The sequence below is a fragment of the Mustela erminea genome, chromosome 7, assembly GCF_009829155.1.
Source record: "Mustela erminea isolate mMusErm1 chromosome 7, mMusErm1.Pri, whole genome shotgun sequence".
In the NCBI taxonomy this organism is placed as follows: domain Eukaryota; kingdom Metazoa; phylum Chordata; class Mammalia; order Carnivora; family Mustelidae; genus Mustela; species Mustela erminea.
The window spans coordinates 15,713,080-15,999,083 of record NC_045620.1 but is presented as its reverse complement, the minus strand read 5'-3'; the positions used below and the strand labels follow the sequence as shown (position 1 = coordinate 15,999,083).

At 48.8% G+C, this 286,004-nt stretch overlaps 3 protein-coding genes and 3 long non-coding RNA genes across 14 annotated transcripts; 3 read left to right on the top strand and 3 right to left on the bottom strand.

The window, feature by feature from the left end:
* The first annotated feature begins 48,277 nt into the window (after nt 1–48,277).
* Nucleotides 48,278–178,083, top strand: TOX2 (TOX high mobility group box family member 2). Of its 8 annotated transcripts, none has more exons than XM_032350599.1 (9): nt 48,344–48,442; nt 99,405–99,470; nt 131,429–131,674; nt 169,787–170,026; nt 172,261–172,488; nt 172,914–172,994; nt 173,645–174,040; nt 174,670–174,800; nt 177,077–178,083. In XM_032350599.1, the coding sequence occupies exons 1-9, from the start codon at nt 48,344–48,346 to the stop codon at nt 177,111–177,113; spliced, it is 1,524 nt and encodes a 507-aa protein (XP_032206490.1). In that variant the 3' UTR covers nt 177,114–178,083. The 8 variants fall into 8 exon arrangements, with proteins under 8 accessions (XP_032206483.1, XP_032206484.1, XP_032206490.1 ...); XM_032350591.1 differs by lacking the exons at nt 48,344–48,442; nt 177,077–178,083 and adding exons at nt 73,959–75,936; nt 76,093–76,209 and having other exon boundaries at nt 174,670–175,077; XM_032350592.1 differs by lacking the exon at nt 177,077–178,083 and having other exon boundaries at nt 48,278–48,442; nt 174,670–175,077.
* A 7,958-nt stretch (nt 178,084–186,041) lies between these two features.
* Nucleotides 186,042–251,078, bottom strand: JPH2 (junctophilin 2). The gene is made up of 6 exons (XM_032350600.1): nt 249,997–251,078; nt 227,858–228,653; nt 192,153–192,271; nt 189,349–190,073; nt 188,461–188,555; nt 186,042–187,100 (listed from the first exon to the last, which is right to left on the bottom strand). Exons 1-5 carry the CDS (start codon nt 250,373–250,375, stop codon nt 188,475–188,477), a joined length of 2,100 nt encoding a protein of 699 aa, XP_032206491.1. The 5' UTR covers nt 250,376–251,078; the 3' UTR covers nt 186,042–187,100; nt 188,461–188,474.
* On the bottom strand, nt 195,317–197,457 carry LOC116594935. Its single transcript, XR_004287466.1, has 3 exons — nt 197,079–197,457; nt 195,458–195,584; nt 195,317–195,381 (listed from the first exon to the last, which is right to left on the bottom strand). It is a non-coding gene; the product is annotated as an uncharacterized LOC116594935 (long non-coding RNA).
* A 5,263-nt stretch (nt 251,079–256,341) lies between the features above and the next one.
* OSER1 (oxidative stress responsive serine rich 1) lies at nt 256,342–268,785 on the bottom strand. Of its 2 annotated transcripts, none has more exons than XM_032350603.1 (4): nt 266,020–266,118; nt 264,683–264,799; nt 261,716–261,829; nt 256,342–258,448 (listed from the first exon to the last, which is right to left on the bottom strand). In XM_032350603.1, the coding sequence occupies exons 2-4, from the start codon at nt 264,757–264,759 to the stop codon at nt 257,764–257,766; spliced, it is 876 nt and encodes a 291-aa protein (XP_032206494.1). In that variant the 5' UTR covers nt 264,760–264,799; nt 266,020–266,118; the 3' UTR covers nt 256,342–257,763. The 2 variants fall into 2 exon arrangements, with proteins under 2 accessions (XP_032206494.1, XP_032206493.1); XM_032350602.1 differs by lacking the exon at nt 266,020–266,118 and adding an exon at nt 268,677–268,785 and having other exon boundaries at nt 257,212–258,448.
* On the top strand, nt 267,904–275,999 carry LOC116594934. Its single transcript, XR_004287465.1, has 3 exons — nt 267,904–268,034; nt 268,189–269,055; nt 275,537–275,999. It is a non-coding gene; the product is annotated as an uncharacterized LOC116594934 (long non-coding RNA).
* Nucleotides 276,000–276,406: 407 nt separating this feature from the next.
* On the top strand, nt 276,407–277,781 carry LOC116594936. Its single transcript, XR_004287467.1, has 2 exons — nt 276,407–277,066; nt 277,169–277,781. It is a non-coding gene; the product is annotated as an uncharacterized LOC116594936 (long non-coding RNA).
* The last annotated feature ends 8,223 nt before the right edge of the window (nt 277,782–286,004 follow it).

The window sequence follows — 286,004 nt, the reverse complement described above, 5'->3', positions numbered from 1 at the left end:
TTCATATTCTTGTATTGAATCATTACATTATTTCTAATAGTTTATCAGAGATCCTTTCAGATTTCTTAGGAAGAAAACTACATAATACATGAATGCTTTGTTATCTCCTTTCCAAGAGCTGTACCTTGTTTTGTTTTCTGATTTAGTTGTGATGTCCTGATCTTATTTCTGATTCATCAGAAATATTCTTTTTGCTTAACTTTTTAAAAAAAGATTTTATTTATTTATTTGAGAGGGTTTGAGAGCACAAGTAGCCAGAGCAGCAGTGGGGAGAGGAAGAAGCAGACTTCCTGACAAGCAGGGAGCCTGATGTGGGACTCGATCCCAGGACCCTGGGATTATGACCTGATCCAAAGGCAGACTCTTAACCAACTGAGCCACCGAGGCACCCTGCTTAATTTTTGAGTAAGGTATTTGTTACTGGAGACACATGTATGTCTTTATCTTAAAGATATCCAGAGATATCTATATAGATACACATTTAAATATGTTCTAATACAATGTTATTTAAAATTCTTTTCCATTAGAAATGGAGATTTCATTTTATCCAGTACCTTCCCCCGGCCCCCAGCATCTAAGGAAATGATTTTGTTATTTTTCTATTTTAACCAGTTAATATGATGAATCCTATTTACAGATTCCCTTATATTATACCATCCCTGTAGTCTTGGAGCAAACCTCTGCTTGTATATTATGGTAGTTTTTTAATGTGCTGCTGTAATTTGTTTGTTAATATTTTAGTTAATGTCTTACAATCAGTTTTCTTTTTTCTTGTTGTCTTCAACTTTCAGTGTCTCATACATACCTCTTTCTTAAAAATTCAGAATATTGCTTCTTTGCAGATGCTCCAGATTGCTACCTTTTTCCTTAATTGCATTTGAAAAGTTATCATATAGTAAAATTGACTTTTTTGGGGAGGGATATACAGTTTCCTGAATTTCAACATATATAGATGTATATATGTATATACATATTCAACATTTATGTGTATATTCAACATTTTATATTTATGTGTGTGTATGTGTATGTTTGTGTAATTGACACCATAATCAGGGTATAAAATTATTCCATTGCTATATATATCCCCCTTGTGTTGCTAACCCGAGAAAAAAGGGAAGGAGGGAGAGGGAGAGAGAGGGTGATGACAGGGAGGAACCTGTAAAACACACAATCAAGGAGCAAGGGGCTCCCAAAAATGTTTTCATGGGGCACGAGGTAGAATATTGGACTATGGTTAGTGGGAAAGTAACTTAAACCTTAAGATTACTTTGTGGCCATAGACTGTTAAAGTCTAAGGACATGTTAGTTAACACTTGTTTGGAATGTAACTTTTTTTTTAATTTATTTTCAGTGTAACAGTATTCATTGTTTTTGCACCACACCCAGGGCTCCATGCAATCTGTGCCCTCTCCAATACCCACCACCTGGTTCCCCCAGCCTCCCACCCCCACCCCTTCAAAATCCTCAGATTGTTTTTCAGAGTCCATAGTCTCTCCTGGTTCACCTCCCCTTCCAATTTCCCTCAACTCCCTTCTCCTAACTCCCCTTGTCCTCCATGATATTTGTTATGCTGCACGAATAAGTGAAACCATATGATAATTGACTCTCTCTGCTTGACTTATTTCACTCAGCATAATCTCTTCCAGTCCCGTCCATGTTGCTACAAAAGTTGGGTATTCATCCTTTCTGATGGAGGCATAATAGTCCTTAGTGTATATGGACCACAATAGAATGTAATTATTGAAGAAAATGAATTTTCTGAATCTAGTTTAAGCTTCTTTTTATTTTTTTAAAAGATTTTATTTATTTATTTGAGAGAAAGATTGAGAGACAGACAGATAAGCAGACGTTGCATGGAGCCTGACGGGGGACTCGATCTCATGAGCCTGAGATCATGACCTAAGATGCAATCAAGAGTCGGTTGCTTAACCCACTGAGACACCCAGCTGCCCCTAGCTTCAACTTCTTGATTTCTCCTTGAGTCAAGAATTGTTGGGGGCAGAAATTGTAAAAAAGAAAGAAAGAAAGAAAGAGAAGAAAATGTCTCAGTTTCAAGGTTTTTTTTTTTTTCCTTTGCTATTAATTTACATTTTTATGACATCAAGGTCAGAGTTTGTGAGCTATAATATAGCTACTTTTAGAATTTTTAGGTTTCCTTTGTGGCCTAACACATAACAAATTTTACCAACACCACATGACACCTGAAGAAGAAGAATATTCTCTGTTTCCTATGCACAGAGTTTACTATATCATGTACAGTCATATTTAATATATTTTAATTAATTATATCATTTAGATTGTGTATATCTTTAATAGTTTAACATTTAAAAAGTCAAGAGATGGGAGTTAAAGTTTCTTATTCTTGTATTTCTGTTATTCCAGTGTATTTATCTGTAGTTTTTACTTCATATATTTTGGGTGCTATGTTATCAGAAGTGTCATGACATTTGTTCTCATTGTGTTTCATATCTTTTATCAGTATGGGTACTGCTTTTTCTCATTCAATACGTTTGGGTTTCAGTTCAGCCTTTTCTGATACTCGGACCATGGATCCCGGTTTAGTTTGCATTTACCTGGATCATTCTTGAAAATCTTTTTACCTTTTAAAAAAAGAAAAAAAAAATCTTTTCGCTTTTCACTCATGTCCATTCCTTCTCCTTGTCTCCTTCCTCTGCCCCCCACTGTGCAGAATGGTTACTGATACAGCTTATCAGACCTTTTTGCTTTCTTGAAAATGATATACTCAAGCCCTTATTTCTTGATTTGTCAAGAAACAGAACAGTGTGTGATAGTATAAACCCACTTTTATCATGAAAGATCACAAATCTGAGCCTTCATATTTCCTCCCCCTCCTAAGTTTGTTATGACCTGAGATTGCTATCACAGTCAATTATAGATACTCTTATTATTTATTTTTATATAACATAGGTTTTCTTTAGGAATTACAGTTTTCATTTTGATTTAAAATTAATTTTTGTAGCTATTGAGGCTGAGTTTTATATTTAAAAAATCCAAGACTCAGTTCTTACCCTTCCTTTCAATAGCTTTCCTATTTTTGATTTCTTATTTTGAATTAACTTATGATCGTCTGAGTTTTATTTTCAAAACACTTTTGAAAGAAAAAAAAAACGCTGATGGATCCTGTATTTCCTGAGTAAATATGAATCAAATATTGGTTGGGTATAAATCTCTTAAGTTATACTTTTTGTTGTTGTTGTTTTGAAAACTTGGCAGGGTTTACTTTGGTTTTCTGATGTGCATTAATGTGGAGATGGAGGGTTAGCTGATATTCTTCCTCTTGTTGATAACTTGGTATTTCTGGCTGGGAACTCAGATAATTTCTCCTGAAATCCTTTACCTTGAACATCTTAATCAGACTAGATGCAGATTTGACCTCTTCTCTAAAAATACTTTTGCACGGCACCTAGGTGGTGCAGTGGGTTGAGCGTCCAACTCTTGGTTTTAGCTCAGGTGGTGGTCTCAGGTTCCTAGGATCAAGCCCCATGTTGGGCTCCATGCTCAGTGGGGAGTCTGCTTGAGATTTTTCTCCCTCTCCCTCTGCTCTTCCCCCCACGACTAAAAAATAAGTAAATCTTTAAGAAAAATATTTTTACAATGCCATATCCTCCCTCAATCTCCATATTCAGCTTTTCCCCCTTTGTTACGTGCTGGATTGTTTTTATGATGTCTTTGCTCTGCTCTCTCCTTTAAGGCTACTCCTCCGTGTGTTTACTTCCATTGTCTGCTGTCCACAGCAATCATCTTCTCAAAATTGTTCTGAAATATTTGACCTTTTCCTTTGTATTTTATGTGGTTTTTCTATAGGTTATCTTTAATACTCCCCACTTTTCTGCTGTATCACTTCTGTCCTCTGGGTTTCTTACCTGTTCGATGGTAGCATAGTTGGATGATTCTGGTGCATAATTCTTTACCTTGGTTCCCCCAAACTACTAATCTTATCTGTTATCATCTTATCTTTAGTTTCTTTGGGCTGTGGTACATTTGTGGTCTCATTTTTTTTTTTTTTTTCTGTTTCCTGCCTTTTGGACCATATCTTTTTCCAAAACGGAGTCTCTCTCTATTTTTAGCCTGATCTGTTTCTTCCTTTTCTTTCCTGTTCTCTTTTGAAAATTTCCATAGTTTTGATGTTTGATGTTATTTAAGCCTACTTACTTTTGAACCAGAGTAGTTTCACCAGGTTTATTATTTGCCCAAATTTAGAACACGTGTGTTCTCACTCACCTCCTTCCCTGTTTACCTAGGTCTTTTCTGTACCCTTCAGATCTTGACTTTAATGGCTGCTCTTCCGGGGCCTGGAAGGGAGGAGGGGAGGGGCAGGGGCCCTGGCAATGGTTAGAAGTGCAAGTTCTATGACTTTCTGTGTACAGCACATGGCCCGACGCCCTGCAGGGGAGTCTCTCTGCTTGGCTGGGGGCACATCCAATTGTAGGCAGTGGGAGGCAGGGACACTTTCAGTTTCAGGTGGTCCCAGCTTCAGAGACGGTCCCCTTCTAAGGCCAAGTGTTTGCCATCAGAGCAATCTGTTTCAGGCCTTCAGTCCAGCCCAGCTCTTCTGCCTTCTCAGGAGACCAAGTTCTAGGGATTCTGGCTCTTCTACCTATTCACAGGGAGGGAGAGAGGCCAGAAGGTCATTCTTTACAATCCACATCTTTCCCTGAGTCCCCTTGGCCCGCAGGAGATGCCGTGGCCTCTCTCTGTTCTGTGAAGTTTTGTGTGTTATCAGCGTGTTTTGTCCTGGTGTTTATCCCCTTTGAAAGAGTTCTGCTTCCTTCTCGGCTAGAGGCACATACCACAGGCTTGTCCAAGTTTGGCCAACTTAACTGTTTTCTGGAGTAAGGGAGAGTCTTCTAGACCAATAGTTCTCATCTAGGGGCAATATGGTTGACCCAGGGAACATTTGGCGAAGTCTAGAGACAACTTTGGTTGGCACAGTGTGGGAGGGAGGTGCACCTGACATCTCCTGGGCGTAGGCAAGGGATATTATTAAACATCTCACACTGCACAAGGTAGCCCCCCCAGTAAAGAACCCTCCAGTCCAGGCATCAGTTGTGCGAGGTTGAAAAACCTTGTTCCAGATCGGCATTCCATGGCCCATCTCTTAGACGTGCATCTCCCTGTCACCACCCCAGCAAATGGGGTGACATCAGAGATTGTTCTGAATTTCACTCATCCCAGCATTGCAGGGAAGATCAACATATCAGTTCTCAGGGTCTCCTTTCAATTCGATCTTTTTTTTTTTTCCCCAGGAAGAGATGTACTTTTCAAAATTTGACTCAGGTGGTTGGGGCCCATTCCAAGCTTCAGAACTGCTGGCTTATTCTTGGTCATTTAAAATTTATTTTTGCTCATTCTCCTCAGGGTTTGGTCATGGCTAAGGATTGGTGGTTTAAAATACCTGGAGCGGGGCGCCTGGGTGGCTCAGTGGGTTAAAGCTTCTGCCTTAAGCGCAGGTCATGATCCCAGGGTCCTGGGATCAAGCTCCACATGGGGCTCCCAACTCAGCAGGGAGTCTCCTTCTCCCTCTTTAAAAAAAAATTTTTTTTTTAGATTTTATTTATTTGTCAGAGAGAGAGAACGAGAGAGAGCGCTCGCAGGCAGGCAGAGGGAGAAACAGGTTCCCTGCTAAGCAAGGACTGCCCCCCACCCCCGATGTGGGACTCGATCCCAGGACACTGGGATCAAGACCCGAACCGAAGGCAGCTGCTTAACTGACTGAGCCACCCAGGCATCCCTGCTTCTCCCTCTTGCTACCTCCTTTCTCCCATCTCCTTCCTCTCTCTATACCCCCCCCCCGCCACCCCCTTGCTCGAGCTCACCGTCGTGCTCTCTCTCTCAAATGAATAAATAAAATCCTAAAATAAAATGCCTGGAGCACTGGGCTCTCACACTGTAAGTCCTCAAGACAGTGTTGAGTGAAAAAAAAAAAAGTTTGATGAAGCTATTCAAGTGGGTTCTCTGCCCCCCTTCCTCTCAAGAAGAGGAAGAGAAAATGCCTGCCGTTGTAAAAGGCTGGGCCCCTCTCCTGACCTGCCCCCTTGGAACCTTTGTGATTTGTTCAAAACTGGTGGAACCATCATACCCAAGGCCAAGTCTTTGTTAGGGATTCCTTTCTCCATAAAACCATTTTGAACACCGCCCCCCCCAGATTAATATTTTTCGTTCTGTTCTATTCACAGAGAAGGACCTTTAGTCAGCCTGCATTTATTAATGCATCTTTCTATGATGTTTCAGATAATTTTAAAGAAAACCTCACAAATAATTTGCCATTTTAAAAAAGATTTTATTTATTTATTTGTCAGAGAGAGAGCACAAGCAGGCAGAGTGGCAGGCAGAGGCAGAGAGAGAAGCAGGTTCTCTGCTGGTCAAGGAGCCCAATGCGGGACTCGATCCCAGGACCTTGGAATCATGACCTGAGCTGAAGGCAGCGACTTAACCGTCTGAGCCACCCAGGCGTCCCATAATTCAGCCATTTGATCCTATATTCCAGCAGTAGCTGTAATGACCATTCTGTGTATAGCTTCAAACCACCCTTTCCTGTGTGTGATGTCATTCAATCCTCCAGCAGCCTGTTGAAGTAGATATTTTTATGCCCATTATACAGTGGCTCTCACTCTCCTGTGGCTCAGGAGTTGTTGTGGATTGGATACACTCGACTCCAGGTTTTGTGTCTTTTCCACCACGCACACTGCTTCTCAAGAAATGAAGCAATGACCTCCTTGTGTGCTGGCGAGCGTGTTGGTCAAAGAGATGAGATTCTGCCAAGACGTTGCTCAGCACCTCTACTCTACCTAAGGGCATATTTAACTGAACTTAATTGGAACAACTTCCCAGGGTTTTAAAGTTTTTATCATTACTTTTTCTATCTCATTGTTAAGCAACTGCAAAAATTCAGCATCATTAAAAGCAGCTGCTATTGTAAGGGCAGTTATACGTGAATGTGTTTTCCCCCTATACCTAATGGAATTAAAAGAAATCTAACAGAGCCATTGGCTCACCCCGGATTGGAATTTTCCAGCTGGACCCCTTCCTCCATCTACTGTGGGGTGGGTCACTACATTCAGATTACCCAGAGGAAAGAACACTGTGATCCCCGTTTTAGCTATGTGACCAGGAGCAAGTTCGGTAACAGCTCCAGGCTTCATCTCTCTCCTGCTGGGAGTCAAAAGTGTAGGGCTGTTTGCTCGTTCTGCCTTTAAGTCTTCAGAATTCGTGAAAGCCAAACCTGGGAATTGGCCCCCAACCACAGTTTCAGCCTGGGCTTTGCTCTATTTCTGGGTGGCCCCAGAGAAGTTTCCTTGGGGGCTCATCTTACCCATCGGTAAAATTACCTTGTTACATAAGCCCTGTGTTTTTCAAACTGTGTTCTGAGGAGCCCTAGGAACAGTGGTTGGGGAAACAGACCATGCTAGTGCTTTGCATGCTTGAGCTCTGGCTAATAAGGTTCCCTGTGTAACAGGTGTTCTGTTATTTACAGATTTAAAAATTGATGCTGCATATTCCTTCCAGGACAATCTCTTCTCTGAAAGTTTCCCCCAAGTAAACATTCTTAGAAACCAAACCTTGTTCCTTTAAGCATCATTTTGATTTGATGCTGAATGGGAATGAATCTCAAGTGGATTAAGATGTCTTGCCTTATTGAACGTGAGAGACTGAATATTAATGTTTTCTTGATGTTAAGGATCATTGTTATGAGTATCAGCGTGACACAGTGACGCCCCAAGGACCTGGTTCCGGTGGGAACAACCATCACCCGTTCACTGACTGTGCCCATGTGAGTGTGTTTCCTTAGCTTGTATGTCTGTTTGCTGGGATTTCCTCTCTCCCCGGTGGCCACTGAGCTGTCTGATGTCCTCACACATGGCAGTGAGGGGTCATTCTAGACCCCAAGAAGAAAGTCTGACCACAGTGAAGCTCATTTTTAGAGGTATCCCCATCCTCCTAGCATTCTCCTCTCCACAAATCGGTGGTCTCAGGACTCCTTGCTTGGTTGTTCCAGAAACGCTTCGACGCCCTGTCTCTGCTTCCGGCTAACAGCACCTTTTCCTGCAAAAGCTCATCTCCGTTCCTGAGCCCAGGACAGAAATTGGGACTCATCCTGAATTCTTCCATCATCCTCAGTCTCAAGGTCCCATTAGTTACCCTGCCCTGGACCTGCCCCCAGAACATCCCAGTAACTTTTCACACCTCTCCTGATTTCTCTGGAAGGAAGAAGAAGGCAGGATGGCAAGATGAAGGGAAGGAAACAAGTCCCGAGCCCCGTCTCTTTGCTGATAAAGTGTGTTCTGAGGATGAAATGACGCCGTGGGCCCGGCAGCTGTTAAGTGGTTGGTGTGCCCTAGCCAGCCTGCCCATCGTCCCTTCCTTTCCTCACCCCGTGGACAGCCTGGCTACTGAGCTGTACTTTTCCATCCAGGCAAATGCTCTCCCCCACACGCGTGTGTGTTGTTTGGAGTGTGGGCCGTGAGATGAGGCTGTGAGTTGCAAACACATCACCTCCTCCAGTTTCCGTTGCTGGCCTACAAATGTCACGTTCATCCAAATAGCAATTTCAGGGCATACTTCTCTGATTTGTTGGTGCTTCTGAAAAAATTAAATGGAGAGAACATTGAGGTGCCAAGAACATGATGAACTCACTGGAGAAGCAGAGTCCGCTATTCCCCCCAAACCCCACAGCTCTCAAATTAGACACAGGCAACCCTGTGAGGAGGGCTCTGTCCACTCTTGCCCCCAAAGCCAAGGTTGTCCCATTTGCCCTGAGGATCCAAAATTGAGAGGACAGACCCTCCAGGCTGACCCAGAGTTCATAGCATCCTCATCAACCTCCATTTCCATGTTGAACCAGGTCCCACAGGAGAGGCCGAGCGCCTGCCAATCATGTCCCATTTAATTGTTTTCTCTTCTAAAAATGAGCTGTATGGAGATATCATCTACACGTGAGAAAATGCATCCATTCTAGGTGTCCGGTTCAGGGAGCGTGTGTTGACAGAAGCCCACATTCATGTAACTACCAAACACAGTCATTAGAACATTTCCGTCACCCTGGTCATTTTTCTTGGTCATTTTTCTTTTAAATTCAGAAACGTTACAACCACCCAGGAAAGAACAGAGATTAATATTACAAAGTAACACATACTTGCCACCAGGATTTAGTGAATGTTACTGTTTTGCCATATTTGCTTTGGTGTAGTCTCATTTCTTATTCTCTCTCCCTCTCCCTATCCACCATCCCTTTTAAAGAAATGAGAAAAAAAAATCTTTTGAAGAAACAAAACATGATGGATACACTTGGAGTTTTTCTCATCTGAATCCCCGAAGGTAATCACGGTCATTGCCCATGTTTTAAAGGTGTCTATGTTTTGAAACTCTTTTTGTATTGTGTACCACAGACAAGATACAGTGGTGCTCAGGAGGCTTCTGATATTTACATAAAATAATGCCATAATGTATGTGTCCTTTTTGCATCTTACTTTCACTCAACATGTGCTTTTGAGATCTTTTCACCTTTTTATAGGTAGATGTGGTTCATTTGTCTTAATATAGTATTGTGCTTTATGACTGTTTTAAAAGTTCCTTGTCTAATCCCTTATTGGTAGGCATTTAGATTGTTTCCTTTCTTTCTTCTTAAAAATATCAGTACAGTGGGGCACCTGGGTCTCTCAGTTGGTTAAGCATCTGCCTTCAGTTCGGGTCATGCTCCCAGGATCCTGGGTTTGAGTCCTGCATCAGGCTCCTTGCTCAGAGGGGGAGCCTGCTTCTCCTTTTTTCTCTGCATGCCACTCCCCATGCTTGTGCACCAGCTCGCTCTCTCTCTCTGGCAAATATATAAATAAAATTTTTAAAAAATAAAATTAGTATAGCAGGGAATACTCTTGTGCCCCTATTACTCTAGGGTTACTCTAGGCTATTTACCCGAAAGTAGAATTGTTGGGTCGTAGGATCATAGGGCACACACATCTCCAGCTTTACTAGATATTGCTGAATTGCTCTCCAAGGTAAGAGTATCAACACCCAGTCTGTACAAGACTTCCTATGCCCCCCCACCTCCTCTATACTGTTAGATAACTACCTCCCACCAGTCTAGTATTTATGAAAGGTCTGTCAGTTGTTTTAATTTGCGTCTCTGGTCACCAGTGAAGCTGAGCATGTTTTTCACATATTTATTGGCCTTTAAAGTTTTTTCTGTGAATGTCTGTTGATATTTTTGTTTTCTGATTGCTTCTGCTTCTACAAAATAACAAGCAAGGTCAGCAGCTGTGAGTGAAGGGTAGTGGGAGTTGGAGGTTTGAGGGGAGGGGCTATGGAGAGGGTGGTTTATTTTACTTTGGGCTGCTCAAAAGCAGACCCTGAGACAAGGATGTGGTGCATGTAGTTTATATGGAAGGTGATCCCAGGACACAGGGGTGGGAGAGGGGGAAGTGAGGCAGGGAAGGGGAGAAAGCCAGGAAGGGGTTCATGGTCAAGTCCACTACCATGGTGGGCAACTGTAAGTAAACCCCACTGGGGAATTCTGGGAGCCACCCTTGAGGGGAGGGAGCTGGAATCTCTACATATCAACTCAGGTTGTTTTTTATAAGAAGTCCACTCCTGTTTGGGGTTCCACGGGTCCCCAGCACTTACACAGCTGCAGTGGCGGAAGGAGATCTCTGGCCAGCAGAGAAAGCCCTTAGGCAAAGACATGCAGATGGTCGCACTTGGGAGTTGGGTGAGCACTGAAATGGTCACTTGCCCTGGGCTTATGGGTGCAAGAGTGAATGAACCAGCAACAGGCAGGGGGCTGGCTGGGCAGTACCATAACGGGCGCTTCAGGACTAATGGTGGTAGTTTAAAGAGAGCCATGGGACACCTGGCTGGCTCAGACCGTAGAGCATGATCTCCATAGATCTTGATCTCCAGGTTGTGAGTTCGAGTCCCACATTGGGAGCAGAGATCACTTAAAAAGAAAATAATAAATAAATAAATAAATAAATAAATAAATAAATAAGAGAGCTTGACAAATGCCAAAAGGATCTTAGCCATCACCAACCCTCTAGCTTACAGATGAGGAACTAAAGCCCCCTGCCCCCGCCAAAGAAAAGGGACTCTCTCAAAATTGCAAAGGACTCAGAGCAGGAATGTTAAAATAGCTTTTGTTTTACAAAAGTAAAGCATGATTATTGGTGAAAATTCAGAAAATATAAACAGAAAGAGAAGTCAAAATCACAACTGTAACTGTCTACAACTTGGTTTGTATCTTTCTAGGTACATCCGTATCCATATAGGATTTTTGTATACGGTTTTTCTTCAACAAAACTTTTTTTTAAGACTTTATTTATTTATTATTTTTTAAAATTTATTTTATTTTAGAGAGAAAGTGGGGGGAGAGAAACATGAGCCAGGGGAAGGGCAGAGGGAGAGGAAGAGAGAGAATCTCAAGCAGACTCCTAGATGAGCTTGGAGCTCAATGCAGGGCTTGATCTCACAACCCTGAGATCATGACCTGAGCTGAAATCAAGAGTTGGACACTTAACTGACTGAGCCACCAAGGAACCCCCCACCAAAAATTCCAGTCACATTACATATGTAAAACATACATGTTTTAAATCTGTCTATAGCAGGATTTTTTTCATATTATGGTATATCATGTATGTCTTTCCATACAATATTCCATTGAATATTCTACATAACTATTAAGTACTTCACAATATTCCACTGTTAAACATTTAAATTATTTGCATTTTTTTCATTATTATGAACATTACAATTAATTTCCTGGAAACTAACTGTGAGCATGACCATGATTATTTCTTAAGAATAAATTCCTAGAAATGGAATTGCTGGCTGAAAGTATAAGCCCTTTCTAAGGCTATTACTACATGTGGCTAATCTGATAAACTCTGTTAACTTTGGGAACTGCACAACTATTTGCTCAGTTGCTCAGGCCAAAATTCTTGAGTTTTGCACGTTGTCATTTTTTACCTTGTATAAGGTTTCCGTAGGGTCCCTGGAAATGGGTTTGTTGAACAAAAAGGCATGCTTGTGTTAAGCATCTGACTTATAATTTCAGCTCAGGTCATGATCTCAGGGTCTTGGGAAAGAGCCCATGTAAGGCTCCCCGTTCAGCAGGGAGTCTGCTTAAATATTCTATCCCTCTGCTCCACCACCCTCAAATAAATAAATAAATAAATCTTAAAGGATGCTTGTTTGCCACTTTGATATACACTGCCAAATTATCTTTTAAAAGTATTTACACCGATAGAATGTTCCGAAACCACGCTGTTTTTCTCCCTTTTCTATTAAATATTTGGGGAGAATTAAGTAGTTGTTCCTTTTTTGGTACAGATTGTGTATATTTTTTAAAAGTTTATTTTTAGATCGATCTTTTGCTTTTATTGCTGGAATGAATGCAATTTTTAAAATCTGCTGTATTTTCTAATTGCTCATTGCTGGAGATCTAAGAAAACTATTGATTTTAGTATATTTATTTTAAACCATCTACTTTACTGAATCTATTATTATTTCTAATAAGTTTTTAATTGATTTTCTTGTTTTTTTCCCTCAGAAAATTATATAATGTGTGAATATTGATCATTTTACTTTTTCCCCTCAAACATCTGTACCTCTTGTTTTATTCTCTTCACTTCAAGAATAGAGGGCAAAATGGGTGGTAATAAGTTGTCTCTTTGTCTTTCCTCATGATTTAAGGGGAATGCCTCTGAGTGTTTTCCCACTGAACATGATGCCAATAGTCACTTGATGTGCATGTGTAGTTTTTAAAGAAGATTTTATTTGTTTATTTGAGAGAGAGGGAGAGTGACCGCAAGAGAATGAACACCAGCCAGAGGAGAGGCAGAAGAAGAGGGAGAAGCAGAATCCCTGCTGAGCAGGGAGCCCGATGCAGGACGCAGTCCCAGGATCCTGAAATCGTGACCTGAGCCAAAGGCAGACAGTTAATGGACTGAGCCACTTGGGCACCCCATGTAATTATTTTTTTTTAATAATGCTATGGAAATATCCTCCTTCCTCTCTCCTCCCTCCCTTCCTTCCTTCCTTCGAGAGGGAGTGCACAGAGTGGGAGGGAGAGAGAGAATCTTAGGCAGGCTCCATGATTTATGGGGAGCCTCATGTGGGGCTCGATCTTAGGACCTTGAGATCATGACCTGAGCTCATGAACCAATCAAAAGTCGGATGACTGGGGCACCTGGGTGGCTCAGTGGGTTAAGCCTCTGCCTTCAGCTCAGGTCGAGATCCCAGGGTCCTGGGATTGAGCCCCACATCGGGCTCTGTGCTTGGTGGGGAGCCCGCTTCCTCCTCTCTCTCTGCCTGCCTCTCTGCCTACTTGTGATCTCTCTCTCTATCAAATAAATAAATTAAACCTTTGAAAAAGAAAAAAAAAAAAAAGAAGAGGGGCACCTGGGTGGCTCAATGGGTTAAAGCCTCTGCTTTCAGCTCAGGTCATGATCCCAGGGTCCTGGGATCGAGCCCCACATCGGGCTCTCTGCTCAGCAGGGAGCCTGCTTCCTCCTCTCTCTCTGCCTGCCTCCCTGCCTACTTGTGATCTCTGTCAAATAAATAAATAAAATCTTTAAAAAAAAGAAAAAAAAAGAAAAGAAAAAGAAGAGAGTTGGATGCTTAAACAACGGAGTCGCACAGGCACCCCTTTTCTATTCTTACTTTATGAAACATTGCAGTCAGGGGATAGATGTTATTTTTTAAAATCAGCTTTTTTTGGTCATCTATTGAAGTTGTTTTTTCTCTTTTTACTTTAATAGTCTATAAAATTTTGAACAGTTGTTGCTTAATCTCACATTTCTTCTTTTAACATATTACTTAGTTTATTTGCTAATATTTTAGTTACTATTTTGCAAGTATATTCATAATTGGGTTTGTAGTGTTCCATTTTGTGCTTTGTCTCTTCTTTTTATATTGTCCTGCATAATTTGTAAAAATAATTGAAAATTTTCTCTCATTATGCATTGGAATAATTTAAATAGCAGTAGACTTCTATGATATTTGAATGTTTAAGAGAAGTCTGCTTTGTCTGATGTTCACATTGTGGCTGTGCTTTCTTCTTGTTTGCATTTCCTAGAACCGCTCTGCTTTTCTTCTTACTCATAATCTTTCTGAATCATTTTGTTTTACTTAAGGGTTTTGTAGGCATTCCCGAGCTGTATTTTGTGTTTTAATTTAAGCAAGTTTTTAAAACTATCTGTTTAACCCTTTTATTTATTATCATAACAATTTCTGTTGTTTAAAATTGTTCGATTGTTTTGTTTTTTTTGTTGTGATTCACTATAGTACTCTTGCTTTATATCCTTTGCTGTGTCACTGTTTTCTTTTTTTAATTTTTAATTTCTTTTCAACGTAACAGTATTCATTGTTTTTGCACCCCACCCAGTGCTCCATGCAATCTGTGCCCTCCCTAATACCCACCACCTGGTTCCCCCAACCTCCCACCCCCCACCCCTTCAAAACCCTCACATTGTTTTTCAGAGTCCATAGTCTCTCCTGGTTCACCTCCCCTTCCAATTTCCCTCAACTCCCTTCTCCTCTCCATCTCCCCTTGTCCTATATGTTATATGTTATGCTCCACAAATAAGTGAAACCATATGGTAATTGACTCTCTCTGCTTGACTTATTTCACTCAGCATAATCTCTTCCAGTCCCGTCCATGTTGCTACAAAAGTTGGGTATTCATCCTTTCTGATGGAGGCATAATACTCCATAGTGTATATGGACCACATCTTCCTTATCCATTCGTCCGTTGAAGGGCATCTTGGTTCTTTCCACAGTTTTGTGACTGTGGCCATTGCTGCTATGAACATTGGGGTACAGAAGGCCCTTCTTTTCACGACATCTGTATCTTTAGGGTAAATACCCAGGCGTGCAATTGCAGGGTCATAGGGAAGCTCTATTTTTAATTTATTGAGGAATCTCCACCCTGTTCTCCAAAGTGGCTGCACCAACTTGCATTCCCACCAACAGTGTAAGAGGGTTCCCCTTTCTCTACATCCTCTCCAACACATGTTGTTTCCTGTCTTGCTAATTTTGGCCATTCTAACTGGTGTAAGGTGGTATCTCAATGTAGTTTTAATTTGAATCTCCCTGATAGCTAGTGATGATGAACATTTTTCATGTGTCTGATAGCCATTTATATGTCTTCATTGGAGAAGTGTCTGTCCATATCTTCTGCCCATTTTCTTATATGATTGTCTGTTTTGTGTGTGTTGAGTTTGAGGAATTCTTTATAGATCCTGGATATCAACCTTTTGTCTATACTGTCATTTGCAAATATCTTCTCCCATTCCATGGGTTGCCTCTTTGTTTTGTTGACTATTTCCTTTGCTGTGCAGAAGCTTTTGATCTTGATGAAGTCCCAAAAGTTCATTTTTGCTATTGTTTCCTTTGCCTTTGGAGATGTATCTTGAAAGAAGTTGCTGTGGCTGATATCGAAGAGGTTACTGTCTATGTTCTCCTCTAGGATTCTGATGGATTCGTGTCTCACGTTGAGGTCTTTTATCCATTTTGAGTTTATTTTTGTGTATGGTGTAAGAGAATGGTTGAGTTTCATCTTCTACATATAGCTGTCCAGTTTTCCCAGCGCCATTTATTGAAGAGACTGTCTTTTATCCACTGTATATTTTTTCCTGTTTTGTTGAAGATTATTTGCCCATAGAGTTGAGGGTCCATATCTGGGCTCTCTACTCTGTTCCACTGGTCTATGTGTCTGTTTTTATGCCAGTACCATGCTGTCTTGGTGATCACAGCTTTGTAGTAAAGCTTGAAATCAGGTAACGTGATGCCCCCAGTTTTGTTTTTGTTTTTCAACATTTCCTTAGTGATTCGGTGGTCTCTTCTGATTCCATACAAATTTTAGGATTATTTGCTCCAGCTCTTTAAAAAATACTGGTGGAATTTTGATTGGAATGGCATTAAAAGTATAGATTGCTCTAGGCAGTAGAGACATTTTAACAAAGTTTATTCTTCCGATCCAAGAGCATGGAATGGTCTTCCATCTTTTTGTGTCTTCTTCAATTTCTTTCATGAGTGTTCTGTAGTTCCTCGAGTACAGATCCTTTACCTCTTTGGTTAGGTTTATTCCCAGGTATCTTATGGTTCTTGGTGCTATAGTAAATGGAATCGAATCTCTAATTTCCCTTTCTGTATTTTCTTTGTTAGTGTCTAAGAAAGCCACTGATTTCTGTACAGTGACTTTGTATCCTGCCACGTTACTGAATTGCTGTATGAGTTCTAGTAGTTTGGGAGTGGAGTCTTTTGGGTTTTCCATATAAAGAATCACGTCATCTGCGAAGAGAGAGAGTTTGACTTCTTCATTGCCAATTTGGATACCTTTTATTTCTCTACCAAGGAAGTAGAAACAATCATCAGAAGTTATTATCAACAGTTATATGCCAATAAGCTAAGCAACCTAGATGAAATGGATGCATTCCTGGAAAATTATAAACTCCCAAAATTGAACCAGGAAGAAATTGACAACCTGAGTAGACCGATATCTAGTAACGAGATTGAAGCAGTGATCAAAAACCTCCCAAAAAACAAGAGCCCAGGACCTGACGGATTCCCTGGGGAATTCTACCAAACTTTCAAAGAAGAAATAACACCTATACTCCTGAAGCTGTTTCAAAAAATTGAAGCAGAAGGAAAACTTCCAGACTCTTTTTATGAAGCTAGCATTACCCTGATCCCCAAACCAGGCAAAGACTCTACCAAAAAGGAGAATTTCAGACCAATATCACTGATGAATATGGATGCTAAGATTCTCAAAAGATCCTAGCAAACAGGATCCAACAGCACATTAAAAAGATTATCCACCATGACTAGGTGGGATTCATCCCTAGGCTACAAGGATGGTTCAACATTCGCAAATCAATCAATGTGATAGAACAAATTAATAAGAGAAGAGAGAAGAAACACATGGTCCTCTCAATTGATGCAGAAAAAGCATTTGACAAAATCCAGCATCCATTCCTGATTAAAACACTTCAAAGTATAGGGATAGAGGGAACATTCCTGAACTTCATAAAATCTATCTATGAAAGACCCGCAGCAAATATCGTCCCCAATGGGAAAAAGCTTGCAGCCTTCCTGTTGAGATTGGGAACACGACAAGGATGCCCACTCTCACCACTCTTGTTCAACGTAGTATTAGAAGTCCTAGCAACAGCAATCAGACAACAGTCACTGTTTTTGAAGTGATTTAATAACTGTAGATTCTGTTTTTTTAGATCTGCTAATAGTTGAATGATTTATCCTAGATTCTTTAAACCATAAATTTTAGAAGCAAGACCTTGTCTTATGTCTCTCTCTTTGAAAGGGGAGGAAAATTTTACATTTTTACTTCTTTTTATCCCCTCCTCTTTCAATCTCAACTCCAAATCTGCTGTACCAGACCATTGATAATGATATTATGTGCCTTTCTCCATCAAGGAATTGGATATTTCCGTTCTGTTTTATAACCATGTTTCTTGCAGTTATTAAGTCTTAATTCCATGCTTAGAATTAGAGTGGATTTGCTTTTCTCCCATGACACAGTTTCCATGTTCAAAAGTATTTATGTATTCATCTAGTTTTTGGGAAAAAGTGTTTGTGATTTCCTCCTCAGATTCTTCAGTGTTTCATAATGTCTTGTTTATTTCCTTACCTTGGCTGGACTTAATGTTTGGGGCCATGTTCTTTTTATTCCTTCAAACCTTGTTTTGTCTCTGGCAGTGAATTTTGTGGCAGAAAAGTCAGGGTCCTTCTTCTTCTACGTGGATATTTACATAAAGTTTTATTTATACATAAAATGAAATAATTTTATCAGAATTTTCCTTGTTATTGTTTGACCAATTTATTCTGGCCTCTCCTTTAGGAATGCCAACAGTCCTACACTGAATATCTGTTGTCTTTCCTATATGGGTTTTCCCATTCTTTTGTCCTTTGTCCCTACATCCTGCATTATTTTTCTCAAGTCTATTCCCCACCTTCCTGGTTTGAATTTCTTCATTGGTATGTCTGCTTTTCATTGCTTTGTATGCCATTTTTTAAAAAAAGTGTTGCAATAGCATTGTTTATTTCCTTAATGATTTTTCTTAGCATTGCCCATTCTTTTGTTAACCTGATCTGTTGTTATAAGGATCTCATTTTTCAGCATTTTTTCTATGGAGTTCTTGATGATTTTTTTCCATTCTACTGAGAGTGGAAAGTAGATTTGCCCCAAGTTTTTATATGTTTTATGGGTTTAGTTTTCAGAAACATATTCTTCATATCTTCATGCTGCTGTGTTTATTTCATTCTCTCTTGTTGGAAAGTTTTGGCTTATGTCCCCTTTTGTCATCTTTGAATAGGATTATTTTTAGGATTTTTATTTGTCTCAGACTAGCATGGTCAGATTTTCCTTGGTGATTCCCCAAACCTCACACTTCACCCCGAGGTATTTGAGTAGTTTTGGCATCATCTTACTAGAGCCATTTAAGTGTCTGTATATTTTGGATGCATTTGGAGAAAGATTTGGAAGGATATAAAACTAACAGGAAATATTGGTTACTTAAAGGTAGGTTTAGAGTGAGAGAATATTAACTTCTTTAAAAAATCTCTTTTTAAAAAATGGACAAACATGAATATCAGATAAAATTTATAAGTGACTAAATTACCATGTAAAAAGATGCTGGACTTTGCTGATATCCAATGAAATGAAAATTAAAGCAACACTGAAACATCATCTCTTGCATATCAGATGGGGAAAAAACCATTAAAATGTTATAATATTTAATATGGTAAAGATATGGGGAAAGATGCACTATTTCAAAAAACTTTTTTTGAAGAAGGAAACTTGATGACTCTATCAAATAACTTAAAATATTACTTCAGGCATTTAAAACACAGATTGTAATGGGACTATGGACAGAGTGGGTTAGTTTAGTCTTTGTGTATTTTGACTAAAGAAATATTGCATATCCTCTTAAGAACACTACAAACAAATTCAAGATCAGACTTTATTTTGCGTTAAGATTGCTGTTAGTTTTTCTGAACTGTTATGTTTTGCCTAAGATGGTGATTTCTCCACTGCGTTATCAAATACCAAATACATCAGCATTATAAAATAGATACATACAGAGCCTGAGAACTTCAAGTTCCTGTCAAGGTGACCTTGTAGCTCAGGTTGATGGCTCTTGCCCTCAAACTCTACCCCAGAGAAATGATAGAAATGGGAGAAAACATGGATTTGAGGAATTAATAAAGAACTGATGGAAATCCTTGCGGGGTCTGCAGGCTGCCTTGAGCTGGAGCGTGTGTGATCATGGTATGCTACGTGATGGTGCATTGATGCATGTGGTGTGTGTCTGCAGGTGTGCTGTTGGATGGTATGTGTTTGCCTGTGGTGTGTGCACTTGCCTGTGGTATGTGTGTGCTGTGTGATGGTTTATGTGTGATGGTGTATGTTTGTATGTATTGTGTGTGCACATGTGCTGTGTGTTTGCATGTGATATGTGTGCATGTGTGATATGTGTTTGGTATGTGTGGTGTGTGTGTGTGCGTGCGTGTATGATCTATAGTGTGTGGGGAGGTATGTGTGCATGCTCACGTTTCTTGAGGGATAGGGAATAGGGCAAGCAAAGGCAATGGTGGGAAGATAGATTAGAGCAGTGGTTTTCAATCCTAGCTGCACATTAAAAATCATCTGAGAAAGCTCTTAAAAACAGAGTCAATTATCATATGGTTTCACTTATTCGTGGAGCATAACAAACAGCATGGAGGACACGGGGAGACGGAGAGGAGAAGGGAGTTGGGGGAAATTGGAAGGGGAGGTGAACCATGAGAGACTACGGACTCTGAAAAACAATCTGAGGGTTTTGAAGGGGCGGGGGTGGGAGGTTGGGGTACCAGGTGGTGGGTATTATAGAGGGCATGGATTGCATGGAGCACTGGGTGTGGTGCAAAAATAATGAATACTGTTATGCTGAAAATAAATAAAAAATAAATTTAAAAATGATGGATACAACAACAACAAAAATATTGACACCAGATACAATGATAGGTACGATAGGTAGGAGAAGATTTGTGTTGAAGTGCATTGGGGATGAGAAGTTATGATGTCCACAACTTACTTTCAGTGGTCCAACAAAACAAACACCCTCACCCCGACCAGAAAGAGAGGAAGCAAATGTAGCAACATTTGGTAAATCAATGTAAAGACCACACCAGTGTTCCCTGTACTATTTCTTTCAGCTATTTTATAGGTGTGAATGTTTTTCTCCAAAATACAGTGTTCAGAAAAAATTTGTGCTCATCTCTGGACCTCATCCCAGGTATTCTGATTTTATAGTTTGTGGTGAGGTGGCTTTTTTTTTTTTTTTTAAGTTCCATATACAATTCTAATGCTAAACCAGGATTAAAACCTGTTGGGGTGGAGGAAAGCTTTTAAAATTTCTGCTTTTGCTGCTCCTCCTAAAATCCCTTGATAGTGTCTCTGACTGTCATTTTATAGATGTTGAAAGGAACCAACAGCCCAGACCTCCAGTGTGTCTGTGGAGTAACAGGACAGCTGGGTGCCCTGCTGACCATTGTGGAACCTTGAACTCAGAGGCCAAAGTAACTAGACACTGGAGAAGTATATCTCTCATGAAAGAAAGATAAGAAACTGAATGCATCCCACCTGAAGCAGAATTACTGAGGCCAGTGGATCTAGAATTTAAAATAAATGTTGTAAATACCCTTGAGGAAATAAGGAAAGATGTTAAGAATATGAAGAAAAAATTTAAAGTTGCTTCAAAGAACCAAGTAGAAATATTAAGCATGAAATATATAGTAGTTAAGATAAATAGATACAAGATCGCATTGATAGCAGGATGGAAACAGCTGAAGAGCAAGTTAATGAAATGGAAGATCAGGTTGAAGAACTTGCCCAAGAAGCAGCAGTAGATGATAAAGAGGGAAAATATATACTAAGAAAAGTGCTTTGAAATATGAAGGAGAGAAATAGAACTGCCAACATTCAAAAAATAAGAACTCTAGGAGAAGAGGAAAAATGGAGAGGATAAAATATTTGGAGAAATAAAAAAAATTCAACTTTCTAAAATTAAAGAGAAGAGGTCCTAGCTTGAAAAGGCTTATAGAATACCATGCAGAAGAGATAGGGAAAAACCTATACCTGCTTCAGAGTGAAACATGAGAGCATCAAAGACACATTCTAAATGTTTCTGGAAGTGAAGCAGAGTGTCAACAAACAAGAATCAGACCGACATCAAGAGGACACTACAAGTAGTATGTAAAACAAGGAAGAGTAGATATAAACATTGTTAAGTTTAGGAAATAAGGGAAATTAGACTTGAGTATAGGTCTTAAGGACTATGTAAGGGTTACTACCAACCACAACAAAACAAAGAGCAGAATATATAACTTTTGAACCAGCAATAGGAAAGTCTCCCTAAACAATGGAAACCAGGAAAGAAAGAAAGGAAAAAAGAATCCTTATCAGTTGTGAAATATGTTCTAATATAACAATAACTGCAATAAATGCAAATGAATAAAACTTACTTATTAAAAGACACCTAAGATTAGACTTTTCAAAGAAAGAGTCAATATTATTTTTTAAATAAGAAATACAGTTAATATGAAAAGACAAAGAAAGTGGGAAAAGACTGAATTCCAGGCAAATACCAGAAGAGCTCTAGGGTAGCAATTTCAACACGAGACAAAATAACATTTAATGTGAAAGTATAATAATGCAAGGGGTTGTAGACTGGTAAAAGGAAAAGTAGAAGAGAAAATAAAGCTAACAGGAAAATACACGCACTTAAAAGTATACAAATATATCAAGCAACAATCCATAGAATCCCAGGGAGATGTGTGATAATCATTACCTGTCATTGGACATCTTATCATATTCCTTTCAGAAATGAACAGATTAGTTGGTGGTCTAAAAATAATCAGAAATACATTTTTAAAGTTTTTTAAAAAATATTTTATTTATTTGTCAGAGAGAGCAAGAGAGGGAACATAAGCAGGGGAAGTGGGAGGCAAAGCAGGCAGAGGGAGAAGCAGACTCCCTGCTGAGCAGGGACCCTGATGCAGATGCCTAACCTACTGAGCCACCCAGGCATCCTAATCAAAAATATTTTTGAAAAATCTTTTTGCTACTGCTGTTTTGAAATTTTACAATGGTATATTTTAGCATGAGTCCATTTTTTGTCCATCTTGCTGGGTACTTGTTGGCCTTTTCAGATGTCCTTCTCTGTGGGGGAATTTGTGGTTATTTTGTTGCTAACATACTGTGATACTGTGAGTTATAATAAGAAGTATATATTTGGTCTTCAACCAATTCCTAGAACTGAGCTCCTAAAATCCTTGACATTATCAGTGATTGGAATGTCTTATTATGTTAATGAGTTGACCTTTTAGAAAGCCCTTAGGTAATCTAAGGATAGGGGCTGTTTGTGAGGGGACCAACCATGTGATCAGAGGTTTGGAACTTTTAGCACCCTATTCCCCAATCCTCAGGGAAGGAGACAAGGACTGGAGGTTGAATCTATTGCTAGTGGTCAATGATTTAACCATCTCGATGATCTCCTCCACACAAACCCAGAAGGAAGGGGTTTGGAGAGCTTCTGCGTTGATGAACATGTGGAGATATGGGGAAAGTGATGCTCCTGGAGGTGCCCTGGCCACTCTGTGCCCCTTTCCTAGATCTTTTGCTGAGCAACTCTTCCATCTGGTTGTCCCTGAGTTGTATCCTTTTATAATAAACCAATGATGTGGTTAAGTAAATTGCTTCTCTGACTCCTATGAGCCACTCTTAACATATTAATCCAACCCAAGGAGGGGTCATCAGGACTTTACAGCCAGTGGGTCAGAAGTTTACAGGTTACAAACTTGGGCCTGTGACTAGTGTCTGAAGTGCAGTGGGGAGCAGTCTTGTAGGACTGAATCTTTAACCTGGGGAATCTGATGCTGCTGTCTCCAGGTAGGTAGTGTTGGGCCTGAGTTGAACCATAGGAAAGCCAAGTAGTGTCCAGGAGTTGCTTGTTGTTATTGGAACTGGGACCTGGACTTATTTACATACTCTTGCTCTGGAACTCCTCTGATTTGCATGTGGCACCTTCTGGATAGTTTCTTATCTTTTCTTGCCTATTTTCTCTATCTTTATCATTTGATTTACTTTCTGGGAAATGTCCTCATCTGTATCTTCCAACCCTGCCCTTGAATTTTTGAAATTTCTTCTATCTTACTCTTAACTTCAAGAGCACTTTTTTGTTGTCAGAATGTTGCTTTCCTATTTATTTGTTTATTTATAAGATTTTACTTATTTGAGAGAGAGAGCGCGTGCGCACAAGTAGGGGGAGGGGCAGAAGGAGAGGAAGAAGCAGACTCCCCGCTGAGTAGGGAACCTACATGGGGCTCAACATGGGGCTCGATCCCAGGACCCTGGGATTATGACCTGATCCAAAGGCAGATGCTTAACTGACTGAGCCACCCAGAATGTTGCTTTTCTTAAAAGAGAACCAATCCTGTGGCTGCAATACTTCATTTCTTTTAGATATGAATGCTTTATAAAGAAAAAAAAGATTTTCCTCTTCCTGAAACATGCCTGTATCTGGTTTTTGTTGCTGCTGTAACAAATTAGCACAACTAAAATGTATTGTCTTACCATTCTGTAGAATAGAAATTCAGTATGGATTTCACTGGGCTAAAGTCACCATGTCTGTGAGATTATGTTTCCTTCTGGAGGCTCAAGGGCACAATCTGTTTTCTTGCCTTTTCCAGCTTTAGAGGCCACCTACTTTCCTTGACTCATGCCCCACCCCACCCCAGCTCATTACCCTCTCCCCATCTTGAAAACTAGTAACGCACATCTCTCACTCTTTGCTGGTTGTCACGTCTCTCTCTGACCCTGGCCAGGGAAAGTTCCCCATTTTTAAGGATGCATGTGATTAGACTGGGCCCATCCAGGCCATCCAGGATAATCTCATCCCAAAGTCCATGGATGAGAAGCCTTAACTGCATTTGCAGCCTTCAACCTGCAAAAGTGCCAGGCAGCGTAGCACCTTCCTGGGTTCTAGGATTAGGATGTGCACATTTTGCAGAGGCCATTATCCTGCCTGTCTAACCACCCCCTTTTTTTGTTTTATTCTCTGGTTTTCACAGTAGAGGATTTCCTCAGATGTCTGATAGCCCCCAGTTATCTGAACATGGTCTTCATCATTCACCCTATGACCATGGCCTTAGAATGCCATCTGTGTTGGGAAATGGGTCTTTGATTTTCTCATGGTCCATCCATGTCTTTCTCTTCAGGCCTCCAAATTGGAGATAGCACCGTAACTTTGCATTTAGTTTTATAGCCATAGGAATATCCAACACCATGTATGCTTAAATAGAGGGCAACCCAGAACATAAAGCACCTCTAGGAGCTCCTGGGTGGTACAGTAGGTTAAAAGTCGGGCTCTTGATTTCGGCTTAGGTGGTGATGATCTCAGGGTTCTGAGATCAAGTGCCCTGTTGGGCTCTGCGCTTGGCATGGAGTCTGCTTAAGACTCTCTTTCCTGGGCACCTGGGTGGCTCAGTGGGTTAAGCCGCTGCCTTCGGCTCAGGTCATGATCTCAGGGTCCTGGGATCGAGTCCCACATGGGGCTCTCTGCTTGGCAGGGAGCCTGCTTCCTCCTCTCTCTCTCTCTCTGCCTGCCTCTCCAACTACTTGTGATTTCTCTCTGTCAAATAAATAAATTAAAAAAAAATCTTAAAAAAAAAAAAGACTCTCTTTCCGTCTCCCACTGTTCCTCTGTACCTCTCTCTCAAATAAAAATTAATCTTAAAAAATATAAACCGCCTCCATTCATTTTCCAATTTAGAATAGCCTCCAAATTCTTTTAACAGCGTTCATATAAAAAACCATTAGGGCATAACTGAAATATTTACTTCTAAATTTTATTGGGATAATTTCATTACCTATACACATTGACAGTGATATATTATAAAACAACTTAGTGTACTGCTTTTATGCACTTTTATCCACTCCAGCATCTTAGACATTGATGTCTTCACCATCAGTAAAGCCATGTTTTGAAGCATCCTGCAGTTTTCCACAGTCCATCGTCTTTATTTCCATCTGAGGCATTTGAGATGCATTAATGTTTGAATCTATATTTTTGCTATCACCGAAATTTGTATCCCAAGCCACAATAACCCATGTCAGGAGAGGGCTTGGGTTGTTTAATTTGTCCTAGTGGTGTATGTGCCTGACTTCCACAGACAACCATTCCCTGTATTGATTTTAAAGTGAGCTTTAAAAGGCTTGTTTACAAAGACATCTGACACTTGCAATTGTGAGGTGCTACCTCCAGCAATAATTACTAAATCTGTGTCAAATTTCTTTGCCTTCCTTATTTACTGATTCTGTCAGGTGCCATCCCTAATCATCCCAAAGCAACATTGATTGAGGTCATCTCAGGTTGATGTTTCTTCCCCAAACAGGATTTTTGTTCAAAATAAAGAAATTAAGAATGTATTCCCATAAAGTGAGAGATTTTGTAAGAACTCAAATTTAGGGCAATTCTTTTCTGAAAGTTAATGTTTAGAAATATCTGCTATTTGGGGTGAATTCCATACGAAATCAGTTTTCTTGCTTATTCTCAGCTCCCTTTCATCACGATCTTCTCATTTCTGGTCCCACACTTTTGATCCAACAAGCAGCGACCTTTAAGGATAGGGGTTTTAAATATCATTTACACACTCTGTTTTCTATCTCAACTCCTGACATCCCCTTCCTGTTCAGGTATATATTCTTCCGGCAACCCAACACCTCCAACTGATGTGATTGATATCTCATAGGCATTTACAGCTTAAGATGTCCAGAATAGAACACAGAAGTAGGGATGGGCTTCCTCGCCCCCTTCCAGGACTGTTCCTCCTCCTGTCTTCCCATTTCATTGAAGGACTCCCATCATGCATTCTGTTGCTCAGGTTCAAATACCTAAAAGGTATTCTTGATTCTTCTCTTTCCCTCATCCACTCCCCACAACTGATCCTTCCCAGTTCTATTAACCCCCTTCTAGCTTCCCCACTAGCCTGACCACTTCTGACCCCCTTCACCGCCCCCGTCCTGGTCACAGATACTCATCTCTCTCTTTCTCTCTGGGACTATTGTGAGAAACATCAACGCTGGCTTCCCTGTTTCCGCTCTTGACCCCAGACAGCTTACATGCCACGTAACAGCCAGAGGGATCCTTTTAAAAACATAAATCCTTTGCTCAAATCCCTCCTGTGGATTCTATTCACTTGTAGAATAAAATACAAAGCCTTCAAGTGGCTGGAAACAGTGCCTCTCCATCTTTAACAGGCATACAAATCATCAGGGGATTTGTTAAAACACAAATTCTAATGCCATAAGTCTGGAGCAGGGCCCGAGATTGAGATTTTGCATTAAGCTTCCAGGTGCTGCCCGCGCTGCTTGTCTACTGATGGCCCTTGGAATGACGGTGGTCTTCAAAACCGTTCACAGCCCGGCCCCTGTCTTTCTGATTTCAACCTACCACTCTCTCTCTTCTTCAGTTTGTACCAGCCATCTTAGGCTTCTTCCTTCTGCACGAAAATGCCTTTTCCTGTGCCATTTCCTCTTTCTGGAATTCTCTTCCTCCAGATATGCACAGGACTCTCATTTCGTTCAGGTCTCTGCTTAGATCGCGTCTTCCTAACTACAACCTGTCATGTTCGCATTCGTTCACACTGAACTTTTCTGTGACCTTTTATTTTAGACCTATCTCTTGTGAAAGAGCCTATAAAAAGAGTTTTATATTTTTTTATGTAGTCTAACTATATCTGGTCTCTTGTTTTGGTCATTTAGCCCAAATGTATTTAATGTAATTATGGGTATACTTGAATTTATATCTACCATTTTATTGTGTGATTTATCTTTTTCTCTGTCCTATATGCTTTTTTTCTGTTGGCTGTGTGTGTGTGTGTGTGTGTGTGTGTGTGTGTGTGTTCTCCCCCTCTGTTATCTTAGTAATTATACATTCTTTCACTATTGTTTTAAAAGCTACTGTAGAGATTATAGTACATGACCTTGACTTATCAAAGTCCAATGTTAGTGGGTACTTTTATCTTCTTCCCAGTCAATGCAAGGACCTTAGAACATCTTTGCTCTGTTTACCTCCTCCTGGCTTATATGCTGTTATTGTCACATACTTTTTAAAGATTTATTTATTTATTTGTTTGAGAAAGAGAGAGAGAGAATGAGAGCATGCATGAGAGAGTGGGGAGGGGCAGGAGAGGGAGACACGGAACCTCAAACTGACTCAACACTGAGCCCAGAGCCTGACACATCCCATAACCCCAAGATCGTGAACGGGGAGGAAGCCAAGAGTTGGATGCTTAACCCACTGAGCCGACCAGGTGCCCCTTATTGTCACATATTTTATGTCAATATATATCCTGAGCCCCACAAGCCATTATTACCATTATTATGATGGCGATTTTATATAGTCAATAATTTGTTACAATCTATCCATATATTTATCCTTTCCATTGTTCATCTTTCTTACATCACTGAGCTTTTATCTGGAATCATTTTTCCTTCTGCCAGACTCTTGATAATCTCATTTTGAGTGAGTCTACTAATGACAAATTGTCTACATTTTGTGTTTGTTAAGACTTTTGAGACAGGATCCTAGATTGGAACTTTTTTTCCCTTACAGCATATTGAAGATGCCATTCGATTTCCTTCAGCTCATATTGCTAGTTTTAAGAAGGCAGTTGTGGGGTGCCTGGGTGGCTCAGTGGGTTAAAGCCTCTTCCTTCTGCTCAGGTCATGATATCAAGGTCCTGGGATGGAGCCCCGCATCAGACTCTCTGCTCAGCGGGGAGCCTGCTTCCTCCTCTCTCTCTGCCTGCCTCTCTGCCTACTTGTGATCTCTCTGTCAAATAAATAAATAAAATCTTTAAAAAATATATCTAAGAAGGCAGTTGTAAGTCTGTCTTTAAGTCTGTCTGCTCCTTTGAAGGTAATCTGTCTTTCCCCCTTGCTGTTTACAAAAGATTTTCTTTGTCATTGGTTTTCAGTAGTTTTACTCTATTGTGCCTAGGTATGGATTCTTATTTATCCTGCTTTGTCCAAAGAATACTTCTTGAAACTATACATTCAGATCTTTCATTGGTTTTGGAAAATTCTGAGCCCTTATCTCCTCAAACATTAGTTAAGCCCCGTTCTTTCTGTCTTTGCCTTCTGATGTTCCACTTACACATATGCTGGATCCTCCATTCTCTATGCTCATGATTCTCTTTTCTGTGTCTTTCCACCATTTTTCTCTCCTAGAGTGAATATACTTCACTCTGTGTATTTTCTTTTGTTCTGTCTTCCAGTTTACTAATTCTGTGTTCAAGTGAATCTATTATGTTCTTTAACCCCATCCATAAGGTTCCTCCTTTTGATTACCATCTTTTTTAGGTTCTAGTACTAATATTTAGTTCTTTTTTTTTTTAATATTCAGTTCTGTAAAATTCTTCACATTTCCTTTTACTTTACATTTGTGTCTAATTACTTTAAAACCTGGAGCTGTTGTGGGGCCATTCCTTTGTCTATTTTTTCTGCTGGTTTTATGTATGTTGTATCATTGCCCAGGTCTTTTAGAGGTCTGGGTTAGCACCAAAATCCAACATTACACCACTGTTCAAAAACCTTCATTGGTTTTCCTTTGCATTCTAAACAAGAGCCTGGGTTTTGGTCAGCATCCATATCTCTCTTGAATACGGTTCCAGCTCACCTGTTCAGTCTCCTGTGAAATTCTCTCCCAGCCTCTCCCAGCCTTCTTTGGTACAGCTGCCCAAACTGTACAGTGAACCGAGACTTCTCCTTTATGCATCTAACATGCCATTCCGCACAGTGTAGCACAGAGCATGGATTTGGGATAGAGGGAGACCTGCCACTGACTAGCCACGTGACCTTGAGAAAGTCACTTCAGTTTTTCAAGGCGTAGTTTTGTCATCAGACCCGTGGGTAAATCTCACTCTGGTTGTGAGGCTGAAATGGAATAGGAGGAAGAGCTACAGAGCACAGATTTTGCTTAGTCCTGCATTCCTTCTGTGGGGGGAGAGGCTTCCTATCCTGCTTCCACTCTTTGGTTATGTCGGCTGTCAATCATTGCAGCTTACCTCCGTGGACAAATCAGAAGCCTTCCTGGGAGTTTTTAAATTTGAGTTGAGGGGAGAGAAGTAGCATCTTCCAGATGGGAGAGCTGGGAAATGTGAGGCAGGGAGTGGGTGGTGTCGGGCGGCCCAGACAGCGCATGAAGGAATAACGTTTAGAGAGAGCTCTGGCAGCATTTAACTTTGGGGTTCTGGTTATTTCTGAGGCCAGCTGAAGCTCTTTCCATATTAAGCAGGCTCATCCATTGGTTCTTCTTCTTCTATTTTTTTTTTTTTAAGATTTTATTTATTTACATGAGAGAGAGAAAGAGCAAGGGGTGGAGGGGGCAGATGGAGAAGGAGAAGCAGGCTCCCCACTGAGCAGGGAGCCCGACGTGAGACTCGATCCCAGGACCCTGCGATCATGATCCGAGCCAAAGGCAGATGCTTAACCAACTGAACCACCCAGGTGCCCCACCCATCAGTTATTCTTTTTGCCCAAGCTGGATTACTGTAAGTTTCTGACTCTTGCATGAAGTCACTTGACGAACTCAGGGGTCAAGAGTCAGGGGACCCTCAGAAGAGGTCATTTTCCTGCTCCAGTCTCAATCCCCTCCTCAGGGGCCTCACCACACCAGTTTTGTCATCTTGTCCTCTCTGATTCTTATCTTCTCACCAGATCCAAGGCTGTCTGTGAGCAGAAGAATAGTCTTTTGCTTTGGTGTTTCTAGTGAGCTAGCTTGGGGCTCAGTCAGTGTCTGAGGAGGACTCGGCTAACCCACAGGCTTAGGCAACAACAACAGGGCTTCAGAGCCTTGCCAAGGCTCCAATAGGGTTTCCCAGACCTCTCCCAGCTTCCAAGGAAGGTTGAATTTGGATTTCTGTGAATCTCCCTGGCTAAACTACCCTCACTTTCTCACTTTACTCAGACCCGCCAAACCCAAGTTTCTAGAAGTGGGGCTGAGAATCTGCATGCTTGTTAAGCATCTGGGATATTTTAATGCAAGCAGAACTAGAGACTCTCCGAGCTGGGTGTTTTTCTGATGACTTGAGTGAATAGTTTTATTTCTTCAGATTCCTGGACAGGCAGTTTGGGGAGAGTTATGACCAAAGCAGGCCACTGAGCATAGTTTCTTATATTAATGGTTATAGAGGCCTCATAATTACAGGACGACACAAGTGTCTCATAATTAGCGTCTGCTGTTCTGTTCCTGGGGGTCAATTGTTCTGCAACAATGGCCATGCTCAGCCCTGGACAGCCCGCAGCTCAGCTCACTCCCCCCCACATTCCATTCCCGTGAGAGAAGAGTCCCTGGGTTCACAGGACTTTAACCCTCTCCTGCCAGGACCCCAAGGACCCGCACCAGGGTGAGAGAAGTTCATAATCTGTTGCGGGCATTCAGGGAAGTAGGAGAATGGCTCTTTGCATCAGCTAGCTAGCACACGGCATCTGAGTCTGCATTCCTCAGACCCAACAAATTCACTTTGGGGATTGAGGCCCAGGGATGCTCCTGGGGATTCCGACTATGGCGGGATTCGAGACACACTGACCAATCCCCTCTCTCTTCCGTACCAAAGAGCTGGCTAAGAGGGCAGGGGAACTCGCTCCTGACATTATCTGTCACTCAAAGTAGAAGAGTAGCCTTGCCCCTTCTCAGCCAGGGTAGGAGCAGCAGCCTGGTGCGGGGCCCATGCGGCCTGTATCAATTCCTGGGTGCCAGCCATGAGCTTTGTGATTTCAGGAAAACACTTTAATCTTGGAGCTGCCGATTCCTCATCTGTTACATGAGCCTAAGAACACTCACCTCTATTATTTGCATATTTACATTGTTTCCTCTTTTTTTCTTCTGTTACACTATTCTTGGCATTACCGGTTTAGCATTCAAAGTTGTGGCCAATGGGTGATACTTGGGGTCCATGAAGATCACCTGGGGAGCTTTTACAAAATAAAGACCTATTGAGTTGAAATCCATGAGGACACAACCAACTCAGGAATGGGTGCTTGGAGAAAGCTCGGCAGGTCCTCCTGATGGACACCACCTGCCGAAACTCATGTGCGAAAAGCCTACAAGGACCGTGGCACGTAGGGTGTGTGTGATTTTCCAGAGGCATGGGTTTAAATTGTGCACACTGTTAGGTTGGCTCAAGTTAGCAGGGAGTGGGCCTAGTCAAGGCCCAGCATCGGCCTATCTCTTCATAAGACTCACAGTGGTTTAAACACTTTAGTTGATTCCTTTATTTAATCTTAAAATTCTATTGCCAGTCTGGGCCACTCCCCTGAGCTCCTGACCCCTGTATCCGGCCCCCTGGCTGCTCTTTTCACTTGGAAGCAAACAGACATGTGCAATGGAGTTTGTCCCCTGAGAATTCCCAACCTCCCCCAAACCTGCTTCGCCCTCTGTCTCAGCGGCAGCTCACTTCATAGCGATTCTTAGAGTCTCTCAGGCTGAACATTCTAGTCCTCACCACTGTCACACTAAGGTATCTTTACCATCCTCGTGGCTCCCACTCCATCTGAAGCCACTGCCACCTTTCTCCTGAACAGGTGTCATGGCATCCGGACACTCTCCTTGTTTCTGCCCTTGACCTCCTCCAGTCACATGTCGCCTTCCAGGAGTCCTTCTACAAATACGCCATCCCACGTGCAACCCCCGTCTCTCAGTCCATTCTCCTGCTTGATTTTTCTTTTCTGCACTTACTACTAGCTCTTATAATTCCGTTTATTTTGTGATTTTCTGAACTCTGTTATAAGTTCCACAAAGGCATGGATTTTTGTCTGTTTTATCAGTCCTGGGTCCCCAGTATTTAAAACCGTCTATTGCCAAGCAATAGACGCTCAGTATATTTGTTGAAAGAAGGAGTAAATGAATTGCCTGCAACATCTAGGCGTTATCGTCTGCATTTGATTGACCAGGAAATGGAGGTTCAGAAGATAAGTCATTTTTCCCAAGGCCACACTATGTGTTGAGAGAAAAGCCAAGTTTTGAAATTGGGACTGACATACTGCAGAGATCATTTCTCCACATGTGGGGGAGGGGCAATTTTTGCAGTCTACCACAATTTCCTGTTAAATGTAGCTCCTGCTTTTGCATTTCAAATCGAGATTGCTATAGTCCTAGACCAACATGAAAGCTTAACTTGAAGACAAAGGCTTTCTTGCCCCTGTGTCCTGGAGCTTCTGCGCTGGGCCAAGCTAACCCTGGAGGCATCCAGACAGCTGTCGTCTGTACTGACATGCTAAGAAGTTGGACCCTCATGGCTCTTGTGCCCACTGTTCCCACTGGTGAGGAATCGTAAGAAGGAAAATACCCAGACTGTGAGGAGACCCATTTGCATAACAATATTTACCACTGAATTACTCAGAATCCGTTTGAGTTTCAACTCTGAGCTTTAGGTTCCAGTGCTAAGAGGTTCTGGGAGAAGAGAAGGAACCAGAAAAGATAGCACAAGGGAGTGACGCGGGAGACAGGAGGAGGAGTAGCGAAGTGTGGTGTCCTGAAACTCAAGTAAAAAGTACCTCAAGGAGGATTCTAGAAACAAGGTCAGGAAATGGTCCTGTGTGGAGAGAATAGTGAGTTTGCACTGAAAGATAGAGAATAGGAGTTATATATATAATAAATATAATAATAAATGACAGTCCGTCCTATCCTGGGTAAGATCTAGTATAGCAAGGATGTTCATTCTTCTTAGATTGGCCTTTAATTCAGTGTAATCCCAATAAACACACATATACACCCCCAAATTGATGGGATTTAATAAGATTATTATAAATCTGGAACAATAGGTATGAAAGAACAGAATGAAATTTTCTGGAAAGGAAGCATAATCAGTGGGACTTACCTTACCCTTTTCCCAAACCATGTTGTAGAGTAAGGTCATGAAAATCACAAAAGAGACAAGGATGCTGAGAACAGGACACGGAGAAGAGGGTTCGATCCGAGGACCCTCCCTTGGCTATTTGGCATACAATGAAACTGGTGTTTCACATTTGGGAAGGAAATGATGAGTTATTCAGTAAATCATATCTAAATTGGCTGGTCATTTGGATTAAAAAAGTTAAACCAGAAACTGTCCTTGGGTCTTTACTCCCAAATAAGCTTCCAAGCTAGATCAAAGATGAAAAGAGAAAAAATTTCATCTGTAAATCTACCCAGTATTGAAAAAAACAAGAGAATATTTTAGCAAACTTTAGAAAAACTAAAGGAAAAGGCAGGCGATTTAGTTGCCTGAAGATAGATTTCTATGGAGCAAAAGAAGTTGTAAAATTAAAAGAAAAATATCAATGTGGAAAAAAAAAACTTTAAAAATGTGGATGAGGGAGCCTGGGTGGCTCAGTGGTTTAAGCCGCTGCCTTCGGCTCAGGTCATGATCTCAGCGTCCTGGGATCGGGTCCCGCATCGGGCTCTCTGCTCCGCGGAGAGCCTGCTTCCCTCTCTCTCTCTCTGCCTGCCTCTCCATCTACTTGTGATTTCTCTCTGTCATATAAAAAAAAAAAAAAATGTGGATGAGGGGAGGGGTTAATATCATGACAATTTGGAGTAAGGATAAAGTTGGGGGTTAAATAAATACTTAGGGGAGGAAGAGCCTTAGACTCTGTCCACCCCCATTTCCTGCAGGTGTCCACCTCTCTGAACCCCTCCTAGACAGTAGCTTCCACATGGGCAGGCTGGGCCATGGGGATATTCCCACGTACCGGGAGCTGAATGCCATCCCCCAACCCCTTGCCCCCAACTAACCCTCCACCCCAAATGACCTACCCTGGACACTCTGGCTCTCTTCCCTCCCCCGAGTGGTAATAGTGGGGACCAGGAGGAGTCTTGTGAGTCCTCTTTCCCTCAGAGGGTGGCCCTATGGAACTTGAGGCCATGTTGGGCATCTGAGCTGAAGGGGGTGAGGCTGGGCCTGGTGGGTGGGGGACGAGGTGGGGTGCAGAGTCCCAGGGTGGGGCATGGTGAGGAGATTTGGAAATCGTGAGCAGCATCTAGGAGGGGAGTTGAGGAAAGGAAGATTTGGGGGTAGGAGTTAAGGCAGGCAAGATTCAGGAGCAGAGCAGAGGTGGGTGGCAGAGGGGGAAGTCATAGGTCCCAGAGCTGTCACTTTGCAATTCCAATCCTCCAATTCGCAATGAGTTTCCTTTGCTCTGGGGAAGTTACCCTCATGTCCTGTTTTTAGGTAATAAGGTGACGTGTGGAAGTAATGCCCATCTTGAGACATTACTTCTTTGGCTCATTCATTGAACAAACGATGTACTGATTATTTACTCTGAGCCATAGTGAACCAGACTCTGGGATAGTCTCCATTCCTCTGCATTTATAAATTTTAAGACAATGTAAGAATGTTTGGATTTAACATGGAAAATCACAAACAACAGTGTTCTCCACTACCTCTAATTTGCTGCCTTTCATGGGGGTCAGAGGAACGCAGGGTGTGGATTTCCATCTTAAATTTATTGCACCTGCCGTGTCCTGGTGTACTGGGAGTACACTGCTGATGATCCTTAATCCTTGCTTGCTAATTTAATACGAGGCCCCCAGACCAGGATCACACAGTATCCAACATGAAACAACCTTTGGACTACACAGTCTGTTCCAAAGCAGCTGAGATCAGTTGCCTTTTTGGCATTTGATTTTTGGTGCTGGGCCAAAAAAGGGGGAGTGGGATTGGGAGACTCTCACTATAAATGCAGCTGTTTAATCCACTGTCACTTTGCAAGGGTCCCATTGAATTTTTGATGGAGAAGATGTTTTTCTGGGTCCAACTTCAGGACAAAGGGAAATGTAACCAATGCAGGGCAGAGTTGATAGTGTTTAAAAACATGTTCAAAGACCTTATACTTTGTAACTGAGTTGCTGAGCAATAATGGAAGAATTCCTGACACAGCAGGGTGAGCCTGGCTAAACAGGGCCCAGTGACAACAGGGAGGAGGGGCCTTTATTCCCCAGTAGAATGCAGGCTGGATTTCAATTCTACTCACCTCCTTTGTGCAGTACACAACTTATACATCCGTGCATGATCACCTTGACTTTGAGCTCCTAAGCCTGTGTTATGGGAGCCTCCCTCAGGCTTTGCCTCTTTAGCTATATCCAGACTCTCTCTGCCATCCCCTATATTCTCTACCGATAACTAGCTTCATGGGGCGCTCTGCATGTCATGGGCTACTTCCCACCATTCTGCCCTTGCTTATTGCCCTTTCTTCTGACTAAAGCTAGGTCAGCTCTTCGTCATTCCTGAGACTTTGTTTGGGAGGGTCTTTATCCCAAAAGTCCATCTGCACTCCTTCCATCTTCCCCTCTTGCAGCCTCCACCGCCAACACCTGCAGCCCCTGAGTAACCCCCTTTGGCACTTACCGCCTTCCACTATGGCGTCTGCCCACACATCTGTCTAAACACCCCTGGTCTGCCATCTTGATAGCCTGCCCCAGCCCTGAACCTGGCGGCAGAGGAGAGCAGGACACAGAATCAGATGGGGAAATGGCTCCAGCCTCAAGAAGTAGTTGATAGGATGGAATGAGTCCCTTCTGCTAGACTCCTTCAGTGTGACTTGCTCTCGACTTCGTGCTCTGTGTGCTGGACCCTGTGCTGGCCCTGGTGCACAGTGAATAACAAGACACTGTCTGTGGCTCTGCCAGAGCCCCAGTCTTAGCTTCCATATACAACACTGGAAGAGAAGGAGAAGTGTGAAGTGTGAAGTGTGATTCTGGTTGGAGCCATGACAAAGGGCCTGTAGAGCCTCCAATGGGCCTAACCTGACAGGGGTAGGGTGAGGAGCCCATGGCTCTGGGAGCAGAAGGAGGGCAGCAGCCTGGGCCTGAGGCTCTTCTCTACCCTCCTGGAACTTTTAAGAGCCTAAGCCTTGCTCTCAGGTGACCAGCGCTGCCAACTTGGGCCAGACCCTGTACCCCCACACTCCCACCTCCCAGCTTCACCTTTGAGGAGGGAGGACGCTCCAAGGCTGAATGACCCTTGGGCCCTGGATCTGATCGGACTTCCGGTGTGGGGGGGGGGGCGGCGGTGGTGGTGGTGCTCCCTTTAGCTCCAGCCCCTTGCTGTCAAGTGCAGGGGCCACAGCAGAGCCAGCGGCCATCAGGATCATTCTCTGGGCCAGCGCCAGGCCACTTGCTAAAATTTGAAAAGCCCATCTGCTCACCCACTGCTGCTAGAGTTGCCATTTTAATAACCAAGTTTAGGAGATTCAATTAAGATTGGGAGCCGCATCCCTCTTCCAGGTAGGCCTTACACTTGGTGTTTTTCTTTGCGAGAGCATGAGTGGGGCCCTGTGCAGGGGTTTTTGTACAGCAAGCAGCGCAAAGATAGAGAAAAGAGAAAAACAACTTTGGTTCAAAGATGCCAATAATAGGGGATTTCTTTTCTCCGTCTCCCCATGGAAGGTTGTCAACAGTGCAGGCATAATCAGGCCGGAGATTGCCCTGCTCAGAGAGGGGGACGTGTGCTCCTTTGTTATGATGGGCTGAATAGGATGTCCCTGCACCCAGACCTGGCCTCCCGGCTAACAAAGGGCCCCTTTGTCACCCCAGGCAAAGAGTGCTGCAGAGGTTGCCACAGCAACTCAGGGACAGAGACTTAACGTGCAAGTGACATTTCAGATGAGAAACGGGCATTCAAAAATTCAAATTTCTTTATGTATAGTGGTTTTCTTCTCAGGGTATTTTAAAATAACCATATAGCAAATGAAAAAAAACAAAACAAAACAACCAACAGTAAGTATAAAACCAAGCAAACAGACATCACAGCAAGTCAGCATGCTGGTTCTTCCTCTCTTGATGGGTCAAAAGCCATCATTGCGGCTCCTGAGTAAGCTGTTAAGTTCTTCTTATCCAGAAGGTAATTGGACACCATTACAGAAAGTTTGAAAAAAAAAAAAATCATCTAGAATTCCACCTCCTGGGCCCAGGACATTTTTTCCTTGTCTCTGTGTCTGCCTCCCCTAAGTGACTGTGGGCGATCCACTTCACGTCAGGCCAAGAGCTGGGGTGGGGGATGCAAAGATAAATCAGGTTCTTGTCTGCAAGGTTGACAGTCTGGTGGGGTTCCCGTGTACATGTGATCTCCGTACACATCTACTCTCCTCGGCCCTTAGGTGGGGTCTAGACAGTCCCCATCAGAGGGAGTAACCGATGCTGTATGGGGAAGGGGGGCGAGCAGAGCTTGATGGAGGAGGAGGAACTTGAGAAGTGATTTGCTGCCAACTGGCACTTTGTTGCTATTTGCTGGATGAAATGAGGGAGGAGGGGGGAAGCGAGGCAGAGGGGGAAGGGTTTGCTCTGCATTCTTTAAAGGGGAAAGCATAATAAACAGCAGCACACAGTGATGTCTTCTCAGACTGGCCACCCCAACACCCAACACTTCATTATGACGGTTTAACAAAAATGTTGAAAGAATATTACAAGTGAATACCTGTATATCCACCGCTTGGATTCGGCCGTTAATATTTTCTCTCCTGGCTTTATCACATATTTATCTATCCAGCCATTTCCCTATCCGTCCATCAATCCATCTCAGTTTTTTGGATACAGTTCAAACGCAATTATCCTTTAACCCTAAAACACATCAGTATATCATTAATTGGAGTCCAAAATTTGTTTATACTTTTTCTTTTGATTTGAAATGTACATGCAATGAAATGTACAAATCTTAAATGTACATTAACTGAGGTTTGACAGTTGCATCTGCCGATGTAACCCAAACCTTTATCAAGATATTTAGAACATTGTGATCCCTCCAGAAAGTTCCCTCAGGCTCCTTCCCAGTCAGTCCCTGCCAACACAAGCTCTTTCTCACACCCACCATTTTGTCATTTGCTTTTCATTTACTATTACAGTGCAGTTAATTTCCATGTTGCTTCCTATTCGTCGTGGTAATTCATTCTTCTGTCCACTCACTCCATCCTTTAGACACCCAGGGTCTGCTCTGTCCCACATGCTAAGGAATGAGCCTATACAAGCTGGTGTACAGGGCCCCAGAGCCAGGTTGTTTGGGTTTGAGTCTCAGGTCAGAGTTGTCTAGGGCTCACCTCACATAACCTCTCCAAATTTCACTTTCCTGCCAGCCTAGTAATGGGGAGAGCAACCTCCCGCAGTGGCTGGGAGGGTTAGGGGACCAAATTCATATCAAATATTTAGTATGTAGTAAATGCTCAATAAATAGTGTTCTTGAGTGAGTCCACAGCTGAGTGGTTGCTGTCAGCACATCAGGACTTGGAAACCCTTCTTTTTCATGGCCTTTAACCAAACTGCTGTCTCGATCCAATTTAGGACATTGCGAGTCTTACTCCTCTGGTCTAGGAAATTAAGACTTCTGCAGAATGATTTCCTTGAGGTCCCAGGGAGGAGATTTGGAGGGGAGTAATCAGAAAGTTGTACATCTTTTATTTTAGGGTGCTTGTTCTGATGTTTCCCATAAGGCTGAGCCTGTTGACAAAACTATCAGTGCTTGGGGACCAGCTGTCACTATAAGGAATTTTGTCACCTATCTTCCTCAAGGTGAGAAGTAGCAACCAACTCTATCTTTATTCTCCTTTGCCCAGACCTGTACGTGGCTGAGGCCACTGTAAGTGACAGAGAATATTGGGTAGGTCAGCTGAAGATGGGCCCAGGGGTGGAGCTAAGAAACACCCATCTTTTTCATTTGTGTAGCTCCTACTCATCCTGCAATGCCCTGCTCTACATCACGTCCTTCAGGAAGTCCTCCTTTGTGTTCCTATTCCGCTTTGTACTCAACCTCTATTGTGTTTATCGGGTTAAGTGACTATTGGCATGTCCGTCTCTCCGGTTCAGCTGTAAGCTCCTTGAGAACACAAATTATGTTTCAGTCATAGTTGAATCTCTGGTCTCTGGCATGCACTCAAAAATATTTTTCATATATTAACTTAATGAGCATTTATGAAATGCTAAGTGCCAGGTACTTTATAAATACTATCCTTCTTTTTTTTTTTAAGATTTTATTTATTTATTTGACAGACAGAGATCACAAGTAGGCAGAGAGGCAGGCAGAGAGAGAGGGAGAAGCAGGCTCCCTGCTGAGCAGAGAGACTGACGTGGGGCTCGATCCCAGGACCCTGAGATCATGACCTGAGCCGAAGGCAGAGGCTTTAACCCACTGAGTCATCCAAGTGGCTATCATGGTTTTTAAAAATGTTAATATTAAAAAAAAAAAACAGTACCTGTAGGAAATTTGGAGAGTAGAGCAGAATATGGAAAATAGAAAATATAGATTACAGAAAAAAATATAGTGACATAGACAAACCTTGAGTGTAATTGATTTTTTTTAAAAAGGAAGACAACATTGATAATAGATACAATAGAATATTTTTTGTTGAAGTACAGCTGACTCACTAATGTTACATTAGTTGTAGGTGTACAATATGGTGATTCAACAAGTCTGTGGGTTAGGCTGTGTTCACCACAAGTGTATCCAACATCTGCCCCCTAAAATGCTATACGATACCATTGACTGTTCCCTACACGAGACCTGTATCACTGTAACTTAATCATTCTGTAACTGGAAGTGATACAGAATTTTTAAAATTGTAAAGTAATACTAATACTTTAGTATTACTAATTACTAATACTTACACCCATACATTTGCAAAGTTAGAGGAAATGAACAACTTCCTAAAAAAGTATAGCTTACCAAAATTTACTGAAGAAAAATATGAGGCATAATGATCCAATTATAATTTAAGAAGCTGAATCAGTTATCCAAATTCTTCCTCCCCAAGTCATTAGGCAAGATAATTATAACCTTGACACACAAAGCTTGGGAACAACAGCATAAAAAAATGTAAGACCAATTTCAATTATTGACATCGTTATAAAAAAACATAAATGAAATAATTGCAAATGGAATTTAGTGGGATTAAAAACCAGATTCCAGCCAAAAATAAGTTCTAACAGTTTTTGCCAGGAATTCAAGGATGGTTCAATACTAGCTTCAAAGATAAAATCCAGATGATTAACCATAAGTGACTCTTTTCTCACAAAACAAACTGAGGGTTGCTGGGGGGAGGGGGGTCGGGAGAGGGGGGTGGGGTTATGGACATTGGAGAGGGTATGTGCCATGGTGAGTGCTGTGAAGTGTGTAAACCTGGTGATTCACAGACCTGTACCCCTGGGTACAGGTCTGTGAATAATAATAATAATGTAATAATAATAATATAATAATGTAAAAATACATAATATGTTTATAAAAAAATAAAAAAATTTAATAAAAATATCCAGATGATTATTTCAATAGATGCTCAAAAAACATCATGGTCCATAACTAATGCCAGAAGAAAATCTTTTAACAGACAAAAAATAAAAAGAAGCTATTAATTGATGAGGAGTGTTACCAAAAGTTTACAAGAAGTATCTTATTTAATAGCTTAATGGTAAATGTAAGGAATGTGTTTATTGAAGTAAATAATAAGACCAGAATGCCTGATATTCACACTTTCATTTAACTTTGATCTGGGAGGTGCTGGATAATGCAGTAAGAAAAAAACAAAAAAGTGGTAAGATGATTGAAAAGGAAGAGTAGAACCTCTTTCTCTCTCTGCAGATTACATGATCATTTACCCAGAAAATCTACAGGAGAGAAACTATTGACACAAACAAGACAATTTGGTAAGTTTCCTTTTTATTAAAGTTTTTTTTTTAATTTATTGCCAGAGGGAAAGAGAGTGAGCCAGAGAGCACAAGCAGGGGGTATGGCAGAGGGAGAGGGAGAAGCAGACTTCCTGCTGAACAGGGAGCCTCGTATGGAGCCCGATCTCAGGACCCTGGGATCATGACCTGAGCCAAAGGTTAACACTTAACTGACTGAACCACCCAGGTTCCCATATTTGGTAAGTTTCCTAGGCACAAGATAAGCCTTCAAAGTTTCAATAGTATTCCTATAGATTGATAGGTTATATACACCGAGAGGATATATACACACACATATATGTATCTATATAAATTTATACAAATGTATATAAAATATACATATATTGAATATGTTAAACATTAAACCTAAATTATAAATTAAATATATTAAAATATAAATTTATAACTACATATAAAATTTCAATGGATTGAAAGACTCTATTAAAAGCATTTAGTTCTCCCCAATTTAATAATTAAATGTAATTCCAATAAAAACACTAACAAAGTTTTTCTTTTTTGCTTAAGCTGAAATTTATATGTAAGATCAGAGAAGTGTAGTTTATAAGTGTGGGCTTTGGAGCCAAACTGGCTAGTTGCAAATCTCGGCTACACCATGTACTGACTGTACGTAAGTTGCTTGGCCTCTCTGTGCCCAATTTTCCTTATTTATAAACCAGGGATAATAGTAGTTCATACCTCATGGGGTTGTTGCCGAGATTCACAGAGGTACTAGATGTCCAGTTCTTAGCACAGGGCCTGCCGCACGTGTAGCACACGATGATTCTTATCTGACAGAAGTGCTTCTTTTTATTTCCCCTCAGGTAGCTGGACACCATGATGTCTTAGTTCTGTTTTGATTGGGGTTCTGTCACATTTAACTTTTTTGATTTCTCTCCTTATGTAACCAGCACACACTACTGCACAGGTGTGCACATGGCTGACAAAGGTAAGCCCTTGAGACTTCTCGGGGAGCATGTTCTGGGTAACTCACCCGATATAAACTCCTTGAATTGTAAGGCAGTGTGCACCACATAATTTAAACCCAAGTGTAGCGTGGGGTAGCAGGAGCATGGATTTCAGCTATGAATCCCAGCTCCGAGACATCCTAGCTGTTAGAACAGCGTTGCATCGCGATAGACAGTAAGTGCGCTTGGAGGCAAGCGTGGCAGAATGTGTAAACTTGAGGACTTTCTGTATTGTACACCTGAAACCAATGTAAGGCTGTATGCCAACTATCCTCAAGGAAAAAAAGAGGAGAAGTCTTGGCTCTGGGTGGGTGCCTGAGGCTTCAGGATGTGCCCCTAGGGCTCAGTTTCTTCATTTATAAAAAGTGCTTTGATAATAATGCCCACTTGGAAGGCTGGTGAGAGAATCCCCAAAACTCAGGGGCTGGTTTGTAGCAGGTACTCCACGGGCTTCCCATGGACTCTTCCCACCCCCCTCCTTCTATCCAGCCCCCACTTCCTCACCCCAGGAAACCCCAAGGAGTGTGAAGTCTCCCAGATGAACCTTGGTACTGCCTTTCTGGAAAGCTGGAGAGGGACTCAAGAGTGGGGCATCAGGGAGAAGTCTCTTCCTTTTGTGAGGGGACTTTGGAATCCTTGACTGGGAAAACATCATTTAATGACTCACAATTTAATAGAGCTTCAGAGTTTTAGAAGTGCTTTGCTGTTTCATCATTGCTTGTCACAACAGACACACACCGTAGGCTTTACCCGCCCATGTTGCAGAAGTGGAAACTGAGGCTCAAAGAGGTGCCGTGATTTGCCCGAGGTCAAACAAGATGTTGAGCAGAACTCAGGACTTAAATTCTGAACCTTTGGCCTTTCATGCTTTTTTCTGTTCAGGGGCCTTAGAGTGAATCATCTTGTGCCAAACCACACATGCATTGGTCCATTTGGTCTTTGGTCCAGCAGACATTTGGAGTGGAAGCTGTGGACTGACTTGGTTGGTTGTCAGAAATAAAGGACAGGGACACCTGGGTGGCTCAGTGGATTAAGCCGCTGCCTTCAGCTCGGGTCATGATCTCAGGGTCCTGGGATCGAGCCCTGCATCAGACTCTCTGCTCAGCAGGGAGCCTGCTTCCTTCTCTCTCTCTGCCTGCCTCTCTGCCTGCTTGTGATCTCTCTCTGTCAAATAAATAAATAAAATCATAAAAAAAAAAGAAAGGACAGGCTGGAGTGCTGTTGTGCGCATATGATGGACAGGGCCCTAGGAATGCCCAACTACTGCCCATAGTCACCCATCTCAACCCTGTCCCAAAGGAGATGCCTGTGTGCACGCACACACACACAGAGCGAGCATGCCTAGGACATCAGAGTTCTGCCCTCTTATAGGACAGATTGGAGTCCTGTTGCAGACATGCTGGTGCTCCATCCATATCCCCACAAATCTTACCATTCCAGCACATGACACCCCAAATGCTGACTGCTCGTACCTGCATCTCTTTGTCTTATGGCTTTCTCTGGTTTCCAGAAACCCATTCTGCCTGCCAGAAGGACCTAGGGAGGTCCTTCAAAGCCCTGTCTCTGCAGGAGGAGGGCATGACATATCCATGCCCTCTTAGTTCCTGTGCTGGTTGCTGGAGGCATCAAGATCAGTGGGATATTGTCCCTGACTTGGAGATACCCATGGGGCAAATGTATTCCCAAGGTTTGGTGAAATCGTTCTGTGTGCAGACCGTTACTGGAGCATCAAACTGAAACACTGAGTTGGAGTCTTGGAGAAATCTTCAACAAAGAGCTGTTACTTGATTTGGGTTTTAAAGGAGGAGTTGGAATTTGTTAGGGTTTTCATGGTGGACAGAAAAGAGAATAGTCAATTATGCCCAGATCCTTAAACTTCCTGGCAGGAAGTGACAAATAACATTTCCACTTCTGTTCCCTTGGCTAATGCAAGTCACACCGTCATACCTAACTTCAAGGGGAGGGGAAGTATAATTCTACCAAATACCCATACGAAGACTGAGACAGAATATTAATGGTGAGACCTAAGGACTTCCACAGCTGGGTATTTAGCTCCTTGGCCAAAGCTATTTCTAGAGAGTTGGCCATTTTGATTTAAAGCCACAACATTCCTCAGGTAATGGGACCATAGTTGGAGAAGGACTGATTTCTCTCTGGGATTCTGGAGTTAAGTGGACATGTCTTGTATTAATACATGTCTGTATTTGATGCTTTGACATCTGGGGCCTTGTGGACCCTGGACAGGCTGCCCCTTCTAGAGTTAGTCAATTCCAAGAGATAGTAAATAGCTGTCCTGTCCATGTGTTTTAAAATGTAAACCAACTGGTCTGGGGCCCATACTAGCAACCACCTCCTTTACTGAGCTCTCACACACCAGGCCACTATCCACCTGCCCTTATCACCCAGGGCCGGGTACCAGACAATTAACATCAGTCCCTAAGCCTGGAGCCCACTGAAATTATTCGAACTAGCCAATCCTAAGTCTGCTTACCCTACCTCACCTATTCTTTTCCACGGGAAACCACAGTAAATGCTTTTGCCCACACTTTTCCCCTCTCCCTCTGCCTCTGAACAATGCATATGCTTCCTCGTGTGCCCCACCCCATCCCACCTCCATAGTGTGGTGTGCCTCCTCTTGGGAACTGTGAGTAACAAACTGTCTTTTCAATGGCAATTGTCTCCTGATAGGTTTGCCTTGCCATATATGAATAGTAAAACATATTAAAGCATATCTATATTGCTGGTATCTCAGCTCTTCATAATACTAGATGCTGAGAACTGGGAGATGTACAGGAAGATATTCTGGGTCCCCAAACTGGGTTGCTGAAGGCAGAGCATGGCCAAGCTGTCTTGAGCCAGCTGGTCACTTGCTGAGACCTGAGACTCCCCTCTCACATATTCTGTATGGAGTCCAGAGGAAGAGAGGGAGGATTAAGCCCCACTCTTATCCTGAGGACAGCAAAGGAGGCTGGATTTTTCTTTGGGGCAAAGTGAGTCATCAACTTCCTATCTGATCAATTGCCAACATGAAAGGGCAAGTCCAAGCTTTGGAGCTGCATGACTTCCTTGCAGGGCTCCCTGTTGGCCTTCCCAGAGACCTCCTTGGTGCTGACCCTCTCCTTAGGGAAGGGAGTAGACATAGGGAACAGACAACATCATGGTGTTGCTGCTGCCTGCAGACACTTACAGAAGCCAAATGGCTGCCTGGAGCTGACCCATTGCACATGGGCCTCCATACTGTGCTGGCTGTTGTTATATAGCTCTGGTCAGAGTTAGTGGGACCAGGACTGTGGAAGTATGGGCAGTGGGAAGTGCTCCAAGTGGGGTTTCTAGGCTTAGGTACTGCTAATTGGTCCTGCTATTAACACTGTGATGCTGAGCATTCCTCTCTGGGCCTTATTCTTCTCACCTGCAAAATGGACACAGCAGTCTTATTTCCTGACCCACAGGATTCCCGTAAAGATTGACCTCCCCAACCCACAGCAGACATATCTACAAAAAGGGACAAAACAACATAATGAAATTAAACAAACAACAACTATAGCAGGCACTATAATTAATGGTGAAATGCTGATAGCTTTCCTTCTGAGATCAGGAAAGAGACAAGGATGCCTGCTATTATTACTTCTTTCCAACACTATACTGGTAATACTAGCCAGTGCAACAAGGCAAGAAAAAGAAATAAAATGTATAAGGATTGAAAAAGAAAAAGTAGAACTCTCATTTTTATGGATGAGATAGAATATGGCATATTTTTTTAGAATCTACAGATAAATTGTTAGAATGAGTGAGTTTGGCAATGTTGCTGAATACAAGGGCATTATACAAAAGTCTTTATACATTCCACATCTATATTACCAAGTAACAAATCATCCCCAAACCTCATAACTTAAAATCACAATAATGTTTTATTATCTTTCATGGTTTCTGTACATTTTGGATTCCGGGAGGGATCAGCTAGGGGTTTTCCAGGGTTTTTCATATGGTTGTAGTCAAACAGTAGATGGAACTGGAACAGTAGGGGGGTGACCCAACTGGGGACTGGTGAGTCATCTTACTCTTTGAGTCTCAGGTTCTTTGCATATGGATTCTATGTGCGGGTTATTTCAGACTTCTTTAAAGTACAGCAGCCTAGGACTTCTTACATAGTGGCTTACGGTTCCAAAGACAAATGTCCAAGAGAAGGAGCCAGGAGAAGTTGTATCAACTTTTATGACCTAGACATAGAAGCCATGTGTCATTTCTGCCATATTACATTTGTTAAAAACCATTCACTAAACCCATTCCTTTTATAGTGGAATCTTATTAGACTCCACTCCATGGAAGAGTAGGGAATTTGTTGACTTATTTTAAAACAACTACACTGTATTTACCAAAAACAGAAAAATAAAAAGCCATATAAAGAAACTATTGATAATAATATCAAAGATATAAAACACTCAGGACTGAATCTAATATAAGACATGTAAAGGTTCTACATAGAAACTTAAAAAAAAAAAAAAAAGTGAGGTGTGTGGGTGGCTCAGTCGGTTAAATATCCAGCTCTTGATTTCAGCTCAGGTCATGATCTCAGGGTTGTGAGATCAAGCTCTAAATCAGGCTCCATGCTCAGTGGGGAGTCTGCTTGAGATTTTCTCTCTCTCCCTCTCCCTCTACCCCTCCCCTCTGCCCTCTCTAAATAAATAAATAAATCTTAAAAAAGAAAGAAAACTAAAACATTGCTAAGAGAACTTAAAAATGAAAAAAACCTAAACAAATGAAGGGGCATACCATGTTTATGGATAGCAAGACTTAATACTGAAAATGTTGATTTTACCCAAATTGATCAAAAGAGTTAATGTGATAGCAACATAGCAATCAAAATCCCAGCAGGATTGTGTGTGTATGTGTGTGTGTGTAAACAGACAAGCTGATTTTAAAATGTCAGTAGAAGTGCAAATATCAAGAATAGCCAAGATAGTCCTGAAGGTAAAAGTGTGTACATCTATTCTATGGGGCACTTACTATAAAGCTACAGAAAATCAGACAGTATGATAATGGCATAAGGAGAGAAAAATAGGCTAACAGGACAGACTGGAGAATTCAGAAACAATCCATAGACATATGGATGACTTGATTAATAACAAAGTTAACACTGCAGAGAAGTGGGGGGAAAGGTATTCTTTTCAATAAATAGTGCTGGATGTCCAGATGGAAAAAAAAAAAGTAGAGGGGCCAATGGGAAATTGCTTCTGATGAGATACGGCAACGTATTTCTAGAAACAATGACTGCTGAAATTTATTTGGAAGTTCTTTCCTTTCTGAACAGTAATTTCCCTCTGCTGTTCCCAGACCTTTAGCAAAAGCCTGTTTCCCACCCACACCAAATCTTGTATTAGTGGGTCTTTATGGTCATAAGCAATGGTCCTAGCTCGCAGTCAGGACCAACAAAGCTCAAGTAGCAGTTGGGAGCTAAGTTCCAAGCTGGCTCCTGAGTGGGCAACAGGCTCACTCCCTTTTCTCCAAATAGCGTCACATGTCCAGCTGCCATCCAACAATCCCATTCTGACCCACTTCTGCCTCCTGGCCTCCTGGCACTTCCCACCTAGGCATCCTAGTGTGCCAGACCAGGAACCAGAGGCAGTGGTGCAGTAGTCAGTAGGAATGAGGGAGTGGGGACTGCTAGTGTAGACAATTCTACAATCCTTAGATGAGAAGGGGAGGAGGAACAGGCCAGCTCCCACAGGTGATGTGAAGAGCTAGGGGGCTTTTTTCTGTGGGAGAAGGAGCCTGCTTCAGTCACCTTTCTGTTCTGTTCTCTACTCCAGGAGAAGTTGGGGTAGGAGTCGGGATGGGGTGGGGTAGATTCTGGACCCTCAGAGCTTCAGTTTCCAGGCCCTTTCTATCGCCCTCCCTCTCCCTTTCATTAAAGGGGGCAGGTCCTCTGCCTTCTCCCAGTTGGTTCAGACCTAGGTCCTCGGGAGCGGTGGGCCCCCGCTCCCTTGGAGCTTCATTACTGAAGTGACTGTCCTTGCTTCAGTTTCCTCAAACGTAAAGTGAGAGTTTAAGCTCGGCAACTCCCAGAGCCCCTCTCCCAGTGACTACGATCAGGATCAGTGGGACAAGGAGGGAGGGTTCCCCTAAGATCAGCCGCAGGCGCTGGGCCGTGGTCCCCCAGGCAAGGCAGCACCCATCTTGGAAAGTGTACCTGTCACCGCCTTCCAAACCCGCCCCCGCTTCCTAAATATGCCGGGTGGGCAGTGTCCCACTTCTGGGGAGGGCTGTCAAACGGGCTTCTCCTCCCCGCACCCTTGGTGGGGAAGGCCGGACGGAAAAGGGCCGTCTGGACGGGCGCACACCCTTCCCGGACCCCCGGGGATGCAGAGCCCGGCGAGGGACCTGGCGGCGGCCCACCCCGAAGGATGGGACCCCTCCCCAGGGCCCGGGCCCCCGGCCCTCCGCGGCGCCCGAGGCCGGAACAATAGCGCGCGCGGGCGGGGCGGGGGCGGGGGCGGGGCGCTCCGCCGGGCCCCGCCCCCGGCCCGCCCCCCGCGCTCGCACACCCGCTCGCACACTGGCTCCCACCCGCCGCCCGCCCAGGCACTGCCCGCGGGAGCCGCCGCCGCCGCCGCCGCGCCCGCCATGGACGTCCGCCTGTACCCCTCGGCGCCCGCGGTGGGCGCGCGGCCCGGGGCCGAGCCGACCGGCCTGGCACACCTGGACTATTACCACTGCGGCAAGGTAGGCGGGGGCCGGGGGTGGGCGCCGAGGGGGGCGCGGCCTGCCCGCGCCTTCGGACCCCGCGCCGCGGCGGGAGCGTCCCGGGCTGGAGTGCGGGGCAGGAATCACCTGGCGGCTCGGGACGGGGCACTCTCGGAGACCCACGGGGGGAGGTGCCGGCGGTGCCAATGTGCGGGGACCCTCACGCGCCAGCCCCGCCGACGGGCACATGCCACTCACATAGATAACCTCGCCGTTACACTCATGCCCTGAGTTGTTCCGTTCACAGGCAGAAGTCACCTCGACAGTCACTCTCACGATGACACAGTGACACGCTCGCCCACGTCCCCCTGACAGCCTCACATTCATTCACAGGCTGACACACAGTGACCCACTGTCACTCACATAGGCAGCCAAGCACCTACTTAGGCTGTCTTACCGTCCCACACAAGTCACCCTAACAGTCATTTATACACAATGACATGGAGTCACTCGCCCACGTACACTGTCATATCGCCGCATACAAGTCACCCATTCACACGGTACGAGGCCACACACCCCGTTACATGTCCCCATCGCCTGTCACACCCAGTCACAGCTGGGGACAGTCACACAAAGAAGTTGCTCCGACAGTCAAACGCTCTTACAGTCACTCACACGGGCGCACACTGTCACGGCACAGCCACCCATGCACGGTGGACCTGAGACACACTCATCGCCTGGTCATCACACAGCCACATACGGTCACGCCCAGCCCCCGCGCCGCCCCAGCCCTCACCCCGGTCACCAACTCGCGCGTCCGGGCTTTAACTTCCCGGAGCCGAGGCGCACTAACTGGCCGTTCACTAATTGGCCGTCACTGCCCGGCGGGGCCTGGGATTCCGAGCTGGCAATGGACAGTCGAAGCCTGACCCCTCCCGGGAACGGTGAGCGGGAGTCCGTCCAGGTCCCTCCAGGGACAACAGCTCCCTCCCCCGCCCGCCCGCCTTTTCCGAGATCACAGCCCGCAGCCCGGTCCCCGCTGCTCTGCCAGGCGCGTCCTCCCGATGGAAGCTCGCGTGCCCGGCATCCCGACTGGGGGCGTGCGATCCCCGCTCCCCATGCCCAGGCCGGCCCGGGACGTTTAGGGGCAGCTGCACCATCCGCGTCTCCTCCCTCGCTGGAGGGGGGGAACTTTCAAACTTAGTTAGAGAGCCAGACGGTGGGTGCGTCCGGCGGTCGGCGCGTCGGTCCGGGGCAGGCGGGAGCCCAGCGCGGCTTTTCGTCACTCGGAGCCCGGATTGAACGGCGCGCGTGGGTTTCCCCGCCGCCCTGGCGCAGACGCGCGGGCTCGGTGGCGCTGCGTGGTGAGTGAGCGTCGGGTGCTTGGATGGGCGGCCCTCGGGGTCTCAACCTCACCCCACCCACCGGCTTTACTGTAGTCCCTTGCTGTGTGGATGCTGCGGGAAGGGGGCGTCCCCGCGCCGAACACGGGGTCTACGGGCTGGGCCTCCCTGAGTGCGTCCCCAGGCCCTGGGGAGCGGCTTCTAGGGTCACAGGGCAAAGCCTTCCGCAGTTTCCCCCCGGGTAGGGAGTGGGATCCTGGGCCAGTGGACCCTGGCGGCGTCGGGGGCGAGGTGGGCGGCGAGTGAGGTCTCGCAGCGGGTGGATGTGATTATCTTTGTTCGGTGACCGGCAAAGTTAGAAGCTGAAGAAGGGGATGGTGTCCTGAAGAGAAGGCCGGTTCTCGGGCTATTTCCAGTCTGATGGAGGGAAAATTGATTAAAGTAGCAGGTGGAGTCTTGAGAGAGGAGAAGACCTTTGGGTGCCCAGGGCAGCTGGACTGTCTTCTGCCCTTGGCTTTATTTTTTTGAATATTAAGTTGGCAAGGTTCCAGCCTCTGGTTTGGGGATGTGCGTGGGGATCCGGGATTTCTGGCTCAGTGAGGAGGGGGGTGACCTTTAGCCCAGAGTGCTCCTTTTGCGGGTGATGTTTCTGTAAACCCCACTAGAGTGGGGTGGTCCCACCTGAGGGATTTCTGGGGGTGGGGTGGGGGGATGGTCACCCAGCTGAGGCCCCTGCCTTTATTCTGATGCTCTGTAAAGCTCTGACTCAGCACCAAGGACTAGTGTGAAACCTGGCCAGGGAGGGAACCACTCAGTGAATGAGAAGCTGGTGTTTCTGGTTTCTGTCTGTGATCTAGGACCCCTGGCCCAGAGCCAAGAGTGTGTCCAGGTGGGCCACCAAGGTAGGTGAGAGAAAGGTCTGACCTTGCCCTTGGGTGTGATACCTCCTTCTTAATCATCAGGCTTGTGGTAGGATGAGGCAGGGGAAGTCACTTGGCTCAGCTAGGAGTGGGTCACATGCCTCTTGGTAGCAGATCCCAAGTGGGCAGTCATCTTTAGTGCTGGTGGTTGGGAGGTAGGGTGCATTGTGACCAGGGGTCTGATGGTGAGGGACCGGGGAGGGAAGTGCCCAGGCTCCATTCTTACAAATGATCTCACTGTCAGAACTGGAGCAGAAACTGAGGTCTAAGAGACAGCCATGACCACCCTTGGGACCAGGACACAGCCTGTACACTGGGGGATTGGTCCTTGCAGTGCACACAAGAGGCTTGCCCCCACAGGGACCTAGGCCCGAGAAACACAAGGGCAAACATTTGCCCAAGTGATCCCGGACAACGATGGGACAGCTGACCTGGAAGGGCCCTTGGCAACTGTTCCCTTGGTGACTGTCCCCTTATTGATACTCTACACAGAGATTCCAGCCACTTTAAACCAAAGTCATGAGCAGTGGCTGTTCTTTTGGTATTTTTTGTTTGAGAAAATACATAACTGCAAAAGCTGCCATGGTTTCATTTTTGCTTTGAAATAGATGTTATTTTATTAATCACAATAACTATTAACATGCATTTGAGAAGTAGCTCACCAGATGCGTGGCAGGCATATGGCTCTTTTCATGAAGCAACAGTGCCTCAGTGAGGATAGGAGCTTGTGGCCCTGGGACTCCCAGGATCTATGGCCCCATGCTGGGACCCACGGATCCTCTCCTTCTTCCTCGCTTCCCAGAAGGGGAAACTGAGTCACAGGGTAATGCACTTACAGCTTACATCGCATGTGAAGAGCAGAGTTGAGGCCTGAACCCAAGTTTCTTGACTCCTAGCTTGACACTTAGGTGCCCTCCCCTCAAGCCTCTGTCTCTGTTTAAGGACTAGGGAGAGAATGTGACACTCTTTCTTGGGTATCTGTGAAGTCCCTTCATTCTGACTTTGGCAAGGCACTGTACCAGGCTCTGGGCATTGCCTGGGGTCCCCCACTCCACTATGGCAGGCTAGTGGAAACTGGCCATTGGAACCGGGCAAACGTGGGTTCAAATCACCAGTTGTGGCTTTGTGATCTAGGACAAATGATAGCAACTCATTTTTTACTGAGATATGATTGACACAAAATAAAGTGCAAATTTCAGGTGCATAGTTCCATGAGTTTTGACAAATACGAACACCTGCGTAACCACCATCCCAATCCAGATTTTGCTCATTTACCATACCCCAGAAAGTTCCCTTATACTCCTTTCCAGCCCACAGTCTCCTTTCCCGCCTCTACAGGAAACGACTTATCTGATTTCTATTATCAATGCTTTATGATGTTCAGTTTCAGTGTACCAAGTATACTTAAGTTCTAGAATTTCGTATGCAGCATATACATCCTTGCATCTGGTTTCATTTTGCTCAAAGTATCAAGATTAATCTGTATTGTGTATATCCATAGTTCTGTTTTATTGCTAAGTAGTATTACCTGGTATAAATGTAGCTCAATTGGTTTATGTGCTCACTTGCCAATGGATTTTGGGATTTGTTTGCAGGTCGGGGCCATTATAAACAAAACCTCTGTGAACATTTTTATACAAGTCTTTTCGTGAGAATTTGCATGTCTAATGAGCTCCCAGGTGATGCTGCCGGCAGTCCAGTGACCACACTGTGTGGCAGTGGTTTGGTTGTTTGTGTACAGGTTTCTGTGGGCTCCCGGCATCTGGCAGAGTGCCTGACCCCCAACTACTCAGGAAATGTGTGCGTGGGTAAGTGATGCAACTCCCCACCCACACAGCTCTGGGCACAGCATCTTGTATCTTGATGGGGATCAACACAAGCTCGGCTAGTGAATGATCGGTGTCTCCTTGGGACGAAAATCCAAGGGGTGGGAGGTGCTGTCCCCACCTCACCTCTACTTGACATTTATGAGGCCTGCTTAGCATTTCTGGTAGCTGAGGTCCCCACCGCTTCTTTCTGCAGGGACACAGGTGGCTGTGGGTGGACCCGTGGGCGGACCTGGGCCAGGTGAGCTCTGAGCTGAGATGGCTGGTTCCGGGGACTCTGGAGGATGGGAGGCAGCTCTTCTTTACCTTCTGTCTAAATGTGTTTCCCATAGCCCCTCCCCTCGTCTGTCCTGAGGGTCCTTATGGCCAAACTTCTGTACCTTATGAATGTCAGGAGCCACAGCCCGGGCCTGGCACTGCTGCCCCCAGTCCACTGGGTGACGTTGAGCGTGACAGCGACCTTCTCTGGGCCTCTGTTTCCCTCTTGGCAAAGGGAAAGCAAATCAGTGAACATCAGTCTAGTGAGATGGCGAGCTGTGGTAAGGAGATGTAATGAACGAAGCCTGGGCATGTCCTTTATAATTGTAAAATGCAGTACCCCCAGGAAGGATGAGGGTGCTACTTTCAGAGGAGATGTGCCCTTAGATGCTTCAGAGGGCAGGAACCACGGTGCCTACATTTACTTTTGTATTCCCAGAGCTGGCCTGGCACATAGTACTCAATAAATATTTGCTGAATTAATGAATGCATTAATGAATTCAGGGCTTGCCAGTTTTCCTCTGTAGCTTGAGGAACTTAGCATCTCTTTGGCTCTTTTAAGATATCAGTGAGCACATCAAATCCAGGGCAGAGCAAGGGACAAGAGTCTCTTGGCTGACCTGTCATTCCTAGAGGAGCTTGCACAAGTAGGACCAGAGGACGGAGCCCAGCACAGAGAGCAGCCAGAAAGCCTGGAAGAGCAGCTGAGTCCTTGCCTACAGGACAAGGAATCCCCCTGTAGGACTGCCAGCCCTGTGTGATTCCATAGGGCCAACTGCTTTGCTTCTCTCATTTCCTAGAACTAGTTGCAAGATGTGAAGGCAGTGTAAGTTCTGGAACCTGGCAGAACCAGGTTTGCATGCTGCTTTCACCATCATCAGCACAGGCAAGTTATTTAACTTCCCCGTGCTTCCGTCTCCTCATCTGCAAAATGGGTACAGCAACACCTCCTCTGTGGGGTTGCCTTGAGGTTGGAAGTCATGCATATACCGCATGTGGCCCCAGCAGGAAACGCTTTCATTTCTACTCATGAAGAGCTGCACAATTGAAAGTTATGAGGTGGAGGAAACTGTTTCAGCCCTGGATGCTGGAGGACTGACTGTCCCAGCTGCCGCAGGAGAAGGGTCCTCCCAACAGCAGGTGTTTCTCTGCCTTGGGTTCTGGATCTGATTTCTCCTGCATTCCGTTGGAAGCAGTCTCCGCTTGGACCGTTCAGCCTAATGAATTAACAGAGAGCTGCTCATTTCCTTGGCGTCTGTTTCCTTCTTGAATCTGTGTGGGAGGGGAGTTGGGTTTATCAGGCAGAGGAGGCTGTTTCAAATTGCATCTGCACCGTTCGCTGGAGTGGGCTGCTGATCTGGTGCACATCATTTAACTGCTCCTCACCTCAGTCTTCTCATCTGTGCGAGGGGACAGCAATGTCTTCCTCACACTGTTGCTATGAAGCTCTGATGAAAGAAACATCTATGGAAGTTTCCTTTGATCTAGAACAGTGTTTCCCCGCCCCAGCACTGTTCACACTTCAGACCTGATAATTCCTTGTTTTTTTTGAGGCGGGGGGGGGGGTTCTGTCCTGTACATCATCTGATGTGTCATTGCATCCTTGACCTCTACTGATTAGGTGCCAGGAGAACCTCCTGCCTAGTCCTGACAGCCAAAAACGTCTCCAGACTTTGCCAGGTATCCCCTGGGGGAGCAAAAGCACCCCTGTTTGAGAACCACTGGCGGGGAAAATGTGGTGCGGCTACCCTAGAGAGTCACGGGGATGAGCAGGGCGAAGCTTTAGAATTGTGCTACCTGTTCAATATTTTGGTCCTGCGTCTCCCTGTCAGTAAATTTTGTATCCACGTGGTTGGCAGTCATCCTATTTACATGGACCAAAAACCTGCACAGTGATTTTTCAGTGTGGTTTGGGAGCAGCCATAAAAACATATGGTAAGTAATTATTAACTTAATGAGTCGTGGTAAATTGTAATTTTATCTCTTAGCGAAAACATGCTGTATAACATGGAATAATAAATTTTGATCAATTATCCTGATGCTTCAACTTGCTACAGTAGAACAGCAAACTTCTGGCGCCGGCTAGAATGAGCAACAAGCCTGGGGTTTTCCAATATGTAATTACCCGTTTACTGCTGGGCTTCTCAGATGTTCAGCAGCTTCTGATTGAGTTCCTACTCTGTGCCAGGGGACCCAGCCTTGTCCTGAAGGCTCAGCCACTCAACGGGAAACTTCTGTTTACTAGACGCAAGGCTGTGTGGGTTTATAACTTGGCTCAAAATGCAGAGTCATAATTAAATATCTAATTGTCTGGGGCAGTGCCAGGGGTGTAGAAGGGCCTCACATGGCAGAGTCTTTTTTTTTTTTTTAAGATTTTATTTATTTATTTGACAGACAGAGATCATAAGCAGGCAGAGAGGCAGGCAGAGAGAGAGGAGGAAGCAGGCTCCCTGCTGAGCAGAGAGCCCCATGCGGGGCTTGATCCCAGGACCCTGGGATCAGGACTTGAGCCGAAGGCAGAGGCTTTAACCCACTGAGCCACTCAGGCGCCCCACATGGCAGAGTCTTAAAGGAAACACCGGGCAGGCTATGTGGGGGCACGTAGAATTCCTGGGAGGGTGTCCTAGGTAGAGGGAAGAGCTACTACAGGGGTACCTGGAGGATGGTTTGGGGGTACGGCCAGCCTAAGGCAGGGAGGCCTGCCTCCAGGGGAGCTGGGACACCAGCAGAGATTGTCATAAAGAGTGGCCCATCCCAGCTGGCCTGGTTGTAAGTAGAGGAGTGCCTCGGAGCCAGAGGTGTGGAGCCAGAGTATGGAATGTCTCATGTTGCTGAATCATCAGACTTTTGTCCGCCGCTGTCTCTTGGTCTTCTGCTGCTGGAAAAGTTTAAAGTCTTGTATTTGATTTCACCCAGTAGTCAGGGATGCTCTGCTTCTCAACCTTCAGAATCACCTGGAGGGCAATTGAAACACAGATCACCGGGTTCCCCTCTCAGAAGTTCTGACTCAGTAGGTCTAGGGAAAGGCTGAAAAGGCACAGTGATAACAAGTGATGCTGATGTTGTTGGCCTGGGAAGTACACTTAGAAGAACATGGCTCTAGACTGTGATGTGGGAAGGTTTCCCCCCCATGGCTTTGAACAACAGGGATGTGTTGCTGGCCTAGGCCATGTAGCCTTGGCTCAGACATGGTCAGATATCCCAGTGACCCCTGAGTTCTTCAGGCCCCATGTAGGTTATGGGGGGAGTGTCTTTCACCTTGGAGACAGTCTTACATTGGCTTCCTTGGAAACAGACTCTAAGATGGGGAATTGCCCGTGGAGGGTTTATTTGGGAGGAAGTTCCCAGGAAGTGTACCTGGAAGGGAGTAAGAGATGCAGCACTGGGTGGGTAGAGAAGCTGGCCTGGAACATGGTCACTTCAGAGTTGTCCCAAACCGGGGTGAGGGAACTGCTTGTGCGTCTTGGTTCTCTCAACATCCAGTCATTGGCATCAGTGCATCTCCTTGTCCCAGGTAGCTCCCTGTTGCAGAGAGGTTCTCAGTGTAGGGGAACAGCTGTGACATTCCTGGCAGCTGGGGATGAATACACAGGAAGGGGAGCACCAAAGTGCCTCTCTCAGGGAGATGCATCTTAGGGAGAAAACTTTCCCCTCTTGGGTCCCTTGGGAAGTCAAGGGCCAGCATGTTGATGATTTTTAAAAACTCTGAGTCACTTGCTGGGATTCATCTTTATCTCATGATGGGAATGAGAGCTGGAGGATAATTGCTTCTTAGGTCTGAATGAAGAAAAATGATAACTGATGGAATTTTCTGTGCCCAAGGAAGTTCTCTTGAGATGTCATGCACTTTCTTGTGTGGCGGGGAGGACTCCACACTGATTTCTGAGAAGCTTCTGGGCCGTGCCTAAGTAAGTTAGCTCTGGGTAGGGGACCATGGCTTTCTTCTTGGGCTGGAGTCCTGCCACAGCTTCAACAAGAGGCCCTTCACCTGGTTCCTGCCTCAGGGTTGGCCACTGTCCATGACTGACCTATCCGCATTGTCTTCAATGGCTCCCAGGAAGCTTGGAGGTAGACAAGTAGGTTCCGTGTAGCTATATAATAAGATACCATGCATGTCTTTTGCTTGTTACCTCCAGTTTCATTTCAGTCTCTTGTCATTTTCCCACTTTATCTTGAGTCCTGCCATATTTTTTTGAAATTTGTTTTTATCCTTTGTAAGGTACACAGAAATATAGTAGGATATAAAGGAAAACATGGAGGGCCCATTCATTCTCATTTCCTCTCCCCACTGCCCTCAAGCCCCTCACCCAAACGCTAACCCCTGAGAGGAGTTGGGTGAAATACTTCTAGTCATAACCATTCTTTAGTTCATATCTTTAGTTGTCACCTTTTCATTTCCCAGAATTTTGTATTGTTTCTTGATTGATCTTGTATCAGAGTATCCCATTTCTTTTTTCTTAAGTATATGTGAGTATCTTGAGTTTTTTTAAGATTATAATACAGAAGATAAAAAGTTATCTTCTGTTTCCTGTGTTAGCTCTTTTCTTGGTAGTTAGTTCTGTTCACATTAGGCCTCTTTTTATGCTGATATTTTCTACAAATGCCTGGTGACTCACGACTGACATTTACTTGTAAACAGACGTCTAGACTGATCAGTCTGTAGTTGTGAGTTGTGAGTTTCCTCAGTGCCTGCGAGATCCATGATTCTGTGGATAAGCAATGTGAATGTTGATTTTGGGTGCCCTGGGTATGGTTTGTGGGAGGACACTTGAAGCTGGGGACTTCTCTTAGTGCAGGGGACAGACAAGCTCACTTAAGGTTGGGGCATCTGTTTCTCAGGTAGACCAGCAATCACCCAAGGGCACTGGTTCACTTTGTTTTTCCTGCCTCATGGCTAACGACAGGGGGGAATCCCTAAGGCACATCTCTCATTTAATTGGAGTTCTTCTCCCTGGCTTTAGCCTGGAGGCAGATCCAACAGTCAGCTTCTCCAAGGTCTGTAGGCTAGCACAAAAGTCCAGTCATGTCCCTGGCCCAGGGCTTCCTGCTGCCTGCCTTTGGGGATGTTCTGGGGTTCAGTTAGGATAAGAGCTTTTCCAGAGGTCTTGTATTGGGGTGCTGGTGCCTTGGAGGTGATAGGCTTCTTTGTCAGTCTGACTGCTTACTTCCAAGCACTCTTAGTATTTCTGATCCCCAGCCCTTTCTTGTGTTCTAATGTTTTTGTTTTTGTTTTTGTTTTTTTGGAGTTATTCTATTTTAATCCATCTATCTGAATTATTAATATATATGTATGTGTATGTTCTGTTGTGTATCTTTTTTCTTTCCATTCTAGCGTTGTTTAGAAGAAAGGAGAGGCAAAAAGTGTATGTCTATCTGCCATCTTGAACAAAAAGTCCCCTCTCGCTGATTTTTATTGTTAAATTTTGTGCCATTTTATGGAGAAAAGTAGGGTGGAAAAAGCACCATTTTATTTGCTGTGCATTTACCCATCGTAGGCTCATTCTCATATCATCTCATTAGGTCTTTATAAGAACTCTACCAGGCACACATGTCCCTATTTTGTAGGTGAGAAAACTGAGGTCCAAGGAGGTCATGTTACAAAAGGCAGCAGAGAAACTGGTTGGCTGGACCGGAGTTGAGAGTGCTTTCTCTGCCCCTCTCTCCTGCAGGCTCTGTGGTGTCAGGCCGAGCTCCCAGCCTCTGCAGGGATGGAAGAGGGAACCAACTTGCCCCTTGGTTTTACTCTTAATGTATTGGCTCTTCTGTGGCCCAGGGGATTCCCAGCTGGGCCTTCTGCCTTGGTTTTCAACTTTAAACATCACTTGGTAATAGAATGCCTTCATATTACAGCTAATTAAAACGTGCTTATCTTGAAGTTGGGCCTAATTTGCAGGGATGATTTAGAAACTTGTTGGAAATGAATCCAACTCAGTAGTATAACCCAGGGTCAATCTCATGCATAAATTTTATTGTTCCATTTTGCTGTTTTGACTTAAATGGAGCTTGATAATGTGGAATATGGACCCTGGGCCTTTTGTTGCTCATTTACTTCGCGAATATTTACTGAGTGCCTCGTGGTTGCTACCTACACTATTTAAGGAGGTCCTCTCACCGCGACCCCCACGCCTGTTTCTATTGTGTACATTCACCTGAGCTGTAAGTGAATTGTTTTGCAAAACCAGATAGTGGATTCAAGTGTGATTTTGAGTTCAATGCAGGTTCCTGGCTTCGTATCCTGCCACTTACAAGCTGTGTGACTTTGGATCTACCATTTAACTTCTCTGATCTCCATTGTTCTCACATAATGCATCCCAGGTTTATGGTGAGGCTTGGGAGATCACGTACGTCATGCCTTCCCTCACTCCTACCGCCAGCTGCTGTTCCAGTCACCTGGGCCCTCTGTAGGATAGCGAACACAGGCTCCTTCCCAGGTTTTGTGTGTGTGTGTGTTTTATAAATGGTACAAATAGTAGAGTCTCAGGAGCTTTCCAGCTCAGAATAGGTGTCATGGTGGGTTTGGTTGGGGTGGTTTCTTTTCTCTCCAGATCGGTTCCCTTATTTCTCACTGTTCGCCCACAGGGACTCTGTGAGGTTTGGTTAAACATTCAGACTCACAGGACACACATGGACCACACTTGGTCCCTGTGTCCTTGACAGAGGTGGGCAGGACCCAGCACCTGCCAGCGGGGCACAGGATCTGCTCCTCCGCAGGAGTAGTTGCAGCCACAGCCCCTGCTTCGGTCCATGGAGGCGGCTGCCAGCTCTTCTCTTGGCTGCCCAGCACCCCCGCAGACTGTAGTGTAGGTGCAGGGGAATGAGACCCACGATGTGGGTTTGGAAGTCATCCTGGCTCAGAAGCCTTATTCCCCCAAAGGACCCATAACTCCTGTAACAGCTCTACCTTCCAGGGTTTCTTGCCGGGGGCCTATCAGTTGTAAGAGTCACTACACTCAGGAAAATCTAAAGTTCGGTTTCTTTATCAGATATTTATAATTTATTTATAGTTACTTCTAGTCCAGATGCAGCTTACCAGTCAGGGGTCATTTTTACCATAAGCAGAGTTGCCTAGTAACATAGTTAACATCTTACCTTCATCAGGTTTCCGGGGGAGTTCTGCTAGACAATTAACAAAGGTGAAATTCTCTTGCAGAGAGGAAAAGGAGTTGCTTAACCCTTTACCCCTATAGACAACATCCTGCTTTCCCCAGAGAAGTGGTGCTTTTCAGGATCTTTTTGGAGGGATGAAGGAAGTCCTCCATACGGTTGGAATATATTCCATGCTTGTTTATGTTTTCTGATTGTTCTGCGTAAGACAGAGACATAAACTCTGGCCAAGAGATATGCTGTGGAGTCACATCGGCTTGGGATCAAATGCCGGCTTTGCAACTTACAAAGAATGCATTCATTCATTCAGCCAAGCAAAGAACGTTCGCTGCCTGCTATATGCAGGGCTGTGTGGTAGATGCCAGGCAGGAACAGGTGTTTAAGACCTGGTCCTTGCTCATGAGGAACCACAGTATTATTAGAGAGATAGGAGAAAGTAAGGAACTCCAAATGGGTATGGGATTACCAGGCCAGGCAAGGAGGCCTTCCTAGAGGAGGATACACTCGGTCTGTGCTTGAAGATGAATTGGCCAGGTGAGGAAGGTAGAGAAAAGCATTCCAGGTAGAAGGGACAGCATGTACAAAGGCATAGGAGGGGACCACAGTGTCAAGAGATGAAGCTGGAAAGGGGAGCAAGGGCATTTGGAAAGCTACTTAATACCTCCGGCCCCCTGTTTCCTCATCTACACAACGGGGTTACCAGTGCTTACCTGCTTATGAAATTAAATGAGATAATAATGTATGTTTAAGCACCTGGGAGAGTTAATTATAATTCCTTTCCCAATCTGTCTGTGGATGCCTAAGAGCCAAACTTTGCCCTTAAATGAGAGACACGAGACCAGGAGTGAAAACAAACACACACACTGGAGGGCTTGGCCACCCACCTGTGCGAGGCAGGCGTCTCCTCCAGGGGCTCTTCTGTTCGTCGCCTTCCCTCTGTTTTCGGTTGAAGCACTCAGTGTTTGCACTCTGTCTCAGATTATGTCTTAGAGTATCAGTGAAGCACATAATTGTGTTTTCCTAATGGCTCGACATTAACAATAAGCCACGACCCTGTTGAGGCGTTCTCTGGGACAATTTTCCATCTGCCAACAGCCTTGTGCCTATCCGATGCTCTGTCAACACATCCTGTCATTTGCTGCTTTGTCTTGCCTTCCTGAAAGGCGGCCACCTCCCACATGCCAGCTGGGGATGCTTAGCTTTTGGGGACATTTACTATCCAGTGGCCACAAGTCACACGTCAGGATGAGCCAAGGAGCTGGCCGGGCCACGATCAAGATCTTTCTGATGTGTAAATTGCATCCTGCCATTTCCCAGGGGCAAAAACCACTCAACGGCTCTCTGTTATGGCTTGGAGAACTCTCGCCAACCTAAATCAGACCTCTGCTTAAAACCTTCCAGTGGCTTTCCCTGGTGTGTAGATAACATCAAATGCCTTTTTTGGTCCCTAAATCCTACTGTGATCTAGCCCCTGCCTGCTTTTCCAGTCTTACTCCCAGCGGCTCTGTCTGAGGCTCCCGGCTCCCTGCTGGGGATATGGCAAAGCCAGCCTCTCCCTCCTTGACCTCATTCTAGCCACTCTGGCCCTCTTCCTGTTTTCTAGCCCCCTCCCCTCCCCAGTCTCCCCTACCATGATCTTTTTAGGCTGAGGGGCTTTGCGTGAGCTATTCCCTTTGTCTGGAATGTTCTTCCCTTCCTTCTCCACCCAGCTGGCTCCTGCTCAGTTTTCTGTGCCTTCTCAAAGACTGCGACCTCCTAATCATGGCGCTTATCCCATCATTCTCCGTCACAGCCTCTAGTGTATTTTCCCCACTTTGCTCGATGCATCTATGTGACGATTTGAGTGTCTGTTCCACCTTTCAGACCACTGGGACTTGTTTTCTTTACCACCGATCCCCAGCACCTTAGTGTGGTGTCTCTGTAGTAGGTGCTCACTAAAAAGATGTTGGAAGAATGGATGAATCAGTGTGGAGGTTATATTTTCCAGAGATGGCCACTCTAACGTATCCTAGGCTGTGTTTCTGAGAGTAAATCACGTTGTCTCTGGGCCTTCCTTGTCTTATTTGTACATTGTTGTCAGGACGATTAACCATATAAATGTGAAAGGCCATGTCTGGTGCCTGCAAGTGTCTTGTTCTTACATTTTTATTTACTTATTTATTTAAGTAATCTTTACAGCCCACATGGGGCTTGAACTCACGACCCCATGATCAGGAGTTGCATGCTCTACGGACTGAGCCAGCCAGGTGCCCAGGCCTGCAGGTGTTCACAAATCTGAATTCCCGCTGTAACCAAATGTCACCGTCCCCTGCAGCTGAGCCCAAGGGAGAGAGCTGAAGTGGATTTTAATCAGTGTTTGGCTTCTGGGGCAATGGCTGGCAGACCTCAGCCCCCTGTTTTGTCCACCTCCCGTCTCCCTGCTGGTGGTGACCTTGCTGTTTTCAGGAGGGAGGTGTCACTCTCAGTTGCCCGTGTTGGGGTATCTGGGGCACAGTCGGTCTGGCCTTCAGAGATAACAAAATCTCCAGCTCGTGGGAACACTTCTGTTGAGCAAGCAGGATTTTTCTGGTGACTTCTCTCCCGGAGTTATGACCCCTTTCTTTGTATTAAACTGTAAATTATGAAGATTATGTTACTTGCCAAAAAGTTTAGAGCATGGGGGAGCGCCCCTGCATACTCTCCCAGTATGCAGACTCAAGAACAGTGTTGATTTGGGTATTTTTCTTTCTAAAGATTCCGTGCTGCAAACTGTTTACCCGACCTGGGTCCCCCAGAAACCCCTTACCCGTCTTGTCTTTTCTCGTCTCACAGTGTGTAATAGGCCCGTTCCTTATGTTTACTGTTCATGCCGCACCCCTGTCACTGGATTACCGGCTTCAGGAAGGCAGGGGTCGATGGGAGAACCGTGTGCTGCTCTGCGTCTGGTTTGAGCGTTGCCCCCTACCTGGCACACTCTGACACACGAGGCTTTTAACTCTCTCCTCCAGTGCCACCCCCTTGGCGAGGCCTTCACTGCTGTCCCCTCCGAGGCTGTCATTGCCTCTCCGGCACCTGGATCATCTCAGGCTCCCTGAGAGCTTTGGGGCTCTCTGTCCCTGGGAGGTCTTGAAGGCTGTGTCCAGGAGCTTGGCTTTTGTCCCAAGGGCCGTGGGAGCATTTTTAGAAGAATCTTGGCGACTGTCTTGGGGGAAAACATTGGATGGGGGGCAAGCGTGGGTGCAGGACGACAGACGGAGGTGATGATATGGTTTAGGAGAGAATCCATGATGGCTTGCTGTCCTGTCCAACACGATAGCCACCAGCCACGTGTGGCTATTTCAATTTAGTATCAAGCCCAATAAAATCAAACTTACTTCCTCAGTCACACTAGCCATATTTCCAGCCCTCTATAGCCACTGGGCTGTGCAGATAAAGAACATTCCCACCATTGTGGAAAGACCCAGGCTGCTGGCTATGGGCCAAGGCAGAACCCCTGGGTCCAAAGGGGTGAGCATTTCTATGGCTCTTGATTCAGGTTGTCTTGCCATTTTCCAGAAGGGTCACCCATGTTCTCCTGCAGCACGAGAAAGTGTCCGTTTTGTCACACCCTCCTGATGTGGCTTATTGTTTTTTGAAGAACCTTCAGTTGTATCTGTGCCTCTTGTCAAACCTGCCTTCACTTAATGTCTAACATGTGGACCGTGAGGTCTTTGTGATCAGGGAATTATATGTATATTAATGCAGATTTCAATAAAAAGAGTTATGTTTGCCATTGTGGTATGGTCTGACGCTGTTTAAATGCCTTTGGTAATATCTTCAATCAGATGGCAAATAGAAAACAGGAAAGTTAGTAATAAAAAATGAATTAGGACGATTAGCAAAAGGTGAACCGCTTCCCTCCTCAGGCAACAGGCAGCGTTGACCGAGCTTTGCAGGGTGCTTCTGTCCAAACACACGTCTGGATTATCACAGTCTCCGGGGCCGGCCCCGGGGTCCGTTCAGCACATAGGACTTGGTTATTGCCTTTAGTTTTGCAAAGGTCATGGACATCCCCGTAGAGGGACTCTCAGGGGCTCACACCAGGATGAGGGACTCCTGCCCTGGGCTGGCTGGAGAGGAGCCTCTGAAGAGGCGTTTCTGATTCAGGGCAGCCAGCAATTTCTTCTTCCAAGGCAGAGACATCTGCCTCCTTGCTCTCCCTTCGTATGTCCCTCGGGGCCCTGGGGAATTCTAACCACCCCTCTTTCTAGCATCTTCTCCAGGCGTGCCCTTGGGGAACCCCTGTCTGGTGTTGGGGGTGGAGTCTCCTCAAGAAGGGGTAGAGGCAAAGGCTTTAATTGGCTAATGTGGATGCCGGACTAGTTCCAAAGAGAAGCAGAATTCTGGTGACGAAGTAAGGTGTGTGGGGTTGGAGCTCAAGCCAGAAGGATGTGGAACTTGCCCTCACCAGAGTATGGGCCACGGGGATGACACACTGGTGGTCGGGGTGCTGGCTCGCCTCTGCAGTGAATAATCAGGGTTGGATAATGCTCACATTAGCTGTAAGATTGCTGCTACAGATGGACACATTTTGTTACTGCCATGTTGGCTGGACGGTCCCCACAGTTGGTCGGTGACTACCGACCTTAAGCCAGAGCTTCTCAAATTTTAACGTGCGTGCAAATCACACAGGGCCTTGTTAAAATGCAGGTTCTGATTCCCGAGACCTGGAATGGGGCCAGAAAGTTTGCAGGTCTAACGAGGTCTGGGAGATGCTGAGCCGCTGGTCAGTGGACCACAATTTGAGAAACGAAGTCTTTGTGTCAGGCTGAGCCTCCTAGAAGCCGAGCCCGAGACAAGGATGCTTGTGAAAGAGTGCTCTCCCGAGAAGGGGCATGGGGGCGCTGGGACAGGGCTGGGGGAGGAGGTGAGCAAGGAGGGGGTCTCGGCTGGAGACCTGCTTCAGCCCGATCCCACGAGGAGCCCTGGAGGGGCAGCAGTACTCCAGAGCTGGTCCCATCTTGAGGCCAGGGCTGGGGGTGGCCTTTTGCACACCCTTGTCAGTCAGTCACAGGCCATGGGCTTCCTCAGGGAGCTTTCCTCAGAGAGCGTTGAGGCAGAGGTGCCATGCTTCCTGGGCTTTTCTCCCATCAGCCAAGGGGATTTCTGCCGAGGAGGGGGCATGAGCACTCACAGCCTCGGGGATGGATGCACAGCCTGGAGAGGGGGATCTGGGTGGGACCCCTCAGCATGCACACACGGTAGCCTTGTCTGAGAATAGCCTTGAGAATGTGGAAGGGGAGGGAGGACTGTTGACTCTTGTTTGAACTCTGCTGGGTGACCTTGGGTAAGCCACTTCCGCTCTCTGGGCACTCTTGATGCTGCAGCCTCCCATGGTTTTGGTCATGATCGGTCCTCGGTCCTTATCCCTACGTCGTGATGGAGCGTGCAGGTAGGGATGGGTGGGTAGGTGGGGGTCTGCATAGGTAAGACAACTCTTACTTCGAGCCCAAGGAGGGGGAGGAGAGAGGGAGCAGAGAGAAGAGAAGGGGTGTGGGGGGGGAGGAAGAGACGGGATGAGAGAGAGGGAGAGAGAGAGAAGGAGAGAGAGAGTGGGGGGCGGGAGAAGGATAGAGAAGGGGGAGGGGGAGGGAGAGAGACAGGATCCCTGGGACCGGCAGTGTTCAGGGAGGGCTTCCTGGCAGAAGAACGCATTTAGCTAGGATTTCCAAGAAGGTTCAGGATGGGGACATATAGAGGAACGGAGAACAGAAGAACCATTAATTTCGTGTCTATCATGGGATAGTGTTTTACTTATGTTATTTATTTAATCTTCACAACCACACTTGGAGTAGAAGCTGATCCTGCTGTGCAGATAAACTGAGGTGCCAGAAGTCCGGTGACGGGGCCGTGGTCACACTGGGACCGGAAGCCAGACCTGTTTGCAAGGGCCCCCATTCTCGACCTCCATGACCTCCTCCAGCAGGGGTGTGTGTGGCCAAGGCCAAGGGACGGGTGGTGTGGGGATCTGGGGCATAGCTGTCCGGATGGGTACAGGCTGGTGTGGAAGGCGAGGCAAAGCCTGCAGTTTGGGAAGGACGCTGACTGCCAGGCTATGAAGTTTGGGTCCTCCCCGGAGGGCTTTGTGGGCGGGTGTGATCCCTGCAAGGGGAGTAATCCAGTGTTGCACCCCTCTGCTCTGGGACTCTTCCCGCCCCCACCCTGGGGCCTCTTCCCCATATGTCTGTCTTCCCTGATCAGCTTCTTCAGGGGATGTGTGTGTGTGTGTGTGTGTGTGCACGTGTGCATGTGCGCTAGGGTGGGGGGTTGGAGTCCATCCTGGACCCTTTCTGTAGACCATGTTCTTGGCATTTGGGGTCCTTGGGGCAGAGGGGCTTCTACTTTTGGTGTAAGTGCTTTGTAGCACAGAGGCTCTGGAATCACACTGCTGTCCAGCAACCTCAGTGTAGGCGAGAGCTGGTGGTCTTGCCATCGCGCTGACCCCACCTCGCTGCCTCCCTCTCTCCTGCATGCGGGGACCGTGGAGGTGAACAGAGGAAGACCACAGACAGGTATCCCAGAGGAAGCTGGCAGGGGGCCTGGGTGTGTCAAGACTTAGAGGCCGAAGATTCTGGTCTGAATCCTCTTCAGCCTTCTCTACTGTCTTCTCCATGGCCCGAGTTTTCTCCCCCAGTCAAAGCTGGCAACATCCAGCTCTTTCTCCTTCTTTAAGTGAACCGCTCTCTCTTTCTCTCTCATGACGTTATGTAAGCCACAGTCACAACCTGGTACCTGGCACAAGATGCTGATAGCAAACCTGGAAACCGTCACTGTCAAGTGGGGGTGGCGGGGCTAAGGGGGAAATGGGAGAGGTACGCGTGAGGCTGGGGTGGCGAGGAGGAGGAGCTGCTATTTATTGAATACCTACTATGTGCCAGGTGTCCGCATACTGTTTTCCTCAACCCGCACAAGAGTCCTGCAAGTTGCATATCATTCTTACCACATCACAGACACCTGATACCTGGTCAGGTGACTCCAGAAGCTCAGAGAGGTTGAGAAACTTGTCTAAGGTCACACAGCCTACAGGTAGCAGAGTGAATCAGGAACCGGAATCTGTCTATCTCTGAAGTCGTGATCTTTATTCTGCAACATTTGTCTTCCCACGTGCAGAGAGTCTTTGGCTTCCTTTGGGGGGGACAAGGGGATGGTTTCACATGTGTTCCCTGTTGAGACTCAAACCATCCTAGAAGACTTGCCATAGGATGTGTTGTTCCCACTGCAGACAGAGGTGAGTGCCTGCCTTGTCCAGGCTGAAGCCAAAGTCCGAGGACAGTAGGGTTCAAACCCAGTGGCCTGAGCCTTCCCCTCCAGCTGCTTTGCCCCTCCCGAGAGGCTTGCATTCTCCTGAACTTGAGGTTGTATAGACCAGACCCTTGTTCTTTTGCTGTGAGCGTCTCATGGCCCATGGTCTTCTGTTAGCTCCTGCTTGTTGCTGTGCTAACAAGTCACCCGGAATTAGTTGTTTAAAGCAACTGCCGTGTTATTTAGCTGACATGCTGTGGCTCGGCTGGAGGGCTCTCTGGGCTGGGCTGGCTGGTCTCTGCAGGGCCCCCTCCTGCCTTTGTGGTCACGTGGCTGGTTCCCGGACAGCTGGATGGCCTCGCTCACCAGTGTGGCACTTGGCAGGCTGCTGGCTGGGAGCTGGCTGATTGCTGGCCCGGCTTTCCCCCAAACCTCTTCTTCCAGCAACTGGCAGGCTCCTTCACTTAGTGTTTCGGGGCTCCTGGCACCTCAAGAGTGAGGTGCTCTAGTGCACCCATGCTTCTCAAGCTTTTCCTCGTGGCCCATTTGTCGCTGTCTCAGTGGCCAGGTAAAGTCATGTGGCTAAGCCCAGCTTCAAGGAGGGAAGAAAAAGATCCCATCTCTTGAGAAGAGGAACGGTGACATCACCGTGCAGCGGGCACACGTGTAGAAACAGGAGGACCCCATGGTCATCTTTGTAATCGGCCATGGCTGACAAGAAACATCTATGGAGCACCTGCTCTGTGCTAGGCCCTGTGGTGGGATTTCCAGGGTGAACAAGAGACATGTAATGACATAATGAAACACAGAATGTGGACATAACAGAGCTGGTTAGCAGAGTGGCATAGGTGCTGCGAGGCCAGGAAACAGAGGGTCGGAGGGAACTTCCGGAGCTGTAGGAAGACAGGTCACTATGCAGGGCAAGGGAGGCAGTCTAGGTGGAGCAACATGTGCAAAGGCCCTGTGGAAGGAGAGGCTTGGCACATTCGAGCACCCATTGAAATGCCAGTTCCCTTTAAGTGTCAGCGTGCTTGGTCTGAGAAAGGAACTTTTGGTTCATAGGTGTCCCCTGAGCAGTGCCCATGTGACCCAGTCTTAGGAGGGAGGTGGGGAAAGACCTTTCCACGAGCAGGTTATACACAGGATGGCTGGGCTTGGTGGGCTTTGGGACGAGGGAGAGACTGACACTCATGTGGGCATCCAGGAGATCCTTGGGGAAGAGGAGGGAGTTGAGCTTTAGAAAGTATGAGGCGGCACTGAGGGAGAGGTCAGATATGTAGGATTGAGGGGTGGGCCTGGGGTGCTGGGTTAAGTAAGGGTTTGGATTTAGTACTGTTGGCCAGTAATCTTTGAACTATGAACCGGGGATGTTGTCAGATCCGGCGTGGGGACCTGAGCGTCCAGACCCCTGGGGAACCACCTGCTTACTCCCATGAGCTGCCTCTGCTTCAGGCAGGCTCCCAAAGGCATCTCAGGGGTTGCCACTTTAGAAAAGGCCTGAGGTCTCTGGGAGCCAGAGTAATGATCGTAAATGAGCCAGCACAGAATTGGAAAAATAGGACAAGCCAGGCAAATCCGAGTTTGAATCCCTGCTCCTTGTGGCTTCGCCATGAAACTCCGGGCAGGTGCCATTAGCCTCAGGCCTTGGTATTCTCATCTGAAAACAGGATCTGCCCCCATCCACCCTGGGTCAGGTGGCGAGGGGCCTGTGGGACTGAGGTAATCTGAGAGCCTCTCTCCTGGGCCTGCGGGCTCCTGCCTGGGCGCAGCCCAGGACAGTGCAGGGGCTCAGAGGACAGCAAGCGCTCCTCTTTACCAGGCCGCAGAACAAACCGAAACCATGGTAACCAGGATGCATCACATGGGCCAGCAGCCCATCCTGCAGCCGGCTGGGAGACGCAGATGCCCCACCAGCGGTGGGACAAGCCGTGGAGTCTCTCCTACCCCTCCCTCCCTGCCCGAGGTATCCTTGGCAGTTCTAGCAAGATCAGTCCCGACTTTGGGTTTCTAGTCCACCTCACATTTCGTTATTTAATTTTATTTTTCAGTCTTGTCCCAGAAAGCATGTCCCGAGTGAGCTAAGTTGGAGCAAACCTCCCTGCCTTCCCCCGTCATCTCTCGATCGATGGCCTGGGGGGAGTTGCCAGGATGCGGCTGGAGGCAGGCACCGAAACAGCAACCTCCCCTGGGAGGGAGAGCACGGGGCTGGTGGGCTCTGCATCTCCACAGACACCCAGCAAGAGGTGGCATCAATAGCCCACTTTGCAGAGAAGCTCGTGCTTACCCAGGGGTCACAGCTAGTAAGTGGCAGAGCTGGGATTTGAACCTGGATCTTCACGCTTCACAGTTCATTTCCATACTGTCTCTGGCTGAACTGGAGGCTCAGACATCAGTGTGGCTAGGAGGAGTGTGTTTGTCAGCTCCCCGTGTGGGCCCAGCCGGGTCGCAACACCTGCCCCATCACACGGGTCCAGGATGGTTGTGGTGGAGGGGCAGCGGTGGTGGCCTTGGAGACCCCAAAACTTTCTGCCCAGCAAACTCCTTGTGTACCTCTGGCCGGAGTAGTCTTGTATCCTCACTTTTAGAAGCATGGCTTCGCCTTGGCTGGACACTGAGATGGGGGCTTCCTGGAGCCCCTGGCTTCTCCCTCTACAGCAGCAGCCATCCAGACCTGATAGTCAAAGTCCAGGCTTGGAGGAACATTTTCTCCCTCAGAACCTCGTCTCCTGATCTGTAAAACGAGGGATTTAGGGACTCAGTCACCAACACTGTAGTGAGCAGAAACTCACTCCCCGTCCGCTTACTAGCTGTGCATATCCAACAAGTTATTTACCTTCTCTGTGCCTTAGTTTCCTTCTCTGTAAAATGGGGGTAATAATTGCATCTGCCTAACAGGGCTGTCTTGAGAAGCCGTGTGCGTAAATGCAGGAAACAGTCCCGGGGACAGAGCATGTGCTCCTCTTAGTGTCACCTCCTGTTGGGAAGGGAGTGTGGATATGGAAGGACCTGTTCCCCATTGTTGTTCTTGGCAGGAAGCAATGTGCAGGACCTGCTTTTGGTTGAGGAGGGGAAGCAGCAGCTGGGGTCAGCCAGCACCGCTGGGCCCGCTGGGGGGCCTTGGGACACTGCCTAACCTCTCGGAGTCTCACTTTTAGTGCTTGTTTGTTTATTTTTGGTTATTCAGTGGCAAGAACACATAGGAAGATATAGAGGTATATGTAATACCTACAAAATTAAAGCCAAGGAAAACATAAATAGAATGAATTCTAGGTGAAAAATGAAAATGAAAAAAGCAGATATGTTGGCCTGGGGCTCTGCAGTTATTGAAATTGGCCTGCAAAGCTGGCTCTGGGCTTCCTGGCAGATGAGTGAAAAGGGAAATAGGTTTACTGGATGATTTCTTTGACCAGGGGGAAGAGGCTTGGCAGCTCCTCACGAGAAGACAGCCTTGACTGGCATTTGGAACTGAAGGCAATTCCTCTCACCAGCCTCATGGAAGGTCTCAGACCTCAGTTTCCCCAAGTATAAGACTAGGGGCCATGCCCCTGCTCCCTTGCTGCTCTGGCCGCTTGTGGGGATTACATGGGTACAGAGTACCTGGTGTGTGCCTGGCCAGTAGTGGGCGCTCAGAGGGCACAGCCCTCACCCATCTGCTCCTGCCCATACCTGGACCAAAGCTGTGGTCTGCACAAAATCAGGCCAAACAAGCCTGGCATCACCTGAGGGGACAGTTGTGCCGTTGGAACCCAGTCAGGAGTCATGTGTGTGGCGGCAGCTGCTTCATAATGGACAGACACCAAGGCCAGTAGGGCATTGTGACAAAACGAGGCTGAAGCGTGGTGTCGCACCTAGCCCCACAAAAGCACGCAGTGCTGTGGGAGGCTGTATGAGGGCCATTTGGTGAGACTCTGAGCAGTAAGACATGACTGGGAGTTCTGGCGGGGCTGTGGGAGGCACTGACGGAAGAGGAAGGCAGGCAGGACCCTGGCCATGCCTGGGTGCACAGTGCGACCCCACGGTGACCGGCATTCTGGGCGACCAGGCGCGTGGGACTACGCAGCCCCAACTTCCAGGTGGATGGAGGATCCAGAAAGACCCCCGAGAGGCACAAAGCGGCTTTAATCACTTCCCTTGGGCGGGATTTACTTAACAGCAGCTCAGAGCTTCTCAGCACTTACAGGTGCTGACGGGGGCATCACAATATTGTGAAATTAAGCAGGGAGCCGACTTCATTACAGCTTACCTGGCAAGGAAGCGGCCGCCTTAGTTAGCAGCGATGGTTGGATGTGACAGAGCTAAAATTGAACTTGGCAATTACACTCCGGAGAGGTTCTCTGCGCTGTAAAAGGAAGTACATGGAAATCAACCCTGGTAATCACAGGGTTTACAATTAGTCAGTTACTACTAAGGTTGCTCTGTCAGCATATGTCCTTCAGGGTGATGCGGGGGAAGGGGTGGAAAGGGTTTCAACTGACTCTTTGAGTTACCGTGGGTTCGCCTGCATTGGCTTTTTCTTGTTCGTTTGTTTGTTTACATTTGTTCCAGAACAGAAGTTTGAGAGACCCTGAGTTCATGTTCTGGTGCAGGGTGGCCATTTGATAATGGACCATTTTAAAGTCCCTTTTAAAAAATCTTTATTTGGGCGCCTGGGTGACTCAGTGGGTTAAGCCGCTGCCTTCGGCTCAGGTCATGATCTCAGGGTCCTGGGATCGAGTCCCGCATCGGGTTCTCCGCTCCGCGGGGAGCCTGCTTCCTCCTCTCTCTCTCTCTGCCTGCCTCTCTGCCTACTTGTGATCTCTCTGTGTCAAATGAATAAATAAAATCTTTAAAAAAAAAAATAAAAATAAAAAAATAAAAAATAAAAAATCTTTATTTGCCTGAACTCGCACCTCTGTCTCATTTTCGGGTTTCCTCCCGGCTTGTGAGGGTGTTTTCCCAAAGAGCTTTACGTACCTCTTGGGATATTGTACATGAAGAGCTTGGCTTTTTGTTGACTCCTTGTCCCAGAGGAAGGAGTGAGGTTTCCTCTGGAAACCTTTTAGAAACTTAAAGGTTTCTAAAGCACCTTCATGGCATTATTTTTATTAAGCCATGACTAGACTATTTCAACAACCTCAGAATCTTGTCCCCGTTTTGCAGATGAAGGCCATGGGTGTGCGCATTCGGCTGCTGGCACAGAGAGAGTCCGATGGGAAGAAAGAGCTTGTACAGCTTTCCCCGACGTCGGCCTGGGGTGTGTGTGCACTGACCCTCTTGAAGGGGGAGATGGAAACTCAAGTCAGCTTACAGCTTTGAGCCTTAGTCGATTCAGCCCTAAACTGAGACCTTGTGCTTGGCAGGATTAAGTGAGATAATCCAGGCACCGCAGAAGCTCAGCACAGGTCGCTGTGGTTACTAATAGTGATGTTTATTGTACACTCCTTTCGTGGCAGGCGTGGGACCAGACCCTTTCCATGAGGGACGGCCGCTTTGCACAAAGACCCTGCAAGGCAGTCTTAAGTAAATGTGGGCTCAGAGAGGGTATAACTGTCCAGATCTTCTGAGTGAGTAAGGGGTAGTGCCAGGATTCAGACTCAGGCAGTCTGGTCCCCAGAGCCTGGTCCTCGTCCCTGCCCCCACCCTGGGAACAGTTGAACGTCCAGAAAACAAGGAAGCCTGGAAGAGCTGCCCCTGTGGCCGAGAAAGAAGCATTCAAACAGAAATATCTTTCCCAAAAGGCTTCGGCTCTTCACATGAAGCTGAGTCATCTCTCTTTGTTTGGAACCATAACCATCGAGCTGCCTCAGAATGCCCCAAATTAAAAAAAAAAAAAAAAAAAAAAAAAAAAAAACTAAACTAAACTTAAAAATGCTGAGTTCCCTCAAGGTGCAGTGGCCCCTCCCTGGCTTGACCCCAGAAGGAGCCGACTGAGTAGAGGGTCTGTAGAGCTGGACCCCCCTCCACCCTGCACTGGGTACCTTGGCCCAAATGTTTATTGGGGCGGGCACTCTCAGGGTGAGTGAGTCCAGGTCGGGAAGCTGTTCTGTGACCACGTACCGGGGGACGGCATCGTCACAAACCCAGAATTCCTCTTTCTGGCTCTCGAGTGGCAGAATTAAGCCCAGAATCTTCTGGACCCAGGCTCAGCTCTCAGATCCCCCTTCCCACCCATGGGAGTTCAGTGTTTGGTGGAGAGGGCAGGGACTTTCTGCACCTGCCCCGTGTCACCCCACCTCTGCCTCTCAACATGTTTCCTCCCTTCTGTATACCCCACTACCCCTCCTTCTATCCCCAGTTCGGATGACACCTTTTCTGGGAAGCCCCCCTCAGCCGGTGACCCTGCAGCCCTTAACCAGGAGCAGTGTCTCCCTTATGTACTAGTTTCTCACGTACATGTGTAAGCTGAGCTGTCTTCGAGGGCAAGGACAGTGTCCTGATCACAGATGGCCCTTCTGTCTGGAACCCTGCCCTGCTTAGAGTAGGGACTAGGCAGAGGGAACAGAGAATCCTGTTGAGTCAATGAATTAATAAATGATAATCAAAGGCTTTTCACCTCCACGCTTTCTTCGTAGCAATCAGTTACATCTTTTGCCTATCGGAGTCTCTGGTTTCCAGTTAGAAAGTTCAACATCCAACAAGCAAGGTGGGCTTCTTTCCATATCAAGAGAATGCAGATCATTTGTCATGGCTGCATAGTATTCCACTGCATGGCGAGTTGTGATCTATTTAACTAATACCTATCAATGGCTTTTATTCTGTTTTCCAAAGCACCAACAGCATGACATTTAAAGATTTTTATTTATTTGAGAGAGAGAGAGAGGCAGATAGGAGGGCGAGGGACAAGCAGACTCTGCGCTAAGCATGGAGCCTGACACGGGGCTTGATCACATGACCCGAAGATCATGGTCTGGGCTGAAACCAAGAGTCAGATGCTCACCTGACTGAGCAACCCAGGCCACCCCTCAATGGATTTTATTCTTGTTTCCATTTTCTTATGAACAATGTTGCAATGAAGAAATAAATGTCTGTGTCCTAATGAATTGGGGCCTAGAACGTCCTTTCCCATCTTAAGCCTATAGAAGCACGCATGGATAGGCTTTTCTAGCACCCTCCCAGCTTTGTGTGTGTGTTTCCAGATCTTCAGTATGTCTGAAATTTCCATCTTTCTATCATCGTACAGAATCTATATCCCTTCTTCCTCACAAAAGCTCCGTGTGCGGGGATTTGGGCCTTGGCTCTACGGATCGTGTGTATTTCTATCTGTTGAGCATCTGCCGTGGTGTCGGGCCCTCTGCTAGGAACCAAGACCCAGAGATGAGCAAGGCTCCAGAGGGTCCTGGTCATCAGGGAGCTCACAGCCTGGGGAGGAAGATGAATGATGAACAGAAACGAAAACCATCGAAACAAATAGGCAGAAATCGCTGGCAGGAGTGGTGTGCTATGAGGAGAGTAATTCAGTGCAGGTGACTCAAAGGATCCCTCTCTGGGGAGGAAGGAGATCTCCAAGCAGGATGTGAAGTTTGTGAAGTCAGTTGTGTGAGGGTCTGGGCGAGCGCAATCCAGGCAGAGGGAACAGCATGGGAGGGGTGCAGAGGCACGGGCACAAGACTCTTCCTCTCTGGAGCCCATTCTGATCCCTCCACCCCTCCTCATGCAGAGGGCTGGGTGTCGGTCCCCTTTGTCAACATTTGTTACCCAGGTCCTTCTCCTCCTCACTTAGTTTGCTATTGTATAAGTATTCGACAATGAGATGATTCGCAGAACTCCTGTCACTGATTCCTGGACGTGCTCAGCTCTGTGAGCCTTCCTCAGCAGCCTCGGATGTTTCTGAAACATTTAATTTCCAAAGTGAACCAAACTGAAATTGGTTTAACAGCGCCTGGCACAGTATATGGCACTTAATAGGTACCGTCGTCCCTGTTTTATAGATGAAGAAACCAAGGCTCAGAGAAGGTAACCGTTCCAGCAGGCACAGGCAGGATTTGAACCCAGTTCTGTCTTATTCCAGCGTCCACATTCTTCAGGGAGCCCTAAGTTAAACTGCACCTGTGTGAAAGCTACCAGGACTACAGGGGGTCGATAGTGCCTCCGGCCAGCCCTGTCCCAACCTGACCCAACCTTGGCGTGGGTGACCTTGGCCCTTGGTCTGCTGGTGTCAGAGGAGTGGAAGGAACCAGGGAGACTTTTATGTTTTTGTTTTAAATTCCAAAAGTCATACATGCTTGTGGAAGAGAAAAAAAGAAGAAAAGAAAAGAAGACAAAGAAAAGTAGCAAATGAAAATACCCTCTTCTCCTACTCTGCAAGGTGTCCACCCTTCACAGTTTTGCATCTTTGACAGTGCCCGTCCAAACACACACACACACACACACACACACAACTGTTTTTATAAAAATGGGATCACATCCTTGACTTTTTCTCCCAACCATTCCCAAGTCAGCACCTGCAGACCTTCCTCATTCCATCATATTCCACAGAATGGCTACATTTTAATCTATTTACCCCTAGACATTGAGCCTGGCCCTCCTGGCCCTCGGTCTTGTCTGTAACGAGCAACATCTGTGGGCATGCACCGTGCACACCAGAACGGGGGTGTCTGTAGGACGGATGCTGCTCAGGAGTCTGATTGCCAGATGAAATGGCATGCAACGTTCCCATGTTGACAGGTGCTGCCAGGCTGCCTTCCAGAAGCCTTTCCAGCTCAATACCTGCTCCCAAGGCAGTGTGCGTGAGAGGCGAAGGCTGCCTCCCCTTCCGCTCTGCGAGACCTGGTGTGGAGACCGCTGCCAGGAGCTCCGCGCACTCAGGCCCAGATTGGGATAGGAGATGGATTTTGATAAAAGAGGTTAAATAACAGGTTTTTCCATTTCACCTTATAGGAATGGGATGGGGGGCGGGGGTGCTGGGCCTCCAGCCAATAGAGGACCAAGACTTGTCAGGAGGGCTTATAAAGCTTGCTATTTCTGGCATTTTTTCTCTTTCTCTGCTGATTATGCAGCAGAATCGCACAGAGGCTGTCGCGGGCGCGTTCTCTCGCTGCCAGGGCTTCTGTGGAATGAGACTCGGGCTCCTTCTACTTGCAAGACGCTGGTGCATTGCAGGTGTGTTTCAGCAGAAGGTAAGCAGCGGGTGCCGCCACCTCCTGCGGTGGAGGTGGTCAGGCTGTCGCTGCGGAGTGCAGACAGACGGTGCCTGGCCGGGGCGGGGGTGGGGGGGTGCGGTGGCAGGCCGGGACCTGGACTGGTGCTTGTCACCTTGTGGAATGAAGATGTCCTGGAGGGCCCAGGAGGCCTGTGGTTGGCAGCTCCTTCTTGAAAAGGAATTTTGAAAGTGGCTGGGATTGGCCCCTGGAGGGGCAGGTCTTGGCACCCTGAGCATCATAGGTGCCCAGCTTATTCCGGAAGCATTTGTCCCTCATCCATCCATCCATCCATCCATCCAGCACCCCCTGCAGTGGGCCTGGCCACGTGTGGTTGGGAGGGTCTGCCCAGTTCAGACCAGAAACAAGGATAGGGTAGTTCAGGGTATGGCAAGAGCCCAGAAGATACCCAGGATGAGGAGCGGGAAGGGCTTTTCAAGGCAGCGAGGAGGGGGGAGGAGTGGCTGGGGCTGCGAGGAACAAAGTTGGAGCTGCCTCCTTCCTTTGGATTTTGGAGTTTGTGGAACCAATGAAACTTCCTCCCCAAATTTGCAAGGATCACCTTTTCCTTTTGACCATTAAGAATCTTGGAAAAACACCCAGCTGGGATCTCCAGTTGCCCTCCTGTTGTAAAAGCCAGGCCAGCCAAAGAGGAAGGAGCACGTTGTCACAGACTGAAGGGCAAACACATACACACATAGCAGGTGACAGAGATTCTGACAGAAACCGAACATTGATGGCATGTTCTAGCTGCCGCTGGGGAGATGGTCTTTGTGGAGGGAGTTGGCTGAGTTGGGGGTGGGGCTGGTTGCAAGTGACTGGGGGGCTGCACCCTGCTGAGCTGGAGGCCTGACCTCTTCTGGTGCTCTGATTCATCACGGTCATTGTTGAAAAACTGGCTTTGTGCACCTGTGTCCCAGAAACGGAAACCACCCTCAAATGCCTGCTTTGCCTTGCTGGAAATGTCCCGGGTGACCTAAGAGAGACCCAAGAAACAGGAGTTTCTGTGGCCCCTGTGTGATCTCCACCTTCTGCATACTGGATCAAAGGCAAGAAGCCACAAGCCCTTGGTCTCCTGGGGAAGGCTTTGGAGCCAATCAGCCGCTAAGGAAATGGCCATCGAGAGCCTCCTGTGTTCCAGAGGCTGGGTTAGGTCCTCAGCTCTGCTACAAATACAGTCTGCCACATAAAGCAAAGTTTCTTGAGCCTTGCGAGTCTCAGTCTCCTTATCCGTAAAATGGGGACACGGATACTTCCTTCCCTGCATTGCGGTGATTGTGTATGTACGTGCCCACACACGCCGCCTAGTAATTTGCCTTATATGCGGTAGGACCTCCATAAATGTTGAGTGAGTGAATCAAAAAATGCTCCAGACCCTTAGCTCTACTTTGGAGAACTTCATGGCTAACACCGTGTGTGTGTGTCTGTATGTGTGCACGTGCACAGACGTGCCCGTGTGGGCATAGGACTGGGGAACTTTCCCCCTTGTGCTGATAGCTAGACTGTGTTCTGGTTCCCTTCTCAGGGAGCTTGGATTCAGAGCCGCATTCTGCCACCTAGCCCTGTCTGGTACCCATTTCTCTGTGTCTCTGATTATATCCATGGACTCCTGACTGGGAGAGGAGTTAATTACAGGGACTTTATGGCTGTCTTGAAGCAGAACTGACTCTTATTTTTAACGCTTCTTGAAGAGCTTTCTGAATACTAGCATTGTATTGGTGGGGTCTCAGGACAGCAGCCAGCCAGTAAGCCAGGGCTAGCTGAGAGCCCAGGATCAGAGAAATGCTTTGGAAGGGAGGTAGGGGTGGTCCAAGAAGGGAGGATGTGGCTGGAGTATCACCGTCCCTGAATCCCCCTGGGCCTGGAGAACAGGAGCTGAACCCAGACTTAGAGTCCTGGTTCTGCCTTCTGTTTGCTGTGTGGTTTCTGGCAGGTCAGTTTACCTCTCTGAGCCAGTTTCCTTACTTATAAAATGGCAAATTATTAGAATTAAATGGGACTGGATATCTAAGGCACTGTGTGGTGCTCAGTGATTAAAAATACTTTCCCCTCTTAGGGAAGGGTCCTGGGAGCCCTTGACTGGGGCGCAGGGTATCTGCTGCCTCATAGAGTCTGACACGCAGCAGACACCTAATGAATATTTATGGAGAGGATGAAGGGCCCAGGGAATGGGAAGCCAGAGTTCTGTGTTTATATTCTTGCGTGTAATTGCTTTGTGGTCGTGGGTAAGTTTCTTTGCCTTCTTTAAGTCTCTGATTCCCTTAGAAAAATAGTTGAGGCTGGTCCTACTAACCCCTACTCTTCATTCCACGTTGGAAATCAGGGCTGTATGTGGGACCTTCGGCGGACGGGGAGCTTCAGCTTTGGAATTAACTTCCCTTCTGTGATTAGTGGCACCCGTGATGACTGTCTCCCTCCTGCTGCCTCCTGCGTTCGCAAACCAGTAATTAATGAAACGGGGAGCCGAGGCAGGGGTGCGAGGTTTCCTGAGGCGGCGACTGGAGCACAGTTGACGCCCCCTCTGTGACCCCTGCTGTGACCGCCTCAGGGGGTCCGAGGGCTGTCCGGGAGTCACCATCTTTGTCCAGCCAGGGGGCCTGGCAAGTACTCACATGTGTGGATCACAAAGGAAGCCCTGAAATACCGTAGATGGGAAGAGATTTCTCCAGCTTCTCCCAGACCCTGGGGGGACATTTTCCAGGGAGGGTGTGGGGGCCTCCTGCTTTTGGGTCTCTGTTGAAATGGCCATTGATACAGGAATCAGGTGGGCCTAGATTTGCAGGCTTCCCTCTCTTGATTTCTGGCTGAGACTTTAGGCCACATACTCCTTCTCTCTGGGTCTTACTTGCTGGGCAGAACAATTGAGGCCATGGGGGCAGCAGCCTCTTATGAATGGGGGAATGGCATAGAAAAGCCGCTTTGGTTTGCACATCCTTGCCCTAGAGGGCAAATCTGAAGGAGACGGTGACTCTAAATGGTCCCTGTCTTGATTCATTGGCTCCCACCCCCCAGACACACCCTCCCTTGTCATGCCCATCTTGGTAAACACTGGGACTGCCCACTCCTCGGCTTACATCATGCCCGGCCCTTCTCTCGGCCTCACTCTCGGCCCTGACGGCTGCACCTGCAGGGTACAGCACCCCCTCCCCACGTCACTACTACCTGCCTGATTGCTTGGGTGATCCAGGAGCCTCCCGCTCAGGCCTCCCTGTCTCCACCTCCCGTGGAGAGTTGGCTCTCCGCACACAGCTAGCAGGATCTCTGTGAACCACTCTCCTGCTGAAAGCCTTTTGTTGGATGGTTGCTTGTAACCTGTTGGATCTGTTCTGATACCCTTAATGTGACCACTTGGGGGGCTGGGGCACCTGTCTGATCTCCTTTTTTGCAATCAGCAAGCTAGCTTCTGCCTCCTCCCTCCCAGGCAGAATCACCACTTTCTGAACACCCCCCCACCACCACCACTAACCACCTGTGGTGCTTCTGGATTTTATACATGCAGACCTTTTTGTCCAGAATGTTTCCTTTACCCCTTGAACTCCTGCTCATTCTCGCAGATGGAGCTGTGGCCTCACTGCTTTCCAGAGACTTGCTCTGATTGCTGACTCCTCCCTCCCCCAGCGGTCTGGGCCAGGGACCCTTCCCTGCAACCGCCCCACCGCAGTCCTCCGCATCAGTGCTGTGATGCTCTGAGTGGACGGACGCCGGGTGTGACGCCGGGTGTGATGCACCTTTACGCTCATGCTCTCTGGAAGGACAGATACCACAGAGCAGCTGCTTGGGAAACATCAGTTTAGGTGCCAAAGCCAATAACTCCTTACTCATTAAGGGCTTTCTGACCTTAGAATCCTCAGCCTGTGGTTGGATCCGGCTGGTCACCCTGGATAAGCCATCTAACCTCTCTGATGTTGGAGGATCTTGAGGACAGACAAGGGAACACACACAACAGATTTCCTCTTCTTTCCCACCTGCTGGACAGTAAATATCCCCAAAGACACTTGGAACATTTAAATGGCTGAGCAGAGCAAACCCAAAGAGGGGCCAGGCCCAGCGGCCCCCAGTGCCGTGCACAGAGGAGCCCGCACAGAACCTCAAACACAAGCAAAAATAGCACCCATTGAGGCAACCTGCATTGCAGAAGCCACAGGAAGAAGCCGCAGGCCGAGCGGATGTCAGCCGCTCTGAGGCCCCACGGAGGCTCAGATGTGTCGAGCTGTTGCAGCCCTCATGCCTGCCCTTACTGGCTCCTCTGACCACAGCCATCAGATAAGGCTGTGGAAAAAAGGCTGGCTTCCTCTCTCTGGGGAGGAGTAATCTCAGTGCCATCTGTGGGGCACACTCCATCCTCTGCCGCTTCTCTGGTTTCTCTCCACACCTCCCCCCACCAACAACCCCCTTGCTCTCTCTGCCCGCCCTACTGGTCTTCACCCGCATAGCCGGACCTTCGGGCCTTTGCACGGGCTGTTTCTCCGCCCATCCCCCATACTGGCCTGGCTTAGTCTCTTCCCTCTTTCCAGTTTGCCCAACCGCCCCTTTCTCAGTGAGGCCGGCCTTGACTACCCTGTTTCATTTCGCATACACTCCACCCTGGTGTTCCTGATTCATCTCACCTGCTCACCTTTTTCTCCTTTCCGTAATTTTTACAACCTTCTACATACTCTGTAAGTGGCTTACTTACCAGACTGAATGTTTGTTTTCTGTCTTCAAAGCAAGAGGCAGGCTCCAAGGATCTTTGGTCCCAGAAAAGTGCCTGGTGCCCCTGAGGAGCCAATAAATAGTCTTTCAGGAAATTAATGTATGAATGAGGGGATAAGAACTAGTCCAGCAATCAGAAGAGGGTCAGGCTGGATGTGTTTGGGTTCTTGTTTTATGTGCACATTCACTCACACTCCCACTCAACGCGTGTGCTCACACAGACGCCCTCAGCCATTTTTGGAGCCTCTCCATGTTCAAGACAGGGTTGGCCCGGAGTAGGTGCGCATCAAATGCTCATAGGAAGGAGGTGGTAGACTGACAGCAGGGCCAGTGGGAAGGAGGCCTTGTGCTTTAGGGAATGGACCTTGCTTGGCACATCTAGGAGTGGTTCAGCTGGCAGGAGAGAGAGGTCCCGTGGGAGATGATAAGGCATGGGGCTGGAGAAGGTGGCAGAAATCAGGTCAAGCGGGACCACAGAACCCAGGGAAAGAGGCGGGAGCCTTTGAAGGATTTTAACCAGGGGAATGATTTATGGATGATTTAGGACTGGGTTCTCCTGGTTTGTGATTGGGTAGGAAAACCAGTCTTTGTTCTAAGTCAGCTATATGCCAGACACCCTTGGCTGTGCTTTTTATGAGGTTTCTCATGAGCCCATGGTGGAGATGAGAAAATTGAGACTCAAGGGAAGGAGCCTCACAGAGTCCATCCTCGCCCTGTGACAGCCTGCGTCATCTTTTATAATGCAAATCAGAGCATGTTACTCCTTTTCAAGTACTTGCCAAGGGCTTCCCATTTGGGATAAAATCTAAATCCCTACTATGGCCCCAGGATTTCACCTGCTTCGGCCTGTGCTGACCATTCTAATCTCAACCTTGTTCCTCCTCTGTGCTCTCGCCACATTATTCCTCTCCCGTGTGACATTGACAGCTTTCTGCTTGCTCACCCCATGGACTTTGCACTTGATAATCCCTCTGCCCACAGGGCTTCTTGTGTGGCAGCCTCCTCCTCCTCCTCCTGTAAGGCTCTCCCAGTTTAACCCTAGAGAAAGATCTTTTCAAGTCTTTCCATTATCTATCTCTGTAGTTCACCTGTTTGCTTCATGGCATTTATCGTGATTGTAAGACATGTTTGTGTGTTTGTTGCCTGCCTCCTCCCGTGGGCTCTGAGGTCTGTGGGGGCGGGGACTGTGTCTGCGGAGGGCGCAGGGAGCTCTGGACCTGTGTGGCCTGGATAGCTGCATGCCCCTGGACCTGTGTGAGGAGACGAACACGCCCTCCACCCCTGCCCCAAGGAGGTGCTCCTTGATTGCCGCTGCACCTGAGATCTTGACCCCACTCCCAGTGCTGCCCACATTCCCCATAATGCTATATGCTCTGCCTGGCATTTCGATTGCCTGGAGAATCCATGAATACATGTGGAAAGATGTCAGCTCTGGGCTCAACTCTCAGCTCAGCCAACTAAGAGCTGTGAGACCTTGAGCAGTTTCCTTTACCTTTCTGAGCCTCGCTTTGCTCATCTGTAAAATGGGCACACCGAGGGACGGTCTGTCAACAAGGGCCCAACACCTATGTGCTCTAAACTCCCTTATCTGAAATCCAAAAAGCTCCGCCACCAAACGTTGATTTGTAAATATGCCGCAAACTCATTTGGTCCCAGAACCTGGTCTGAACTGACACAAATATCCCCGTAATTTTTACTTAACCCACTTATGTGTATATTTATAGAATTCACTGCAGGATTATGAATGTGTTTTACTGCACCTGTTGCTCCAGACCCCTACTGAAGGTACCGTGTGATTTGGATTCTTCAGAATCCAAACGAACTCCGAATTCTGAAATCCTGTGAGTTCTGGCTGAGGAGCTTGAACCTGTATATGAGAGCTGGCAGACCTTGGGGCATGGGAGGGCTTGGGGGGCCTCTGAAAGCTGTCACTGTGCCAGAAACCTCTTGTTTCCTCTTGGTTTCTTGGCAGCCAGTGTCTTTTTAGTTGCTTGGGGTTAAGTGGGGTTTTGTTTGCTCGGGGGCAGAGGTTATAGCTTGGGCAGGGTGAACTCAGGTGCTCAAACATTTCTGGTTTGAATTGAAAAGGGGAAATTTTTTCTTATGAATCATCAGAAAAAGAAATCAGGAGGAAGTGTGTGACCAAGGAGAGGAAATTAGGGTTTGCGAACTGCGTGAGTCACCCCCTTTCTGACTCCTGGGTGATCCCTTGCTCTTGGCAGTTTTCATTCATCTCCGAGACTCTCGGTTCCATAGTTTGGGAAACACGCTGGGGACTGCCGTGGTTTTCTTCTGGCTCCAGCCCCGCTTTCCTTTCTAGCCGTCAACATAAATGTCTCTTTTTGAATCTCTGCCACACCAGTTTACTTAGTATCGCTCCATCAAATGTTTCTTCTGTGTCCCGGCTCTGCGCAGAGTCCCGCTTCCTGGTCCCCACCCTGCTGATCGTCATAGCAGCTTCTGCCTGGCTTCCTGGACAAGCCTCAGTCTTACCTTTTCCAGTCCATTCTCTGTCCTGAGGCCAGAGGCCGGCTTTCTAAAATGCAGCTCCCACAGAGGGTTTCAGCTTCCGAGTGTAGCCCTGGAAGCCCCATCAGGAGGAGGTCCTGTTTGCCTGGCATTTCAGCACTCCCTGCCTCCCTGCTCGGTGCATGGGCCTCCTCTCCAGCTCCCCAACCTTGCTGGGGGCTGTTCCCATGCTTGCTCCCTTCCATCCGGTGCCTTCTCTCATCACCTGGCTAAGTATGCTCTTCCTGCCGGGAGAAGCCGTCTCTCTGTGCAGTCTTTTTTTTTTTTTTTTTTTTTAAATATTTTATTTATTTATTTGACAGACAGAGATCACAAGTAGGCAGAGAGGTAGGCAGAGGAAGAGAAGGGTAAGCAGGCTCCCCGCTGAGCAGAGAGCCCGATGCGGGGCTCGATGTGGGGCTTGATCCCAGGACCCTAGGATCAAGACCTGAGCCAAAGGCAGAGGCTTAACACACTGAGCCACCCAGGTACCCCTCTGTGCAGTCTTTTTACACAGCCGTCTACACTCCCATGAACTCTGGCTCCCAGTATGCCTATCATCTGCAATACAGTTCCTACCCTTGCCCCCCTCAGTACACCACAAGCTCAGGAGGACAAAGACTGTGTCCCACCCACTGCTGGTACCATCTCCAGCTCAGAACAGAAGACCGTTTTAAGCAAGACTAGGTGTACTGGAGACAAAGGGGCACCCCCTCAAAGTGGTGAGGGGGTGACTCCTGAGGCAGGAGACAGGGGTCTTGGATTTTCCACTACCCTGATCCCGGCTGGCTGTCTGCCTTGGGAGTGGCTGCCATATTGCTTTCCATTAGGCTGGAAACTGTTTTCTTTGTCAGGACTGGCGTGAAATATCCCTTTCATTATAGTAGGTGTGTTTCACGTACATTTCTCCCCTGTCATCGAATCAAATGTACATTTTCCCTGTATATTTGTTTCTTGGTAGATTGCCTCTTGCCTGGCTTTCCTGTTTGTGTCCTGTGTCCTTTTGTCTATTGGCATCTTGCTGTCTCTTTAATTTGACTGAAATGTTTCTACATCGTATATATTAACTGTCTCATAGTCGGTGCTGATATTTTCTTAGTCTGATGTCCTTTTCATTTTGGTTTTATTATGCTTCCTTCTACAGAAGATATTAATGCATATATATTTGAATCTGTCAATCTCCCTTCCTCTGTGATTGCTTCAAGGGCTGAGGAAGTTATCCTGCTGCCATAGATCTGATAAACATTCTGTTCTGTTTTCTGCTATTTCCCTATAACATGACTTTTTATATTTAACTCTTTAATCTGTTTAGAGTGCGTTTTGGTCTGTGGCTTGCACTGGGAATCTAGGTAAGTGTTCCTAAAGAGGAACAGGATAACCCCGTCATCCCCATTCTGTTTTTGTCTTTTTAAAAAAAAATAATTGGTCTTTGTCTCTTTGTTTCCAAAAAGAGAGACAAAATAGAATAGTTGTTATGAGGGTGAAACTTGGCCCAGTGAAGATTCTGGCTTTGCCACTTTCTGGCTGTGTGACCTGTGGGCAGTTGCTGAAATTGTACTATGCATTTTCTCCTCCGTAAAGTGGGTCAATATCTCCCTCAGAAGCTCGAGTGAATACTGTATGGAAAGCATGTCCCGCGTACCCGGCATATCGTTATGTGCACTCCTTCACCGTACGTGTTCATACAGAGCCGGGTCTAATTCTGCACTTTCTTTTCCATTGCACTGATTTTAAGTTCTTCTCTGATGTCACTGTCACACTCCTCTGGCTGTTGGCCACACGGAAAATTTTAGTCTCTGGCCAAACGAGGCACCCGCCATTACTCTTCTTTTAGGAACACTGCTGTAAAACTACCCCCCCAACCACCTTTTTTTTTAGTGCATGTTGATTCTTCCCACCCACTCTGCACTGCAGCCCCCCTCCATGGTTTATAGACATTCCACCCCAGTTGTGCACACATACCCCGGTTTTTCTTACCCTATGCTCACTCTGCTCCCTCTACCTAACCGATGTGCATCAACTGCTCTCACCTGGCTTATCTCCCCTTAGTGCCTTGTCACCCCCGGTGTAATCAAGTGCTGGGGCCCATATTCCCTCTGAACCCCAGGCTTCCCTGGAGATCATTCGTGTCCAGTTCTCAGAGCCTGGCACGTGGCTGGGTACAGCACAAGTACCCAGAAGAGAAGGTGGAAAAGGTGGGCTGGTCCCCATGACCTTCAGCTTTGATGGCAAGTGGGCTAACTCTGGCTTCTTTTGGACACCCAGGCTCAGGGGACCTAGCAGTGTGGCTGTGGTGACCCTCAGCATGCTGTTGCTGACCCCTGTGGGTCACCTCACAGCCCGGGCCTCAGTTTCCGCCGTGGGATAATGAGAAGGTCTCCGAGGCTCCCGACTTCTCTTACCCTGGGTGGCTCTGAAGTGAAGATGCGGTACAAGAACTCACTGGCCTGTGCTGAGCCTCACAGTGTAGGCTGTTCTCTCTCTCGGTTTTCTGGGGAAGAGGTCTGTTAGGACCAAGGTTCTTCCATTGGCCTCCCGGCCCCTGTGTGCAGGGTCCTCAGGGGGAGCCCAGACTTGGGGAGTAGAGGTTCGAGGATCAAGAACAGAGGGCTGGAGGGCGGGAATCCACCTCATGCAGTGAGGCGGCACACCCAACCTGCCGGTTCCATTCCCATTTCCGGGGGGGCGGGGTTCGAGGATCCCCCCCCCCAACCGGCGAGGCCCTTGCCTTGGCCCCACGACCGCATCGGGCATGAGCGAGCCCAGGTCTGTGGACTTCCAGAGCCGCGGCGAGCCAGTGTTCCCCCAGCTCCCAAGTCCAAAGGCTGGTTTTAAGACAGCACTTAACAATACAGCAGCAGTGTTTACATCTATTATTTCCTGTGTTATCTGGCACTGACAGAAGGAAGTGAACTTGGTACTTTGTCTGTGTTAGGTTTTGGGGTTAGATGCCTAAATGCCAAGTTCATGTGACCTAGAAAACCTTTCTAGGTCAAATTGCTATTTCAAAAGATTTTTTTTTTCTTTTCTCTCCCCCCCCCTTTTTTTTTAACCGACCCACGGCTGAACGCTGTCGTTGACATATTTCCCTTCCAACAATGCAAGCCCTTTGTGGCATGATTGAGGGCTTGTTTTGTAGCGCTGGGAGAAAATATCTCCCAAATCATCTGCTGCTCATTGTCTCTGGCACTTGCTCACCCCACCCCCCACCCCATGCCACAATCCCACCGGATGCTCCCTCATGTGGCCCTGGGTTAATTGTCTTTGGCAAGAATCAGTTTGGGGACATTTATCCAACCACGGAGGATAGATCATTGTCAAGCATGAATCCTCGCCGTCCCAGCAACCTGAGGCTCTCCACCACTGACCGCAGTCTCTGGGGAGGCGGCGGGAATTGGACAGCTCCGCAGCTCTGCAGGGTAGAGGGTCAGACCGCAGACATGGGGGAGTCGTTAGAACCTCGACCCTGCCGATGGGCTTCTGGGTTTGAGTCCTGACTCTACCCCCTACCAGTTGGGTGGCCTTGGGCAAGACTCTTTACCTCAGTTTCCTCATCTGTAAAATGGGAGCCTGAGTAGTAGTAACTTACCTCAGGGTTATTGAGAAGATTCTGTGAGCGAAAATTTACAGATCAGCTAAAGGAGAGCCTGGCTTATGCAAGCACCGTGTAAATGTTGCACCAATTAGTTGAAATGAAAAAAACGATCATAGAGGTAGTAGATGCTCTTGTGTCACCAGATCCCTCCTCATCTGAGACGCTCATCTTGCCAGCTAGTCAGAGTGTTGGCTGCTGTTGTCTGGCTGCTGAGCCTCCTGGGTCTTGCCTTTGGTGGAAGGAGGGGGCCTTTCCCAAAGTTAGCCCCTTCCCCCAGGGCAGCCTGGGTCCCGTGGCCGGGAATGCAGTGGCTCCTTGCCTTAGTCCGGGACATGGCTCCAGAGCTGTCCTGTGGACAGGCTGCCGTCTCTGGTGTGACGGCATCACGGCTCACCTTGTCCCTCTGCCCCTCCTACCTTCCGCCTTTCCTGGAGTGCCCACCCCCATCCCCCACCCAGTGAACTTCCCACCTTCACTCTCAGAGCCTGTTCCCAGGACCCTGCCCTAAAACCACAGGGAGCCACCACATGCTGAAGTGGTGCAAGCCACCACTTGCTTGCATTTCCAGAACCTCTTTGAGGAGCAGCCTTGGGGGTTCTGCACCATCCTCGTCCCCTCCTCTCTGGGTGCGCACCATTTGTGCACCATGGATGTGCTCGGCAAACTCCCCCTGCTCTGTAGGGTCGTGGCAGAACATTTGCAGTGATTTCAGGACCCTCCTCTGGTGAGAAGAGGAAGGTCTAATTCTGGAACAAACAGCAAAACTTCAAACTGACCAAACGGGGGTGCCCGGGTGACTCAGTCAGTTAAGCATCCAATTCTTGGTTTTGACTCAGAATGTGATCTCATGGCTCATGGGATCGAGCCCTGCACCAGGCTCGGCACTCAGCGCGGAGCCTGCTTGAGTTTCTCTCTCCCTCTCTCCCTGACCCTCCCCCTGCTCACACTCCCCCTCTCTCTAAAAACAAATAAATAATCTTAAAAAACGAAAACAAAACCCAACCCTGGCAAAGCGGCTGAAGGACTCAAGAGAGCCTCATCCATTCAACCCCTTCGTGTACAAAAAGGGAGGTGAAGCCCGGAGAGAGGAAGGCCTTGTTGAAGGCCACAGAGAGAACGGGTCCTTCTGCTTTTCCCCCCAGAGGAGAGAGCGCTTTGGGGAAACAGCGGGACACGGTGATCTGAGGAGTCAGACAATAAATGCTTTCGGGGTGCCCCCCAAGCAGAGGGGCAGCTCTCATCAGGGGCTTCCTGGAGGAGGCAGCATGGAAAGAAAGGGAAGAGAAGGGAAGTACAGGAGGGGAGTCCGAGTGAGGGACAGGAGGCCACCACGAGAGTTGGGTTGGCAGAGGGCAGGTTCTCAAGTTCTTTCCAAGACTTTGCCCTAGTGGCAAGGATGGGGCCTGAAGAGAAGGTCCTGGGCAGAACCAGACAGGAGCCTTGTCTTTCCTGCCCCACACTGGCCCCTCCCTGCCGAACCAGGTCTCTGCTCAGGACTAGATGAGTGAACAGATGAGGGAAGGGAAGATTGTGCTGGAGAAGGACTGCTTCACTGCCGTGGAGGTGGGGGGGGGGGCGGTGGGAGCAGGAACAAGCCGCCGGCTTTGAAGACACCAGCTCCTGGTGGGGGAGGGCTTATGGCTTGGAGCTGGGAATGTGGGTCCCTGTCCTCCCTCCTCCCACCCCACAGAGGCCCATTGGCGCCAGCTGAGATGAGACTACACTAGGGATGCAGGTGAGACCAGCGGGGAACACACATGCTGGCATCCCCTGCCGCAGAAGCGCGGCGGGCGGCCGCCAAAGCCTGCGCCAGATCTGATGGGGTCCTCGCCCTGCTCCTGGGCAGTCTCACTGGACCACACCCTGACCCACTTCCCGGCCCGCTCCCTCCAGCCCAGGCTGCGTCTGCAGCCCCCTTGGAAACATTCCCCCCGCCAAATGAAAATGTTTGTTGAAAACAACATGTGCATAATTAAAGCTTAATGAGCGCTTGTCTGTTTGGAATGTGCAATTAGATTTATAATCGGGGATGGGAGCGAGCTCCAAATGGCTTTAAATGGAGCTGAGAGAGAGGATAATTTTTGCCATAAATCTGCGGTAGTGTTGGAGGGTATGTAAACTGCTACCGGCCTGCCAGGCCGCCCTGCTCTGCCCACTGGGCTACCCTGCCCATCGGCTTCTCTTGGCAGCTGCAGCTGGATAATGGCCTGTGTGGGACTCATCAGAGGTGTTTGAGGTGGTTCTGCTCGGGGTTGGAGCGGGAGCTCACCCGAGCTGTGTGATCAGAGCTCACTATGGGTGATGAGGGTTGGGGCCAGGTGCAGCTACCCTGTTGTGTGCGGGGCCCTTGGTGGACAAGGAGTCTGCATGCTCCCTGTGTCCCCTCTGGGCTGGGAAGTGGCTCCACATTTTGTTCTCTGCTGCATCCCAGTACCTAGAACTCAAGTAACATCTGTCCAGTGAGTGGTGTGTCTCTGCACCAACCTCTCGCCTTGAACAAATCACTCCCCCTCTGTGCGCCTTGGTTTCCCTGTATCTATCACAGAGAATTCTTCTTTTCCCCCAGGGACCGCATCTCAACCAGTGCTCTCCTGTAGAAATAGAATGCAGACCACATATGTAACTTTAAATTCTCTAGCAGCCACGTTAAAAAAAGTAAAAAGAAGAAACAGGTGACATTAATTTTTAATAATAGACTTCAGTTAAATTCATGTATCCAAAATGTTGCCACTTAAGCATGTAATCATAAATTTCAGATTATTTTTTTAAAGGTTTATTTATTTATTTAAATGATAGAGAGATCACATAATAGGCAGAGAGGCAGGTGGTGGGTGGCGGGGGCAAGCAGGCTCCCTGCTGAGCAGAGATTCCCTATGCGGGGCTTGATCCTAGGACCCTGGGATCATGACCTGAGTCGAAGGCAGCGGCTTAACCCACCGAGCCACCCAGGCGCCCCTAAATTTCACATTCTTTTGTTGTTGTTCTGAGTCTTTGAGCCCTGGTGAGTATTTTATACTCACACACACCTTAATTCGGACTAGCTGCATTGTAGATGCTCGGGGGCCACATGTGGTTGAGGGTCGTGACCCTCCTAGAGAGTGCGGGTCTGGAAGGAGGACGGTTGGAGCCAGTTGAGAAGGTTCTGCTTCCCCATCTGTAAAATGGGGACAATGACTCCTATCGCCCAGAGGAGGCAGGTGCCTGGTAGCTCTCTGCCACGGGAGCTGTAGCGATCGCTGTCTTTTCATACTCCCTCCCAATGTATTTTATGACTTAAACAGGCAGCACCATCTAAACCAACTCTTGCTGGTAGCGGGGAGGAGGGTCCTACAGTAACCACAGTGCTGGGCTTGCTCAAGAGGTCTGCTCCCGCCCCCCTCCCCTGGCAGGCATTGCTCCCCCTTACTGGCTGATGAGACCCCAGGCACAGAGCTGTCAGGTCACCTGCTCTGGTTTACAAAGCTTGAAAATGGTGGGGTGGGAAGCTAGTATAGGCCTTTGGGGAACCAGCAGCCTGGACTATAGACTCAGCTCTGCCACATCCTGGCTGTGTGGCCTTGGAAAGATCCTTTAATCACTCTGGGCCAGTCCTAGGGCTGGGTTTCTCAGGGGGCAGAATAAGGATATGCATTATGCTGGAAAACAGGTGCACCAATAAAGAGAAAAGCTTTTTTTGGAGGGAAATTGATATTTGGTATTTAGGAACAAAGCATCATCGTGGGAAAAATCTCTCATTTGGACTCATGAAGATTGCAATTTACAGATTTTATTTTAAATTACATGTGGCAGGCATGGGCATCAGGGGTCTTCCCCATGTGTGAGACCTCAGCGGGTTGTATAAAGACCCACTCAGTTTCCTCACTGATGGGACAGGGGTAGTTATAGTGACCTAGCAGCCTCTTGGGGTTGTTCTGTACTTTATATAAGTAATAGCTAACAATTACTGAGTGCTTGCTATGTGTGTACCAGGCGATGTTCTCGGTACTTTCTGTGTGTTAACGTAGTCAATCTAAGTGATAGACCCATTTTCCAGATGAGGAAACTGAGAAAGAGTAACTTTGTTAAAACGTCACACAACTTGAAAAGCAAGGCTGAGATTTGGACCTACGGAGCCTGGCATCAGGGCCGGGGTTTGTAACCATTATCCTTCTCTAAGTGCCCTTGTGCCTGAGGCTCTGTCCCGGGGCCCCTTTCACCTGCGCAGCGCCTCTCTGCCCCTCCCCCGCCTCTCCTGGGTCCTGATGTACATCTCTCTGTGACACCGCCACATAAAACCGCACTCTTGGCAGGGCCCAGGGCGCAGCTGCCACATTCGCTGCCTCTAGCTTTTGAGCCGTGTTTTGATCCACATAGAAGGAGTGTTCTCACGGCCGACGTGGGGGTAGGCAGGCACAGTGTATGCTGCTTTGATTGTTTCCTCTTTAGATCTCTGTGAGGTGCATCTCTCAGTGTCTGCCACTGGCTGCGCTGGGGGCTGTGCATCCTTGGTCTTTGATCTGTGTCTCTGTGCAAGGAGTGGAGCGGGGCAAGCAGATTCTACAGAACAACTGTTTCTTTGGTGCCAGGAGTTAAGGCCAAGTTCAGAACTGGCTGGGTGGATTTGGGCAAGCTCTCCAGCAACCCTGAGCCTTGCCTTGCTCATCTCTACAATGGGGCTGGCCCTGCAGCCTTGGCATTTCTGGGAGGGTTCCAGTGAGATGACCAGGCACAGCCTGGGGATGAGGTCTGGGACACGGTAGCTGCTCATTGGCCTGAGCTCACAGCAGCCTTGAATGCCATGTTCCCCACTCTTTGCCTGGCCAGTTCCTGTGTGCCCTCCATGCCGGAGCTGCCATGTTGCCTTTTCAGGATGCCTCTCTTGAGAAGCCTTCCTTCCTTGTGTCCACATCCCTGGAGTAACCTTATCCTGCCATTGCCACATTTGTCAAAGAAGAAACCATTATTTAATGTCTGAAATGCTGAATTCGTTGCTATACTTTGCAAAGCTAGTCTCTCCAAATCAAGCATCAGCTGAGGTTTGTAGGATTTGGTGGGGGGGGAGCACAGTGTCCCGGAGTAGACGATTTTCAGAAGCAGGAGGCTCTGGGACTGGCTAAGTCCTAGAGGTGGGCACGTGGCTACTGGAGTCAGACTATTATTGATCAATTTGATTTTCAGAGGCTTGAGTGAATGTGGAGCTGTCACTGACCAGTTGGGATGGGCTTCGAACAAGTTTCATAGTTACTCATTCCCATCTCGGGACTATGGCCAGAGAACTGCCTGTCTTTCTCCAATGTGGGGAATGGAAACATTCTATTCTATGAAGCTTCTGCATAGAACTGGGGTCTTCTTGAGGGCAGGGACTGTCAGAGTCATCACGTCTTATGCCAGTACAAAGTCGGGCACATAATACACACTCGAGATATTGTTCCGTAAACAACAGTTGCCCCCTCTGTAACCTCAGAACCCCTTTGCTTTTATGTTTCTGTGCCTTATGACAAGTTTTATTTATTATAAATTCCCAGTGGTTGTGACTGTGTTACTTGGCACATTGTAGGTGTTTACTACATGATATACAAGGGCATGAATTGATTTAATTTTGCTTCTGCATATTTTAATTAGATCCTAGACCCGGCTGGAGAGTATGAGTGAATGAGGGGAAGACATGAGAGGGGTGGGGTCAAGGTGAATGGGTTGACTTTGAACAGGATTGAGAGATTTCACCTTTTGCGACAAAAGGGAAGGGCAGGACTGGTGTACTGTCAACAGGGTGGGGAGGGGAGAGATTTGAAGGGAGAACGGACAGCCTCAGTGACCTAGGAAACATAGTCCGGATGGAGACGGTTGCCAAGCCGGATGCGGGGAGAAGAGTTTAACACATAATAACAATAACAGGTTAAATTCAAGGTCACTCACAACCATTATGGGTGGAACCAATACTCTAATTCATGAATCTGTGCGTAGCCCAGGACATCACATTACATATAGAAGTTGAATTGAACCCAGAGCCAACTTAGGATGGAAGTTTAAGGTTGGGCCCAAGAACACAGATCTAACAGAAGAAAGCAAGACTGCTAAGGGTGCAACACAACCAGAAAAAAAAAAAAAAGACCAGGGAGAGTTGGATTTTAGTGGGTAGAGGAGGGGAAGAGGAGGGTACTCCAGGCTGATGAGGGGACAATATGTGTAAAGGCTGGGGCACTGGAGGGTCCTGTAACCTTGAGGGATGCCCTGGGAGTTGAGGCTCAGGGCCAGTTGTCATGGAGGGTCAAGACCAATGATGTGGTGTCACTGCAGGGTTTTGTTCCAAGCACTAGTGATAGCCAGGGTGGAGGATGGATTGGGGGGAGTGGGAGCTAAGCACAGAGCCTCTGTGGGTGTTTGGATTAGGGGATATAGGAGAGATGGGGTCCAAAGTCGTCCTGGAGGTACTACTTCTATCCTGTGCAGAAGGTGACATCTTCTCTCAGGATGGTGGACCCCTGGAAGAAGAGCAGATCCAGGCACATGTCAGAAGTTCAGTGTGGGGTGTGTGGAATTTGAGATGCTCATGGACCAGACGTCCAGGGAGAAACTATACATTGGAATTTGGATGTAATTTGGTTGAAGATGAACATTTGAGAGTCAGTGATACATTGTAATCCTAAGAGGCCATGACATTGTCCAGGGGAAGTATGAGTAGAGTGAGAAGGAATTACCAGATAGAAGTTAACCATCCACTTATCCATCCCACTCACCCATGCAACCCACTCCATCAACCCAGGCATCCCACTTGGGGTTTTCATTCTCACTCTTCATTCTTCTTTCTCACTCAACCATTCCATCCATCCATCCATCCATCCATCCATCCATCCATCGCACCCACCCCCCACCCATCCCACCTTCTAAATCTGCTGTCCAGTCACTGCGTCATCTGTTGATCTACCTCCTGGTCCATCGATCACCTTCAATTCTCCAAACCACGTATCATCCATCCATCCATCCATCCTTCCCATACACCTGCCCACCCATATCCACTCATTTTACCCATTACATCTATGTCCTTCTCTATTGACTATGTCAACCACCAGCCACATGTGACTTTTGAGCACTTGAAATATGGCTAATTCTAAACTGAGATACGCTGTCGTGTAAAATGCACATCAGATTTCAAAGACAGTATTAAAAAAAAAAGACTTCAAACCATCCCATTCACAGTTTTTCTGTTGATTATATGTTGTAATCATAATATGCTAAAAATATTGGGTTAAATAAAATATGTAATTAAAATTAATTTCACTTATTTATATTTGGTTTTATAACTGTGGCCACAGGAATTTAAAATGACATATGCAGCTTGCATTTGTAACTTGGATTATATTTCCATTAGACTGTGCTGATGTATACATCTGTCACCAATCCATCCATCCATCCATCCATCCATCCATTCATCCATTCACCCCTCTCTCTCATCTTTCACTCCCTCCCTCCTCCCATCCATTCACCCATCCAGTTACCTCATTTGTCCATCCCCCAGATACCTAATTTACACTTACTATGAATCAGTGTCTTTCAGGATCATAAGAATGAGGAAACCGAGGCATAGAGCAGCTAATGCACTTGCTCACGGTGGCGCCGATGGAGCTGGCATTGTCTGATTCTAAGATCAGGGCTCTCCCTTTTCACCTTGGCTATTGCTAAGTTTCCTTAAAGTTAAAATGGGATCTAGGTTGGGAGGGCTGTTGGAGTAGGGGCCCAGGAGCCCCTCTTGCGAAGGGGACCACATGGTTTGGGGGGAGAGACAGACCCTTCAGAAGCCTCTGTGAGCAGGGTTCCTGGTGGCCGTCATGAAAGGGTTATCCCCACACATTCGATATTTGCAAAAATGTGGGTTCTTTCAGATTCCCAAACTCATTTCCATGACAAAACTCTTGGGAAGAGAAGATGAAGGTCTGGCTTTTGCAGAACAATCTTCCAGCTGTAATGAGGACTGAAGATGGCGATGGGGAAAGGAATTATAATTAGAATATGAAATGGGGAAAATTAATCTATTCCAGTCAGTGGTAAGAGGATGTTCTCCTGCATTTCACGGAAATTCTTGGGCCATTTTTCCCCCTGCATTTTACCCCCACCCCCAATTTTAAAAGATACAGAAGGTTGCGTGGCGTGAAAAAATACATTTTTGGCCGAGGGACTGATACATTGTGAGATATGCGTGAAATTTAAGCTCCTGCGTGTATCGGTACATGCTCACGCCGTCCACGTTTGTGGGTACACTCAGGCGAGTTCTGTTTACGTCGCTGCAGATGAGCGTCTTCCCTTCCTTGCCCGGTGTGCACGCTGTGGGCGTCGTGTACCCGTCACATAAAGGGTCTACGACACGTGCACATTCAGGCTCGTGCTACAGACACCTCTGTGTTGGCTTGTGTTGCCTGTGGGTGTGGTACGTGTGTGAGGAAGTGTCATCACAGTCCTCCACCGGTTTGTGATGTGTGTGTGGCCACCAGGCTTGGGCACACTGCGTTTGACATAGACATTTGTGTCCGCACACACACACCCCGCCCCCAGCATTCGCTGTGCGGTGGGTACAAATGTGGGCATTTGTGATCTTGGTTGTGCATGCGGAGGAGGAGGGGGCCCTGATTTGTGATTTCTCCCCTTGGCTTGCAAGTTCTTTCCCCCAGAAAAACAACCTCCCCAAAATGGCTTAGGAGGTAGGCTCCAGGCCTTAGGACCCTGGGGGCCAAGCCAGGGGAAGCCTGGGACCCTTGGGGTCACCCTCTCTCCTTCCTTCCCTTGCAAGGACTCTGATATGGTGGAACCCTGAGCCGAGGAGGTCAGAGAACAGACTCCCTCCACCTCCCGCCGCCGCCACCACCACCATCTCGGGTTCATGGCTGCCCAGCAGCCAGGTCCCAAACCCAGTGTGCTCCCAGGGCACCGTGCAAGACAACTGGGGTAACCCATCAGAGGCTGACCCAGGCCTGGTCTTGGGAACCTCTGCCAGCTGCTCAGGTCCTCCTTGAAGGTGAGAAGAAAGTTTTACTCCGGCACGTGGCAGCTTTTCTTGGTTGAATAAATGATTGAATGAATGAACCCACTAGAGGCAGGCTCTGGGGACATCATGTGGTCCCTTTGACAGACCCCCTTGCGTCTCCCAGGCTATACACCTCAAAATCCAGGGTTTTCTTTTCCCATATCCTCAGAGCCATCCCCCACGGCTCACCGCGGATAATGCCTCCTCCCTACGTGCCAGCCCCAGGCTAATGGTTGCTTCTATATTGGGGTGCTGCAAAGCCTTGATCCCCACTCTTAAGGGGCTTCTGGCCTAGTGGGAGAGACCAGACCAAAGAAGCAGGCAGTCCACTCTGAAACCCAGCCTGTCTCTAAGTGTGTGATTTTTGGAATCCTCTCAACCTGATTCCTTGGTTTTAAACAGGGAAAATAATACCTGCTTTGCTGGGTTGTTTTCAGGATGAAATGAGATATTTTATGGTATTTACTCAGTGCTGGGTATATTCATTCATTCCCCATATATTTGTTGGGTGCCTGCTGTGTGCATCAGGGAGAGGAAACCGGGTCCTTCCTTTTACGGTGGTTCCATCCTAGCCAGCATTTAATAAATGGGCTGTTACATGGGCTGTGTTTTTAGCCTGTGCCATACCGTTTCATTACTATTGCCTTATAAAATGTTTTAGACACCTGGCTAAACTAAGTCCCCCTCCCTTTCTAGTCATTGTTTCTTAAAGAACATATAAATTATGTGTGGCTTTTTAAAAGGTTTTACTTTTCTCCAAGTAATAAATGGCCATGGGGACACATCAAATAGCACCCAGGAGTTTTTGTTGAAAGCTCCCCACCCTGTCCCATTCCTTGTCTCGTTTCTGATGCCAGCCTATTACAGATGCTGGAGGGGAAGGCAGTTTGGAGATGACCAGAACACAGTTCTAGCCTCCATGCTGCTCCCATTCTGAGGCAGAAGATAGATGTGGAGACAATCTATGTTGTAAGAAGGACAGCCAGAGGAGGTGAGAGCCTGGCAGGCCTCCTGGAGGAGGTGGTTTCTGAGCAGAGCCTTAAAGCATAGCTCCAGGCAGTGTGCTGGATGACCCTTGCATTGGGGGCCAGTGCCTAGACTCTGGGCACGGTGCGACCTTTTCTTTTGTTAATACGACAGTCACTGAAGGACTCTGCCCATCCCTGTGCTGGCAAGGCATTTGGGTATACCCATTAATCCTGCTGCCTTGATGGGAAGACTGGCCTAGTAAAAGATAATGTGAATAGTATCATGCTTCATTCATTCATTCATTCATTCAGCCAACAAGCAATTATTGATTATCTGCTTTGTGCCAGCCACTATTCTAGGTGTTTGGGAGGCAGAGAGCCCAAGACTCCTGACCGTCAGGAGCCTGCGTTTTGATAGGAGAAATCCACCACAAGCACTGGTAAAATAAGTAAATGATGTGGAATGCTAGAAGGTAAAAGGGTCTATGGACCAAAGAACAAGGTAGAGCAGGGCATGGGAACCCGGAAGGGTTGGGGGGTGGCCCGCAGAGGTAGCAGGGCTGGGCGCTGAGCCTCTGTGCGTGAAGAGGGCCCAGGTGCCCTGGCATCTTGTGCATAATCATGGCAGGGTGGGTTTTCACGGCCTCCGCGAGGGTGCTTGGCGATGCCTATCAGAATCTCACTCGCACACATGCCTGAACCCAGCGACTCTACAGACTAACCCTACAGATAAACTCACACCCTGGCAAAATGATGAATGTACAAAAATATTCACGAGAACCGTGCTGGAATAGGGAAAGCCTAGAAACAGCTCGATTGCCCGTGAGCTCGGCTAGTTGAATATATCTGTTACATCCATTCCGTGGAATACCAGGTACCGGGAGACAGAATCACGTTCTGATATAAAACACTTCCCAAGACGTGTTGCTAGGAGAAAAATGAGGTGCAAACCAGGGTGTAGAGTATGTTGTCATTTATGTGAAAGAAACGACCATCAAATCTATACATGTGGACCAGCTCCGAAAGGATGCAAAGGAAGCCGTAGACTCAGGGGTCGCCTCTGGAGAGGAGCAAGGGGTGGCGGGAGGTGGGTGGGAAGGAGAATTTTCACGCTGTTGCTTTTCATGCGTTGGAAATTTTGAACCCTGTGAATATCACCTAATTAAAAAATTACATTTTCAATTAAAATAAAATGTCCAGCTGCCATCAGGGCCCCACCCAGATCCCTTTACTAGCCTCTGCAGCCTGCTTCCATCTGTCAGGAGCTCTGGCTGCAAATGGCTCACAGCTGGCACGGTTCTCTGGGGAACTGTCCCTGGCCAAACGGGGGCCGCCCTGCTCAGAAGGTTATGCCTCCCCTTGTCCCCTAAGGGCAGCCTGCAGCCAGTGACTGAGGGAACTTCATGCCCTATGGCTCCTCATGGGACCAGGCTGCTGCAGGTCTCCAGCTGAGATCATCTTTGCTGAACGACTTCCACTGCCCTGTCCTGCTTTCCTCCCTCCCTTACAGAATTTCCCGAAGAGCACTTCCCAAAAATTCACATGCATTTGAATCCTGGTCCCATGCTCTGCATTTAGGGAACCTGATCCAAGACACCTGTCTCAAGGGAAGGTAACTTATTGGAAATGAGCTAAGTGCTCTCCATGTTTTGGTACAATACCCCGTGGAGAGGGGACCACTATCATTATCCTCATTCAACAGATGAGGAGCCTCAGAAATTCAGACACCAGCTCAAGAATGCACATCGTGGAAAAAAAGCCAGCGAGCCCAGAGCCCACACTTCCCCCATGACGCCTGCTTCCTACTGCAGGAAGATCTCCCTGCATCCAGACTTGGCAGCTTATCAGAACACAGGATTGTAGTTTCTGTGCATGGTTTCTACCACAGCCCTCACTGCCTGTGGCCAGAGGTGGCCTAAGGGGAAAATTTGGGGGTGGGAGGAGGCCCAAGCTTCTTAGGATGGTAAGACCTGGAGGGCATGTCTAGGGCAGGACTCTGAAGATCTCAGCCTCCCTCCGTCATGTGGAATTCTAGCTGCAGTTGATAGTCTGATGTCCTTTTGGCCAAGAGAGAGATTTGCATACTTCCAGGGATGGGGAGCCTCGGTATCTGACAAGGGCCATCTGTCGCATCTCTGGCAAGGCATTAAGGGCAGAAAGGTTTTCCTCTCTTCATTCTGTGATGAATGGTGCCAATCCAAGCCCACGGGGGCCACAGAACAGGGGCTGCTCTTTTCACCCTAGAGAGAATTCTGCTGAAATGGGGTTTGGGCATCATGGCCTTGAGCTTTGCTTCCCCAGGCCCCACAGACCTTTCCCCTCCGTGCATTCAGCCTCCTGACCTCCTTGGACGTCTCCTGGGGCTTTCTGGAAAACATCGTATTCAGACCGACTTCTCTCTCTTTCTCTGTTCTAGTTTGATGGTGACAGTGCCTACGTGGGGATGAGTGACGGGAACCCAGAACTGCTATCGACCAGTCAGGTGGGTGCGCCATCCTCCCTGTGTGGGGGTCCAGCCTGGAGCTGGCCAGAGCTGAGGAGCTGCAAGGTGGGCCCGGGGTGGGGCAGAGCAGTGCGGCAGGGCCACCACTGTCCTGTCTCACAAGGATCAAGAACACCAAGTATCCCTTTAAGAGTGACAAATCCGGGGCACCTGGGTGGCTTAGTGGGTTGAGCCTCTGCCCTCGGCTCGGGTCATGATCTCAGGGTCCTGGGTCGAGCCCCGCATTGGGCTCTCTGCTCAGCAGGGAGCCTGCTTCCTCCTCTCTCTCTGCCTGCCTCTTTGCCTACCTGTGATCTCTGTCAAGTAAATAAATAAAATCTTAAAAAAAAAGAGTGACGAATCCAACAGGGACCACGATGTTTTCGGTAAATCACCTACCTAGCTATGGTTGGCTTAAAATGGGCACCGTTGAAAACTTGGCAAAACTGCACATGTATTGCCCACATTTCCCATGGACAGAGGAGAAATTTTCAGCAGCAGCGAGTAGAGATGTCACATGCTCCCTGGTACTCTCTGCCCCTTGCCACCACATAGCACCCACGGGATCGACGCTGGCAGGAAGGCGCACATGGCCATGCGAAGGCACACGGAGTTCTCCGACCCACCTAGCGTTGTGTGGTCCCACTGGGGAGTATTGTGGATGTGGCATACAGGGGGGAGAGCAGAGGCTTCCTGTGTGGTCCTCCCTGGGAAGGAGACGGAGTCATCCCTCTGCAGGGCTATCCTGGTCCCTAGCCCTCTGCGAGTTCCAGATGCCAGCTAGAATCTGAGTTTCCACTGAGCCTGGTCTCCAAAAGTTGTTATCTTTCAGTTGGTAGCGTCCTTACTGCAGGCTGGGGTGCCGGGGAGGGTCCTCACTGCACGCTGTGGAATTTGGAGAGGACGGTTCCTTAAGGCAGTGGTGCCGACAGGGTGGCAGCACCTCAGGGTGCAGAGGAACTTGGGGAGCTGGACGAGCCCGTCCCTGGAGCTGACCTCCATCCTCTGTCTGTGCAGTCATGATGGTTGTGGCAGTCCAAATCGGATGGCTGGGCCCACATTTTCCAGCTGGGGAATCAGAATGCTATGACTTCACACGCATTGATGTGCCCTCCTGTGAGACAACCCCAGTGGCGGACCTAGATGAGTAAGGCATGGGCCTGTGGCTTTTAGGGTGCACTGCCAGTGAGGGAGGATCCCGTACTCAGTGCGGGACAGTGAACTCTGCCGTGGGGCACTGCACCTCCCTCCCCCGCTGCTGCAGGGGTGCTTGTGCTGGGGCCGCCATCCCGTCCATGCCCCTTGGCTGGCCTGTGACTGTGTGAGCATCACAATGCTGGGGCAAGCCTGCCTTTATATGGCACTGACTCGGGCCAGCCTGAAAGACACTCTGGTGGGCAAGACTCCAGCTCCTGGAAATGCTCATTTTGGAAGAAGCCCCTGAAGTCATTTAATTGTCCATAATCAGCTTGGACATGTGGGGGTCTCGAAAGACCAGAGCATCCCCGCTCCCGAGCATCTCATCTGAGCCCTTTCGCTGTGTTTAAAGTGCATTTTGTTAGCGGGCTGAGCCTGGCTCTCAGAACTCTGGCAGGTGGAATCGGCATGGCTAAAACCCTGATGGACAGTGTGGCCACCATCCTCCCGTGGGAAGGGAGGGTGGGGCTCGGGGTGCTCCCCGTGGGCCCACAGTCTTTTACAGAAGAGATGCAGGGCAAAGCATTCCCACAGGCTGCTCGCAGCAGCGCCCTTGCCCGCCGCCCAGCGCGTCATCACTGCCGCAAAGCCTTTTCCTCAGTGGCTACTTCAGCTGACCTTCACCAGTCCTGAGAAGTAGTAGGTTGTCATTAATCCCATTTTATAGACGAGGAAGCTGAGGCTGGAGGATGTTGAGTGGCTCATTCAGGGAGGGGACAGCTGGGGCTCAGAGCTCCACATATTACTTTGCTCCATTCCTGCCTCAAGCCTGCCACCAACTTCCTTCAGCCAAGTGTCCCTTTGTCAGAGAGCTGATCATGACCCTGAAATCCAAATTAGGTCCCCTCCCCTTGATTCTCTCTCATACACTGTGTCTTTTTAATCCGTGGCATCTGTTACTGCTTATCTGTGTGACGACTTGGCTGGCATCTGATTTCCACACTAGCCTGTGACTTCCATGAGAGCAGGATCTGGACCCTCATTCACTGTTGTAGCTTCCAGTGTGTTACAAAGCCTGACATGTAAAAGGCACTCGGGAACGACTTATGTGATGGGTCATGTGGCCCCTTCTCTTTTCTGGACTTCAGTTTCCCTGGCAGTGAAATGAGGCAGTTGGATTCCTCCACGGGAATCCAAGTCTCTTGTGCTGTCACTTGGAGTCTCCCTAACTTAGCGCTTCATAGAGAAAACATCAGGGTTCCCTGTGATTGACCAGCCACCTGGCGGCAGGAGCCAGCCTTGATGCGAGCAGATTTAGCAATTGCAATCTAGACTTCCTACAGGGTGCCAGTTGGCTTTCGTTGCATATGAAGCATGTCAAGGGGCTCCTGGGTTGATCAGTCAGTTGGGCGTTGGATTGCTGATTTGGGCTTGCGTCATGATCTCAGAATCCTGAGATCGAGCCCTGCATTGGGCTCTGTACCCAGCACAGAGTCTGCTTGAGATTCTGTCTCTCCCTCTCCCTCTGCCCCTGCTCTGCTCATGCTTGCTCTCTCTCTCTCTCTCAAATAAATAAATGAACAAAATAAATAAAATCTTAAAAAAAAAAAACCCTAAGCAAGTCAAAACTTAACATCTTAAAACAACAAATATTTACATAGTTCAAAATTCCATGGGTTGGTGGTTTGGTTGGCTTCAGCTGGGTGGCTCTTCTGGCCACAGCTAGGACCCCTGTAAGCGGCCACTGTAAGCTGCCGGGTCAGCTGTGGGCTGGTTGGCATGGGGACTCACTTCTCTTCCAGACAGTCTCTTGTCCCCCAGCAGGCTAGCCTGAGGTGGTTCATGTGGTAGGAGTGGGTTCCCAGAGCAGCAAGGACAGAGCTTGCAAGACCTGTTGAGGTCTAAGCTTAGAACTGGCACATGAGTACTCCCAGCACATTCTGTCACTCAAAGCAAGTCAGAGAGCCAGTGCAGACTCAAGCATGGGGAAGTAGATCCCACCTGTTGGTATGAGGAACTGCCAAGTATTGTGGTCTTTTAACAAACCCATGGGAACACGGGATGTTGTTCATGCTGATTTTACTGAAGAATAACAGACTCATCCAGGACATACAGCCCCTAGTGGCTTGGGGGGCTCCAGGATCCCTACTTCTTAGTATTTTCTTCCAGTCTTTTCCCTGAAGTGCTTGTCTAAACCCCTCCTGGCCCCCCTCAATGTGTATCATGTGGATACACACATGAACGCCCTGTCATGTTGTGCTCCCCCACCAACTGCAGGGATCGTATGGTCCAAGTTCCTGGGGGGCTGACATAAACATCCAGGCAAAATGACGGTCTCCTCACCAACAGAGGATTCAGAGTACAAACACGCTATATGTCTTTTTTTTAAGTAGGCTCCTTGTCCAGCCTGGAGCCCAACGTAGGGCTTGAACCTACTATCCTGAAATCAAGACCTGAGCTGAAATCAAGAGTCAGATGCTTAACTGAGCCCCCCAGACAGCCTCAGAGTACAAAGAGTCTAAGTGGCATAAAATGCATTGAGCAAATGTTTATTGGGTACCTATTATGTGCAAGGCTCTTGATGTAAGCAGGAAGCCATTTCTGGAAGATGTGCTTCTAGAACATACCATTTCATTGTATTAAGAACCTGCTCTTTAATGTAACCTTCTCTTGAAACACCATCTTTTTTATCTAGAAATGGCAGTAGAGACACAGTTTCCTATGGGATCTATAACAGCCAACTGCACCCCCTGTTAACTTTCAAACCAGCTCTATGGACTTGCAGTTTCTTTTGCAAATGCATACTTTATTGTTTGGTTTTTACAAGTTTCCACAAAATTCCTGCCTGGTTGCCTTAGCTTTCACACAGTATCCCCTTTCCCCCCTCCCTGGACCCTGTGTTTCCTTTTGTACCAGACTCCTGTGGGTGGTCTGAGACCGAGATGCAATTCTCAGGCATGGCTTCTGGCCCATCAGCAGCTTCTGGGAGATGGGGGGCCTTGTAGAGATAAGCTCCCTCTGCCCCCGGTTGAGAACAGATCCTCGCTAGGAGTCACAAGGACGATATTTCCCAGTTATGTGACCCTGGGAAGAGTCTCCTTCTTGCGGGGATGAGGCTGAAGAGGAAAGGAACAAGGCCGTGGGCTCAGCAGACTTGGATTCAAATCAGCTCTTGCATATCCCAGCCAGATGCCCTCTATAACCCTGAGCAAGGGGTGGCAATGTTCCGTCAGTTGGGAGAAGTAAGGTTTGCCGCCCAGAGTATTTTAAGTACCTGAGAGGAGTGGTGTGGATTCCCATCACCAGGCCGGGACACCCGTTCTCCAGCTGCTGTGAGTGCTGGCTGCTAACTATTCACAGCTGCCCCTTCTCTGGAGGATTAGCCTCTGCCAAATGAGAACCCTGAATGGGGAGCAGTGTGGGGGATGGTCTAGAAGGCCAGGTGGGCGTCTGGTCTCAAGCCAGGAGCAATTCTGCAGATCCCCGCGGAGCTCCGGCTGACATGGCATCCCTGCTCAGCTCCTTCCCCTGCCCTGTCCTGTTGCCCTCCCTTCCCTTTGGGGTCACTTCTCAAGGGGAATGTCAGTGTCATAGGAACCCCAATCTCAGGCTCTACTTCAAGAGAATGTAACCTAAGATACTGTATGAACTTCCAGCATTTTATAAAACTAGCTGGGACTTATTTCCATGTTTTTCTTGTCCTAAATAATGCTTTGGTTACACAGATGACTCTCTTGTCACCTCTTGTGCTCATTTATAACTTTGTGCCTTTGCATGCACTGTTTCTTCTGATAGGAATCCCTAACCATTTTCACCCAACAAATGCCATTTGTCCCTTCAGGGGCACTGCGGATGTCAGCTCCTTAGTCTACCCTTCCTGGTTGTAGGTAGAATGTCCTGCTCTCATAGCTGTAAATATGGCTCCCGCTAAAGATTTCTGACTTTATCCTAAGAATTATTGAAAGGGTGTGTGTGTGTGTGTGTGTGTGTGTGTGTGTGTGAGAGAGAGAGAGAGAGAGAGAGAGAGATAGGGAGGGAAAGAGGGAGGGAGAAAGCTGGCACATGACTATTTCCAACACATTCTATTAGTCACAGCAAGTCACTGGGCTTTGTTAGTGAGAAAGAGATTGAGATTGAATAACATGATCAAATAGTATAACTTTAAAAGCTCTTAATGGCAAGAGCAGATACAGGTGGGCCACATGGGAGGGTAAGTGAAGGATGGTATATCCTCTACTGTGGTAGAGGCAGAGGAGAAGGAAAGAAGTGGTTGGATCTAAGATATGTTTTGAAAATAAAGTTAGTAGGTCTTGCCAATGGATAGATCTAGGGTGAAAGAGAAATGAAGGAGTCAAGGATGACTCTGAGGCTTCCAGCATAGCCCTTTCTCCAGCATGGTGGTATCCGTTTTCTAAGCTGGGAAAGGCCTGGGGAAGTGCAGATTTGATGAGGTTAGACTTGGACAGGTTACATTTGAGATGCTCATACACGTGGAGATGATCAAGTAGGGAGATGGCTAGAACTCCTTGGGGAAGTCAACTTGGAAGTTCTTCGCCCATGCTATTAAAACCCTGTGAGGAGGAAATTTGCAAAGACAGAGAGAGAGAAGAGTGAGGAGAAGACCAAGGAGCTTAAATGTTGAGCTCCAATATCTGAAAGCAAAGTGTAGGAGGAGAAGACCTTGAAATAGGTTGAGAAGCAGTGACCAGAGAAGGAAGAGGAGAACGTGGAGTCTTAGACGGAGGGAAGGGATTTGGGGGAAAACGATCCTGGGTCCACAGCTTCTTCCCTTTCAAAAGATAACTTTTACACAAATCAGAGATTTGTATGTACTCATGGCACAAAGGCAGCAGAAAAAACTTTAAGGTATACTTTACAGCTTTACAGTGGAAAAGATATTTCCATGACTCCAAGTCTTAGAAGAAAAGGCTTAAAAATTTGACCACAAAAAAAAGAAAAAAAAAGAAAAACAACTTTTGTATGGCTAAAACAGCATAAGTAAAGTCAAAAGACAAATGAAAAATTGTGCCAAACTATTTTCAACTCACAATATAGTCAAAGGATTAATCTCCCAAATATATAAAGAGTTCCCAGAGTACACCTGCCTGGCAAATCCTCACCAGAGGATTTAAATGTAAATCCTCACTGGAGATGTAAATGTGAGACAGGAATCCATCAAAATCCTAGAGGAACACAGGTGGCAACCTCTTTGACCTCAGCTGCAGTAGCTTCTTCCTAGACACATCACCAAAGGCAAGAGAAGCAAGAACAAAAATGAACTATTGGGATTTCATCAAGATAAAAAGCTTTTGCACAGCAGAGGAAACAGCCAACAAAACCAAAAGACAACCGGCAGAATGGGGGAAGATATTTGCAAATGACATGTCAGACAAAGAAGAGCTCATATCCCTGATCTATAAAGAACTTACCAACTCAACACCCAAAGAACAAATAATCCAATCAGGAAATGGGCAGATGACATGACCTGACCTTTCTGCAAAGAAGACATCCAAATGACCAACAGGTACACAAAAAAGTGTTCAACATCACTTGGCATCAGGGAAATACAGATCAAAACCACAGTGAGATACCACCTTACAGCAGTCAGAATGACTAAAATTAACAAGTCTGGAAATGACAGATGTTGGCGAAGATGTGGAGAAAGAGAAACCCTCCTACATAGTTGGTGGAAATGCAAGCTGGTGCAGCCACTCTGGAAAACAGTATGGAGGTTCCTCAAAAAGTAGACAATAGAGCTACCCTATGACCCAGCAATTGCAGTACTGGGTATTTACCCCAAAGATACAAATGTAGTGATTTGAAGGGACACGCGCACCCCAATATTTATAGCAGCACTGTCCACAATAGCCAAACTATGAAAAGAGCCCAGATGTCCATCAACCAATGAACAGATAAAGAAGATATGGTGTATATACATACAACAGAATATTATGCAGCCATCAAAAAAATGAATTCTTGCCATTTGCAACCATGTGGATGGAACTAGAGGGTGAAATAAGTAAACCAGAGAAAGACAGTTATATGATCTCCCTGATACGTGGAATTTGAGAAACAAGGCAGAAGTTCATGGAGGAAGAGAGGAAAAAATGAAACGGGATGAACTCAGAGAGGGAGACAGACCATAAGGAACTCTCAGTCTCGGGAAACAAACTGAGGGTTTCTAGAGTGTAGGGGAGTGGCAGGGATGAGGTGGTTGGGTGATAGACATTGGGGAGGGTATGTGCTATGATGAGTGCTGTGAGTTGTGTAAGACTGATGAATTACAGACTTGTACCCCTGACACGGATAACTCATTATATGTTAATACATTTTTTTTTTAAGTTCCCAGAAATCAATTCAAAACCCTGGTAGAAAAACATGTGGGAGATATGAATCAATAAGGTTTCAGTACAGGAAATGCAAATGGATTTTAAGGTTTTGAAAAGATGCAAAAATCAGTTCCTAAAAGAAACAAAACTACCATTTCTCACCTCTTAGACTGACAAAAATGCAAAGGTTTGACAATTGACTCTGTTAGAGCCCCTGTGGGGAAAGAGGCACTTTCATACAGTGCTTGAAGGGAGAGTGAATTGCTGTAACTCTATGGAGAGCAAGCTGGCAACATCTATCAAAATTACAAATGCATTGACCTTTACCCCAGCAATTTCCCTTTTGGAAGCATACCCAACAGATACATTTGCTTGCCTGAGAAATGGTGTCTTCAAGATTACTGGTCTTGGTATTGGCATAATGACGAAGAATTGGCAACAGCCCAAATATGTAACAATGTGGGAACTAGTTAAATACATTATGTACATTTATCAAGTGGACTATTTGGGGCTCTAAAGAAAAATGAAGAAACTGGAAAGATAGGGAAGTTCTTTAGATACGCTGTTTATTGAAAAAGGCAGGGTGATTCACAAATAAGTCTAGTAGGTTACCATTTGTGAAAAAAGGTAGTGAGACTTTCTTTCTAGGTGCTTGTGTTTGATGAAAGCAACTCTGGAGCGATATATGGGACATACTAATAGTGGCTTTGTACGTTGTGTGTGTGCATATGTGTGCGTGTGTGTGTGTGTGTGCATGTTTATGTGTATGTGTGTATTGTATATGTGTGTTATGGAAACTGCGCACATGGACAGGCATGGAAAAGAGAATTTACTTCATAGATCCCCAGGGATGCCTGGTCCATTTTTCTTACCATTGGATCAGGCACACTCCTAGGCTGCGTGGAGGGTACAAGCAGGAACCCCGAAGGCCAGAGCTGGTCAGAGTCACAGGTACAGTTCCCAGGCACTGTCCTCATGCCTTGAGGGTACAGCGTCCTTCCAGCCAGGGACCGTGTAGGATGCCTGGAGTGGGGAAAAGCCCAGAGCTCTGAGTTCCAGGTTCCATCTGCTCCATTTCCTTCACCTGGGTTGGTATCTATCCCAGCCTAGTCCTCAGGTGAATTATGAGGGCAGATGGTCTGTTGGATTTTCCCAGCCCAGATACTAGTACCGATGATGCTGATAATAGGGACATGTGCAGTGCACTTCCTTGGGCTCAGACACTAGAGCTAAATGTTTCCCATGAACTGTGTCCAGTAAGTACTGCTGCTATCCCGTGTTACAGGCGAGAAGACTGCAGAGCAGACAGAGAGAGACGGGTGGTTGAGTCGTTACGAAACGATGCACTGGGAATAAATGTACAAACAGTAAATGCATCGGGAGGCAGGAGGCCCTCCTGTCCTTGCTGCAGTAGAAGATTCTGGGCTTAGTAACTCTGGCCTCTGAGTCTGTGTACATCATAAAGGGTAGGGACGACACGGCTTTTATTGCTTTAATTAAAACCTGGGTGAAGAGCTCGCGATTCATATTAAAATGAAATTGTGTTTCGCTGGCTGTGGTGCCGAGAAGGGAATGGCAGTGATTACTGCTAAGATTACAAACAATCAAAGAGAAAAGGCCTTTTGCAAGCATTTCCTATTAAAGCCACAAACATCACACTTTAAAAATAATTATGGTTGTGTTATCCGAACATGATTCATGAATTCTGAATAAATATGAGGGGGTCTTGAAGGAAACAGTTTCAAGACCATAGATTTTGTTCAAATCTGATGAAATTTAATATCATTTCGCAGCTGGAGAATAAAATGCAAGGAGGGAAAAAAAAACCCCATCCTATGTGTATGGAGAGAATTGAGTATATGTCAGACGGAAGTAATGAGCTTTCCCTCATCAGTCCTACACACGTGCTTAGAAAAATGGACGAGCCTCTCTTGTTTTCATTGAGAGAAAACTGCTGAGAAAGAGTTGGTTCTTACACCTCACAGAGCTTCATTTTGCATTCCAGGGGCTAAAAATATATTCACTTTAAAGCTCTATGTTCTTGGCTGTGAGATGTCTAAATGTTCAAGGATGCAGGCATGGAGGTGTCAGGGGAGGGATTTGGGGGTGGGGCACCTTGGTCTGCGTTTGCTCCACCTCCCCCGTAATAAAGGTCTTTTCCATAAGTGCAGCACATGTTTACAGCATATAGTTTTGTTTCCTTCCAACTATTATGAGAGAAATTGAATCCCTGGAAACATTTCGTCTCTCTAAATGGGATGGGAACAATGAAGATGATGCAGGAAGTTTATGGGTTGGGGGAGGGAACGGTGGTGGGTTGGAAATGTAATGGCAAGGATTTTCTTTAAAACAGCACCCTCTCCCACTCTCAGTCACCTTGAACTCAGCGTCTTCAACGTCTTCAACTGGGCCTGGGTCTTTGCTGGGGAGTGTAGGAGAGCCGTCTGCTTTAGCAACATTTGTTCATTGCCACGTGAAGGCTAGCATCATGGAGTAGAAATGAAGCCAGGTGTGGGACCTTTCAAAAGTGGTGCTGGGTCTTTAGCTTTGGGAGAATTGGGAGCCTGGGTCTTTTCAGCCTCTTCACCATGTACCCTTGGGTAGGTCATTTGCCTTCTTCTCTGTGTTTATTTATTTATTTTTTTCTTTCTTTTTGCATCTATGAATGGGGGCTGAATCCAGGTTCGGAGAGACCTTCTAGGTTTGTAATCTGTGGCCAAGGGGTTGGTTTCCTCCCCCCACTCCACCCTGGCCTGAGTCTCTAGGAAGGACAGTGGTCTGTCCAACATGCCAGAGACTCACCTTCCCGACATAGCTCAGTTGCCCCAGTGCTGAGGGGGCCTTACGGATGGAGGTCAGTGGCTCTGGGTGAGGTTCCAGCCCACCCCTGGTGACAATAAAGAGATGACAGTTGCTTAACCGACTGTGCCACCCAGGGGCCCCTCCAGTCATGGTCTTTGCGTATCCCGACTGGGTGACCTTGGACAAGTCAGCCTGCTTTCCCGAACCTCGATTTTGTATTTAGAAGTTCCTCAAAGTGATGCAGGGAGAAACAAATAAGATGCATTTATATCCTAAGTTTTTATTACAGTTCCTGATATATGGCAAATGGCAAAGTTACACGAGGTGTTATTAAAGTATCCATTTTACAGATGAAAAAACCTATTTGTAAGAAAATAAAACAACTTGCCCAAGGTCATCCATCCAGGATGTGGTGGGCACAAGAGTCAATGAGGCATCAGAAATACCAGCAAGGGGGGGGGGTGGGGAGTCAGTCAGCTATTTTTTTTTTTTAAGATTTTATTTATTGGAGAGAGAGAGAGAGAGAGAGAATGAGCAGGAGGTAGGGGGAGAGAGAATCTGAAGCAGACTCCTTGCTGCGCACGGAGCCTGACACGGGGCTCAGTCTCACGACCATGAGATCATGACCTGAGCTGAAACCAAGAATCTGATGTTTAACCGACTGAGCCACCCAGGAGCCCCACTGATCAACTATTTTATATGATGCAAATCAAATTGTGTGAAGGTTTGAAATTGAAAAGACGATACTGGAAATATCTTGTTTTTAAAATGTGCGAAGAAACGTTCCCCTTCAAATAACAAAGATAGTAGAAAATGCCTCTTGCCCACTGTGCGCTCTCTGAAGATAACGCGACACCTTCCTGGCCGCCTCCACTAGACAGACCTCTAGCCCAGTGCTCCCAGGAGCAGCAGGGGCTATCAGGCCTCTTTCAGTCACACTAACATAAAAAGGCCTTCTTAGGACCTAGACAGCCCATTTCTCTGTCTCTCAGATACTCCAAGCTCATGGCTCTGGTGGAGAACAGAAGTCCAGGCGTGAGGTGGTCGCCTCTGCTGGACATGGCATCCTTTTTCCTGCCAGTTCCTGGGAAAGTGTGGAGCACAAGGGACCCAGATGGGAGGGAGCCGCAGGTCTGTGGTCCATGGGACCCCTACATACTTCTGCCTTGTTCTCTCTGTATGACCTTGACCCCATTGCTCACCCTCTCCTGGCTGTATTTTCTACCACTATCAAATGGGATGATACTACCTTCCTGGCAGTTGAGTAGGTCAAGAAGTGGGTGTAGCTTCGTTAAGTATTTTAGTGTAGTTAGACATAGGGGAAGGCTAGGTCCAGATGTCTTAGGTTGTGTGTTCCCCTGTTAGGGGTGTAGACTAGTTGAGAGGACTAGTTAAGTGGATATAAGGTAATCAGCTTGGCCAGGGCTGGTTATGATAGGAGCTTGGTAAAGTTTTTGTTGTTGTTGTTTTTAGAATTTGTAATTTGGAGAAGAAAAGCAAAACAGGGAGGGAACTAGGAGAAGGTTTGGTAGCTCCGTTCTGTGAATGCTTGTTACGGCGGGCTGGGGTGGAATGAATAAGATGAGGTTTGTGCTTCAGGTAAACAGAAACAGAAATCTCACCGTAGGCCAGCACCGCGGGCCCCCGAGATGCACCTGTTTGCCCGATGGCACAGTCTGAACCACCGCCCAGGGCCACTGAGCCATTGGGAGGATGGCTTACAGGAGCCTGGGGGAGCTGGGGTGCATGGCCTCAAGGGGAGCTGGGCCAGGCTGGGCAAGGACCGGCAGGTGGGCCATGTGAACGACTGTTGGCTCTGGAGAGGGGGGAGGAGGGCCTTGTGGCAGTCTGCTTTGTGAGGTGGGCTGGTCTGTTGACCCCTTGAGGAAACCGCAGAGTTCTCTGTAACAGCACAGGCCTTGGAAGCTGATCCGGGCTTCTTCTGGTTGTTAACCGGGCTGGGACGGTCCTCAGGGAGGACAGCTAGAGGTGGTGTCTGCGTGATGCCTTCATGTGGGCAGTTCTGAGCTAGCTGCAGGCCTTCATAAACGCTCGCCCGAGACCGCAACACGAGCCGGCTGGCAGAAGGCCTGAGGGGGCATTTTGAATTTATTAAATATCGCCCCCCCATGCCACCAAATGTAGAAAACAGAAAGACAGAAATACCCAGTTCGCCAGAATGTCTTCATACGTTGTTGTGTAAATTGGCACAGCCACTTTGGAAAAGCTTTTCTCAGCATCTAAAGCTCCGTGACCCTGCCACCCAATTCCTGGGTGTTCATTCAACAGAAACGCATTCATCTGTTCACCAAAAGACATGCATAAGAACGTTCACAGTGGCCCCTGTCATAAAAGCACAAAACCGGAAGCACAAAACCCAAATGCCCACGCACAGCAGACGGTCGAATGATGGCCGGAGAGTCTGGCGCCGTGGGATAGTGCGCAGCAACGAGAAGGGTTGATGAACTGATGAATCTCACAGACCCTCGGGTGGGGGGAAGAAGTCAACCCCAGACAGAACATTCTGGACGATTCCACTTACTTCAAGCACATGAACAGGTGAAATGAATCTATGGTGGTAAAAAATCTGACTCGTGTTTGCCCTGGTTGGGGCGTGGGTCATGAGGAGCCGGGAGGGGCTTTGGAGGTGCTGATACGGTTTTCTTCTTTATTTAATGCTATTTCCATAAGTCTGTCTGCTTTGTGAGGATTCCTCCTTGAGCTGTATACTTAGGACTTTCTGCTGGTTACCCTATGCTGCAATAAGTTAAAAAAAAAAAAAAAAGAATTCAAGGTATTTGCACAGATGTCTCCATATTTAGAGACGTGGCCAGATGGGGAAGGGGACCCATAGCCAGATGTCCTGTGTCGTGCGTTCCCCGTAGGGGTGTGGGCAGACTAGCCCTTCATAGTCTGGGCAATTTATCTAACTTGCTGGGAGGGGAAGGACTATTTTCGCCTCATAACGGATGATGAACTGTGAAATTGCTCCAGCCATGGCTCGCCCCAGGGAAACAGGTGGTACCGGCTTCCCCGGATCTGCTCGGCTCCACGGGCCCCGACCCTCGCTCCTATTTCTCTATGGACCGAGCCTTAGGAAATGATTGAAAATATGATCCCCTGAAAAAAGAAAGTGTGTGTGCATGTGTGTGTTTCTGTGACACTGTGTTGTGGTGCCAGGAAGTCTTGTTTGTGGAATATTTGAAGATGCGCGTGTGTGCACACGCTTGTCCACAGACACGGTCACACACAAGTACATACGTGCGCATCGCATTCATGTAGACGCGCTCGCTGACACGCACCTGTTCACACATTAAACATCACTTTGTGACTCTGAGCAAGCCACATAACCTCCCAGTGCCTCGGTTTCCTCAGTGAAATGGAGGTAATGCTAATATCCAGTTATTGCGGCTGTTGTGAATGACACACACGCACACACACACACATACACACATACACACACACACATACATTAGATTTTTATTTGTATTTATTTGTTTGATGGCTGCCTCCCTCCTGGACTGTTGGTGTCCTGGGAGCAGGGACCAGGCCAGAGGAGGAGCTGAGGGCGTGAGGAAAGGCATGAATGAAGGGACAGCTCTCACAGATCTGCGGCCACATGTGCTGATGGTTAGACACGTTGACACACACATTGGTGCATGTCTGCAGACACATCTGTTCACACGTGTAGAGGTGCATGGGGATGTGCGCGCACACACACACCCAGACAGACTTGTCCAGGCCCAGGGCTCAGTGGGTGGCTTTAGCTGTAGTTTTAAGACTCTGAGCTGGAAGTCAGAACACAGGGCTCTGTTGGGGGCTCCAGGTAACTGTCACTTTTTATGTGACCTTGGATAGGTCTTTCCACCGCTCAGAATCTCAGGGCTCCTAGCCGGGATGTGACAGAATTGGAATTTGAGCCACAGTCTGCCTGGGTCCAAGTCTGTGCTTTTAATGCCTAAGACTTTGCTGTCCACAGGGTGACCCACAGCCCAGTGGCCTCATCTGGAGCTTGTTGGAAATGCAGCATCTCAGGTCCCACCCCTACCTCGTAAATCAGAACCCACATTTTAACCAGTTCTGCAGGTGCTTTGTGGGCACATTATAGGCTGAGGAGCATGGCCTGAGGTGCACTGGCTTCCCCAAGCGTTAAGAAGAATCAGGGAGCCCAGATGCATGCCCGCCCTCAACACCACCAGAGAGGAGAAATCAGCGGGAGAAGGGGCAGCCGGGAGCTGCTGGTGGACACAGTCAACATGGGGGCTCAGCGTTCCTCTGAGGGTGCCCGGTCCCTACTACTTATAAAGATGCAGAATCGCATGGTCACCAAGAGTACCAATTCATGAACTCAACTTCTAAATGTAAAAACAACCCATGTTAGTCACCTTAGAGTCTCTGAGGGCCAGACACCCAGGTTTGGCTTCGCGGGGTGCTTCCGCTCTAGACCTCTCACGAGGCTGCCGTCTGTGTAGTGATCCTAGCTGCAGCCTCATCCGAAGGCCCCACCGAAGGGAGATTTGCTCCCAAGCTCATGAGTGGTTGCGGGGAGTCAGATCTCTTGAGCATGACTTCCGAGTTGGAACCTGGCTCTCTCCCTTCCTAGCTGCATGACTTCCATCGAATTTCACATCACAGGGCTTCTGTTTCTTCCTCTGTGAAATGGGTGGAATAATGGCACCTGCCTCGTGGAGTTATTGTAGCTCATAGAGTTGCTGCAAAGACTAATAAATTCATATGTGAAAAGTCCAAAGAACAGGGATACATTTAGCACGTTGTAAACACTATACAAATCCTTGCTGCTATTATTGTTTGAACAAAAGTACAGAGAAGCAGGACTACACAACCTTGCCTTCCAGAGGTCACTCAGTAAGCCTTAGGGGAATGGATGAGCTCTGGGTTGCAGTTTCCTATTGGGGCTTTGGGGCATATTAACAGGAGCATGGGGTCCAGGCTATAGGAGGAGGCTTTGCTCCATTCTTCCCAGAGTAAACTTAGAATGCCAGGCCTATTCCTTGGTTCTACCACCTGGAAGGCACAAGGGTGTTGTGGTAATCCTGAGCATGAGCAGATGTCACCTGAGGGCACAGTGGCCCAAGCAGAGTGTCTAGCATATCCAGGGGCCTGGTGATATCAGGGGTCTGGCTCACTGTGCCAAGTGTCAGGTGATGTTGCAGGATCTGGTCCAGGAGGTGTCATGAACCAGACAGGTGCTGGGACCCTACTCTGAAGGCAGTAGGCCTCGGAAGGGTCTGAGCTGGGCAGTGTCCCTGGAGCAGCATGAACTGGGGGACTTGCCTGCTTAGCTGTATTGTCACAGGACCTCAGAGAACTCACAAAGGCCAGTCTCTGAGGACTTGGGCGCATTCATACCCAGGCAGCTGGCTTGGCACATTTTTAGATGATGGCACTTCTACAGTTTTTAAAAGGTGGAGATAGAAAAAAAGACTGACTGCAAATAGATTTCTTTTTTTCCCCAGAAGCTATTTTAACATGGAAACAACTGGAGAGCCTACTCATCATTTTAAAATGCTTTTAAATTAGTACTGCCTCATGTCCGCCTGTGTACCTGCAAACTAGTGGCACATACCTGGATTAAATTTGGGTTTAAAAATCCCTTGGTCCAACTCCCTCTTTTCACGTGGTGTTGCTTGGGGCTAAAATGGGGGCAGTGACTTTCCCAAGGTCACACAGTCTATCCGGGGCAGAGCTGGGACTCTGGCACCTTCGTAGGCAGATGATTCCAAGGTGAGAACAGAGAACCAGGAGACCCTCAGGGGTGAGGTGAGAATTATTTCATTCTGGGAAGCGTTTCTAAGGGGAAGCCCACTTCAGGCGTTTGCTGATTTCTTCGAGTTTGCAGGGAAGGTGGTGAACAGCCCAGCCCTGCATATGTAACAGCGGATCGTCAGTGAATTCATTCATGCGTTCATTCATTCAGAAAAATATTTACTGAGTAGCTACCTTGTATCAGGCAACGTTCTAGGTGCTAGAAATACTGCCTTGAGCGCAACAGTCCAGTCCCTGGATTCTCATTCATTCATGCATTGTTTCATTCAGCCAATGTTTATTGAGGGCCTTCTGTGGGCAAGGCACTCTTTCTGGTCTTGGGCTAATCAGTGACCAAACAGCAGAATTTACATTCCAGTGAAGGGAATAGGCAATTTTTTTTTTTTTTTTTTTTTTTTTTTTTTTAAGTCACAGATACTGTGTGTTAGATGGAAGAAGTTTGGGAAGAAAACCCACGTCTAGGACAGGGCTCAGCAAACCATGGCCCATAGGCCACAGCTGGTCCTCCACTGATTGTTTGTAAATAAAGTTTTATTGGGACACAGCTGTATTTGTTTGTTTAAATGTTGTCTGCCGCTACTTCCATGCTACAGCAACAGAACTGAATAGGGACAGAGACTGTATGACCCACCAGCCAAAAAGATTTATTATCTTTGCAGAAAAAGTTTGCTGACCTCTCCTCTAGGATACCCAAGGGAAGGTGTTGGATATGCAATTGGATCTGTAAGGCAGTTGGATATATGATTACAAGAAACATATTATCAAAATAAACACAACTCTGCCACTTATTGGGAAAGTGGGCTTCCTTGTCTGTAAAATGGGATGGAACCCAGTGCTCAGGCCAGCCCCTCTCCCTGGGGTGCTGTGGCCCCAAGTTATCCTCAGCTTGTCTACTTGTTGAGATTGTTTCCTCTTAAAGGAGAAGGGAACTCTACCACTCCTGGCTCAGTTTTTCCAGAAACATCACCCAGCCCCCAGGTCCCACCCTGATACCCTGATACCCTGACTGGTTATCAGTCCAGAAAGCTACGGGAACCTTAGAGTGACAGAGAATTTCCCAAACTGAAACACACAGGGATAACCATCATGTTTGTTCCCAGGTACAGTAATATAATTGACGGTCCTGGTCCCTTTGTGATGCCTCTGGCTGCTCTGATCTAGGGTTTTCATGGTCAAGGAGGTCTTCCCTCCTCCCCGACTGTTGCCTGTAAATAAAGGCTTCAAAGGATGTTGTGTTCCTCCCCTACCTCCAGAATCCACATTTAACTAACTATATGGCTTCTTCATTTGCATTTTGTTTATATACGGTATGAGCTTTTATTTGTTTGTTTATTTATATATTTTTAAGAAGCATTTTGAGTGGGGGGTGGGGTGGGGAATGATGGCCCAGCAAGAAGGCATAATTGTACTGATTTCCAGAAGTGCGGTGATACTCCAGCTCTGATGTACTGCGAGACATGAATCAGAAAGATTCTATTACACATCTCTGGGATGGGGGACACAGGGGTATTATCCAAGATGATTAATTTGACTTGGTCATTATGGACACAGACAAGCCTGACAAAATTGCATTGCATTCCCCACTGACTTCATAAAATCGCTGTACATAGAATCAGTTACAAGGCTGGGTGCCCTGCTCCGGTGGATGGGATCTCAGGTTTGGATAAGGTAACAACTTCCTTGTTCTGAAACCAGAGCGGGGAGACGCTGAATTGAAGGACAGTCTTTTTCGCTGAGATGTTCTCACAGGGTGTGGGTTTCACTTGAGGAAATGGTAGGGCGGTAAGGCGGCTATGTCCTTTACTGTCCAGACCAGGATGAGTTAAACCCTTTTAGAGTTAAAGGGTATTAAAAATCACCCTAGGACAGAGGCATAAACCAGGACTGTCCTGGGCTGCTGAGGGTTAATGTGTGCTGGGAGGGTGCGAGTAGTGGTAGAGAACGTGTTTGCTCCGGATAGAGCATCTTGTCTTTGTTCCCGTAAATGCAACCCGAGTTACTCTGGATAAGTCATTTTCATCATCTGCACAGTGGAAAAGATACTCAGTTTCATCATCTGCACAGTGGAAAAGATACTTAATACTTGTTCTGCTTTACCACCTGACATCTTTTTCCCCCCTCCCTGGGCATGGAGGAGGGGTCCTGTTGATTTTTCTGTTTGCGTATTTTCACATCTGTTTCCTTGCGTAATTCTCTCAGCTGTCAGGTGGGGTTTTGCAGATAAGTAGACAGTTTGGATAAAGTGCCAGAGGTCCCTTAGCGTAAGTGGCGGGACTGGAATTCCCCGAGGTCAGACTAACCCCAAGGCCAATATTCTGTCTGCCGATCAAAAGCAAAACAAAATAAAACAAAAAAAACAAAACAAGAAAGAAAGAAAAAAAAAAAAAAAACCCCTAGTACTCCCTGATTATGTATTCCAAGAAACGGGAAGCCTTTTTTGCGAAAAACATTGGAAATCCATAAAAGCACCTGGAACCCTGAAGTCCTGTGTCAACACAAGGTCCTGTTGCTGTCCCTCAGGTTATTTATTCAGCAGCCTGGATTTCTGCAAGAAGGCAGAGGTCCATCCCTTGCTCTTTCCTCCCGGCCTGTGGCCTTGGGCGGCCGTGGGGATGAGCGCAATCTGTCACCTGTGCTTGCACCCCCATTTCCTCTGCTGCTGCTGGAGACGCTAGGTCGGGCAGGGTGAGGTGGGGTTCAAGGAGTAGGGTCAGAGCCTCTTGCTGACGGATGTCCTACTATCCGTGTCCCCTGATGTAGCAAATTTCCCCCATACTGGTTCTTTCCCATGAGGCCCCCTGAGCTGGGATCCGGGCCGCAGCTCACCTGTTAGGGCCTCTCTGCCGCTGGTCCACTGCAGATGGGATGATTCGTGCTGCCGTGGCCTCCGTACCCTCTTAGGCCACTGTCTTGGCTGGGATCCTTCCAGATGCCTTCAGCTGGCTGCCTTCCGCAGCTTTCACGTGCTCCCAGGACCGCTTGCGCACCCTTGCCTTTCCAAACCACGTACGTTTGTCTCCCTCTTCCTCTCTCTCTCTCTTCTGTTCTCTCAATCGCTCCTGGCCCTGCCAGCTCAGGCAGCTCTAGCTAGCCTCCCATCTCGCCCAGACTTACCCGCGCCAGCGTCCTCCTGAGCCTTTCAACCCTGGACACACGAGCTGGGTCCTCCCGACAGCTCTTTCTCACCGGGCTTCACCGGGGAGGCAGAGGCCACCTCCTGTCTAGTGCTGCACCCTGAGTCCCAACCAGCTGTGCCACTGGGGCCTTTCTCACTGGGCTGGAAGCGGGGGTGGGGGGGGGGCTCCTCTACTCCTCTAGGTTCCCCTTTCTCTTGTGCAGCGTTGTGGTGGGTGATGGAAGGGGAGTCCAAATGTCCGTCTGAGAACCTTCTGGAAGCATGAACTGGATAAAGTAGGAAACCATCAAGTCATGAAATTTCTTCCCTAAGAAGATATCGTTCATTTGTACATACTTAACGATATAGTTCTGAGACAGATGAAGCAAAAAATGAACAGATATATGAGAAGAAATGGATCAAATCGCCATCATGGTAGACATTTTTTACCACTCTCATAGAACAAGAATCAATCAGAAAAAGAAAACTAATGTTATTTTAGGATATTTAAACAACAGAACTAAGCTGTAAATAATAAACATGGATGAAAATTAGCTTTATGTTGTATTACAAAGGAATTTGCATTGATTTTCAAAGAATCAATATATTTTTCATTCCCTTTTGGGTATTCTGTCTTTTTTTTTTTTCCCCTCAGTGGTTTTTGCATTTGTTAGCCTTTTAAAAACACCCAGCTGTTCCTTAAATTTATCTAAAATTCATTATCTGTTTTATTACTCTTTCTTCTACTGACTTTTGGGTTATTTTCTTCCTGTGTCTGGCTTCTTGAGTTGAGTATTGAGTTTAGTATTTTGTTTGTTTGTTTTTCTTCCCTCTAATAAATTCACTTAGGTCAATAGTTACAAATTTTCCATTGTTTACTTCTTGTAAGTTTTGTCAGGTTGTGTCCTCATTGTCTGTGATTTCAGTTGTGATTGCCTCTTTGACCCAAAAGTTATTTAGAAGACAACTTTTAAAGTGTCCCAGGCTTTAGAAGCCTCTACTTACCTCCATTTCTTTCCTGCTCCTTCTTCCTCTGCCTTCTTTGTTTTCTTGTTAAAAACTAGGTTTGTGGATTTAGATAGTTCAGTGTGGGCTGTACCATTTCTTCCTTTTGAAAAATTTGAGATTATCTATGTAGTTAGTACATGGTCATGTTTTTTAAGTGTCCCATGGACATTTGAGAAAAATGCATGTTCTTTAAATAGCGGAAGAGGGTGCCTGGGTGGCTCAGTGGGTTAAGCCGCTGCCTTTGGCTCAAGGTCATGATCTCAGGGTTCTGGGATCGAGTCCCTCATCAAGCTTTCCACTCAGCAGGGAGTCTGCTTCCCTCTCTTTCTCTCTGCCTACTTGTGATCTCTGTCAAATAAATAAATAAAAATCTTTTAAAAAATTTTAAAAATCAATAAATAGCAGAAGAAATCAAGAGGGTGAATTGTGTTTTTCAACTCTTCTGCGTTATGTATGGATTTGTCAGTTTCTGAAGATAGCTGTTCATGTGTCCTTGTGTTTATGGTTTTGTTGAATCTTCTTCGTGCTTCTAAACAGTCTTTTACATTTTATATTGCTGTGGTTAATCAGTCTACATAAAAGTTTACATCTGTCGTTTGTTCTTTGTGGATTGTTATCGTTTATCAACTGAAGTATTCCTCTTAGATCCTTCGATGATTTTGCCCTAAATTATACCTCATTTGTTATTAATTTTGCCACTTCTGCTTTTTATTTGCCTTATGTATCAGCTTATTTTTAACCTTCTGTGTCATTTTATTTTGGGCATTCCTATTATAAATGTCATAGGTTGGATTTATGTAGTTTAATCAAAATATTAATCTTTTATCTTTTAATAAAGGGATTAAAATCATTCATATTTATTGTGATTAGTAACATCTAATTACTACTGTCATCTTATGAAGGTTCTTTATTATCGAGTTTATAGTTCATTCCTATTTTCTTTTCTTCTTTTCAGATTTTTGTTAGGTTGATCCAATTCTATTTTCTTTTCCTTTGTTTTGGTTCCTCCAACAGTGTGGAATTTCTGCTTTCCCTTACAATTATAAACAAAAAGAGCTAATAAATGAATTCAGGAAAGTTTCAAAGTGTAAGATCAACACACAAAAACCAATTGTGTTTCTATATACAATGCAATGAACAATCCCAAAAGGAAACCAAAAAAGCAATTCCATATATAATAGTGCCCAAAAGAAGAAAATATGTAGGAATAAATCTAGCCAAACAAGTGAAAGACTTGAACACTGAAAACTAAAAAACATTGCTGAAAGAAATGAAAAAAGACCTAAATAAATGGGAAAGACATCCTTTGTTCCTGGATTGGAAGTCATAATTTTGGTAAGATTCCAATATCATGCAAGCAAGCTATAAACTGAGTACAATCTCCCTATCAAATCTCTACCAGCCTTTTTGGACAGATATGTAATAGCCTTCAAATATGTATGAAATTGCACGGAGCCCTGAATAGCCACAAAAATCTCACCAAAGAAGAACAAAGTTACACAACACACAATTCTGAATTTCTACAAAGCCGCAATCGTCAGAATGGTATGGTACCATCCCAAGGACAGATACACAAACCAATGGGATAGAATGAAAAGAATCTAGGAATAAACCCCTGCATCTCTAGCCAAACTGATTTTTGACAAGGGTGCCAAGATCATTCAGTGGGGACAGAATAGTCTCTTTACCAAATAGTACTGAGACAACTGAATAGCCATGGGCAACAACATAATGAAGTTGGACTCCACCTCCTGCCATACACAAAACATAAGTCAAAACGGACCCATGGCCCAAGTCTCAGAGCTGAAACCATAACAATCTTAGAGGAAAATAGGGGTAGCCCTTCATGACACTGGAGTTGGCTGTGGATCCTTAGGTATGACATCAAAAGCATGAGCAACAGAAAAAAAAATAGATAAATTGGACTTCATGACAATTATATACTTCTGTATATTGAAGGACATTGTGAGAAAGGTGAGAAGACAACCTATAGATTGGGAGAAAAATACTTGCAAGTCACATATCTTCTAAGGGTCTGTATCTAGAATATGTAAAGAACTCTTTAATACAGCAACAAAAAGACAATCCAATTTAAAGATGGGCAAAAGACTTGAATAGACATTTTTTGAAACAAAATAAGCAATTGGCCAAGAATCACATGAAAAAGATGCTCACCTTCACTAGTCATCACTAGTCATCACTAGTTCATACAAATCAGAACTGCAGTAAGATGCCATTTCATAACCCCTGGGATGGCTATAAAGAAAAGTAGTGGAACATGGATATTGGTGGTGAGGATGTGAAGGATTTGAAACCCTCATACGTTGCTAGTAGGAATGTAAAATGCACCACCGCTGTCAAAAGAGAGTTTGATGGTTTCTCAAAGTTAGATATAGAATTACCACAAACCCAGCAATTTCACTCCTCCTTATCCACACAAAAAACCTGAAAACAGGGACTTTAAATAATATATGAATGCAAAGCAGCACTAGTCACAATAGCCAAAAGCTGGAAACAGCCCAAATGTCTGCCAGTAGATGAATGGATACACAAATTGTGGTATTTACATACAATGGAATATTATTGAGCCATAAGAGGGAATAAAGTGCCGATATACCCTACAATATGGATGAGCCTTGAAAACATCATGCTGGGTGCCTGGGTGGCTCAGTGGTTTAAAACCTCTGCCTTTGGCTCGGGTCATGATCCCAGGGTCCTGGGATTGTGCCCCACGTCGGGCTCTCTGCTTGGCGGGGAGCCTGCTTCCTCCTCTCTCTCTCTCTGTGTGATCTCTGTCGAATAAATAAATTTTAAAAATCTTAAAAGAAAAAAAAAGAAAACATCATGCTAACTGAACATAAAAGGTTCACTTATTGTGGACACAAAAGGTCACATATGTGGTTCCATTTACATGGAACTATCCAGAATAGGTAAATCCACAGAGACAGAATGTAGATTGGTGATTACCAAGGGCTGAGGGTCCAGGGCGAATAGAAACTGCTTCATGTGTATGAAGTTTCCTTTTGGGGTGATGAAAACATTCTGGAACTAGACAGAAGAGGTGGTTGCAGAACACTGTGAATGTATTAAGAGCCATTGACATGTTCATTTTTATTTTTATTTGTTTACAGTTAATCTTTTTTTTTAAGATTTTATTTACTTATTTGAGAGAGAGAGCACAAGCAGGGGGAGCGGCAGAGGTAGAGGGAGAAGCAGACTCTCTGCTGAGCAGGGAGCCCGACATGGAATTCCATCCCAGGACCCTGAGATCGTGACCTGAGTCAAAGGTAGACACTTAGCCATCTGAGCCACCCAGATGCCCCAAAATGTGAATTTTTAAATAGTTAGCTTTATGTTACATGAATTTCACCTCGGTAAATTTAAAAAAGTGTAACAAACATATTTAAACAAATTTCCCTTACAGTGTAGAAAACTAATCAGCATCTGTAATTTCCTTCTTTACAGAAGACAGAGCTTCTACCTGAAATCCTCTGGATTTTTAGTCTGTGATCATTATTAATTTTATAATTCCATGTTTTATCTCTTCTGTTTTAGGAGTCCTTATGAATAGTCACATTAAGTCCTGCAGTCACCTTACTAGGGGACAGTTATTTTGAATTGATACAAGCTGTAGTGGTTTCTGAGCTTACCACTCTTTCTAGAATGCCTTTCTTGGATTTCTTTGTTTGTTTCTTTTTTTTTAAGATTTTATTATTTGACAGAGAGAGAAAGCACACATAAGCAGAGGGAGTGGCAGGCAGAGGGAGAAGGAGAAGCAGGCTCTCCACTGAGGAGGGAGCCTGATGCAGGGCTCGATCTCAGGATCTTAAGATCATATCCTAAGGCCAAGGCAGATGCTTAACAGACTGAACCACCCAGGCACCCCCTTCTGAAACCATTTTCTAGGTTTGAGCTTTGAGTATATGTTTCAGAAAGGACTATTTAAAAGAATACATACATATGTATATGTATATATAGATATGTATATGTATGTATATATGTGTTACTTCCTTTGGATGAATTTTTTTTAAGATTTTATTTATTTATTTGAGAGACAGAGATCACAAGTAGGCAGACAGGCAGGCAAAGAGAGAGGAGGAAGCAGGCTCCCTGTTGAGCAGAGAGTCTCATGTGGGGCTCGATCCCAGGACCCTGAGATCATGACCCGAGCTGAAGGCAGAGGCTTAACCCTCTGAGCCACCCAGGCGCCCTCCTTTGGATGAATTTTGATTCATTTGTTATTTTATTTTGTCATAGTAAGTGAAAGAGTATGTTCTGATAATTTCATAGAACATAAGGTTATCCCTGCAGCTGTCTTCTGGCCCACTGGATACTCTCAGATTCCTTCCGCTCTGTCCCCCCAAGGCCAGGAGACCTCCCCTTGGCCCGTGTTTACTCCTCTGACTCAAGGAGTCCCTTTTTTTGAATTATTATTTTTTAATGTATTATGCTAGTTGCCATCTAGGACGTCATTAGTTTTTGATGTAGTGCTCCATGTTTCATCGTTTGCGTGTAACACCCAGGGCTCCCGTGCAGTCTGCGCCCTCCTTAATACCCATCACCGGCTCACCCATCCCCGCGCCCCCCTCCCCTCTAAAACCCTCAGTTTGTTTCTCAGAGTCCACGGTCTCTCATGGTTCGATGTTTAGTGAAGACCCCTTCTTCCAAGGAATTCCGGGAGAAGGCTTAGGCTTCCCGGACCAGAAAGGGCAAGCCACATGGTGGGCTCAGCCTAGCATCCTTCCCTTCCTGGTGAATGAAGAGCATGGCAGTCTGTCCTTCTGCCTGCCCCTTCAACCCCAGGCATATTGCTTTGCTCTGAATTTCCATTCCTTAGTTATTTGGAAAGAGAAGCCCAAATGGAGGAGCTGAGGAGTGGGTGATTCTAGGCGCCGACTAACCCCGCTCTGTGTGGTAGGGAGCCCCACCTCCTTGCGTGTCGTTAAACTGCCCGTGCTGGCCCCGCCAGTTGCCTCAGTGCTTCCTCCTTCCACTTCTTGCCTGAAAGGACAGTCAGTTACGGTTTTCCGTGCACCACTTCTAGGGAGGGAGGAACTCTGGTTCAAGTCACCCGTCCTACCCTCGGGTCCCGGCCAAGACCAGCCTTCTCCCCGAAGGGGGAATCTTCACGGTCTGCCAGACTGTTCATTTTCTTCCTTCCTACTCTTGCTTCTGGCATTTGGTGAGAAGTTCGTCTATTTCTTCGTTCATTCATCCATTTACTTCCTGAGCACTCATTACTGTTAAAGAACCTGGGGATACAGCAGTGAAAAAAACATGAATACTTCCTCCTTCATGGAGCTGACATTCTAGTAGGGTGAGAGAGGAAATAAAACAATGAAATCTGAAGAACGTTAGAAGGTGATAAACACACAAAAGTGATTAAAACAAACAGAAAATGGAACTTGACTGGTGGCCGATTTTATTTTTTTATTATTTATTTATTTATTTTTAAAGATTTTACTTATTTATTTGACACACAGAGAGAGATCACAAGCAGGCAGAGAGGTAGGCGGAGAGAGGAGGAAGCAGGCTCCCCGCTGAGGGGAGAGTGCAATGCTGGGCTCCATCCCAGGACCTTGAGATCATGACGTGAGCCGAAGGCAGAGGCTTTAACCCACTGAGCCATCCAGGCGCCCCTGGTGGCTGATTTTAAATTGAGCAGTGAGGGTGGAACTCTTTGGGAAGGGGATATTCAAGTAAACATGAGCAGCAAAGGATGAGCTGTGTATTTGAGAGAAGAATGTTCCAGAAAGTGGAAGCAGCCAGTGCAAAGGCCCTGAGGCAGAATCATGACCAAAGTGGCATGAACTGGGAGAATGGCGGGAGATGTCAGGGACGTAAGGGAGATGGAGTTGGAGGTGGGGGCACTCCATACAGCATGTGTAGGAGACCATTATAAGGGCTCTGTTCTTACTCTGAGTGACAAGGGGTCCACCGGAGGGTGGTGAGCAGAGGAGTGATGTGATCTGACATTTTCACAGGATGATTCTGGCCCCTGAGGGAGAAAAGACCATAGCAAGAGTGGAGGCAGGGAAACCCATCTCTCAGGGGGAGTGAGAAAGGAATCTTGAAGACCTCTCTGACCCAGTGTAGGGAAAATGCTGGATTCAGAGTCACAAGATCTGGGTTTGGTCCCATCCAAGACTTCTGGCTATGCGACACCCTCACTTCCTCAGCCTCATCTTCTTCACCTGCAAAATGGAGAGAATAGTCCTATGAGTTCTTTGCAGAACTGACGTGGGTTTGCCGGAGAACGCGTGTGGGAAAGCCGGCTCCAGCGGCCGGCCCACAGTGGGTGCTCCGTGAGAAGCAGCCACAGAGTGGGCGGTATTCCGGTGTCCTCCATTTAGGATTTGATCGCGTTCGAGGGAGGCATGTAGTGTTTGCATGTTTAGTTATTTTTAAGTGTGCTAATCACCTCTTTAAATGGATTGTCATAATTGTGTTATTCCAATATTTTGATGCAACAGATGCTTATTTTTGCAAAAGGCTTCTGGTTGGTTGGGCTGGTTCCAGTGTTTTGAGGTTTTCGTTTTCAACGAAAGGAATGGACTTGTGTAGTCATTTAGCACTTGTGCCAGCACCTGCTCTGGGGGCAGGGGGTGGGTGGGGCGGACGGCCCAGGAGGCGGTGGTGGAGGGGCACAAGCCACAGGTGACTGAAGGACTTACGTCTGTCGGGAGGAACAGGTACAGACACACCTAGGGGGGCTCTAAACCTAAAGTCTGGCAGAGTCCCCATCTTGTATGTACATTTACCATATTCTAACTGAGCACCTACTATGTGCCGGGCACTGTGCTAGGTGTTGATGACGAGACAGTCTTACCCCTGTCCTCCTGGAGCCTGGTATTGGGGGTGGGGGACACAAATAAAAGGTAATTAAAGAATCAAAAATAATTGCAGATGTATGGGAGCCTGGGGGGCGCCCAAACACGGGGCTGCTGTGGGGGAATATGGGGAGGGGAATCTTGCCGCAGGATGGGCAGGGCAGCTGGGGGAGGGAGGCTTCCTAGGACCCTGCTTTCTGGGATGATATGATGCCCGTGGCTGAGTCCCACCTAAATCCAGTCAGCCCCCAGCCCATCGTGGTAGTCAGGCTCAAGACATCATCCCACGGCACGCAGGCTTGGGGTGTGAGGAGTTCAGAATGCTCACGGTGAGGGTAACGAGTGAGTGAGCTGCTGTCTACTTGCTGTGTGTTCTTGGGGAAATTCCCTAATGTCTCTGAAACTCTGAGGAAGAGCAGCAGTGGCAACAATGACAGCCATCACCGAGGGGGCTGACTCCGCACCAGGCAGTGTCCTGAGCAGCCCCCCTGTGTTGACTCACTTACTCTTTACAGCCACCCTGTAGCACCTGCTGTACTGCCTTCTTCTCACAGATGAGGAAACAGAGGCAGAGAGGCAGAGAGGTGTGCCCAAAGTCACACACCTCGTGTGTGGCGGAACCAGGATTCAAACCCAGACGCTCCGGTTCTCGACCACACACTGCACTCCTGTGCCTCAGGGACCAATTTCGCCCATGTCCAGGGCCGTCCCAGAGTGAGACGTATGCTCACGGCGTCCGCCCGGGGGCCTGGCTCATTCATCCATTCAGCTAGTTATTTCTGAGCTCTTCCTCTGTGCCAGGTTCTGGGAAGCAGGACCAACAAGGGCTGTCCTGGCAGGACTCACAGTGAACATTAAACAAATAATTATGCAAGCAGTTCATTAACCACACGTTCGATGAGTGCTTCCGAGGGGAATGCAGAGCCTCCTGGGGCTGTGTAATGGGTTCTAACCCACTCTAGAGAGTATGGGCAAAGTCATCCAAACCAGCCTGTTGCGGGGGGACCCGTGGTAATGAGCCAGATGAAGGGAGGATGCGTGGTGAGCTAAGCATTCCCTCAGAGGGAACAGCCAGTGCGAGGACCTGGAGGCAGGCAAGGTCACTGGGTCTGAAGGGGTCGGGGGGCAGCCATTGAGGATGACAGGGCTGTGTCTGAGACTGTGGACTTTATCCTCAGGACAGCGGGGAGCGACGAAAGCCTGGTAAGTACGGAGTGGCGTGGGGAGGTGGTCCTCTTTCTAGAGACCACTCGGGCTACATGAAGGGGACGGATTTGGGGGGAGAAGAGCCCGAGAGCAGGGCAGAGGCTGTGGCGGTTGTCCAGGTAGCAGATGGTGTGGCTTGGACCAGGGCGGCGGTGGTGGGCATGGAGAGAGGTAGGTAGATTTAAAAGATAGTTCAGAGGCGTTCCACTGGATTTGAGGGGTGACCGAGGGTAAACCCCAAGTTGGTGTCTTTATTAGCTGCACGGAGGACCGGATGAGGGACCCAGGTGGGGAAGGGCAGTGTGGCTGCAGCTTTGCACACGCCGCCCTTGAGATGCTTGTGAGACCCCAGGTGGGAATATTGGGGCAGGGGAGGTGTTTCGATGCGCACCTCGGGAGCTCAGATGGTACCAAGACTGAAGGCGGAAATGTGGCTCCTAGATGGCAGTTAAAACTGAGCCTGAGGTCAGCTAGGGGGAGGGTGTAGAGCAGGAAAGGAGGAGAGTCAGGACTGAGGCTGAGAACCTCCAGCAGGGAAGGTTGGGTAGCGAAGAGGAATTGGCATTGGAGAAGGAGAAGGGAGAGCAAGAAGGTGGGCGGTATGAGGTCGTGGATGCTGAAGGAGGGGCGTCCTCAAGAGGAAGGGAAGGAATCAGTTGGACCAACATCCCTGAGTGAAGTGTGGTTTGAAACAATCTGATTGGATCTGGAGCCGTGGAGGCCACTGGAAGTGGGGGGTGGGCTTGGGGGCAGAGGAGGCAAGTCCCAGGGGGCTGTGTAGTGAGTGAGAGATGAAGAAGAGGGGCTGAGAGGTGAGGAAGACAGGGGAGGAGGTGGTGGCAGCTGGGGAGAGTGAGGGGGTGTGCAAGCCCGGGGAGAGGTGAGCATGTTTCAGTGCCGAAGAGACTGGTCCAGTGGAGGGGGATGCCAGAGAGCCAGGAGCAAGAAGTGTTCGTGGGATGTCCGAGGTCCTTGGACAGAGGGGGAAGGGGAGGGGGAAGGTCATTGGGTACGTGGACAGGGAGATTGGCTTTAGGAAGGAGGGATGGCTCTTTTGGCATCAAAAGAAGAGCAAGTTGGTACCAAATGTGCAAGTTTGTGGTTCTGGCATCAGGATGCTGCTAGGGTTATTTTCTGTTTTCCCTGGGAAGTCGAGGGTGATTGGTCATCTGCACCGGGCGAATGGGTAGAGAGGGTGCTGGAGAATGAGGAAAGAAGACAGGCTGGGGAGAACCGCCATGGAAATGAACAAGTTGAGGGAGAGTGGATCCCGGAGGCATGAAGACATCACACAGCTGCTAACCATGCTTTCTGGTGAAATGTGGCCGGAATTTTGCCCAACTTTCTTGGTGAGGGTGAGAAGGGGTGGGTGGTTGGGTTCCTATCATTGTGGGGGTTTTACTAGCCAGGTGCCAGGCATGGAGGAGCAGAGGGAGGCATGGCGTGCTTTCTTTCCTCCACCCAGTTCTGATTACTTGGGGGGTACTCTGTCCCCTTCTCCATCCTGCCTCCCTGTAGCTATCTTCGCCAAACCCTCATAGCCTTAACCCTATAATTATACTCATAGCCTTAACCCTATAATTATACCAGTTGACTTGTGGGCACTTTATCTTGGAGGAGATGAGCCTAAGGACAAAATTACACTAACACCCACATATGTGCACCAAAATGCATCAAAACTTGAAAAATCATTTTCATCCTCCCTAGGATGACCATGTTAGGATGTTTGAAGGGTTTTCTCTCTCTCTCTCTCTCTCTCTCTCGTTCTCACTCTTTCTTTCTCTCTACCTCCACCCTCCCCCGTTCTCCAGTAGAGACATACTAGTTCTTAAACATGGAGTGTTCAGAATGTATTTATTTTAAGGGAGGGTACTGGGTGCAGAGTGGAGAGTCTCAGTGTGGAGGACTTGTGCCTGGAGACTCCTTGAAGACATTGCGGTGTTATGGGAGAAAGAGGTGGATTGGACCCAGTTTCCTCCTACTATCGAACGTGCGTGAAGCCTCTAGATCTTGATTTTCTGATCTGTCAACTGGAGATAAACACAGGATTCTTTTAAGAATTAGAGATTAATTACATGTCAAGTATATCTCAATAAAGCCAGGAAAAAACGTTCAACTAGGGAACCCAGGAGCCATCCATGTCAAGGTAGACATGTGTCCCTAATACACTAGCCATATCTATAATGGCCTCCTGTGTTTCCCTAATTACAAATGTGTCTCTGATATGACCCAGGATGTGTCTCTAATTCCCCAAGTGTGTTCACCCTGGTGTGGATTATCTCTCTAATTCTCCAAGAGAGTCTACCAAGAACCAAGATTCCCAGGAGCTGTGTTACAGACAAGAATATGTATCTTCCTTTGCAGATAGTGTAAATTAGAGGAGGAGGGAGGGAACTGGAGTGAGATTTCTTTCTAACTATGTGACTTTGGGCAAGTAAATCCCCCTCTCTGGGTCTTAGTTTTTCTATCTATAAAATGGGCATAAAACAACAGAACCTCCTTCATAGGGATGTTGTAAGAATTAATTCATTAAATGTTTGTAAAGTGCTTACACCTGGCACATACTATGTGCTCACTAAATGCTAGATATTTATATTCCTTGATTGGGAAAGAAAAAAAAGGCTCAAGGAAATTGTTTTCCTTGATCGGGAGGGACTGAGTCTTCCTTGGGTCCCCTCTCCTAGTCATTCTTTTAATCTCAGGCACCAGCTGTGGGTCTTCCATTGAATTAGATTCAAATTCCAACAGATATTGATTCAAGAAATGCAAGGCTGTTTTAACCTTAGAAAAACCAAGTGAAGTGATATACCATGTTAACTGAATTAAAGGAGCAAAATCGCTCGAGCTTTCCCCTAGATGCGGGGAAAAGGAGTCCAATAAAAGCCAAACAACAACAACAAAGCACACACAATTGAAAGAAAAATGAACACCTTCTTGACAAACTAGCCATGTCTCATGCTGTTCCAGAACATCTTTAAGAACCTACGGTAGATATTGTACTTAGTGGTAAAACATTGAGATCTTTAAGGTAAGGTAGAAAGCAAGGCTGCCTGCTCTTGCCATTTCTATTGAGCATTGTGCTGGAGCTTCCTGGTCAGTGCCGTGAGTGGGGAAAGCAAACAAACAAGGATTGGAGAGGAAGGTATCCAGTATGGCTCCTAGGTTGTGCTTCTAGGGGTGCCTTCGTACCATTTACCAAGATGAGAAAGAGCAGGACAGGACCCGCGTGGGCTGGGTGTTCAGGGGACACAAGGGGAAGGTGACCAACTGCTCTGGAAGACCACCAGTCAGGGAATCAGGATACTTCAGTCCATTCCCCACTCTTGGACTAACCGTGGCTGGGCTACTTTCCTTTTGGACCTGGATCCTCCTGTCTCTAAAATGGGTGGGTGTGGAAGACCGACTCATGGTGGGCTGCGGGGTCCAGACAGACAGACTCATGGTGGGCTGTGGGGTCCAGACCTGATGGAAAATGAAGAAGGTGGGAACAGGAGCGGGTCCCACTCTCCAGGGGGGCAGGTTTTTTATATAGACCCTCTAGAGGGAGGGCACACCCATCTGGAGATGGGACAGGAATCTAACCAAGTCATGGGGCCATCTTGACTGTCTCCCTTCCAGAGGAATCATCCCTTCTTTCCTTTGTCAAGAAGTTGTTACCATTTTGTTGCTATTATTGGTGCTATTAAGCATGTTCTTCAGTTGTAAGACACCGAGCCCCAACAACATACCCTTTTGATGTTTTAGACCTACAGCAGCCAGAGCGAGAGCAACGAAGACTATGAGATCCCCCCAATAACACCTCCCAACCTCCCTGAGCCATCTCTCCTGCACCTGGGGGACCACGAAGCTGGCTACCACTCGCTGTGCCACAGCCTCACGCCCAACGGACTGCTCCCCGCCTACTCCTACCAGGCCATGGACCTCCCAGCCATCATGGTGTCCAACATGCTGGCCCAGGACAGCCACCTGCTGTCTGGCCAGCTGCCCACGGTGAGTCTGTCACACCCCTCCCCATGGTTCTGCTGGATACAGCAGGGAAGGGGGTTGAGAGGGGAGCAGAATGCCAGTGTTTTGATGAGGACCCTCTGCCTGTGTGCAGGGCGTGGGCTTGGATGTTTGCATGGGATCTGCCGAATATGAGGGGAGGGCATGGAGGGCAATTTACATCCTCACACAGGTAACTCCTGGAGCTCTGTCTATAGTGTCTTGTTAGTACTTGTTTTACTGTTATTTGTAATAGTATAATCTCATCTTTATTTTTATTTTATGATGACTTTATTGAGATGTAATTCTCAAACCGTGCAGTTCACCCATTTAAAGAGGACAACTCCCTAGATTTTACACAGGATTGTATGACTATCAGCTCAGTCCATTTTGGAACATTTTATAACCCCCCCACAACTCACAGCCCTAGGTAACCACTAATCTACTTCCTGTCTCTAGGTATTTTCCTATTCTGGACATTTCATATAAATAGAATCATAATGTTTTAAAAAATATTATACCTTCTTTCTTGTTTAGGCTGCCAGGGAGAAGGGTGATTGCTGAGTTAAAGTTTCAGGATAAGTAGAAAATGAGCCGGCAGGCTAGGACAGGAGAAGAACTTCCAAGCTGGAGGAATAGCATGTACAAAAGCAAGAGGCAGGAGGGCTTGTATCATTCTTGGGGACAGCATGGGGTTCATTCTCTTTGTAGGGCAGGGGAGAATGGACCTGGAGCCAGAGAGGGAGAGAGGGAGGTGAAAGGGGTAGCAGCACCTGGATCATAAGGGTCCTGAATCTTATGCTAAGGAGATACATGATTTCTTAGCATAATGGCTGGTTTGAACAATCAAGAGTATAGAAAATTAGTGGAACATTTTTTTGTGTAATAAAAAAAATCCCTTAAGGGAATTCTAGTACTTCTCCTGAATAACTATGGTCATTTTTGTTTGTCTATAATATTATATATTACTCACAACTCTTAAGTTCATTCCTAAGTGACAGGAATACAACTTATTCTAGCTTAAGCAAAAAAGATGGAAGTATCCAGTGGATGAGGGGTTTCAGGTATGGCTGGATCCAGAAACCCTAGTAGCATCATGAGGGCCTTATCCCATGCCCATTTCCACACAGCGGGCATAATGGCTGCTGGCAACCCACATCTTGCCTGACATCTCTGGCAAGTGACAGTTTGGATCTTCTAGGGAGGACCATGATGGAGCACAGCTGGACCAACCAGCATTGTGTCCAGGAGGAAGCGATCTTCAATTTTGTCAGCTTGGGTCACAGACTCATCTATGGCGGGGGAGGAGGGACTGCACAGCTGATTCCCTGTCGGCATCACATGGTGTTGGCTGGCTCGTGTTTATCTCTGCAGACCATGCTCAGGGGCCACAGCCACGGGTGTGGCCCCATTTTAGCCGATGCCCGGAGCCTTCAGACAGACTAGTGTGTACTGTAACCATTTAGACAGTGTTTTACTTACTGTTTACTCGTTACCACCAAATCTCCCTGCTTAAAAAAAAAAAAAAAAAAAAAGCTGAGGTCCCCTATGAATTTTTGTGAGCTACATCACATTTTTTCCTTCTTTGAATCCAGGTAAGAAATAAAAAGTAGGAGGGACAGAGGGGAGAGGGAGGTAGCCAACTCAAGCTCCACATTTTATAACATTCCGGGTTGGACTAAAGTGCTCAGTGGAAACCGATACTCCATTTCTTGACGAATACTTTTCTCTGGGGCCCATCCACAATGCAGGTCCTTGGCTTCCTCTTCTCTAAGAGACCTGAAGATTCCAGAGCCATACCGTTTTAATTCCACTTCGTTAGAAAGATGTGACTTAGCTGCCTGCCCAGCTCATTGTTCACAAAAGGGCACTACTCCAGAGTGTCCCTGTTGGGGGCTTATGGTAGCACAAGCCAGGAAAGGGCCAGCAGACCCCTCGGGCGTGTGCCCCAGGGAAGGCTTGGAATACAAGGGCCTGTATGGCTGTGGTCCTGGGTTCTGGTCCTGCTGGCCTTTGGTGCCGATGGGCAGGAGAGACAGTGTGTGGGCTCTGGAGTCCCACGGACCTGCCTTGGGTCCTGGTCCTCCTCTGGAGCTTCATGCCCTTGTGTTGGGATCCTAACTGTACCCACCTCAAGACTACAGTGAAGTATTGGAGATAATATGTGCCAAGTCTTAGAAAAACGCCTGGCAGAGAGTAAACAATCAGGGAATCTTTATTATCGGGATGATGGGTAATAAAAGTGAATTCCCACTGTAACCAAACGGGGATGTCTTTCCCATGAGTCTCATTTACCTAAAGGAACAGATTGCAGATAACTTTGTAGGGCCACCTGCTTATAATAGCTCTGATAATGACAAGGAATGTGGTCTGTATGTCAGAAATGACCTTCTGATCACTCCTCCTTGGGTATGTTTTGGTTGGGCTTGGTCCAAATAAGCACTTTGCAGTCATTTTCGAGATTTCTTTAAAACTAGCTCAGGGTAGAGATGCTTCACAAATTCAGATAGCACTCATTCTTCCATTGATCAGGTGTCAAGGGCTCACTGAGTTTTATATTCCCTCGTTCTGTAACGAAAGAGAAGCCAAACTGTTTTATCCCCGGGAGGGCGATGGACCAAACCGGAAACTCGATAAGCACACGTCCGTCATGTCCCTCTGTCAGGCCTCTCTGGTGAAGAGACACAAGTCGCCCTTAGAGACAAGTTTTTCAAGTTTGTCCGAGCGGTAGGAGGCAGGCGTGCGTCTGTGCCTGTGTGGATGTGCACCCCGAGGGCAATGGTAGAATTGTGTGGCCACCTGCTAGGTGTCAAGTGCAGTGCGGATGGAGGACTTTACAAACTGTTTACACGCTGCTCCCAAGAACCGAGCGAGGCGGCTATCATTCCGTCGGAAAAAGGAGGCTCAGAGCAGGCAGGTGATTGTATTGGCTTCCGACAGCTCTCGAGCAAATTGTTGCCAGTGCGGTATCTTGAAATGCCAGAAACCGGTTCTCTCTGAGCTCTGAGGTTGAAATCTGAATTGCTGGGCCCACATTAGGGTGTCAGGAGGGGTGACTTTCCTCCAGAAGCTCTGGGGAGGGTCCCTCCCTTGCTGCTTCTGGCTTCTAGAGGTGGCTGACATCCTAGCCCATGGCCACATCACTCCGACCTCACTTGGCCCTCTCTCTGTCTGTGCAGTCTCTTCTGCCTTTCTCATAAGGACACGTGTGATAACATTTAGGGTTAATCCAGGATATTTCGCCCATCTCAAGAACCTTCATTTAATTACACCTGCAAAGACTTTCCTCCCAAATACAGGTTCCAGGAATTAGGACCTGATATTGTTGGGGGCCTGTTTTCAACCTACCGTGGTGATCCCCTGGACAGCACCTTTATGAAGAGCCTCCTAGGCCCCAGGCATGGTTCTGAGCCCTGGCTCTACGAAGCCCTCGAGGAATGCTGGTGCAGGCAAGAGGCAGGTGAAGGCTGCACTTCTGGAAAAGCAGCAAGTGCTCTCAAAGAATCCGGGCACGCTGCTGTGTGTGCCCAGAAGAGGCACTTTTAGGAAATGATGACCTGACACATAGTGGGTTCTAGAAACACGGCATGAGTAAATGAGTGAATGAATGTCACACAGTTCAAGCAGAACTTGAACCCAGCTCTCTCTGCTACTGTGCACCTCTCCAATTTACCAGGAGCTTGAGAGATGGAACAGCTGGGCCGCAGGGTCGCAGGTGGCCCCGAAGGTGCCCTGATGGCCAGCAGGTCACAGATGCTGTTTGCACAGATTGAGATGTGTCAGGGATGTCGTCCCCGGAGAGGTGGGTGAGGCCAGGGTGTCTGACAACCATCTCATTTGTGCCAAGCCCTTTTGGCTCTGGGCCCAGAGGCTACCGATTTCCTTCTGGTCCTCTGTCCCTGTCCCCTGGCAGTCGGCTTTTTTGCTTTTAAGGTATGGCTGCTGGCAGGAATCCTGTGCAGTATTGGAATTGGGCCCCTCTTACAAAATTAAATATGCTTAAAGCTTCTCCCTCGACTTCAGCGTCTTAACTGATTAAACATTCATTTCCAAGACAAAAAGAGTCAATTTAGTATGAAAGATACATTTTGCCGGTTTAATTTAAAGCACTGCACCTCCATCTGACCCCTATTTTCATAACTCAATAATTTTATCCTGTGTTGATTGTCTCATTTTGAGAGAGATATTGTATGTATAAATCAGTTTCTAAAATACCCAAAGAAACTAGAAGAGTGGAATTTATTAAGCAGCCTCTGTTAAGTCTGAAATAATTTATTTTGGAGTCGTCCTTGGGAAATGTTCGAGCTTATGGTCCCGGCATACCCAGGAGAAGAATTACCCTGGGAAGGGACAGTGCTGGATGTTGCCAAACAAGTCCCGGGAAATCTGTGCCTCCTGTCAGGTCAGAGAGAGCCCCCGGAGAGGCCCGAGAAGTAGAGGCGGGCCCGACGGTGGAGAGGAGTCCTGGCAGAGCTGTCCCCACGCCAGTCATCCGTTCTGGTGGTTTGGGAAGCCTGGGGTTTTCCCGAGCCCGGTGGGTCACTGGAGCTGGGTGGTGCCGTCTTGGGCCTCGGTTAGCACGGGTGTGGCAGGCAGCTGGCACTCAAGCACTCTCTCCCAGAGCTGACTATTGTTGGCTTTCTCTGGGACCTCCGACCAGTCGCTTCTCTCCCAGCCTCAGTTTGCCCATCTGTGGAATGGGGATTGGGATTCCAGTTCTGGAGAACTCACAGGTGGGAGAAGGGGAATAATCGCTCTGCCGACCGTGACACATGGGTGAGCACAAGGGTTTGAGTTTGGATAGACCCTCGGCTCCCACCTCCACCCGTGCCCCCGGCCCAGGGGGCTCAAGTCTTACCAACGTGGGTCAAATCCCGAGTGCTAGTTCTGGGTTCCTGTCCCATAGCTCTTGCTGGGAGTGGGTTAGGAGCCATGGCCCAGGGACCCTATGCCAAGGGAAATGTCTTTCCAGGCTGGTGCCCTGGGGCAGGCTTTCGGGGAGGGAGCTGGGCAGTCCTCGTTGCCACTTCAACCCCTTGCTTTAGAGGTGGTTCCCGTGAGAGAGGCTGCAACGCTGGGTCAGGGCCTGGAGTGTGGGGCAGGGCTCAGGGCTAGGAGCAGGGCCTGTGTCCTGACTCTGGGGGGTCCTTGTTCAACTCCTCTCACACCTATCCCCCGGTCTTCCTCTTCTCTGCTCTTCTCCTCCAAACTCCTCCTCCTCCTCCCTTCCCGGGCGTATCCCTCCTCCCCCTGGGAGATTTGGTCCACCTCTGTGTGATTCTCTCAAGCAGAGATGCAGGGTTTGCCCTCCTGAGTCTGCGGAAAAGGCACCAAAGACAACCCCCCAAACTTGTCTGGATGACTGAGCTACAGGGGCAATGGAGGACCCCCCGCCCCAACCCAACCTATTTGTTTTATTGTGCTTAATGCATTTAAGGTTTTTTGTTTGTTTGTTTTGGTTTATGATTGTTATCAGCTAGTGTTTGCTGTGTAATAAGCCACCTCAACACTTAGTGGCCTACAGCAAACGATGAACACTTACTATTTCTTAGGATTCTATGGGTCCGTAGGTCTTTTGATCTGGACTGGCTTGGCTGGGTCCTGGGGTCAACTTATAGTTTGTCCAGCACTGCCTGGTTGAGGACGAGCCTGTTCACATCCTGGCAGCTGACCTGATGTCAGCTGGAACCAGTGGTTTCTCATCCCATGGTGGCCTTGGCCTGTTTACGTGGCACGGGTTTCCCGATAGCATCAAGGAAGGATAAGCCCCAGAATGCAACCACTTTTCCAACCTGGCCTCACATCGCTTTTGCTGATGTCCCCTTGGCCAAAGCCCGGCACATGGCCATGCTTAGATTCAAGGAGCGAAGGAATAGGCCCCACCTGTTGAAGGCAGAAATGTCAGTGCCACGTTGCAGAAGAGTGTGAATGCAGGGCGGACAGGAATTCATGGCCATTTTCGTAATCTATTGTGAAAGCATTTTGTTTTGCTTATGTGCTTTTGTTTTCTTGGCGTTTGGTATCACCCGTGAGTTAGAAGCATGGGCTCTGGAGTTAAGCCGACCCAAGTTCAAAACCCAGCTGCACCATGGTCACCCTCCGCCCTGTGACTCACACTGAGGGGTTAATCCTCCATGAGCCTCAGTTTCCTCATCTGTAAAACGGAGGAAGTGTTCCTTGCCTCGTAGGAACGTGTGAAGATTCAATGATCAGAGGTAGGAAAAATGCTCAGCCCAGTGCCTGCCTCACAGTAGGCCCTCCTAATAAATACAGGGGGCTATGTTATTCATTTTGCTGATGGGCTTTGGGTGGCTTCATCCTCATATCTCCATTTGTCCAGCCAGACTGCTGGGAGTCAGCTTTGTTGGGGCAGAACGTGGTCAGGCTGGCTCACCAGCCAGGGCCTGGGCCCAGAGGTGTGTGTCGAGCAAAGCAGGTTAGAGACTGAGGTGCAGGGCGCCGGGAGAGGGCCCAGCTGCAGAGTGGGCTGGAGGGAAGTGTATTACCTCCTCCAGGACCTCAGTCGGGGCCCAGAGCTTGAAAGCAGCTGAGAAGTGATGGTCCCACTGCCTGCCGAGAAGGCGAGAGCCTCAAACCCCACTTCTCCGGGCTGCTTGACCAGCAGCAGGATCTCGGTAAGAGCAAGGGGTTCCCGGAGATCCTGTGGCTTGGGCTTCTCCCAAGGGCCCTGTTTTTATCTCGTTCCTCTCTGGGGGCGGGAACGGGGGTGCGGCTCTCACAACAGGCCCCTGAGGATCCTTAAGTGGGGAAACCAGATGCCCAAAGCCTTCTTTATATGCAGCCGAGTCCAGATGAAATTCCCGTCCCTTGTTATTTCAGAGGCAGTAAGCGAAAGAAATATGTCTTTTTACATTTTATAAAACTCAGAAAAATGGCTTTAAACAGCTTTTGCTCTCCTGCTATAATTATTTATTTTCAAACACTCCTGCAGGGGACCGCTCCGTTTTCTTATCCTGCACTCCCTTTTCTCATAAATGAACCATCACTTCAATAAATCATTATGAAAACAGAGACTAACACCAGCTCTGAAAGGTTGAAAGATTTATGTAACACATTTATGTTTCCCATTTTCTCATTCTGGTACTCGGCTGCAAAAGCTAAGCTAATAAAAGCCACTATTAATATTTCTTGTTGCCTAGCAACCCCAGAGCGGGAGTAATAGCTTCAGCTAGAAAAATAGATGACCGATAAGGAAAAATTCAATTCTTTTATTATCTCAGGGGGAAATGGCCTTTTACTGGAACATTATGATGTACGAGTGTGAAGTTGAACACAAAAGATTTTTGTGTGTGTTTGTTTTTCTATTTTTAATGAACATTATTTTACCTCCAGTAACTCTGTTAGGGCACTTTTGTTTTCCTCTACCCTCTCCTGCACACCCCCCATCCCCCGCCCACCCCATCCCTCATGCTTAATTTAGCAGCTATAGTAGTTAAGAAGCTGTCAGCGGTTTTTAGTTTAAAAATGGTTTTTGCAAAGGTTTATAACTCGGTCATAAAAATTCACTCCCTGTTAAAACTCAGGCCAGTGATAAGCCAACACACAGGCTAGTTCTCTGTGAGCAGGCTCCCGTTTGTTGAGAGATAAGACTCGTGGTTTTCACGAAGAGAAAGGTCGGAAAAGAACAGAATGTGTTCTTTTCCGTGTCCCAGTTTTCTTTGGAACCCAGGGACGCTGTCTCTTCTGAGAACTGTTTGCTCTAAAGTTTGAGGCGCGTTCAAAGGGGAAAAGGAGGGGGCGTAGGCATGTTTTGAGTACCTGCTGTGTACAGACTTGGTCCCATGACCTCTCCCAGCAACCCGTTGGTATCCCCATGGTTCAGATGCAGAGACTGAGACTTACAGAGGCCAAGCAACCAGCCCAAGGTAGCGTGATGCCACGATGTCTCACACCTCGGTGCTCTGTAGTGCAGGGTTTCTCAACCCAGCACTACGACATCTGGGTGGGGAAGTTCTCTGTAGGGGTGGGGAAAAGGCTGGCCTGGGCATTAAGGATGTCTGGCAGTGACCATGGCTTCCACTGCTATTCTTGGCCTCTGGTGGCATGCCACCGTCCATCAAAATCTCTCTCTCTCTCTCTCTCTCTCTCTCACACACACACACACACACACACACACACACACACACACACACACAATGTCTCCAGTCAGTGCCAAATGTTCCCCGGGGGACAAAATCAGCCGTGGGTGAGGACCCCTGCCTGCTGTTTCTTCTGTTTGGAAGGTTCTTCCCCTTTGTCAACCTGCTGAACTCCTTTTCCTGTGTGAGGACCCAGTTCAGAAGTCACCTTCTCTTTGAGGCTGTCGGGATCCTCTGGGCTGGGAATGGAGTGAGACAAGCGAGGCACTTGTCTTCAATCTAAATATTTGAGGGAGCACCAAAAACCTCAGTAATCAAGATAAACGGTGTCTTACTGAGATATATTTTTTTTAAATCAAAATTACCACACACACAAAAAAAACCCCATGATGAACAGTATATGAAAAGTGCAAATGAACGTGGGAGCAGCCTGAGTTCACGGAGGCAGGTGGCCGTCCATTCAGAGGTCCGTCTGCGCTGCCAGCCTGGGACAGCCTCGGAGAAGCCTGAGTCTGTGCTCACACCTTTCTCTGGCACCAGCCTCTGGCAAAGGGCCTCCTTAGCGGATCACCCTCCGGGTCTGTTTATTGACCGAATGAATGGGAGGAGAGAGATTACACGTCCAAGGTCATGTTCTGAGTAGAAGGATGGAGTTGGAACTTGAACCGGAGCCTCTGACTCCGAGCTCCGTGCTCTCCGCACCCTCCAGACTGTGCACAGGTGAATGGAGGTTGCCCCGAAGAGGGAAACCTGAGCCACAGGGGATTCGAAGATGCCCCGGAAGGGCTCACAGCCTGGGGGAGGGGCCGGGTCACAGCAGCCATGATCTTCGCGTGGCGTCCGCCTGCCTCGTCCCGTGGCTCTCATTTCAGCCTCGCTGCCCCCTCGGCAGGCGGGAGCTGGCGGCTTTCTGATGCAGACCATGTCCAAGAACGGAACCACGAAGGCCAGCCCCTGGGCACGCTGTGCGTGCTCACTGTGGTCGGAGAGGCCTTATCTTCGCCTGCGGAGAGCAAAGACCACGTCTGGTTTGACCCCATCTCCTCTTGGCCAACTTTTCTCCTACGCAGTGGCTGAATTATCTCTGACTGTAGTCCGCCAGCATTTAGTTAGCTCTGATGATGTGTTTGGCACCCGCCTAAGCCCTTTCTGTTTGTTATCTCGTTTCATCTTTCACCCGAGAAGGAGGTACGCTTAGTGTTGCCGCGTGACAGAGGAAGAAACCAAGGCACAGAGAGGCGAATCACTTGGCTACACAGCTGTCAGTGGTGGCGCCGAGCTTCGAACGTGGGCTGACTCCCACGTATTCCAATATCTAACCTGTACAGCCTTTAAAGGAGTGGGTGAATGAATAAAGGAGTGAGCGAGGGAGTGGACCAGCCGGGATTGAGACCCGCGCTCGGAATTCGGCTCCGAGTCAAGCCATTCCTGTCCTCAAGGAAGCATAGCACGAAGTAGGAAGGGTCGGGGTTAGGAACAAGGAACAGGTGAATACTGGGGAGTTCAGAGGAGAGTAGTAGCAGGAAAGGCTCCCTGGAGGAGGTGGCATTGGGGTTGGGCCCTAGGGGCCAGAGAACAGCAGCAGAAGCCGGAAAAGAGGAAACTTCACACCTGTCCAGACTTCCTTGTTCACACCCAGTCGCCACCCCTTCCACTGGGATTGTCCGTGATGTTTTATGATCGCTCAGGTGCCCTCTGGTGGCCATCCTCGCCACCCCCCGCCAGGCTCCTAATTGGAGCCGTGACCCTCTGGCCTCAGCTGTGCAAGGGTCAGGCATTTAACTTCCATTCTGGGCGAGATGCCAAGCCTGGCAGACCCCCTCTCTCCCTCGGAGACCTGCTCGCGAGTCAGGAGGGAGAATTCAGGGAAAATCACAGCAGCATCCGTCAGCGGCAGCTTCGACATTAGCCGGCATAATGGCCCTCTCCTCCGAGTGCATATTCAGCACCATGTTTGGGAAAATGAGCTTTTAATGTACCGTCGGCGTTGCTGGGAACCAATCTCTGGCTCCGCGGAATGTCTGCAGCACATAAACTTGAGATCTATTGGAGTCATTTTCCCCCTGCTCTGGCTGGATCATAAAAAGTCAGTCTCCTGCGTGCGCTCTCTCTCATCTTGTGGCTTTGTCCATTTAGAGCTCGGAATCTTTAGAAAAGGCAGCAAGACAAATAAAACTCATCTAAATATTAAGGCTCTGGAGGAGAGCGTCAGTGCACTGTGGAAGCTGCGCAGCCTAGAGCATCTGGACGAGAAGCGTCCGCGGGAGAGTTCAGCGCACGAGTGGGGCTGGGCTGGACTGTGGCTGCCACTGGGATGGGGCCTCCTAGTGCCTGGGCAATAGGGCTTCACGGGACCCTGCTGGCCCCAGGGTCCCTGTTCTGCCCTGCTGGGTGCTCTGGGGTGTTACTCGCCCTCTCTGAGCCTCAAGTAGTTGGGGGCTGATGCTGTCTACCCCGCAGGGTCGTTGTTAGAGTCAGACGTGCTCATAAAATGCTGGTGCGCAGCTTTGCATGTGGTTTGGAGCAGGGTCTGAGACAGGTTTGTCAAGCGACTGGCAGACCGACTGAGTAACAAATGTTGCCCATATGAACACTCCCCAGACTGTGCAGTGCTGCCTCTGTCGTCATTGGCCGGTAAGCCGGGTAGGTTCTCTAACCGCCTTATCTAACCTTCCTGTCCATCTTGGAGGGAGACGGAATTATCCTCATTTTTACAGATGTGTCCCTGAGACTCGGAGGGCAAGTGGCTTGTCTGAAGACACACAGCCAGGAAGTGGCAGAGGCAGGATGAGACCATCGTTCCCTTGACCCCAAGTATTTTGTGCCCTCAGTGTTGTACAGAAGCGTCTCTTGCAGGGTGCCTGGGTGGCTCAGTGGGTTAAGTGTCTGCCTTCGGCTTAGCTCATGAACTCGGGGTCCTGAGATCGAGTCCCATATGGGGCTCCCTGCTTCTCCCTCTCCCTCTGCCCTTTCCCCCTTGCTTGTACTCTCTCTCTCTCCCTCTCAAAGAAAGAAAGAAAGAAGAAAGGAAGGAAGGGAGGAAGGAAGAGAGAGAGAGAGGAAGAAAGAAGCACCTCCTGCCCCAGGCCCCTCCCCGGACCTCTGGACTGGGGGCTGGGCTCTCACCCCTGGCAGTCCGGCCAGTGAGGGAAGGTCAGAGCTCCCCCCTGAGACAGAGTAGGAGGAGGGACAAAAATGGCCCCAGTGGCCCTTTCTCCAAACTCTTGGTAACAAGGCCAAAGGAGAGGAACTTGCAGGTGAGTCGTTACAGCCTGTCGTTGGGCTGGGTCTGTCCCATGGAGCCGGGGGCCTGTGATGTTGGAGCCTTGAGGCATCTCTTTTGGATAAGCCAGGGGCCGAGGGCACTTCTTTAAGGGGGCAGCTGTGTGCGACCCTTTGGCATTCAGTACATCCAGGAGTCCATCTGCCTGGGCTCAGGCAGCCTCTGTGTCTGTAATGAGTTCCCAGTAGGACCAACATCCTCTGGGCACTTGTCAGCGGTGTGGATTCTCAGGCCCCAACCTAGCCCCTCAGCCTGTGTTTAACCAACCCCCCCCTCCCAGGGGATCGTGATGCCACCGAGCAGCCCTGGACCGCATCAGCCTCAGTGGGTGACCAAGTTCTCCATCGTTTTAGGGTACGCAGGACCGTCGCTTCTCTCTCAGTTTGCCTTGAGGATTGTGGCATGCCTGTGATGGTTGCAAACCCATTCCGCCAGAGGAAGGAGAGCCCACACCTCTGCGGTGCTTCCAGACTCTGTCCAGCCCTTTACACCCCCCACTGGCTCAGGCCTTGAAGCAGACCCTTGGCATGAGGGCCATGCCCAGCCTGGATCTGAAGGCCTCTAGGCCAGATCTTAGATTGTAGAATGCCCCATCCCTGTGAGGTTCTTGGGCCCCCACAGAAGTAGAAACAAAACACAGTAGGGGTGAAGAAAGGGGAACCCAGGGCAGGGAGATCACAGGAACCTCCATGCGAGCAGGAGGTCAGGCTCTGCCAGTTGCTTATGGGGGACCCTGTGTGCTGGGTACGGGGCGGTCAGTGAAACCTGTTCTTGGAGACCAGGAGACACTGGAGTGTGAGCAGCCACACAAACAGACTCAAGCTAGACACCACCAGCACTGGCAATAGCTGGACAAAATGAATGGGGGTCTGGGTCAAAGGATGCAGCAAAACATGCCCTCCTGCTACTATCCAGGACCAAAGGGTCAGCCTGAGACAACCACTCCCCCATCCCACAGGATTCCTCCCTTGGGAACCCCAGACCTTGGCCCCTACACCCTTGCACATAAGACCCCTCCTCCCCACTCCCTTTTACCTATTTTGTGAACTTGACATATCCATACTTGCGGTGTCCCTGCTGAGGAGGCGCAGAATTCCAGCAACAAACTGGCAGCACCCTCCTCTGCCTATCTCCACCGTTGTGACCTCGGTCAGACTGGAATGGAGCTGTGCCTTCCCATAGCTCTCCGTGTGGTAGGGGACAGGCTCACGGTGCCCCCAACACATGGTGGAAGCCTGCCACCCTAGAAGGCGTTCACAGTGCAAGTGACCAGTGACCAGCCAATGACATTGGGGACAAAGCTGTCTTCTGGGCATAGGGGATTTGCCTCTGCTGTGGCCGTTTAGTCTAGACACTCACACCATGTCTCTGTGTCCACTGCCCACTGCTCTGCTGAAAGAAGGTTAGCGCTTTGCCAGAATTAATACCACTGGCTTTGGACCTCAAGAGGAGTGGATTTAAATCTGAGTGCCTCCAGCCGCTTGCCATGTTGAGCGAGCTCCCCACCGCCTCTGAACTTTAGTTTTCTTACGTGTAAAATGGATATGTTAATAATTCTTACCGTGTGGAGCTGTTTTGATAATTAAATGCTATAATGCTTATAAAATGCTCAGCTTGATAGCCATAACAATGCTATTAGTCTCCACGCGCTTCGTGTATGCGCTGCCTCTGCTTTTCTTCCCCGCCCACCCACACGGAGAACTCTGCAGCCTTTCTAGATCTTCCAAGGAATCCACGTGCCCAGGTATTGGTGGACAAAGTGGGCTCCCTGGGGGTCAGATGGGGATGCCCACCATGGACAGTGGCCCCACGGATACTGCGATGACCTCTTTCTCCTGTCCCTGCCCGCACGGCAGACTCAGGGTTGGGCCCCGCTCTGTTCTGTCTGCCTCTGTGCTCCCCTCAGCCTCTGCGTCTCCCTCCCAGGCCTACAGACCCAGAGGCCCCGCTGAAGTCAGCTGAACGGAGGCTCCTCCTTCCACAGCGCCTGACTTCCTTCGAGGTTAGGTTAGGGCCCTCTGATTTGAACTGAGCATCCCTGGGGTCACCCTGCACCCCAAGCGGGGCACAGCACATTTCTCAACCCCAGAGGAGTACAGTTTTCTCCCACAAAGGGATTCTGGTGGCATTAGTGGGAATCCACCAAGACGCAGCCCTAGACAGGATCAGGCAGGTAAGAGATTGGTTGAGAGGGAGAAAGAGAAGGTGCGGGGGGCGGGGTGCAGGGCTGACGCCTGTGGAAGGAGGGGAGGAAGGAGGGGGGCTGGGTATGAAGAATCGTGGACGGGGCACAGTTCCCAGAACGGTCTGGCCAGGCCAGTGGGGAGTCCTCAGACCAGTGTCGCCCCCTGGAGGAGATGTGTGCTGCCTCAGTATTCCCATGTGCTCAGTTGCCAGGGGTCGCCTCAGCGAGAGCCTGTTCATGGAGCCGGTGGTGGGGGGTGGGGGGCAGTGACTGGAGCTCAGAGGGCTGACCAGGGCATTCTGTGGCCCCTTGTGCCACACAGGTCTGATTCTCCATGGTTCCCTGGGCCCCTGGTTCTGAAGGAAACTCAGTGGAGCAAATGACAGCTCCCCTCTCCGTCAGCTGTCCCCTCGAGGGATCTGGCGGCTTCTGCGTCTCACCTGCTCTGGAAAGGTCTGAGTCCTTGGCACTCGTTCAAGCTCGCTGCATCTGTGCGTTCACAGTGGCAATGGGGAAGGGAGCGGCAGGAAGCACCCCGGGGGGTCACCTGAGTTACATGTGTGTTACACAGTCTGTCCCCCCGAGTCACAGCCGCCGCCCCCCATCAGGACGGATCCTCCTGCAGCGACGGTGAGTCCTCTTCTCCCCTGCTGCCCCCCAAGGACCCTGGCAGCAGCCATACCTGCTGTGTCCTCTGGCAAGCATGCACCCTTTGGGGGGACCCGGTCCTCCAACCCAGCCTGGCCCAGCATCACAGAGTCCGGAGGCACCAGATCCCGCTGCGGGAGTGGGGGGGTCTTTGGGAGTGATAATGGCTGGGGCCACTTCTGCTGCCACTCCTCGGTTCCCGGATTCGTGTACTCTTCACAGAACCACATGGAGGTCTCCAGTGCAATGCCCATACCGCACCACGGAGGACCGTACCCCATCCTTTCAGTGTTTCCCTGCTGGGGCTTTGCCCCTTTAGAAAGCCCTGCCAGCATCCCATGAGGGTGCTGGCTTCTGGCCGGTGACGTGTGCTATGGCCAGGAGACCCTTCTGACGAGGGTCTGTTCCCACACCCGTCTCTACGAGTGGGCCGTCAGTGGTGTACCATGTCATGCGGGATTCTGTGCCCGTGGACCGGGCTTTCTGTCTGCCCCCAGGGAGCAGAGCAGGCTGAAGTCCTGCAGACAGGAGAGGCCAACCATGCCCAGAATGTCTCTCCTTGGGAGGATGCACTGCGGGCTCGTCTGCGGTAGAAAGGGCCCAAAGTGATAGACTAACCATCCAGGGTCTGGTCGTTCCCCTCAAGGAATAAGGTCACGTGTGGGGCTCAGTGTTGGTCTCTGTTGTTGACGGGGTGGACATTCAGAGGCAGCAGCAGCTAAATCGGCCTTGGCGAGGGGGAGTTCTTGTCATCTGGGCCAAAAAGAGCCTCCATGTTTGCCACCTGGGCCACTCCATCCAGGAGCCCAGGGCCGTTTGGGGGTGGTTGGTGGTAATGGCTGGCTGAAGGCAATGGGCCGAACCATTCTGTCCACTTGATCGTTCAGTGCCTCTCCTATGATGGATGCCTTCTGGCTGGCAAAACGTGGTTCAGAAATCACACTTCATGCTCCCTCTTCTATCTCCATCCATACACCCCTCCCCCAGACCCGCTGGTCTCCAAGCTCACATTTCTCTTCCTTCTAGACCCTGACCGGCCGCCAGGCCCTTGGCTGCCGCTGTGAATCTGGATATAATCCATCCTCATTATTGGCGGATTTCTCTATTTGCCACTTCATCTACGAGCTAAAATTTATTTCTGACCCCGAAATCAATACTCACGGAGTGTTCACGGTCATCTGCAGACACGCACAAAACGGCAGGAAATGCACGTTACTCCACCTGCACCTTCCCAGCTGGGGTCAAACAAGGCAGGCCTGGGCCTTCTTGCTTCCGTTTTCTTCCCGTCAACAAGGATTTATCTTGCAGTTTGTGCAGTGCCACATTTTTCTTGCACTTTGTGGCTCATTTCACCGTTTAAAGTGGTCCCCAGGCAAGGGGCTGACAGGCTGCCTGGTGCTTCTAAACTCAAGAGATGCCTCACAGAGAAAATAGGTGTGCTCAGGCACGAGTTAATCGTGCCTTGAACTCAATGCCAGTAAGTCAACTATCTATCAAACAAGGTGTTTGTAAACAGAAACACACATAAAACAAAGTCGTATATTGATTGGTAGATGGAAATGTGGTGACCGGAGGCTCCCAGGAACCTAGCCTGTATTTCCCCTAGGAGCAGAGGTTCCACGCTCGCTAATCAGAACCCAGAACTGTGAAGGATGAGACCTGAGTGTAGTCTCACCTGCTCCTTCTTCCGCACAAAGTGGGTGATCAGAGACAGGGCTCACAGCCCCACCTGCTGGGAACATCATTCTGATCTGTTCCTTTTTTTCTTTTCTTTTCTTTTTTTTTTTTTTAAGAGAGAGAGCGCGAGAGCCCATGCAGTGTCGGAGGGGCAGAGGGGGAGAGAATCCCAAGCAGGCTCCACGCCCAGCGCGGAGCCTGATGGCAGTCTTGATCTCACAACTCTGAGATCATGACCTGAGGCAAAATCAAGAGTTAGATGCTTAACCTACTGAGCCACTCAGGTGCCACCCACTTTTTGGCTCATACCCACATGGGGAACTGACCCATCTGTAAAAATTGTACTTAGGCCTTTCCTTCTTGTTTTGGCCGGTGGTTCAAGACCTCTTCCATTTATCAGATGTCTACTGAGTATATACCGAGATGATCATATAGTTTTTCTTCCTTAGTATGTTGGGGTGTGATGAATTTTGTTAATAGATTTCTCAGTATTAATATATTCTACTTGGTTATGATATGCATGAATATACACATATTTAAACATATGTATATAGTTATTTATTTATTTATTTATAATTTTTTATTTTTTATAAACATATATTTTTATCCCCAGGGGTACAGGTCTGTGAATCACCAGGTTTACACACTTCACAGCACTCACCAAAGCACATACCCTCCCCAATGTCCATAATCCCACCCCCTTCTCCCAACCCCCTTCCCCCCAGCAACCCTCAGTTTGTTTTGTGAGATTAAGAGTCACTTATGGTTTGTCTCCCTCCCAATCCCATCTTGTTTCATTGATTCTTCTCCTACCCACTTAAGCCCCCATGATCACATGATCTCCCTGATATGAGGAAGTAGTTATTTATTTTTTTAATGTGAGGCTGGATCTAAGGCACTATTATTTTACTTAAGGTTTTTCTTTTACATTTTTGGAGCCCACGGAGGGGCTCCAACTCACGACTGTGAGATCAAGACCTGAGCCGAGATCAAGACACAGACAGACACAGACATTTAACTGACTGAGCCACCCAGGCACCCCATCTTTTATAGTGACTGGATCTGTAGTTTTCTTTATAGGGGATAGTTTTCTCTTATTTCTGAGTTAAAATACAGATCATACTACAATCTGTACAACCATCATAGAGGTCATACCATCTTCATAAAATGAGTAGTTCATTACGTGGAGATCTGTAGAGTTATTACCACTGAATTACATGTAGTGTCATCTTATAATTTTTATGGCCTTTGTACCTGTAATTACATCCCATTCATATTCCTAAATTTGTATATTGTAGTTTTTCTCTTTTCTCATGCTCATCTGTATGGGAGGCTCATTCATGTTACTGGTTTCTCTACTTTGTTTCATTCATTTTATTCAGAGAACCAACCATTATGTTTTAATTCTATTACTTTTCTTTTTTCTTGATGTATTCATTTCCCATTTCCTCTCTGTCTATAGAGGTTTCAATTTTTTTACTTTAGATTCTTGACTTCATTTACTTTTCTTAATTATTGCTTACTGATTAAAAGGTTGGTGGCTTTACATTTTTTCTGAGTATGGCTTTGGCTGTATCCTATCCTAAATTTGAATTGAGATATTCTTACATCTTCTTCTTCCAAAAAACAAATTTATTGATTTTTATAAAAATGGCACATGGTTTATTGTAAAAAAAAAAAAATACATACAAACACAAAGAAGAAAGAAAAGATCATTAAACTGCCCCATCCACAAATAACTATTATTAACCCAACCATTTGTTGATTAGGTATCTTTTCGTCATATCTTTGCACATGACACACATACAATTTACATAAATAAGATATAATATGGGTCCTTCTCCTGGACTTTGTGGTGTGTTCTATTGGAGCTGCTCTGTGTGGCCTGACGATTTACTGCAGCAGTAGCTAGGGGACGCATTTCCATGCCCAAAGTTGCAAACCACACTCTTGTGTTTAGTGGCATCTTGTGTTTAGTAACATTCCGTCGTGTGGCTGTTCCACTGTGAACGCAAACGATGCTCTTAGTGGCCTTGAGGCTGTTTCTGACTTTTCTCAAATGTAAAACTGTCTTGAGATGGGTCCCTTTCAACATCGTGGAAATGGTTTTTGGAGCGTGTGGTCTCAGAGAGGGAGGAAAAGAGAGCTGTACCCCAAGCAAACTTCTTGGTCCTCTGAGCCGCCATCTTATCTGTAAACAACGGGAGTCATCGTGGTGCCCACCTCATAGGAGGGATATGAGAATAAGTGAGGGGCCTTTTGTGAAAGCTCCAAAACTATTTACAGGTTGTAGGGGCCCTAAAACTCACCCCACGACGAGGGGACACAGAGTCCTGTGACCTGGCCATGGAGGGGCAGGAACTCTGATTTTTAAGAGTTGAGCTGGCCTGGGCTGCAAAACAACCCAGATGTCCCTGCTCCCCCTCCGCTGGTTACTCTGTGGCAGCATAGGCAGCGGGAACAGCCCCAGAACTCTGAGCCCCGTCTGTGCCTTGGATGTGCTGTGTTACCTGAGGGCCAGTCCTTGCCCTCTCTGGGCCTCCCCTCCTTGGACCCGCCCAGTCTGACCTGCAGCTCTTCTGAGAAAGGGTGTCAGACGCTTGGCCGGCCACCTCCAGCCCCTCCCAGGCATTTCAATCTTGGCTTAACCAGGGACTTCAACAGGCAATGCTTTTCTCGAGAGTTCATAAAAACATGTAAACACGGATGAGGATACAAAATATTGAGCAGCAAGGCAGTAAAACACGCCAGTGTTTGTTGTGTTAATTGAATATTCATGAGCTGACTGTTTAAATTACAGTTCACAACTGTTGCAGGGCCTGATGAATAATTTAAACGAGGGTGGCCAAAGAGATTTCAACACCGCATTAGCAAACTGCTCAGGATCAGCTACAGAGAATTTATAATTAGCTTGGAATATCCTATAATAAATTCTTTGAAAAGATGGTTTTAATTAGCACATGTGCTAATTCAGAATGTAGAACGTTCAGCGTAAAGGAGGAGGGGTGAGTAACCCTTCTGTCTCCTTGTGCCTCCCTCTCCTGTGGGTCCCAGCCACCTGCAATCTTTGAGCCACGCCGAGCCTGCCTCCTGAGTCACCCCGACCGCACTGCCCCGGCGTCCTGCCCGCTGCCCCATCCCAGCTCAGACCTCCCCGGTCATGGCTTGGGCTGCCTCCGAAGCCTGTGAGCAGGTCTCCCTGCTTCCGTCTCTCCCCTGCTGGTTCATTCATGGGCTGGTTCCCTTCCACTGGGGCAGCTGGTATACCTTTCTGAAATGCAAATCTGATGCCACTTCTGCCCCCTTGCCCCTCCATTGAGGAAGCTCAGAAGGCAAAGTGGCTGGTCAAGGTCATCCAGGTCGTTCAGGGTAAGGTCTTCTCACCCAGAGCATGCCAGGACCACCTGACTCCAGCCAGGCTCTAGACTTAGAGGAACGGTATGGAACAGCATAAGCGAAGGCCAAGAGGCAGGACTGCCAGTAGGGAGCAGAGGAGGCTTGAAGGAACGGGGGCCCAGGTGGGCATGACTCCAGCGTTGGAGAGGGACGAGCAGGAGGCAGCTCCCATGCAGGGGCTGGGTATCAACTGGGCTGGCCTGGAGCTTGGGAAGGCTGCCACTCTGGGGCCCAGAGCACCTAGACCTACCCGGCTCATTTCCTCCACGTTTCCTGAGGGCCTGCTGTGTGCCACACCTGGGGCTAGACATTGGGGAAACAGCCCCGAGCAAAGCGGCCACAGTCTCTGGTTTATGGCTGGAGCACACAGCCAGAATCAGGCACAGGCAGGGAAGGTGTAATCACAACCATGGCAAGGCCAGTGGGAAAAAAAAAAAATGACAAGGTGCCATGAGAGTACAGGGTCTTTAGGGGACCCTGGTGTAGTTAGGAGAGCCAGTGAAGGGCTGGAGGCGTGACATTTGAGCTGAGTCCTGAAAAGGGAGTAGGGTCCAGGGAGGCAAACAAGGCTGCTGGCACAGGGAGCTGGACTAGCAGGGCGTTACAGCTGCCCCGTCCCCAGAGGGAGGTGCTGAGGCTCGGGGTCTAGCAGGGCCACTGGCAGTAGCCTGGCTTGGGGGTTGGACTGGTAATGGGAAAGGGGCGTCTGTCCCTGGGGAGCTATTGCTGGAAGGCAAGAATCCCCTTTTCTGATCCCAAACCCTGGCTCCAATGCTTAAGGCTATAAGACCTTGAGCAAGACACGTGGCATTTCTCAGCCTTGTTCTACTCGGCTCACTCTGGCACTCTTCATTCATTCCCTCAACTTTGATGGAGCCCCTCCTGCGTACCAGCCGTCTCTCAAGCCATGAGCCGATGACAGTCCTGATCCGCTCTAGCTCGGCCCTAGTGTTGCTGGCTGGACGTCAGGCCCCCTTCAGAACTGGCCCTGAAGATCAAGTTCAGGAAGGCAGAGGCTTTATAGCCCGGACAGGTCGTCTTGGTAATCAGCTCCCTGTGTCCAAGGGCACCGGCTCCATCTCTCAGTGCTCTCCTGTCTATTACATCTGCCCTGGGTGCCTCCTGACCCTACCTCGGGGCTCCTTCCCCGAGCACAGGAAATCAGCTGGGCCATCTGGGCTCCACAGAGATCACATGAGCGTGTTCTTACCCCCTATGATCTGCCCTCCAGGTTCCCCCAGTTTCATCCCTGCCTGGGCCCCAGCCCTAGCAGCCCCCAGACCCTCAGGGTGACTGTCATGCTGACTCTGTACTTCAAGCCTCCAGTCCTGTTCTAATCACAGCAGTTACCTGGTGGATTTCATTGCTTTTGTCCCGCAGACACTCCCCAGGCTCCCGTTCCTCACAAAGATACAGAAGAGCTCAGCTGTAGTCAAAACCAGGCAGCAAGGCTGCGCTGACTCCCCTGGTTGATGGCAGAAGGGCTCCCTCTTGGGCATGCTGTGACCATGGCCCGGCTGGGCCCGTGACGCACCCCTCTGCCCTCAGGAGTGGGAAGAGCTCAGATTGTGGGGTCAGGCAGACCCTGGGTTAGGGTCAAGGAGCAACTGATGTTACTGCTCTGGGACTCCATGTGCTCATCTGTAAAGTGGGTGCAGCCACATCTCTACCTCACAGGGCTTGTTAAAAGTCTCACTTGAGAATGAGGTCGGCAAGAGGCATCCTGGTGTTGTGGCCCCTAGTTCTACAGTCCACATCCCGGGGTGGGGGGGCAGTATTTCTGGGACAGGAGCACCCACCTTCCATGACTGTGCTCTCCCCTTAGCATCTACACAGAAGGTCATCCTTGGACACCTGCCCACCGTCTGGCTTCTCTCCTGATGGTCCCAGTGGGCCTCCCCGGAGGGTCACCAACCCTGGTTGTCTGTCTTTCCTCCTTCCCATTCACTCTGGCCTCTACCTCCCCGCAACCACAGAACTGTTCCACGTGTGGTTGCCAGTGACCTCCGCATGGCCGAATCCCTGGGGCACCGACTTCCTCTCTCAGACCCGACATTTAGGGGCCACTCCCTCCCTCCTGAAACACCCTCCCTCTCGGCCGTGCTGTTTCTGGCTTCCTCTGCTGCTCAGACCACCCCTTCTAACAGCCCCCTCCCCCTGATTCTCTGCCCTGGTGGCTGGGTACCTCTGGGGACAGTTTCCGTTGCTCAGTCCCCACCCTAAAGAGCAGACCATGTAGTTGACCATCCCTACCTGGAGACCCCACTTGGAGGCTCTGGCCCAGCTCAGCCGCTGGCAGCTGACCACCCCCACGTCCGGCTGCACACATCTCTTGTCCCCTGTGACCAGTCTGTGAATATCATTCATGATCTGCATCCTGGACCACCTGCCATGACCAGTCCCAAATCCTGCCTCTCTCCTCTCCCTCGGTCTCTCTCACAGCCAGCTGGTACTTCCCATTACCCGAACCTGCGGTCGTGATTATGTCACTTCTCACCGGTTAGCTGTTCCCTGCCCCCTGCCACATAGCAGCCAAGCTGGCCTTTCTAAAATCGAAGGCACTGGCCTGCCTCAAATCATTCCTGGTGACCCTCAGGGTGCAGACTGAGCATCTCCACCTGGCCCCTTCCCGGATCTCTAAGCTCATCCGTCTCGCCCTCCGGCAGCCTCCCCACTAACCTGCTCACCGAGGCCATTCCAGAGCCCCAGTCTGCCCCTAACAAGCTCACCGTGGTCCATGACTTTCCTTCCGGAGCTCGTCACCATTGTGCCTGGCCGGTGGTTCGGGTGTGGAATTGACGGACGCCTGGCTCCCCCACAAGACGGTCCGCTCCGTGGGGCCTGGGACCGCGCCTGTGTCACTCACCACGAGATGTGTGCTCGTCAGTGCCTGGCACTTAGCAGATATTTAGTAAATACAGATGTTTCTGCTATGATATGAGAGACGCAGTTCTGCAAAACCTGCAAAATCCTAAAAATGACGGGGCTTATGGGAAAAATAGGGCTGCAGGAAACCTCTCAAGGTCTATGCAACTTGGGATCCACAGCATTAACAGAAAACCGTAAAGATCCTAACGCTCGTGCCTGCACAATTAAAAAATAAATGTTAAATTCTTACTAAATAAACTCTCATTAGGAACTAGAAAGGCAACTTCACGTAAGGTGGGGAAGAAGGCCTTTTTGCTGCTGGGTTATGGGGAAAGGGACAACATGCGTACAGACCGAAGAGAAGCACGCAGAAAAATCTTCCACGCCAGACACTGTGACTGGGCAGGATGGGGGGGCGAGTGGGGGCGGATGGGCCCAAGGAGAACGCTGACCCCTCCACCACCTGCTGGGCTCCCTGAGTTGGTGTCCTCGGTGGCCAGAGGCGGTTCCTGGGTGGCACATAGTATTAAAATGCTGGAAGAATCTCGTGGGGCTGAACCGGACCCCCCACCGAGGTACAGCCTTCCCCTGTCCATGGGGCTGGGGTAGTTTGCATCCCAGGAATCCAGGCCACGGGGGACACGCTGCATTTGTTGAGTGACTGCGTGCGCCCACGGGGCAATCGTGGTGGGTGCGTTAACAACGCGTCGCACACGGTGACATGGCTGGCTCATTCATCTGTCCCGCTGGACTCGGTGGCCATTCCTGAGTGACAGGGGCTGTGCCTGCCCTCTTTGTGTCTCAGGGCCTTTGTGGCTTGTGGGCCCTCACCGTGAGGGCCCGGGGCTGTGACAGATCGCTAGCTAGGCCTCCGCTTCTGGCCTTGAGGATCTGAGCATGGGCCAAGGTGGCCCACAGGAGTGACCCCAGAACTCTTGCTAGACAGACACCCTAGCAGCCCAGCAAGAGGCTTTTCATTGCTCTGGAAAAAGGAATGGGCTCTATGTTAGTGAGGGTTCTCCCGAGAAACGGAACAGCGTATGTAGACATACATATAAGAGGAAATTTGTTACAGGAATTGACTCCTGTCAAGGAGGCTGAGAAGTCCCCTGATGTGCCGTCTATGGGCGGAAGAGCCAGGAGAGCTGGTGGGACGATTTAGCCTGAGTCCGAAGGCTTGAAAGCCCGGAGTTCCAGTGTCTGGGGGCGGGAGAAGATGGATGTTCCAGCTTCAAAGAGAGAGAATTTGTCCTTCCTCTGCCTTTTTGTGCTTTTCTGTTCTGTGTGAGGGTCCTCAGTGGATTGGCTGATGACCACTTGCACTGGGGAGGGGAATCTTCCTTACTCACTGGCCAACTCAAATGCTAACTTCTTCTGGAAGCCTCTTCTAGACACACCCAATGATGTTTTACCCGTTGTCTGGGCACCCCTTAGCCCAGCCAAGTGGACACAGAATTAATAGTCACTGGTGCTGAGCCTGGGCTAGAAGGGGGGTACCGGGCAGATCACGAGGAGCAGGTATCCCCCGACCTGGAGGCCACGTGGACGCAGGGCTTGAAGGAGGAAGAACCCTGAGCAGATCATTCAACAAGCATAGGCTGAGCCCCTCCTGTGTGTCCGGCACTGTTCTGGCGCTGGCAGTCCCTGGGTGAACACAGCGAAGATGGGAGCCTGTGTGGAACCCACACCCTGGCAGGGGGAGCAAGATGATAGTAAAATAATAAAGAAGTCACAGAGTGTGTTCACAGGGCATCAGTGCACTGGAAGGAAGAATGCCGCAGCATGAAGGGGGTTGGGAAGGTGGGGGGCGAGGGGCAGAGGGGCAGTCTGGGGAGGATGGTCAAGGAAAGTAGGAAAGGGGAGACCTGGACGGGATGGGCAGGAGGTGAGGGAGTATGTTTGGTAGGGATCCCCCTTGCTGGGGAAGAACGCCCCCTACAGAAGCAATAGCTAACTGCCAGGGTTTCCCACCCTTGGGGCTCCAGATATTTTGGTCTGGATCATTCTTCGTGGTGGGAGGCTGTCCTGCACATAGTAGGTCGTTTGACCGCGGCCCTGGCCTGGCTCCCAGCAGACGCCAGTAGCGTCTCCCAGTTGTAACCGAAAATGTCTCCAAATTTGGCTGAATGTCCCCTGGGGCGCAAAATCACCCTGAGCTCGAGAAGGACCCTGAGCTTCGAGCACGCATGGGTGTCTTCAAGGGGCAGCCGGAGGTGAGTGTGCCTGAGTGGAGTTAAGGAGCTGGGGGAGGCCAGAGAGGGGCTGGGTACCGCTGGCGCTGCTCGTGGGGTCCATCAAGGAGCCTGTGGCTTAGTAAGGACTCGGGCTTTTCTTGGAATGCGGCGGGGAACTTGCGCAGGCTCTGAGCGGAGGCGTGAGGGCCCCAGCCCCCAGCCCAACCCGAACAGAAGTCTCACACACCCGGCCGGGCGGTCCCAGACCCCGTGTCGCAGAGACCCTGTTTGGCAAACCTTCCTTCCAAGACAAAACCAGCCTGAAGGGGACAAATTGCTTTCCATTCACACCCTTCCCTGCTGGTGGCTTCATATTCATAACAGGAGGATCCGTATAACCAGGAACGGGGCTGTTGCTTTAAAAGGATAAATTAGTCTGACTCTTAACTCAATAATTAAAACTGTGATGGCGCTCGGCCTGCGGGGATAATGTACTATTATTATAGTCGTTTGTTTCAATTAAATGCTTACTGGTTTTACAGTACCAGCTGGGCACCTGTGCGCGCCAGCTACCACTGTGAACAAGACGTCTCAGATTTCAGGAGAAATTTGTCAGCGTGCGAGGGATCTCCCACCAAGCATGAAAGTTTATTAGAAATACTTACTGACAAGGCTTCCGGGTGAGAGGCAGGCTCTGGGGAAGCCTTCCTATTGGCTTTCGTTTCCTTTCTTGCTGGAATGGTTTTGGGGTTTTTTTTTTTTGCCTAAAAGGAAATCATTTGCAAATATTTGATTCTTAAAGCCCAAGGAAACCTCAGATTGCTGATTCGGTGGGGGGTGGGGGGGCTGTGGGTGTGGCTGTGACGTCATTGATTCCGGGAGTGAGGTCAACAGAGTATTGCCCCGCCCCCGAGAGATGGCCCCGGTCCAGTCCCTGGAGCCTGAGAATTTGATACCGTATATAGCAAAAGGGCTTTTGCCGATGTGATCAAGTTAAAAATCTTGACACGGGGCGATTGTCCTGGATTCTTTGGGTGGACCCCATGTTGTGATCATGAATCCTTATAAGGGAGGGGGGGCAAGAGGGTCCACTCCCCGCCCCACCCCCGCACTGGGCTAGGTGGTGTGACAGTGAAGCCGAGGGAAAAACGGCCACATGGCAGAGGACCACACGCCAAGGAGTAAGGACAGCATCCATCATAGAAAGAAAGAAAGAAAGAAAGAAAGAAAGAAAGAAAGAAAGAAAGGAAGGAAGGAAGGAAGAAAGAAAGAAAGAAAGAAAGAAAGAAAAAGAAAGCAAAGAGACTGATTCTCCTCTGGAGCCTCCGGAGGGAACCACCCCTGCCAGCACTCGGGCTGCAGCCTGATGGGCCTGATTCCGGACTTTAAGCCTCTGGAACTTTAATAAGGGAATGAATGTGTGCTCTTTAAAAAAAAAAAAAAATTATTTTTATGTAATCTCTACACCCACTGTGGGGCTCGAACCCACAGCTCTGAGGTCAAGAGTTGCACACTCCACCCACCCAGCCAGCTGGGCACCCTGAGTTTGCATTCTTTTGAGCCACCAAGTTGAAGCTAATTGGTCCCAGCGGCAATAGGAAACCGTTACTTGGGCTCGCTGTGCTTCTCAGAGTCCTGAGACGTGTTCGCGTCCCCAGACGAGTTTCCCCTGGGCAGGCCCTTCTGCCACGGGTCACAGGACTCCCTGCAGGCTGGCGGCACACGGCCCTGGGTTCTGACTCTCCTCTGCTGAAAGCCGGTGCCCATCCTCTTAGCACCCGAGGTCCCTGCACCTCGGGCGCCCGGGGCTGGCCTCCGATGCTGCTTTCTCCTCGGGTCCTGCTCCTCCCGACAGTCTGGCTGTGCCAGGCTGCGAGCAGCTTGCAAAGCTCTTCATGCCACGTGTGCTAGTCAGGGGTTCTCTGGAGAAAGAGGATGTCCCAGCACTCCGGCTGGGGAAGTTCCCTCTCCCAGAACAAAAAGTTCTTCTCAGGTTTCCAGTGGATTGGGTGAAGCCCAGCCACCTTGCAGGGGCTGGGGCTGGTGGGGCGGGGGGTGGCGGGGAGGGCAGCCCGTGTCACTCAGTCTGCTGAGTGAGATGTTCATCTCATCCAGAAACATTCCCAGAGACACATCTTGAATAACGCTGGACCAAATGCCTGGGCACCCTGAGGCCCAAAGGGACAGATGAATTAGCCATCACATCCATGCCTCTGTGCCCTCGCATAGGCTGATCCTGCTCCTGGGACTGCCCTCCGCGCCTCCTTCTCTTCTGCGGACTTCCCCTCCCAGAGTCAGCTTAGAATCTTCCCCTGGTGGATGCTCGCTGGCTCTCCTGGCGTTGGAGAGGCCCCTTCTCTGACCCCACCCAGCTCCCTCTGCTGCACTGGTTAAACCTGTGTGGAGGCATGTCTACCTCCCCCATCAGACGGGACTCCGGAAGTTCTTTGTCTCCTGCATCTACCCCAAGCGCTCAGAAACAGTGGCCCTCAGGGCACGTTTGTTGAATGAATGAGTGACAGGAACGGGGTTGGGACCCTGGTGGACTAGCAAAATAAAATGACCACAGAGGTGGTTCTGAGGAGGCAGTTCAAGGCGGAGGCCTAGTCGAGCCCCTAAGAAGGAGGCTCCAGACAACCATGGACGGTCAGTGTCAGGACACGGCCTGATTCCGGGGTCTCTGTGGCCAGTCCAGGCCTTTCTGATTTTTTTTTTTTTAAAGATTTTATTTTTATTTATTTGACAGACAGAGATCAGAAGCAGGCATAGAGGCAGGCAGAGAGAGAGAGGAGGAAGCAGGCTCCCTGCTGAGCAGAGAGCCTAATGCAGGACTCAATCCAACGACCCTGAGATCATGACCTGAGCCAAAGGCAGAAGCTTTAACCCACTGAGCCACCCAGGCGCCCTGCCTTTCTGATTTTAAAGAGAGGCTGCAGGGCAGTCAGACCAAGGCCCCAGGTGGTGGCCAAGGCAGGGTTTAGCTGAGGAGCAGCCCCCAGTACTTGTTTCCTGGGGCAGGGGCTGGACAGGAGGGTGGGCTGAAGGGGTAGCCCCTGAGGGCACAGGCGTGGCAACCAGACAGCCCAGATTTGAATCCCGTCTCTACCACCTACACTAAATGACCTGGCATATGTTACTTCTCTTTCTGAGCCTCAGCTTTCCCATCTATAAGATGCTAATGATAAACACCCTCCTCCCTTGACTGGATGAGAATTAAATATGCTGGGAAGGTCCGTGCCTGGCAGATGTTAACTGCCAGCTGAACGATAGTGTCTCTTCCACTGTTTCTGTTTACTTAACATTTATCTAAAACAGAGATTGGCAATCTATGGCTATAGACCAATTCTGGCCCTCTGCTCGTTTGTGTAAATAAAGTTCTGTTGACACACAGTGATGCCCGTTCATGTACATGTCCAGGGCTGCTTTTGTGCTACGGTGGCAGAACTGAATAGTTGCAGCTGAGGCCATCTGGCCTGCAAAGTCCGGCATATTTCATATCTGGTCCTTTACAGAAGAAGTTTGCCAACTCCGGATCTAACACATATTAACAAACATTTGTGAAGTGCTACCCCTGTGCCAGGCCTTGAGCTGTTATTTTTAATTTTCTTTGGAGACTGGCTTCTCTCATTCCAGAAACTTCCATTTTTCTGACCACTTCTCAGCCCTGTTGCTCTGATTCAAGCTTCAAGCTGATACTTTGAACATGTTTATAGGGAATGAAGGGAAGGAACACCTACCATGTGCCAGGCTCTATACAAAGTTATCTTTTCACTGGGTCCTCACACCTGCCCTGCAAGGGCACATTTATTATCCTGCAGCCATAGTAGAGCCCTTAAGATCTGTGTGGGTGCTGTGAAAAGATCTCAGTCTCAGAAGACACCCCAAATTCTGACTTTCCCCACTTCCTACCTGTGTGACCTTGGGAGAGTCACTTAACCTCTCTGAATTTCAGCGTCTTTATTTTATGTTATTTTTTTTAAAGATTTTATTTATTTATTTGGCAGAGAGAGAGAGAGCACAAGTAGGCAGAGAGGCAGGCAGATAGAGAGGGGGAGGCAGGCTTCCCACCAAGCAGAGAGCCTGATGCGGGGCTCTATCCCAAGACCCTGAGATCATGACCCAAGCCGAAGGCAAAGGATTTAACCCACTGAGCCACCCAGGCGCCCCTCAGCATCTTTATTTTAAAAACAGGGGTGATAAAAGTGTTTTTGTGTCCATGCCTCCCCTGGCGTAGTACCTGGTACACAGTGAGTACTCACTCAGTAAAATAATGAGTATTGTTATCATTATCATGATAACAATCATTGTCTGTAGAACATTATCATTGATAATGATAATGTAGACATTATCATTGTCTGTAGAACAGGGAGATTAGGATCTGTTGGAAAGAGCCACTCCAGGGCCATGGGAGGGGTTGTCAAATGCTGGTCAGTGGCTTGTTAGTTGTGGGGTCTGGCTAGAAATTAGGAAGTTTCTGGCCCCTCTAGAGCAGAGGCAGAGGCTTCAGTGAGAGAACAGAATTGAGCTGAGCCGCTGTTGCTTCCAGAAAAAAAGTCCCAATTCCCCAGGCAGAGTGTGAGGCTGTGTTTAATGACACCCCGTCCCTGCCTGGGAGGAAACGGGCAGGGTGTGAGTTCTGTGAATGGGCAGAGGGCGGGAAGGAAGAGGTGTGATTTCTTATCCTCTCCCCACCCTGGGTAGGGGCACCCCAGCACCCGGCGCTCTTCTCTCCACAGAGGGGAATTGGCGAAATGGGGAATTTGTGAAAAACACCTCTGTGCTCCTGCCCCTCCGAGAATCTATTAAGCCAGGCGAATCTCATTACGTTCACAAGGACACCTCCTTGCTGTTTCCTCTGTTCATCCTTCCTGGAGAGGCTGCAGATGTGGCTCCTGATGTGTCCATATGTTTCCACGAGAGAAGCAGGAGGCTTGGTGCCTTTGGTCGCAGATATCTCCAAAGTGCCAGCTACGAGCTGGGCCGCCTGCCCGGGGCTGGGGACACACGTTCTGTGTCTGTGTCCAGAAGCAGATGCTTAATGCCCACCTGAGCCCTGGAAAGACTGGGGAAAGGTGTGTGGCCAGAGGAGGGGGACTGGAGAGGGAGGTCAGGGAAGGCTTCTCTGAGGAGGTGACGTTTCAGGTCAGCCTCCAAGGATGATGCCATAGAGGGAAGGCCCTGTGAGCCACAGGGGGAGTGCCTCCCTTTAGAGGGAAACCCACATGTCCCTGAGGACGTCGTGGAAGGATCTGGAGAGGTTGGGAAGACAGGTGGGGCGATTCTTTGTTTCACAAGCCTAGGGCAAGGCTAGCAGGCCCTGCAGGAGCTTCTAAAAGATTCTGAGCAGGGAGGAAACTTTTATACTCAAGAAGCATCACTCCGGCGACCAGCATAGAGCCTGAGAGAGGGGGCTGGTGTCTTAATTTGGGATTCCCTAAAACCAGACTAGCAAAGGTTTGGGTGCTGGTATTTTGTGGGGGGCTGACCCCAGAAGGCCCTGCAGAAGAGGAAGGGAATGGATACTGGAAGGGAGGAAAGCCAGGAGAGAGCGGGCTGGGGAGTCGTGGCCCTGTGGCCGCTGGAACGCAGCCCCACGGCGGACACTCCGGGGAGAGCCTGGAACACAGCTCGGAGAGGGAGCCCAGGCCCTTCCACACGCTCCTGTCATGGTCAGGGGCCACACTTCTGGGCACTCGACTTCTCTTCTGCCCTCGGCAGAGGATGCTCTCAGGAGCCAAGAGACAAATAAAGCAACAAAATAGTTACAGCTGGAAATAACTGTTATGAAGGAAACAGGCAATATGATGACTCAGAGTAACGATTGTGTTTAGATGTTAGACAAAGTGGTCAGGGAAGGCTTCCCTGAGGAGGTGACATTCACGTTAAGATCTGAAAGATGAGGAACCACATGCAGAGACCAAGAGGAGGAACGCTCAGGCACAGAAAGCAGAGGCTGGGGAAGGCCTCCTGCACTTGGCGATCTGAGAGAAGGAGGCAGAGGCGAGCGAGAGAGGCAGTCGGTGGCGGGGGGGGGGGGGGGGGGCGGGCGGGGGCGGAGGGGGTACAGTTTGCAACAAGGACTGGAGCGTCGGGTCAGGGCTCCATAATGCACAGCCTCAAAGAGTGTGGAAAGGGGAGTGGATTGTGTTCCAAGAGGATCGGGATGCCGAGGAAGGATTTTAAGGAGGGGAGTAGCGTGGTCTCGTTCATGTATTTTAGAGGCCCTCCTGGGAGTGTTCGGGAAACAGGCTGGCAGGAGGTGGAGAGAACAGACATGAAATGAGAAATGGGAAAATAAGAGCGGGCCGCTTGGGAGGGAGAGGTGGGGGAGGGACTTAGGTTCCCTGCAGAGGCAGAGGCTGCAGAGGTGTGTCTGGGGCAGCGGGGAGGGGGTGTGAGGAACACGGAGAGATCGAGGTTGGTTGGTGAAAGGCTGACACGGCCACTGAGTGTGTTCGTGAAACAGACCAGAGGAGTACGGAGTTCGATTTCCAGCATGTTGACATGCTCGTGGGGCGTCCAGTGTAGAGGCAGCTGGCCAGGGAGTGGGGCTTCGGGGCCCAGGCTGGCGCTCAGGGGAGAGAGCAGCCCTAATTTCGGGTGTGTTACGTAGCTCGGTGGTGGGCGGCTGGCCGCCTTCCCGGACTTCCCAGACCCGGGCGCGTTCAGCCTCAGCACGGAGCTCGGAAGAGCCCCTGATTGTTGGGATTGATTACGATTTGCTTCGGATCTGTTTTTGAAAAATTAAAGTATTACAGGTACAAATTAAGTGGGCTTTCTATCTTTCTTTTCCTGAGGGTTTTTTTTTAATGCTTTTACTACATTTTTATACATCCTTCAACACTCTATAGTCATGTTTCATGTTTTAAACATGTACCTAAACGTGTTATAGTGCGTGCACCTAAAACTCTTTCCCTCATTCCCGTTGCTGAGTCTACCCACACTGCAGGTGGAGCTGTAGGTCATTCCCTTTAACCGCACAGAGTTCCATTATGTGAATAGATCCCAGATTTCACCATTTCATTAAGGGGTGAACATTTTTTTTCTGGAATTTGGAAAACACCGTAATGAACATCTTTCTTATCATGTGTCTCTTTTGAAAGGTAGCATCGTGACTCTGGTGTGAATATAAAATGAAGACGTATCCAATTATTTAACTCATTCATTAATGAGAAAACCAATAATATATTACAATTGGCTCAAAGGAGAATCTGAGGGACACGCAGAGATATCAGCTACCAAGAGTGCTGACATCAATTTTCTAATAAACCCAAAACTGGTTGATATCTATAGAGCCAGAAAGTATGTTTAGAATCTTCTTTTCTACAAGATGGGATCAATTGTACCTCTACCCCACACAACATTTCTTTGCATTTTTATGGATGAGAATTCACTGGGTTCCACCCACTAGGATGGCTACTATTAAAAAAAAAAAATTAGTAAGCGTTGGCCAGGATATGGAGACACTGGAACCCTCATGCAGTATGGGTGGGAATGTAAAATGGTGCAGCCCCTATAGAAAACAATATGGCAGCTCCTCAAGAATTAAAAATGGAATTACTGTATCATCGAGCAATTCTATTTCTGAGTGCATACTCCAGAGAATGAAGAGGTACTTAAACACCCATGTTTGTAGCAACATTATTCCCAACAGCCGAAATTTGGAAGCAACCCAAGTGTCCATCAACAGATGAATGGACAAGCAGAATGCACTGTACGCAGACAATGGAATTTTATTCAGCCTTTGAAGGAAGGAGAGTCTGATGTAGGCTCCAGCATGGGTGAACATTGAGGACAGGATGCTTAGTGAACTAAGCCAGTCACAGAAGAACTAATGCTGTATAATTCCACTTACCAGAGGTACCCTGACTACCAGAGATAGTCAGACTCAGAGCCTAGTGGTCAGATTTCACAGTAGTCAAGTGGTGGTTGCCCTGCACCACAGAGAGGGAAGAAGAGGAGGTTACTGTTTCATAGGTTGAGCTTCAGTTTTGCGAGATAGAAGGAGCTCTGGAAATGGATGGTGGTGATGGTTGCCCAACAGTGTGAGGTCAGCGGTACACTTAACAACGGTTAGCATGGGGGCGCCTGCGTGTGTGCTCAGTTGGTTAAGCAACCGACTCTTGATTTTGGCTCAGGTCATGATCTCATGGGCTGTGGGATCAGCCCTGCTTCTCTTCCTGCTCCCCACTCAGTGGGGGCTCAGAACTCTTTCCCTCTGCTCTTCTCCCCACCTGTGAGCGCGCGCACACACTCTCTCTCTCAAATCTTGAAAAAAGTGGTTAAGATAGTAAATTTTATATGTATTTTACCACAATGAAAAAAATTATTTTAAAGATTTTATTTATTTATTTGATAGACAAAGATCACAAGTAGGCAGAGAGGCAGGCAGAGAGAGAGGAGGAAGCAGGCTCCCCGCTGAGCAGAGAGCCTGATGCGGGGCCCGATCCCAGGACCCTGGGATCATGACCTGAGCCGAAGGCAGAGGCTTTAAACCCACTGAGCCACCCAGGCGCCCCGAAAAAAATTTTTTTAAAGCAGACTCCACACGCAGTGTGGAGTCCAACATGGGCCCTGAACTCATGACCTTGAGATCGAGACCTGAGCTAAAATCAGGAGTCGGTCACTTAACTGACTGAGCCACCCTTGTGCCCCCACAATGAAAGAAGTTTAGTGCTAAAAAATAAGATGCACTAATTTCAATTTTCTACAGCTTACAAAGTTGTGCAATAGCTTGGTCAAAGACAAAGGCACACCTTCCCATAGAAACAGATAACCCCAGAAGTTCATGAGCCAATGCTCAGCATTCTATCGAAAAGACAATCGCTTTATCATTCTAATGTCTTTAAAATTTATCCTGCAGCATATATGTCTTCTTATGCATCTCGGAAAGTCCTTTGTAATAAATATCTTGGAGTAGAGTTGTTAGGTGACAGGATGGCCCATCTTCAGCGTACATGCGTATTATTTGATTGCTTCCGAAAGCGTTTACCTTACTTGTTGGCTTACACTCCAACAGCAGCGTAAATAGAAACCCAAATGGCCAGTAAACTTATGCAAAGATGTTGAGCCTCTCTAGTAATCAGGACAGTGCAAATTAGAACAACTTTGAGAGCATTTCACACTTTGCAGATTTGCAAAAATTCAAGTCTGCCATTATCCCATGTTGGCAATATATTAAATTACGGAGTCAGGAAGATCTAGTTGAAGAATTCTAAGCACGGCTGCTGGGAAGGAGGAAAAAAAAAAAAAACAAACACCCACAGGTCCTAAACGTAGAACCCCAAGGCCATTCTGCCCTTGAGGAAATAATGTCAGACTCTTATTTAAGATTCAGGGAAGGAAGAGAGTGTACACAGTGAAACGGAAAGAGGGATGTTTAGAGAAGAGATTTTAAAACCTTCTACTCTTTATTTTCTTGAGAGTTAAAAATTTTTTCCAGCTTTATTGAGATATCACTAACATTTAACCTATGTGATTTGAAGGTCTACAGGATGATTTGGTACATGCATACATTTTGTGCAATTATTACTACAACGAGGATCGTTAATACCTCCATCCCCTCACATAATTACCTTTGTGTGTGCCTGTGTGTGTGTTCCATGATAATCTTTAAGATCTACATTCTTAATAGCTTTCAAGTGTATAATAGGTATTATTAATTAGAGTCCCCACGGTGTGCATTAGATCCCCACATCTTATTCGCCCTGAGCTAGAAGTTTGTGCCCTTTGACCGCCTTCACACATTTGCCCAGCCCCTGGCCCCGGAAACCACCATGCTCTCTCTCTTTCTTTGAGTTCGGCTTTTTTAGACCCCCGCATGAGTGAGAACCCACAGTCTCCGTCTCTCTCTGTCTGACTTATGTCATTTGGTATAACGCCTTCGAGGTTCATCCATACTGTTGCAAAAGGCAGAATTTCCTTCTTTTTTATGGTCAAATAACAGGGTATGTAGCCCCACATTTTCTCTATCCGTTCACCTGTTCAAAGACACGAGGTTACTTCCATGTCTCGGCTGTGAAAAATAATGCAGTGAACACGGGGACACAGATATCTCTTCAGGGTAGTGATTTCATTTCTTTTTGGTCAATACCCAGAAGTGGTCTGGCTGGATCACATGGTAGTTCTTTTTTCAGTTTTTTGAGGAAACTCCAGACTGTTTTCCACAGGAGCTGTTCCAATTTACTTTCCCACCAACAGCACACATGGGTCCCCCTTTTCCACAGCCTTGTCAGCACTTTGATCTCTCTCTTTTTTTTTCCCCCCAATGTGGACGAACTCACAACCCTGTATCTTTTCTCTTTTTGATAATAGCCATCCCAGCAGATGAGAGATGGTATCTCATTGTGGCTTTGATCTGCATCTGCCTGAGGTTGAGTGATGCCCCACACCTTTTTACAAACCTGTTGGCCACTTGGACATCTTCAAAATACTATTCAAGTTCTTTGTCCACTTTTTAATCGAATTCCTTGTAAAATCTTTTACTCTTTGCAACAGAGCACTTAAAGTCTGTTTCTTTATGATTACTATAACAACACAATATGTATTTCACAAAAAGTAAGAGCTCAGAACCAAAAGCTACCTATATGCTATTTATAAGATGCACACTTAAAGTGGTGTACAGCAATAAAATGGAAAAATAAAGAGAGACAGATCCCAGGTAAAGTCAGATCTAAGATAAAAACATTAATTGAGGTGAAGATTTTTTTTTTATTGTTAAGAAGGAAATGAAAATACAGCATTCTGGAACTTTTATAACAAGGAGTAACGTCACATCAATATATATGAGGAAACCTGATTAAATTCTGTAAAGAGACTGAGGGGAACACAGGAGCAACAGGAGCTGCTTTAACTCATTTTTCTTGGCATACCACAGCTGAAGGAGTCGAAACAGTTTATGCAATAGACACATCTAGAAATGTGTATATTACACCATAAACATGATTTCCGATGCACAGGAACATTTTACCAAAAACAATCGTACCCTAAGCCGTCATGAAAACCCCAGTACCAAAAAGATGAAATTCTAGGAATCATGTTTTCGGACCATCATAACAAAAGGATACGTTAAATAAGGACTCTTCTCCAAATAACTTTAAGTAAAAAAATAAAATAAAATCTTCAGTTGTAGAATATTTAAAAAAATATTTATATGACACAGTTAAAATGCTCCTCATGGGGCAAAAATCATAGTTACGGAGCAGGGGTTCTCAACTTCAGCACAATTGACATCTTTGGATACATATACTTTGTTGGATATGTGGGGTGTGTGTGAGTGTGTGTGTGTAGGGGGCATTCTACACACTGTAGGACATTTGGGAACACCTCTGACCTCTCTCCATGAGATGCTCCTAGCACCACCTCCACACACACACATCAGCTGTGAAAGCCAGAAATGTCTTTAGGCATAGCCAGGTTTCTCGGCAAATGGTCCCTGTTTGAGCCTCTGCCCTAGATGCTAATATTATTCAAAAAGAAAATGTGAAAGTATAAATAAATTATTTAATCTGAAAGCAACATAAAAAGCCACTGATGGTACCTTCATAGAAAAGCAAAATTTAATTCTCAGAAAACTTGTCAAGCTGATTTTTTAAAATATAAGAACTGATTCATTGGGGGAGTTAAAACATGTAAACCTTTGAGAAGGAAATTTTTAAAAAGCAACATGCATTCACAATAATGCAACTGGGAATTTAACTACAAAAAGCATAGAAGCAGGTTAAAAATATAGCAATATTATCCTAGGTATATGCTATTAGTGCTGAAATCTAGATGAAGCGGGCAGTTTAAAAAGCATATATTTATGTAGCTAACCTATGTACGTAACTCAAGAACATATGGGAGCCAAAATAGCCATGGAAAATATTATGAAAAGCAGCCTTTCAAGAACCACACAACAGAAATGCCAGCATTTGCCAAAGATAATTACCCACCCCCCTCAAAAAAAAAGTTTAAGTGTAGAGAAACCTGGAAAAGAAAGTTCCTCAGAACTGAGGACACACCAGACAAATTCAAACAAATACATACCCAGGCAAGGATGGCGATGTTCGGATCAGACTCCGCTGAGCTGAAGGCAAAAGGGAGGCCCTCTAGATAATATTAAAATTCAATCCCTAATGAAGATGTAATAGGCAGTCTTCCTTGTGCAATAAAAACCAACATCACATTCCCCAAACAAAACACTTTAAGTGTTGAAGGAAGATTGTGATGGAAGCAGAAAAGTTGGAGGCAACTTAGAGGGGGCCAAAAAAGTCAGGAAGGAATCAAAACCATAGCACGTGGCCTCTAAGAAACCAGATTAATCTGCACCAGGCTCGCCCTGTTCCTGAGGGCTTAAGGTACAAAGTATAAAGATGTTTCTTTCGGTCCTAAGGAAACCTTACCAAAGTCTCAGGAGTGCAAGTAGTACAGAGGATGTCCTTTGATCACCTGTGTCACTAGAAATTAGTAGCAAAGGGAAAAGAAACCAAAAAAAAAAAAAAAAAAAAAAAATGAACCTCTTAGAAATTTCAAAACTTTCTTTTTCCAAAACGTTTTTTTAAACAACTCTTGGATGAAAGAAAATAAAAAATTGAAATAGATACACAGAAAAAGAACACTAACGAAAATCTTAATGTGAAGTCTATGAGAAATGTCAAAGTCATGCCCAGAGGCAACTTCATGGCATGCAACATATTTCTAAATGTTGAGAATGGAAATAATGAATTAGAAACGTGACCAAAATCGGGAGGGGGGGGCGGGAGACGGGGGAGGGGCGGGCAGGGCGGAAAGAACAGTTACATATCTTTTAGAATCAAAGGACGTAATTAATAAAGATACAGATGATTAGATATTAAAGAATCAGAAAACAGAGAAACGATAAACAAATATGAAATCTGATTCTTTTGAGGAGGAGAAAACCTCCCACATAATAAAAATGGGAAAATCCATGAGCTTGCCTAATGAAGAAAACATGAGAGGAAAACACAGCTACTTGGCATCAGAAATAACAAAGGGAAAATAAACACAGATGCAAAAGCAATAAAAATAATTATAAGAAGATGCAGACTGGTATGCCGCACTCCACAATGTGCGCGTGTGTGTATTTAAGATATTTAAGTGACAAGGACACACTGTCCCACATATGCGTTTAGTGTGAGCAGTGCCTGTATGTGAAAGTCAGGATCTTTCTTTCTTTTTTTTTTTTTTTAAGATTTTGTTTATTTATTTGACAGACAGAGATCACAAGTAGGCTGAGAGGCAGGCAGAGAGAGAGAGAAGAGGAAGCAGGCTCCCTGCTGAGCAGAGAGCCCGATGTGGGGCTCGATCACAGGACCCTGGGATCATGACTGAGCCCAAGGCAGAGGCTTTAACCCACTGAGCCACCCAGGTGCCCCAGGATCTTTCTTGCAGTCCAAAAATTACCAGTTAGAAATGTAATAGGGAAGATTTAATAAGAAAATTACTGGCTGAGAGGAAGAGAAATATATAGCTTTATTAAGGGATTTATTTATTCTATGGATTTAACAAACCCTTACCCAATATATGGCTTACTAGGTGCCAGGCACATTTCATCCTAACCAACACTTGAAGGTAAGCTTAATTATTATCCGCATTTTTCCGACAAAGAAGTGGGGGCACAGAGAGGTTAAGTAACTTAGCCAGAGTCACCCAGCTTATAGGACGCCAAACCAGGGGAGCGCAGCCCACAGTGCCACAGCCCACAGCCTGCCCCTCCTCGGAGTCCCACTGTATGATGGGGGCAGGCAGGTCCCCTCTAGCTCACCATGCCCTGTTCTCCTCTCTCAGATCCAGGAGATGGTCCACTCGGAGGTCGCTGCCTACGACTCCGGCCGGCCGGGGCCCCTGCTGGGCCGCCCGGCGATGCTGGCCAGCCACATGAGCGCCCTCAGCCAGTCCCAGCTCATCTCTCAGATGGGCATCCGGAGCGGCATCGCCCACAGCTCCCCGTCCCCCCCAGGGAGCAAGTCAGCCACGCCCTCCCCCTCCAGTTCAACTCAGGAGGAGGAATCAGAAGCGCATTTCAAGGTAGGTCAGGAGGCTACGCGGGGCCCTGAGATGCCCTCGGGCATCACCGGCCTGGAGATCAGACCGCAAGAGCACAACTGTAGCATTTGCTGGAGGGCACAGAGGAGGGAAATCAGCAGGTAGCACAGGGTCTGCCAGCTGGAGCCCCTGGTCAGTAGAGATGGCCGAGCTTGGACTTGGGGCTATCTGGCTGCAGCCGCTAGATTTGCCGAGTGTCCTTGCCAACCTGTGCCCCTCCGCTCCCAGGGCCTTATGTATAAAGCAGAGACAATGCTCACCAGTGGCCGAGGGGGCGGATGAGAGAATCCTGTGACAACGTGGTGAGGGCTTATTCCTCAATGGCCAGTGGGTCATCTCAGTGACATTGATGGCATCAGCAATATCCTCAGGGTCACATCTTATGGCCACTTTGGCCTTGCAGAAGAAGGTTTTCTGACAAAGGTGTGTGGCCCAGCAGAGGACAGCTCTGGGCAGCACCGGAACTGACACGCTCCCCCTGGGGACAAGCTCCCCCTACCCCCAGCACCCCTGGAATCATGGGTGGTCCTGCCTTTAAAGAACACGTCGGGGGTGAGAGGTCACTAGCTGTGCAGGCTTGTCCTTCCTGTGCACTGACAGCTCCCCCTGGCTGTGGGAAGGCATCTGGTTTCACTGGGGCGCAAGACAGAGGCCAGAGAGCCCAGGGACGGCTGCGCTCACTGCGACTCTCCCCATGAGCCCGTGGCAGAACCCAAACGTGATCCCCCGAACCCCACCTCCATTTCTTCTTCCTGAGGGCTCTCATTCCCCGTGGGGGCCCTACAGACGCCTGGGGCAGTGACAGTGGCGCCTGTGCCACCTGACTGGGACCCTGACCGCCGGGGCTGGGTGGGCACCTCTGGATCTGGTCCAGCTGCATCCACATTGTAACTTGCAGGAGTGGCTTTATTTTATCTTATATTTAGCACACCCCATTGGGGCCGAATACTGTTCTAAGCACATAACCAGTATTAACCCACGGGGTCCTCATGACGGCCCTGTGTGGCCAAGGCCATTGTCCTCTCCAATTGGCAGATGGGAAAACCCAGGCCCCAGAGAACTTACGTCAGTCTGGCTGCAGAGAGGCAGGAACAGATGCTGCAGGGCTACCGGCTTCCCCTTGCCATCCCCCCACGATTTCCTTATCGGTTCCTGGTGTCAGCTTGGTGTCAGCTTGGTGTAGAGAGTGACATTCTTCACTGTAGGATCCAGGGCTTTGACTAAAGTTCCTGGTCCCCGTGTGACCTGAGGGTCCTACTGGTGACCCACTGAGGTCTGTGGCCAGCATCCCTACGCGGCTCCCATCCCGCAAGCCTCGAGTCGCACACTCACAGGATTGTGGTCTTGCTTCTGTGGCAGGTCTGGAGCGAGGCCACGCCCACCTTGTCACATAACCTGTCTCCCGTCCCACAACTTCACAGGGCCCCGGCCCTAAGTCCCCTGCCCCGAGACGCACACCTGAAATTTCGTGGATGGCTAAGGATCATCTTTGGGGCTTTTTTTGTGATCACAAGGGAGGACAGTTCAGAAAAATTGATATCCTCAAAACTTGGACTGAGGCCAGGGCCACGCACACTTTCAGTGGCATACCGCATCCGCAGGCTCACGCGGGAGCCCGCAGATTCTCTAGGAGAGCGTAGTTGTTGGGATTCCTTACTCCTGATCCATTAGGGGATTTTACACTCTATAAACGTAGATGTTACCTTGGGAAAGAAGAGGCAGAGAGGTAAACAATTTTTGTCTGATTATAAGGTGAATTAATGTCTCCCTATAGAAACGCAAATGACTTCTGCCTGGGAGAAAAGAGTAAAAGCCCCAAAGGTGATCGTTTCATTGCTCTGTAGGGCACTTTTTCTCTTCGAATCAACTTTGCCACCTTGCTGATTTTCATTCATGAGTTAAACAGTAACCCCGGGGTTCCTAGCTCCTGCCCAGGACATGTGTGTGCGTGAGTGTGTGCATGTGCGTGTTTGCATGTATGTGTGTGCGCGCGTGCGCGCGCTTTGCTTCTCACACAGAGAGCGGTGAGCATGACAGTGTGGTCCGTGCAGCCTGAGCTGGAGCCCGGGGGTTGGGCGCCTGCGGCCGCTCTGAGCTGGACAGGCAGGCGGTAGGGCCGCTGGGGAAGGTCCCCTCTGCCTCAGGCTGAGTGGGTGGGGACCTGTAGGGGGAAGCCCATGGCGTCTCTGCTTTTCTGACTCCTTTCCTCTGTGCAGATGTCAGGAGAGAAGAGACCTTCCACCGACCCAGGAAAAAAGACCAAGAACCCAAAGAAGAAGAAGAAGAAGGACCCCAACGAGCCACAGAAGCCCGTGTCGGCCTATGCGCTCTTCTTCAGAGACACTCAAGCTGCCATCAAGGGACAGAACCCCAGTGCCACCTTCGGGGATGTGTCTAAAATCGTGGCCTCCATGTGGGACAGCTTGGGAGAGGAGCAGAAGCAGGTGAGTTTGTCCCTTCCAGGGCCCTCCCCCGGGGCTTTGAGGCCCTGGAGCCAGTGACAGACTTGGAATGCCTGAAATCAGGACAAGCCTCCTGTAGGGGTCTCTCCTGACTCAGTTTGCCCATCTGTAAGCTGGGAGGCTAGAGCCCTTCCAGTCCTGCTGTTTGCCAGCTGCATTCACTAGTGGCCTAACCATTCTGATTTCTGCTTCCTCTTCCGTTAAGTGAGAATAAGCATCTCTGTCCGTCTTGTCCCTCCAACGTGCCAGCCTGGAGTCCAGGCCAGGGCTTCCGCCCCACTGACCATGTGCCCGGCCCCTCTCAAAGGCATCCAGGGAGAACAGGGAACAGAACGAGCTCAGAGGCAAATGCCTCCGGCTGATCACCTGACCTCTCCCTGATGTTGCCCATGTTTTGGATCTTTCAGGCTTACAAGAGAAAGACCGAAGCGGCAAAGAAGGAGTATCTAAAGGCTCTGGCAGCCTACAGGGCGAGCCTTGTCTCCAAGGTAACACCCTGGCCCGCTGGCCCAGCCCTGATCAAGGGGGGGCACCGAGGCCCTTGGGAAGGGTCAATGCCATAGTTCCTGGGAAGGACAAAGAAGCCCCGTGGGGTCACGTCTCCCTGCACCTGCCGTGCGCCACGCTCGTGCCGGGCGCTTTATGTGCGTGTCGTTTCATTTAATTCTTCCAAAAAGAACCCAGCATTCAGTGGGTTTAGGCAGCTTGCCTGAAATGACGAGTGTCGGGGCGTTCGTCTGGAAGCTGTCACGCAGCGCAAGGCATATCCGTCAGGCCACAAACGGCCAAACAGCGAGGGCAATTCAAGCCAAGGGAACAGCACAGGCAAGGCATAGAGGCTGGAGAGGAGCGTAGAGGGAGGCCTGGCTGGATTAGGCCAGCATCACGGGCCAGGCTGAGGAAGCTGGGCTTCCTATGGGCAGGGGAGCCCCAGGAATTAACGCAGGGGGCAGTTGATGGTCAGAGCCAAGTGCACCGAGGACCCGGGATTACCTCTGGTTTGCTGGTAGCTCCCCCACCAAGGGGCCAGAGAGCCAGCCAGGGATCATGTCGGCAGGTTGCAGACCCAGGGGGTCTCATGGCCCAAGTTCTGGCTTATTCGTCTTCTCCAGAGTGACTGGTGTCTGTCTCCTTGCAGAGCTCCCCAGAGCAGGGTGAGACCAAAGGCACACAGGCGAACCCGCCGGCCAAAATGCTGCCGCCCAAGCAGCCCATGTACGCCGTGCCAGGCCTGGCCTCCTTCCTGACGCCGTCGGACCTGCAGGCCTTCCGCAGCGGCGCGTCCCCCGCCAGCCTGGCCCGGACGCTGGGGTCCAAGTCCCTGCTGCCAGGCCTCAGCGCGTCCCCGCCGCCGCCACCCTCCTTCCCACTCAGCCCCCCACTGCACCAGCAGCTGCCACTGCCGCCCCACGCCCAGGGCACCCTCCTCAGTCCGCCTGTTAGCATGTCTCCGGCCCCCCAGGCTCCGGTCTTGCCCACTCCCATGGCACTGCAGGTGCAGCTGGCGATGAGCCCCTCACCTCCAGGGCCACAGGTAAGCAGGGCCCCATGGGAACGTGCCCTTCAGATCCCTGTGTGAGGAGGGCAGGCAGTGCGGGGATTTCAGATACTGGCCCCGCCCCTTGCCGGCAGCGGCCCCTTGGCCTCCGGACCTTACCTCTCTGAGCCTCAGTCCCCAGAGTCTTCAGAGTCTTGGGATATCCCAAGCCCGTCCTTCTCTTGCCCTCTGTCCGGTTCTGCTCTCTGGCCCAATGGGCTGAGGCCGTGCAGGTTCTGCCAGGTCAGCCCCGGCCCCTGGCTCTCCCTCAAGCCTCGGAGGCCTGAGCCGCTGACCGACCATTCCACTGATGCTGTTACAAGATTCGTGTCGTTCAGTACAACAACTCCCATTTTACAGACTGGGAAACCGAGGCCGGAAGAGGAAAGGCCCTGAAAGCAGAGCCCTTCACTTCCAGATGCAGCTGGGAGACGGGCTGAATTTTCCAAAAGGTGCTCAGCTCCAGACGGGGACGCAGCATTGCCGGCAGAGGGGCAGAGGCGAGGCTTTTAGAAGCCAGAGGAAGCGTCCCTGTGAGCTCCCGTGGGCAGGGCCAGTACCCCCCGGCCTGCGCTGTGCTCCCCATCACCTCTGCCCTGCTCACCCGCCTCCTTGCCCCTTGGCAGGACTTCCCTCACATCTCCGAGTTCCCCAGCGGCTCGGGACCCCGCTCACCGGGCCCGTCCGACCCCCCGAGCAGCAGCGGCGACTGGCAGAGCAGCTACCCCAGCGCCGAGTGTGGCGTCAGCACGTGCAGGTGGGTCCCCCCGAGCGCCCCACCGCCGACGAGCCGAAGAGGGGGCACAGGCCGCCCAGGGATGGGGAGAGGCGAGGCCGTGTGGGTCACCGCGGCCCCGCAACCGTGCCTCCTAGGGCCTGGCTGCCCGGCGTCTTCACGAGAAGACGCAGAACAAAGCGAGACCCCAGAAGGACTTGGCGGGTCCGATGCCAAGGCTCCGCTTGGGAAAGGGGCCCATCTTCAGTCCGGCTGCACCCCCCGCTGTCCCGGTTTGTTCACGAGGGCTGCCTTGTGACATTCAGGTCGGGTTCCCTAGAAGCAGAGCCTGGGCAGCAGGATTTGGATGCCCTTGATGACGCTGAGGGAAGTTCTGCAGGACCAAGGAAGGGAGGGAGCTGGGACCGGGCCAGGGAAGGAGCCAGCGAGGGTGGGCTCTCAGCCAGAGACTCGCTTCTGCCCGATCCCACTGGGAGCACAGAGGGCACCACAGACAGGGTCCCGCCGTGAGGTTAGGGCTTTTTGTTCCCCATGTCAATCAGCCATTGGCAGTGGGCTAGCCGGGAGTGCGGCCTTTGGACGCGGCAGGTCTCTGGAGCAGAGGCCACTGGGAGGGCAGTACGGCGATCTGAGGGCAGCACCCCTGGTGTCCACCGCATCCTCGGCCAAGGGCCAACCAGCCAACAGCAGGAGTCACACGCCTTACTGGGACCCCCACTGCTCCAGTCCAGTGCCCCTCTGACACGCCAACCCCCAGGCCGCTTGGCTTCTCTGTGGTCCTTACGTGGACCTCATCCTCCGACCTCCCCTACCATCCTTAGCCTTTCAAGGCCGTGCTAGCTGCCCTTCCTCGCGAAGGTCTTCCTGCTCCAAGAGTCAGTGACCTGTCATCTCAGCCAGCTCAAGAGGGAGATGGGCGGAGAGGGCACCCAGTTCCTTTACCAACCAACCCCAAACTCCCATTCTCCTGGCAAGAACCAATTCTGTGGCTACCCCTGGGGTCTGGGGTCCAAGCAGTGGCTCCACATCCTGGAAGGCGGGACAGGTGGCCGTCCCTGCTTCCAGTCTCCAGCTGCCCCTCGACCCAGCTCTTCTGCTCCTCATCCAGCCAGGGTGGCCAGGGAGCCAGCAGACACGGCAAGTGCCCCACGGCTGACTGCCGGTGTCCAGTGAGAGTCTACCTGCGCAGCACACTGGGCTCAGCCGGAATCCCCTTCCCCACCCCCCACCCCAGCAGGTGCAGATCCTCCCTTCCCCCACCCGGCAGCAGGGGCAGACCCTCCCATCCCCCACACCCCAACAAGGGGCAGACCCTCCCACGCCTGCCCTCCTGCTGCAGGCTCCTTTCCCCAAGTCAGAGTTGCGGTGGGGGGGGGGCTCACTAGTGGACTTTAGTGGAACTAGTGGACTAGTGGAACATGTCCGAGCTTCCCCCCGACACGGAGGGCAGACCGCAGCAGCACCTACTTTACTTGGTTTTTTGAACGCAGGAAGAACTGGCGTGTTATTTGCAGGTGTCCACGTGGGCTCCGAGTAGGCCCGTGTGTGCTGGGGACAGATCCCCACCGGAGTCTAGTCAGCATCTGTGGCCACTCACAGATGGTTTTCTTGTCCTATGAGAGCGTTTTAAGACCTACTCCCTTAGCAACTTTCAAATACAGAAACTTACAAAAATAGTGTTATTAACTGTAGTCCCCACGCTGTCCACGGCAGCCTCAAGGCTCACTCATGTTAGACCCTGAAGTTTATGCCTTTTGACCCTTCCCCCATTTGACCCCCCACCCCCACTCCCCAACCACCACTTCGCTCTCTTTGTCATCTTGGTTTGGGGTTCGTGTAGACTCTGATGCTCGATTCTGGTCTTCCTCGGACTTATTTCTCTTGGCACGATGCCAGCAAGGTCCCCCTGGCTCTCCATGAGTGAGCGCCGTATTTTAAAACACAGAAGGTGCCTGCCCTCCTCTGATTCCGTGTGAAGTTTGCAAATGGCTAAGAACAGGCCCCCAGAGACGGGGGAGGGGGATGTCTGATGGACAGAGGCGCTGCAGCCTCCTCCCCCCAGGGCGGAGGACTCCTTGGTCCCCAGCTGGGATGGATGCTAGGAGAGGAGCTTGGTTGCTTGGTTCGGCTGGTGGCCTGTCCTTCGGGGAGGGACCCGCGTGCGCCACCCGTCCTCAGAGGGGCAGTGCACGTCCGGGGGGAGGTGAAGGCCAGCCAGCAAGCAGGTGGTCCAGTGTGTCCCCCGCGTCCCCCGCCCCAGACTCCCGAGGCTCTGACAGCCCCTCCTCTCTCCCCAGCCTGCTCCCCAGGGATAAATCGCTCTACCTCACCTAATCCCGCCTCCCCTCTCCTCCCTGAGGCTTGCTGGAGGGGCACTGCTCAGAGCCTGAAGGGCCCACAGCAGAAGGGAAGCCTGGGCAGAAAGCAGGATGACTGGGAAGAGAGCAGTGACGCAGTGACGACGCCCCAGGGCCGAGTCTCTTCCTCGACCTCCCACCAGACCCTGCAGAGGCGGTCCTCCGCCCGCCGCCGCCCGCAGCACCTGTGGGCACCTTTTGCCCCCCGACCCACCTGCTCCGGGGCTGCTGTGGACCCCGCCCCCTGCCCTGCACACCGTACTCTGTGTCCGGACCTCCGGCCCGGCCCAGGCTCCCCGGCGGCGGCTGCCCTCCGACCGAAACCCACCCCCAGATGCATGGACCCGGGCCATCTGGCCGAGGATGTGCAAACGCGCTTTTAGGGCGTGAACAAAGATTACCAAACCTCTGAACTGTTGGTTCCATGTAAGTAGTTGACTAAGTGTTTTAGACCCGGGCTGAAGACATCGATGAGATGAGTTTGTGGGGAAGGAGAGTAGTTTCCTTTAAGGGGAAGAGCATTTTATATGACCCCTTAGCACATTTTTTTTCTTTTTTTTTTTTTGCATTTTTCTCTTGAGGGAGACGTGCGCAAAAGCAGCCGCCAAACTGTTCCCCCCGCAAACCCCTGCGGCCAGAGCCAGACCCCTGCCTCGTGAGGCCAGAGCCTGACCGCTTAGAGCCACACTTGGAGACGTTGCGCTTTTTTTTTTTTTTTAACCCTGTGTCCGTCTATTTAAAATTGCCAACACGACTTTCGTCTATTTATGAAGCAAAGTTGAGAACAGAAATGCAGTTTATCATAATGTGCGTGTGATTTTCGGGTTTGCTTTGGGTTTTGGTTCTTGAAGTTGTTTGCAGCGGTTTCCTGGCCCTGGCCAGCGTCCGTCCTGGTGCCCAGTGCTTCTCTCGGTTTCTTTATAATAAAACTTCTGAAAAGTTGAAAACTCGTCTCGGCTCAGGTCGTGATTCCAGGGTCCTGGGATCGAGCCCCGCATCAGGCTCTCTGCTCAGCGGGGAGCCTGCTTCCTCCTCTCTCTCTGCCTGCCTCTCTGCCTGCTTGTGATCTCTGTCTGTCAAATGAATAAATAAATAAAATCTTTAAAAAATAAATAAATAAAATAAAGGGGCATCCCAGACAAGGGACTCCAGCCCAGATTTCTCGACAGATGTTAGGTGGTGGTACTTACAAAAAAAAAAAAAAGTAATAATTATGTGACGATTTTAACGTATCTGGAAGAATAAGCATTTCTTGGTATGGAGGAGCTTTTGGGAGCTGCTCCTGCCGGCCCCGTGACATGGCTATTTTCGGGTGGGGGCCCGTGACCTGGATGGAGGAGCCTCCCCCTTCCCCTGTCCGCTCTCAGGGCCTCTCCCTCTGTGATCCCGAAACCTCCCTTCTTCCAGAAAACAGCCCCAGGCCTGGCACACAATCTCTCTGGGAGCAGTTTCCTCACTGGAGGGCATTTTGTAATCCACTTTGGAGAAAGAAAAAAGAAAACCAGACCGACAACAAAAACAACACGCTGCCCGTAGCATCACTGCAACGTGAGGCATGAATATTTCATACGGTTACAATTTCCTTTCCTGCGCGGAGCTTGTCAGTAACACGGTGATGACTTAGTTTAATATTCAACTCCCGCTTCTACATGGGAGAAAACAGCATCCTTGGGATCCATGCAGACAACCCCAAATAATGAGGGCCAGACGATCAGGTTCTTGCCTCTGAGGCCCCCAAGGCCGAGGCTGGCCTCTCTGTGGCAAGAGGTGCTTGGGGACAAGGGGAGCTCCGCCCAAGCAGAGTCTAAACACCTGGCCTTCAGATGTCGGGGGTCGTGGTACCCCCAAGCTGCCAAGGTTGGTCTATGCTCTGGACCCACCACACTTTGAAGCCCCATGGTATGGCCTAGAATCTAGAACCATGCCCCTGACACTGGAAGGATCGGCAGCCCCTGCAGCCCAACCCACTGTCCATGGAGCTGGCCGTTCACGGAGCTGGCCCACCCAGGGCCCACGCACCTGCTACAGAACCCGCCACCCTGCGCCTCCCACAGACATGCTGGAATTATAGCAGAGGCACAGGCTGGGCAATGGCCAAGCTTCTGGACCCCAGGAGGATGAGGTGGTTGGGCCCAGATTGTCCAACACTAATCGTTCCCTGGAAGGCCCGTAGGAAGTTCCATGTTAGACTTGAAGATGGGCAACATGGCCCTGAGAGGCCTTCCAGTGACTCTTAAGAGTCCACCGTGCCGAAATTCCATGGTTCATTCCGCAAGAATACAAACAGGTGAGCCCTTCCTTTCTGCCACAGCTGAGCCCCAGGGATACTGGGGGAATCCGACCCAGATCCCACCCCTAGGAGCTTAAGGGCTAGCTGGGGAGGCAGAGAAGGAAAATGGTAATACTGAGTTATAAAATCTTAACTTTATATTATAAATCATAAATATATAAAGTTAACTATACTCTGTGACAAGTCTGAAAGGCAGAAGGGGACAGGAGAATGCAGAAGAAAGGGGCCCCCAGCCTAACCAGGGGCCCCAAAGTTTTCTGGGGTGAGGCCATGTCGGGGCTGTGCCCCGTGCAGTGAGTGGGCCTGAGCTGGAGGGTGGACGTGAGGTTCTGGGGCACCCTGCTTTCCTGATTCGGGACCCCCAGACGCTGTGGCTCTGTGATCGTGATTCTCATCCAGAATTTTGGAGAATTCCTTCTGGAAGAAGCTGCGGCTGAGTGCACACAGCTGAGTCAGGAACAGGGACAGATGTCCTCAGGAGCAAGGGGACCCGCACTCACTGCGCATGTTCTCAAACCCTTGACCTCTGCATGCACGTGCTGGGTCTGGGCCAGCCCCGCTCCCCGTGTGTTGCAGGTGGTTGGGGGTGGCAGGTGTCTGCGTGTACTGTGCGGTGTGCGTGTGGAGGTGGTATGAGAGTGGGTCCTGTGCCCATGTGTGTCACGTGGGGGGATGGGTGAGGCGTGCAGTCGTGTTTGTATTTGCATGTAGTGTGCACACGTGTATTTGTGTGCTGTGCACGTGTGTCTGCCGTGTGCACATCTGTGCCTAGTGTGGGTGGTGTGGAGCATGTGAGATAAATCCTCGGTGCGTGCTGTGTGTGTCTGCAGCTGGTGTGCGTGTGGGAGAGGACGCATGTGTGCACCGTGCCCAAGACCGTGGAGATGCTGCACACACCCACACCACACCAGCACACGGGTGCACCTGCACACACCTCACACACATTCCCGGGGCACAGTGCGTGGCCCCGGGACGTGCACACCATACGCATCACACACCACATGCACGTGAGGCCTGTGCCTACATGTGTGCAGTGTGCACACGGGGACCACGCAATGACGTACCACATGCACATAGACGCGCGTACCCTTACCTCACACACATGCACACTATGTGCACACCCATGAGTCCAACGTGCACATGCGCACAGCCTCCCTGCACCCCCACCCCCGACACAGAAGTGCATCCTGCACGCACACGACCATAGCACACGTGCCCACACGAAACCACACAACTACGCAGACTTCTGCACGTCATGTGCATATCCATGCATCAAGTAACGTGGGAATGAAAATGTCCTTGAAACTTTGAAAGAATTTGCGTGCAAAAAATCTGACATGCCGTTAGGTTCTGGGGCTTTTAAAAAATTGCCCAACGCATCTGTTATCATAAGCAGCTCCTAAATTGCCCCAAATGAATAACCCCAAACCCACGGATGCAGAGGAAGGGACAGGCACTCCAAGAAGCAGTAGGGCTTGGTGGTGGGGAGGGAGATGGGGCGCAGGGCACAGTTTGCCTGGAGAATGTGGGGTGCCCCCCCCCCCCGCTGGCTGGGCCACCTTCCTCTTCCCCTTACTCCCCGCAGCCCCACAGTAACGTGGGCCCGGGTCCCCTACTTCCCTAGTTTGACCAGGTAAGCTAATGTTTACTGCTGGGTCATGTTGTGTCCTGTAATTGTATTTTTCCCCCAAATAATTGTTTTTGTCTCTTGTTCTTCGGGTGTGTACTGTCTCTGTCACACGGGCCTCCGGGACCTCACCACCCTGTGACTCGGGGCTCGCTGGGCAGGTGCTCAGATGCTGGGGCTGGGCCGGCTTCTCTTCCTGGAGGCAGCTTCAACCTGAAGCTCCCTTGGGCTGCGATTCAGCAGCTCCCTTCTCTCGTCTCCACCTGGGGGAACACCTTTCCTGGTTCCATCCGGTTCTCTCTCTCTCTCTCTCTCGTCCTGCTTCTCTGGGGCGGTGGAGCACATCTGTACCTTGCTCTCTCTCTCGGAAGGGGCCCATGGGACAGAAGGGTGCCGTTCATGAATGTTTTCACTCCCCCGTGCCTCCTGGGCCCCAGCATTGCTCTTGCACACTCCCCCTTCCTTGGGAGCTTTTCCATTTTTTGTGTCTCTGTGACGGGAGGCAGGGACGTACAGGTGGGTGGGGCTTGCTGGGACTGGGACGCCTGAGCTGGACCCTCCCGCCCCACAGCCTGCTAGGTTGCTCCAGCGTGGGTCTTACTCCTAGAGCACGTTTGCGAAAGCAGAAGGCAGGAACTCGGCTCCCTGGTGCTCTTGTCCATGAAGAAATGGGGGCTCCCATCCCGGATGGGAGGGGAATGTGGGGAACAAAGCAGGCCAGGGAATTGTTCCTTGGAAGGGTCTGGCTCAGGGCAAGGGGGTGGTGGTTGTGCCGGGTCTGGTCCCTGGGTCCTCCTCTCTCTCAGGCCGGCTCCTCGGCCACACTCATGTCCACAGCTCAGCAACAGACATTTATTCTCTCACACTCTGGGGTCTGGAAGGCCAGGGTCAAAGTGTCGTCAGCAGGGGTGGGGTCGTCTGAGGCTCCTCCCTCTGGCTTGCCCACGTCTGCCTTTCTTCGAGTCCTCACATGGTCTCGCCTCCGTGCAGAGCCCCTCGTGTCCCCTCTGTGACCAAATTTCCTCTTGTTGTAAGGACTCCAGTCCAGTTGGATGAGGGCCCACCCCAATGGCCTCATTTTACCTGAATCACCTCTATAAAAGAACTCTTTGTAAAGACAGGGACTTTCTGAAGTACCAGGGGCTTGGGCTCTGACATATGAATTATCAGGGAGACCCGGCTCAGCCCTAACAGTCGGGGTGGCTGGTATTGATTAGAAACTCTGCAGTGAGGGTCAAGTCCAACCACGGGCTCCTGGGCCAGGCCAAGGGAAACCGTCTGAGACCCAGTTCTGGAAGGATTCTGCCTGGGTGTGTGAGGAAGCCAGATCACTCCGCTGGGAGGACGTCGTGAAGTCCGAAGGAACCACCAGGGCTGGCTCCCGTGCCCCACCGGCAGTCCCAGGAGACCCACGCATCTGGCACAGGGCCATACACACCAGATCGGCTCAGACTCGGTTCGTGGACATACCAAGGGAGAGCGTGGAAGAACAGGCTTGCCCCCTCCCCCACCCCGAAATGAGCCTGGGCCACAACCATTTAACATCTCCAAGCTCCCTGCCTTGTTTTTTTCTTTACATCTTCTGATTCCAGTCCCTGAAATGTTGTTAGCGGAAATGGAGCTGCAAATCCAGATGACCCCAGAGTTGGGCAGGCAGCATAAAACAAAGGAATGAAACAGATAACAGATGACTGGGGCGTGATTCAGTGGAAAGTGACCGCCCTGCCAAAAAGCATTTGAATTCAGCGTGTTTTTTAAAACACCGCGCTGGCCAAAGCAAAACCAGCCTGCCAGCCAGATGCGGCCTCTGGGCGTCGAATTTGCGCCTTCTGCGGAAGGCATGGTTAAGAGATGGGCTTTGAAGACAGAGCCGGTTTTGAATCTAAGCCTTGTATCTGCAAAACACAGTGGTGTTTCAAATCATAGAGCTGGTGTGACAAACAGGCGCATTAGTGCACGCGAAGTGTTCAGTGTGGGGTCTGGCACGTAGGAACTGCTGAAGATACAGGACCTGTCATTATCGTGGTGAATCAGAGGAGAGCGACCGTGATGCATTTTTTATAAAAGCAGCCTGCCTTCTCACCGGCAAAGGGGTGAGACCGTTCGCGTGTGGAGCCATGGCGCCCCCCGGTGGTCATACTCGATCCCTGCAGTGCATAACTGGCTAAAGGAAATGGCTAGGAGCCCAGTTGAGCCTTCTGGTCAGACAACGGGTTTGAATCCAGTTCTGCCATACGCAAGTAGGGGACAGGTCACTCACCTCCACTCTTACCCTCCATCTCTGCACCTCCGACAATTTCGATCCCATGGGGGTGGCTCTGACAACTTCATGAGACAATATAATATCACCAGGCAGGCAAGTGATATTAATGGCCATTAGTAAGCGCTGGCTGTGATCCTAGCAGGATCCTAGCACAACGCCAGCTCCATGGCAGCGCGATCCTAGCACTCAGAACACCGCTGGCTCCACGCGGCCAACATCCTTCCATCTTGTGAGGAGGAGAAACAGATGGACGTCCTGTTACTTTTTTCTTTTATTGGGTGGAACTGAGGAAGGGTTACTTTGCCTTGGCGTCCCTGATCAAGAAAATAGACCCCCTGTGGATACCTGAAATCTCGCCAGAGCTAAGTCTTCCTTTGACTAAGCATTGCTCTATCCAGACTTGTCTTTACAGTGAACATTCCCCTGGAACTTTCAAACACCCCAACGAGGATGAGTATATCAGCTACTTTCCTCCCAGACAGGAGGGGCCCCCTGAGGGTACCACGGATGGGGGACACTTTGTACTGTCATTTTCTCCAGCAGGACCCCCACTCCACACACACCCTTCACCCCACTTTTCTTCCAGGAGAGGTGACTTCCTTCCTTCTAAGGGACCAGAAGGGGATGAGGAGCCCACTGAGGGAATCTTCCTGGGTAGGGAGCCCTGCCCTCCAGCTGCTGAGAAGTTCCCAGAGGCTGGAGGACTCGAGGCTAGGTTGGGGTACGGAGTGCAGGGCCCCCTCCCATTTCTCTCTGGAGCAACAAGTCACTGCAGCCCTGCTCCTCCTCCTGCTCAAATGTCTCCTTAAAGGATCCTGGGCTCTTTTCCCAGCAAACTGAAGTTCCTTCTGCCAGATACCCCAACAGAGAGACCTCTGCTTGCTCCCTGAGTACCTTTCCCACTGCCTTGGAAGCTTCCTGCCAAGACCCCAAGGTAGTGGTCAGTGGTCATAGGCCCTGGAAATGCCCATGGGATGGTTTCAAGTTCCTCTATGGCACAAGACACCTTAAATGAAGCCTGGACATGGCAGAGCAGGGGCCAAACTTCCTAGAGTGGCCACTGGCCAAGACCGGGACAGTCCTGTGGCACCTGAGCCACCAGGGGGCGCCCGATTCTGACCAACCCTCCCTGGCTCCTATAGGGCTTGGAGATGACATTTCTTTTTTTCTTTAATTTCCCCTTCCTTCCCATCCTCCAAATAATCCTTCTTTTCAAACTGTCCAAGGTGATTCTACCTTTTACCACCCGTAATCCCCCTCATCTGGTTCTCGTGGCACTGCCTGTGAAGAAAGCCACGGGCAAGGATTCTGTTCTCCTTGGCAGAACAGGAAACTGAGGCACAGGGGAGAATGACTGGTACACAGCCAGCCCGTGGTGGCACCAGGGAGAGAAGGGGAGTCCTGGTCCCCCACTCACTCTGGGAGCTGCCAGGGGAGGGGCGAGGTGGAGGAGCGAGGGACCCTGTCCCATGGGGCAGCGGCTGTGGGAGGATCATCACGGCAAGTGCTTCCTCACAAATGAGTTGGGACAAACTGCTTTCCTGCCGCTGACGTGCTGTGTGACCTCCGGCAATCTCTCCTCTCTGGGCCTCTGTAGAGAAGGAAGGTGGCCTCTAGGTCCCCCCTGAGACGCTCTGTGACCATCTAGCTGGGACCTGGGTCGTCTCCATGCCTTTGGGGCTTCTGGGGTCCTCAACCAAAGAGCAAGAGGTACTGGGGTGTTCGGCAGCCATGATCCAAGTCTCCACGTCTCCACTGTTCCTCAGCTGGGCTTTACCCCAGGAGCAGCAATGTTTCATGGAATCCCCACCATGGTCTCAGGAGGGAAGAGGTACTGTTACACCCCCCTGTTTAGAGATGGGGAAACTGAGGGTCCGAGGAGAGATAAGTGGCTGAGCAGGACAGGAGGCCAGGAAGACCCAGCCTCAAAGGGTGGGCTCTTTCTTCTACCATATGCTGCTCAGGGAAGGTTCTGGAAGTCTGCTTCAGAAATTCACAGTTTGCCTTAGAAAGTCTTTGATCTGCCCCAGGTGACCTAAAGCCCCTCAGCTGCCCTGCAGGAGGTATTACGGGAACTGTAAGAAAAAGACAGGGCCCCAGCCTCTCCTGCGCCCTTCAGCCAGCCCCTCAGGCCAGGCCCACAGGCAGACACCGCAGCCCCTACCCGGGAGCAGATGCAGGTTTATTGCTGTACAGACCGTAGTGTCCGACAGCCTCACCCCAAGCACCAGCTCTAACCCTAGGCCCGGCAGCTCTGGTACCCAGAGGCTTATCTCCGGCACTGGGCCAGCCCCAAACCTGGACAATGTCCTCAGAGCCGAGGCCTGGGGCCCACCAGCCCTGAGCAGTGCCCCCAGGCCAGCCGGGTCATTCCCACGGAGTTCAGAGAAGCCCGAACATGGGTACGGAGCCGTGGGCTGCCTGAGGATGGGGACACCACAGCCCAGGATTCCAGCCCCGCCCTGAGGGGGAAAGGCGAGGCCAACCTCATCAGAAACAGACTCGAGGTTGGGGAGCTGCCCTGGGGAGGCTGGACACCAAAGCCCCAAGGTCCCCAGAAAAAAGCAGGAGAGAGCATCCCCGCGGCTCTGCTTGGATGCCATTGTCCCCACCTTCCCTGGGTGTGGAGGGGCCCGGACGCCCCTTCCCTCCGTCCTCCCTGGTGCAGGGGTCCGCGAGCCCTCAGCCTCTACCCAGCCGCAGGCACAAGGGACCAGAGACCCAGTGTGGTACAAAACATCTGTAATGAGCTACATGCAAATACCATCTTCTGCCAAGCAAGCCAAGGGGCTCAGTAGTCAACGGACGACCCCCATCGGGGACCCCAGACTCGATCTTCTCTCCCTGGGAAACGATTGTTGCCAAACAGCCTGTCTTGGGCACCGGCCTGAGAGTGTGCCCCAGGGAAATCTGCCCGGGCTTCCGAGGGCTTCCGTGCTCATTCTCCCTGGAGGCTGCAGTGGGCCCTGGTGAGGGAAACCGACAAACCAATCCACGACCATCCCGCTAGCGTTCTCCTGGCGGCCCCGGAGCTCCTGTGGGTGGCCCGTTAGCGCTCTGGGCACACTGTAAGCCCCAAGCGATGCAGCCTCGGGCTCAGGCCCTCTCAAAGACTGGGGCCATCCCAACAGCCCCTGAGCCCCGTTTCCGGCCCAGGCTCCAGTGCCTCGTGTCCCCCTCCCTTCTCTTGGTCCAGAGGGACACCGACTGGACTGGTGGGAGGAGACAGGAGCACTGGGTCCCGGCACCCAAACTGAGCATGTCCATTTCCTCCGTTGTCGTCCAGAACATCTGTAAGCAGGGGACAGAGTGTGTGCTGCGTGGAGCCCACTCAAGGCAAGGGCCTCTGCGCCGTCGGGGGCTGGGTCCCCGGCTCGCCCGCCCCAGGGATCTGTCATTCCCTCGGCAGCCAGGCGGTTAAAAGAAAGGGGGCAGGGGTGGAAGGAAAGGGGCTGGGAGTTAGTATCACTATCCTGGTTTAGTGACCTCTCCCAAAACACACAAAAGCTCAGGAAAGGGGGACCCCAGCGGCAAGGTGAGAACACGGGGGACGATGAGGGGCAGGCGCGCTCAAGAGACCAGGGCTCTTCCTTCGAGGCCGGGCACAGGGCTCCCGAGGATCCCCAGCACATTCCGTTCCTCTGGGCACTTCTGTCACCCAGCGCCAGGGCCAGGGGAGGCCTCCTTAAACAGATGTGGTGTGGAGGCGAGCTGGACCTCAGTGCCACCGGCCTGGTAGCGCAGAAAGGTGGGTCCCTCCCATCCTCGGCAGAAACTCCTGGCTCTGCAGAGAGACAGCGAGAGGCTCAGGAGAGAGAGGGAGGGAGGGAGGGAGAAAGGAAGAGGCTGGGCCAGGTCCGACGTGGGGTTCAAGCCTCAGGCGGGATGTTCTCTGGGGCCAGGACCCACCTCTCCCAGCCCCCAGGGCAGCCCGACTCAACAGAATCAGAGTCAAGTCCCTGAGGCTCCCTGAGGCCTCTCCCAGCCTTGCTGTCCCCGAGCCTGGTACACTCTCCTGGCCCTCCCCCTCCTGCTGTCATCTGGTTGGCCCTTCCACCCGTCGGGCCATGAGGCGTCAGTCCTTGCGGCCAGCAGAGCCCAGATCCCGGTGAAACACGGGCCCCAGCAGAGCCCAGCGCTCAGCCCCAGGGCACCACCTACCAGGCTACTACTGTCCCTGGCTAGTCTGGGTGACCGGACAGGGAGTCCTTCGCCTCTCCTGGGACTGAGTGGGAACCTCCAGTCCACACTAAAGTAGGACTGAGAAAGGGGGTGGGGTGGGGTCTTAGGGTGAGGGCAGGGCAAGAGGCAGAAACTCTGTTAGCATCACCAGGCGCAGGATTTGTGGTGTGAAGGCTGGTCCTGGCAGGGAAAAGATTTTCTCTCTCGTGGATACTTCACCCTGAGACCCATGAGAGCCACTTTCCTTCAGCCCAGGCCAGCCCAGCCCAGCTCCTTTTCGCCCGGCCTTACCAAGCCCTCCCAGTTCCAGCACGGGGCAACCACCGACCGACAGCAGGGTTTCTGGAAGGGAGGGCTGGGAGAGGACTGGAGGGCGAGGGGCAGACGCATCACGGACTGAAGTGGGCAAGAGAGAAAGGGAAGGCAGAGAGGAGGGGGCCTGCCCATGTCCGGCAAGCTCCGGTGAGACCGTGGCAGTCTGGGGAGAGGCTGTTCGGCCTCAGGTCTGGATGTCTGACTTCTGCATAACGAGCTGTAAGTTACGGGTTTACTCTCCTCTTCACCCCATTTCTAGGGCAGAAGAGGGTCCCTGCTGTGTCCCTAGATCCCAGCAGAGCAGTGGCTCAGTAAATGGTGGTCAGAAGAATGAATAAATGACGAATGAGTGAGTGAGGGAAGCCCCAGGGCTCACCTGACAGGCGGCAGGTGCTCTGCACATGCTGCGCAAACGAGGTCCGTGTGTGTGTGTGTGTGTGTGTGTGTGTGTGTTCAGGAAGGCATGATCTACCAAATCCACAAATCCGACGTCCCTCCCTCTGCTGGGGGCAGGGCCTCAATTAGCTGCAGGACCGACGCGCAGAGGGCAACATCCTTCCCCCAGCACCCTGGTGCCCACAGCTCTCCACAGGCTCCTGGGCGGCGGGCAGGGGGGAGGGTGGGGGGTTCAGGGGGAGGGGACGCACCTGGTAGACAAGGGTCAGGTCAGGAGGTGAACGAAGAGGATGGCCAGACCGATGTTCAGCAGGATCACCATGCAGATAAGGACAGTGTTGGGGACCTGCGAGCAGTGGAGAGAAGCTGAGTTCCCGCGGCCTCGGAAACATCCCCCACCCAAGACCCAACAAGGCTAGACAGAGGAGCAGAAACTTCTGAAAGAACCCTCCTGAGAACACCCCTCGTTCTGCTCACTGCTGTGTCCAGCACCTGGACAGCAGACCATCAGAGCTGGAAGGATTCTGGGAAATGAGTAACCAAACCGTATAGGGTCCAGAGAAGGACAAGGATGTGTCCCAAAGCACAGTGGGCAGTGCTGGGCCTGGAAGCCAGAACATCCTTCCTTTGTGCTAATTCCCCCCCTGGATGGCATCCATCAGTCCACACAACTTTGCCTCACCCGTGGCCCCTGTGTTTCTGGCTCCCAGCCCCCTCCAATAAACCCTACTGGGTCCTTCCTCCACTGCCAGGAAGCCCTCCCTGCTACACCTTGCTGAAGATGCTGCTGGTGCTCCGCTCAGATCGCCCTAGTTCCCCTGGTGCGCTCACTCCTCCCTAGCTGCTTCGGGCTCCCGGGCACCCTCTTCTCCAAAGCACCGCCCCCTGCTGACCTGAGCGCAGGCACAAAGGCCCGCCCCCTGTCCCAAGGTGGGGGGGGACTCGGCAGGGATTCAGGCTACCAGGTCCTGATGAGGCTATACTTGACGAAGCCCACATCCCTGCTGCGGTTTTCCCCTGCCCCATCCTGTGTCATGACCCTCCCCACCCCCAAATCCCCCCCGCACTGGAATCCCACGTGGAGCCCAAGCACCCCTGGGGACCGAAGCTGGGACACGCCCTTCTGCCCCCAGCCTCACCTCCTCCACCTCCACTTCGGCCTCGGCTGCCAGCGCCGCCTCCTTCCGAGCCTTCTTCTTGGCCCCCGCCTTGGTCAGCCCTCGGGCCTCCGTCTTGCGGGCCTTCGCCTTGGGCTCGGCTCTGGGGACAATGGGCTTGGGCTCCAGCTTGGCCGGGGACTGGGGCGGGGACTCGGGCGGGAGCTCTGGGGCCCGCGGCGGGGCGGCGGCCGGCGACGGCGGCGCGGAGTCGGGCCCGGAGGCCTCGGGCTCGGGCTCCGGCTCGTCCTCGAAGGGCGGCGGCGCGGGCGGCCCGGTGCGCACGGCGTAGCTATGGTAGCCCCGGTACAGCGCCACCTCGGGCTCCTGCGACGGCGCGGGCGGCGGCTGCAGCGCCTCGATGGCCATGTGCTCAGTGGGCGGCCGCGCGGGGCTGCGGCGACCCGCGCCCTCGGACGGCGTGAGCGGCCGGCTGCCCTGGGCGCCCGGCTCCCCGTTCCAGGCGCCCGGGCTCGCCAGGCGGTCCTTGGTCGCCGCCGGGCGGGGCCGCTTGGGCTGCGGCGGCGTCCCGGCCGGCGACGGGGGCCCGCCCTCGGGCCCGAGGGGCTCGTGCTCGTGCAGCTGCGGGCTCTCGCGGGAGCGCGGCGGGGGCCCCGCGGCCCCTGGGCCCCGCTCCGGGGGCTCGAGCAGGCTCTCCGAGTTCTCCAGGATCTCCTGCAGCAGCCGGCGCTTCTGATACTCGGGTCCTGCGGGGGGGAGGGGACAACCAGCGAGGCTGCCCTTGAACCCGGGTCCCACCGCCTGCCCTGGGCGAGCGCTTCAACCTCGCCCAGCCTGCTTCAGTGACTCGGCCGGCACCTCGTCTAGCGTGGGCCCCGCACACTATCAAGCGGGTTCCAAAGAGCAGCTCGTTGCGGCGGCCTTTTAACAACCCTAAGAGGTCCGTGCTATTATTGGCCTCGTGCTCACAGGGGACGAAAGGGAGGCTCAGAGACGTGACGTCACTTGCCCAAAGTCACCCAGCTCAGAGCCAGGACCAGCACCCAGACCGACTGGCTCCAGAGTTTATGCGCTTCACCGCAACACTGGTTTCCTTCCATTCCCTTACCTGAAAAATGGCCTAATCGTACCAATTTCATAAATACTAATGGAAGGATTAGTGGGGGAAAATGCATGAAAAATGGGGAGCTCGGGGTCCAGCTGTTGCTACCACCACCCAGAGCGGAGGCAGAGCCAGGAGGCGTCGCTCTTCCTGGGGCCAGCAGGGGGAGCGCCTTGCCAGGAGGCAACTTAGCCTGCCTGGTACACATCTGCGCTCCACAGTCCGGCAACTGGTCCCCTGTGGTGTCCCTGCTACAGCTAGAATAACGTTTAGATACAAGTCTGATCGTGCCACTCACCATGAAACCTCCAATGCGGAGAACAGCAGCCTCCCAGCTCCCGGGCTCCCACTACTCTACCCAGGAGCCAAGTCTCCATCCCCACCGGTTCCTGCCTGTTCCACTCTCCAGCCTCTGAGCCTGCCGCTCTGCTCCAAGTCTCTGTGCCTTCGCACCTGCACCTTCCTCCGGGTCGGCTCCGCCCACACAGCCCTGCGAGGGCCCCCCCCTCCCCCGCGATTCTCAGTGGATGGTCCCAAACCAGCAGCTTCCGCACTGCCTGATCCTTGTCAGGAACGCACATTCAGGGGGGCTGTGTGGCTCAATCCGTTAATCCCCCAACTCAGTATGATCTTGAGGTCCTGGGGTTGAGCCCCGAGTCAGGCTCTGTATTTGGTACGGAGTCTGCTTGTCTCTCTCCCTCTGCTCTCTGCCCTCCATCTCCCAAATAAATAATAAATAAAATACTTTTTTAAAAAAAGGAAAAGAAAAGCACATTCACGGACCCCAGATCTACTGGATCAAAAACTTGGAGTGGGACCAGCGTGCTGTGTCATGTTTGAGACCCACTGACCTGGGGAACCCTCGTTCAGCCTTCAAGATTCAGCTCAAACAGCCTTTCCTGAGGGCAGCCTTCTCTAGGGTTTCCCTGCCTGACTGGGTGAAGTGCCCCCCTGAGCTTCCAAAGCCGCTGTTCCAGCCTCACAGAACTTAGGCTGTGTGGAATGTAGTTGTAACAGTGAGACAGAACCAACAGTTCCCAAGAGCTTGCTATAGGCAGGGCTCTGTGCTCCCCGACATGATTTGACCCACCCCACCCCCAAGAAGGTAAATATTATGCTTACTCCCATTTTATAGATCAGAAAACTGAGGTTTACAGAAGTGAAAGGACTTAACAAGGTCACTGAGCTGGCTGGCAGTGGAGTCAGGACAGGGATAGACTCCCTGATCCTCACTCCCCGATTCTGCCATGATTCTCGGCTCCTCTAGATTCTGGATCCCGGAATCCTGGGTTTGTACCGCAGAGCCCAGCACGGTGCCTGACACACGGGCAGCACTCAGGGACCGGCAGACTGAAAGTGATGAGCTGCAAGGCTTTTTGCCTCCTCATCCGGAGCCCTCTCCCCTCGCTAAGCTTCATCAGCTCAGCTGTCAGCTGTTTCTGCAGCATGGAGAGGAGGCAGCCTGGGGTAGGTCCAGTCCACAACCAGGAGCCTCTGATTCCGCAACCCCCCGCCCTCCATCGCAGCACAGGTCTCCTTGTGTCACCGCATCCCATGCCATACCTGTCCTCTCTCCCTGGTTGCTTGAACTCACAGACATTTGTGAACACACTTGGGCATCTCAGCTTTCCAGCAAGCAAGCAAACAAACAAACAAACAAAATGTCCAGCCCCGGGACCTCCCCTTACTCTGTGCTGCCCATCCCCTCCCTGGCTGGCCCTACCTGGCTGGTAGAAATCCGGAGCCAGCTCCCTGGCCACAGTGCGGGCAATGCTGGACTCCTGGTTGGCAGCAAGGGCGGCCTGTTCCGCTGCCTCAGCTTTGGCCTTGGCGTGGCTTGTCCTAAGGAGACAACATGGCAGAGGTTCAGGATCCCTCCAGAAAACCAGACCTCTGCCCACCAAAGACATGCCGGACACAGCATTTATTCACTCGGGCTGCCAGTGAGTATGTATTGAACCCCGGGGGCCAGACTGCTGTGCGCTCCGTAGACCATGCCTTCTTCCTTCTGGGCACACAGACAGCCCACGTTCCCCTTGCAATCAGCGCGGTCAGGTGACTGAGTCCTGGCCGGTGCACAGTGGGAAGACAGGATGCATGCGGTTTCCAGTCCTGGACCATGAAAAGCTCATGTGCGATGCTCTACATCCTCTCCTTCCCCCCTCTTGTTGCTTGAATGGAAGGAAGGCCAACACCCCCGAATGGGGACCTTAACCTCTTCTGTGTCACAGACCTTTGGCATCTGGTGACACTCATGGGCCCCTTCTCAGAATGATGTTTTAAAAGGCATGAAATACACAGGATTACAAAGGGATGTCATTATACCGACATGCTATTACCAAAATATTAGAGGAACAAATCTGTAATAGAATGCATTTTCTTCTTCATGAACACATTGAACAAAATATCTAGCAAAGGAACTAACCACAATAATTTTGAAGTACAGATTAGCAGAAAGGATATTTCAAAGATACCCACAATAGGGGTGCCTAGCTGGTTCAGTCGGGAGAGTGTACATGAGGCTCTTGATCTTGGGGTCGTTGAGTTCGAGTCCCATGTTGGGTGTGGAAATTACTTTAAAAAATAAAATCTTGGGGCACCTGGGTGGGTCAGTGAGTTAAAGCCTCTGCCTTCGGCTCAGGTCATGATCCCAGGGTCCTGGGATCGAGCCCCGCATTGGGCTCTCTGCTCAGCAGGGAGCCTGCTTCCTCCTCTCTCTCTGCCTACTTGATCTCTGTCAAATAAATAAAATAAAAATCTTTTAAAAAATAAAATAAAATAAAATCTTCCTAAGAAATGATATCTGCAACAAAAATAATGTGACATGAAAGCATGTAATCTCCACGGGTGGCAAAGTCACAGATGTCCCGAATACTACTGTGGTGTATTGCCTACCTCCATAATTGAAGCAAATGCTACATTTCAGTAAGAGGTTAGTAAAAATAAGATGGTTTTTCCATCTTTTGTGGACACTGAGTGCCCTGCCCAGATCACTTCCCTGGCATGTACACCTACCCCCAGCTCCTGACCAGGCTGCTAATGGCTCACCAAGGTCCCAGAGAACTGCAGAAGCCATGTTGTTCTAGAGACCAAACTACCTTCCCCCCCACCTCAACCACACAGCCCACAACTAACGACTGATGACACCCACCAGCCCCGCTCTTGCCCTGGGAAGAATCAGTTCTGTGGTACAAACCAGGCTCCAGAACCCCCACCATGGGGCCAGGTAAGACCACACCCTGGTTTGATCATTCCCCTTCTCTCCGGAGAGTGTCCCCCACAAAAAATCATCTGCTCAAGAATCCCTACCTCAGGGCACCTGGGTGGTTCAGTCGGTTAAGTATCTGCCTTCGGCTCGGGTCATGGTCCCAGGATCCTGGGATGGAGTCCTATACTGGGCTCCCTGCTCAGCGCGGAATCTGCTTCTCCCTCTCCCTCTGCTGCTCACCCCGCCCCCCCGCTGTTGCTCTCTCTCAAACAAATAAACAAAATCTTAAAAAAAAAAAAAAAATCCCCTCCTCAGGCTCAGCTTCTAGGGAGTCTAATCTAAGACAGCATCCAAGTTCACAGACTCTGAATTCTGCCCCCCGTTAAGAAACACCGTGGAAGGAACCTAGGTCCAGAAATGATTACTGCATAGGGCAGAGTTCCCACGCTGGAATGGGGAACATTCAGGCATTACACTTAAACATTCCACGTGGATCATTTAAGCAAACCGTACGTGTCTGGGAGTTAAGCACCTGAGATTAGGGGGGGACGTGTGTTTCAGCTGTTAGTCTAGCCAGCAGCACCTGCTGAAACAGTAACAGGCACATGGGGTTGGGCCAGGCACAGTTCTCCGGGCAGGAATTAGGCAGTTTATCTCCTGCAGTCATCATCACGCCTTAGGAAATCTGGTGCTGTTACCATTTTCCACAATTTGCAGAAAAAAAAAACTGAGGCACAGAGAGGTGACATAACTTTCCCTGGGTCTCAGGGTCCTTAACTGTAGGAGCTGGGATTTCGAACCCAGGCAAGATGACTCCAGAGCTTGCGAGCTTGAACATGACTTTGCAAATGCGCCACACCTGCCAGGAGCTGAGGACAGAGACTCCCGTGGGTAAGACAAGCCCCGTCCCTGTCCTCCCCGGGAAGTAAGGGAGGAAGAAGGCCAACGAACAACAGGACGTCTTTAAGAAAAGGTCATTAAATAAACGGTCTTCGGTTGCAGTTGTGAGCAGTGCCATCGAGGAAGAGTCGAGAAGGCAGTGATCTCGTAGAGCAGGGCGACAATACAGGTCGGTGGCAGGGTGGGGTCAGGGAAGGTTTCTGGGAGAATGGGACAGTTAAGTTGACATGAAGACAAACGGAAGTTAGCTCCGTAATAGGAGAGGCGGGGATAGCAAGGCAGGTGGAGGAAATGGAGCAAGGGTTTGGTGCCTTTGGGGGAAGTGAAAGGTCAGCATAGTGTCCACCCCGCAGATGACCCAGCTCCTCGGGGACTTGACCTCTATCTTTGTACCTGTCTCCAGCATGTAACACTGGGCCTGAAATAAGGGAGAGAGCTTTCACGAAGCTCCTTCCATGGGAGAGGCCCTTTGCCTGTGTTATTCACTCCAATCCTCAGCACAGTCTGGGCGGTGGTTCTTCCTGTTTGGCCTTCACACAGGGGGAAACTGAGGCTCAGAAGGGTATCTCCTCAAGGTCGGAAAATGAGTTAACACTCAAAAGCATTTACTACATGCCACATGCCAGGAACTTTATGGAAATTAACTCCTTTAGGACACCCCGCTCCCCCGCAATAACGCTGGGCAGCAGACGTCAGTACCAGCATTTCTCTCTACAGAGGAGAAAAGCAGGGCGCGCGGCTTTAAGGAGCTGACACAAACTTACACAGCCAGCAAGTGGCAGAGCAAGATTTCAAACCAAGGCCTTCTGGGTCTTGAGTCTGTGCCTTGAGCCACAGGCTATCCCTTCAATAATGAGCAGTGGAGGAAGGACCCAGAACTGTCTGATCTCCAGGCCCTCCCCTCTACGACGCCACCTTACCACAATAATGTTTACTGAAGGAAAGAAGACACAAACACGGGGCGTCTGGCTGGCTCAGCCATAGAGCATTTGACTCTGGATCCCGGGGTCGTGAGTGCAAGCCCCACACTGGGTCTAGAGTTTACTTCTAAGAAAAAAAATATGTACGTGAGCTCGTGCCCGCACCCAGGTATAAGCAGAAGGGGCGGCCCAGGGCCGAGTCCAGAGCCCAGCTTTGGATTCCAACTTTGGCTCTGCCAAGACTGGTGCTAGGGTAGGTAAATGACGCATTCACCTCAGGTTCAAAAGTAAGGAGGATGCAAAAACTTAGTAAGCAAGATAAAACAGTATTTTAAAGCACTATTTCTAGAAGTCAAAAATAATGCCAAAAAATCCTTAATGAACAAACTATGAATAAAATTTAAATAAAGACTGGATCAGACCCTGTGCTTTTGCATGGCCTTGGTCACGTCACCCTAGTCCCAACCCCATGGTGCCTCTAGGACTGTTGATAAGTGGCCCTGGCTCTCTGTGCCCCAGTTTCTTCATCTGTACAATGAGATTGTAATTCTCCCCTCTTGAAGAGGTGGTGAAAACTGACAAGAGGCAGCACAGGGAAGTGTTTGGGCCAGGACAGGACTGACCGGAGGTGGTGGTGTCAGTGGTGGGGGAGATGGTAGTAGAGGAGTTGATCATGGTGGTCGTGATGGTAGTGGTGGTGGAGGAGGTGATGGTGATGGAGGAGGTGATGATGTTGGTGGTCGTGATGGTGGTGATGGTAGTGATGGTGGTGGTGATGGTAGAGGTGATGGTGGTGGTGGTGAAGATGATGGTGGTGTGGTGATGGCAATGGTGGTGGTAGTGATGGAGGTGGCGGTGGAGGAGGTGGTAGTCGAGGTGGTGATGGTGGTGGTGGAGGAGGTGATGGTGGTGTTGGTGGTGGTGATGGCAGAGGTGATGGTGGTGATGGAGGTGGCAGTGGAGGAGGTGATGGTGGTGGTGGAGGAGGTGATGGTGGTGATGGAGGTGGCAGTGGAGGAGGTGGCGGTGAAGGAGAGGAGGAGGAGGACGATGAGGTTTATGACATCAAGACAGAGTGTGGTACGTGCATAACCCCAGGTTCACATTTGCCTATACACACAGGCATGAGATTCAAACTCCTACACTTTCCAGAAACACTTCCCTGGAAACCTGAAACCCCAGGTCAGGCGGAGGAGGGAAAGAGCCGGGCAAACCTTCAAAGGGAGAAAATGTCCTTTTTTGGTAACACAAGCTGGATGGTGCTTGCTTGTTTCTTGGCGCCCCGGGAAGCTGTGTTGCAGGGATCTTCCTAAGGCCGGAGCGGCAGCCTGCACGCAGAGCCCCAGAAGAACTGGAGGGGTCAGCTGTGGACCTCCCGTCCAGAGTAGCCAGAACAGGGGTGGAGAAAGGGGAGGCCACACAGCCCACGGCAATGAGGGCGTCTGTGTTCAAAGGAAGCCCACCGCCCTTCCCCGTGTCCATCAGTCTGGCGGATGGAACCCCTTATCAGCCCTCCCCCAGGTCTCTGGTCTCAGGAATGACTCCCAGCCTTCAAGTCAGTCACCCCCGGGTCCTCCCGCACCCTCCTTGTCTCCCTGCTGCGGCCAAGGCCATGACTCACCAGGTCCCTTCTCCTACTCCTGCTATAGCTCCAGCATCGGCAGCTTCTCCCTCCTTCCGTCACTGCTCCTCGAAGCCCCGACACACTCCCTACAACTGATCACAGTGGCACCGGGGCTGGCTTAATCCAATTGTCCAGCGGCCTCTACTCTTGCTTAAAATCTTTGCAAGTCTTCCTACCATGTTCACAATAAAACCCAGGGCACTTTCCACAGCCTTCCAGGCTCTCCGGAGTCTCTCAGGGCGTCCTGGGTATATCACCAGCGGCCTTCAGGGCACAACCTGGGGCAGTTCACGGTGGGTGGGGGGACCACTGTTGCCCACAGGCTCGTGTGGGCCGGGGCCACTCACAGTGCGGCCCATCACCCTCCTGGCCCCTTCCTCACCTGGGAGCTTGTCAGAATGCTGGTTCTCAGGCTCCACCCCAGACCTGAGTCAAAGCCTCAGGGGGAGGAGCCCAGGAATCTGTGTGTTACACCCCTGCTGGGCAGCTCCCAGCCTGCTCAACCCAAAGAGCTTCGAGTGTTTCTCCTCTGAGTCTTGCTAGGGAAATGCCGGACCCATTTCTTCTCCTCTGACCACTCCCTGGGTCTGGGCTGAGGCCTGGGCGGGGGTTGGGGGGGGAGGGTCTCCGGGGATGGCTCTGACCTGTGGGAAAGGAAAGCAGCAGAAACTGGGGCAATGGGAGGGGCACGGAGCAGTCCCTCTTCTTGATTTCACTTGTCAGCAGGGTTAAAAATAAAGCTGGTGGTTCTGGGATAGGGGCAGGGCAATAACCCGACAGAGCCACTTCTGAGAGCGTCCCCCTACCCCAGCCTCTTTCCCCCACCCCCAGGCCCCTAACTGCTGCTTCCAGTCTGCCACTTCTGCATATAGGTTCATTCATTTCATACAACTTTGTAGAGCGCCTACTGTGTGCGAGGCACTGTTCTGAGGACTGTGGATATCACAGCAAACCAAGCAACCCAAACCCCCTCGCAGAGCTCACGTTCTAGTGCAAGGGGTTGGCACACTGCAGCCAACAGGCCCCCCACCAGAGCCCACCGCCGGTGGCCATACTGTCGGTGAGTTAAGACTGGTTTATACACTTTTGAATGGTTGAACTTGGAAAAAAAAAAAAAAACAAGAGTAATATTTTCTGACACATGAAAATTACATGGAATTCACAGTTGAGTGTCCATATAAATAAAGTTTTATTGGAACACAACAACACCCACTTGTGGACACGCTGTCTACAGTGAAGTAGTTGCCACATAGACTGTGACTGGCAAGGCCAAAGATGTTTGCCATCTGGTCTTTTACAAAAACAGTTCGCTGATGCCTGTTTTAATATATTCACTCAGTAACTGTCTCTTCTACTACTACTAACAATATTAATTTGTTATTTGTTGAGTTTTTTTGTGCCCAGCTCTGTGTCACCTTAACACAAATGACCTCAGAGAGGTGGAGTTCCTCTTTCAAGGTCACACAGCTAGAAAAGTGCATCGGTCCAAGCTCTTACCCATTATACCAAGGTCTCACCCTCTTCCCACTGACTCTGGGCTAAGTCCTCTATGGGCTGGGACCAGGGATGGGATGAATGGGACCCAGCAGGCACCTGAGGAACTTATAGCCTAAGGCAGCCCTGCCAAGTCCACCACACAACACCCCTAAAAACCAGTGACTGAACGGGGGCACAGAGCACAGTCTCTAAACCGCTAGGTAGCTGGGATGTGGGGCCCTACCTCTGCCCCTACTCCGTTTGGCAAGTCTGAGCTCCCTGAACCCCAACCTCCTCATCTGTAAAATGGGGCTAATAACAGCAGCAACCGGAGCAATGGTGTAACGAATGACCAGTCATCTGGCCCCTGGAGCAGTGGTCAGGACACAGGAAGCCCACAAGGTGCTTGTTAATAAAATAAATAAGCATTTTTTTTTGGAGAGGACTAAAAATCCCAAATGGACCACATGCCACTGATCTGTTAAATAAAGATTAAAATGATTTTTTTCATTTGGCAGATAATGGGAGTCCCCAGCTCAAACCTCTGCCAGCCTCTCTGGAGGTCGCAGAGGAGGCCGACAGGGACAGTGCTGCCCAGTGTCTTCCTGCGGTGGGGAATGCTTCGGATGCCGCTGCCCTGCCCTCTCCCAAAATAGCCCCTCGCCCACAGCTCTGGCCGGCCGTGGCCATTTCCTCCAGAACAATCATGGTCAGAGTCATCACGAGCAGGAACCATAGCTGGGGACACAGACACCCACCTGGATAGCTCGCTGGAAGAAAGCCCCCTGACTACCAAGGACATAGGCAAGGGTACAGTCAGGGAGTCCTGCCTGACGGGGGAACTTCTTCTCGACCCCAACCCAACCCCAGGACTTCATTTGGCAAATGGGGCTTAAGTCCCTGCTGGGAAGTACAAATAAGAGACGCATCACATTCAAGGTATCTGCCCTTGACTCACTGGTCTCAGTTTCCTCAACTGGGAAATGGGGATGCTAATACTTCATTATGCTCCTGAGAGTCTGAAATGAGCTTTTAACAAACACTGGCTTTCATTATCATGGTTTTTGTTACTATTGTAACAACGCTTACCAGCCATTCCCTTCGGAATTCTATGGACCGCCCACAAGCTGGGATATAAATATGCGTTCTGGACCCTGTTTCAAGGTCCACCCATGTTATCGCACGAGCCCAAAGCAGGCTGAGCTCACCTGTTCTAGCGTTTGCGTTGTTTTCACCGCTTGGTTGCTATGGGCACTTGTGCACAACTTTTTTTGTGTGGTTCTATGTTTTCATTGCTCTTGGGTGCACAATTAGGAGTAGAATTTCTGGGTCGTATGATAACTCCGTGTTCCGGGTGAGGAACGGCCGGCTCATACCACAGTGCCTGAACCATTTGACATCCTCCCCTAACATCTGAGGGCTCCCGTTTCCCCACATCTCTGCTAACACTTCCTAGATCCAGCTTTTCATTTTTATCCATATGGTGGTTTGTGAGGCGCCATCCCAGCGTGGTTTTGTTTGCATTTCCAGGAAGGCTAAGGATGCTGAGCTTCGGTTCGTGGGCTTCATGGCCACTGGTATATCTCTCAAGGGGAAATGTCTATTTGGATCCTTTGCCTTTTTTAAACTGCGTTTTTGTCTTTTTTATTATTGAGTTGCAAAAGTTCTTTATATATGCTAGATATAAGTCGTTCATCAGATATATTATTGCCAATCACGTATTGCAAGAGTTTTTCTATCCTGTGGGTTGTCTTCTCACTTTCTCGATGGTGCCCTTTGAAGTATAATGGTCTTTAATGATGTCCAGTGTATCTTTTTTTTTTTTTTTCTTTTGTTGCCTATGCTTTTGGTGTCAGATCCAAGAAGGTTTTGCCTGACCTACGGTCACAAAGGTTTACTCCTGTATTTTCGTCTAAGAGCTTTCTAGTTTTAGTACCTGCATGGAGATCTGTAAGTGTTGCTTCTAATAAGAAAAGAATGAGAACTGGGGCACCTGGGTGGCTCAGTGGGTTAAGCCGCTGCCTTTGGCTCAGGTCATGATCTCAGGGTCCTGGATTGAGCCCCGCATCGGGCTCTCTGCTCAGCGGGGAGCCTGCTTCCCTCTCTCTCTCTCTGCCTGCCTCTCTGCCTACTTGTGATCTCTGTCAAATAAATAAATAAAATCTTAAAAAAAAAAAAAAGAAAAAGAAAAGAATGAGAACTAACCTAAGGGTTCATGCTGCCCTGTGAGGTCGGCTCTACCGCCGTTGTACAAATGAGAAGATTGAGCCACGTGCCCATTACTTAAGTCACGTGCCCATTACTATTATAACGAACGCGGAGCCAGACATGGAAGGAGGGAGACTCTGGCAAGAGGAGAGGAGACAGAAGGTCCTGGGATAAGAACAGAGACTACAGGGCAGCCGTAAAGGCCACCTGGTGGGTCGCAAGTTCATAATCTGTCTTTGGTTATTTTTAGTATACGTTATAAAATACAGAGTATAAAATGATATGGCTTCATTGTAGAAAAGTCTTGAGAATAGGCAGGTTTTGTTTTTTAAAAAGGAAAAAAAATATGCTACTAATGTTTTGGTATTTTGAGGTGGTAAGGAGCACCGCTGTGTGACCGCGGGTGACTAAACGAGTTCTCTGTGCTTTGATTTTTCCCTGTGTAAAATGGTGGCAGGAATAGCCCTGCCCTCACGGGGCTGCTGGGATGACAGTGAACTGCTGTAGTAAAGCCTCTGGAACTGGACGTGGCAGATAGCTGGCTCTATGCAAGAGCTTGAAAAATTCCGATAAGGTGGTTTTGTTCTAGTTCGGGGGTGTGGTACCACCTCCTCAGGCCCTAGAGAACCTCCCCACCTTGGAAACCCAGCCTGAAATCCCCAGGCCATGGACATGACCTCTCCCAGATCCCTTTTTATAGTGACCTTTCTCCCCTTCTTAAAGAGCCTCCAGCCCTGCTGGCAAGTCTCCTCTACCTGTGAGCAGGTGTATGCCGCTGCCTGCCCCCCACCCCCCAGCCCTGGCCAAAAGGGCATAGGCAAAGTAGTAAGAGTTGCAGTTTACTGAGTGCTAACTATGTGCCGGACACTTGACCTATGTGTTTGGCTGAGTAATGGCCCCAAAGATATCCCCTTCCTATTCCCTGGAACCTGTGAATGTGACCTTATATGGCCAAAGCAGTTTTGCAGATGTGATTAAGGATCTTGAGATGTGGGGATTGCGCTGGATTGTGTGATCACGCGTGTCCTTATAAGAGGAAGCAGAGGGAGATGGGATGGCAAAAGAGGAGAAGGCGAGGTGTTGACAGAAGAGACTGGCCGCCGAGGGTGTGATCTGAAAACAGAGGAGGGCCGGGGGCGGCCACTAGAGACTGACGAGTCAGGGAATGGGATTCACCCCTGGAGCCTCCAGGAGGAAAGAACCAGCCCGCTGACCTTGGCTGTGGTGTGGTGAGACTGATCACAGACTTCCGACCTCCACAAGCATACTAGAATAAATCCGTGCTGTCTTCGGGCCCCACGTTGGTGGAGGTTTGTTATGGCAGCAACCAGAAACTAAAACAACTTGTGTGCTCTCGTGTCATCCTCAAGACAACTCACTTTATGGGGGAAGAAACGCAGGCTCAGGAAATCATCTGCCCGAGGCTCATCGCTGGTGGCTGCTAGAGCCAGCTGGAACGTGCCTCCAGGGCTTCCTAGCAGCAAGGCCTTTGCTGACCCACGCATGCCCTGTGCTGCCTCAGTTCAAGCCCCCCTTCCAGAAGGGCCGAGCGGCCGCCACCCAGCCTGTTCCCACAGGGACGGTGTGAAGCCCTGCCGGTCTCAGAGAGCCCAGGGCTAGCGGCTACCAGCAGTGATAACCCTACTTCCCCAACGACAGGCTGGGAACTGCCCAGCTGACTATATGTGACTGAGATCTGGCTGCGCTTCTGTGACAAGTGACACGACAGGGCGGGGACCCCAGGCCTTGCTCCCCTTCCCCATCCCGGACTGGGTCCTGCAGTCCCACCCGGAGCCTGGCTGCCAGCTGGGTGGCCTCTCTGCGTGAGTTGGCAGAGACCTTCAGACCAGCACAGACAAGTTTCCTTTTTTAAAACTTTATACCAGGTTTGGAAATTAAGTTTTAGAAACTGTGAAAATAGTAACATGAAAGCAACAGCACCATGACTCCACGAGCTTCCGCGTGCAAAAGCCGTCTCCATCGGGCCTCTGAACACGACAAACACTGCATGTTGAGGGACAGGGCTCAAGTGGAAGCCGAAGCCACCCCAGCTGGGCCTGAGTCCCCGGGTCAGACCTTAGGCTTCGTGGACGGGGGAAAAATCGCTTTGCTTCTCTGCAGATGGATCCATCTGCTCTGAACAATGAGGCCGATTTCCCAGCTGGCCGCTGGTGTCCGCAGCCTGGTGCCATCCCCTCCCCTGGTGCATGCGCTGAACTTAGGCTTCAAATAAAAGAACACAGGAAGGGTGATGGCATATCATTTCCATGCTTTGCTTATCAAAGACAGCAACTTCGCTCTTGCTAGCAGCTTCTCCTGCTGGCTTTGTTGGGGAGGTCCACACAGCAAGGATTACCCTCATTAATTTACCGCAGCCTCCGGCCAACGGTAATGAAGAACCGAGGCCCTCAGTCCAAAGGCCCGCAAGAACAGGTATGCCGGCGTACTGTGATTTAGAAGAAATCCAGCTGCCCTTGAACAACGCAGAGGTTAGGTGCCCATCCCCCTCATGGTCAAAAAATCCAAGTATAACTCCGGATTCCCCACAAACTTAACTGTGAACAGACTGTGTTGATTGGAAGTCTTACTGATAACACAAATAGCAGATCAATACCTGTTCTGTAGATGCACTATATACTACATACTGGGTTCTTGTAAGAAAGTAAGCTAGAGGAAAGGAAATGTTATTAAAATTGTAAGGAAAAGAAAATACACTTACAGTACTGTACTGTATCTATTGAAAAAAATCCATGACTTTCAGTGGACCCATTCAGTTCAAACCCGTGTTAATCAGGGGTCGGCTGTACGTATTTGGTCATTCAGATGACCAAAATATATGTCTCATATATACTAGGTCTTTGTCCATGTTTCCTGTCTCACAGTTTCCAAAACGCTCAGAATTCCCTGAGTGCTAAGAGCCATGGGAGCATTTTTTGTTACAATATCTGGTCTCTTGTCCCCAGTTCCTGAAATCACTTCAGAGTCATAAAAACGAAATAGGTGTCTTGATATTCATTAACAAACCACTTTCTAACACAACTGAGTTTTATGATAATGGGGCGACTTTGGGAAAACTTCTAAGGATGGAGGCTGGAGGCCAGGGGAACTGACCAAGAAGGGAGGGTTGGAACTCTCAGTCCCACCCTGTGATTTCGGGGGAAGGAGGAGGGGCTGGAGGTTGAATCGATCACCGATGGCCGATGATTTAATCCGTCATGCTATTATGATGAAGCCTCCGTAAAAATCCAAAAGGACAGTGTTCGTAGAGCTTCCGGGTTGGTGAACAGGTGAAGATCCAGGAAAAGCATCACACTTAGAGAGGGCACAGAAGCTGTGCACCCTTCACCCTATCTTGCCCTACACAGTTCTTCCATCTGGCTGTTTCTGAGTTAGATCCTTTTCTAATCAACTAATCATCTAGTAGGAAGTAAATGACTTCTCTGAGTTCTGTGAGACACTCTAGCAAATCAACTGAACTCAGAGGAGGCTTGCTGGGACCTCCTCTCTACAGCTGGTCATCAGGAGCCCAGGCGACATCCTGGACTAGCAAATGGCATAGGGAAACCGACTTGCAGGACTGAAGCCCTAACTTGTGGGATCTGATGTTATCTCCCGGGAGATAATGTCAGAATTGAGTTGACTTCAGACCTCCAGCTGGTGCTGGTGAACTCCCTGGGGCCTTGGGGGAGGGTCACAACCCCTCTCTCCCGCCACATGTTGAAATTTGTGGGAGACCCCTTACTACCCCCTAGGGTTGCTCTGAGAACTCAAGGAGTTCGCGTCCAGAGCAGCGGCCCACACGGTGAGCACTAGAGGAGTGTTTCTGTACGTTCGCATTTATGATTTCAAATTGCTCAATGTTTTCCTTTAGAAATTTCGCATCTACATTTTTTTCTATGCCAGTGATCTCTCTTCTGGGCATCTGGCCAACAGACGGGCTCCAAAAGACTCGTGTTCAGAGGCATTTATGGCAATGCGGTTTGTAATCGCAGAAGCCTGGACACAACCCCAAAGCTAGCAGCGGGGAACTGGTCCGCCCAGTTATCCTATGGCCGTCTGAAGGACTTGATGCTGCCAGTACTAAGAATGAGCGAGGCCTTTAGAACAGAGTGAATCCTGAGACGTCAAGTCAAAGAGCAAGGTATAAATTACTAGATATCATATGCAACACTTGTGTAGACAAACAAGTGCATTTGCTCCTCTGTATGTGGGCTATTTCTGGAAGGATAGGATGAAATTGGTAATACAGGCTGCCTACTGGGATGGAAACTAGATGCCGGGGGAGGAGGTGGAAGGGGGGAGACATGCACACCCCCCTCTATGCTGGATGCCCCTTCTCCTCCCCCTGCCCCACCATGCCAGCCTGCACCCTGCTCTGTGCCCTGGGAGACTGCCCTCCACGGTCTGCATCCACAGTGACCTCGCTCTCCGGCTCCCAGCTGGGTCTGGCCCATGACAGGCGCCAGCCAAGGGCTGGAGGACGGAGCGGTCAGGGTATTGATTCCCTGTCCCTCTTCCAGAGGGCTCGCTCCTCCACAGCTTACAGTCGCTGCCTCTAGTGTAACACATTTCCTCCCTTGGCCCCTTCAGACCCAGGACACGAATTAATGGCTTCCCATCATCGCTGGCCCTGGGCAGCTCAACATCCCTTTCAGTTTGTGCCCACAGGGTACCAACTTCCAGTGAGAAGATGAATAAGTTCTGGGGACCTAATATACAGCATGGTGATTACAGTTAGGTATACTGTATTATATACTTAAAAGGTACAAAGAGAATCGGTCTTAAATATTAACACCACAAAGAAGACCTGGTAATTACGTGACACACAGGAGGTGGTAGCTAATGCGAGGGTGGTGATCATTTTGTCGTATGTGAGTGAGTCACATCGACACGCTGTGTAGAGTGTTACATGTCAATTATAGCTCAATAAAGTTGGGGGGGGGGACCCAGTAGCTTCGTGAAACTGTCTGCAGTTGAATTCTCTGAATATATCCCTTCATGCCAAGACTCTTGACTGATTCAACGCTTTTCTATCTTTCAAATGTGCATATACTATGTCTATTCCAAGATAAGGTAAGTAAGTACATTTAACATCCTAGCATCTGAGTGCTTGGACTTTTAAAGGTATGATTTAATTTATTCCTGAAAACAACCCTAAGGGCTAGTACTTGTGTGTCCACTCAACAGACAGGGAAAGCTACGTAGCCTGGAAGTGCTCTAGACCCCAGGTGGGCCCAGCTCCCAAGCCTGTGTCAGCCCTGCAGGATGGGCCCTAGTGGCTAGTCCAGTCTCCCCTGCCTCCCCTGCAGGAAGAGGGCAAGGAATGGTATAAGACCCAAGTGGTCTGAGCTGGTCCAGCTCTAGCTGATGTTCTCCGGTGCTTTCTTGGAACTGGAAGACTGATTCAGGTATATGCAGCAGAGTGATATTAAACATGTGGAGCCACTGGTATGGGGGGGGGGGGCAGGGCGGGAGCATTGACCGTAGAGAGGCATGCCAGGTGCTTAACCGTGTAGTTGCCAGATCTGGAGAACCCCATCTTCTGGGTGAGAGGCCAAGTGTACAGGGCAGTAACAGGAGGTGGGGAGCACATAGGGAGCTCAGGGCAACTGCTGGCTGCAAACTGGTATCAACCAGAATATTTAAAAACTTTAGCAACTGGGATGATGTTCCTGGAATGTCCAGCTGGATACTAAACCTGGAAGTAAGTTTTCCTTCTTACACACCACCTGCTTCAGAAAGCCTTCCCCAGAGACTACCCCAGTAAATGTAATCTTGACCCACGGCGGAAGCCTCCTCTGCATCTTTCCCGTGCCTGGAGGATAATGTAGAAAGGCATTATTATGCTATGCATATGACCTCATGATCTAGCTCTTGCCAAACTTCTGGTCTTAATGCAAACCAGCCCTCCAGACAGCCAGAAATTTCCAGGTCCCCATGTGTGCTCTACTATTTCCACCTCCAGGGCTTGCACCCAGGCTGCTTCCATTTCTGAGAACATTTGTGTCCCCTCCCCCATCCCCCGCCTCCTTCTCTTTATCTGGTGAACTCCTACTCATCCTTCAGGACCCTTCCTCAGGAAAGCTTACCCTGAACGTCAGCTCTCTGCTCTTACAGTCCCCTGCACTTGGCTGCCAGGTCACTTGATCTTCCTCCAGTTAGTCTGTCAGCCCCCCCAAAGGAGCAGAAGCTTCACTGTTGTGTTTCTATCAAAACAGAAGCAAGCACGTAGCAGGTGCTCGGTAAGTACGCATCAGTAAATGTGTGCTATGGATTACATATTTGACTGTGAGACTCACACAGCTGCAAGGACCCTCAGAAAGTATCTCTTCCCATCTGATAACGATACGGTAAGAAGATGGAGAAACTGAGGCCTGGAGAGCCCTATGTGATGCTTTTCAATAATCAAAAATAAATCATGGTGATTGTTATCTCTGTTGCAGACATGTTAGAAGGGTCATGTACTATGTGAGAGGCTCTCATCTACGTGCTCACACATATTACTCCACTAAACATGAACAACTGGACGTGAGAAACCTGGGGCTCTGGACATTTCCATAACTTGCTCAGGGGCACACAGCCAGCAAGGGACGGGAATCCTGACAGTCTGGCTCCAGAATCTGTGTTTCTCCAACACTCCACTCTGCTCCACTCCATAGTGTGGCCACAGGCTTCTCGAGGGACAGCAGCAGCGACCAGCCCAGACCTAGGCACATAGTAGGTGCTCATGGAAACCCTGGGCAATCAAGCTGACATGAGGGCATGATTGCATACTAGGTATTAAGAGGGGAAATCCCAGACACCCCTTCCTGTCTCTTGCTCTGGGAACCTGCAAGACTTCAGACAGGCTAGGAATGGCTCTCTCCAGTGGGCCCCCCCACCCCCATCATCACTGCGCTCCAGGAGGAGACACAGCCTGCTGGGAAATGGCGCCACCTTTTGTTCACTCTGCTGCTTGGGTCCCGTCTAGCCAGGAGGATGTGAAATCCCTACGAGCCATCATCGTCCCCACATTACTCACAGACAACACCTGTTGGGTACCTACTCTGCGCTGAGCACGATGCTAAGACCCCTGCATGTGTTACTCCACTTAGGCCTCCCAGGGTTCCCGAAGGTAGATATCACTATCGATCCCCATTTTGCTGGTGAGAAAACCGAAGATGGAAAGGTTGTCCAATGGGTCCTAAATTTCACAGCGAAGAAAGGGGGAAAGCCAGGAATCCCAGGGTGGACGACACCAAAATAAGAAGGTGGGAACATGAGTTCGCGTTGGAACCAGAGAACCTGGTTTCGAACCCCAGCAACTCCTCTTCCAAGTTTCGTGACCTTTGCCAAATCACGACAAAGACAAAGACTGTAAATCCCAGTCTTACCACCTATAAAATGGGTTAGTTACAGCACTTAGCCACCATCAGAATTAGTGTAAGGATCAAGTGAAGTGTGTATTCATTCTCTCGTGACAAGTACCAACTATGTGCCAGATATGGGAGTATGGCCGTGAATAGGAGAAATTCCCCACCTGGAGCTTACAGACGGGCCTCGCCTAGTGCTTCATGCATAGTAGGTACCCATGAATGGTAATTGCTATTTTCAGGATTATTACTTAGAGAGTGATTTTTCTCCCCAAGGGTTGGACTTCCCACCTGGACTGCCTGCCCAAGGGCTCATAGACTTGGCTCCAGGAGTGCTCTGCACACCCCCTACCCCCACCCTGCATGGTGAGCCCGCCAGCAACAGCATCCCACAGGCCCGAGTCAGCAGACATCTCCTGCCTAAATAAGGACAAGGCGCCCAGGAGTGCTTTCTGTGAGCCTGAGGAATGTGACAGCTGAGGTCTCCCTGCCAGCACCCTCCCCCACCTCCGGCCTCCGGCCCCTCCCCAGGTGGGGCTCCGCCTATGGCATTCCAGCTTTTTCCAGAGCAGCCCCCAGTGTCCCCAACACCCCCGTTATCCTACTCCAGGCTGCTCTGAAAACTGATAAGGAATCTTGGGAAGGAATTCCAGGCAGCTACAACTGTCCCGAGGGCTGGGCATCTCTGCCACCACAAGGAGGGGGAGGAAAAACCCCAGGGAGGGACCAAACCCGGCCCCAGAGAATCACATCCCTTTGTTCAAAAAGCATGTCCAGAGATTTTATTGGGTCCAGGCCCTGTGCCAGGCTCCAGAGGGGAAGCTGACCCTGCTGGTGTCTTCCTCTGACAAAACTGTCATGGCAGTCCTTACTGGGATAAGTCTATGGGGTGGCAGAGGGGAAACACAGCTAGCCCAGAGATGGGATCAGGGCAGACCTCTTAGACAAGTTCATGCTCAGGCAGTGGTTGAGCGGGAATTCTGGCCACAGATGACCTGGCTTCGAAAACTGGCCCTGCTTCTTCCAAGCCGTGTGACCTTGAGCAAGCTACTTTCTTGCTTCTGTGCCTCAAGTTTCCCCATCTGTGGCAAGGGTGAAAAATAACACCAGCCTCACGGGGTTGGGAGGATTGCACGTGCTGATATGTGCAAAGTGCTTAGAGCAGTCAGAGGACTTGTGTCCTCAGGCTTTGTTTCGGGTGACCGGAGAGCCTCTCCAAACCAGGGAAGCTGAGGGTGAACGGGAGGCTGCTTATAATTGTACCCAGCGTGAAGCAGGTCTGGCCCAGGCATTCCGGGCCATGGGATCACCCCAGCCTTGACCACACCGAGGTGCCAAGTGAGGCTGAAGACTGGTAATGGTGTCTGTCCCTCTGTGAGCCCTGCATCACGGAACAGCATTCCAGCACACAGTAGGTGCAGGGAGAAAAAACAAAAAACAAAAAACACCCAGACAATGAAGGCATTTAAAACTGAGACTTGGTCCTGAGACCAAAGAAATATCAAGGGTTTCGATGCTTGAATTAGGAGCTGTTTATTGAGCTCTTCATGTGGGTCCATGCCTGGGCCCTGGGGTGGGGGCAGGTGTGTGGCAAGAATGGGGAGGGGAAAGCAGTGTCCCAGGGGAGCAAAATAAAGCAGCAAAGGATTCCCTTCCTGGTGACCAACCAGGGCTGGCCGGACAACGAGGAAGGATTTGGAGACAAGGCTCGAGACACTCAAAAGACGCTGTCAGGGAGGAGTCAGGCTGCAGGCGGCCCGAGGGAGGTGTTCACAGGCACAGACCCAGTGCAGAGAGGGCACCCTGGGAAGGGTATGGGGATCTGCCTGAGCAAAGGCTGAGAGGTGGGCAGGAGGGGGCCTGTGCGGAGTGGAGGGCATGTTGTGGTGGCTAAGAATCATGTCCTAGGACCAGGTCCCAGGGTCCGAGTCCCATCTTTGCTCCCTACGTAGGGGCTGACTTCCAGCAACTCCACAACCATACTTGACTTCACTTCCTGCAGCCATAAAACGGAGCTAACTATACCGGCGCCCTTCAGCTTGCGGGAAACAGAGATGGTGCCTGGGAGCTTCCGTTCAGTTGTGTTCAGTTGTGGGTATGCTGCAAATGCGGGAGCAAGCTCCATGAGGAAAGCATTTTTGTCTGTTTTGTTCATTGCTGAATCCCCAGCACCTAGAACAGGGCAAGGCCCAGAGTAGGTGCTTCACAGAACTTTGCTGAACAAATAGAGAGCAGCCGTTACTATGATTATCATCATTTCTATGCAGCGGTCGGCCTGGTCCAGCTGGAGTGGAGGAGGAGAAAGGAGCTTTGTGCACAGATGGGGAAACAGGCCCAGCCAGGTGAGGATGTGCCTGGTGTCCCGCGGCCAGCAAGTCCCAGAGCAGGAACTGCCTCCCTCAATGGGCTCTTCAACCCCACCTGGTCCACCCTTTTCTCTGCCCGCCTTCTGGAAGCATTTCCTGGGTGCCTCCCAGGTGCAGATCTCCAACAAGGCAACGGGATATAAAAAGTAGAGCCCAGGCCGTAGGAAGCTATAGACTAGCAGAGAAGACCGACAGGAAAATACTCCACTTTGGGATGCTCAGGCCTCTAGAGCCGGGAGCCCGGAAGGAACAAGATGCTGACAGCTGGGCTCTGGCCGCGTGTAGAGCAGGATGGAGGAACCAAGCGCCGGGTTAGCTGTGCACAGGAGCCAATCTTGTCACCGCTCTGCCCGGCTCTGCACGCGGGCATGGCACTTGGGTAGCATGAAAAGGGCCATAGTGGCGGTACACTCCCATCACGGAGGCCACCGGACTCAAGGAAGCGGGTTTCCCACCTGCCCACACCACCCCCTAGAGCTACTTCATCAGGACACGACTTCTCAGATTTGACGTGAACTACAAAACCTTAACTGAGCAGATTCAGACCGTTGCGTTTCACCTCCTCCCTGGACAATTTCTGTGACCCCCTTTGAAAAACAGGTTCCTAGCTGTGTTGACAAAAAGCTCTTGAGGTCTGTCATCCCTGACTGCGGCTCTCCTACCTACCGCAGGACAATTCGAGGAGTGGCGTCTGTGTACGAAAGGAAACCTGCAGTTTGCTCTATGAAGGAGGTGGGGGAGCAGAAGAGGGCCCCTCTTCTCCCTGAGTGTTGTCCTTGGAAAGTGACAGAGTCTTACTGTCAGCTCTGAGGCTGTGGTCTTAGTCATCACGTTCCTGTGAGCTGGTCCAGCAGAGAAGACAGGAAAGAAGTCAGAAATGGGTTTTCTGAAAAGAGGCAAGTGCAAGAGCCAAAGCACATGGGCTGTTAAGACTAAAACACACAGGGGCACCTGGGTGGCTTAGGAGGTTAAGCCTCTGCCTTCGGCTCGGGTAGTGATCTCAGGGTCCTGGGATTGAGCCCCACATCGGGCTCTCTGCTCAGCTGGGAGCCTGCTTCCCGCCCCCTTTCTCTGCCTGCCTCTCTGCCTACTTGTGATCTCTCTGTCTGTCAAATAAATAAAATCTTTAAAAAAAAAAAAAAAAAGACTAAAACACACACACACACACAGTTTAAGAATCTGGGAAAAGTTCAGCCTGACAATGTCAATGTCATGAGTGAACAAGGACCTAGAAAGGCAGATGATAAAGGACCTCGAAGGTCATGGTCACGGAGCATGGCTGAGACTAGTCAGTTCATCAGACCAGTTTCCTCTTCTTCTGGGCACACGCCTGCCTGCGGGACTGTTCCCCAGAGACCCTTGCAGGAAGGCGTGGCCGTGGGACTGGCCTCTGGCCAATGGAAATTAAGAGGACAGGACGAGCCCTCCTTCCTGGCCTGGCCAATAAAAACTACCCGCTTGCATTTATTCTGTGTGTTTTTCCTTTTCACTGGCTTCATGCAGAAGAGCATGAGGACCTTGGAAGCCAAGTGCTGAGGACGGCAGAACCATGAGGTGGGAAGAGGACTAGGCCTCCGAACTGCTGGAGAGCACGCTGCCCGCCGACGAGAGCACTGATTTTGAACTTTCCATGGTGGGAAGTAAAATTAGGCTTGATCTGTTCCACAGCCCCACATGTGAAGGAAGTCAGTCACTGACAAGCAATGAGTGAATGTCTGCTGTGTGCAAGGCTGTCTTAACATGGGTGCCTCTCACCCAGAACTCCACAGAATCTCGTTCCTAGAGCACAGACCCTTCAAAATTGGCTTTCCTTCTCTCCCTGAGACTCCGGGACGACAGAGAGGAGAAACCTGTCTCTTCAGGCCAATGTTTGTATCTGTGGAATACTAGCACTTGGGACCCAAATGACAAGTGACACCAGGACATTCATTAGGTAACACTGTTACTTTTTTTTTTTTTTTAAGATTTTATTATTCATTTGACAGCAAGCGAGAGAGAGAGCGAGCACGTGAACGCACAAGTGAGCAGAGAGTCAGGCAGAAGGAGAGAGAGTAGCAGACTTCCCACTGAGCAGGAGGCCGATGTGGGGCTCGATCCCATCACAACCAGACGCTTAACTGACTGAGTCACCCAGGCGCCCCAACACTGGTCTTTCAAAATTAAAAATCAACCACCCTGATTTCATCAATGAGAAAGTCTCCTTTGGTGCTTATTTGTGTATCTTTAATAAGTCTCTTATATTCCATTGTTTAGCAGAGAGAGCACAGCAGCAAGCAGCCTTGATCTGAGTTTTTTATGAGCAACCATCTGAAGGATGGTTTAATGATGTTTTTCTTTTTCTTGTATGTGTATGTGCCTTCCCCCCTCCCCAACTTTTTATCTCATGCTGGATTTCTATTTATGGTAATGATGTAAAAAGTTCCTTTAAAAAAATAAATGTAGGTTTAAAAAATTAAAAATATTTTTTAAATAGTAAAGAGATAATAAGCCAGAGGGTACGTGGATACAGCATGGCTTACGAAGGTACATCAGCGACTGGCATCCGGGAAACCCTGCCTCACCCCATGATGTCTCATCTCTGAGCCTTTGACTGTGGTCCTCTGCCGGCCCTTCCATGCTGATCTCGTCGGGCTCTCGTGGCCTTGGCTGGGGTTGAAATCATCTCCCAAAGGAGCTGCGGCAACAATAGCTGAACGTGGCAGCTGCGTGTGGCTGGGGCGTGGGAAAAGCTACGCAAGGAGACGGATCTGGGTTGGCTGTTTTTCCCAAGGCCAAGTAAAGGAGAGCTCAGTGCTCCAGGAAACAGAGACCCACAGAGGCAGGGACCTGCCAGGGTCACTCAGCACGTCAGTGGCAGAGGCCTCTCACCCTCGTCCCACGTGGATGGGAAGATAAAATGGGACGATGACTACAGACAGACTCCGATCGAGTCATTGCCCGTCGGGGATCTTATCCTAGAGATAGAATATCCCGCGGATGAAATGATGAGTGTCCAGCTTTATTTAACAAAGTAAAATTCTGGAAACAACCCTAATGATCATGTTCAGGCAAGAAGGTCCGGATTCAACAAATGATGACCCAGCTATATAATGGAATAAGATGCAGGTGTTAAAAAAAAAAAAAAAAAAAAGCTGACAAAGGTCTTTTCTGGGGAAGATACAGAAAGATCTCCAATACAGACACAGCAGAGAAGAAATCAAAGTTCAGAATAGGGGGCACCTGGGTGGCTCAGTGGGTTAAAGCCTCTGCCTTCTGTTCAGGTCATGATCTCAGGGTCCTGGGATCGAGCCCCGCATCAGGCTCTCTGCTCAGCAGGGAGCCTGCTTCCTCCTCTCTCTCTCTCTCTGCCTGCCTCTCTGCCTACCTGTGATCTCTGTCTATCAAATAAATAAAATCTTAAAAAAAAAAAAGTTCAGAATAGTATGTGTTAAACGTTACCTTTTGTGTAAGCAAGAGAAAATAGGAAATCCAAGTATGCATTTGCTCGTGTTAAGTGGAACCGCATGAAATTGCCATTTTGTAGGTCGGACATGGTCAATTTCATGGAATGCACCTTCATGTACGCACAGCGTTCACCGGAAGGAAAGGGAAGAAACCGCAAACAACGGTTGCCCGTGGGGTGTGGAGGTGTCCTCAACGGAGGACAGGGAGGGAGGCGGACTCCACAGTTTTATAACAGTGGCGTTCTGAACCACAGGAACATGTAGCCTATTTTAAAAAATAAAGGAAGAAATCATTCTGGTTCCAGGATGGCTCTTCTGCTGCATGAAGACTATCTCTACATCCACCCCAGCTGGGGTCGTCAGGGAAGAACTGTGCCGGCACGGAGCCTGCCCCAGGTTTACCCTGACAAATCCCCTTCTGGAGGGCCTGATCGGTGGCATTTCTGACTCTCTACCAGGTGGGTCAGAGCTCAGGGCCCCCTCACCCCCACCCTCTCAGCCAGGCTTCTGGCAAGCCCTGTGGGGTACAGTATAGGTAGTGGGCTTCCGTGATCTCGGGATAACACCCCTTTCCAGATACGGCTGCCGGAGCCAGGGCTGACGGGAACAGCGCTCAGCAGTAATGTGATAGCCCCTGCAAGTGATGTGGCTTGGCCAAAGGTGGCTCTGGAGATGGATTCCACTGCACCCCTCCTTCCCATCTGGGTGCCACTCCACACCCCTACTCGAGACATCAAGAGAAGCTCCCTGGCGTGACTGTGGGGACTGTGGAAACACCTTGGCGATCCCGGCTGATGGAAAAGCAGAGCAGACCCTCGAAGGCGGAGGCCAGGGGAATGGCTTGCATCAGCTTAGATTGGAGAGGAACCCTGCGGTGGTTAAGAAGGTTTTTACAGTTTTTACAGAGTAGACATTCAGGTACTCACCAAATATCCATTTCCTCCACCTTCCCCACTCCCATGTATAGGAAAACATGTCTGGCTAAAAATATTCATCTTCCCAGACTCCTTGCACACAGGGACGGCCATGAGATCCACTCTGGAGAATAAAATGTAAATCCCTGGGGTGGGATTCACTCCCCCATGAAGGGAAGCTGTTGCTTTGTGGCCTCGACTCTGGGACGCAGAGGTGAAGCTAGGGGTGCAGTGGCCGTCTTGGAGAACGACAGAGGACACGCTCTCAGGAGGGCAGAAGGGAAAGACACCTGGAGATGGGTCCCTGCGGGCATCCTGGGGCTGCTGCGACCCCTGGCCCTGCCTCCCTGGTCTCATGTGAGGTCCGCCCAATGGTTAAGACACTAGAGGCAGGCTGTGTCCCCAGCAGCTGAACACCATTCTAATTGGTCCAGTCCTGCAGCTAACTGGGCTAACTGGGACCGGTGCTCAGAAGCCACAGAGAGCAGAACATTCTTCTGGTTTTAGCAAACCCAAACGTCAAAGTTGGCCTGGACCTTCCCAGGAGGGGTGTCTCCTACGCCCAGAGATGCAGAGGCCGTGACTGCAGGGCCGCCTGGCAAGGATGACGGGAAAGGCGCTCTGATCCTGGCTGGGGCTGGACCAAACAGCCTTGCTTGCTTTAATCATACCCACTTTGGGAGGTGAGGAAAGGACCCCAGGATGTGTGCCCAGTTATGTCTGGGTGAGGCTGCTGCCCTACCATGACCAGCAGGGCCCTCCCCACACTGTGCAATAGGGCCGTCAATGGGGGACACGGGCTCCCTCTGCGCCGTCCAAGGCGGCAGCTGTCGGGCACTGGACATGTGCCTATGCAACTGAAGAATGGAACTTTCCCTTTACTTAATTTCATCTAATTTAAATTTAAATTGTCACATGTGGCCAGTGGCTCCCATGTTGACAGAGTGATCCGTCCCCGCCCCAGCCCCACACTCGGTCTGGCCTCTTCTACTGTCCTCTCCCGCTGCCTCCCTGCTGCTCCCACGCTGAAGCCTTCACCTCGCTCGGCTCACAGACACCCCACTGCTGACCCTCTCATCTCCTTGGTGTCAACTTCTCAGCGAGGCCAACCCTGACCACGTGGGTGAAAAGGCAGCTCGCCCCCACCAACAAGCTCCCTCATGTACTTACTCTGTCAGCTGTGGTGTTTGCCTCCTCAACTAGAATTTCAATTCCACGAAATCCGGAATCTTTAGCTTTTCTTCCCCCCCAAGAGCCTAGAACGCTACCTGGCCCATAGAAGGTGCTCAGTAAATATTGGCTAAATGTGTAGGAAGGCTTACGTGAGTCAAATAGAGGACGCTTCCCATCGTGACATGTTTGGGACCTAATGTTATGTCCTGAGCCTCACCCCGTGCTGGGTGCCATGTCAGGAGCTGGTATCTAGCAGTGACCATGGCAGGCATACCTCCATACCCTAGGGAGTATACAACCTAGGGAAGACGGGGACGAGTTCGGACAATGGCAGGGGGTGGTAGCAGTTGAGGGAGGGGCACCTAACACAGGGAACCCGAACGAGAAGGGAGCTCTGAGGAAGAAACGTCTGCATTGAGTGAGGCCTGATGACGACAAGGTGTTAGCAAGCTAAAGATTAAGGGAAGACCATTGCAGGCAAATGGAACAGGATGTACGAAGGCAGAAAAGAGAACGGCCCTTTGGAGGAGCTGTGGCTGAAGGGGAGTGATGGGGAGGGCAGCGTGAGATGGGGCTGGTGGGGTAAGCTGGAGCCAGCTTAGAGGCCAAAGTCAGAAATCTGAAACTTCTTATAAGCAGATATACCTGACCCCATGTCACGTCTCCTGGATCTTCTCGTAATCTCACCCGCTGCTGTGGAAGCAAGTTCCACATGTGAAAACATCCCCCCAGCACTGCTGGTGTCTCACACCAGCACAGTTTTCTGCTTTCTGCCCAGAGTCTGCTCTGATGCTGCAGGAGGCCCAGGAGGCCCCATGCCCCCAAGTGCAAGCACACCAGGGAGTGGAGGAAGATTTATGTCCCCAGGGGATGTCTTTGGTGAAGTGGGGGGCTAGAGTGGGGGAAGGAGACAGGGTTTTGTCCACCCACCGTCCGTCCCCCAGGTGCACAGTCTTATGGGGGTTCTGTACTGAGGACCCAGCCCAAACCACTCCCTGCAGCCTACAGTGATGCTTCTCTAACATGGACTTAGACTGGTTCTTCCTTCTTCCCTGTTTCTACTCTACCCACTCACCGCCCCCTCACCTTCTCCTTCCTGCATTACCTCCCACCTCAGCTCTCTGCACCCAAATCCTTGCCTCAGGCTCTGCTTTCAGGGGAACCCAAACTAAGAGCCCCAGGGAAGTTCTGCTTACCCAAGTGGCATGCTCCAGCTTACATTTATAAAAGCTCACTCCAGCTGTCGTGCAGAGGAGAGTACAGGGCAAGAGGAGTGAAGAGCTGCTGAGGGGCCCTTTCAGTGGTGCAGTAAGAGGGGCTGGTGGCCAACACTCAGCTGGTGGCCATGGAGACAGAGGGAAGGGTCTAGGGACACTTGCATCCCCCTCAGGACCAGAGGCTTGGTGGCAAGGTAGGTGATGTGGGAGCTTGGCCTGAGCCTGCCTGGCTGTGAGAACCAGCTCCGCCAAGTTCCATCCCTCAAGTCCAGCCTGGCTCTGGGGCCCAGTTGCAAAGGCGCTATTTTTAGAGAGCTGGGTGTTTACTTGAAGGATTGGAAGACTGGGCTTTATTTTTATCTCCTCTCCCAATGGCAGGACTCACTGGTGTGGACTTAGGAAGTCAACTGGAAGTTGGACTGGGCTTTGGAAACCCAGGGGAGCAAAGTGGCTTGCACCTGGGAAAGAGGAGCTTGGAGGAAGAGCCTGATGGCCTCTCCGTGTTCCACTCGCCTGAGTTTCCGATGACAGAACAGGCCACGGCCTCTACACACCAAGCACCTGCTGAGCGCCAAGACCACGCAAGCCCTCTGTGCGCATCACCTCATGGAATCCTCACCATAACCCGCGAGGCAAGGCCGACACTGTCCCCATTCTACAGATGAGGAACGTGAGGCTCAGAAGACCAAGGACACGCAGCCAAGTAACAATGTGGGATTTGAGCCTCAATTTCTCCATCTCCCCAGCCTATGGTCTCAATTGCTCTGCCGGGCAAAAAGGAATGGCCAGGCACCAAGTTCCTGGCACAGAATATCAGACTGGCAGGATAATGACTTGAAATGTTCAAGGACATCCTTTTCCAACTGTGGTTTAGGGGGCCCAGTCTGGATCTGAGAATTCAAAGCCTGATGTTGGGCCTTTGGGCTCGTTAGTTTCCTCGCCTATGAAATGGGTTATTTATTACACATAAACAATCCCTCCCTCATGAGGACTTAATGAGATGATGCACATAAAGGGTATCAGGCACAGAGCCTGGCATGTGGTGGTGAGAATGGGCACTGTCCTAAGCACCATCCTCTCCTATGCCCCACAACGCAGGTGCTCCCATGATCCCATCTTAGAGACACAGAAAGGGAGGTGCAGAAAGCTACAGGAGAAGTCACTTGCCTGCGCAGCCACCAGTGTCTGGGACTAGAACGCAGGCAGCCCACCCCGGAGCTGAGCCCTTGACCACTCACTCTATGGCAGCTCCGGTCATTCTCATTCTGTCACTGTTATTCCAACACCCTGTGTCCTGGCCCTTCTGGCACAGATCTCTGACTCCCTTGTGCTGCTGGAGCTCAGCTCAAGTGTCAGGGTCAGGGGCCAAGTTGGCCTTTCCACTGGGATGCGGGAAAACACTTGCATTGATAGAAAGCGCCATTTTTCTCCCAAATGTGCAGGCTATTGGCCTATCTATTCTCTGAGTCTGCTATTGGGGCTAAAAAATAAATCAAGCTGGAAAGGTTCTGGAGAGGAACTGTAAGCCCAGTTCATAGGGCTAAGGGTCGGGAGAGAAAAACATTCCTTTCCATCCTCTAGAGCCCTACGCTCTTCCTAGCTGATTTACTAAATGTGACCCAGCAGTCAGCTAAGGTTTCACCAGAGTCCTCCAGCCATGACTCTCTCTCTCTCTCTCTCTCTCTTCCTGCTTGGCCCCTCTCTCTGCAAGACCCTGGCGGGTGGCCATCCCTTTCCAGGCCTCAGTTTCCCCATCTGTGAAATGAACACATTGGGCTGTGTCCTCCCTGAGGTGCCTTCCAGCTCTGACCAGTTTCTTCTGAGGAATGACAGGAGCTCGCTGGGTCTCTTCTTAGGTTTCCCACTCTCTAAGCTCGGAAGGCCTGGCTACCGCCAAGTACACTGCCCCATAGTTCGAACATCTCGCTGCCAGGGGTCCAGGCAAGGTCTTCTCTCTCCCCAGACCACTCAGCTCAGAGGCCAGCCTTGGAATCACAGCTGCCTCGTGTAAGTCACAGGAGTCCCACTCTGACAACTCAGGACATTCCATTTACCCCGGTCTTCAGTCTCTGGGAGCAAAGAGATTTTGTCCACTGGCCATTCTCCAAGGAGGGAAGTGACGGAGGGCAGAAGTCGAGTGTCAGGGGCCTCTCCAACATTTCAAGGCCATCTCCAGGGAGTTGAATCCCCCTCAATGGAACCCCACATCCGGGAAGAACTAGGAGGCAAGCCAAGGACAAGCTTTTCCCTCTATGAGCATGGGTAGTTCACGGTGGTGAACACCTGGGTTTACGGAACACCTGACTGTCTTCAAATAATTTGGCAAAGATGCAAAAGACTGATAATACATGGTGTTGGTGAGGGTGTGAGGAAAGCTGTCCTCCTGAGCACTGGTGGTGGTGAGGGGAGGGTATAAATTCGGTGCAACCCTTTAGGAGGTTGGTTGGTTTCTGGTAATCATGAAAACACATTCTTTATGACTTGGCAATTCCACTTGCAGGAATTTAACCCACAGATGTGGGTCTGTACGAGCAAGGACAGGCAGCAGGCTAGCAATCTGGTGCCCCTTGCAACAATTATTCTTAAATATCTATTGAACATATATGATCAGGAGACATTAGACAGGGGTGGTTTGGATTGCTACTTGTTTGCATTAATCCATTCAAATCCAGGACTAGAACACAGGTAGCCCACCCCTTGAGCACTTGGGTATTGGGGGAGAGAAACCAGCAAGATACCTCTTGACAGTAAATGCCAAGAGTCAGTCCCTTGCAAAGACCCAGATGGACTAGCATCATATTTCCAGTGCATTCCAAGGCTGGTCAGATGTCCGTGATGGAGTAAGACGGCTGGCTGAGCCACTCCCTTCACCAGCATACTCCTCTGGGAGCAAGAGTACATGTCCAAGGATGTTCACTGCAGCCCTTTTGTAATCATGAAGGCAAGAGATGGTTTTCATCTCCATCAAGATAGATCTGGTTAAATAAATCATGATACTTCCAAACTGTGGAATAGTATGCAGCTGTTAAGAAGAACAGGGCAGATAGATGGGCATAAGATAAAAAAAAAAAAAATCTCAAAACATATGACGTCGAAACAGTAAGCTAAGCACATTATGTAGGTAATCCTAGTGGCAAAAGCAAAGAAAAACAACACCGCAGAATGGATAAACGGAAGAGGGCTGTGAGTGACTCTTAACAGTGGTTACACCAGAGCGGTGGCTGAAAATGGAGTAGGAGAGGGGTTTGATTGCTTATCTCTTATTGTTCTGAATGTCATTGAATTTAACAAGTATGTTGCCCTGAACAATGGAAAAAGAGAAAAGGAAGAAAAGAGAAAAGAAATGAGGGGGGGGGGAGGACAGAAGCTCAGAGTATGTGACGCGGCAGATGTAACGGCTAAGACCGCGGATCCTGGGGCCGGACTCTCAGCGCAGCATGGGCCAGCTGTGTGACGTGGAGCATGTTAAAGCAGTCTCTGTGCCACCAGGAGAACGAGCTGAGTGAACGCAGGCGGGCACCTAGAACAGTGTCCGCACACAGTAGAGCTGACGCTCTAGCTAGAGTTCATAGCCCACCCTACTCTGGCTCTCGGTGGCCTTCGCAGCCTTATCTCCAGCCTCCTCGACGCCCGCTCCAGCTCCCCATGACTCACGACTCCCAAAATACACCACACACGTTCCTACCGCCATGCCTCTACCTGGAACGACCTTTCTCTCCCTCTTGCCCATCTGGCAAACCCTCAACCAGCATCACCCACCACCACAGCGAGCTCTCCCAGACCACCCGGGGGCGGTTCCTTGTTCTTTCCTGGGGCCTCCCTCCAACCCACCGTGGGCTGTGAAGAAGCCCTGTCCCTCTTGCCGCTAAGCTATGAGTCCCCGGAGGCTGCTGACCCCACACCGACCGATGCGCTGGTGCCCCGTGCCCCAGCCCGAGCCTGGCACAGAGCATGTGCTAATCAGTTTGTGACAGAAAACCTGCCAAAGGTCAGATAATGGTTAAGAGCATTTGAGAACCAGGTCTCCCAACGGTGCCATTACTCAGCTGAATTATTTGAGATACTTAACTTTGGTTTCCTCATCTGTCAAGTGGTAATAATTGTACCTTCCTCATAGGGTCATTTTGAGGATGAACTAAGTTACTACATGTAAGGAACTTGGAATCCTGCCTGGTTCCCAGAAATAAGGACGATTATGGATATCCGTCAAATGAGAATCAAATGAACAGGCTCAAACACAGGCAATTGCCAAGACCCCCACTGACACCTAGTCCAAGGCCAGGTCCTCCCCCCTCTGGAGGGGTCTGGATACACCGGTGGTGCTGGAAATGAGTGTTGGCAGTGCAAACCCCAGCCTCAAACAGCGCCAGACCCGTCTTTCTTCGTGGCTGGGACAAACCTCGGCCAGGTGGATACGGGTCTTCCGAACCTGGCAATCTCTTGCCAATGTCTTTTTAACAAAAAGAGAGCAGACTCTGGGTTTAGCACCATTGGTATTAACAGGGTGACTTCTGTTTCAGAACCTGATACTGGTTTCCCACTTTCAACAGAGATTAGAAAGTCTCCCTTTTCGATAAATGTACCTAAGTGCTTTTAAGTAAGTTGATTTAAAGATAGAGATAAAGAAAGTCAGCAGAGGGAGTAGGGAATGCAGCAGGAAGTGGGAGGTGGCACACAGCAGAGGCGAGTCTGGGAAACACAGTTGGAAGGACTGTAGAGAAGACAGGTCTTCCCTCGGGGCAATTTCATTCTCAGGGCGGACTCTTCGATCTGTACAGATAAAGGATTCAGAGTAATAGCTTATCCTGCCTTGCATACCAGCAACACAAGAGGCCCTTTATATGAGCTAGGTTTTTTTTTTTTTTTTTAACTCTCTTCAACACCATTTTGAAGAAGGAATTAATTTAATCCTCATTTGACTCAAGAGGCATGTGAGGCTCAGAGAGGTAAAGTAAGTTGCCTAGGGTCACACAGCTTACAGGAAGCTGAACCCAGATTCAAACCTGGCTGCTCCCAGCACCACAGCCCATGCTCTTAGCTAATGTACCACATGTTCCTGCTCTTCTGAGAAATCACCTCCCAGTGGTAACCTGCTTCGGACTGAACCCTTGTCATATCATTATTTTCCTTTCAGAGATGAGAGAACTGAAGTCTGGAGATAAGGTAAGTACCGCAAGCAGAAGGCAAGGCCAAGGCAGTGCTCTTAACCACTCCCTGTGCTCCTTACGGAAGGGAGCCATTTATCATCAGTGCTGGCATGACATTCAGAAACATTCAGACACTCCCCGAACACCCAGCTTTCCCTCCACCAGGATCCATGACCTTAAAAGGCATCACAAAAAGAGTTTTCAGCCACAAAATCCTAAGACCCGAGGCCAGCTCTCCATTGACCACGTAAGTGGCTATGGGTGTATCTTTGACTCTTTCTGCACTTCCATCTTCCCATCTTCTTGGGGAAGGAGTCAGATTATGTCCTAGAGCCCTGGGTGGGTCCAGAGCGACACAATGGGAGCCACATGTGTCAATTTTAAATTTTCTAATGGCCACATTCAGAAAAATAAAAAGGCACGGATAAATTTAATAATTATGTTATTGATATTATTAATTTAGCAATTATGTAATGATACATTTTATCCAGCTCAATACCCCTGAAACATAGTCATTTCAACATGTAATCAATAAAAGAATCATTGTAAAATTCGTGGGTTCCTTTACTCTTTTTTCTTGCTAAGTCTCCAAAATCCCATGTGTGTGTTTCATACTTAACAGCACATCTCAGTTCAGATCAGCCCCATTTCCAGAGCTCGGCAGCCACTGAATGGCTGCCATATTGGACATTGCAGGTCTAGAATCTTTTCCGGTCCACAGTCCATTTTAGAGGGACATGACGCCTCAGTTTTCTCTCTTATCCCTGGGAAAGCTCTCCTGATCCTAGACTCTGAGCCGACAAGTTCCATGGAAGCCCAGGACCAAGAGCTTGAGGCCACACCAAGAGGAACCCCAGGTCTGCCTGAGCCAGGGAGGCTGGTGGCTGCTAGAAGGCTCCCTGTTCCTCTGCAGCTCAATTACTCACCAAAACTTCTGCAGGAGAGACAATCCTGCTTTTCCTCCTAACCCAAAGATTCCCTTAATTGGAGATTCAGTCTGAGCGTTCAACCAAGCCAGGGAGCTGCCCCCCACATGGTAAGGGCCCTGTAGGCATACAGGACGTGTTCCCTAGACACACAAGGAATCCAAATCCCCCGTGTGCCCCCCTCCCGGCAGAGCTTGTGGGGGGGGGCAGACAATACCTTCTCACTCCAGAGATGCAGTTCCCAGCTACGGGCCTGGCAGCCTTCTCCAACTGAGCTTAACATCGTCATGTTCAAAGGCACAGGCCTTGGTGACAAGGACGAGGAGGTCAGGGAAAGAAAGGGGTGGGGGGGGCAAGATTCTGCCTCCAGCAGGTGAGAACTTGGGGAAACCCCTCCTTCTTTCCAAGCCTCTACGTCCTCACCTTTGAAATCGAACAGGTTAGATGATGACAATGACTGCTTTTGCTGCTGGCTGCTCTGTGCCAGGCATTTTAGAGGCAACGGCTCACCTACACCTCAAAACAACCCTAGGAGGAAAGAAGATCCAGGGCTCAGAGTGGTGAAGCCCCTTGGTCACACAGCTTTCCAGGAGGGGAGCAAGAACTCGAACTCCCCATCTTCTGAATCAAGAGCCTAAGCTCTTACCTCTTGTAAGCTCTGCCCTGTCCCAGGGTGGCCCAGGACAGTCCAGGCTTATGCCTGTCACAATGATAGGCACTTGGCCTAATAATGAAAAATGTTCCCTTTGGAAAAAGGGACAAAACTTCCTTCCAGAAGAATTCCAGCTAATGAATGTTGATACTCGTCCCTCTGGAGCTTAATTCCAGACCTTTCTCTCTCTCAAGTGTGGACTGAACTTTAGTGTCTGGATTCCAAAAAACAGAGTATGGAAAGGAGGAAATAGTAACTTTATAGCATAGAAACATGGCAGACACCAGGTGTTCAAGGTTAACGTCATCTGTGACGAGTCATGTTGAGGCCACGTGTCCCTGATACGATATGTTAAGGGCATCTGACCTCCTGTGGTCTTCTTCCCCCAGGCCTATACCCTCAGTGTAACAATGAGACAAACATCAGATAAACAGGGATGTTCTACAAAAATGCCCAGCCAGTAATTCTCAAAACTCAAGGTCATGAAAAACAAGGGAAGGCTGAAAAACTGACCCAGACCAGAGAAGACTAAAGAGACATGACCACCGCGTGCAATGTGGATACCAGAGGAATATGGAACGGGAAATGGGCAGTAGAAGGAAAACTAGTGCAACTCAGACGAAGTCTGGAGTGAAATTAACAGCAATGTACCAGTGTTGGCTGTGACCAATGTCTTATGGTAACAGAAGAACTTAACACTAGGGGAAACTAGGCTGAGAGTAGGGGTAATTTTCTTAAAAATTTAAAATACCTTCTTTTCATCTTAATGATACTATCTGTGCACATATTCACAGCAATTTAAAGTGTAGCAAGTTCAGAGATAGCAAGATGTGCTGGTTCAAGCTTCAGAATCAGAAATTTAGGACCTGGAGCGTTGGTTCTCCCACTGGCTTGCCAGGCGGTCTCAGGGCATATTACATTCCTTCTCCGGGCCTCAGTTTCCACATCTGTATAATGAATTCACTGAACGATGATGATGACTAGGTGATGCTTACTGAGCCTTTGCTAGGTGTCCAGCACTGTGGTGGGTACCGTGATGTGCCCCCTGGTTTCCTCTTCAGGATGGGAGGACTTATTTCTCCTCTCCTCCTCCTCCCCTAGCTGCTCAGAGGGGCACCAGCTGTCAGCCCTGCCCAGGGGTGGGGCTTGGCTGAAGAGAACCCTCCAGCCCCAGGTCACGCCCCTTTCTGGAGGGTAGCTGCAGCCACCACAGAGGGTGTAAAGACCCAGCACCCTCTCCTCAACTAGGGACAACTCTGAAGGTCATTTCCATGGCGGCGCACCCCTTGCGGTTCACTGAGGCCTTTGTGGAGAACACACTGCAGCCCAGTGTCTCCCTCTGTCCAGCCCAGCTTCCTTCCCTTCCTCACAAATATTGCCCCACGACAAACTCACCCCACGACAGGACTGTAAACCACGGGACCTGCGCTGCCTTTCTTAACCCTCAGACTAACCCTATTTTTATAGATGACATAATTGAGGTTGAAGACGAAAACTGATTTGGCCAAGAACGTGTAACTAAGAAACGGTGGCGCCACGGTTGGGCAAACTGAAGCTCAGACCCAAACTCATGCACCCAGGTCTCTGAGCTAACAAGGACAGAACCAAGACTTGGTCCAATGTCTGTTTCCTCGGAAGACCACAGTACCACAGCCTCCAGCCCAGGCCACTTAGAGCCCCCAGCAGGATTGCTATGGGCACCAGGACATACGAGTGCTGTTCACCACTGTCCCACCACACCCGCCACCCTCCCTGCAGCTCACTCCACATCTGCAGGAGGGGAAGAGTAACAGTACCTACCTATTTTGAGATGTTGTAAAGATTAAGTGAGTTCATTTATGTAAAGGCCTCAGGACAGTGGCACATAGAGAGCCCTTTATAAATGGCAGGTTAAAAACAAATCACATAAGGAACATAAAGTTGCAAATGTGAGACATTGTAAGAAAACATCCATGCAGTAGGTGCGCCTGGGTGGCTCATTGGGTTAAAGCCTCTGCCTTCAGCTCATGTCATGATCCCACGGTCCTGGGATTGAGACCCGCATCGGGCTCTCTGCTCAGCAGGGACCCTGCTCAGCTCTCTCTGCCTGCTTCTCTGCCTACTTGTGATCTCTCTCTCTGTGTCAAATAAATAAATAAGATACTTTTTAAAAAAGAAAAGAAAACGTCCATGCAGTCGAGTGAGGTCAGCCTCTAACAGGGGCCTGGGCTCCATCAACTCCCTGAGGAAGTCAGGCTGGACCTGAGCTCCGAGGGAGGAGTAGGAATTAAATGAGCAACAAGGGGGAGGAAGAGCAGTCCAGGCGGGGAACCAGCAGCAACAAAACTCTCAGGCAGAAGGAACTAAAGAGGGATGACGCAAGGCCGGCATGACTAGCTCGGAGACGAAAATTCAGGTCCAGGGCAAGAATGGTAGAAAATGAGGCTGAATAGAAGTGTAGGAACCAGATTAGGAAGGGCCATTCATTACCTGGGTGATTTGGGACAAGTCACTGTATCTCTGTAAGCCTCACTTAACCCATGCGTAAAATGGAAATAAAACCAGAACTTATCTTATAAGGTACCATAAGGAGATTAAATGACTCCATATTTGTAAGTTACTCAAACAGTGCCACATACACAGCAAGAACTATACATTTTGGAGATAATATTAAGACTTTTTCTTTCTTTTTTTTTAAGATTTTATTTATTTACTTGAGAGAGAGAGAACACGAAAGGGGAGAGGGTCAGAGGGAGAAACAGACTCCCTGTTGGGCAGGGAGCCCGATGCGGGATTCGATCTCGGGACTCCAGGATCACGATCTGAGCTGAAGGCAATTGCTTAACCAACTGAGCCACCCAGGCGCCCAAGACTTTTTCTGAAGTACACTGAGAAGACATGGAGGAGTCTGAATATGGATGAAAGGGTGGGTGCTGCATGGTTAGGAAGGTAAGTGGACTCAGGGCTAGTAGGTAGTTGGGTGACTGTAGCTGAGTGAGTGGAAGAGAGATGGATTGCGGAACAGAAGTTATGGCTGGGCTCTAGAGGTGGCTGGCTGGCTGGATGATAGATGGGTGCCTGCAGGAGAGGGTAGGTGGGTGGGAATGGATGTTGTTTCGGTTGATGGAAGCACGGTTGGGTGATGGGAGTGACTGGGTAAATGGAGGAGACTGGGCGGATGGAGGTGGTTAAGCGAATGAATGCATGGACGGATGTTAAGACGGATGACGGGGTGGATGGAAGAAGTAGAATGAATGTGGGTGGTCAGTGAACAAGGGGATGGGGAGGTGGCCGAATGGTTGTCTGGACGGGCGTCCAGGCGGTTGGGTGGATAGGTGGGTAACTGGAAGGTTGGGTGGGTGGAAGGGGGGAAGGTTGGACGGGTGGATGGGGGTGGACGAGGATGTAGCTGGATGCATGGGTGGCTGTCCAGAGAGATGGCAGAGAGGCTGAGTGAGGGGTCGTTGTCCTTATGGAGGGGTTATTCAGGAGGTTAGTGCAGAAGTTAGGTGAAGGAGGGGCTGGGTGAGGGAACAGATGACTGGGTGCCTGGATGGGTGCCTGGCGGCTGAATGGGTACACAGAAAGTGGAGTGGGTAGGTGGGGTGAAGAGATGGCTGTTCAGGTGCCTGTTAGCCCGGATGAATGGAAGGGGTAAGTGAGTGGGCGGTTGGGTGAATGGGTGGGAAGGAGTAGTTAAGTGGATGGACGGATGGACAGTTAGGTGAGTGGATGGATGGATCGACGGACAGACCCACAGATACGGGAACAGAAGCGCCTCCAGTTGACTCTCTAAAAGTCACGGGGTACCCCTGATGGTGAAAGAAGCAGAACAGGCTTGGAGCCTGGGCCTCCCGGGTCACCCGGCCCGGAACCCCTTCCCCAGCAAGGCCCACTCCGTCTGCGCCCAGCCCAGGGCCTACCTGGAGGCGGCGATCTCGGCCTTCTGGCGCGCGATGGCGGCGGCGCGCTGGGCGCCCTCCACGCTGTGCTCCACCTTCTGGCGGACCTTGTTGCTCTTGAGCGGCAGCACGCGGCGCTTGGTGCCCTTGACCAGCACGTTGTGGCGGTACTTGCCCTCCTCGCGGTGGCCGTCGGGCAGCGTGGTGCAGCCGTAGCCGTGGCGCAGGTTGTCCAGCCACTCGCCCTCGTAGCGGAGGCCGCTGGAGCGCTCGCTCACGCCGAAGCCCGAGCGCTTGTCGTTCTTCCACTCGCCCATGTAGGTCTCGGTGGTGGTGGCGTCGATGTCGGCCTCGAAGGGCGCGGCCTCGTCGGCGCCCTCTGCGCCCTCGGCGCCCTCGCCCAGGCTGGCGGTGGACGCGGCGTCGCTGGCGCCCGAGCTGAGGTCGCTCTTGAGGAAGCTGACGCGGCTGCGCTGGCTGCCCAGCGACGTGCGCGACTCGGCGCGCCTCAGGCGGCCCAGCAGCGCGCCCCGCTGGAAGAGGCCGCCGCCCTTGGGCGCCCGCGCCGCGTCGGCGTTGGCCAGCAGGCTGAGCGCGAAGCCGCCGCGCGGGATGGCGGCCGGGGGCGGCGTGGGGCCGTCGGGGGCCGGCGAGGAGGGCGAGTCCGGGGCCACCGTGCCGTTGCTGTGCTCGCTGCGCAGGGACGAGAGCGACGTGCGCAGCGGCGAGCGCACCACCACGGCCATCCCGTAGGGCACGCTCTGGCGCACGCCGTAGCCGTGGCGCATGCCGTTGGTGAACTGGCCCTGGTAGGTCCCTGCGGGCGAGGAGAGGGCGCGTCAGTGGGCGGCTCGCGGGCCGGGGCTAGGCGCCGGGCGGCAGCGGGGCCGGAGCTAGGAGCTCGCAGGGGGGAGGGCGGGCGAGGCGCGGGTGGGGACGGCGGGGGGCGTCGCGGAGCGTGCGAGGACATAGGTGCGCAAGCCGGAAGGCGATCACGCGGGCTTGTGGATACCGCGGGTGGTGGCAACGCGCAGGGGGCACAGTGGTCGAGGCAGAGTGAGGCTGTGGGAGTCACGGCGGTGTGTGAAGCGGTGTGAGCGGGCCAGACCGTGGGGTGCATGCGGTTAAACGACTGTGTGAGGACACAAGTGGACGGCCAGGAGTTTGCGCGATGGTGTGACTATTTCCCGTGGTGGCCCCACGACAGGGTCACGCTGGGCGGGACAGAGTGAGGTCACATCAGTGTGTGAAGCTGTGTGAGCAGCTGAGATCCCACAGTGCATGCCGTTAAACAGGTGTTTGAGGATACGAGTGGGTGGCCAGAAGCAGTTTGCACAATGGAGGAGATATTTCTATTGGTAGAAACACAGCAAGGTCACAGGTGTGCAAAATAGGGTGAGTCAGTTTTATTATTTTTTTTTATTAACGCATCATGTATAATTTGCTTCAGGGGTACAGGTCTGTGAATCATCAGTCATAACACAATTCACAGCACAGGTGAGTCAGTTTCAAAGTGTGAAGATGTCCAAGCAGCTGAGGTTCAGCAAGTGTGAATTGGAACGAGTGCACAGATTTTGAAACACACGAAAGACTGAACATGCAAAAGAGTGAGTGGGCAAGGCAGTTTGTGGGGTAATGGCAATATTTGCCTGTGTGGGAGTGTGCAAAGCAGTGGAATGTGCTGAATCATGAGTGTGCAAGGCTGTGTGTGCACAGAGGGTGACTGAGAACACATAAGTGTGACATAATGGGATGCAACAAGGTCACGAGAGTATTTGAGGTCTTGAGTACATAAGGAAGGGTGCAAAACCATTAGAAATTCAAAGAGGATGGAGTTGTATGAGCAGACACATCTGTTGGTATGTGAGGTTAAATGCATGTGCATAGTCATCCTATTGCGCAAGGTGACGTGCATGTTCAAGTTCATGAAAGTATAAGACAGTGAATTTGCAGAGTAGTGTGAATGCTGGAGAGCATGGAACTCTGTTGGAAAGCATGCGGAAGTGTGTATCTGTGCAAGGCCATATGTATAGAAGACTTTAAGGACATGCATGTCAGTATCTTTTGACTATATGAGATCAGAGTGTGCAATGCAGTGTGTACACAGTGGGGTAAGTGCCCAAGTTCTTAGAGGCAACATTGTGGGTGTGTGGAAGGTTCTGGGTGTGCAAGGCTGTCTCAGTTTTAAGGCACAAAGTGATATGTAGCACTTGGGGCTGAGTGTATGAGGTTGTGGGCATTAGGGAAGCTAAGACTGTGTGAGACCATGGGTGTGTGTAGGATAGTAGTGTGTACAAGGAGATATCGCAGTGGAGGCCCTGTGTGTCCATTAGTGTGAGCACATGAGCTCCTGGGAAAGAGTCTACGTAAGTAGTCCGCTGAAAGCCAGTCCCTGCCTTCGTCTTCATGCCTTCAGCACGTAGAACAGTGCCTGCCATAATGTTCACTGAGTTAAGGGAGGAAATTCAGAGCCTTTGTTTTAAACACAATCTCCTACTTTACCCTGGTTAACTAAAAAAAAAAAAAAAAAACAACAAGTGGCTTTCTTCCCAGCAAATGCCCAGGGTGGGTAGGATATTGAAACGATGAGCCAGGAAAGGGATTCCTAAGCTCAGCCCAACAGGTGTGCTTTCCGGCCTTTGCACTGGCTGTTCCCCCTGCTTGGAGCTCTTTTCCTCCAGATCTGCTTGCACTTCCACAAGCACCCAGGTATCCCCAATCTACTTCTGTTTTCTATAGTATGTATCCTTTTCTAATATATCCTATGACTTAATTATTATATTTATTGCTTTTCTCTACCCACTAGAATAGAAGTTCCATGAGGGCAGGGATCTTTCCTGTTTTGGTCTCTCATGCAGCCCCAATAGTTTGAATAGGGCCTGGCACATAGAGGTGCTCCATAAATATTTGCTGATTGATTGGCTGAACTTGTCTGGAAACTGCATCTCATTGTGTGACCTTGGGCAACTCTCTTTCCTTCTTAAGGCCTTAATTGCCCTGTCTGGCAATGACTGTATTGGATGAAGCTCTCTAAAGTTTGACCTAACTTTGAGATACTGGCCTTCTAGAAATTGGGCACCGTGACTTTGCAGGTGGAGGACAGTGTGTCCACGTGAATCAACTCTGCCTGGTCCCCCCCAGCACAAGCTGTTCCAGCTCAGGCCTCCAGTCCTGTCCCTCCCCCAGACCCTTCTGCATGAAGAGATCCCATTAAGAGTCACGTATAGTGCCCAGGGCTCATTGAAAGGTGGGTTCTGTGATGATGCTTATTTACAGAAGAGGAAGATGGTGATCTGAAAGGTTAAGTGACTTGACCAAGGAAGCAGAATCCAAACCCAAGTCTGTCTGATGCCCAAAGCTCACGCTCTGAGTCCACAGTTCTCTATCCTGGCTCTTCAGAAGCTTTAAAAAAAATCAATTTCTGGGGCACCTGGGTGGCTCAGTGGGTTAAAGCCTCTGCCTTCAGCTCAGGTCATGATCCCAGGTCCTGGGATTGAGCCCCACGTCAGGCTCTCTGCTCAGCGGGGAGACTGCTTCCCCCTCTCTATCTGCCTACCTCTCTGCCTACTTGTGATCTCTGTCTGTCAAATAAATAAAATCTTTAAAAAAATCAATTTCCAGGCCTCACCACCAGAAAATCTAGTTTAATCTGTTGGGGAAGGTCCCCAGGTCTTGCAGCCTCTCTGTACAGCAGGCAGGAGCAGCCATCAGTGAGAGGGAGGGCAGAATTCCCTTCAATGACTGCCGTGAGAAACCAAGAGCATAGAATATGAACCGTAAAAGGGCCAAAGAGAAGTGGAGAGAGACAGAGAAAGGAGCTATCACTGGGCATGATCTCAGAGGCAGATATAAATATGATCTCCATCACAGGTGGAGTGGTTCAGAGAGGTTATGTGACTTGCCCGAAGTCACCCAGTAAGGAAGGTGCAGAACTGGGTTTGAAACCAATTCAAATGGGTGTGTGGGGCAGGTGCCGAGAACAGAGAAATGAGAGCGTGGTGTAGGGCATGATCCAGTTGGGAGATGGATCGATGGAAGACTAATGTGTTCCCATTTCCAAGCTCATTCCCGTGTGGTCACGTTGTATGAGAGGCAGAAGGACAGATAGAGATGAGAAGCCCAAGATAAACTGATCTCACACATCATCTCATCTGGAGAACCTCGTTACTTCTCCTGATTCTCAATTTGCTTATCTCAAAAATGGAAAAATAATACCCACTTTTTAGGGTTCAGGGAGAAGATTAAAAAGGAGACGACAACAACAAGTGAAAACGACCCAAGTGTCCATCAGCTGGCAAATTGCTAAATGGATGGACAGGTTGTCGGGCTCACAGTAGAGTACCGGTCAGCAGTAAAAAGGAACAGACTACTGATTATAGGGCGTGGTTCTCGAAAACACGCTAAGTGAATAAACCAGAGACGAAAGAATACAGACTGTGTGATTCCGATTACATCGAAGGCTGGAAAAAAGCTGATGATGCTGAATGACAGAAAGCAGATCTGTGGTTACCGACCAGGGCTGCGGGCAAGAGGGATCCACTTGCAAAGGGACTTACGGGAACTTTCTGAATTGGTAGAAATGTTCTCTACCTTGATGGTGCTGGTGGTTACACAGGTAAATACATTTGTCAAGACTGTACACTTGACATGCATTTTGTTGCGTGGAAACTATACCTTGATGAAATGATTAATTAATTAATTAATTAATTAACTTTTAAGGAGAAAAAAAAATATCACCAACACCCCAGCACAGTATTCTGCAAATACCTGTCGGAAAATCCTGTCAACTCTCCTTTCCCAGTGCGTTTGCAATCCAGCCAGTTCTCACTCCCCCAGATGGTAGCCCAAGCCACCCCTGTCTCTGTAAGGACCTATTTAGAAACTGTCCCTGCTCCCCTTCCCCCAGGGGATTTACAGGTAACAAAGCCCAGATACAAAGGTGGGTCAGGCCAGGTGGAGACATCCGATCAGTGGGGGGGATGCATACTGTCTCCCTGGTTACCAAGGAGTATGGGCCCCGCCCTTTAGGAGCCTTTTGGGCGCCAATCCCAATCAAGGTGTAATAGGCTGGTTCAAATGACTACTAGGGTAAATTGTAACTCAGTTGGTCACCTAGCATCACTGTGGAGTTTCCTGTGTGTGTTACAATCCCATTGGCCACCTGTGCGTGGCCGGGCCTGACTGCATGGCCTATGCCCTTAAAAGCTAGTCTGTGAAACAGAAGGGTCGCCCTCTCTTGTAAGAGGTGCGGCCCCGAATGTTCGGTTAGATTCTTGATGCTTGGTGCAAAATAAAGCTTTGCTTGACCTTCGCTTTGTATCAGTCTCGCTCCTTTAATCACGGACCCATTATTGGGGCATAACAGCCTCTCACTGGGATTTTCATGATGGTGGCCACGCTGGTCGGTTTCCACCCTGTGCTATCCATTCCTGACACGTCTATCATGGGGATTCTGTTCAAACGTAATAAAGTCACCATTACGACACCGCTCTGCCTCTTCCCATTCAGAGGAAAAGCTGAAGTCCTTAGTGACCCACAGACCCTACTGATCTCATCCCCCATCCCTTTCCCTTACTCCACCGTAGCCACAAAGGCCTCCTTGCTGTTCCCCCCACACACTAGCCATGGTCTCTTTTCTGCACCCTCTGCCTGGAATGTTCTTCCTCCAGAAATCTGCATGGCTCGCTCCTAGAGCGGTATTTAGTGGTTCCTCTAAGACTCACCCAAGGCAGCACAGCTAGTAAATATACCAAAACTCACATCCGTGTTTAGCTGGGCTCCTTCCACTGTGCTCAGAAGAAAGAAGGAAAAAAAGATCTATGAAAGGGAAAAGTGAACAAGAATAGAGCAGAGAAGATGGTAAAACATCTAATCTCTGGGCTGGACAAGTTTGTGAAATTAAATCAGCCAATCTACCTTTAGCTTAAAGTTGGCATGAGATGGGCTGACATGGTCCCTTTAAGCCCAAGAAAAATTGAGATTGCAACAGGAGAGCGGCTCTTGGCTACCAGTTGGGGAGGAAACAGCCAGGCTATATTAGGAAACTTACAAGCAAGTGGCAAGAGGCACAGACACCCAGGGGAGGCTGGGAGTGATGGGGCCCTGGGAAGGGGGAAAAGCCAAGTGCTGGGGCCATCCCCAGCCTGACTCTCTCTAAGACAGGGCAGCTCTCCCTGGGGACAGGAAGAATGCATCCACATCCGAAGAAGAGCGGGAGCAGGAGGACCTCGCCCACAGCCATCTGGCTGAGAGGAGCTTTGTGTGGAGGGAAGTGTCTCCTGATAACCTCTGGGCTGGCCCCCTCACTTGGCCTTATAGGCACAGTGGGACTTCCCACTGCCTTTTGGTGAGAGCCAAGATTCTCAGCAGGCCACAAGGCCTGGTGTGGCTGCCCCTGACCACCTCTCCTGACTCATTTTGAACAGCTCTCCAGTCACACTTGCCTTTCTACCTCAGGACTTTTGCACATACTCCCCCACCCCTTCTCAGAATCTTCTCCTCTCTTCCCTTAGCCAACTTCTTCTTCTTCTTCTTCTTCTTTTTTTTAAAATATTTTATTTATTTATTTGACAGACAGAGATCACAAGTAGGGAGGCAGAGAGAGGAGGAAGCAGGCTCCCTGCTGAGCAGAGAGCCCGATGCAGCACTTGATCCCAGGACTCTGGGATCATGACCTGAGCCAAAGGCAGAGGCTTTAACCAACTGAGCCACCCAAGCGCCCATCTTAGCCAACTTTTATTGGTATTTCAAGTTTCAGCTTAAATGCGACTTCATCTGGGAGGATTTCTTGAGCCCTACCCCCTGAGTACTGCTACCTGATGTCATGTCGCCCTACACCACTTCTTCTCACTTCTCCCAATTGCAGTTAAATAATTACTAAGATCATCTCTTCACCATAAGCCTTTCCCACCGGACTTTGACTTCCAAGAGGGAGAGAGCCATGTCCAGCTTACTCCTGCTATGATTCCAGCATCTAGCCCAGATCCCAGGCTCAAAGGATCCCACAGCAAACATCTGATGAATCTGTATCTTCTTCTCAGTGACACCCTCCTGTTCTTCCAGGGGCAGGAACCACACTTTCTTCTTTCCCTCATGACTCGGCATGTGGTACATTGCTCAGTAGTGACTGACAGCAACTGCCAATGTTTTCAGGTCTAGTATTAGCAGCCCAAACCCCGGGAATTATTGGGGTGCATGCGAAAGTCGGGAGAAGGCCATGACCTTGGTAAATATAGTTCTGTCCCTCATACCAGGCCCCTAAATTTAATAAAAACTGAATATCACCTTCTCCCTGCAGTTTAGTATAGAATAACCTGGGTTTTAACCTTCACTCTGACACCAAATAGTTCTGGAACATGCCTGAACCATTTAAGCCTACTGAGCCTCCATTGGTCCTTCTTAAAATGGAGGTAATGATACCTACTTCCAAATATTGTTCATTCATTTATTTGAATTCAGTATTTGCTGTGGATCCTGCATTCTTGATGTTAGAAGCTGGGGACACGGTGGTAAAAATATAGTCATGACCTGTGCCCTCAGGGGACTTGGAGTCAAGTGCTGGAGGGACAAGATTTAATCACCAGAAATAAATGTGAGGCAGCCGCAGCAGTGGCACAGAGTGCCTTGGCCGGTGGGGGAGTTCTGGTCGACCACGGACTAAGTGAACCATATGTGAGGACACTGCACATAGTAAGCATTCAATAAAGGGTAGCTTTTTGCCAGGCCAGAATCTTTGCTCAGAAAAGCTGGGCCAGAAAGGATTAACTGGAGAGATGAAAAGGAGCCAGGGAAGACAGAAGAGCTCAGAGGGAGAGAAGGAGACAAGCTTTGATTTTCCGCCTCGGTCTGCTTGTTTGTCGGAGAGCAGGTCTCTGCCCTGGGATGCCCAGGCTCGGCTGACTTGGCCCCTTCTCTGACTCGGGAGCCTTACAGCATCTGTCCTTGGGAGGAAGAAAATTTGGGAAGTCTGTTCATCACTGAGATCCGCCTCCACACCCTCTAAACCACATGCCAGAGTAGCTTCTGGAAACCACATCTATAGCACCAGATCCACCTTCCTGGCCAGAGAGTATGACTTAATTGATGTGAACACTGAGTTTTTATAAAGCGCCTCTGATGGTTCTGATATGCAGCTTGGGTAGGAGCTGTAAAACCTCTCTGCTGACCTCCAGTTAACCAGTGGGCTCCGTTTCTTTGGTCAAACCTACAGCCTGCTGTGCCTGGCAGGTGTTGTGCAGAGCCTGGTGGTTTCCCCAACTGGAGACCGTTCCTTTGCTGATGGAACCTCATTCTGTCCTGGGGCCCAGCTGTCCTCCCTGGGCCTCAGAGAAAGACTCCCTATGCAGGCGTAGATCCCGACTGCTCTCAGCCAGACTTCCTGTCTACCCATCTCGCCAGTGATTGCATTCAACGTGAGCATTTGATGGAATCCAGCATTGAGACCAGAGGGGAAACAGAAAAGAGCTCCTAGTTCTTATAGAGAGAAACATGCAGAAACATAGTTTTCTGCTGCTGGCCATTGCCACCTGGAGGTGACCCCTGGGGCTGTGGTAGCCGGCTCGGTACCATGAGGGGAGCTACTGAGAACAGAGCTGACACTGTGGATTGCAGAGCAAAATGTAGCAGGAACCTGGGCCCTTGACATTGTTGAGCCTCCAAGTCAACCAGTCCTGAGACTGCCCTGCCTCTGGATTCTTCTTTATATGAGATCATAAATATCCTTATTGCTTTAGTCTGTGCTGTCCAATATGGTAGCCACTAGACAAATGTGGTTGTTGAGCACCAGACTGTGAAGAATTAGTACCCGAAAAAAAAATGTAAAATATCTCACTAATAACTATATATTGATTACACATAGAGATGACAATATTTTGGGTAATGGGTTAAATAAAATATATTATTAAAACTAATTTCACTAGCAAAGTTTAAATTGCCTATGTAGCCCACATTATATTTCTATAGAACGTGTTTGTTTAGTTCACTTGGGGTTTTCTATTACTTGCAGAAAAAAAAAATCGTAACAAGTATAGATATCATCATCCTGATTCATAGTTGGAACACTTGAAACCAAGAATTTAAATGACTTGGTTTGAAAGGTTCGAAAGTTCTCACCCAAACCTTCTAAGGAAGCCAACCATTTCAGAAACCCAAGGGAAGTCTAGGAGATCCAGAGTCCAGTTTGAAACAGAGAAGAGATAAGCGGACCAGATCAGGGATTCTGCCTCTGAATACAGAATGGACACTAAGAACACCACCCTCTCTGGCCAGAGATGTCTACCTGTTTCTAGAAGATTGTCTGAAGACTTAACATCAGTGTCACTGGAGGACTGGACAGAGATGGAGAGAGCAGAATCATGACTAGCTCCTCTCCAGGAGGTCCCTGCTGCATATGGACGTCCTGACCTGACAGCTCAGTGTCTCCATGACTTAGTCCCAATTCACCCTCCCAGTTTTATCTTCCCAAATCCACCAAAGCGCAGCTTCAAAGCCACCTCCTTTAGGAAACTCTCCTGGGCTATCTTCCTTCCTCCATACTCTCATTGCTTGAGACATTTGTCACTTCTTACCTCCTATGATAGCTATCTTATCTCTTTCTCATCTATTCTTGCTAGTAGTCATATCCAGCCCTTTTCTAAGTTCTCTCACGCAGGGTCAGATGTTAGGACAAGATCTTGGGACAGGACCGTGGAAGTGTCATCAGCAGATTTCAGACGGGGTTTGATGGAGAATGGCAGGTAGGGGATTGAGGACCAGAGAGTCCAGGGGTCAGTGGCTCTTGTCCAGTCTCACCAGAATTGGACCAGGTAAACCAATGTACATGGTGGTGACCGCCAGGCCCATATATCACAGATAACTATGGAAATGCTCCTGAGAATAGGGCACCTCCCCCCCAGCTTGGCTCTACCCCACCTTGATAAAGACCATAGACCCAGGGTCGCTGAGAAAGCAAGCCAGGCCTGACGTGTCTTTGTGGGCAACAGAATAATGGAAATGGTTTGGGCTTTGGAAACACACGGGCCCAACTCTGAATTTTGCTTTCATTTCCCCTGCTTCTCTTTATCTCCTCCTCCTCTGTCTGGTCCAGGCTGCACCAGTTCTCCCTGATTTACCACAGCTGCATCTTCCCTGGTCTCTCACCTCCCCTGATGCTTCAGTCTACCCTTTGCCGCTGACAGAGTCATCTCCTTAATAAGATGTAAATCTGACCAGGTGACACCATCTAAAACCCTGCAGTGGCTTCTGAGTGCCTCGAGGATTGTCTTGGGTCCTCAAGTGAAGATTGTATGTGAATGATTTGGGGGGAATGCTCTTGGAATGAACTATCGGGAAGCAGGATTCCAGAGCAGAAGTTGAACTATTGGAACCAAGGCTTCTGCTGATCCCGTTGGGGAGCTCTGGAGCTGCTATGGTCCTTCAGGGTTGTGCAAGGAGGCTGGGTCTTTGAACTCCTGTATGAAGCACTCATTAGCTATGCATTGCCGACTGAGGTGGGCAACTCTTTTTGACAGTTGACAGTGCCCCCACTATGAGCCATCAGCAACCAGCACTTCTGGCAGGAGGACACTGCTCTGGAGTGGTATCTGAGGTGTCCAGCAGTACCTACCATAAGGATGAAGTCAAACTCTGCACCGGGACCCACAAAGCCCTCAAGATCCGGGCCCTGCCAACCTTCCAGCCTCACTGTCTCCACTCTTTCTCAGTCTCTCTGCTCCTGCCTTTTCTTGAACCCAACAGCCTTTTGTTGTGCCCACTTCTGAGCCTTTGTACTAGTTCCTTTTGCCAGGCACAGTGTGGTTCCTGTTACTTAGCTATGCCCTGTCCATCCTTCAGATATTAGCCTCAACACCACTTCCTCAAGGAAGCCTTCTGTGATTACTAGACCAGATCAAGTTCCTGTTACCCCCATACACACTTCTACTTTCCCTTCAAATTGCTTATCCCACTTGTAATTAACTAGCTGTCCAATGCTGGTTTCTGTTGTTAGCGCACAAACTTCTAAGGGCAGGGGCCAAGGCTGCCATACTCACCATAGCATTGCCAGCACTCAATGCAATGACTGACACATAGAAGGCATTCAGCAGAGACTGTCAGCTGAGTATACAAGTTCATGGCCTTGGGCACATTCTCTTTGAGTCTATCTCTAGTCAGTAAAGTAAGCATAGCAAGTTTACTTCTCAGGGTTGCTAGAGGGTTTACATGGGTTCTCTAGCAGAGATCTCAGATTCTCAACAAATGCTGGCTCCTTTCGCTTCATGGGAAAAAACTGCAAGGTGACCTGTCATCCCAGTTTGCCTTAGACCGAAAGGTTTCCCAAGACATAGGACTTTCAGTACTAAAGCCAGGACAGTTCCCAGGCAAAGCAGGATGGTTGGTTACCCTCAATCTGGACAAGGAAAAAATGGGCATTTCATATTAGCACAATGTTCAGTGTTATGCTAGTAGAAAAGCCCTTTGGAAAAATAAACAAACAACCCTAATTTGTAGTGCTAGCCAAGTTCCATCATGTAAATATACCCACAGTGGCTAGTCAGGCCACAGTTGAACAGCCAGGTTGCAACATTTCTGCAAATTTTAGGGATGGGCTCTTATGAGCTGGTAGCAGCTGGTACCAGCACCACATGTGTAATACACACTGTCATGTTCCCTCCTGATACCTGCAAATGTGTAACACGTTCATAGGCAACCGCAACTTGGTGGGTAAGTGAGACCATTTCAGTCCCAAGAAGGTCACACATGGATTGGCCCTCCAAGACCATCTAGTTCAAGGCAGCAAGTAAACTGTCATATGGGCCATCTCTTACCCACACTGTGACCACAACAGACATTGCTAATCAATCATGACACTGAATCCCAATGCTTTGCTCTCTGGCTTGCCTGTGAGGTGACACCAAAGTCTCTTCCCAGGGCTCCCAAATGTGGCCACCTATCAAAGCTCCACTGTCGCTGATTTTCCAGGATCGCTGAGAGGTAACCCAGAGCCGAGGAGCTAGTAGTGCTTAACCTGACCCTGGGAGCAGGGTCAGGTTACAGCGGGTATAGGACAAGTCCCCATAGCCTGCAGGGCTCCACCACCCCCGCATCCAGAGGCTGTCACCTCAGATGACACCCCACAGCTCACATGATAAGCAAATCACCTGGGTGCCGCCAGCCCTGGGGACCTGTAGCCTGGGTGGAAGTCCCTTTGCCAGACTCTGAGTCAGCTCAATAATCTTGAGGGCCTTGGAAACCAGAAATAACTGGTTGTAGAGGAGGCAAAAGAAATCAAGGAGAGTCTAGGTTCAAAGGACCCTACACTGGTCATGTAGGCCCCCCTTCCATGCTCAGGCCTACCCACAGCGCTCATGCCCACACGGCATGTGCAACAGGCGTTCTCTCACCCATAATGTCGAACACCGAGCTCCTGACCTTCTCTCTTCGAACACTTGGCCCATCTCAGCTCAGGGCAATGCTATCCTCCCATGGCTTAGGCCAAAGCCTTGACTCCTCTTTCTTTCACTCCCCCTGTCTGGTCTATCAGCAAATCTAACAACTCTACCTTCAAAACAGACCCGGGATTCACCTCCTTCTCTCCACGGCCACTGCTGCAGCGTGGCACTCCAGACTTGTATGCTCACCCATAACATGGCAATAAACTCACTAATTCACTTCTCTGCTCCTCCCCTTTCTGCACCACCAGCTCTCCCCCAAACAGTCTCTCAACACAGTAGCCAAGGGAATCCCTTTAAACAAGGTCAGATTATGTCACTTGTTTTTTTTTTTTTTTTTTTTGTTAACATATAATGTATTATTAGCTCCAGGGGTACAGGTCTATGAATCACCAGGTTTACACACTTCACAGCACTCACCGTAGCACATACCCTCCCCAGTGTCTATAACCCAACCACCTCTCCCCACCCTCCTCCCCCCAGCAACCCTCAGTTTGTTTCGTGATTATGAGTCTCTTATGGTTTGTCTCCCTCCCAATCCCATCTTGTTTCATTTATTCTTTTCCAACCCCCCAAACCTCCCACATTGCATCTCCACTTCCTCATATCAGGGAGATCATGTGATAATTGTCTTTCTCCGATTGACTTATTTTGCTCAGCATGATACCCTCTAGTTCCATCCATGTCGTCGCAAATGGCAAGATTTCATTTCTTTTGATGGCTGCATAGTATTCCGTTGTATGTGTATGTATGTATGTATATGTGTATATATATATAGAAATATATATGTATGTATGTATATACCACATCTTCTTTATCCATTAGATAAAGAAGGCCTTATTCTTTCATAGGCCTTATTCTTCTCAGAGGAAAAGCCAGAGTCTGACAATGGCCCGCGAGACTCTGCATACACCGCCCGCTGCCCACGCCTTCCCAGCTGGGATAGAGTGTGGTGGGGCTGTGCCCTTCTCCCTGCGTCCCATCAAGGGTCTATATTGTAAGGTTGTCCTGTCATCAGCGATGTGAAATTTGATCACTTTGTGAAGATGGTATCCATAAAGGAGTCAAATTTAAATAAAAATAAAAGTCACAGGGGCGCCTGGGTGGCTCAGTCAGCTGAGTGTCTGACTCTTGACTTGGGCTCAGGTCATGATCTCAGGGTCCTGGGATTGAGCCCCTTGTCAGGCTGCATGCTCAGTGGGGAGTCTGCATGAGGGTTCTGTCTCTTGCTCTCCCTCAGCCCCTCCCCCATGCTCATGCTCACTCACTCTCTCTAAAATAAATGAATGAATCTTAAAAAGATAAAAGTGATAAAACCATTGTGCATGCCCAATGGAGCCATTTCTTGCAGGCTGTGTGCAGCTCTCAGACCTCAGTGTGTGTCCCCGACTCCACACAGTCCATATGACAGTTGGCAGCATATGCTTGCATACCTCTAGGCACAGGATGCTCTCTACTTGCCTGGAGGGAAGTGGGTTCTGGAGTTCCCACAGCCCCTGGATCATTCTGTGGATTTTGCCAGGTGGTCTGGCAGAGTCAACCAACTCTGTTTTAGAGCAATGAGTAAGGGTCCTGGATGCTTTACCTGTGACCAGACCTAACTCTCCACCTACTCTGGGGCTCTGACTTCAGAAGGCATAGGAGGGGACAAGGACAGCCCTCGGGTCTATGGCAGGAAACAACTCTGTCCTGCTCAGACTGCACCCCAGCCTCAACCAGGGCCCTCAGTAAAGGCCCTCAACATTCCTCACAAGGGTGTGGCAGCAAGGGCTGGTCCAGGGAACAGTTGCTGGGGACACAGAATTAACAGTCTGGAAACAAGCGAACTTGATGAATCCCAAGAGCCTGGCCTTGGACAGGAGTGTGTGTGCAGAGATTCGGCCAGTTGGACCCATGCAGCACAGAAGGCAAGTCTGCAGAGAAGAAGGACTAATTGTGTCTTCCCTGTCTTGCGGAGGGTGCACTCTCCTCCCCGGGGGTCCCGGAGAAAGCCAAGAAGCTGCCAGGACAGCAACTCAGCCAGCTGTCACAGTGGCCCCCTGGCTGTGAACTGGGACATGAGATTTTCAAGATGAGGTTAAATTATGCTGATTCTACATTCGAAATGGAATCGTGCCCGGCATGAGTTCCATCTACACTGGCAGGACTCAAGGCAGAACGAATCGAATCAAAGTCTTAGCTTGTTAGCTGCTCCAAAGTCAAAAGCTAATTTCTGTGCTTAAGCAGTCTCCCCAAAACAGCTATGGTGCAGGCCCTCCTGAATTAGTTCACGCTCTAGACTGTGAAGTAAATGCAGAAAGGAGAATCGTTTCAGGACTTCCCAGGTGCCAGGCACTCTGCTAAGTGCTTTTTATGTATTATCTCATTTCATTGTTTCAACCATATTTTGGAGATTTTGACATCTCTAATGGAAAAAATGAAACAGGAGCTCAGAGAGGTTACGGGTGTGCCCACATTCATAGAATTAAGAAGTGGCACAGCTGGAATTGGAACCCAGATGTGGCTACTGTAAGCCGTGAGTGCCAAGTACCACATGACGTTTTTACTCCTATCTATCAGGACTGCCACACTTGATTTTTAATAGCAATCAAGAGATTTTAAATGAAAATATGTTCCCTTTAAGTCCAAAGAAGAACAAAAAAATCCCACTAAACCTAAGCAATTAATTTGGCAGTGTAAAAGGATTCAAAGTCAACATATAAAAATAATTGCGTTTTTATAACCCAGCAATGAATAATTGGAAAAATGAAATTCAAAAATCCCATTTACAATATCATTTTTAAAACTTATGAATTTTATTCACCACCAACCAAAAAAAAAAAAAATGTGCAAAACACCGAAAACTCCAAAGGATTGCTAAGTGAAATTGAAGACCTAAATAAATAGGGATCTATACCATGTCCATGAATTGGAAGGCTCATTGCCCTTAAGTTGTCTGATCTCTGCAAATTGATAAATGGGTCTAATGAATTCTTTTTTTTCAAAGATTTTATTTATTTATTTGACACAGAGAGAGAGATCACAAGTAGGCAGAGAGGCAGGCAGAGAGAGAGAGGAAGGGAAGCAGGCTCCCCGCTGAGCAGAGAGACCAATGCAGGACTCGATCCCAGGACCCTGGGATCGCGACCTGAGCTGAAAGCAGAGGCTTAAACCCACTGAACCACCCAGGCGCCCCAGGTCTAATGAATTATTAATCAAATTCCCATTGGACTTTTTAGTAGAAATCAGTAAGCTGATTTTGTAATGTTTATGGAAATGATGTAGAAGAACCCAGTCTTAAACAAGAAAAGCCAAGTTGGAGGATTTACTCTGATTTTAAAATTTACTATAAAGCTGTGATAACAAAGGTAGTGTGATATTGGCATAAAGGCAGACAAACAGATCAACAGAAAAGATATTCCTTTGGAGAATGAATGAGTGAATGAGTGAATGGATGAATGAATGAATGAAGTTGCTTCAAGGAACACATCCCCCAGGCCCAGATAATGTGACACTAGGTATTGCTCATGTCCCTGTCCCGGCAAATTCACTTTGCTCCCATGTTCACTGTCAGTTGGGTTAAAATGAGCTTACGTCATCGGCTTTGGGCAAGAGAAAGAAAATTGGATCCAGAGAGCAGAAGCTTGGGTTTTTTGACCCAATTGTCATAGTTAAACACAAAAATATCATCTTTTCCGTGTGTCATATTAATAAAAGCACTAAGCACACGTCAAGCTCTAAGCGCTTTACTCTATCAGGGCATCATTTAATTTTCTCAACAAGATAGGATAAAAGAAAAAAAATAGCAAGGATTGCATAGAGGAAGGGAAATATTATTTTGTGATGATTTATTTCAGTTTTGCATTTTTGCGTATGTACGTACAGAATTACGATGGGAACTACCTGATTCACTGTGAAGTACTGTGAGGTACTGTGAAGTACCTGATTCCAATCTTGGCGTTTGGGTTGCAAACGCCAAGATTGGAACACCACTAAGAGTAGTCAAAGAGAGTCATTAAGAAGCCTGAATAGGGGCGCCTGGGTGGCTCAGTGGGTTAAAGCCTCTGTTTTCGGCTCGGGTCGTGATTCCAGTGTCCTGGGATCGAGCCCTGCATTGGGCTCTCTGCTCAGCAGGGAGCCTGCTTCCTCCTCTCTCTCTCTCTGCCTGCCTCTCTGCCTACTTGTGATCTCTGTCTGTCGAATAAATAAATAAAATCTTTAAAGAAAGAAAGAAAGAAAGAAAGAAAGAAAGAAAGAAAGAAAAAAGAAGCCTGAATAGCAAAGTGCGGGTAGGATTCGGAGCACAGAGCCTGGTGTAAAAACACGGTAAGGGACAGACGCAGTTGTGATCACTGTCCAGGCCCCTCAGAAGCGTCCTCCTGTGTCATTGCTCAGGGCTCTGCGCTCAGAAGACCCTGCACTTGGTTTAATGCTCTGTCGTCATTACCTCGAAATTCTTCATGGTTTTGAGGAGGGGGGTCCTGCGTTCATTTTGTACTGGGTCTCCCAAACTATGCAGCTGGTCTTATTTTGTATAGTGGTTTATCGCTTGTTAAAGTAGTTTTTTTATACTAGCAACTTTTAAAAAAAAAGATTTTTATATATTTATTTGAGAAAGAGGGACAGATTGAATGAGACGATGAGGGAGGGGGAATTTAACGCAGACTCTGTACTGAGCACAGAGCCCAGCGCAGAGCTGGAAGCCATAATCATGAGATCGTGGTCTGAGCTGAAACCAAGAGTCCAAGCTTAACCAGCCACCCAGGCGCCCCATATACTATGAACTATTTAATTATCACTTATTACCATCAAATTCTATCACTGCTTCTTACTAGTTAGAGGACTGTGAGAGAGAACACAGGACATAAACCCTTCGTCTCCTTTGCCTTTTCTGTAAGATGGGGGTAATAACAGAACTTCCCCATAAGGTTGTTGTGAAGGTTTAAGTAACACATGTTCCACGCCAAGAGCAGCAGCTGCACATAGTAAGCACACCAAAAATTAACTATTATTATTACTGGCTTTACAAACAAAGCTAACCTTGCGCTTGTTCTGTTTTGTTTTTGAGAGCGAGTGAGAGAGCAGAGGGTGGGCACAGGGAGAGGGAGAGAGAGAATCTTTTTTTTTTTTTTTTAAGAATTTATTCATTTATTTGGCAGAGAGAGATCACAAGTAGGCAGAGAGGCAGGCAGAGAGAGAGGAGGAAGCAGGCTACCTGCTGAGCAGAGAGCCCGATGCGGGACTCGATCCCAGGACCCTGGGATCATGACCTGAGCCAAAGGCAGTGGCTTAACCCACTGAGCCACTCAGGCGCCCGAGAGAGAGAATCTTAAGCAGGCTCCGTGCCCAGCAGGAAACCTGACACTGGGCTTGATATCACCACCCCCCTGAGATTATGACCTGAGCAGAAATCTAGAGTCAGACGCTTAACCGACTGAGCCACCTGGGCGCCCCCAGGCCTGGTTTTTCCACTGCACATTTGGGGGAAAGGACTGCCAACTAGGTGAGGGCTTCTGGAACTTAGCAGATTACTTCGAGAATCTGAAGGCGATCTGAGGATAAACACAGGCAATCCCTGCCCATAGGCCCCCATATTGCCTGCACACGGATGGGCCTCTGAGGCCAAGGCCGGGGCTCCAGGTCAAGGACCTCGGAAAGCAAAGATTACCAGTGGCCCTTCTAGTCCTGGAGTCTGTGGGTCTCTGGGGTGGGAACAGCTAGGCTGCCAAAGGAGCATTACTACTTAAGGCCTGGGTGAATGCTTGCTTTGGGGCTTTAAGCCAGCAGCTATTTTTGGTTTTGCTATATATGGCCAGGGCAGGAAGAGGGTTTATAGGCGGGGGAGGGGTGCCAGGAGGCTTAGAGCAGGGTTTGGGAGCAGGAGCTCGCTGCCTTGCCACCTTCCCCTCCCCAGGGGAGAGCTGGACAACTTCCTCAACCTCCCGCTGACGTGACAGGCGACAGGCGTGGAGGAGAGGGAGAGGCTGTGGAGGGGGCAGGGGCAGCGGCTTCCATGAAGCTGCACAGCAAGTCACTTTAGAGCCGTGATTTTCAAACTTTTTTGACCATGACCTGCAGTAAGAAATACATGTATGCAGACATCAGGTAAGAAATACATGCTGCGTGTAAACACAGAAGCCTTTCTACACACATTATATGTGTACGTGTATCTTCAGCTGAACAGACGTTTCAGGAAACAATACTTTCTCATGCGCTGTGAAATGCTCTGCTTTTTCTGTTCTGTTCCTTCATTTTAAAAAATGCCGCTCATGATGCCCTTAACTGGAGTTACCTCCGATTAGTGCTTCCAGTTTGGAACACTGCAGTTTCCTGTGACTGCAAGGTAAGGTGGGGGACTGCAGGAAATGGGACATTTGGTCCCTCTGATCAGTACCTCCTAACACTAGGGATAAGATGCAAGCTTCAGCTTTATCTCCTGGCTGGCAGCAAGTTCTAGACCTCCTGGCTTTCGTGTACTCTGTTCCCTCAACCTGGAGCACTCATCCTTGACCCTTGCCACCTGTCTCCCCCCATACTTCAGAGTCCAGCTTGCCACTTACTCCAGGAAGCCTCCCTGAATGCCTCAGTCTGGTAAGTTGCCTGCCTCTTCCTCCCTTCGTCCGCAGTACTCTCCTGCCTAGCACCAGACACCCTATAGCTTGATTTCTTGTAGATTCTATGGAAGATAGGGACCATTTCCATTCTGTTCATTTCTACACTCCTCCCTCCCAACACGATACCGCCAGCTTCATGATAATCACTCAGTACATATTAGTGGAGCAAATTAATGAGAGTTAATAGTAATTATAGCAACTACAATTTATCGAGTACCCATTTTCCCCACAAGAAATCTTAGGAGGGATTAGCATAAGCCCATTTCATTGGTGATGAAACTAAGGCTCCACGGTATGAAATCTTGGGATAGGCCAAGGTAATGACGCAGAGCTCCCTGACTCCCAGCTGCTTCTAATCCCGGATCTTAATTGTCTGCATTCTCTTCAGCTCTGCTCCCGCTGGGGCAAAGGGCAGGTCCTTAACAAACCCTCAGGGATCCGATGACAGGTTGATTAAAGAGATTTTCCAAAGCAGTGGCCACGTCTAATTTTGGAGAGCTGCACCTCGTGTGTGGCTTGAGAGAGAGAGATCCGTGAGGTTTCCAGGGCCCCGGATGTGGGACTGTCTCATTCGGAAGAAGAGTCTGGGCCTCTGACACACCAGAGGAGCAGGTCTTCAGTTAACCCGGCCCAAGAGCACATCTTGCAGTTAAGTGGGCCTGAAGAGCTCCCGCACACACCCAGAATCAAACCCAGGGCTCTGCAAAGCCTACGTGATCTGGAGCACACCCACAGCTCCAACGTCAGCCCCTGCCTGCTGTTCCCTTCAGCCATTCTATTCCTGCCACCCTGGTGTTCCTGCTGTTCCTCAAACATGCCAAGTCCTCAGGGCCTTTGTGACTGCCATTCCCTCGGGAGGCATTACGCTCTCCCGAGTCCTCCCATCCAGCTTCCCAGAACACGCTATCCAAAAAGCCATCCTCTTCCTTCTCTATGTTCCTTGCTCCCTGCCCTGGCTTCTGGAATTTGCTGTGGGATGCTGCCCGACACGCAGCTGGTGCTCCGTAATATTGATTGCATGAACAAATGAGTGAGTGAATAGGTTCCCCCCCCCCCACCCTTTAAGACATATTGGGAAATCAGTACATAGTTTCCCAGAAATGTGTGTCTCTACGACTCACACCCAAGCCTTCAACACACACACCTTGGTTTGGAGAGAGGAAAGAGGGAATAGACATCTGGCATCCTGTGTACCACATTGCATAGATAACCGACACCCAACCAGCCCTCGAGGATCCTCTCCACGTTATAGCCAGAGAAACTGGGGCCTGTTCCCTACTCGTCCCCACTGCTCAGCGCAGTGGCCAGCGTCAACATCCAGGGAATTGAGTTGCCCTGAACTGTAGAGGTTTGGCAAATGGCTGAAGGTCACCAAATTAGGAAGCGTGGAGCCAGAATTTGTCCTAGCACTGTCCAGCCAGTGTTGTGTCGCTACCACTGTACCCACAGAAACTCTGGGGACACAACCTCTTAACACCCAGCCACACTGGAGGGTGGGCCCCCACCAGACATCCACCAGCAGGCAGCCCAGTCGGAAGCATCCTGGACCTGACGCCCCTCTGTACAAGCCTCGACTTGAGCACAACTTCCACCATGAGCTGGCTCATGTGCCTTCCGGCTCCACCCCAAACCCACTCCCAGACTGCCCACTTCCTGCCCTCTGTCATAAAGAGGGGAGACTAGTGACACATCTAATATACTGTGAATGCCTTCTGACAGACGCCAACCTATTTTTGTTTAAGTAGCTATAGGTTTGAGTCATCTGTGTCAGCAACTCTTTCCAATGGGGCATGTGAAGGAGACTTCACAGAAGTATCCTGAGCTGGAAGGAAACTGAAGGACCATTTAAAGCGGAGCCAGCCAACTTTCCTGTAAATAGCTGAAAAGTAAATATTACAGTCTCGGTGGACCAAAAGGAGATGATGTAGGGACTTTCATGTAATTTCTACATGTCACAAAGTAGAGTTCAACTTGTGATTTTTTTCAAATATTTCAAAATGTAAAACCACTTTGAGCTCATAAGCTGTACAAAAACGGGCAGCAGGCCAGTTGGGCCGGCTCTCTATAGTTGGAAAGTGCCTGATGTAAAGCAATGCTTCTTAAGCTTTAACGTACATAAAAATTCCAAGGGGGACTCGTTAAAACAAATGCCTGGGCCTACCCTTGGAGATTCCGATTCAGATTCAAGTCTAGATGGGGCCCCTGAGTTTGCATTTTAACTGGTGGACAGATGATGTTGATACTGCCTCTCTAATGACCATATTTTGAGCAGCACCTGACATTCTAAAGCCCATTTTGTGGATCAGGAAACTGAGGCCCAACTAAGTGATATATGCAAGGTCACAGCCAGGGGATGAGGTGATGATATCTTCTCTACCACTTCCCACAGCTGTTTGGCCACAGAAAATTCCTCTTCATCTCCTTAACCCACTGGGCACGCTCATGCTTTTGAGCTTCTAACTCATTGCTCTCCCCACTCACATGCTCTCTAAAGCAGTTTTCCCAACAAGATCCAGCTCGGATGTCACCTGTTCTCAAGCAGTCCCTGACCTCCTCGAATCTAACCTCTTTGCCACAGCACTCTACCTACTTGTATATAATTGTTTATCTACAAGCCAGTGTTTGAAGCCTTGGGTGCTATCTTATTCCTCTTTATATCTAACTCTTTTTATAATACCTAGCACATAGGAGGTACAACAGAAATAGGCTGTAAACAAAACAATGGATGGATGGATGAATGGGTGAATGAATGAATACTTCATAATCTATGGCTTGAAAATAATTTTCATGGCAAAGTTGAGATTAGGTCCAAATTCTTCTGGAGCACAAGCCGGAGTATATTCCATGGCTGATTGTAATCCTACCAAGCCAACGGTAGTAGTTAGGTTTTACTGAATATGTGCTATGTAGTTATACAGCAGGTCTTGTCCGACACTACTCAATGGCCCTGTTATTGGCCCAACCTCCACTAATGAGGAAATGAGTGCTGAGAGAGGTAGGGCAGCTTGCCCAACGTCACACAGCAAGGACATCCTGGCTCTTCTGATTCTGTGTCACATTGCCCCTCCCTCTTCCCACCCTCCACCAGTCTTCCTCACGGGTCTGGCTCCTACTAGCTCTGCTGGCCCCAGGCCGGGCTCACCTCCATCGGCATAGGTCTCGGTGCCATAGCCGTCCTGCAGGCCGTTGTTCCAAGTGCCTTCATACTTGGCACCACTGCTGCTGCTCTGCCGAGTTCCGTAGCGTCCCTTGAAGCCGTGTGTCCACTCGCCCTTGTAAAGCCAGCGCCCCTTGGTCTCTATGCCCAGCCCATGCCGTTTGCCCTGGCTCCAGTATCCCTCGAAGGTGTTCCCACTGGGCCAGGTGTAGACGCCCGCCACTTCGAAGCCAAAGTTCCAGGAGCCCGAGTATTCGCCCTGGCCCTTGGGGCCTGTGCACAGTCCATGTCCGTGGGCCTTTCCCCCCTCCCAGCCCCCGCAGTATGCCCCGCCATCATCAAAGTCAAAGCGGCCCCCACTCATCTCATCATAGTCCCTGACAGCCTCACCGTCCTCCAGCTTGGGGGAGAGAGGGTGATGGCAGGTGCCAACGACACGCTCCAAGCACACTCAGGGCTGGGCGCCCCTAACTCACCACTGCGCCCCAGGAGGGAGAAAGCAAGATGCCACCAGAGGCTGAATGAGCCCTGGCACCAAGTCAGCACTGGGTCGGCTGGTCAGTGCCATGCCTGGGAGGTCCCGACTCAACCAGCCACAGGAAGGCTGCCAGTTGGGAAGGAAGCAGGAGGGAAAGATTCAAAGTCTCCAAAGAGCGTCCCAAGTCTGGCTTCCCTGGAGTCAGAAGAAAAACGGTGTGATCCCTTTAAGAAGCACAGTGAAAGGGGTGGGGTGGAGGGGTCCCCAGTCCAGTTTTGAAAAGGGGAAATTCCTCCTTGGTGACAGCCCCCAGCCTGAGGCTGAATTCCTGCAGCCGGCAGGCCCCCTTCTCCACCCAGTGGGTGTGCGGGGCTGTCGGTCTCCCTGCCGCTGCCCCGCCCCTCTCTGGATCCTGCCCTCCTCCTGGGACGGGAAGGTCAGTGTTGCCCTAACAAGGCCATTGGATCTCAGAAGCTGCTCCCAAAATAACCCCCTGGCCAGCCCAGCCTCCTTCAAAGTGGGAGGGGTGTTTCAAATTGGGCTGCTGCTTCAGACCCAGGGAGTGGCTGGAGGGGCAGAGGATGGACAGCGGGGAACTAAGTGTGGGCAGCTGGGGCAATTGGGTGGCTCTTCTTCCGCCTGGGTAGGAGCTCCCTTCCACCTTTGGGGTCCCCTGAGTCTGCAGGCAGGGAAGCAGCAGAGGGGTCAGGGAAGGGAGGGAAGGAAAAAGGAGGACTAGGGGAACAGCCAGTCCTGGAACACTTAAAATCCCCCAGAGCGTAGAGGTTGGCAAATCTCACCCACCACCACTCACATGCCCTAACAGGACCTGGGGCTATACACGCTGCCAGCCCCATAAAGGAATCTGGTGACCTAAAGAGAAAGGCACGGGCCTGGTTTCCCATATGCTTTTGAAAGCAGAGGAGGGAACTCAGGAAGAGAAGTGATGTTCTGGAAACAGAGTCTGGAAAATAGAGAAAACCTGAGTCCAGCGCTCATGCACAACCCCCAAGCCCTCTCCGCAGCCTTGGGAAAACCCTGGAAAGAGCCCGTTGAAGGCACTGAATGCTCCCAGGTTCTCTCCTCAGAGGGGCGAGGAGCCTGTCCTTCTCTGTCTCCGAGACACAGTGTCGCTGGTTATTTGAAATGAAGTCATCTACACAATACTCCAAGACCGTGATTAAAAAAAAAAAAAAAAAAAAATCCCTTTTCCAAGTTTTCTTTCTCTTTGGTCCTCAGAGCCTGTGAGGCCAGACCTCAGAAAGCTCTTGGGGCAGGGTCATGAGGGAAGGGCCTGGGTGGATTCCCAGCACTCAGGTTCCCACCAAAATTCAGTCAAAGGGACAAATAAATCTTTGTGACATGAAGCCGTGGCCAGGACTAATGATTGGAAATCCCAGCTGAGCCCAGGAGCATAGAGTAATTCTGGGAAAGGTAGGAGCCATCAAGAACAGGAAGCTGTTTTGTGGGGGGTGGAGCGGAGATGGAGATATATGGGGGGAATAAAAATCGCTAAAAAAGCAAGTGCAGAAGGCACTTGAGGACGAATGGATTATTATCTGACTCCAGACTTAATCTTACATACTCCAAATCCCACCATGACTCAGGCTCCTTGAAGTCACTACGGAAGATTTGTTCGTTTCAGAAATCGACAGAAAATATTCTCTCCCTTCATCCCAGTGGATTCCCAGTTCTCCTGGTTCCTTCCCTGTTAAAGAGCCCCTTCTGGGTCCATGTTTCAGCCTGAGGCAGAAACACACAGCCTCTGAGCTCACTACCGCTGGCTGTTCGCTGAGGGGACGGGCAGAAAAGTAGCTCTGGATAAACACTGCGTCTTCTAGGTTTGAACTCACCATCCGGCCAGCCGGACAGACTGAACTGCTTACCCAAATTCACTTCTAAGAATGCCTCGCTCTGCTTTTGCCACTTCTCACCAAGGTCTCTGGAGAATCACACGTTTCTTTCCAGCTCTGCTCTCAAGAGGAGAGGAAAGCAACATCTCAACGTGGAAGTTCGATAGTTCGAATTGTTCAAGTTCAATACTCTTTGGAGTTAAATGCTGGGCAAATCACCATAATCTTCTTCAAAGGCTGGGAGGCTGTTGTGTCCTCCTGGGCTGTTCTGCCTGATAAATTGAGTCACTGTGCACCCATGCAGCTCCCTATGGTGGTTCCCTACCAAGGGTGAGTACTCCTAAGATTTAAGTTCAGGTGTTGAACTTAAAAACATAAACAGATTCCAGAGCTGTCCCCTACCCACCACCCCAAACCAATGAATAGATTGTTCCCAGAAAAGGCTTGGGCGGTTGTATTCTTAAAATCCCCTCAGATGAATCTGATTCATTCCTGGTTAAGAACTACTATATGTTTTGGGGCACCTGGGTGGCTCAGTGGGTTAAAGCCTCTGCCCTCCGCTCAGGTCATGATTCCAGGGTCCTGGGACCGAGCCCCGCATCGGGCTCTGTGCTCAGCGGGGAGTTTGCTTCCTCTTCTCTCTCTCTCTGCCTCTCTGCCTACTTGTGATGTCTGTCAAATAAATAAATAAAAATCTTAAAAAAAAAAAAACCACTGTATGTTTTCAAATTAAGAAACCATTTCTTAGTAACATTTATACCTTCACAAATCCATGTACCATAGGCTCTGCAGGGTAGGTAGCCATGGAGTTAGGTATGTGTTCATATCCCAGTTCTGCCCCTCACAAGGGGTGACCTTGGACCAATTGTTAATTTCCCTAACCCACAAATTCTTTGACTGTGTAAGTACCTACCTCGAAGGATTATTAGTATTCAGGGTAACAGGATCTTCCTTACATGGTTGGGTAACTTAATACTGTAAAAAGGCTTGGAGCACACTAAACACCTAATAAATATTAGCTATTATTAATATTATGTTCACTTGATACGTTGCTCCTCAAACTGGAATGCTTAATAAGATAGTCACCAAAGAGGTAAGTCAGGATCATCCCCTAAATACTAAATACCTCGACACCGCAGTCCTCCTTACTCTTCACAATACTTGTTGACTCAGCATTGCCCTGTGGTTTTTCACTTTTTAAGCTGATAAACTAAGTTATTGGTAAAGGGGCGCTTTGATTTCTTAAAAGTTTTAGTACATCGTTTGCTGAATTTGGTGCTGGCCTTAGGCAACGGGGGCTGAGCTTTGGAGCAGCTCTTGCCTCCAGCCGCCGGGAAGCAGTGCATTTCAAGGAAAGGGAGGCCTCTTGAGGCCATCCGAGCATTACAGAAGCTTTTCCTAAGGAAAGCCAGTTCCTTGGGCAGAAGGTAATTTGCTAAACTTGAAATGAATTCTAAACCACTTTTGAAGAGCTATCCCATTCTTGCTTTTTGCCAGGTCTTTTCTTTGTCTGTGGTTCTGTCTTTTGATCAGAGAGAGGAGTCACTTGCTTCCTCTGTTTCTTTCTCATTTCTCAGATGTGGATCACTTCTCAGGGAGCCTGGGGCCGGGGGCAGGAGGATGACCCCAAAAATCCAGAATAGAGAGAAGAGACCTGCACACAGAAACCCACCGAAGACTCAGTTGAAGCAGCCCCACCTTCCCTCAGAGAAGCTTCCTGGCTGGGTTAAATGCCTTTGCACATGTGGGCTCTTTCTCTGAACTATGAGTAGTTTGAAGCAAGGATTATCATCATTCCACAAAAAAGCAAGAACGCAGACCAAGTGCCTGGAGCTCCGGCTCACGCTGTATGCCCAGTGCCTGCTCACAGCCCCGGCTCACCTTTCCTTCTCTGCACCGTTTGGCAGCTTCCAAGTCCCTTCTTAATTAAACGCTTTTTCACTTGACCGATGGGACTGCTCTCTTCTGTTCCCACTTCACTGGCTGCTCCTACCTAGTCTTTGGCTGGTTCCTCTTCATTCCGCTGACCTCTCTACCATGGGAATGTCTGTCTGGGTCTTTACCTACATTCACTTCCTATGTGGTCTCCTCCAGTCTGAGCTTTAAGTAAGACCCCTATCCTCGTGGCTCCTGTATTTATGTCTCCAGCCTGAACCTCCCTACTGATCTTCCGTAAAGGTCTACCACATCACCACAGGGCTTCTCAGAAGCAACTTACACTTGGTGAGAGCAAACCCAGACTCCCAACTTCTCCCATATCTGCTCCATGGGCCAACTTCCAGTTTCTGAAAGCCTTTGGAGTCCTTAACTGCAGTTTTTCTCTCATACCCTGTATCTAATCCATCAGCAAATCCCCTCGGCTGTACCTCTGAAATTGTTCCAGAATACATCTCTTCCTCTGCACTGCCAAGTGTCCAAGCCATCAAAACCCATTGCCGTGACCTCGCAACTGCCTTCTTGCCTCTTCTCCTGCTCCCCAGTTCACAAAGAACAGCCAGTGTTCTCGGTAAAGGCCAGTGTGATAATGCCTCGCCTCTACTCCAAAACCCCCAAATGGCCCCTTACCTCATTCAGGACTTACAGCCTTTAAAAATGGCCTGCAAGGCCCTCCATGATCTGCCCCTGCCCCACACTTCTGTGACCTCACCTGCTTCAAGCCACGTTGACATTCTTTGCTGTCTATCTGTCCGGAATGCTCTGCCCCCAAATATCTACAATATCTACCCTTTCTTCGGGCCTCAGCTCAAATGTCACCGACCTCATCACAGAAGCTTCTCTGAGCACCCAAAGAAAGGAATCACCATCCCCAGCCCCAGCCCTTAGGATCTTGGAATCCTCTCTCGAGTAAAGGATGTCATTCTGTTGCTGTTTTATCCCCAGCAACTCGTATGGCTGCAGGCACCCCACGAATATTTGTGGAATAAATGGATGAAAGCAGGTTCTATGAACAGTTAATAAAGGCACATGTCAGGATGCGACTTTTCAGAGTAAAATTTCTCAATCCATAATCTGAATCCATCTCCCAGGGTGCATTCAAGAAAGACTGATTCAATAAATCACACTCACGAAAAGTCGTAAGTTCCAGTGAGGGACATTCAGATTAAATTTGGCCAGCTGGGTCTGAGCAGAATAGTTTTTAGCTTCAGGATTCAGGTTTTGAGATTTTGACTGAAATGTTAGGTATCTACATTTCAGTCAAAATCTTCTGGATCTGGAATGCTAGCTTTCACCCAAGTTTGGATTTCTTCAAGCGGTTACTTAGCCACTGGAACTTTGTCCTGACACCCGTGCTCACCGCAGCTTCTGTTTGAAAGGAAGGCGGACCTTCCTTCCTTCTCTAATGACTGTTCTGTTATCATAGAGAATTAAGTAAATAACCAGACTACAGGACTTAAAAGCTAAAAAAGACTTAAAAGACTGAGGAACCATCTTTATTCAAGTACCGCACTCAGCCCGAATTATTCCACACTCGCTAATACAAAAGGTGAAGCAAGATGCTGGTTGTGGAGATGAGGGCGTGGGTGGTGGGCGCCTTTACAGTAGAAACTCTTTAACGGTCTCATCAGAGGTTCTTAAAGTGTGCTCTGGGGATCTACTCTTTCAGGGCATTTGTGAGGTCAAAACTAGTGTCATGACATTAACATTAACTGCCCTTTTCATGCTCATCTCCCACAAGTGTACAGAATTTTCTAGAGGTCACGCGACACAATGTTCACAAGAGGTTGAATGCAGAAGCAGATATGAGATCTAATTGTCTTCTATTAAGGCAAACATTGAAGAAATTTGCAAAACTGCAAAACGCCACTCTTTTCACTAAAATATTTTGTTAATTCAAGTAAAAATGTTAACATGAATAAAATCATTATTTTAAAAATCAAGTAATACATATTTTTAAAATTTTAATTTCTAATAGGGTAAATATTTGTAAGTATGACCCACAAAAACAAAAGCTCTTTGGCATCCTTAATTTGTACATGAGTCTTGAGACCAAAGGTTTCACAACCGTTGCTTTAGGTATATGCAGTAACATTCCTTCTGCTAGCATTAAGAAATTTCTGCTTCCAGGCCCGTGATGGCAAGGTACTGTGCTCCCTTGCTAAACCAAAGCCTTCAGATGTCACTAAATCCACACCAAACTAGTAACTAGCACAGATCTCCCACAGCTTATGTTTAGGGCTTTTCCGGGGAATACCCTTCCCATCCCTCCCAAGTGCAAATCATGTTATGTGTGAAGCCCAGGCCCCACCCACTGTCATGAACCAACTCCACTCAGTGGGATGTTTTAGTAAAGAATAAAACTTGTTTTGTAACATAAATAAAACTTAAACAAACTCTCTGTTAACATGATGTTAAAATGGCTGGACAGGTTTTCACTGAATTTGATGGGAATGCTTAGGATGATGGTCTGAATTACAGTATGTTATGTGGTATGCGTAAAATTCACATTGGAGCCATCTGAAAAAGACAGGGATTCATCCTCTAGCTGAAACCGAGTTTTTTTTTTCTTTTTTTCTCTACTGAACTCTGGCGGGAATTTTGGGATGGCCAACCAGAAACACAAGATAGCGCGTCTATCAAATTGTTTTGGGTTGGCTGGGGTACGAGGGCAGTGGAGAGAGATAATATCCATCCGGAACATTTGAAACTGAGGTATGAGATCTACATTACAAGTGACTGAAACATGTCACAGATGTTAAAATGCCATCGATGTAGAAGATGCACGCTGGTTTTAAATACTACGCCCCCTCGTGCCAACTGAAGCAGCCGCTCCAAGCTGCTTCTTACCTGAAAAACTTCACATAACGTGCCTTCATGTACCAAGTGCCGGCCGGGGTTTATTTGGTGACGGTTAATGATTCTCTCAAACAATACAGGGCAGGCCAGCTAGTTTATTCATATTGAATGTAAACCTTAGATCTCTGGCTTAACAATGACATAAAGAACCCTGAAAGACACAATAAACTTGTGTTAAATCAGAGACAGTTTAAATCAGTCATAGAACTTCTAAAATTCTGGGCTGGCAACTACAGCGTGACGAATGTTCAGTCCAGTTACAAAACGTTTCATTTTCCTGGGCTGACAAATCTTAAACAGAGCTGAAAAATGCAATGCTTTACTTGTAGCCTTTTACCATATACCCATCGCTACCAGTCAAGTAATTATGGTTTCTTCATCTCCCAGAAACTTTTCTAAAGAAGAGGGATTTTCCTTTGATCTGCTCACCTTGGTGCGGATGTAAGAATGCAGAGAGTTAAGTTTAAAGAATGAAGATGAATGGAGATGCCAAGAAAAGTTTTTATTGCAAGCACAGTGAGCAGAAGGAGACGTCTTCTCACATAACGTGGCCGCAAGGTCTGCCATTAACTAAATCTCTCTGACAACCCTTCATTGGTTTAAAGCATAGGACTTAGCTTCTTGCTATCAGGTGTACATCATTTCTGCCATGTGGGACATTTTCTTGGGAATATACAAGTAATATTCCATGTAGCCTGACAGGTCCTCAATGGTCACATCATCCACATAGACTCGAGCTTGCTCAGAACAGGAGCGGGGAGAGCCAGACAGAGTTCTGGTGTGGAGCGACTGAGAGTAGTCCTCAAGCATGGATCTTCTTTCTGGGGCCAAGGGAGGGACACTCTGCAGGCCTGAAAAGGAATACACTTCCATATCATGCCATCTCTTACACTGGCACTCCTTGCCTATGCATGCACATGGCTTGCCCTGGTTTAGCTTGGAAACGGATTGAAAGTCAGAGAGATCATTGGCCTTGAGACTTGCTTGGGAGACTGTAGCATCAGAGGAGTCTTCCTTCTTACTCTCTGATGGGAGCCTGGGAACCGAAGTTCTCAAAGGCTCAACGACTGCCCCTGTGTGATTAGTATCGAGAGAAGTAGAGCATTCTCCTGCAGTGAACTCTTTAGGGGTGGAAATTCCCAGCCCACTGCTGCTATCAGGGGAGTCAGTCTGGCTTTTGTGCTTGAGCTGGCTGCTGGAAGAAGAAGCTATTGTACTGCAATGTATAAACTTTGGAGGATGAAGGACAGGAGACTTAGAACGTCGACGACGCTGGGTTCTCACTGCTCCTCGTGAAGACTTCCTTGTAGACCTAAGAGGAAAACAGTGCACAAAAAGATGTTGGGACACACAGCTCTCCTAAAAGGATTCTTTGTGATAGCTGGAAATTTACCTCCTCTCCTGAGTCTGAGGTCCTAAGTTTCCCCCAAAGTGATGTGCCTATCTCTGTTTTTGAGCTGCCTAAATCTGCATCTCAAAAACTTCAACATCTCCTTATTAGCAAGCTACAGAAATAGGAGGGGTAAAGGGTAGTTTTTAATTGCATTTCTTGGGCCAAACATTGGGTGCAGAACACTTCCTGATCCCAACCCTTGATCTGCGAACCATCAGCCAGTGGGTCTGGAAAAGCCCCCACCCCAAAGCACCTGATGCTGTAAGCCCAAGTGTTGTGCTCTGTGCTCTGAACACAGAAGCTTCTATACCACTGTGTGCGGCTGGCGACGCAAACGGCCACTGGGTCATGATGTCATGATGTCACGGTTACCACACAGAGCAGAGACTTAGGATTCATTTCTACCACTGGGAACAGATGACGAATAAATTTAGACTCCCTCAAGTTTTCAGATATTGGGAATTACCAGACGCTCTACATAACTTTTAATAAGATAGTTAAATAAATAAAAGAGCTGAGCAAAGGGGAAAAAAAAAAAAAGAGAAAGTGACTCAAAACTGAACAGAACCAAAAAGAACTTTAAAAAAAAAAAAAAAAGCAAGTTTGAAATTAAATTAAATGGCTGGGCCAAACAGGAGAATAGAACTAAGGAAAGAAATACTGAACTGGAAGATAAATCTGAATTATTTCTAACGGAATTCAGCCAATTGTAGTCTGTGGGTCAAAACTGGCTGTTTTCACACAGCCCACAGATACTGCTCCTGTGGACTAGCACTGTGAGCCAGAGACCAGGCAGGGCATCCCCGTTCACCCGGTTCTCTATTCCCTGTGCCTGCCTTCCTGGCCAGATGCGTCACACCACGGCCCAGGTCCCACGCTGGTACCATCTACATGCTGGGGCTCTGCTGCCAGCAACCGCCAGCACCTGAGAGGCGGAATCTCAGTTCAAGCGTCTGGCTTATGTGGGGCTCTCTGGAGGAAAGAAGGGCATGCTGGAATCTGGGGGCCGCCAGGGCACACGGTAAACCGGACTCCAGTATTGCCGTCCATCCTCCCGCCCCACCTGGCTCATCATTTCACCCTGAAACTAAGCAACTGAACACAAAGTGTGTCCACCAGCCAGGACAGTGTGCATCAGGCAAATGGGGCAGGGCAGAAATTTTCTCGCTTATATCCATACCTACATAACATCCTTGAAACTCACCTCTTGGCCTCCCACCCTAAAATATTTACTATCTGCCCCTTTATAAAAAAAAAGTCTGCCTACCCCTGACCTCCTCCTCGTCTATCCCTGACGTGGAGGAGACTTGGAAAAAATGTAAAAGCAATTAAAAAAATATGTAAGATAGAATAAGAAGTCTGGAGTTTCCCAAGGAAAAACTATAGAGCACGGAGGACAAGTGATTTCTGAAGAGCTAAGGACTGAGAAATTTTCTGAACTGATGAAAGAGATCTACAGATATAGGCAGCACCACGAAAAAGGACAAATAAAAGAGCAGTCCGCATCTAGACCACTGTGGCAAGACTGTAGATTCTCCAAAACTGGAACATCTTAAAAGCAGCCAGAGACTAGACAGATTATTCCCAAAATGAGGAATGGTAAGACTGAGCGTAGACTTTTCAACATCCGTAATGAAGCCAGAAGACAATGAGTATCTTCCAGGTATATGAGAAAATATCTCAATCTAGAACTAGGACTTCAGGCATATCAAATCAGGTGTATCTTTCAAGAACAAGGAAACAAAGACATTTTCAGATAAATGAAAGTATATTTACCAAGGAGGAGGCACCACTGAAATTCACTGTATGGGGAGTTCTACAAGAGACCCTATTTATTAACAACAGACCTTTGTTAAAGGAATTTCTAAAGAAAGTACTTTAGGAAGAAAGGCAAAGGCATCCTATATGGAAGGTGTTAGACGCAATAATGGTGAGCAAATGAGATAAACAAACACTATTTAAATAATAAAATAAAACCTATTGGTGAGATTAAAAAGAAACGAGAAAAGTAAAATATTGGGCAACTGCGCATGGAAGTTAGGAGTTCAGAGTAAAAAGATTGTACGGAGGGTTAAAATACAGCTGACACTTGAACGAGAAGGGTTTAAACTGTGTGGGCCCGCTTACACGCGTGGATTTTCTACTGTTTTTCACCCCTAACCCCTGTGTTGTTCAAGGGTCACTGGAATAACTTTTGTCTTTGTTAACAAGCACGTACGGTGGAATTCCAAGGCTAACTACTAAAAGAATAGAAACAGCATATAATTTCCAAGCCAGGAGAAGGAAAAGTGATGGGGAAAAAAACCAACAAAAGCCATTTCAAACAACTTTTTAAAAGGAGGAGAGAAGGAGAAAGAGGGAAGGATGGAAGAGTAAAAAAACAAAAACAAACACAAAGAAGTAGAACAAACAACATAAAGTGGCAGAAACAAGTCTACATGTATCAATCAATAATCAAAATCAATTTAAATGGACTGAACTCAGCTTAGAAAAAGACTGTCAGAATGAATAAAACAAAATAGGCCCTATATATTTATGAGACACAGCTAAAATTTTAAAACACACAATGGTTAAAAATAGAAGATAAAAAATGATATAATAGGCAAATGTCAACAAAAAGACAACTGGACTGATATATTAATTCTGAAAAAAACAGACTTTAAGACAGTAGCCATTACAAAGAATTAAGAATGTCACTTACATCATTAAAAATCTCAATTCATCAGAAGAAAACATTCTAAACTGGGATGAACCTAGACTGTATAAATCTAACAAAATGACTTCGAAATACATAAAATAAAAATGTTTAAGAGGAAAACAGACAAATTCACTCCCGTATGGAAGATTTCAACATACATCTCCCAATTATTAATAGATTGGAAGAAAATTACTGAAAAAATATTTAAATAATACATTTAAAAGTTTGATTTAATGGACATAAAAGAAACCCAAGAATGACCAGAGAAGACTCATTCTTCTCAAACACACACAGGGCATTTATAAAAATTGACTACGAACCAAACCACACGACGAGTCTCAGCATATTCTCAACTGAGAAGAATGGCTCATCCCTAATCATTGGGTTTGGGGCTCTGCATCTAACATACTCTTTTCTGGATACTCAGGAAAGTCCAATAGTAATTTAAAGTATTGGGAGAAAAACCATCTGCAGTAAGAAGCTCTTACGCATGCCAACTGTCTTTAGATGCACATGAGGTTTTCGGTTTGGTATCATCTGCTACTGTTCTGACGGATGCTCTGACGTTCGTGCCTTCTCCGACAGACAGAGATGCTATGGACCTGGAGAAACAACAAAGTTTACTGCTTACAGAAAACCGAAAGGAGGACAATTTACTGCTCTCACCAACTCAAACACAACTTGCATTAACACCTTTCTCTGTAGTTGGGGTTTCTCAAAAAATTTCTTACCTTTCAGAGTAAATTTCCTTCCAAAACCAAATTTAGGGGATCCCTAAAAGCCCACAGTTGCAGAGTCAGAAGCCAAAGAGTAATTCTTAAGTATGATCAGCAGCAGGATATAAATAGACTTTTAGGCTGTTTATCTGGGCCAGATAAGGCCTTATGTCCACAGAGAACCCTAATGACAGTGACCACTTATTTTATGTGCAAATCAGAATCACAAGAACTAAGCTGAGGAGCAAAAACTTCAGGAGACTCACTCTAACTTAAAAAGGAGTATTTTTGACAACTAAAAAACTTAAAATTACAGAAGTAATATGGGTTCCCAGTAAAGAAAATGAAAAAATTTGAGAGAAAAAAAAGTGTGTCCATAATCTCACAACCCAGAGATTTACAACATTAACATTTTGGTATAAATCCTTGCAGATCTTTTCAATATACACACAAACACACACTAGGCTCCTACGATACATGCCTCGGTATTAATCACAATCCCTTAGAAAAGACACTTTAACCTACTAAGTAAAAGAATGCTCACTGAAATTAATTTAAAATAAAAATAGGAATAACCTAAATGCCCAGTAGAAAATAGAAAATACTACATTATATAAATGATGACAAATGATGATACATCTAGTCAATGGAATATTCGGAGTTTATTAAAAATTAAGTGTACAAAGAACTTGAATGACACAAGAGAATGCTTATAATATTAAGAGAAAACAGCATTAGATAAACAACTATACATATATTATGATCTCAACTATGTCAAAAAAATGTACGGTGTTAAGTACAGATGGCCTAGATTGTTAAGAGCAGTCATGGTAAATTGAGATTTTTACTTTTTGTTTTGTGAATTTTTCTGTAATAAGCACTGTATTATTTTATAATCAGATAAAAAGGATTATGTTGTTTTCTCATAAATATAGAGAGATTTATCCTGATAAGACAAATTACCATTGGGAATCGAAACCTGTTGAACAGGATCATATTAAATTCCTGGCAAGGCTTGGTTAGTTTATGAGTCAGTACCTCAGATGTCCCATTTATAAATCAGCAACAATATGAAACAACTAGAACCATATGATACATTACACAAGTCTTATTCTGCTTAGTCATGGTAATGACTCACCCCTTCTACTCTTATTTGGTTTTCTCAAATGTTCTCTACTCCCCTTTCCTTTTTATAACTTGACTCCAAGCAGATCACATACTACAAAGTTGCAGTATCTGACCACAGGTGATACGGTAAGATATAAAATCTTCAAAGGTGCTATTGCTGTTTTTGTTTTTAATGTTCCAGGTAATTTTTAGGGATACTGAAATAGTTTAATTTTATGTTCCAACTTCCTAAAACACCAGGAAAGAAATCCGTGTACGAAGAGTTACTCATATGTATATATATATGCTAAGGAATTTGTATGTGTATGTGTTTGTATGTGTATACACATTCCTAGCATTCTCCTCATTAAAAAAATTATTTCTATACCAGAAATCACAAAGGAATGTGACCATAATCTGGAACTATCTATTTCTCTGCTATTATTTCCCAAAATGACTTAAAAATTACTGATCAATTTAAATGGCAAGATGACCATATCAGAAAAGCCACTGGGAGGAGAGAGATACTTATTTGAAGCAAATGGGAGCACCATTACCAGTTCTTGTGCAAACCCATTAGTACAAATCTTCTCACCTGGTAGGCCATAAATAAATAAATAAAACCAGAAAAAACAAACAGCTATAACAACTAATTTTTACTATGTGCCAACTACTGTGTGCAACTCTTCCTGGTGTCTTCAAGGTATCATAAAAAGGAATGGTTAGAGCACAGGTTCTGGACGCAAATTGGGTTCAAATCCTGACTCTACCACTTCTCACCAATGTGGCCTTTAGCCAGTGACCTAATTCATCTGTAGCTCCTCTGTAAACTGTAATAACTATTGTATCCATCTTCTAAATTGGCAGTGAAGACTAAATAACATGTAAAGATATTTAAGCTAGTGTCTAGGGCATAGAAGTGGGTAATAAACCTCAGTGATTATTAGTTGGTGTGAAGTGTTCGACTCTGAGCTTCCAGGGTTTATTTACCATTCATGAAAAGAAATATTCCTGTGTCTATCAGAGATTCAAGATTTCTTCTGGCCTGGGGTGAAGAATGGAGATGAAAAGAGTCTTGTACAGAACATTTTGCAATGGGTGAAATATTAACATTCAGACAGCAGCTGGTCTGCAGGTGCTCTAATTAGTTTGGCGAAAGGGTCCAAGATTATTGATCTCAGTGACAGAACCCTAATGAATAGAGGTTTCCATAGTGATAGACTCAGCAATCAGAGCATATGAAATCGAGAATGTCTGTGGATTTCTATGGAGCCAATTCACTTTTAGGGAAAAACACTGTGATTCCCTAGAGATGTATGAGAAAATTCCTGATGGGATACTGCTTGATAATTCTGATTCAAGAGCAAGGTGGGGAACCCTCCTCAAAACGAAGGGAAACCAAAACACCCAACATGGGAGTACAAATGAGACGCCACTTTTCAAAAGTGAACATTAAGGATTTCTTTATAAGTAAAATAATGCTGCGCAAAATTCTGTAGAATGTCACACTATTAAATCTTCATTTTTTATGAATAATGAGAAATTTTAGGAGAGCATGAGAACGTCTTCAGTGGAAAAGGCTATTTAAATCTAGTACACAATTCCCAAAAAACATATTACATATTTAATTACCCTGATGCATCCACTCTTAATTTCTTGAAAGCAGTTTGTAGACTCTCCTCTTCTCCATCCTTGGCTTCAGATTTCATTGTGAAAGTTTTTACACTACTATGGATGTTGCCGTTAATACTAAAAAATAAAATAAAAATAAAATGAGCAAAGTGAAAACAGTAGGTTCAAAGTATACCTTTTGTTAAAATCTATATTCCTCATACCATTACTATTTGTTAGGGAGAAAAAAGGAAATTGCTATTTCTAAAAGGAATTTTCAGTATAGACATTTGGAGACTGTAGGTTTTATTTCTTAAGAAAAAACAAATAAAATGATACAGAAACATGTATTTATTGGAACAGATTTTTTTTACTGAAGTATAGTTGACATATTGTATTAGTTTCCGACGTACAACACAGTGATTCAACAATTCTGTATCCTACTCAATTATTATGGTAGAATTTAAACTGTCCAAATACTTGAGGCCAATATCCTATTACACAGCTTTGAAAACTAGATCACCTGAAATTTATGTTTAAGTATAGTTTTTAACAAGGGGTAAAAATCTGTCCAGTTGTAGAGGTCTAGAAACCCACAGACAAAATGAACTCTGCACCAAAAATAAAAGGAAAAAGCCCAACTACAGCATTCTGATCTTTTAAAATGATACTGAATATTTGTGTAGTCCAACCCTAACAATAGCCGTTAAGTGTAACTTCATGACACATGACGGCATTTCTCTAAAGCAGTTCTGACCCGTATTCATAGCCATATAAATATTCATACTCAGATATCAAGATGTTACCATTGTTAAAACAGGATTACAAATATGTTTCAATGACTACTGATTATTCTACACTCTTACTAATAAGGTTGATACCTTCATTTTTTATCTTCAAATTATTTTAATTATTATACGAGAAAGAAAATAAATGAACTATGCATGCAACTTGAAAAGATAAAACTTTGCCAAAAGAAAAAGGTGGAAAGTAAAAATATATATTTTTTTCTCTAGATAAACCTTTAAATGATCTCCACTTAATTAACCAGTTTGATTAATGGAACTTCTCCATTCCATTCTTCCACCTTGGTTTTTATATTTAAACAAAGAAAAGGGGAACGGGGCCAATCAGAGCAATAAGAGACACAACAGAGAAGCAGAGAAGTCTGATCAATAAACCCTCTGAAATCTAGATTCTTGATTTTTTCACTAAGGGAATAAATTAGTTAACATCAAATCTGAACAAATATAAGTATATAATCTGAACAAATATAAGTATCACAGGGCCTCAGAAAGAGAAAATGTAAAACAAAAACCAGAAGATGGTAGATTTGTGAAGAAAAGGATTAATTTTACCTTTTCCTTATTTCTAACTTGCTATAACCCCACCTAACCCCCTTCCCCCCTCCCACCCCCCAGGCACTCTCAGAAGGAGCAGTGCCTCTCTATGGACCCTACTTGGAACTTCTCTGATTCCTTATCTGCTCATTTCTCAGCGGTGAGTTTTAGGGTATTGTGAGACCTCTAATATTCCAAAGGTCAGGGTGTCATAATATGTTTGATATAATGTAATCATAGTGTACCAGTGGCAGAATAAAGCAGCAAGGAATTAACACTAATCATTTCATTTCATTTATTTATTTACTTACATGTAGAAGAAGGAATTTTAGGCAGATCTCTCTGGCAAACACTGAAAACGGTCTCCAAAGAATTCAGCTGGCTTTTATTGCAACTTCTTAAATCAAAAAATTTAAACACACTCCCCACATATATATTGCTGGTTACTTTAACCAGCACCTTGACTTGAGGAAACATTATTAACTCCATATTTTGCTGGTCTCTAATGCTTTTGGATTTAGAGAGGGGTCCTTTCCCAGATACCCACTAATATCCTATATATCTGGGGAAAGAGGTAAGCAAAGGTAACACATCCTATCCTAATATTTTTGGAAGCTCCACAGCACCTAGAAGAGTGCTACTATAAATTATAAACAAATTATTCCTGCTGGCAGAACTAAATTGAAGTTTGGCTTATAGTTTTCCTCAATTACTTTATGACCAGCCAGCCAAATGCTCACACTATTTGCTCTTACAGAGTTAAAAACATCTGAAGATAGTCTTCCCATTCCTGAACACCCCACACAAACCCTTTTCTGGGTCTCTCTGGAAATCAGTACACATCACAACTAAATAGACACTGCTGAATCCTACAGGCAGAAATTCATTCCATCCACAAATATTTACAGAATTCCTACCATGTGCTGTAGCACTAGACTGGATGTTAGGGATAGAAGGATAAACCTGACACATACTAGCACTGTGAACCGTATTCCTGTAAGAACTGGAATCTCATTCCTGCCCTAACACTGTGCTAAGAAGCTTTTGCACCCAGATATGTAATTTTTAATTATACAGTCCTAACTTAATTGCACTTCAGGTGACCTCTACGTGTTTAAACAAACTTAGTTAACATTCTTGTTGACACACCAAAAGATCTATTATTTGAAAACCAAAAGAGACCAAAATAAAAACTGGCTATAGAGTAAAACTTGAGGGATGAAGTTCTGTCTAAACTATTTTCAGATTTCCAATATTCCGATTATGCACCTTTTCCCTCTGTTATATCAACCCAGAGCAAAGGTGAGTCTTAGACATGACCTTAAGAGCTAAATCAGAGCATGTTTGTAATTAATTACAACAGGCTTATTATGTTCCTCTGTATTCCTAGCTTCCCATTCACTCAAATCAAGAGCTGTACAACTAACTCTGGGAAACGTGTAAATGATTTGCCCTTTTTCATTAAAATTAAATTTATGGAAACATTTCTTGCCATTTTCACTGCAATGACTTCTAGAAAATGGACAATTCCCAAAGAGATCAAAGTTTGAAGGCCTATTCGAAGTTACTTTGTATTGTTTTAAGTTGAATCACAAGGGCCACTTTAACTTTAACTCGGATTTTCCCAACCTTTCAAAAATGACAAGTAAAATTCTTCTAAGTTTCTCCATCAAAAGGGCAAATTCCTGGTTTTCTCTGAGTTTCAAAGAACAGCATGTGTCACAATCTTATTTAGATCTTGTAGTTTTAAAACCATGACCTCTTAACCTCAAACCTGGATCCAAATTTCCAGGACCCTGAAAAGACCTGAGATGGATCAATAAAGGATTCCCGCGTAAGCGTGTCATCACAATGTTAAAGATTTAGAAACTTTCCCAGCCTCCCAGGAAGCGCGGAGTGCGGGAGAGAAAACCCTGTCCTGCAACCCCCTAAGACACAATCAAGTCTAGGTTGCAACTATCGGCCCCTCAGATCAAAACACATTCCCATCTCTACAAACTCTCTCACCCCCTACGCTCTCGATGTGGCTAGAGGTAACGCACGGTGTTAATGCTGTCGCCTTGCCAGAATCTGGACCGGTCGCAATTAAACGAGAAGGCAAAGGGTCAGAAATTGGGGGCGAACGGGGGGGGGTGTTACTCCGGGAGTGGAGAGCTGTTTATTAAGGCCTCCGCTCTGCCCGCCTAGGGTCTCCAGCTGGAAAGGTGCCTCTACCGGATGCTCTCCGGCCAGAATGAGAGGCTGGAGTCGCGCGGAGGCGCAAGGGATGCGGGAGAAGGCGGGAGCGGAGCCGAAGAGGCAGCCAACGAGGCTGGGTCTCGGAAACAAGCGGGAAAGGGCGGGAAGGGGCAAAGGGCGGCCAAGGGAGGCGAAAAGGGGAAGCTACAGCAGAGCGGGAGCGGGCGGAGGGGCGGGACGCGGCGGGGAGCGCGGGGGCGCGGGAAGGGGAAAGAGACCCGAGCTTGGGCCGACCCAGGCCGCGGATGCCGAGGGGGCGCGGAGAGGCCCAAGCCCAGCCCAGCCCGGCCCGGCCCGGCCCGGCCCAGGCAGTCAACGCCGGGGGGAACGACGCGACGAGAGGCGGGCGGGCCCAGGGGAAGCCGCCCGAGGCCAGGTCGGGCCCGCAGGCCGAAACGCGATGCCGCGAACTCTCCCCGTCTTGTCAAGGGACTCACCTCCTCGCAGCTGGGGCGCTCCGGGAATCCGGTCCCGTCAGTTCAGATCGTCTCTCGCAGATCGCAGCGCCTGACTGACCCGGATCCAAACCCGCGGAGGGGCCAGCCCGCGCCTCCCGAGTCGCACTGAGCCTGCGTCACTCAGCCACGCGCCCCGCCCCTTGCTCATGCTCCTCCCACCCCAGTGACTCGGCAGCGCTGCAGGCGGTGGCTGCGCAGGCGCGGGGCACCGGCTTTGCCTCTCAAATGCCCTGTACCCGCCCCTCTCGGAAGCACGTGCGTGTACGTCATTTCCTGTTATTCTCCTCGCTTAATCCTCGGTGCTCCGCGGGTTCGCTGGGGACCGGAGTTTGGGGCGTGCCCGCTTCCTCTGTGTCAGGTGAGTGAGTAGGCGCTGTTCTTTGCAGTCGTCCAGTCGCCTCGCTTTCCAAGGTCTCCCTGGGTCTGGTGCTCGCCCTGGAGTCGCCATGGCAACGGAAATTCCGGGGACCGAGTGCGGGGTAGGGGGATCTTCGCGGCACCGGGACCCCGCTGAGCTCTTGGCCCGAGTCTCGGTGCGAAGGAACCCGACGGCCTGCAGCATCTCCAGAGCTCGGACGCAAGCCCTCGTCTCCTGGCCTGCAGGGAAGCGGGGGAGGTTATCAGGCACGGCCAGGGTCACGAACGTGAGGCCGGAATTGGAATGGCTATAATGCCTCCGTCTGACTTGAGACGACTGCTTTTACATATCTGGGCCTCAGTTTCTCCAATTGTTAAATGAGGAAGTGGACTTTATCAGCGAATCTCGTTTTTTTTTCAGACGCGGGCTCCTTGGAAAAGCTAGTGAGAACTCGACGGAGAAAGGCCCCTACACAGTAAATTTTGCAAAAAGGTTTATGGGGCAGTTCACCTAACTAGATGACTTTAAGGCATCTTTCCATTTATAGGACTCTGACGGTTGCTCAGGTGAAGGGCAAAGAAGAGGTGATGTGTGCAACAGTTGCAATCACCACTCCCCCCACCCCCACCCCACCGCGTGCGGGTCCCCGGGACTGATTCTGTTGACGTAGCAGTGCCTCTCCGCATTCACCGTACCCAGGTTAAACATTTGTATTTCTCCGAGCTTTGTGGAAGAGATGGCTTTCCTTAATAGAATTGGCTGGAGTTGGTTCTGGCCCAACACTAGGGTGAGGGTTGTTACCTGAGCCCAAACTGGGCCCTCTCAGCCCCTGATATTTAGGTATCGTCACCAAAGTAGATAGGCTGATGGAAATAGTTTAGTCCATCCAACTTAACTACAGCCAGACCTTGGAATGCCTCTACCACGCAGCAGCAATGTACGTGTTCTCTCATTTAATATTCTTGTGATTTTATACATTTTACAGATGAGGATACTTGGGATTCAGATGTTAGATCCCTTGTCCTATCTAGCTCCCCTTGTGCTGTCACCCAGTGCTGGTAAGTGATTGAGTCAGGATTTAATCTGTCTCAAAAGCCTGTCCATCCACTGCTACTCATTTCTTAGCATCTCTTAGAAAAGAATAAATAAGAGGAAAATGGGCTGCATTTTTTTTTCCCTCTGGAATTGCAGAGTGAGTTGCATCAAGACTAAATATGGGTTATTAAGCTGAAAATACTGCTTCTGGTAAAACTGCCGCATACTTGAAGGCAAGGACTATAGATCAGTCAGGAATCCCCGAAGCCCAGCAATTCCTGGAGGTTAGCTGCTAAATACAGTTTCGGTGAAATTTTCATTCTACCTTATTTCCTTCCATTATGGCATTAAATACTAACAAGCAAAAATTTTTTTAAGTGTTTCATGTAAGCCTATCTCCATCATAAAGTCAGATCCTTTCTGTGAATGTGGCTCATTACTCAGGGAGTATTTGGAAGGCAGGAACCTCTGGGGAATGTGTCTGAAGTCCATTAACTCACATGACCTGCCATGGCCTAAAATTTCAAGTCGTCACAGACAGGCGTGGCTCACTATGTGGCACTTCATGACAGAATGAGATAGAGAAGCTGAAAACATGTGATCTGAAGAAACAAAAATTATTATTGTATTATATTATTGCTAATGTATTAGGAACACTGGGAGGGTCTTTCCAACCCTGGAAAAAGCCCTGATTTATGTGCAGACTTTATGTACTTAGGAAATTGACTAGGCATTAACTTAATGCACATAGTAATATCATTTCATCAGAAAGCTATGGTAGCTATAAAATTACTTTAGCAGTGCTTCCTATTCTATGTATCTTATAACTGATTGAATAGAGGACTTCATTTCGTCAAATTATACTGCAAAAATAATCAATATGCATGGAAGATAACTTTGATTTAAAAAAAAAAAAAAAAAACTTTGGAAAAGGCAAGTTCAGAACCTTCAAAAAAATTTATTTTCCCAACCATGTGGCTGCCATCCTACCAGTTGGTAATCTGGTATAGTTGCAGTAAATGTTTCAAGGCTCAAGTACATTATTCCTTACCTTGAAACAGTTTTAGAAATGACTTTGGAGTAGAGGATGGTGATGATAATGATCATTTGTATCTTGATGTACAAGGGCTGTCTCATCTAATCTTTGTAACCAACTTGCAAAGTAGTTGCTTTTATTTTGTCCTCTTTACGGCTGAGTAGACTAAGGTTCAGAGCAGCCAGATAACTTGTCCAAGGTACATAGCTTGGAAGTGGCAGAATTGGGATTCAAATCTAGGCCATCTGACTCTACGCCCACCTTCCTGGTCACTGAGTTAGGCCACATTTCTTAGCCTCTACCCATCTTCCCTTACACACCCTAACTAGATCAGGCATACTTGCTTTCACCTGGGAAGTACATTGGGCTTGAAGAATTGTGCTGCCTAGGGTGTGGGACCGTGTTCCAGTTGCACTTGACTTGCCTGTTCTTGAACTTACGAGGCACATTTCCCTCTCAGGTCTTTTGTATTTGATGTTCCCTCTGCTTGGAACATTGTTACCCACAACTCCCCTCTTCATTTAAGTCTCTGCTCGTACCGGTTCCCCCATCAGGGCCTTTCCCGGTTACCCCAAAAGCCCCTTCATCTGTGGCCCTTGAACTGGCTTTATTTTTCATTATAGCACTTACAGTACCTGGCAATATATATTTGTTACCACTCCCCTCACTGGAATAGAAGTGAGCTAAGAACAGAGACTGTCTCTTGTTTATCAGTACTTTCCTCTTTGACTCCTAGGTGATATTTCCCACAGTTTAGCCTTCTGAAAAAAAATGGATGTGTCCTGTAATTGACAGCTGTGTCCTGGTAACATTTATTTTTTTTCTTGATGATACCTTCAATAAATGGGGAGTCTAAAATAGCAGTGTCTTAGAGCTGATGAAAATACAGCCTATGCCCAAGCCCCGAACGCTTGCCTGGCACAGAGTTGGCACTAATTCCTTATCAAGTGAAAGCATTGAAAGTTCACCATGTGCCAGAAACTATTTAAATATTTTTAATCCTCCACCATTATCCTGTTATGAAATACTTCTGTTATCAAAGCAGTGCGGTAGTGCAGAATAAATGTGTGGTGTCCTTTTGGAAGTCTGCAGGGGGAAGAGAGCTGCGTCCTGGTCTCTGCCGTGGGACTGCAGTGTGTCTGGTAGCCTGGTTTGTCCCCAGTTCCTTCTCTTCTTTCTACAGACTTAAGTGAATACGTGCTGCTTGCCCCGTGCTGTGTATAAGCCAAGGCACAGGGTGCCCTGTGGGCCCCCGGAAGGGTTGTCTAACCCTGTCTGGAGATGTATGGGGATGTCTCAGACAAGGCTTCCTGGAGGAGGTTCTGTCTAAACTTGAAAGTCAGACATTGACCTGGGATGTGGGAAAGGACAAAGATGAGACTGGAGAGAGCCCAAGCCAACTCAAGGAGAGAGTCCTGTAAATAGCTTGCATTTTGCCCTTAAGCAAAGTAGTGACGTGCCCGAGGACCATTTATGTCACTCTGGCAGCCTCTTAGAAAGTAGATGAGGGGGGCGTCTGGGTGGCTCAGTGGGTTAAAGTCTCTGCCTTCAGCTCAGGTCATGGTCCCAGGGTCCTGGGATCTAGCCCCGCATCGGGCTCTCTGCTCAGCAGGGAGCCTGCTTCCCCCTCTCTCTCTGCCTACTTGTGATCTCTGTCTGTCAAATAAATAAATAAAATCTTAAAAAAAAGAAGAAAAGAAAAGAAAGTAGATGAGGAAGGAGGGAGATGTAAGAAAGACCAGTGTGTAGACATTTGAATTAATGTAAATGAAGACCAGAGCTAGAACAGTGGCTGGAGGGGGGAGAGGTACCTAAGGGGACACAGCATCTAAGATTAGTGGGTCTTGCCTGGGCATGCTGGTCAGAGATGTCTGGCCGGAGTGAATGAGTGGACAGTAGGTGGCGCCATTCACTAGGGAGGGCAATCCAGGAAGCCAGTAAGTTTGGGGCCTTGGGGAGCGGGAGCTTGAAGTGCAGGTGATAGCAGGAATCCCATCGTGAAGCATCTTCATCTTAGAGGCCGTGTCAGGGGGCTTATTTTCAGAATCGTGGGGACTACGGAAGGGAAGAGAAATGACCATTTTATCTTAGAATGATTACTCTTGTAATTGGATGGCGCAGTGATCCGGGCCTGAGTTGGCAGCGATGGAAAGAGCAGGTGGCCGTAGGACTGGAGGGCAGGGTAGCAGATTGAAAGTTTAATACATCAGGCTTCCATGAGAGATTATATGTGAACAGGGTGGGCAGTGAGCGAAAGTGGATAATGAAAATCTGCTTTCTGGTCTGAGCCACTGATTAGGTATTGTTGCCTATTTCTGATGTGTCACCCCGCTGAATCCAGTTGGCAGTGAACAGATGGAAAACAACATTTAAATGGGGGATAATAATAAAAGCTCATACTCTTACAGCTCTTGCTGGCTATCAGCAAACTCAGTCTGATCCTCTCAACAGTCTGACGAGAGTACCATGATCATCTTCATTTTCCAAATGAGGAAACCGACAGAGAAGCACTGTAACTTTTCTGAGGTCACACAGCTAGGAAGTGGGGGCTGGAATTTGAACCAAGGCAGTCTGGCTGAAGACCGCTCTGCCTTCCTGCCTAGTGAGATCCTCTAAATAAGGAGCCGAGTTTACACTCACTGAACCTGAGAGATCTGTGGGGCAGCCCCGTGGAGGTATCCGAGGCTCAGGCAGATACATGGGGCTGGGTGGGGTCGGTCCGCACCTTGTGTCCTGACTGTTGGGTCCCGATGATGTATTACCTCCGCAAAACAACCACCAAAAACGTAAAGACTCAGGGTCTTTACAAGGCTGTTGAGCTAAGTTTTTACGGACTTGCACTTACTGTATCTTCCAGTTCACAGTGGGCGGTTTGAGTTCTTTAATTTGAGTTAAGTCTTGATAAGTCTTCAACTTCTACGTGTGAACGGCTGTGTGATGGTTTCCCGGCTCAGCCTAACTCCAGGAGTTCTTTCCTTGCGCTGCGTGGTCTCTTCACCGGCCTGCCTTCTCGAGCGTTGACATTTAGCTATCATTTGTCAGGGTGTTTCTTCATTCTCTGCTTTTACATTCGTGAGCGTCTAATTCTGCCTGAGGGAAAAAGAAAAGGTTTCACCGGAAAGGGGCACCTGTGTCCTCAGAAGCTGTTGGCTGTGAGGTCTTCTGCGTCCTTTCCTCATGGCCGTGTCTGTAGCCAGTCCCTCCCCTTCTCTCTGAGACCAGTCTCTACTCTGACACCACTTTGGTTCCCATCCTGCCCCCTGTTCTCAAGGGAACACTCCATTTTTCCATACATGGAGAAACATAACGGTATCTTCTCGCATCCTTTAAAACACAAAAACTGAGAAAAAACCCAAACCCACAAAGTCCGCTTCTACCCAGATCCCCCCAAAGCCCCTGTCCTTTTCTCACCCTCAAAACCACAGTCAGGATCTCTACGTCTTTTCTTCTCTCTCTCTCTCTCTCCCCCTCTCCAGCCCACTACAGCCCGACTTCCATCCCCACCAAAACCCTTCCTGCCAAGGTCACGAGCAACTTCCTTGTTGCTGAATCTCGTGGCCTCTTTCTCAGTACTAGGGTGCTTGAGTTCTGAGTACTGACACTGGACATGACCTCCTTAACTCCAGCCCCCTGCTGGCTTCTGTGGCCCTGCTCTCAGCTGCTGCCCCCCCCGCCCCAGCTGCTGGTCCTCAGGGGTCTTGCCTCCAACTCCTCTCATCTCCCGTCCAGGATGATGCTCTTTCTGAGAGGAGAAAATCTGTGGCTCTCTTGGAAAAGATATCGGGCAGGTCACTCAGCAAACAGGAATGCTGAATAACCAGGCCTTCTCAGACCGGAGACCAGAGCCTCTGCCAGCTGCCAGGAATTCCCAGGCAGCTTCTCTGGGGCATCGTCATCAGAGTGATTTAGGCCCATTTTTCATTCTTCTGTGCCCCTTGGCAATATTCAAGTTCTTTGGCTCCTTCGCGGCAGCAGATTTTACCCACTGCTGCTCTGGTCCAAAACCGTGCAACTTCCTGTGTTTCACTCCTCCCACCTGGATCTCAAACTCCATTCTGCCAGTCCTTGGCCGGGATGTGGGGGGGGGGGGGGGTGTTCTCTTCCAGTTCATATACTGTTCTGCACAAATATACTCAGTATTTCAGGGTTTTCTCCCCTCCCCCTTCTCCTTCTATCCCAACTTCTACCCCAAGTGGGCAGGGGGGGTGCGCAGCAGCAGACAAGCTTTGTGGTTCAGATGTGTTCCCTTCCCGTTGCTGGTCTTCCCTGCCATGTGGCCGCTCTAGACTTATCCCTTGGCATTGTGGATTCTGGGGGAGCCCGCCAAGACCGGGCCTGCCCGATTTCCTTCCCGAGCAGAGTGACGAACATTTCCAGGGTTTCTAGTCGTGAGCTCTTCGTGTACCACAGTCCTCTCAGCTTGCCTCCTGACCTTGCCTCGTCCGCCCAGCACCTCCCTGGGGCAGGCGTACCCTTCGGGATTTCCCACATGGCACACGGCGGAAGGGGAAGGAGAGAACTGCCCTTGTCCACCGCCTCACCTGGGGCTGCTTTTCCAGCCGAGGAGCTACCGTGGTGCTGCAGCCCAGCCAGCGGGAGTCTTCCGGAAAGGCCAGTGCTCTCCCTTGGCTCTGCTTAGGGAATGGGGCACCAGCCTCCTCCAAACCTAAGTGCCTCTGAGCCCCACACGGGGGATTTGGCCTTTAGGGAGGGCAGACCCGAACGCTTGTCCTGCTTTTTCTCCTGGGCAGGCCCAGAAGGCCATTGTCTGTCCCTTCCCGCTCTATGGGAGCTTTAATCTGACAGTGTGTCATCTCCACACTGGGGCTGATAGGAGATCTCTCTCCTCTTACCCTCAACTTGTGTTCTTGATCTACAGAGAGTTAGGAAATTAGGAAATCTTTTTTCCTCACCCAAAAGCAAGATTTTAAGACTCTTATCTCACTATGGACTCAAGAAAATTGAATTTATACTCAGAGCTGAGCAATGGCTCCCAAGCAGCAAAGGCCATTCACTAAATGGCCGGGGCAGTGCAGGCTTGCCGCTCTGCAGTATGGATTTGACCTCAAGAAATGTTCTCTCCTTTAGAGAGCCAGACACTTCGCCCATCTCACCAGACTACAGAGGATGGGTAGGGCATTTCTCCAAAGGAAATGTGGGTTGCTATTACCCACAGAAAGGGATAGAGGGAACAGGAAGGTGGAGACAGGAAATGTCTTCCACAGCTTTGGTCATAACTGTTCTTGACACGACTTCTCGATCTTCAGCCCATAAGTTCCCGGTCAGGGAGCAAGGCTTCCTATCCCTTTCAAGGGTCCCTCTAGCTGGACTAAGAATCAGATTGACCTGAGACAGATTAACAGGAAAAAATCAAATTTAATAGTGTACGCGCAGGGAATCTACACAGACAGGCAAAATGAGGTCTGTGTGCCATCCTGAACTAAAGCAAAGAGGGTCAGAGCCTGGGACTTAAGAGGAGAGGTATGTACTTCGTGGTGGGAAGAAAAGAGCATGTTGGTAATTAGATGTCTGTCCTGCCGTGCAGATGGGTAACTCACATAAACTTTATCTCTGCTGTTAACTCCCATTCTGGGAGAGACCCCCGGTTTAGATTCTTCTGTAGAGTTAAGGGAGGGGCAAAAGTTTCTCTTAACCCCATAGGGTCTCCATCGCCTTTAGCTCATAATAATCTTCATGTCAAAATGGCCAGATTGGGGCGCCGTGTTTGCGACCCCTGGCCCCACCGCCGCACCTCTGTGTCCCCTGTCCTTCTGCTTATCTCCACGTGGATGTCCCACAACACCTGCTGAAATGAGATGTGTTCAGCATCTACCGGCCATGTTTCCCCTAAGCCTAGTCTTCTGGCCTTTCCTGATCCCTTTCCGTGTTACCAGATCAAACCGGATCTGACTGACCACCTCCCATCCATCTGGACCCCAGGTAATTTAATACCCCTTGTACTTTGGAAGTATTTTTAATGTGTTATTATATTATTTTTGTAATAAAAGCTAGTTTTAACAAAAGAAAAATGTACCTCTGTAGAAAATGTGGAAAATATCAAGAAGAAAAGTTTATGTTCAGCTCCAGCACTTGGCGATGACCATGGCGAGCATTTTGTCACAGTGCCACAGAGTGCCTAAGAGCCAGACTGGCTCTGTTAGCGATCAAGCCTCCCACCTGCCTCGGTGTGCAGCCCTGGACGTGCTGCCCGAGCCCCTGGGCCTCAGCGTGCTCCTCTGAGAAAGGGGGGTAATGCAAGTACCCACCTCAGAGGGCTTGGAGAGTGTTGCGTGAATAATGGGATGAGACCCTGCCTGGCTCCCAGCATCCAGTATGTTGTAGCTGCTATTGTTCTTATTATAAATGTATATATGTTAATTACTGATAAAGTGTGTTTACAGATTAATATTCTGCTTCTTTCCATTAACTATTGTAAACATTTTCTAGGTCACAAAATATTCCTCAAAAATGTGATTTTAATGACTGTATAATAGTCAATTACTTAAATATATTCATGATTTCTTCTGTAGGTGACTTTTCCTCTATTTTTTGACAGTTGGGATAGGTACGTTTCTCTGATAACTCTGAGCCGAAAATGTTTATTTATGTGTATATGTACAATTAAAGTGTGTGTATTTGTAAGTGTCTATATCTACATCTGACTATGAGTCTGATGGTTTCCTTAGAATAGGATTTTACACCTGAAGAAGGGATGAGCTGTTTAAAGTTTCCAGTAGATGAGAAATTGCGTAAAGGCAAGGTTATCAAGCACACACGCTTGGGCCACCGCACCACCGTCTCCAGCAGCAAGATGAGCTTGTTTATCTGCCATCGCTGACAAGGTCGCCTTTACCACATTTCACTGGGCTGGTAGGAGGCAGAACCTTGCCCTGCGTGCTTCTGTATATATTACTTTGTATAATGTCAGTAAGTTAAGTGAGTGCTCCCCTAAGCCCGGACAGACATACTAACTTGCTTCCTGCCCAGTCCGCTTTCCTGTGGGTAGAAATAAAATCCACGGTGCTGGAAATACACCCCATTGGGTTTTCTTGTTTCCCTAATTAGCATTTGGCACCTCTCCCTGGTGACAGAACAGGTTCCAGAGCCCAGTAAAAGGTTTGATGGGAACCTGGCTCAGTTAAGGTACTAGCTTAGTTGGACGGACCCATTTTCTGAACTCTTGTGTGGCCTTCTCAACCTATAGCAGCATACTGCAAATCTCTCACGATATTTCAGGTTTGGATTTTCCATTCAGTGTCTTCTCTCTTGTACTGACCCCAGGACTCTAACCCCACAGGAAGAGAGCTAGAGTTTTATTTTGCCAAAATAAAACCAACAAACATTTTCAAGTGTTTTCTATTTTACGAAATGCGTTTGCAAACGTGATTCCTTTGAACCTCAAAACAGTCCTGGGAGTTAGGTACATTTACCTCCATTTAACAGATGAGGCCCAGAGAGGAGAAGCCAGTGGTTGAGCTGGTGAGTCATAGGGTTGGTTGGCTGGTTGGCCTCTGATGCTGCCTTGGGATTTTCGACATGCAGGGCAAGACTTTAAGCTGGGTTTCCTTGCTCCGGGTGAGAGCAGGCAGGACTCCAACCATGGTCCCTCCCTTTTTCTTCTGGTTTCCTTTTCTACTTTTGATTTTTATCTTTATTATTTTGCAACATCCGTGTTATAAAATGATACAAGTGATTCTGAAATATTTAGAGATGGAAAATCCCAGATGTTCCCCCGTACCTCCTCCGTCCTACTCTACAGAAGGATAGCCACAGTTTGTGGTTTAGTGCACTTTCTTCCAGGCTTTAAAAACATGTATCCAGGGGTGCCCGGGGGGCTCAGTGGGTTGGACCTCTGCCTTTGGCTCGGGTCGTGGTCTTGGGGTCCTGGGATCGAGCCCTGCATCGGGCTCTGTGCTCAGCGGGGAGTCTACTTCCCCCTCTCTCGCTGCCTGCCTCTCTGCCTACTTGTGATCTCTGTCTGTCAAATAAATAAAATCTTTTTAAAAAACCACATATCCATATGTATTCTGATGCAGGTATTTTTCTACACACACACACACACATGCACACACACACACTTACTCATACAATTTTGTTCTTTACATTTTACAAAAATGTTCTCTACACTCTCCTGCACCTTGCTTTTTCCCCCCATAAAAATATTTTTTAAGATTATTCATTTATTAGAGAGAGCAAGAACGGGGGCGGAGCAGGGAGAGAGGGACAGGCAGCTCCCTGCTAGGCAGGGAGCCTGACAGGACTCGATCCCGGGACCCTGAGATCATGACCTGAGGCAGATGCCCAACTGACTGAGCCCCCCAGGTCTCCCCACAAAGCCCCCAATAACAATTTTGTCTTGAAGACCTGTCTATATCAGGCCTAATTCAGTTGTATGTCTGGACATGTTGCAGCCAGATAGATAGATACTTAACCAATTTCCTACCAATGTTATTCATATTATTACCAGTCTTTAAAATATTACCAAGAGTGCTGCATTAACCATGAGTGCCATTATCCATTATTATCATTAGTGCTTATTGAACAAGTTTGTACTCCTGTAAACTCTACATTTGTGTCCTTGTGACACAAAATTCTTTTTAAAAGATTTATTTATCTGGTAGAAGAGAGAATGCGCAGGAAGAGGGGCAGAGGAAGAGGGAGATGCAGCCTCCCTGCTAAGCAGGGAGCCCGACAATGTAGGGCCCGATCCTGGGACCCCGAGATCATGGCCTGAGCCCAAGGCAGGTGCTTAACTGAGCCACTCAGGTGCTCTGTGACACAAATTTTAATATCTGATAAGTATGCTAAACTGCCAGATTCCACTCCCACCAGTGGTGTTTGGGTTGTCCGTTTGCCTACAGTGGTTCTTGGCAAAGGGTCATTTTGCACCTCCCCCCACCCTAGCCATTTGACAATGACTGGAGATACTCTTGGTTGTCACAGCCCAGGAGGTAGCGCTGGAGATGTTGGGGTGCGGGGTGGGGGGCAGGTAGAGGCTAGGGTTTCTGCTAAAGGTCGTAGTGTAGCACAGGAGAGCCGCCACCACAAAGAAAATTATGTCTGGAGTGCTGAGGTTCAAAAACCCTGGCCTACACCCTTGCCAGTGCTGGAGATGGCCATTTTTTTAAGCTTGCCTATCTGGTAGTTTAAAAAATGATACCTTCTTTTATTTTGTATCTGTTTAGGAAAATGGAATTATATTTACTTCTTACATTATGTGTTATTTGAATTTGTTATGATTAATGTGTAGTATTTTTATAATTTTCTTGCAAAGCCACTGAAGATTTTTTTTTTTTTAAATCAACACCTCTTTGATTATTACTATGCAGTCTGTTCTTAAGATTTAGTCGTATAAGTGCCTGTTTTGTCTTTTCCCTGGTAAGGTGTAGAAAGAACTCCTCAGGGTGGCCCTTGAGAACCTTTCAGTGCTTCAGGTTAAAGTCTCTCATCCTCTGGCCTTCAGAATTTCCCTGCTGCACTTCCAAAACACCTTTTCCCAGGGGACACCCAAACCCAGGAACCGCCTCCGAGAATCATCTTAGCCCAGAGGTACTCTTTATCACAGACCAGGGCCCCATAATGAAATGTATTCTGTAGTTGACCTTAGGACACCCGAAATATCCACCGTGGTCCCATCTGCCCCAGATGCCAGAAAAAAAAAAAAAGAAAGAAAAAAAAAATCCTTATGCTCATTTCTCAGCTATGAAACCTGAGATAATTCACCCTGTGAATTTTGTAGCCTGTCACAGCTGAGTCCGGTCCCTGGTGCTTCTGCAGAGCCTGAATCCACTGCCATAGCTTCTGGGGCAGTGTGAAAGCTTTCACATTCCCTCTGCTGGATCCTGTCAAAAGGGAAAGGAGTGGATCCTGGTCCTAAACCCTGCTCAGCATAGCAAGGACTCCTGGAGAAGTGGCCTACACCTTGTACTTGGCTCAGAAAAGCCAGAACCAGACTGGAGGAAGCGTCCATGGAGAACTTCTCAGCGATCCTGGATGCTCCCAAGAAAATATCCCATGTGGCAGAAATGGCACAGACTTGCCTGCAGCCTTTGCAGATCACCCAACAGCAGACTTTCTTTTCTTTTCTTTTTTTAAGATTTTATTTGTTTATTTTACAGAGAGAAAGATCACAAGCAGACAGGCAGGCAGAGAGAGAGAGGGAGAAGCAGGCTCCCTGCTGAGCAGAGAGCTCGATGCGGGGCTCGATCCCGGGACCCTGAGATCATGACCCGAGCCGAAGGCAGAGGTTCAACCCACTGAGCCACCCCGGTGCCCCTAACAGCAGACTTTCAAAGTGGCCCTGGTGCCAGGGACAGGCTTCCACCAGAAGTTCTGTACATTTGATCTGTAGCCTGTTGTGGTTTTCCAGTAAGCAGCGGCATATGTGCCGGGTGCCTGGTCTGATGGCTCTCTCCATTCTGGAGTCTACCGAAATCCTGCCTGAGAAATGAAATAGCCAACCCATGAGGCCGTGAATGCCTGAGACAGCCCTGCATTGCTGACCTAGTGAGAGAAAGCAGTAAGAGGTTCACAGTGGGAAGGACAGGGAGTGATGTACAAGAAAGAACACCTGGGGCACCTGGGTGGCTCAGTCGGTTGGTCAGGTATCTGAGTTCTGGTCAGGTGATGATCCCAGCGTCCTGGCGCTGATCCCTGAGCGGGGCTTCCTGCACAATGGGGAGTCTGCTTCTCCCTCAGCCCCTCCTCCTGCGCATGTTCTGTCTCTCTCAAATAAATAATTAAAATCTTTAAAAAGGAAAATTAAAAAAAAAAGAAAGAACACCCACTTGCAAGGCAGGACCTGAGTTCTGCTCTTGCCTCATCCATCCTGGGACAGATAAGTCACTTTATTTCTCTGGGTCTCAGCTTCCTTTTTAGGTAGTTATTGGAAGCATTTACTCTGTTTTTCCATATGCAGTTTTCTCAAATAATAACATCACCAACTAGGTAAAGCTGGCTACAATAAGAGATCTAAAATAGAGTTTAAGGAGCACCTGGGTGGCCCAGTGGGTTAAAGCCTCTGCCTTTAGCTCAGGTCATGATCCCAGGGTCCTGGGACTGATCCCTGAGTGGGGCTTTCTGCTCAGTGCAGAGCCTGCTTCCCCCCCCCCCCCCGCCCCCCGCCTGCCTCTCCCTACTAATGATCTCTGTCTGTCAAATAAATAAATAAAAATCTTTTAAAAAATAAAATAGAGTTTAAAACCAATCCAATGCCTGCAGGTCAGTTTTTCTTGTTCAAAAGTAATAGATGTTCAGAACAGAAAAAAGGTCACACCAAGCACAATTTAGATCATGGAGAACATCACCTGGAGACCATGATGTTGGCATCTTGTTGGGATCCTTCCAGATAAGACATTCCTAACTCGCTCGATTAGTGGGTGGGCTTTGCGGAGGAGAGTCCCTGAATGATTTAATGACCATCCTCCTTCATGGGCCATTTAGGATCTAGGAGTTGTTTTTCCATCGCCAAGAATGTCAGGCAGATAAAGCTGGATGAAAAAGAATTAGCACTTAATGAGAAAGCAAGCAGAAAAATGGACAATTTGAACACCTGACAAAGATGCTTTAAAGGGCACGAAGGGATGCCAGATTATCCCACCGCGTTCCAAAGTTGCCAATGAGAGACAAATAGATTAATGTTCATGTTCAGCCATTTGCGTTTAAGTTAACAAGTATTTACTGGACAGATGCTGTTGTATCTGTGCCAGGTGCTGAGGACTCTGCAGGCAGCCCAGCCGCTGACCTCACGGCTTTCAAACTAGTGGAGACCAACATGGAAATGATTTCACACACCAACAGTCATCTATGTTTAAGCAAACTGTCTTCATGCGTGATTGGTGCATTAGAACCCTGAATCATCTCCCTCCCCGGGCTCTTCTTGACTCCGCCTCCCCCACCTTCTGGGTCTCAGCTCAATCCAGATATTGCCTCTGAGTGCCCCTGCATGAAGGCCATTCTGTCCTCTTTGGGGAACAGGAAGCTTACGACCCTCGATTTGGCCCCTGCTTCTCTGAAAATTTCCCTATGTTGAACTGCAACCCTCTTCCCTGTAGCTTCCTCTGATTGGCCCCAGAACCTCACAAAACAGGTCTGCTTTATTCTCCAACCTGCAGATCTAAAGAGCTTTAGATCTTCAGGTGGAGCACCCAATCCCATAGTCTGCCCCCAAGACAGTACCCAGCATCTGTGACGTCCTTCCCTGGCAGAAAGGGCCTGCGAGTTCCCTGTTGATTCATCAGACCATGCGCATGCCCAGACCAAACAAAGTGTCCATGAACAGATGGTCACGGCGGGGGCAGTGAGGCCCAGACCTTTGAGGACAGATTATGCTAGTGACACTAGAAAACCTCCTGCAAGCTTCGGGAGGGTAGATGGGGGTGGAGAGAAGGCGAGCCAGCACTGATTGGAGGACCTAATCGGCTGTCCTTCCAAAAAAGAGCCTGTGTGCCTAGAGTGGGCGCCTATCTCCCGGGGATTTTAATTCAGCAGGTCTAGGGGAGAACCCGAGATTCTGCTTATAAGCTTCCAGAGATGTGCTGATACTTCAGAGGCCACTTTGAGTAGCAGAGCCCTAGGGCAATGGTATCAGAATACCCTGGAGGAGCTTTAAAAATATGGAAAGTTGGGCTTACCCCAAACCTAGTCATCAGTCTTCTGGTCCATTTATTGAGAAGGTCTCATCCTAGACTGTGCATTAGACTCACTTGAAGAGTTTTTAAAGTGCTGACTCTCAATTATTGATCTCTCTCTCTCTCTCACTGCTTTAGTTTGAACAACTTACCAGCCTAATTTGGTGTGGGAGCAGAGGGTCCCAGCCCTGGCTGCACATTAGAGTCACGTGGGAGTATATAAAATGTCAGCATCAGGACCCCTCCCAGCAGGCCCACTGAATCAGAAATCTGGGGGTGAGGTCCAAGAGATCAGCATTTCACAAAGCTCCCCAGATGATACAGCCCCTGGTGCAGAGTCCGAGAGAAGAATCCTCTGGGGTTCTGGATGAAAATACAGGTCACCACACTCTCCCCCAAACATTCTGGGACTGTTATGTTTAACAAGTACCATGGCTGATTCTTAGGAAACAGCAAGGTTGGGAAACACTTGGGTGGAGGAAAGGTCCTTGGATGGGAGTCAGAAAATCTGACAGTGCTTTTTGCTGCAAGACTTCTCACAGGTCACTAAGGCTCTCTGAGATTCATTTCTTCATCCGTAAAATGCAGAGGATGGTAATGGCTTGGGGCACAGATGGATAACTGCCCCCGGGGTCTGCATAGCTGGTCTACAGGACAGTTCCTGTTGGAAACTCACAAGCCAGAGACTGCATTCCCCAGCGCTCCTCTGCATTTTGGTGAGGTGGCCACAGCACTGAGTTCTGGCCAGTGGAACAAGGGTGTAAGGAGAGCTGCTACCATTAAAACCTCCCACAGGTCCTCTGCTCTCTGTCTTCATTATGTGCCCACTGGATTGCTGTGCCCTGGGTGATCTCGGAAGCCACATGGAAAAGTTGACAGCGAAACTCCCTGCCCTTCCCCCCCCCCCACTACCAATTGGACTTTGTGGGAGTGAAAAATAAACGTCTGCATAGAGCCCCTGTGGTTTCTCTCTTTCAGCAGCTCGTGCTGTGTTAACTACCATACTGCCCCTAGGATTGTGGCAAAAATTATCTCGTGCAGAGGCTGCAAACTGAAAATGCAAGGGCTTAGATTCAACCGATAGATATATTTTGTTATTTCTGTGCCAGCCAGGTTTTTTCTTTCTTAACACATTTTAAAATGAGAGATTTCATATGAACATCTGAATCTCCAGGTTCTGGAAAACCTGGAATGGTTGGCAGCCATGCTTGCAGTCCGCTCCGGGAGGGATTGGCTGGAACAGGGAGCAGCCAGCTGTATGTTCAGTGGGACCTGTGCTCTCCTAATCTGCCATGCTCCCCACCACACCCTTGCGGCATTTCTGGGGTCCCCGTGGCTTCCTGAGCCAGCAGGCCCTCAGGTAATAGATGTAGACATTAGATGCAATCACTGTTGGATGGAATTAGATGATTAGATGCAATTCACAGCAGATTTCTTCAGGCGACTTCTAACTCCCAGGAGAACCATTCATCCTGCCCAAAACTTGGAAGCAAAATGTCCTGAGTCGTCCTTTCAGGCTGAAGGATGTCCTCCACCCCCACTCCAGCCCACCCATGGCTGTGGCCTGTTCGGGGTCTGCTGTGGAGGCAGTGGTATGTGGAGAGAAGGGCTCAGGTCAAGTAGACCCGGCTCCCAAGCCCAGCTCTGCTGCTTCCTAGTTGGTGACTGGGGGTCAGGCAGTTTGTGTTACTTATTTTAGAGAGAGCATGAGTTGGGGGAAGAGGGGTGAAGGGAGAGAGAGAATCTCAAGCAGACTCCACATGGGGCCCAGTCTCATGACCCTGAGATCCTGACCTGAGCCAAAATTAAGAGTCGGACACTTCCTCGATGGAGACACCCAGACGCCCCACCGTGTGACCGCCTTGGCTGACTATCCTTCTATAACTTACATAGTTTAAAAATTGAATGGTGTATACTTTTTTGGTAACCTGCTTTTTTTTTCTTTTTATATTTTAAGTATTCTAGTAACCCTTGCTAAATAGAATTTTTAGAGTAGCTCATGTAATTTTAACCTGTTTTTAATTGTGACCTTTATATTGTACTCTTGCTCATTTAGTAGATGTAAATTGTTCCATGTCTGTATGGTATGGACATACTCGATGTATCTAATCCCCTATTGTGTGGACACTTAGAACTCCATTTTCTATGGACTTGGGTATTAGTGCTTGACTTTGGGCTAATAACATCATTCACCTGAGCATCAGTTTCCCCATCTGTGTTATCAGGATAGTAACAGTATCACTTCACTT

What these genes read in the sequence shown, in the direction of transcription:
- JPH2 (XM_032350600.1), bottom strand. Translation starts at nt 250,375, where the DNA reads ATGAGTGGGGGCCGCTTTGACTTTGATGATGGCGGGGCATACTGCGGG. An exon ending in CGAGACCTATGCCGATGGAG is followed by an intron (nt 228,654 to 249,996) that starts GTGAGCCCGGCC and finishes CCTCGCCCGCAG; the next exon opens with GGACCTACCAGGGCCAGTTC. An exon ending in TCCGGATTTCTACCAGCCAG is followed by an intron (nt 190,074 to 192,152) that starts GTAGGGCCAGCC and finishes TCCCCCCCGCAG; the next exon opens with GACCCGAGTATCAGAAGCGC.
- TOX2 (XM_032350591.1), top strand. Translation starts at nt 75,730, where the DNA reads ATGGCATGCAACGTTCCCATGTTGACAGGTGCTGCCAGGCTGCCTTCC. An exon ending in CAGGTGTGTTTCAGCAGAAG is followed by an intron (nt 76,210 to 99,404) that starts GTAAGCAGCGGG and finishes TCTCTGTTCTAG; the next exon opens with TTTGATGGTGACAGTGCCTA. An exon ending in AATCAGAAGCGCATTTCAAG is followed by an intron (nt 170,027 to 172,260) that starts GTAGGTCAGGAG and finishes TCCTCTGTGCAG; the next exon opens with ATGTCAGGAGAGAAGAGACC.
- OSER1 (XM_032350602.1), bottom strand. Translation starts at nt 264,759, where the DNA reads ATGAAATCTGAAGCCAAGGATGGAGAAGAGGAGAGTCTACAAACTGCT. An exon ending in TTAAGAGTGGATGCATCAGG is followed by an intron (nt 261,830 to 264,682) that starts GTAATTAAATAT and finishes TTGTTTCTCCAG; the next exon opens with GTCCATAGCATCTCTGTCTG. An exon ending in TCTAAAGACAGTTGGCATGC is followed by an intron (nt 258,449 to 261,715) that starts GTAAGAGCTTCT and finishes TTTTCCTCTTAG; the next exon opens with GTCTACAAGGAAGTCTTCAC.